Genomic DNA, 217,431 nt, shown 5'->3' with positions numbered 1-217,431 from the left:
AACACGGATTTAGAGACGGAGAACGAACTAATACGGGGAAGCAGCGATAGTTTCCAGAGCCTGGAGCCAGCGTACCAGTCAGGTACGGCACAAGCACAGAGACCTGCTCCACCCCCCCGAACTAACCCCGGGAGGGGGACCAGCCGGTTCCACGGGCGGCGTGGGACGCAGCCGGTAGGAGAAGTCCCCGGGAGGCAGTGACTGATCTTGGAGCAGAAAGAGCAGCATCCGAGCCGGGGAACCGTCCCGCAGGGATTTGGACTGCTCGCAGGTACGCCATAAACACGGAGAGTTGCTCCACCCCTTGAACTAACCCCGGGAAGGGGACCAGCCGGGTCGCGCGGGCGGCGTGGGACGCAGCCGGTAGGAGAAGTCCCCGGGAGGCAGCGACTGGCATTGGAGTGGGGAGAACAGCGTTCCAGCCGGGACACTTGGTCGCGGCACAAGCACGGGGAGCTACTCCACCCATCTGAACTAACCCCGGGAGGGGGCCCACCTGGTTCACGGGGGCGGCACGGCCACGCGGCTGGAGGGACGAGAAGTCCCCCGGAGGCAGCGACTGATTTTGGAGTTGAGAGTGCACCGTCCCAGTAGGGGAGCCTTGACGCTGGGCGTGGGGCTGGAAGCGGAGGATCTGACCGTGACTCCAGCGGGCCAGACCCCCTGGGGGCAATCTCCACACAGCCAGCACACATAGGCGACGCGCCCGCGGGAATCTCAGATATAACAGTCATTCCAAGCAAGACAAGCAACTCTGGCTATATTCTGAGGTGCTACTCTCCTATCTCTCTGTTCCCTCCCCCACCCTCCCCAGGCGGCTTCATTAACATCTGAATAGCCTGAGCCAGAGGGAGAACTCTGATAGGGATCTGACTGCAGTTTTTTTTTTAGCGGATTTTCTGGAAAAACTAGTTTCCCAGTGATGGCTCGGAGACAACAATCCATATCAAACCACTTAAAGAAGCAGACCGTGACAGCTTCTCCAACCCCCCAAACAAAAGAATCAAAATCTTTCCCAAATGAAGATACAATTTTGGAATTATCAGATACAGAATATAAAAAACTAATTTACAGAATGCTTAATGATATCACAAATGAAATTAGGATATCTGCAGAAAAAGCCAAGGAACACACTGATAAAACTGTTGAAGAACTCAAAAAGATTATTCAAGAACATACTGGAAAAATTAATAAGTTGCAAGAATCCATAGAGAGACAACATGTAGAAATCCAAAAGATTAACAATAAAATAACAGAATTAGACAACACACTAGGAAGTCAGAGGAGCAGACTCGAGCAATTAGAATGCAGACTGGGACATCTGGAGGACCAGGGAATCAACACCAACATAGCTGAAAAAAAATCAGATAAAAGAATTAAAAAAAAATGAAGAAACCCTAAGAATTATGTGGGACTCTATCAAGAAGGATAACCTGCGGGTGATTGGAGTCCCAGAACAGGGAGGGGGGACAGAAAACACAGAGAAAATAGTTGAAGAACTTCTGACAGAAAACTTCCCTGACATCATGAAAGACGAAAGGATATCTATCCAAGATGCTCATCGAACCCCATTTAAGATTGATACAAAAAGAAAAACACCAAGACATATTATCATCAAACTCACCAAAACCAAAGATAAACAGAAAATTTTAAAAGCAGCCAGGGAGAAAAGAAAGGTTTCCTTCAAGGGAGAATCAATAAGAATATGTTCTGACTACTCAGCAGAAACCATGCAGGCAAGAAGGGAATGGGACGACATATACAGAACACTGAAGGAGAAAAACTGCCAACCAAGGATCATATATCCAGCAAAACTCTCTCTGAAATATGAAGGCGAAATTAAGATATTTACAGACAAACACAAGTTTAGAGAATTTGCAAAAACCAAACCAAAGCTACAAGAAATACTAAAGGATATTGTTTGGTCACAGAACCAATAATATCAGATATCAGCACAACACAAGGTCACAAAACAGAACGTCCTGATATCAACTCAAATAGGGAAATCACAAAAACAAACAAATTAAGATTAATTAAAAAAAAAAAAATACACATAACAGGGAATTATGGAAGTCAATAGGTAAAAGATCACAATAATAAAAAGAGGGACTAAATACAGGAGGCATTGAACTGCCATATGGAGAGTGATACAAGGCGATATAGAACAATACAAGTTAGGTTTTTACTTAGAAAAATAGGGGTATATAATGAGGTAACCACAAAAAGGCATAACAACTCTATAACTCAAGACAAAAACCAAGAAAAACGTAACGACTCAACTAACATAAAGTCAAACACTATGAAAATGAGGATCTCACAATTTACTAAGAAAAACGCCTCAGCACAAAAAAGTGTGTGGAAAAATGAAATTGTCAACAACACACATAAAAAGGCATCAAAATGACAGCACTAAAAACTTATTTATCTATAATTACCCTGAATGTAAATGGACTAAATGCACCAATAAAGAGACAGAGAGTCACAGACTGGATAAAGAAACACGATCCATCTATATGCTGCCTACAAGAGACACACCTTAGACTCAGAGACACAAACAAACTAAAACTCAAAGGATGGAAAAAAGTATATCAAGCAAACAATAAGCAAAAAAGAAGAGGAGTAGCAATATTAATTTCTGACAAAATAGACTTTAGACTTAAATCCACCACAAAGGATAAAGAAGGACACTATATAATGATAAAAGGGACAATTGATCAGGAAGACATAACCATATTAAATATTTACGCACCCAATGACAGGGCTGCAAGATACATAAATCAAATTTTAACAGAACTGAAAAGCGAGATAGATACCTCCACAATTATAGTAGGAGACTTCAACACACCACTTTCGGAGAAGGACAGGACATCCAGTAAGAAGCTCAATAGAGACACGGAAGATCTAATTACAACAATCAACCAACTTGACCTCATTGACTTATACAGAACTCTCCACCCAACTGCTGCAAAATATACTTTTTTTTCCAGCGCACATGGAACATTCTCTAGAATAGACCACATATTAGGTCATAAAACAAACCTTTGCAGAGTCCAAAACATCGAAATATTACAAAGCATCTTCTCAGACCACAAGGCAATAAAACTAGAGATCAATAACAGAAAAACGAGGGAAAAGAAATCAAATACTTGGAAAATGAACAATACCCTCCTGAAAAAAGACTGGGTTATACAAGACATCAAGGAGGGAATAAGGAAATTCATAGAAAGCAACGAGAATGAAAATACTTCCTATCAAAACCTCTGGGACACAGCAAAAGCAGTGCTCAGAGGCCAATTTATATCAATAAATGCACACATACAAAAAGAAGAAAGAGCCAAAATCAGAGAACTGTCCCTACAACTTGAACAAATAGAAAGTGAGCAACAAAAGAATCCACCAGGCTCCAGAAGAAAACAAATAATAAAAATTAGAGCTGAACTAAATGAATTAGAGAACAGAAAAACAATTGAAAGAATTAACAAAGCCAAAAGCTGGTTCTTTGAAAAAATTAACAAAATTGATAAACCATTGGCTAGACTGACTAAAGAAATACAGGAAAGGAAACAAATAACCCGAATAAGAAATGAGAAGGACCACATCACAACAGAACCAAATGAAATTAAAAGAATCATATCAGATTATTATGAAAAATTGTACTCTAACAAATTTGAAAACCTAGAAGAAATGGATGAATTCCTGGAAAAACACTACCTACCTAAACTAACACATTCAGAAGTAGAACAACTAAATAGACCCATAACAAAAAAAGAGATTGAAACGGTAATCAAAAAACTCCCAACAAAAAAAAGTCCTGGCCCGGACGGCTTCACTGCAGAGTTCTACCAAATTTTCAGAGAAGAGTTAACACCACTACTACTAAAGGTATTCCAAAGCATAGAAAATGACGGAATACTACCCATCTCATTCTATGAAGCCACCATCTCCCTGATACCAAAACCAGGTAAAGACATTACAAAAAAAGAAAATTATAGACCTATATCCCTCATGAACATTGATGCAAAAATCCTCAACAAAATTCTAGCCAATAGACTCCAACGACACATCAAAAAAATAATTCACCCTGATCAAGTGGGATTTATACCAGGTATGCAAGGCTGGTTTAATATCAGAAAAACCATTAATGTAATCCATCACATAAATAAAACAAAAGACAAAAACCACATGATCTTATCAATTGATGCAGAAAAGGCATTTGACAAAGTCCAACACCCATTCATGATAAAAACTCTTACCAAAATAGGAATTGAAGGAAAATTCCTCAACATAATAAAGGGCATCTATGCAAAGCCAACAGCCAATATCACTCTAAATGGAGTGAACCTGAAAGCATTTCCCTTGAGAACGGGAACCAGACAAGGATGCCCTTTATCACCACTCTTATTCAACATCGTGTTGGAAGTCTTAGCCAGGGCAATCAGGCTAGACAAAGAAATAAAAGGTATCCGGATTGGCAAGGAAGAAGTAAAGTTATCACTATTTGCAGATGACATGATTATATACACAGAAAACCCTAAGGAATCCTCCAGAAAACTACTGAAACTAATAGAAGAGTTTGGCAGAGTCTCAGGTTATAAAATAAACATACAAAAATCACTTGGATTCCTCTACATCAACAAAAAGAACACCGAAGAGGAAATAACCAAATCAATACCATTCACAGTAGCCCCCAAGAAGATAAGATACTTAGGAATAAATCTTACCAAGGATGTAAAAGACCTATACAAAGAAAACTACAAAGCTCTACTACAAGAAATTCAAAAGGACATACTTAAGTGCAAAAACATACCTTGCTCATGGATAGGAAGACTTAACATAGTAAAAATGTCTATTCTACCAAAAGCCATCTATACATTTAACGCACTTCCGATCCAAATTCCAATGTCATATTTTAAGGGGATAGAGAAACAAATCACCAATTTCATATGGAAGGGAAAGAAGCCCCGGATAAGCAAAGCACTACTGAAAAAGAAGAAGAAAGTGGGAGGCCTCACCTTACCTGACTTCAGAACCTATTATACAGCCACAGTAGTCAAAACAGCCTGGTATTGGTACAACAACAGACACATAGACCAATGGAACAGAATTGAGAACCCAGACATAGATCCATCCACGTATGAGCAGCTGATATTTGACAAAGGACCTGTGTCAATTAACTGGGGAAAAGACAGCCTTTTTAACAAATGGTGCTGGCATAACTGGATATCCATTTGCAAAAAAATGAAACAGGACCCATACCTCACACCATGCACAAAAACTAACTCCAAGTGGATCAAAGACCTAAACATAAAGACTAAAACGATAAAGATCATGGAAGAAAAAATTGGGACAACCCTAGGAGCCCTAATACAAGGTATAAACAGAATACAAAACATTACCAAAAATGATGAAGAGAAACCCGATAACTGGGAGCTCCTAAAAATCAAACACCTATGCTCATCTAAAGACTTCACCAAAAGAGTAAAAAGACCACCTACAGATTGGGAAAGAATTTTCAGCTATGACATCTCCGACCAGCGCCTGATCTCTAAAATCTACATGATTCTGTCAAAACTCAACCACAAAAAGACAAACAACCCAATCAAGAAGTGGGCAAAGGATATGAACACACATTTCTCTAAAGAAGATATTCAGGCAGCCAACAGATACATGAGAAAATGCTCTCGATCATTAGCCATTAGAGAAATGCAAATTAAAACCACGATGAGATTCCATCTCACACCAGCAAGGCTGGCATTAATCCAAAAAACACAAAATAATAAATGTTGGAGAGGCTGCGGAGAGATTGGAACTCTCATACACTGCTGGTGGGAATGTAAAATGGTACAACCACTTTGGAAATCTATCTGGCGTTATCTTAAACAGTTAGAAATAGAACTACCATACAACCCAGAAATCCCACTCCTAGGAATATACCCTAGAGATACAAGAGCCTTCATACAAACAGATATATGCACACCCATGTTTATTGCAGCTCTGTTTACAATAGCAAAAAGTTGGAAGCAACCAAGGTGTCCATCAACGGATGAATGGTTAAAAAAATTGTGGTATATTCACACAATGGAATACTACGCATCGATAAAGAACAGTGACGAGTCTCTGAAACATTTCATAACATGGAGGAACCTGGAAGGCATTATGCTGAGCGAAATTAGTCAGAGGCAAAAGGACAAATATTGTATAAGACCACTATTATAAGATCTTGAGAAACAGTAAACCTGAGAAGAACACATACTTTTGTGGTTACGAGGGGGGGAGGGAGGGAGGGTGGGAGAGGGTTTTTTTATTGATTAATCAGTAGATAAGAACTGCTTTAGGTGAAGGGAAAGACAACACTCAATACATGGAAGGTCAGCTCAATTGGACTGGACCAAAAGCAAAGAAGTTTCCGGGATAAAATGAATGCTTCAAAGGTCAGCGGAGCAAGCGCGGGGGTCTGGGGAGCATGGTTTGCGGGGACTTCTAAGTCAATTGGCAAAATAATTCTATTATGAAATCATTCTGCATCCCACTTTGAAATGTGGCGTCTGGGGTCTTAAATGCTAACAAGCAGCCATCTAAGATGCAGCAATTGGTCTCAACCCACCTGGAGCAAAGAAAAATGAAGAACACCAAGCCCACATGACAACTAAGAGCCCAAGAGACAGAAAGGGCCGCATGAACCAGAGACTTACATCATCCTGAGACCAGAAGAACTAGTTGGTGCCCGGCCACAATTGATGACTGCCCTGACAGGGAGCTCAGCAGAGAACCCCTGAGGGAGCAGGAGATCAGTGGAATGCAGACCCCAAATTCTCATAAGAAGACCAAACTTAATGGTCTGACTGAGACTGGAGGAATCCCGGCGGCCATGCTCCCCAGACCTTCAGTTGACACAGGACAGGAACCATCCCCGAAGACAACTCATCAGAAATGAAAGGGACTGGTCAGCGGGTGGGAGAGAGATGCTGATGAAGAGTGAGCTAATTATATCAGGTGGACACTTGAGATTGTGTTGGCAACTCTTGTCTGGAGGGGGGATGGGAGGATAGAGAGAGAGGGAAGCCGGCAAAATTGTCAAGAAAGGAGAGACTGAAAGGGCTGACTCAAGACGGGGAGAGTAAGTGGGAGTAGGGAGTGAGATGTATGTAAACTTATATGTGACAGACTGATTGGATTTGTAAATGTTCACTTGAAGCTTAATAAAAGTTATTATAAAAAAAAAAAAAAAAAGAAAGACAAAAAAAAAAAAAAGGAGATGGAAGGAATACACAGGGTCACTATATCAAAAAGAATTGGTTGATGTTCAGTACCTACGGAAGTAGCAGTTAAATCAAAAGACACTTTGCATTGGGCAAATCTGCTGCAACAGACCTCTTTAAAGTGTTGAAAAGCAAAGATGTCACCTTGAAGACTAAGGTGCACCTGACCCAAGCCATGGTGTTTTCAGTCACCTCATAAGCATGGGAAAGCTGGAGGATGAATAAGGAAGACTAAAGAAGAATTGATGCCTTTGAATTGCGGTGTTGGCAAAGAATATTGAATATACAACGGACTGCCAAAAGAATGAACAAATCTGTCTTGGAAGAAGCACAACCAGAATCCTCCTTAGAAGCAAGGATGAGCATGCTGGATCAGGATGCTACATCTCATATGCTTTGGATGTGTTGTCAGGAGGGATCAGTCCTTGGAGAAGGACATCATGTTTGGTAAAGCAGAGGGTCATCAAAAAAGAGGAAGACCCTCAATGAGATGGATTGACACACTGACGGCAGCAATGGGCTCAAGCATAACAATAATCGTGATGATGGCACAGGACCAGGCAATGTTTCGTTTTGTTGTACATAGGGTCCTTATGAGTTGGAACTGACTGGATGGCACCTAACAGCAATATAAATGTATATATATATAATAGGTTATAATTCTTGTTTTTGTTAAGGTTTTAATACATACCTTAAAAACAGGTGACTAATTTTTTAAATATTAGTATATTCATACAATGCAATACTACATAACACCAAACAAGAACAAATACCTGTTGCAGGTAAAAACGTAGATAAAATCTGATATGTTCAGTAGATGAAGTCAGACATCACGAATTTCATGCAATATAACTCCAATTATATGAAGACCAAGAACATGCAAAAACCTGTCTCTGCAACTAACAGAACACTGGTTACCCCCAAGGACAGTATCAGCTGGGAATGTGGCATTATCAGCTGGGGATCTCAGAGGTGGTTTTATAAGTGTACAAACATTTAAAAATTCGTTGCATTGTACATGTTATATTTCCTGGCTACTAAACTCCTACCAAATATATGATTCCCAAGTATTTCTCTCATTCTGTAGGTTCTCTATTCATGTTGTTGTTAAAATATTTTTAGAAAAAATTTATTGTGCTTTAAGTGAAAGTTTACAAATCAAGTCAGTGTCTCATACAAAAAATTATATACACCTTGCTATATACTCCTAGTTGCTCTCCCCCTAATGAGACAACACAATCCTTCCCTCCACTCTCTATTTTCATTTCAATTCGGACAGCACCTGACCCTCTCTACCCTCTCATTGAAACAGGCTGCTCAGCCATATCTTGAACAGTACCTGAGCCAATTTTTTTTTCCTTCTTTCTTCTTTCTCTCCCTTCCCTCCCCTAGCCCATCCCTGCCTCCAAGTAAGATCCTGATGTTAGCTCCCCAAATGGTTAAGTGTTAACCAATGTTTCCTCTAAGACTGTGGAAAACAAGTGGTATTGATCTAAGCCTGTCAAATAAGACAAGGATGGCGCCAGCTACCCCCTGAGCTGATGGGATAATGGCAGGAAAAGATCAACATGTTTGAGATATGACCACCAAAACCAAACAGAAGAAAGAGAACGCACATTCCACAAGTCCCTAAAACTTATGGCCCCTTTTCCCTTAAAAATCCGAACCCATCAGTAGTCTGGTGAGACAGACGACTTTAGGAGGAGATCATTCCCCTCTGTCTCCATATACCGATATATCTAACAAAGCTCTTGCTACCCACCTCATCCCTGTCTCAAGAATTGGCTATTTGCAGCAGGCGGCTCTAACTCGCGAAATTGTGGTAACATCATCTCCCCTCCAGACAGGAAATTCCCACATAGTCTCTTATGTCTCCTTGATCCAAGAAGCTCACTCTTCACCAGTATCATTTTCTATCCCATAGTCCAATCCAATCCCTGTCTGAAGAGTTAGCTTTGGGAATGGTTCCTGTCTTGGGCTAACAGAAGGTCTTGGGACCATGACCTCCGGAGCCCTTCTAGTCTCAGTCAGACCATTAAGTCTGGTCTTTTGATGAGAATTTGAGGTCTGCATCCCACTGCAACCCTGCTCCCTCAGGGGTTCTCTGTTGTGTTCCCTGTCAGGGCAGTCATTGGTTGTAGCAGGTCACTATCTAGTTCTTCTGGACTCAGGCTGATGTAGTCTCTGATTTATGTAGCCCTTTCCATCTCTTGGGCTCATAATTACCTTGTGTCTTTGGTATTCTTCATTCTCCTTTGATCCAGGTGGGTTGAGACAAATTGATGCATCTTAGATGACCGATTAGTAGCGTTTAAGACCTCAGACGCCACCCTCCAAGGTGGGATGTAGAATGTTTTCTTAATACATTTTGTTATGCCAATTGACCTAGATGTCCCCTGAAACCATGGTCCCCAAACCCCTGCCACTGCTATGCTGGCCTTCGAAGCATTCAGTTTATTCAGGAAATGTCTTTGCTTTTGTATAGTCCAGTTGTGCTGACCTCTCCTGTAGTGTGTTGTCTTTCACGTCACCTAAAATAGTTCTTATCCACTACCTAATTAGTGAATACCCCTCTCCCACCTTCCCTCCCCACTCTCGTAACCATCAAAGAATATTTTCTTGTCTGTTTAAATTATTTTTCAATATCTCATAATAGTGGTCTCATATAATGTTTGTCCTTTTGCAATGGACTAATTTCACTCAGCATAATGCCTTCCAGATTCCTCCATGTTAAGAAACGTTTCAAGGATTCATCATTGTTCTTTATGGATGTGTAGTATTCCATTGTGAGAGTATACCATAATTTATGTACCCATTTATCCCTTGATGGGCACCATGGTTGCTTCCATCTTTTTGCTATTGTAAACAGTTCTGCGGTGAACATGGGTGTGCATATATCTGTTTCTGTAAAAGCTCTTATTTCTCTAGGATATATTCCAAGGAGTGGGATTGCTGGATTGTATGGTAGTTCTATTTCAAGCTTTTTAAGGAAGCACCAAATCGATTTCCAAAGTGGTTGTACCATTTTACATTCCCACCAGCACCATATAAATGTTCCAGTCTCTACACAACCTCTCCAACATTTATCATTTGCTGTTTTTTCTTCGATTAGTGCCAGCACTGTTGGAGTGAGATGGAATCTCATTGTATTTTTGATTTGCATTTCTCTAATGGGTAATGATCAGCATTTCCTCATATATCTGTTAGCTATCTGAATGTCTTTAGTGAAATTTCTGTTCATATCCTTTGCCCATTTTTAATTGGGTTATTGCTCTTTTTGTAGTTGAGTTTTTGCAGTATCGTGTAGGTTTTAGAGATCAGATTCTGATTGGAAAAGCCATAACTAAAAACTTTTTCCGAGTCTGTAGGTAATATTTTTACTCTTTTGGTGAAGGCTTTGATGAGCACAGGTGTTTGATTTTTAGGAGTTCCCAGTTACCTAGTTTTTCTTCTGCACTGTTAGTCATATTTTGTATACTGTTTATGCCATGTATTCAGACTCCTAGCGTTGGTCCTATTATTTCTTCCATGATATTTATCATTTTAGATTTTATATTTAGGTCTTTGATCCATTTTGAGTTCGTTTTTCTGCATGGTGTGAGGTATGGGTTTCGTTTCAGTTTTTTGCAGATGGATATCCAGTTATGCCAGCACCATTTGTTAAAGAGACTGTCTTTTTGTCATTTAACTGACTTTGGGCCTTTGTCAATTATCAGCTGCTTATATCTGGATGGATTTATGTCTGGATTCTCAATTCTGTTCCATTGGTCTATGTCTGTTCCATTGGATGGATTTATCTCTGGATTCCCAATTCTGTTCCATTGGTCTATGTCTCTGTTGTTGTACCAGTAGCAAGCGGTATAGTAGGTTCTAAAGTCAGGAAGAATGAGGCCTCCCACTTTTATTCTTCTTTTTCAGTAATGCTTTACTTATTCGGGGCCTCTTTCCCTTCTATATGAAGTTGGTGATTTGTTTCTCCAACTCATTAAAAAATGTTGTGGGAATTTGGATCGAATTTCATTGTATCTATAGACTGCTTTTGGTAGAATAGACTTTTACAATGTTAAGTCTTCCCATCCATGAGCAAGGTGTGTTTTTCCACTTATGTAGGTCTCTTTTCGTTTCTTGCAGTACTGTCTTGTAGTTTTCTTTGTATAGGTGTTTTACGTCTCTAGTAAGATTTATTTCTAAGTATTTCATCTTCCCGGGGGCTATTATAAATGGTATCGATTTGGTGATTTCCTCTTTGATGTTCTTTTTGTTGGTGCAGAGGAATCCAACTGACTTTTGTATGTTTATCTTGTATCCAAATGCTCTGCTGAACTCTTCTATTTCAGTAGTTTTCTTAAGGATTCTTCAGGGTTTTCTGTGTATAAGATCATGTCATCTGCAAATAGAGATACTTCTTCCTTACCATTCTGGATGCCCTTTATTTCTTTATCTAGCCTAACTGCTCTGGCTAGGACCTCTATCACAATGTTGAATAAGAGTGGTGATAAGGGGCATCATTTTCTGCTTCCTGATCTCAAGGGGAATGCTTTTAGGCTCTCTCCATGTAGCATGATGTTGGCTGTCTTTGTATAAATGTCCTTTACTACATTAAGGAGCTTTCCTTCAATTCCTATTTTGCTGAGAGTTTTTTTTTTTATCATGAATGGGTGTTGAACTTTGTCAAATGTGTGTTCTGCATCAATTGATAAATCATGTGGTTCTTGCCTTTTGTTTTATTTATATGATCAATTACATTAATTGTTTTTTTAATGTTGAACCATCCCTGCATACCTGGTATGAATCCCACTTACTCATGCTGAATTATTTTTTTGATATGTTGTTGAATTCTATTGGCTAGAATTTTGTTGAGGATCTTTGCATCTAAGTTCATGAGGAATAAAGGTCTGTAATTTTCTTTTTATGTGGTGTATTTACCTGATTTTGGTATCATGGATATGCTAGCTTCATAGAATGAGTTTGGGAGTATTCCGTCCTTTTCTATGCTCTGAAATACCTTTAGTAGTAGTAGTATTAACTCTTCTCTGAAAGTTTGGGAGAGTTCTACAGTGAAGCCGTCTGCGCCAGGGCTTTTTTTAGTTGGGAGGTTTTCAATTAACTTTTCAATCTCTTCTTTTGTTATGGGTTTATTTAGATGTTCAACCTCTGTTTGTATTAGTTTAGGTAGGTAGAGTGTTTCTAGAAATTCATCCATTTCTTCTAGGTTTTCAAATCTGTTAGAGTATAATTTTTCGTAGTAATCTAAAATGATTCTTTTAATTTCAGTTGGGTCTCTTGTACTATCGCGCATCTCATTTCTTATTTGGGTTATTTGCTTCCTCTCCTGTTTTTCTTTTGTCAGTTTGGCCAATGGATTATCAATTTTGTTAATTTTTTCCAAGAACCAGCTTTTGGTCTGGTTAACCCTTTGGATTGTTTTTCTGTTCTGTATTTCATTTAATTCTGCTTTAGTTTTTATTTGCTTTCTTCTGGTACCTGAGGGTTTCTTTTGTTGCTCTTTTTGTATTTGTTCAAGCTGTAGGGATAATTCTTTGATTTGGGCCCTTTCTTCTTTTTGGATGTGTGCATTTATTGATATAAATTGACCTCTGAGCACTCCTTAGCTGTGTCCCAAAGGATCTGATAGGAAGTGCCTGCATTCTCATTGGATTCTACTAATTTCTTTATTCCATCCTTCACATCTTCTATTACCCAGTCGTATTTAGGCAGGGTATTGTTCAGTCTCTAAGTTTTTCATTTCTTTTCCCTGCTTTTCCTATTATTGATTTCACCTTTACGGCCTTATGGTCAGAGAAGATGCTTTGTAATAGTTTGATGTTTTGGATTCTGCTGAGGCTTGCTTTATGAGCTAGGATGTGGTCTAGTCTAGAGAATGTTCCATGTGCTTTGGAAAAGAAAGTATTCTTGGCTGCTGTTGGTGCAGTTTTCTGTATGTGTCTATGAGGTCAGGTTGGTTGATTGTGGCATTTAGATCTTCTGTGTCTTTATTGAGCTTCTTTCTGGATGTTCTCTCCTTCACCAAAAGTGGTGCATTGAAATCTCCTACTACAATTGTGGAGCTGTCTATCTCACTTTTCACTGCTGCTACTAGAGTTTGTTTTATGTATCTTGCAGCCCTTTCATTGGGTGCATAAATATTTAATGTTTTTCTCTTCTTGGTGTATTGTCCCTTTAATCATTATATAGTCTTTTCTTATTCTTTATGATGGATTTAACTTTAATGTCTATTTTGTCAGAAATTAATATTGCCATTCTTGCTCTTTTTTGATTGTTGTTTGCTTGCTATATTTTTTCCATTCTTTGAGTTTTAGTTTGTGTCTCTAAGTCTAAGATGTATCTCTTATAGGCAGCATATAAATGGATCGTGTTTTTTAATCCATTCTGCCATTCTGTGTCTCTTTATTGCTGCATTTAGTCCATTTACATTCAGTGTAATTATGGATAGGTATGAATTTAGTGCTCTCATTTTGATGTCTTTTTTGTGTGCTGTTGACAGTTTCTTCTTCCCACTTAATTTTTTGTACTGAAACGTTTATCTTTATATATTGTCTTTTCCTCTTATTTGTTGTTTTTTATTTTTTTTTCTGCTGAGTCTTTATTTTTTTCTTGTATTTTATTTTGATGAGTAGGATTGTTAGTCTCCTTTGTGGCTGCCTAAATATTTACCCCTATTTTTCTAAGTCTAAACCTAACTTTCATTTCTTTTTATTGCATTGACTTCTTCTCCATATGAAAGATCTATGACTACATTTCTTACTTCCTCTTTATGGTTTTAATGTTGTTTCTTTTACATAATGACATCGCTGTTTCCCTGTTTTGAGTTTTTTTTTCCTTGATTTATTTTCGTGATTTCCGTTTCTGGTTTGACATCTGATTGCTCTGTCCAGTGTTCTAGTCTTGGGTTGATACCTCATACTATTGATCTTCTAACCAAAGAACTCCCTTTAGTATTTCCTGTAGTTTTGGTTTGGTTTTTATGAAATTCCCTAAACTTCTGTTTATCTGGAAATGTCCTAATTTCTCCTTCATATTTGAGAGACAGTTTTGCTGGATATATGATTCTTGCATGGCAATTTTTTTCCTTCAATGCTTTATATAAGTCATCCCATTGCCTTCTTGCCTATATGGTTTCTGCCAGTAGTCCAAGCTGACTCTTATTGATTCTCCTTTGTAGGTGACTTTTTGTTTATCCCTAGCTGCTCTTAAAAGTCTCTCTTTATCTTTGGTTTTGGCAAGTTTGATTATAAGATGCCTTGGTGACTTTCTTTTAATATCTACCTTATGTGGAGTTTGATGAGCATCTTGGATAGATATCTTCTCATCTTTCACAATATCAGGGAAGTTTTCTGCCAACAAATCTTCAACAATTCTCTCTGTATTTTCTCTTATCCCTCCCTGTTCTGGTACTCCAGTCATTCATAGGTTATTTCTCTTGATAGAGTCCCACAGGATTCTTAGGGTTTCTTCAGTTTTTTAAGTTCTTTCATCTGATTTTTCTTCAAATATATTGGTGCCAAGAACTTTATCTTCAATCTCACCAATTCTGCCTTTCACTTGTTCAGTTCTGCTCCTCTGAGTTTCTACTGAGTTGTCTAATTCTGTAATTTCATTGTTGATCTTCTGAATTTCTGAATGCTATCTCTCTCTTTTTTTTTTATCTCTCTATGGATTCTTGCAGTTTATTAAATTTTTCATTATGTTCTTGAATAATCTTTTTAATTTCCTCAACTGCTTTATCTGTGTGTTCCTTGGTATGTTCTGCGCATTGTCTGATCTGCTCCTTGATCTCATTCCTGATGTCCTGAAAAGTTCTGTATGTTAATCTTTTGTGTTCTGCATTTGGTAGTTCCAGGAAGGCACCTTCATCAAGATTTCTTCATTCTTTGTTTTGAGAGCTTGTTGAAGCGATTATAGTCTGCTTCTTTATGTGATCTGATATTGACTGTTGTCTCTGAGCCATCCAGAAGTTATTGTATTAGTTTCTTTTATGTTTGCTTACTGTATCATAGCTTCTTCCTTTGTGTTTTGATATTCCCAAAGAGGTTCCTTGAGCAAGCTAGCTTATTTTCACCTTTGAATCTTTAATGTCCTGTCACCAGATGGCTAGAGCTGTTCTCAGGTGTATCAGGAGTCCATTCACTTTTCTTGTATGGATTCAGCTCCAGAGCCCAGGTAGCTGGTCATCAACAGGCTCTGTCCTATAGTCTTAGAGGGGCAGGGACGACTGGTGTACATACCAGTATCTGGTTGCAACAGGGGGTCACACTCTAAACAAGGCAGGGGCTGACAGCCATCCCCCGAGTGTGAGGAAAGCACGTCCCTGTTCCGTAGAGTGCACAGGTGGGTAGGTTCTGCAGATGGACCATGGTCACCCAGTGCTTTTGGTTATAAGGACTGGGAGGTACCAGTTTTCCTTGGACCCCCATCGCACGTGGCCTGGTGACCTGAGTGGAGCCTCAAGTCCTTAGGCTCCTGATATGGGTAGGTGAGGATCCTGTTCAAGAGGCAAAGTGGTGTCAAACATCTAACACCCACCTCTCCACGGCACAGCTGAAACAGTTGCAGTCTGGCAATAAGGGCCTATTCTCCTGAAATATGCCCACACAGGTCCATGCAGGGGGAAAGGTGTTCAAAGTCCACAGACCATTTATGCCTGGACAGGAGCCACTTCTGTCCTGAGCTCCCCAGGTTAGTGGAGCTGGCAGATTATCTTTTCCCCCAATTGTGAATTTATTCCTTCTCCAAGGCCAGGAGAATGGCTCAGAGTGCTCAGCCTGCAGGATCTATCTCAGGGCTGGGGAAATCAAAACCCACTGAAGCCAGCTTGGGGTGGGGTACATTTCTCTCATCTTCCACCTTCAGGAAAGTACCAAGTCCTGTTGGTTTACAACCAAAATATAACCACTGTCTTCATGGCTGCAACCCTAGTCCAAGCTACTCTTAGAGATGTCCCTTAGGAAAACATCTTCTGAACTTTCCTCCACTTTTTATCTTATCACAAGAAGGTATGATCCCCACTCAACAGCAAGAAGCATATTTCAAAAATATAAAGCTAGTAAGCTATCAATCACATATAGAATAAAATCTATATATTTTTTACATCGGCCAAGAAGACTCTACATGTTCAGGCTTATGTATAGCTCTCTGACTTAAATTTGTAACGCTCACCCCCATGTTAAGTAAGCTCTTGACACATTTTTAAAAAACTTTTACAGATATGTCAAGATTTTCCCTGCCTTTCATCCTTTGTCCCAGGTATTTCCTGTGATTAGAGAATACTTTTTTACCATAGGAAACCCATTATTCTCCTAATTCAGGTCTAACTTCAAATGTCACCTCCTCAGAGAGTTCACCCTCTGTTGCCTCAGTTATTCTCACTTATTTCTGTGTTTAAATATTGCACTTTTAAGAATGTGGTAAATCCAATTCAGGTTGACATTAATCTTAACCATGTAAATATAACCAAATTCTTTTTGAATGTTACCTTTGCTTTTATCTACTCTATTTCCCTATGTGACAGGCTTCCAGCAAGCTAAAAGCCGTGAAGCTCTGCATTGTGGTAATGGCAGCCCTCTCACCCTCTCTGCTCTGTTGGTCACTTAGGGTTCTGGTGAGTCCACTAGAGCTGTGATGTCCACTAGCCAGATGCGGCTATTTCAGTTAAAATTATTTAAATCTAAAATAATTCAGTTCCCTGTTTGCACTAGTCACGTGTTCAGTGGTAAATATCCACATGTGGCTAGTGGCTCCCATACTGAACTGTACAGAGACAACCCATGCCTATCTTCAAAGAAAGTTCCACTGGATAGTGCTGCTCAACAGTATACACAACAAGTGGTAACCTGTGTGTTGATTATTCTGTGTGTGACCCATGTCATAGTCCTGAAAGAACAAGAAAACAAAACCCAGAGTGTCTGCCCGTAGATTTATACTCTAGCATGGGAGACAGTTTTAAATACATCATGAAAAACAAGGGACATCTGATACCTGTAATGAAAGAACCTAACCCAAGAGTCAGGTTAGACTGCTTGAAAGGGAAAATTGTTCTAACCCAAGAGTCAGGTTAGACTGCTTGAAAGGGAAAATTGTTTAAGTGAAGACTTATAAAATTAGTTGGATTTAGCTATATACATGGTTAGTTAGATATATGAGCAGGGTTGATAGCATCTGTGATGGGTGAGCATGGAAAGAGTAATTCAATTGGGAAAAGTGAGTGTGTAAATCCCTGAAGCAGCAAAGTGCATTATTATCCATTGTTTGATAAAAGAGATGATTGGAGCAAAGAAAACAAAGTGTGGGTTGAGGTTGGGGGGTGTTGTGTGAGCCAGACTGGAAGAAGCAATGGTAGCAAATTGTTAAGAATCATGCTGACCACTCTGGGCTTTTTGAAGGGCAGTGGGCAGCCATCAACGGGCATGAAGCAGGGATGGATGTGAATATATTTGTGATTTAAAATGGAACACTCCAGTTCTTGTACTGCAAATAGATTTTGGAAACGCATCCATAAATGAATGATGTCAAGCAGGAGCTTGTTATAAACAAGCTAAGGAGGACTGTGAGGTGGCCTAGACATGGAGATTGTTTGTAGATCAGGAAGACAGTGGGTGATATACTGTAGATGTAGATGGTTGAAAGGGCATCTCAGTCGATAAGATGCTCATTCCTTGAGTTACCAGGCTAAGGAACAGTGAGTGCTTCTCAAAGTTGCATTTGGATGTGGATAACAAGGGTGCATTAAAATACAGACTTATATTTAGTAGATCTGGGGTGTAGCTTGAAAGTCTACATACCTAACAAGTTCCCAGTTTATGCTGAAAGTAAATATACAAATAAAGTTGTGGATTAAAATTAGCACTGTGAGAGAAAATAATAAAAGGCAAGATAATACTTAAATGGGAGACACTGGTATAATGGTCATGCAAGAGAAAGAACATTTATACTGAGATCAAGAAATAAAAGAGTGGAGAGGCGGGGCCAAGATGGCTGACTAGGTAGAAGCTACCGCGGATCCCTCTTGCAACAAAGACTCAGAAAAACAAGTGACTCGATCACTTACGTGACAACCTACAAACCCTGACCATCAAACACAGATCTAAAGAGTTGACCTGAGTGAGAGGGGAGTAAAAAGCCGCACCCTGAAGCAGCGACCTCTTCTGGAACCGGCATCCCGCTCCACAGCCTTGAGCCCTCGTGGTTCCCTGGTGCTGAGTGGCGGGGCTGATTGTGGCTTGCTGAGGCAGGCCAGGCATGGGACACAGCCCTAACCCCTAGCCCCCGGGGTAACCTCGGTAGAGACTCAGCCAGTGCAAGCAGGCTGCACAATGACATGGCTAACGAGAGAACGAGCAAGACAGGGAAGGAGTGACTGTTTTCAGAGACTGGATCCAGTGTCCCAGTCAGAAAATCTTGGCGCTGGGCTTTGGACTGGGCACAGGGGAGCTGAGCACGGCTTCCTGAGATGGTGGAAACACAGGACGCAGCCCTAGCCCCCTCAAGTGACCTCAGGGGAAGCCCAGCCAGTGCATACAGGCAGCACAACAACGCAGCTGACAGGAGGAGAAGTCACTGGGAGCCAGGGACTGGTTTTGGAGCCTGGAGTGCGGCGTCCCAGCCGGGGAACCTTGGTTCTGGGCTTTGGACTGGGAGCGGAGGAGCTGACCACGGCTTCTGAGACAGCACAATCACAGGACGCAGGCCTGACCCTTGGGGGCAATCTCAACCCAGCCAGTGTACACAGCCTACACGCCCCTTGGGAATCTCAGATAAAACAGTCATCACCGAGCAAGATAAGCAGCTTTGTCTTTATTGCTGGGTGCTACTATCTCCTATCTATCTGATGCCTCCCCTCCCTGTCCCAGGTGGCTTCATTAACATTGGAATTTCCATGGCCAGGGAGTGATGTGCTCTGGGGTTTAGCTTTTTTTCTTCTTTTCCTAACCCATTCTCCTGGCCTGAGAGAAGCAGCTACTAAAATCCCAGGGATGAAAAATCCTTCCCTGACTTCCCTAAACTGGAATAAAAATACAGAACCAGCTCCAGCCAAGCATATGAGATCCACAGTCTTTGGCTTTCATCCCTACAGGGAACAAGGTGGCTATTATTATAATAGCAATTATAATAGAGATCTATTATTATATAGCAATTCTGATAGAGATCTGACTGTAATTGTTTTAGCAGATCACTGGAAAGACAAGTTTTCCAGGTCTGATATCTCTACCTATTAAACAAAGCCCTCACTGATCCACAACTGGGAACTGAGGGCTGAAACTCCACCCAAACCACCTAGCCAGCTGCCAAAGGGGTCTGAGGATACTGACACCTACCAGTCTTTAGAGGTACATGCATTGGGTGCCTAAGGTACAGCTGCAGAGCCCACCCACCATAGTGCTTTAGGAATAGAGACACAAAGCATCCTGCCCCCCTGGAGTGTGAACCCCTGCTGCTACTAGAATCCGGTGCATACAACTATCACCACTACTTCTCTGAGTTAATAGGTGACAGTCTATACCAGACACTTGGTGGCCGAAAATCAGAACACCTAAGCTGATTCTATTCAAGAATAGTGAATGGACTCTAAGGCTTATACATCTGGTAACAGCCAAGACCAGCAGGTAATAGGACATAAGTGATTCAAAGGCTACAACAATCAAGACAGCGCAATCAAGTAGCCCGTCTGGTCTGGGTATACTGAAAGAAAACAAAACAAAATAAGACTCAGTGAGCAAATATAAAATAAATCATTACAATATCTTATAGATGGCTCAGAGACAGCAGTCGATATCAAACCACATAAAGAAGCAGACCATGATTGCTTCTACAACTCCCCAGATTAAAGAATCAAAATCTTTCCCAAATGAAGATAAAATCCTGGAATTGCCAGATGCAGAATATAAAAAACTAATATACAGGATGCTTCAAGACATCAGGGATGACATCAGAAATGAAATTAGGCAATCTACAGAAAAAGCCAAGGAACACACTGATAAAGCAGTGGAAGAACTCAAAAAGATTATCCAAGAACATAGTGGAAAAATTAATAAGCTGCAAGAATCCATAGAGAGACAACATTCAGAAATCCAAATGATTAACAGTAAAATTACAGAATTAGACAACTCAATAGGAAGTCAGAGGGGCAGAATCGAGCAACTGGAATGCAGAGTGGGGGAGTTGAAGGATAAGGCAGTTGACACCAATATAGTTGAAGAAAAATCAGATAAAATAATTTAAAAAAACGAAGAAATAAAAGAGTGAGAGTCAGCTGGATGGGGGAGCTGGGGGGGAAAGGGGATGGGAACAGAGGCAGAAGAAGGCTCCTTAGAGAAAACTTAATGATTTTCTGATTTGTTTGTTGATTGATTTGTTATAACGCTGAAAGAGAAAGTGTTAGGAATCCTCCCAGATTCCTTGAAAGCTTGGGGACTGGTGGTGTCAATGGCCTGAGAGCCAAAAAACAGAACAACAACAAAAAAAAAAAACACAGGGGTAATAATGAAATTGCAAAATCAACAGGACAAATACTGATCACATATTACAATGGTATATATGAAATGAAAGTTAAAAACCAAAGCAAAGATCAGTAGAAGAGATTTAGCTGCACGTAGTTAAAAATCAATGAAGCGTGATGAGTGCATTGACCAAATTTGAAAAATGTGTTCTCCCTGAAAATTCACCCACGTTGATATCAAATAATAGTGTATGTGCTGATCTACAAGGGGCAACGTTATGTAGGTGAACATATAAACTCATCCTTGAACCCCTCAGTCCCTGGAGAAAATCAGAGTCAAGTTTTCAAGACTTGCCCTGGATGCTTCTCTGGGATGAGTAAATTCCTCCTTCTGTGATCCTGTTACCAAAAGGAAGAGGCTTGAGTAGCTGTGTGAAGAATGCAGGTGTGTGCTCTGGAAGGCTGGAGCCTGTTCTGCCTTAAACAGCAAATGCACTCGGGGTGGAGCACTGCCTTGAGACTGGAAGTCCTGCTCAGGGAAAGAGCTGCAGGCTAAGGACCTGTCATGCCCCCTTGCTCAACACTGTCTCCTCCCAGTCTTCTTCCATTTCAGGTCCCAGGTATGGCAAAGGGAGAACTAGTCCAGTCTAAGCAGCTGGGTACCCAGGGCAACCATCTTGTACATCCTTGCTATCACAAGTAAGGTTTCAACTGCTCTGACTGGTATGTGGACCAAACATTATTCAACTGCTTCCAATCTGCTCAGTGGCTCTGCCTCCACTCCCATCCCTCCCACTTAAGTGACTTCTTGGGCTCCAGGAGGACATTCACTTAACATCCAGAAGCTGCAGCCACGATATGATGAGTACCACAGAGAACTGGCTAATTCTTAGTACAAGGGGGGAGGCTAAATATGATTTGGTGGGGGACCAGCTGTGTGCTCCCGTGCTGTGTGTTTCTATGAGGTAAAAGGTGGCAGAGGAGGCCAATCCTAAATGGCATCCTAAGGCCCTGTTCCACTGTCACTGGACCCTTCCTCTACACATATGTGGATTCTGAAGCCTTGGATGCCTGGGGTTACTTTTCACATGTGACTCTCAGAGCTGTCATCATGCAGCCTTACAACCCCACCCTGGGCCTCAGTGCTCTGCGTTGAACGACAGAATGTCCTGGGCAGAGTGTGAAGATGGAGCAGCTCTGGCTGAAGAGCCTGAGCCCCAGGCCCTCCAGAGCTATCCTGTCCTTTCGCTGTAAACAGTGTTCCTCCCGCAGGCACTGGAGCGTTTTCTGTACAGTTCTGAAGCCATAGCTCCACCTCTCACACAGGGTGATGGGGTAAAGAAAGGGAGAGACAATTATCTGGGGAAGAACCCTGACTCTGTATGGGTTCTATGTGGGGCTTAGCACCCTCATGACCTCAGCACAGGAATGAGGCAGGAGAGTGAGTCCAGCTGGATCATGTCTGGGGGCTCCAAAACCATCAGTTTTTCCAGTGGGGAATGGTTTTGTTTGAGTCTTTCAGGTGAGCAAGAAGCATGATACCCAGGTCCCTGTCCTCCCAGGCTCCCTGTGCCTAGAACTGGTATTACATTTCTAAAATTTCTGACTGCTCCCCACAGTTTTGGATTAAAATCTGAAAGTGTGTGTGTGTGTGTGTGTGTGTGTGTTTGCTAAAGCAGCTAAAGTATGAGATAATGATTTCTCCTGCCTGGCCGGCAGCCAGGGCAACACTACACGTGTAATCTAGAGTCATGGGGTGAAGCCGCCCCTAAACATCCTTGGGAAGGCTTCGTTCAGACTCTGAAAAAATAGGCATCGAAAACCAGGTTGATTGGACTAAAGGCTTTTCATTAGGGGAAATTTATGTACAGAAGGGCAGCACAGGTTCCTATGGGAGAAACTGCAAAGCACTGGTCATTAACTTAGGTTATGGTATTGGTGTGTGCTGGGGGCCTTTACTCTACCACTTATTACTCAAAGAGTGGGTGATTACAAAGGGGGAAAGGAATGTGATATCAGGACCCCAGGAGTAGCGTCACAGAAGGATGGGAGGGGAAAGGGAAGTCTGAAAACCGAGGGGGTAGGGGGATGGAAATGGCCCTGAGGAGGGGAGTCTGGTTAATGTCCTCATCTAACCACTGGTAGAGTTACTTTCTGTCAGGTGCCTTTGCTCAATCCCAGAGTCCTTCATGGACAGGATCCATAATGGATATGTCTAACAACCTGCAATCTGCCCCTTCCTGCATGGCTCTTATAATCCCATGTGCCCACTGCTTCCCTGAGCCTGCAAGGTGGGGGTGAAATGAGAGCAGGGCTTTCTTCCCTAGTTTATTAAAGCATTGCAGACATACAAACATGCACCACACCAGCAAGATAAGTGAGTTCAGAAAATGATTCCACCTATTACAATGCAAAGAAGTGCAAGTAGTAATTTTTTCCACCATGTTCCCCACCCAGAGAACCACCCCTTAATCGCCATCCACTAGGTGTCATCCCCCATGTATTCTATGCAATCTAATTGGGTTTGTTAGTGGACAAGGGAGTGGTTTACGATGGCTGCATTGCCAGGAATATGTACACAACATTCAGTTTTTAATAAAGAACAGGTGCCTCCTTGGGCCGCCATTGTCATGTCCAAAGCCATTCTGTTCTGGAGCACCACTATTCTCAAGACAGCAGTTTCTTCACTGAGAGTAGCAAGCCCAAGTTCAGTGTCATTTAGGGGACTGGTGATAAACTTTTCTGGAATCTCAGTTTTGGTCATAATATTGCCAACACTAAGAGTAAAAATGGCAGGCGAGTAATCCCACCAAGAAAATACAGACCTTTTACTCCACTGCCCCCTCCAAATAGGTTCATTGTAAGGGGCAAGTATAACCTTTGAAATGTGAGAATGGATCCAAGGAAAGCATAGAGGGCAAGTACCCAGCCAGTGAGGGGTGGGAGTCAGCCATGGCCAGAGATTAGTGCCACATAACCACTGCGTTCCTTCCAGTAGGGGCTACCCAATATCTTCCCAGAGGGAGAAAGAGACAGAAGTCTGGTCAGTGTCCTTGTCTAATTAAGGATGAGGTTACTGTCCAATCAGTCACTCTTGCTTAGTCCCAGAGTTCTTCACGGGCATGATCCATATTAGCTTTTCTAAAACACCACAGATGAGTATATTTTAAGTTCTCAGGGTCACAGTTTCCACTGGAAGGAAATTTTGGTATCAGTTTGTTATGTTTCCAGTAACAATTTTTTAATTTAATGGATTGGAAACTTCTGAAACACAGAAGGATGCCTGTTTTAACTGATGTAAAAATGACTCTTAAGCTACTAAAATCTTGAAAAGGATCTGAAGGACTAGTATGAAATTTATGGTATTATTCCAGAACCCCTAATGTTTTAACTCTTTAGGCATTTCGGACCCAGCGTCTGTTCAGTTTGTTGTACTGTGGTGGCTTGCATTTTGGTGTGATGCTGGAAGTAGAAGAGCTGCATGGAAGATTTCAAAGAATGGCTCAAGAAGACAAAATAAAGTATTATGGTGAAATATGCAGAGAAATGGAGATAGAAACCAAAAGGGGAGAACACATTCAGCATTTCTCAAGTTGAGAGAACTGAAGGAAAAATTCAAGCTTCTAGTTGCAATATTGAAGAATTCTACAGGGAAAATACTAAACGACACAGGAAGCATCAAAACAAGATGGAATACACAGAGTCACTGTACCAAATTGACGTTCAACCATTTCAAGAGGTAGAATATGATCAGGAACCAATGGTACTGAGAGAATTCCAAGCTACACTGAAGGCATTGGTGAAAAACAAGACTCTGGGAATTGACGGAATGCCAATTGAGATGTTTCAGTGAACACGTGCAGCGCTGGAAGTGTTCACCAATCTATGCTAAGAAATTTGGAAGACAGCTACCTGGCCATCCAACTGGAAGAGATCCAAATTTGTGCCCATTCCAAAGAAAGGTGATCCAGCAGAATACGGAAATTATCAAACAATATCATTAATATCACACACAAGTAAAATTTTACTGGAGATCACTCAAAAACAGTTGCAGCAGTATGACAGGGAACTGCATAAATTCAAGCTGAAATCAGAAGAGGACATGGAATCAGGTATATATCACTGCTGATTTTAGATGGATCCTGTCTGAAAGCAGAGAATACCAGAAAGATATTTACCTGTGTTTTATTGACTATGCAAAGGCATTTGACTGTGTGGATTTTAAAAAATTATTGATAACATTGTGAAGAATGAGAATTCCTGAACACTTAATTGTGCTCATGAGGAACTTGTACATAGACCAAGAGGCAGTCGTTCGAACAGAACAAGAGGATATCGCATGATTTAAAATCAGGAAAGGTAAGCATCAGGGTTGTACCGTTTCACCATACTTATTCAATCTGTATGCTGAGCAGATAATCAGAGAAGCTGGACTGTATGAAGAGGAACAGGGCATCAGTATTAGACGAAGACTCCTTAACAGCCTGTGATACACAGATGACACAACCTCGCTTCCTGAAAGTGAAGAGGACTTGAAGCACTTACTGATGAAGATCAAAGACCACAGCTTTCAGTATGGATTACAACTCAACATAAAGAAAACAAAAATCATCACACCTGGACCAATGAGCAACATCATGATAAATGGAGAAAAGATTGAAATTGTCAAGGATTTCCTTTTACCTAAATCCACAATCAAAGCCCATGGAAGTGGCAGTCAAGAAATCGAACCACACATTGGATTTGGCAAATCTTCTGCAAAAGACCTTTTTAAAATGTTAAAAAGCAAAGATGTAACCTTGAAGACTAAGATGTGCCAAACCATGCCAAGGTATTTTCAATTGCCTCATATGCATGTGAAAGATGGACAATGAGTAAGGACTACCAAAGAAGAAATAATGCCTTTGAATTACGGTGTTGGTGAAGAATACTGAATATACCAGGTACTGCCAGAAGAACAAAAAAAACTGTCTTGGAAAAAGTACAGCCAGAATGCTCCTTAGAAGTAAGAATGATAAGACTTCATCTCATATGTTTGGACATGTTATCAGAAGGGACCAACCCCTGAAGAAGGGCATTATGCTTGGTAAAGTAGAGGGTCAGCAAAAAAGAGGAAGACCCTCAACGAGATGGACTGACATAGTGGCTGCAGTAATGGGCTCAAGCATAAACACGATCATGAGGATGGCGTGGGGCTGGGCATTGTTTTGCTCTCTTGTACATAGTGTCGCTATGAGCCAAAATTGACTTGATGGATGTAACAACAACAACAACAGACATTTTGGAAACCTTCCTCTGATGGAGATAAAATGAATGTACACACTGATATTCCTGGTTACTGGGTTTAAACACACAGCTCTGACTCACTTTTTTGATTTGCACAAATATACCATTTCATAACAGTTAGGCTTTGGGTGATTAAATCTTAAATGTTTCTATACTTATGAATGGGAATTCCTAGGAAACATTAAATACTACGTTTGATTCATATTATGTCTTAATGTAAAATCGTTTTTCCAGTTGATAATCCTTTTAAAATTCAAATTTCAGCATGAACTTAACAAGCAATCTTTATGAAGATTTGCTCTTAACCTTGCCCTCATCCAGATCATTGTTCTTCCACCAGCTCCCTAGATATCCAGCTTTCTTTTCAACATTTTTAAGCATCTTGCCAGTATTTCTTTATATAAATGCAAGCAAATAGAATTAGAAATTTTTATTTACTCTACTTCATTATCCAAAATCAATTTCCAAAGTGGTTGTACCATTTTACATTCCCACCAGCAGTGTAGAAGTGTTCCAATTTCTCCGCAGCCTCTCCAACATTTATTATTTTGTGTTTTTTGGAATAATGCCAGCCTTGTTGGGGATGAAATCTCATTGTAGTTTTGATCTGCATTGCTCTAATGGCTAATGATCGTGACCATTTCCTCATATATCTGTTAGCTACCTGAATGTCTTCTTTAGTGAAGTGTCTATTCATATTTTTTGCCCATTTTTTAATTGGGTTGTCTTTTTGCAGTTGAGTTTTTGCAGTATCACGTAGATTTTAGATATCAGGCACTGATCAGAAATGTCAGAGCTAAAAACTTTTTCCCAATCTGTAGGTAATCTTTTTACCCTTTTGGTGAAGTCTTTGGATGAGCATAGGTGTTTGATTTTTAGGAGCTCCCAGTTATCTAGTTTTTCTTCTGCATTTTTTATAATGTTTTGTATACCGTTTATACCATGTATTTTTTTTTTTATGCCATGTATTAGGGCTCCTAACGTTGTTCCTATTTTTTCTTCCATGATCTTTATCGTTTTAGATTTTATCTTTAGGTCTTTGATCCATTTTGAGTCAGTTTTTGTGCATGGAGTGAGGTATGGGTCTTGTTTCATTTTTTTGCAGATGGATATCCAGTTATGCCAGCACCCTTTGTTAAAAAGATTGTCTTTTCCTCATTTAACTGTTTTGGTGCCTTTGTCAAATATCAACTGCTCATATGAGGATGGATTTATGTCCAGATTCTCAATTCTGTTCCATTGGTCCATGTATCTCTTGTTGTACCAGTACCTACCTTTAAATTTTGGTAGTTTTTATGCTGTAAAACAGATGGAAAAGCACTATACGTACTTTTAATGCCAATTCCTTTAATTCAGATTTACATCGGGAGGACTCCATGGGTTGTTCATTTACTTTATTTGCTGTATATTGTCTTCTGATAGAATGTACTGTAATAATTTAACAATTCAATTCTATGAAGATTGGTTTTGGTACCATTATAAACATTGGTTTTATGGCTTTAGTTCTTATATCTAGTTTCTTGATGCATTTTGAATTAATTTTTTAACATGATATGATGCATAGTATTCCATTGTGTATATATACTATACTTTGTTTATCCATTTGTCTGTTCATGGGCATTTAGGTTGTTGCCATCTATTTGCTATTGTGAATAGTGCTGCAGTGAACATAGCAGGATGAGTTATTAACAACTGGGAAACACTGTAGGACTTGCAACTTTTCCTTTTGCCCCTCACCAGTCATGGGAAGCCCAGGGGCCCACACCAACAAACTGGTAAAACTCAAGGCCCTGAGATGCTCGTATTTCCTTGAAGAATTTCAAGCAATGAGGAGGTAATAGGACACCTATTAAAAGTAGAATATTATTGTTGAGAGTTATGAATTTTTACATGTCTTTCACTTATTTTTCAATAATTCAGTACTTGCATTGTCATCCTCTTAATCCCTTTCATGGATTCAGCCAAGGGCGCTGAAAAGTTAATTGGACCTCAGGTGAGAGACATGAAACATAAGAATCAAGGTCTCCTTACAATTCTCAAAATTCAAGAACCGATGCTAATGTACAGCTATTGTTAGTAAACACTCCCCTTAACAACAACAACAAAAATCCATACACCTAAACACCCATACAAACACATTCTAATGCTGTAAGATGACAAAGAGCCCTATTTCTCCAAGAACCTGAATAGCACGCCCTTGTGATTGCTGACCGTAAAAGAGATTAAGATTCCCATTTTGTAATGGGTACGCAACATGATGAATGTAATCGATGTACCGAATTACTGTTGAATTGGCAAATATTTTGTTAATATATATTTTTTCTACACACACACACAAATCATTTTCTAAACAAGTTAATTGAAGTGCAGGCGGATTCTCTCTGACTCCTAGAAAAGAGAGACTTACATGCCAATCTTCTACAGGCTCCACATCATCTTCTTACATGTGCAGCCCCTGGAAGGCACACAAGCATGACTACCGAAACCCTGACCACTGGCATCCCCTGGATTGTAGGACTGGCCTGTGTAAAATAGTGTCAATCCATTGCCTTCCCCATGCAGTGAGAAGAGAAAATGGCTGCTACACAGCACTTTCGATGCTAAAAGTGGACTGAACATCAGGGTAGCTGTACAATAAAAGGCTCCTCTGGTCAGGGTAGGGGGCAAAGTGAGCTGCCTAGGTCATCTCTAATCAGTCCTAGTATGACAGTGTCACAGTAAACATCGATCCAGAGCCAAAATTCAAGCCTCCTCCACTGCAGTGGGCCACGTTACATGTTTTAAAACGATCAGAAATCCTAACATTCATTACTACAAAATATTAAAAATAAAATGTTCCATTTATTGAGCAACTACCATATATGAAAGGTTTTGCAAAAAGTTCTACCCACTAGTTCATTTCCCATAATGACTCTCTTAAGTGGACATTATTTCAAACAGTTCATAGTTGAGGGAAATTAAAAATAATTAATCACATGCCCAATGTTGCACAACTGGAATGTTGCTGAGCCACGGATACAATGCAAGGCAATTTGCCTCTGAAGCCTAAATTCCTGACAAATACATTTCTGTTCATAAGAATACAGTTTTGTTGTTATTTTCACTGTTATTCTCCAAGAATACCTCAAATGATCTAGAGTGCTGCTGGGTAGTAGGCGAAGGAGACAAAGGAAATATCCTATTCAATTCAGACAACCTGAAGCTCCTTCTCCCTGCAAAGCCCTGTGTCTCAGGAAAGACTGCTTCCCTTCATGGATTTTCCTCTGGCACCTTCATTTATTAAAACTGATTTAGGTAATACTGACATAGAACCTACTTCAGGTGGGCAAAGTAGATATACGTAGTACCTGGGTTAAGACATTCCGATTACATACAACTTACACTTATGAAAAACTCTGTAAAGCTTATTACATTATAAATATGCGGTACATATTATGATTCTATTTTGCAATGAGCATGAAATCATTATCATTATTATTGTATTATTATTAATTTTTTATTCTGCTTTAAGTGAAGGTTTACAAGTCACTCTCATACAAAATCTTATATACACCTTGCTAAGTAATCCCTGAAAAGAACTGATTGAAAAGCAAAGATACCGCCTTGAAGATTAAGGTGCACCTGACCCAAGCCATGGTATTTTCAATCACATGACCTGCACATGAAAGCTGAACAACACATAAGGAAGACCAAAGAAGAACAGATGCCTTTGAATTGTGTGGTGTTGGCAAAGAATACTGAATATATCAAGGACTGCAAAAACAACAAACAAATCTGTCTTGGAAGTTCAACCAGAATGCTCCTTGGAAGCAAGGATGGTGAGACTGCATCTTAGGTACTATGGACAAGTTGTCAGGAGGGGTCAGTCCCTGGGGAAGGACAGCATCCATGCTAAAGTACAGGGTCAGTGGAAAAGAGGAAGACCCTCAATGAGGTGGACTGACACAGTGGCTGCAACAATGGGCAGAAGCATAACGAATGTTAAGGATGGTGCAGGAACAGGCAGTGTTTAGTTCTGTTGTGCACAGGGGCACTGTGAGTCGGAACCGGCTTGATGACACCTAACAACAACCTGTAATCCCAGTTGCTCTCCCACCAATAAGACAGCACACTCATACTTTCCACCCTGTACTCCCCGTGTCTATTCAGCCAGCTCCCGTCCCCCACTGCCATCTCATCTCCCCTCCAGACAGAAGCCGCCCACATAGCCTCAAGTGTCTGCTTGAGCCAAGAAGTTCACTCCTCACCAGTATCATTTGCTGTCCTATAGTCCAGACCAACCCCTGTCTGAAGAGTTGGCTTTGGGAATGATTCCACTCGGGCTAACAGAAGGTCCGGACATCATGACCTCCAGGGTTCTTCTAGTCATAGTCAGACCATTAAGTCTAGTCTTTTGATGAGAATCTGAGGTCCACATCCCACTGTTCTCCTGCTCCATCAGTGATTCTCTGCTGTGTTTCCTGTCAGAGCAGTTATTGGTTGTAGCCAGGCACCATCTAGTTCTTCTGGTCTCAGACTGATGTAGTCTCTGGTTTATGTGGCCCTTTCTGTCTCTTGGGCTTAAAATTACCGTGTGTCTTTGATGTTTTTCATTCTCCTTTGCTCCAGGTGGGTGGAGACAAATTGATGGATCTTAGATGGCTGCTTCCTATGGTTTAAGACCCCAGAGACCACTCATCAAAGTGGGATCAGTATGTTTTCTTAATACAATTTGTTATGCCAATTGACCTAGATGTCCCGAAACCACGGTTCCCAGACCCCCACCCCTGCTACTCTGGCTTTCAAAGCATTCAGTTATATTCAGGAAACATCTTTACTTTTGGTTTAGTCCAGTTATGCTGACCTCTCCTGTATTGTGTGTTATCTTTCCCTTCACTTAAAGTAGTTCTTGTCTACTATCTAATTAGTGAATACCCCTCTACCTCTCTTCCAACCCTGTAACCATCAAAGAATATTTTCTTCTGTGTTTAAACTATTTCTTGAGTTCTTATAATAGTGGTCTCAAAAAATATTTTTCCTTTTGCAACTAATTTCATTCAGCATAATTCCATCCAGATTCTTCCATTTTATGAGATGTTTCACAGATTCATCGTTATTCTTTATCGTTGTGAAGTATTCCATTGTGTGAATATACCATAACTTATTTAACCATTCATCTGTTGATGGGCACCTTGGTTGCTTCCATCTTTTTGCTATTGTAAACAGTGCTGCACTGAACATGGATGTATATATATTTGTTTGTGTGAGGGCTCTTATTTATTTAGGACATATTCCACAGAGTGCAATTGCTGCATCACATGATAGTTCTATTTCTAGCTTTTTAAGGAATTGCCAAATCAATTTCCAAAGTGGTTGTACCATTTTACATTCCCTCCACCAGAGTGTAAGTGTTCCAGTCTCTCCATCTCTCCAGCATTTATTATTTTGTGTTTTCTAAATTAATGCCAGCCTTATTTGGATTAATGCCAGATGGTATCTCACTGGAGTTTTGATTTGCATTTCTCTAATGGCTAATGCTTGTGTGCATTTCCTCATGTATCTGTTAGCTGCCTGAATATCTTCTTTGGTAAAGTGTCTGTTCTTATCTTTTGCCCATTTTTTAATTGGGTTATTTACTTTTGTTGTTGATTTTTTTTTTTAATTAATTTGTACTGTGCTTTAAGTGAATGTTTACAAATCAGGTCAGTCTTTCATACAAAAATTTACATCTTGCTATTGTGCTTTAAGTGAACGTATACAAATCAGGTCAGTCTTTCATACAAAAATTTACATACATCTTGCTATACACTCCTAATTGCTCTCCCCCTAATGAGACAGCATAGTCCTTCCCTCCACTCTCTCTCCTCATGTCCATTTGGGCAGCTTATGGCCCCCTCATCTCCCCTCCAGACAGAAGACGCCAACATAGTCTCATGTGTCTACTTGATCCAAGAAGCTCATTCTTCACCACTATCATTTTCCATCCCATATTGCAGTCCAGTCCCTGTTTGAAGAGTTGACTTTGGGAATGGTTCCTGACTTGGGCTAACACAAGGCCTGGGGACGACCATGGCCTCCGGGGTCCTTCTAGATCCAGTCTGACCATTAAGTTTGATCTTTTTAGGAGAATCTGGGGTCTGCATCCCACGGCTCTCCTGTTCCCTCAGGGGTTCTATGCTGTGTTCCCTGTCAGGGCAGTCATCGGTTGTGGCTGGGCACCATGTACTTCCTCTGCTCTCAGGCTGATGAAGTCTCTGGTTTATGTAGTCTTTTCTTTCTCTTAGGCTCATAATTACCTTGTGTCTCTGGTGATCTTCATTCTTCCTTCCTCCAGGTGGGTTGAGACCGATTGATGCATCTTAGAAGGTCGCTTGTTAGCATTTAAGACCCCAGACGACACTCTCCAAAGTGGGATGCACACTGTTTTCTTAATAGATTTTACTATGCCATTACTTAGATGTCCCCTGAAACCATGGTCCCCAAATCCCCGCCCCTGCTATGCTGGCCTTCAAAACATTCAGTTTATTCAGGAGACTTCTTTGCTTTTGGTTTAGACCAGCTGCACTGACCTCTCTTGTATTGTGTGCTGTCTTTCCCTTCACCTCAAATAAAAATTACTATGTTGTTGAGTTTTTGCAGTATCACACAGATTTTAGAGATCAGACGGTGATTGGAAATGTCAAGCTAAAAACTTTTTCCCAGTCTGTAGGTAATCTTCTTAATCTTTTGGTGAAGTCTTTGGATAAGCATAGGTCTTTGATTTTTAGGAGCTCCCAGTTATCTGGTGTCTCTTCTGCATTGTTAGTAATGTTTTGTATACTCTTTATGCCATGTATTAGGGCTCCTAGCGTTGTCCCTATTTTTTCTTCCATAATCTTTATCATTTTAATTTTTATATTTAGGTCTTTGATCCATTTTGAGTTCGTTTTTGTGCATGGTGTAAGGTATGGGTCTTGTTTCATATTTTTGCAGATGGATATCCAGTTATGCCAGCACCATTTGTTAAAAAGACTATCTTTTCTCCATTTAACTGACTTTGGGCCTTTGCCAAATATCAGCTGCTCATATGTGGATGGATTTATGTCTGGATTCCCAATTCTGTTCCATTGGTCTACATATCTGTTGTTGTAACAGTACCAGGCTATTTTGACTACTGTCGCGGTATAGTAGGCTCTAAAATCAGGTAGAGTGAGGCCTCCCACTTTGTTCTTCTTTTTCAGTAATGCATTACTTATCTGGGGCCTCTTTGCCTTCCAAATGAAGTTGGTGATTTGTTTCATCTGATTAAAAAATGTCACTGGTATTTGGACTGGGATTGCATTGCATCTATAGATCACTTTGGGTACAATAGACATTTTTATAGTGTTGAGTTTTCCTGTCCACGAGCAAGACGTGTTTTGCCACTTATGTAGGTCTCTTTTGGTTTCTTGCAGTAGTGTCTTTAAATTTTCTTTGTATAGGTCTTTTACATCTCTGGTTAGATTTATTCTTAAGTATTTTATCTTCTTGGGGGTATTGTAAATGGTATTGATTTGGTGCTTTCCTCTTCGATGTTCTCTTTGTTGGTGTAGAAGGATCCAACTGATTTATGTATATTTATCTTGTATCCTGATACTGTTAAACTCTTCTATTAGTGTCAGTACTTCTCTTGAGGATTGTTTAGGTTTTTCTATATATAAGTTCATGTCATCTGCAAATAGAAATACTTTTACTTCTTCTTTACCAATGTGGATGCCCTTTATTTCTTTATCTAGCCCCATAGCTCTGGCTAGGACCTCCGCCACAATGTTGAAGAATGGTGATAAAGGGCATCCATCCATGTCTGATTTCCGTTCTCAAGGGAAATGCTTTCAGTGTTTCTCCATTTAGGATAACGCTGGCAGTTGGCTTTGCATAAATGTCCTTTATTGTGCTGAGGAATTTTCCTTCTATTTCTATTTTGCTGAGAGTTCTTATAATGAACGGGTGTTGGACTTTGTCAAATTCCTTTTCTGCATCAATTGATAAGGTCATGTGGTTCTTGTCTTTTGCTTTATTTATGTGATGGATTACACCGATTGTTTTTCTAATGTTGAACCATGCCTGTATACCTGGTATGAATCCCATTTAATGCTGGTGAATTTTTTTTTTTTAATATGTTGTGGAATTCCATTGGCTAGAATTTTATTGAGGATTTTTGTGTCTTAAGTTCATGAGGGATATAGGTCTGTAATTTTCTTTTTTAGTGGTATCTTTACCTGGTTTTGGTATCCGGGTCATGCTGGCTTCATAGAATGAGTCTGGGAGTATTCCATCCTTTTCTATACTCTGAAATACCTTTAATAGTAGTGGTGTTAACTCTTCTCTGAAAGTTTGGTAGAATTCTCCAGTGAAGCCATCGGAGCCAGCACTTTTTATTTGTTGGGAGCTTTTTAAATTATCTTTTCAATTTCTTCTTTTGTTATGGGTTTATTTAGTTGTTCTACCTCTGTTTGTGTTTAGGTAAGTAATGTGTTTCTAGGAATCTGTCCATTTCTTCTCAGTTTTCAAATTTGTTAGAGTAGAATTTTTTATAGTAATTTGATGATTCTTTTAATTTCACGTGGTTCTGTTGTGGTATTGTCGATCTCATTTATTATTTGGGTTATTTGCTTCCTCTCCTGTTCTTTGTCACTTCAGCCAATGGTTTATTGATTTTGTTAATTTTTTCAAGGAACCAGCTTTTGGTCTTGATACTGTATTGTTTTTCTGTTTTCTATTTCATTGAATTCTGCTCTAATGTTTACTATTTGCTTTCTTCTGGTGCTGGAGGGTTCCTTTTGTTGTTCTCTTTCTGTTTGTTCAAGTTGTAGGGATAATTCCTTGATTGTGGCACTTTCTTTTTTTTGGATGTGTACATTTATTGACATAAATTGACCTCTGAGCACTGCTTTAGCTGTGTCCAAAAGGGTCTGATAGGAAGTGTTTTCATTCTGATTGGCTTCTATTAATTTCTTTATTCTGTCCTTAATTTCTTCTATAAGCTAGCTCTTTCTGAGGAAGATGTTGTTCAGTTCCCAAATGCTTGCTTTCTCTTCCCTGCTTTTTCTGTTATAAACTTCTACTTTTATGGTTTCACAGTCAGAAAAGATGCTTTGTAATATTTCAATGTTTTGGGTTCTGTTAAGGTTTGCTTCATTACCTAATATGTGATCTATTCCAGAGAATGTCCTATACTTGGCTGCTGTTGGGTTGAGTGTTCTTTATCTGTCTATGAGGTCAAGTTGGTTGATTGTTGCATTTAGATCTTCCATGTCTTTACTGAGCTTCTTTCTGGACGTTCTGTCCTTCACTGAAAGTGGTGCGTTGAAGTCTCCTACTACTATTGTGGAGCAATCTCGCTTTTCAGTGTTGTTAGAGTGTGTTTTACGTATCTTGAAGCCCTGTCATTGGGTGTATAAATATTTAATATGGTTATAGCCTCCTGGTACGTTGTTCCTTTAATCATTATACAGTGTCCTTCCTTATCCTTTGTGGTGAATTTTACTTTAAAGTCTATTTTGTCAGAAATTAATATGGCCACTCCTGCTCTTTTTTGATTGTTGTTTGCTTGATATATTTTCTTCCTCCTTTTGAAATTTTGTTTGTGTCTCTAAGTCTAAGGTGTGTGTCTTATAGACAGCATATAAACAGATCGTGGGTTTTTTTTTTTTTTATCCATTCTGCCACTCTATGTCTCTTTATTGGTGCAGTTAGTCCATTTACATTCAGCGCAATTATCGATACCAAAAAAAAACAAAACAAACCCAGTGCCATCAAGTTGATTCCAACTCATAGCGACCCTATAGGACAGAGTAGAACTGCCCCATAGAGTTTCCAAGGAGTGCCTGGAGGATTTGGACTGCTGACTCTTTGGTTAGTAGCCGTAGCACTTAACCACTATGCCACCAGGGTTTCCGCAATTATGGATAGGTATACACACAAAACAATACATGAAAATGACAGCACTAAACTCATAAGTAATTATGGATAGGTGTGAGTTTAGTGCTGTCATTTTGATGTAGTTTCGTGTGTTGACAGTTCCTTTTCCCTACTTTTTTTTTTTTCCCCACGATTCTGGCATTAATTATGGAAATAACAGGTTACAGTTTAGGATCAGGAATGATTCAGAATACAACTCTTTGGTTAGGACAGCTTTCTGGCTGTGCCCACAGCAAAGCTTCTGCCTTGGCCCCTGGACCTCTTAGCCCCTGGGCTCCTTGGCCTCTGGGCCCCTCAGGTTGGCCTCTGTCCTGCTTGGGCAAGTGTAACAAAGCTCATTAGCTCCACCGACAAGTGCCTGGGGACATCCAACTCTGCAAGAAGCACCTGCCTATCCCCACTTAATTTTTTGTGCTAAGTAGTTTTTATTTATTGTCTTTTCCTCTTTTTTTTTTTTGCTTATATTTTATTTTGCTGTGTAGGATTGTTAGTCTCATTTCTGGTTACCTTAAGATTTACCCTGATTTTTCTAAGTTTAAACCAATTTTTTATTTCTTTGTATCACCTTGACTTTCTCTCCAAATGAAAGACCTATGACTACATTTTTTAGTCCCTGTTTATTGATTTAATGTTGTCATCTTTTTATAATGACATCGGTTTCCCTGTTTTGAGTGTTTTTAATCTTGATTTATTTTTGTAATTTCTCTATCTAGGTTGACATCTGATTGCTCTGTCCTGTGTTCTATTTTTGGGTTCATATCTGATATTACTGATTCTCTAACCAGAGAATGCCCTTTATTATTTCTTCTTGTTTTGTTTTGGTTCTTGAAAGTTCCCTAAACTTCTATTTATCTGGAAATGCCCTAATTTCACCTTCATGTTTGAGACACAGTTTTGCTGGATATATGATTCGTGGCTGGCAATTTTTTTCCTTCAGTGCTTTATATATGTCATCCCATTGCTTTCTTGCCTGCAAGGTTTCTGCCAAGTAGTCCAGGCTTATTCTTATTAACTCTCCTTTGTAGGTGACTTTTTGATTATCATTAGCCACTCTTAAAATATTTCATTTTTTGTTTCAGCATGTTTGATTATAATGTCGTGGTGACTTTCTTTTGGGATTTACCATATGTGGGGTTCAATGAACATCTTGGATAGGTATCTTCTCATCTTTCATGATATCAGGGAAGTTTTCTGCCAACAAATCTTCAACAATTCTCTCTGTATTTTCTGTTATCCCTCCCTATTCTGCTACTCCAATCACTCGTAGGTTATTTATCTTGATAGAGTCCCACATGACTCTTAGGGTTTATCTTTTTAAATTTTTTATGTGATTTTTCTTTGAATATGTTGTTGCCCAGTGTTTTATCTTCAATCTCACTAATTCTGACTTCCACTACCTCAATTCTGCTCCTCTGACTTTCTATTGGTTGTCTAATTCTGAAATTTTAGTGTTAATCTTCTGAATTTCTCGTTGCTGTTTCTCTATGGATTCTTGCAGCATATTAAATTTTTCATTAGGCTCTTGAATAGCTTCAATTTCCTCAACTGCTTTATCTGTGTGTTCCTTAGCTTGTTCTGCATTTTGACTGATCTCCTTCCTGATATCTTGAAGAGTTCTGTATATGAAACTTTAGTATTCTACCTCTGGTAATTCCAGGAAGACGTCTGCATTCTGAAAATTCTATAATTCTTTGTTTTGAGAACTTGTTGAAGCGATTGTGGTCTGCTTCCTTATGTGATTTGATATTGACTGTTGTCTCCGAGCCATCTACAAGTTACTGTATTAGTTTATCTTATGTTTGCTTACTGTATCCTAGCTTCTTACTTTGTTTTGATATGCCCAAACAGGCTGCTTGAGTGAGCGAGCATGATTCTTTGTGCCTTGGAAGCTCTAACGTCCTGTCACCAGATGGCTAGGGCTGTTATCAGGTATATGAGCCCAGGAGTCCATTCACTTTTCTTGTATGGATTCAGCTCAGCTGTCCAGATAGTTGGTCACCACGTGTGTGGTGTAGTGTAGGCTCTGTCCTACAGTCTTAGAGAGGCAGGGGTGACTGTGTGTAGGCACAGGTATCTGGTTGCAGCAGGGGTTACACTCTGAGCAATATGGGCAGTTGACAACCATCCCCGGAGCATCTCTGAGGAAAGTGCTTCTGTGTTCTCTAGAGCACACTGGTGGGTGGGTTTTGCAGCCAGAGCATGGGCACCTGATGCTTTTGACTGTAAGGACTGTGAGGCACCACTTATCCTTGAATTCCTGCTGCGGGTGGTTAGGTGGTGTGGGTGGAGCCACCAGTCCTCAGGGCCCCGGTGTGGGCAGGTGAGAACCCTGTTTAATGGGCAGAATGGTGTCAAATGTCAAAAACCCGCCTCTCCACCGCACAGATGAAACAGTTGAAGTCAACTCTCAGGCACATACAGCGTTGCAGTCTGCCAACAAGGGCCTAAACTCCTGAAATGGGCCCATACAGATCCATGCAGGGGTGAAAGGCATTCAAAGTCCGTGGACCATTTGTGCCTGGACAGGTGCGGCTTCTACTCTTGAGTTCCCAGCTTATAGGAGTTGGCAGATTATGTTTTTCCCCAATTGTTATTTTATTCCTTCTCCAAGGCCAGGAGAATGGCTCAGGACGTGCAGCAGAACCTCTCTCAGGCCCAGGGAAACTGACAGCCACTGAAGGGGCCTTAGGCAACTGGAGCATGATAAATTAGACATAAGTACTTATCTGTTGCCAAGAGCACTGTTCTTACGTGATTCCGGAGGTGTTAGCAGGCTGTGTGGCTTGCTGTGTCTCCCTGAGGAACCCACATCCCGAATGCTACCGCCAGCCCCACCGTGGTTGCGCTGGGGGATTGTGCCTGAGGTGTGCCCATTCACACTTAGGTGTGCCCAGGTCCGGCAACTCCTCGGCACATCTGAACCGTCTCTCCCTCCCCCTGCCGCTCGGTTTGATTTCCTAACTTTGCCTATGTTGTTCAGGACCCCTAGCTTCTCATACACATAATCGCTTCACTTGTTTTTTCAGGTTTCTGTTGTAAGAGGGATCACTGGAAGCTTCTGGTTACTCTGCCATCTTAGCTCCACCTTCCATTATTATTACTGTAATTTTTTTTTATCATGTTCCACCACTTGTCTGTCAGTTTGTCATACTATGGTGGTTTACATGTTGCTGTGTGGCTAAAGCTATTCTACTGGTATTTCAAATACCAGCAAAGGTCACCCTTGGTGGACAGTTTTCAGAGAAACTTCTTGGCAAAGACAGACTAGGAAGAGGGAGCTGGCAATCTATTTCTTAAAAAATTGGCCAGTAAAAACCTTATAAACAGCAGCGGAACAGTATCAGATATAGTGCTGGAAGATGAGCCCCTCAAGATGGAAGGCAGTCAAAATACAACCGTTGAAGAGTTGCCTCCTCAAAGTAAAGTCAACCTTAATGATGTGGATGGAGTAAAGCTTTTGGGAACTTCATTTGCTGATGTGGCACAATTCAAGATGAGAACAGCTGGAAACATCCGTTAATAATCAGAACGTAGAATGTATGAAGTATGAGTCTAGGAAATTTGGAAATCATCAAAATGAAATGGAATGCGTAAACATCGATATCCTCGGCAATAGTGAGCTGAAATGGCCTGGTACTGGCCATTCTGAATCAGACAATGATATGATCTACTATGCCAGGAGTGACAAATTAAAGAGGAACAGCGTCACATTTACTATCAGGAAGAACATTTCAAAATCTATCCTGAAGTACAACAGTGTCAGTGATAGGATAATACCCACATGCCTATAAGGATGTAGGACGGAGCAGGACTGGGCAGTGTTTCGTTCTGCTGTACCCAGGGTTGCTATAAGTCAGAACCAACTCAACAGCACCTAACAACAACACAAGAATGACCAGTGAATATGACTATTATTCAAATTTATGTACCAACAACTGATGCCAAAGATGAATGAACTGAAGATTTTTACCAACTTCTGCAGTCTGAGATTGATCAAATATGCAATAAACATGCACTGATAATTAAAAAAAAAAAAATTACTGGGGATTAAAACGTGTAAGGTGAAAACAAAGAAGGAACAGTAATTGCAAAACATGGCCTTGGTGATAGAAACAATGCCAGAGATCAATGATAGAATTTTCAAGACCAATGATTAATTCATTGACAATAACTTTTTGCACCAACAATAACTGTACACATGGACCTCGCCACATGGAATACACAGGAATCAAACTGACTACCATCTAAGGAAAGATACAATGGAAAAGCTCAGTACTGTCAGTCAGCGCAAGCCAGAGGCCTACTGTGGAACAGACCATCAATTGCTTATACGCAAGTTCAAGTTGAAGCTGAAGAAAATTAGAACACACTCATGAGAGCCAAAGTACGACCTTGAGTATATTCCACCTGAATTTAGGAACCATCTCAAGAATAGATATGATGCACTGAATACTAATAACAAAGGACCAGATGAGCTGTGGAATGACATCAAGGACATCATACATGAAGAAAGCAACAGGTCACTAAAAGACAGGGAAAGAAAAGACCAAATTGGATGTCAGAAGAGACTCTGAAACTTGCTCTTCAATGTAGAGTAGCTAAAGGGAAAGGAAGAAACGATAAAGTAAAAGAACTAAACAGAAGATTTCAAAGCGTGGCTCAAGATGACAAACTAAAGCATTATAAAAAAAAGTGCAAAGACCCAGCATTAGAAAACCACAAGGGAAAAACAAGCTTGGCATTTCATGAGCGGAAAGAACGGAAGAGAAAACCCGAGCCTTGAGCTGCAGTATTTAATGATTCTACAGGTAAAATATTGAGCAACACAGGAAGCATCAAGAGAAGGTAGAAGGAATACACAGAGTCACTATATCAAAAAGAACTAGTTTATGTTCAACCATTTCAGGAGGTAGAACATGATCAAGAACTGATGGTACAGAAGAAAGAAGTCCAAGCGGCACTGGCGAAAAACAAGGCTCCAGGAATTGATGGATTATCAATTGAAAGATGTTTTAACAAATGGATGCAACACTGGAAGTACTCACTTCTCTATGCCAAGAAATTTGGAACACAGCTACCTGGCCAATCGAATGGAAGAGATCCATATTTGTGCCCATTCCAAAGAAAGGTAATTCAATAGAAGGCAGAAATCATCAAATAAAATCATTAATATCACACACAAGTAAAATTTTCCTGAAGATAATTCAAAAGCTGTTGTGGCAGTACATTGACAGGGATCTGCCAGAAATACAAGCCAGATTCAGAAGAGAATGTGGAACCAGGGACATCACAGCTGATGACAGATGGATCTTCCCTGGAAGCAGAGGATACCAGAAAGATGTTTACCTGTGTTTTATTGACTATGTAAAGGCATTTGACTGTATGGATCATAACAAATTATGGATAATGTTGTGAAGAATGGGAATTCCAGAACTCTTAATTGTGCTCATATGGAACCTGTAGACAGACCTAGAGGCAGTCATATGAACGGAACACGGGGATACTGTGTGGTTTAAAATCAGGGAAGGTGTATGTCAGGGTACATCATTTCACCATACTTATTCAATCTGTGGAAACCCTGGTGGTGTAGTGGTTAAGAGCTATGACTGCTAACCAAAAGGTTGGCAGTTTGAATCCACCAGGTGCTCCCTGGAAACCCTATGGAGCTGCTCTACTCTGTCCTATAGGGTTGCTACGAGTTGGAATTGACTCGATGGCAATGGGTTTGGTTTTTGTTTTTTATTCACCCTGTGTGCTGACCAAATAATCCAAGAAGGGGGACTGTATGAAGAAAAATGCAGCATCAGGATTCGAGGAAGACTCATTAACAACCGGCAATATACAGGCGACACAACCTTGTTTGCTGAAAGTGAAGAGGACTTGCACCACTTACCAATGACGATCTAAGATTATCAAAGACTACAGCCTTTAGAATGGGTTACACCTCAACATAAACAAAACAGAAATCTTCACAACTTGACCAATACGCAACAGCATGATAAATGGAGAAAAGTCTGACGTTGTCAAGGATTTCATTTTACTTGGATCCACAATCAACACCCATGGAAGCAACAGTCAAGTAATCAAACGACACATTGCATTGGGAAAATCTGCTGCAAAAGACCTCCTTAAAGTGTTCAAAAGCAAAGATGTCACCTTGAAGACTAAGGTGTGCCTGACCTAAGCCACGGTGTTTTCAATTGCCTCATATGCATGCAAAAACTGGGCAATGAATAAAGAAGACTGAAGTAGAATTGACACCTCTGAATTGTGATGCTGGTGAAGAATACTGAATATTTCATGGGCTATCAAAAGAACGAAAAAATCTGTCTTGAAAAAAGTACAACCAGAATGCTCCTTAGAAGCAAGGATGGCAAGACTCCATCTCACATACTTCAGACATGTTATCAGGAGAGATTGATTAGTCCCTAGAAAAAGACATCATGCTTGGTAAAGGGTCAGCAGAAAAAGAGGAAGACCCTCAACCAGATGGATTGACACGGTGGCTGCAACAATGGGCTCGAGAACAACAATGATTGTGAGGATGGCAGTGGTAGTGATTCACTCTGTTGTACACAGGGGTCACTATGAGTCAGAATTGATTCGGTGGCACCTAATAACATCATATATTTTTAGAAGGTCCCTGGGTTGCACAAATATTTTACCCTGGACCAAAAGGTTGGTTGTTTGAACCCACCCAGTGGTGCAGTGGAAGTCCTGGAAATCTGCTTCCTTAAAGATTAAGGCTAAGAAAGCCCTATAGAGCTCAGTTATACGGTCTAACTGTATAACTGCAGGGTCGCCATGAGTCAGAACTGAGTCCAGAGCTGTGAGTTTGGGTTTTTTATTTTTTATTTTTATATTGGTCTGTTATGAAAGAAGGCCCTGGTAGTACACATGGTTAAGCACTGTACTACTAACCAAAAGTTTGATGGTTCAAAGACAACCAGAGGCACCTTAAAGTAAAGCCCTGGCATTCTCCTTTCCGAATGGTCACAGGTTTGAAAACCACCTGGAGTGCAGTTGCAGCCTGCACACCTGGGGCCACCATCGTCATGAAAAGATCTCCAGGATAATGCGTACTACCTTTTATGTAACAAAGTAAGGTAAATAAAAACCTCTGTATATGTTTGCTTCCTTTTACATACACACCGGCAAGATGCCTCACAAAGCATAAAGCTGATTATCTAAAGGGAGCTGGTGGAAGAGGAATAGGCTGGATGCGGACAAGGGTAGGAGCAAGTCTTCACAAAGTACACTTTTAAAGTTCATATTGAGTTTTGAACTTTCAAGATGTTATCTATTGTAGAAGTATAATTTAAACTAAACTGCATTTTTTAATACGATACAAATCAAATGACATATTTAATGTCTTTACTAGGAATTGCCATTTGTAATTACAAAACCATTTAAATGTAATCAGAGGGTCTATTATTAACAGCCTAACACTACATTTGTGCAAATGGTAAAAATGTAAATTAGAGCTCTCCTTCTAAACACAGTGACCAAGGATGCCAGAGTCTGTACATCCATTTTATCTCAGTCGGGAGGATGTTCTAAAATGACTAAAATATTTAACACTTTAGGGGTTGGTATGACTTGTTAAATGGAACAGGAGCCTTTAAGAACCTTCTCAAGGTCGATGTGAGCTTTAGAGTAACTTTTACATCAGTTGAAACGAGCATTCCTCTGTGATTAAAAAGTTTTACGCCCACTAAATTACAAAATTCGCAGTAGAAACCCACAATTGATCTAGAAGTTTTCTTCCAGTGGTGGAAACTAAAAACCCAAGAACTTAAATACATACACCTCATATGAGATTCTCTGGCAAGAAAGAATATTTTTAGATTCTAATTCAAGACTGTGGCAAGTCAAAAATTACAGGGATTTAATACCAGGTCTAGGTACAGGAGCCGTGGCAGCACACTGTTTAAAGCACTTGGCTGCTAACTGAAAGGTTGGCAGTTCAAACCCACCGGCTGCTCTGTGAGAGAAAGATATGGCAGTCAACTTCCGTAAAGATTACAGCCTTGGAAATACTATGAGGCAGTTCTATCCTTACAGGGTCACCGTGAGTTTGAATTGATTTGACGGCAAAGGGTTTGGTTTGTTTTTTTGGCTAGGTATAGGTAGGTGGGGGGCGGGGTGTGGGGACAAGGACCGAGATTGGGGTTTCATGGCTCTCACACACTTGAGAAGCTCAAGGCAAAAGCATTCTCCACTGGAAAAAGGGTGGGTCTGGAGATCCCAACAGAATCCAGCTGGACTTATTCTCCCCGGTGTCATTCCTTTGGTGACAATGTCATGAGAACACCAAATCCCACCCAGGGCCCCATAAAACAGTCAGACCCTACCCCTACAAACTCCCTCCTTCTTTGCCCATCACACAGAGTGAGAGCTGGAGCTATAGTGTTAGAACTGCGCTGAAAAGCCTGCAGCACCCGGGGAAGCCAAGAACAGTTTTCAGTGATGGGACAAGGGTAGCCCAGATGGGCCTGGGACTCAGCCTCCTCAGCCAGAGCTGCTCCATCTGCAGGCTCTGGTCAGTAGATCCTGCATTAGCACAGAGCACCAAGGACCAAGGTAGTGATATTATTGTCCCATGGTGCCAGCTCCAAGAGTCATGTAAGGAAGGTGACACCAGGCATCCAATCCTTGAAAAACCACATAGACGAAGGGCCCAGTGACAGTGAAGCAGGGCTTAGGATGCCTCCCAGGGCCAGTCCTTTGGCCTCCTGTGCCACCTTTTTACCTCACTGAGGAACCACAGAGGTCAGAGCACACAGCTGGTCCCCAAACAATTCACATCCAGCGTCACTCCCTTGTGGCAAGAATAACCCAGCTCTCCATAGTACTCACCATGTCCTTGCTCCAGCTTCTCGAAGTCTAGGTGAACGTCCTCTCTGAGCCCAAGAGGGATGGGAAACAGAGCCACTAGGCAGTCTGGAGGCAGATGAATGTTTGGTCCACATACCAGTCAGAGTAGTTGAAACCCTTACATGTGATTTTCAGATGTACAACATGGTTTCCGTAGGTCCCCAGCTGCCTAGACTGTACACTAGTTCTCCCTGCTTCACACCTGGGACCTGAAATGGAAGAAGGATGGGGGTAAGACATGTTGAGCAAGGTGGGAGTGACCGGTTCTTGGTCTTCTGCTCATTCATGGGCAGGGTTTCCTCCCAGGCTCAAAGCAATGCTCCGCTCTGAGCACGCCTGCATTTAAGGCGGATCTGCCTCCAGCCTTCTGAAGCGCACACCTGCATTCTTCACACAGCTCCCCAGGCCTCTTCCTTCTGGCAACATCACAGATGGAAAATTTTACTCATCCCAAAAGATGAGAAGCATCCAGGCTTGGACAGGCTGGAAACCTTCAACCTGACTTTCTCCAGGGAGTCAGGGGTCCAAAGCTGAGGTTGTGGGTTCACCTATGTAATTTTGCCCTTAGTAGATTAACATGTACACTTTTATGTGATATCTACGTAGGTGAATTTTCAGGGAGAATATATTTTTCAAGTTTGGTCAATGAACTCATCACGCTTCACTGAATTTTAGTTAAGTGCTGTTAAAACCATTCTGTTGTGTAAAGAAAAAAAAATGTTTTTTTTTTCATTTCTAGCATTGTAATATGCGATAAGTATTTTTCTTGCTGCTTTTGCAATTACAATTTATTTCTTCCCTTTGAGGCTTGCTTTTTCTTTGCTCTGAGACCATAACACCACCAGTCCCTAAGCTTCTGAGAAGTTTGGGGGGATTCCTGAACACTTTCTCCTTCAACCTTATAATAATCAATCAACCAACACATTAGAAAATCATTAAGTTTTCTCTAAGGAGCACTCTCCCATCTCTGGTTCTGTTTCTTTGCACCCCACTTCGCCACCCGGCTGACCCCTACTCTTTTATTTTGTGGTCTCAGCGTAAGTGTTCTCTCTTTCACGTGGTCTTTATACCAGTGTCTCCCCTTTAAGCATCATCTTTCCTTTTATTATTGTCTCTAATACCACTCTCGAATTTTAATTCACGTCCTTAGTTCCACACTTATTATTTTTCAGCATAAACTAGGAGCACATCTGGTATGCTGAATCTCAAGCCCATCCAGTACTTGCTGAATCAAAATCCACACCTTAACAAGATCCCCAGGTTCTCCACATCAACATTCAAGGTTGAGAAGCATTCAAGGCTTTACGGCCTGTAACTCAAGGAATGAGGATTCCATCAACTGATGACCTTTGAAACTTCTACATATATGACCCACTATCTTCCTGATCCACAACCAATCTCCACATCTAGGCCACCTATAGTCTTCCTTAACTTGTTCATAACAAGCTTCTGCCTGACGTCATTCAATCCCGACTGTCACTTCCAAAATCTACTTACAGCACAGGAAGTAGAGTATTCTGTTTTAAATCACAAATACACTGACACCCATCCCTGCTCCGTGCCTGTCAGTGGCTCTCCACTGGCCTTCAAAAAGCCTAGAGTACTCAGCATGGTTCTAAATAACCTGCTGCCATTGGCTCCTCCAATCTGGCTCATGACGACCCCTCCCCCAACCCAGGTTGTCTTCTTTACTTCTATCATCTCTGAAGGAAACATCATGGCACAATGGTTACGAGCTCAAATCCACCAGCCACTCCTTGGAAATCCTATGGGGTAGTTCTCCTTTGTCCTGTTGGGTCACTATGAGTTGAAATTGACTCAAAGGCAAGGGGTTTGGTTTTTTTGGTACCATCTCTGACTTTTATCAAGGAATGGATGATAATGGATTCTGCTGCCTCAGGGATTTATACATTCATTTTTTTCTAACCGGAAACAATTTTGATCCCCACCCATTCCACATGCTATCATTCCTGCTTAACCATGTATGTGGCTAAACCTAACTAATTTTCTGATCTTCACTGTTTTAGTTCTCTAGTGCTGCTATAACAGAAAAAAGTGGATGGTTTTAACAAAGAGGAATTTATTCTCTCAGTCTAGTAGGCTACAAGTCCAAATTCAGGGCATCAGCTCCAGGGGAAGGCTTTCTGTCTCTGCCAGCTCCAGAGGAAGGTCCTTGTCATGAATCTTCCTCTGGTCTAGGAGCTTCTCTGCTCAGGAACGCCAGGTCCAAAGGACACACTCTGCTCCTGGTGCTGCTTTCTTGGTGTTATGCGGTCCCTCCTCTCTGCTTGCTTCCCTTTCATCTCTTGAGAGATAAAAGGTGGTGCAGGCCATACTCTCTTTACATTGTATCAGGGGTGTGACCTTAGTAAGGGTGTTACAATCCCACCCTAATCCTCTTAAATAAAATTACAATCACCAAATGGAAGACAACCACACAATACTGGGAATCACGGCCTAACCAAGTTGACACATATTTTGGGGGGGACAAAATTCAATCCGTAACATTCACTTAAGTAATTTCCCCTTTCAAGCAGTCTAACCTGACTCTCGGGTTAGGTTCTTTTATTACAGGTGTCTTAGTTTTATCTAGGGCTTCTGTAACACAAATGTCCCAAGTGTATGGCTTTAACAAACAGAAATTCATTCTATCACAGTCTAGGAGGCTAGCAGGCCAAATTCAGGGTGCTAGCTCCAGGGGAAGGTTTTCTCTGTCAGTTCTGGGGCAAGGTACTTGTCATCAATCTTTCCTTTGTCTAGGACTTTCTCAGTGCAGGGACCCCGGGTCCAAAGGACATACTCCACTCCTGACTCTTCTTTCATGGTGGTATGAGGTTCCTCTCCTCTGTGCTCAATCTCTCTTTTATATCTGGAAAGAGTCTGACTCAAGAAACAATCTAACCCTATAGATTGAGTCCTGCCTTATTAACATAACTGCATCATTAACATCAAAGAGATTAGAATTTACAACACATGGGATAATCGCATCAGCTCACAAAATGGTGGACAACCACACAATACTGGGAATCACGGCCTAGCCAAGCTGACAGACATTTTTCAGGGAAATAATTCAATCTATAACATTCCACCCTTTGGCCCCACAAAATTCATATCCTTGCCACATGTAAAACACATTTACCCTACCATATCATCCCAAAAGTCTTAAATCAACTCCAAGTCCAAATTCCATCCTGGGGCAAAATTCTTCTTTACCCGTGAAATCTAGAATATAAGTTATCTGCTTCCAAAGTACAATGGTGGAACAGGCACAAGGTAGACATTTCCATTACAAATGGGAGAAATTGCAGGGAAAGAAGGGGTAACACGCACCAAGCAAGTCAGCAAAACACATCACATTAGCTTGCAAGACTTGAAAATAATCCTGTTCTCTGAAACCACCTAGGCAAGAGCCTGCTCTGCAGATGCTGGGCGTTGGCCACATTCTCCAGATTCCGGGTGGAGGTTCCTAGTCCCTGGGCTTCAGCTCTGCCTTCCAGACCTACTGGAATAGCAACTCTGCTCCCTCACATTTGGGTGGGCCCATTCTCCTAGTCCATCTGAGTGGTGACCCCACATCCTCGGCCCTGGCAGGACCCGTTCTTCTGCCCTTTGGGCATGACAGCCTTGCCCCCTGAGCTTTGGACAGCAGATTCAGCCCCATCCTGCTGGAATTCATGAAAAGCAGGCCCATACTCTGGAGGACACCTCATGGACCAAATGAATGTGTAACCTGGTATACTGAGAAAATCACATGGTAAATAAATACGGTTGACTCCATTATTCATGAAAAACACCTTTTGAAATATGAAAGCTGCCTGTGGGGAGTGCTCCAACATTAGAAAAAAATTTCTCGGTGTGTTAAAAATATAAACAGCTTGAGACTGGATGGTTTGACTCTGTGAACGGTACTTTTAAGACTGAGGTGACGTACTCTGGACATGGAGAACTTGCAGAATATGTCCAGGTGGTTCAACATACATTGACTAACTACACCAAGTCTAAATTAGCCTCGTCTGGCAATGATAATATGTTGTTCAATTGTGCTAAGAAAGGGAGTTTTTGTTATTACTTGTGCTGAACTGTGTACTGTTTATATAATGTGCCATGTTGGGAGTAACATGCTGTTTTTACATAAGTGAATCAGAACATGTTATGCATACCTAAGATTGGACAAATGCAGTCCTTTGATCTATTCACACAGCTGGGATTAAGCCACGATGGGGGTGATTAGTTGGGATCTCTCCTCCAAGTAGGCCTGATGAATCTTCTGGGGAGAGTCCTACTAGTAAAAAAACACTAGTAGCCCTCTTTAAATGCTGCCTCAAACGATGCACAGATATAGCATTCACCAGAGTTAGGAACCAAATCACGGACATGCAGCTCAACATCCAAAATGAGTGATGTGCGTACCAGGACTTGGTACTGCTTTGCTTCTTTTTCTGGCACCATGATCCGAATCTGGGGATGGATTGCTGGGGGAACGGTCTGCCTGTACACCTCACATCCAGGCTACCTAAGTAAAGTCCTTGGGCCCAGAACATTCTTTGATAAGGGGGCTAAAAACTGGGCCACTTTCTCTTTCTCAGTTCCTTCTCCTTATCAGAGAAACCTTTTCCCTGTCTGGGAACACAGTAATCATGTGCAAGCACCATACGGCACCTGGCCAACCCCACTTCTATATCTGTTCCCGACAGGGAGGTAACAGGGTCTCTCATGCTATGGCACAAGAGGGGGAACATGTTAGATTGTAAGAGCCAGCCTCGAAGGGTAGACTGAAGGGTAAAGAAGCTTTGTGAGGCCGACCATGAGTACAGTTTGTGGTCCACTAGTTCACTACCATTTGCTGAGTCACTCTTACGTAAGCCCCTAGCTTGGAGACACTATTGTCCGCCACCAGTATAAAACCTATGCCCTCCCACTAAGAGGCACAGAGATCTGTTTTGGTCCTGCAGCTGCCCAGGACTTGGCTTCGTATGCAAGTCTCCCTAATAAACTCCTTCACTGCCACACTGGAGTTGCCCAGCTCTGGGTGTCCACCAATTTTGGAGGTAAATATCAAGTTACTGGTTCATGGCTGGACATAATTAAAAATCTTGTGCACCAAAGGACTTTATCAACAAATCAAAGAGACAATCCACAGAATTGGAGACAATATTTGGGAATCATATATCTGATAAGGGTAATACCCAGGATATATAAAGAACTCCTACCATACAACAAGGAACCCTGGTGGCCCAGTGGTTTAAGAGCTTGGCTGTGAACAGAAAGGTCAGCAGTTCAAATCCACCAGCCACTCTTTGAAAACCCTCTGAGGCAGTTCCACTCTGCCCTATAGGGTCGCTATGAGTTGGAATCGACTCCATGGCAATGGGTTTACCACTCAACAACATAACAAACCGTTTGAAAAATGGGCAAAAAATTTAAATAGATATTTCACCAAAAAAGATAAGCAAAGGGCCAATAAACACATGAAAAGATACTCAATGCCATTAGTCATTAGGAAAATACAAATCGAAACCACAATGAGATACCACCTCACCGCTATTAGGATGACTACTGTCAGGAAAACAAAAAACAAGAGTTGGGGAGAATGTGGACAAATTGTTGGCGGTATTGAAAAATGGTGCAGCCTCCATGGAAAACAGTCCGGCTGTTCTTCAAAAAGGTAAACATACACCTACCTTATGACCCAGAAATCTCCACTCCTAGGGTCCTCGATGGCACAAATTATTAAGTACTTAGCTGCTAACAAAAGGCTGGCAATTTGAACCCACCCAGCAGCTCCCCAGGAGAAAGACCTAGTGATCTGCTTCCATGAAGATTACAGCCTAGAAAACCCTAAGTGGCAGTTCTACTCTGTCACATGGGGTCGCTATCAGTCAAAACTCACTCGATAGGAACTAACAACACGTATATATCCAAAAGGCTTGAAAGCAGGGATGTAAAGAGGTACTTTTACACCAATGTTCACTGCAGCACTGTTCATTATGTACAATCCAAATGTCCAACAACAGATGAATAGATAAACAAAATGTAGTACATCCATAGACAAGACTACTCAGTTATAAAAAGAAATGAAGTTCTCATTAACGCTATGAACTGGATAAACCTTGAAAGCACGATGCTAAGTAAATTTAGAAACCATCTCAAAAATAGATTTGATGCACTGAATAATAATGACCTAAGACCAGACAAGTTCTGGAACTGCATCAAGGATATCGTATATGAAGAAAGCAAGAGGTCATTAAAAAGACAGAAAAGAGAAAATGGATGTCAGAAGAAACTCTGAAACTTGCTCTGGGACGCTGAGTAGCTAAACCGAACAGAAGAAATGGTGAAGTAAAAGAGCTATACAGGAGATTTCAAAGGGCAGCCTGAGAAGACAAAGTATTACAATGACATCTGCAAAAACATGGGGCCAGAAAATCAAAAGGGAAGAACACGCTCAGCATTTCTCAAGCTCAAAGAACTGAGGAAAAAACTCAAGACTTGAGTGCTACATTGAAGGATTCTAAGGGCAAAATATTGAATGATGCATAAAGCATCAAAATAAGATGGAAGCAATAAATTGAGTCACTGTACCAAAAAGAATTGGTCAACATTCAACTATCTATCTCAGGAGGGAGCATATAATCAAGAACCGACGGTACTGAAGGAAGAAGTCCACGCTGCACTGAAGACACTGGCAAAAAACAAGACTCCAGCAATTGACAGAATACCAATTGAGATGTTTAAACAAACAGATGCAGCACTGAAAGTGCTCATTTGTCTATGCTAAGAAATTTGGAAGACAACTCCCTGACCAACCGATTGGAAGAGATTCATATTTATGCCTATTACAAGGAAAGGTTATTTCACAGCATGCGGAAATTATCAAACAATATCATTAATAACCCATGCACCTAAAATATTGCTGAAGATCATTCAAAAGCGGTTGCAGCAGTTCATCACCAGGGAACTCACAGAAATTCAAGCTGGATTCAGAAGATGATATGGAACCCGGGAAATCACTGCTGATGTTAGATGGATCCTGGTTGAAACCAGAGAATACCAGAAAGAGGTTTACCTGTGTTTTATTGACTGTGCAAAGGTTTTCAACTGTGGGGATCAAAGCAAATTATGGATAACACTGAAAGGACAGGAATTTCAGAACACTTCATTGTGCTCATGAGGAACCTGAATACAGACCAAGAGGATACTGTGTGGTTTAAAGTCAGGAAAGGTGTGCATCAAGGTTGCATCCTTTCACTAAACTTATTCAATCTGTACGCTGAGCAAATACTCAGAGAAGCTAGACTATATGAAGAAGAACACGGCATCAGGTTTGGAGGAAAACTCTTTAAAAACATGCAATATACAGACGACACAACCTTGCTTGCTGAAAGTACAGAGGACATGAATCACTTACTGATGAAGGTCAATGTTTACAACCTTCAGTATAGAATGTATTTCAAAATAAAGAAAACAAAAATTCTCACAACTGGACCTATAAGCAACATCATGATAGACAGAGACAAAATTGAAGTTATCAGGGTTTTCATTTTACTTGGATTCACAATCAATGCTGATGGAAGCAGGAGTCCAATCAAACGACACATTGCATTAAGCAAATCTGCTGCAAAAGCGCTCTTTAAAGTGTTAAAGAGGAAGACATCACTTTAAGGACTAAGGTGCACCTGATCCAAGGCATGATATTTTCAATCACCTCATATGCATGTGAAAGCTGGACAATGAATAAGAAAGACTAAAGAATTGATGCCTTTGAATTATGGTGTTGGTGGAGAAGACTGACTGCCAGAAGAACGAACAAATCTGTCTTCGACAAAGCACAGCCAAAAACCACAGAAATAAGTATGGCTACACTTTGTCTCACATAATTTCAACATGTTATCAGGAGGAACCAGTCCCTGGAGAAGGGCATCATGCTTGCTGAAGTAGAGGGTCAGCAAGAAAGAGGAAGACCCTCAACAAGATGCACTGATACAGTGGCTGCAACAATGGGCTCCAGCATAGCTTTGATTATAAGGATGGCACAGGACTGGACGGTATTTCGTTCTGTTGTACATAGGGTCACTATGAGTTGGAATCTACTCGACAGCACCTAACAACACGTGAAGTAAGTCAGACATGAAAGGATAAATACTGTAAAACCTCACTTACACGAAATATCTAGAATACACAAATAAATACAAAACAAAGTATATTAGTGACTACCAAGGGCTGATGGGAGGGACAAAGGAGGCGTTAATGCTTAAGAGGCACTGAGTTTCTGCTAAGGGTGATGTAAAAACTTGGAAACTGACAGTAGTGATTGTTGTACAACATGTTGAAAGTAATTAATGTTACTGAATTGTATATGTAAGAATAGATGAAACAGGAAAATGTTTTGTTATGTATATTTAACCACATCTACCCCACACACAAATAGAAAGAATGAAATAACACCGTTAAAAAAAAGAAGAAACTTAGTTTCTTGGTCTAAGAACGAAAGCAGGAAAATTTAGATACTATGGGGATATAAAGAGGGTACTTAGATTTTTTTTTTTGTACTAAAGAAATAAAATCATATTTGAGGAACTGCAGTGTGTAGAGAACGAGCTTTCTAAGATAACTGGATCTAGATCACATTATTAATATATATAAAGTAACAGGATTACATTCACAGCAAGGAGTGGTACAGTAGCTAAGCAACTGGATACTAACCAAAAGGTCGGCGGTTCAAACTCCCCAGCAGCTCCAAGGGAGAAAGATGTGGTCATCTGCTTCTGTAAAGATTACAGCCTTGGAAACCCTAAGGGGCAGTTCTACTCTGTCCTATAGAATTATTATAATTCAGAATCCACTCGATGGCACGCCACAAGAACAATTTCCATAACCAAAACATCTCGTGAATTACAATTCTAAATAGTAAAAAAGAAGAAAACAGATTACAGTAATTGCTCTGGTGTTAGCAATGACGTCTTAAACACGACACTTAAATTTAGACATCTAAAATGTTTGAAGTAATATATGCAGCTGCTTCTTGACTTCCATTCTTGTTGTTAGTTGCCGTTAAGCCTATTCCTCCTCATGGCTACCCGACATGTGCAGAGTAGACTGCTTCATAGGGTTATCATGGCTGTGATGTTTTGGTAGTAGATCGCCAGGCCTGTCTTCCAAGGCACTTCTGGGTGGGTTTGAACCACCAACTTCTCAGCTAGTAATCTTAACCATTTCTGCCACCAAGGGGCACCCTAGGCTCTATAGTGTCTACGTATTTTTTCATCAGTTTTTTTTTTCATGTAAAATATTATCCTTCTGTTGCTCTTACAGTCAATAGATTTGAAATAAACATATTGCCTTCATTCTACATTATTTCATTTGGTTCAAAAAGAAACATATTCTCTAGTCATATTACACATGCCACAAATTACTCATCAATTTAAGCTTTTTCAAGTTCAAAATTATTTGCTATAAATCATGACTTTCTAATAGGGGTACATTTATTTAAGCAACAGTACTTTGTACAGCATTTATCACAAAGAATGAGGTGCTTCTTGCAACACTAGTGCGGGTGACCCTCTAGATCAAGTATTTTGATCACTTTCATCACACATGCCTTCTATTTTGTTCTCAATACCAGTGTACACTCACTGCTTTCACACTGGGAATGTGAATAGCTTTTGCTCCAAGAAGCTTTCAACCTATTACTATGTGTGGTTCTTTCCTAGTAAAAACTGGGGTTGAATCACTAGCATGCAATCCCGCACAGGCTGTGTCTCAACCGCTCTCTTAAGGTCTGGTTCAAACACCGGGTGGGCGATCTCTACAAACCACTCATAGCCTATATCAACTCTGTTGAACTACATCGCATTTTACACCAAACCAACTAGGACTGGAGATGCTGTTTCTCACAAAGTCATGAGAAAATTTCTGTCTTACAATCAGCAATTCCTACAAACGTGCCTCTAAATATTTTCCTCCTGACCCTGGGATAAGTAAGGTCTTAATGCATGTACTACAAATTCATATTTCTAAATTCTTCATCTACCTTACATACCTATAGCCATTAGACTCAAAACCCAAAAGCAAACCCACTGTTATCTCATAGCGACCCCATAGGGTTTCCAAGGCTGTAATTCTCTAGCAATCAGACTTCTACTTTTTCTCCCGCAAAACTGCTGGTTGTTGCGAACCGCCAACCTTCTGGTTAGCAGTCCAGCTCTTTAACCAATGCGTCACCTAGGTTCCTTAACCATTAGAGTGGGGAGGGGAGGTTATTCCTCACCATATTCTTAGGCTTTGTATGACCAGCAAAACTTAGCAAGAGCCCTGCCGTGATGAAAACAAAGGGGAGCCAGGTGGGCGGCGGGCTGGAGGTGGGAAGCAGGACACTTGGACTCAGGCTAACTACCCTGGCAGTCCATGAGGCCCGTCACTCTTCATTTCTCTCAAACTCCCAAGTGAGGCTCACGCTGCCGGCGTGGTAGTGACACGATTGCGCGGCGAGGATTCCCGCAATTTACTTGTAAATGCAACGGGAGAACCAGGTCTAGCCCACCTACTCCACCGTCCCAACCCCAACCCCATAGAAACGAGCCGCGGCCCAGGCGGACGTGGGCGGAGTGGGCCGGGTTCTCAGAGGAGTAGGAGCCGGCGGCAGCGGCGGTAGCAGGCTCCGGGCACAGCGCGGCTACATGAACCCCCGCGGCTCTGGAGCAGCCCAGGGAGGGCGAGAGGCCAGGAGTTCGCGGAAGAGCTGGAGCAGCGCCTTTGATCCGCGGGCGGGGTTGTGTTCCTGACCACGCAGGACACCTACAGATGCAAAACCTACCTCACACCTGAGCTGGAGTTCGACAAAACACCGCGGCCGGTCTGTGGTCGCGCATTTCCGCTTCCGGCTTTGGGACGCTGGGTGGGGAGGGTTCCCGTGCGCGGACAGAGGGCTCCGCTTAGTCCCCGTGGGGTTTAGTGGATTTTCCCGGGATTTGGGATCTGGGCACTGCTTCTTTATTTTCTCTATAGAAAAAAGCCTAACTTTTCTGATGTGGACTTCAGTAGCCAAAGACTTCTAATACCCTTTGGGAGCAAAGAAAGATGGTATTTGCACATTTGGCCATGTGAAAAAATTTTACGATGTTATTTGGAGAAGTAATTTGTTTGCTCTCCATAATTATTTGCCCGTCTTTAGAATGCCTGAAATCTCTGATTTGGCTTCTATTTCATGACTTGTCATCTCTTTCCCTAGGAGCAAGGCACTGACTGTGCAAACCTAGTCTGATCTCTCCAACATCTGAGGACCTTGGAGAGAGCTGTCCAGGGGAAGAAGCAGGAAGATATAAGGGACGGTACATAAAAGGTGAATAGCTCTGAAAAATCGCAATTACACTTTTTACATTTTTCTCAGGTATACACGCATATAATAAAGTGCATAACGTGTACTGATCTTAAGTGTACAAAACAATGAATTTTTACATCTGTATATACACTCATATAACCTCCTCTGAGATCAAGTTCAGGGAATTTTCCAGCACCCAAGATTTCCTCTGGCCCTTTTCTCCGAGATACTTACCCGAGGAGTAACCAGTGTTCTGTTACTGCTAGAGATAAGATTTGCCCATTATTGCCCATATAATCGGAATCATACTGTATGATGTATATTGTGTCTGAGTACATCTAGTCAAGTCTGTCAGATTTTAAGTATATTGCTGCATATAGCAGTAATTTGTGATTTTTTGTTGCTGTGTTTTATTCCAATGGGAGAATATATTACCATTTTTCTTATTATTCATTCCTTTTATTGTTTTTAACTTTGTGTATTTTTTTACAACTAACCTGCCTTCTGCTATTGTTGGGTGCAATGTTCAATAAATGTCAATTAAGTCAAGATGGTTGATAGTGTCATTCAGGTCTTCTGCATGCTTGCTGATGTCCATATCCTTGTGATTTTTTCTATTTCACTTTCCACTTGTATTCATTTCCCTTCGTATGTACTGAAGTTCTATTGGTAGGTGTATACATATTTCAGACTGTTATATCTCCTTGTTGAATTTCCCTTTTATCATTCTGAAATGCTCTTCTTTATCCCTGCTAATTTTCATTCTAGTCTTCCCCCCTTACTAATTACAATGGTCTTTTTCTGATGGTGAGAAGCTTGGTTCCCATCATTTGTAATTTATCTATATATTTAACCCTACTAAACATGTAATTTCGGAAGTGCTAAACAACACTGCTCTGAGAACAAATTCAGCAGTATTTCTTTGCAGTTCTTTTGGTAGTTAGCCTTATGGTTTCCAGGAAAGGAAAAAAAAAAAAAAAACAGGGTCTCCAGAGTTCTTTAGGCTAGCTCCTTTTCTTTGTCACCACTGTCAGGGAGATTATGCCATTAATTTTTAAGAGTAAGATTCATTTGTCACATTTTGTTTCCCACTCTGGGATACACAAATATCCTGGATGCTTGTTGTAAATTTCCATATAGCATAGTCCACTCTTTGTGATGTATAATTCTATGGGTTTGACAAATTCTTAAGAGTCATGTAACCATCAAGATAATACCATACTGAATAGTTATATCACCTTAAAAATAATTTTGTGCAGCCCCCCCATTGCAATTACCTCCTCCTCCCTTCCTCAGTGCTTTCAACCACTGATATGTTTTCTATCTCCATAGTTTTGCCTTTTCAATATTGTATAAATGAAAAAACTACCCATTAATTCCCATTGTGATCTGGCTTATTTAACTAGCAAAAAATGCATTTAAGATTTATCCATGTTCTAGTGCCAATCAACAGGGAGTTCTGTTTATTGCTGAGTTGTATTCCTCTCTATTGATATACCAAGCTTTGTTAATCCATCCATCTGTTCAAGAACATCTTGGTTGTTTTTAGGTTTTGGTGATGATGAATAAAGCTGCTATAAAAATTACATAAAGGATTTTGTGTGAACATAAATTTTCAGTTCACTTGGGTAAATACCTATGATTGGGATCACAGTGTTGTCTGGTAAGTATATTTTACTTGGATCAACAATCAACACCAATGGAAGCAGCAGTCAAGAAATCAAAAGATGCATTGCATTGGGCAAATCTGCTGCAGAAGACCACTTTAAAGTGTTGAAAAGCAAAGATGTCACCTTGAAGACTAAGGTGCTCCTGACCCATGCCATAGTGTTTTCTTTTTCTCGTATGCACGTGAAAGCTTGACAATTAATAAGGAAAACCGAAGAACTTACTACTTTGAATTGCAGTACTGAAGAATACTGAATATATCATGGACTACCAAAAGAATCCTTAGAAGCAAGGATGGTGAGACTATGTCTCACATACTTTTGACATGTTATCATAAGGGAGCAGTCCCTGGAGAAGGACATCATGCTTGGTAAAATGGAGGGTCAGCAAAAAAAAAGAGGAAGACCCTCAACGAGATGGGTTGACACAGTTGCTGCAACAGTGGGCTCAAGGGTAGCAACAATTGTGATTATGGCGCAGGACTGGGCAGTGTTTTGTTCTGTTGTGCACAGGGTCACTATGGTAACTGACTCAACAGCACCTAACAACCTCAGAACATCAGACCTGCACAACCAAGCACAGTAACTAATAGGCCAGTGTGGTACTGAGTAAATGAACTGTGGGTGGCACAACTAAGAAACTGAATTATTAACTTTATTTAATTTTAATTAACTTCAGTTTTAACAATTAACTTGATTTAATTATTGGGAAAGTATGTTTGGTATAACCTCAGTTTACTAATATACTTTTTGAAAAGGAAATTTTACGAAATGTAACTGTCAATCAAAAATTTACAATGAGTCGGAGAGGCGGGGCCAAGATGGCTGACTAGGCAGAAGCTACCTCAGATCCCTCTTGCAATAAAGACTAGGAAAAACAAGTGAATCAATCACATACATGACAATCTATGAACCCTGACCATCAAACACAGATCTAAAGAGTTGACCTGAGTGACAGGAGTGAAAAGCTGCACCTTGAAGCAGCGACCGCTTCTGGAACCAGCATCCGGCTCCACAGTCTTGAGCCCTCGTGGTTCCCGGGTGCTGAGTGGCAGGGCTGATTGCGGCTTGCTGAGGCGGGCAGGCACAGAACACAGCCCTGACCCCTAGCCCCCTGGGGTAACCTGGGTAGAGACTCAGCCAGCGCAAGCAGGCTGCACACTGATGCAGCTAACGAGAGAATGAGCAACCATGGGGAAGAAGTGACTGTTTCCAGAGCCTGGACCCAGCGTCCGAGTCAGAAAACCTTGGCGCTGGGCCTTGGACTGGCCACAGAGGAGCTGAGCATGGCTTCCTGAGACAGCGGAAACACGGGACACAGCCCCAGCCCCCTCAAGTGACCTCGGGGGAAGCCCAGCCAGTGCATCCAGGCAGCGCAACGACACGGCTGACAGGAGGAGAAGTCACCGGGAGCCAGCGACTGGTTTTGGAGCCCGGAGTGCGGCGTCCCAGCTGGGGAACGTCAGTGCTGGGCTTTGGACTGGGAGCAGAGGAGGTGACCACAGCTTCTGAGACAGCACAAGCACTAGGGCCCTCGGGGCCAATCTTGATCCAGACAGTGACACAAGGGACTCGCCCCATGGGAATCTCAGATAAAACAGTCAACGCCAAGCAAGATAAGTAACTTTGGCTATATGGCTGGGTGCTACTCTCTCCTATCTATCTGAGCCCTCCCCACCACAGGTGGCTTCATTAACATTGGAATTTCCTGGGCCAGGGAATGAAGTGCTCTGCGGTTTTGTTTTTTTTTTCTTAAGCATTCTCCTGGCCTGAGAGAAGCAGCTACTAACAACCTAGGGACGAAAAACCCTTCCCTGACTTCCCTAAACTGGAATGACAATACAGAACCAGCTACAGCCGAGCATATGAGATCCACAGTCTTTGGCTTTCATCCCTACAAGGAACAAGGTGGCTAAAATAAAGCAAAGGCAATTCTGATAGAGATCTGACTGTAATTGTTTTGGGGGATCACTGGAAAGACAAGTTTTCCAGGTCTGATATCTCTACCTATTAAACAGAGCCCTCACTGACCCACAAGCGGGAACTGAGGGCTGAAGCCCCACCCAAACCACCTAGCTACCCGCCAAAGGGGTCAAAGGATACTGACACCTACCAATCTTTAGAGGTACGTGCATTGAGTGCCTAAGGTACAGCTGCAGAGCCCACCCACCAAAGTGCTTTAGGAATATAGACACACCTACCTCACTGGCACCTGGGGGAAGGCTGTCAGCATCCTGCCCCCCCTGGAGTGTGACCACCTGCTGCTACTAGAATCTGGTCCACACAACTATCACCCCTACTCCTCTAAGTTAATAGGTGACAGTCTACACCACACACCTGGTGACTTAAAATCAGAACACCTAAGCTGATTCTATTCAAGAATAGTGAATGAACTCCTAGGCTTATATATCTGGTTACAGCCCAGAGCAGCTGGTAATAAGACATAAGTGATTCAAAGGCTACAACAATCAAGACAGTGCAATCTAGTAACCCATCTGCATATATTGAAACAAAACAAAACAAAACAAAAAACAAAGACTCAGTGAGCAAATATAAAATAAATCATTACAATATCTTATAGATAGCTCGGAGACAGCAGTCAGTATCAAACCACATAAAGCAGACCATGATTGCTTCTACAACTCCCCAAATTAAAGAATCAAAATCTTTCCCAAATGAAGATACAATCCTGGAATTGCCAGATACAGAATATAAAAAACTAATATACAGAATGCTTCAAGACATCAGGGAAGCCCTCAGAAATGAAATAAGTCAATCTACAGAAAAAGCCAAGGAACACACTGATAAAACTGTGGGAGAAATCAAAAACATTATTCAAGAACACAGTGGAAAAATTAATATGCTGCAAGAATCCATAGAGAGATAGCATTCAGAAATCCAAAAGATTAACAGTAAAATTACAGAATTAGACAACTCAATAGGAAGTCAGAGGAGCAGAATCGAGCAACTGGAATGCAGAGTGGGGGAGGTGGAAGATAAGGCAATTGACACCAATGTAGCTGAAGAAAAATCAGATAAAAGAATTTTTAAAAATGAAGAAACCCTAAGAATCATGTGGGACTCTATCAAGAAGAATAACTTCCGTATGACTGGAGTTCCAGAACAGGGAGGGATAATAGAAAATACAGAGAGAATAGTTGAAGATCTGTTGGCAGAAAACTTCCCTGGCACAATGAAAGACGGAAGGATATCTATCCAAGATGCTCATTGAACCCCATATAAGATTGATCCAAAAAGAAAATCACCAAGGCATATTACCATCAAACTTGACAAAACCAAAGATAAAAAGAAAATTTTAAAAGCAGCCAAGGATAAAAGAAAAGTCTCCTACAAAGGAGAATCAATAAGAAAACGTTCAGACTACTCAGCAGAAACCATACAGTCAAGAAGGCAATGGGCTGACATATATATAGCACTGAAGGAGAAAAACTGCCAGCCAAGGATCATACATCCAGCAAAACTCTCTCTCAAATATGAAGGTGAAATTAAAAAATTTACAGATAAACACAAGCTTAAAGAATTTGCAAAAACCAAACCAAAGCTACAAGAATTATTAAAGGAAATTGGTCAGAAAATCAATAATATCAGATACTAATACAACACAAGGTCACAGAACAGAACATCCTGATATCAACTCAAACAGGGAAATCACAAAAACAAATGAAGATTAATTTTAAAAACAAAAAATGCTCAAAACAGGGAATCATTGAAGTCGTTATGTAAAAGATCACAAAAATCAAAAAAAGGGACTAAATACGGGAGGCATAGCTCTTCCATATGGAGAGGAAAGCAAGGCGATATAGGGCAATACAAGTTAGGTTTTTACTTAGAAAAATAGGGGTAAATATTAAGGTAACAACAAAGAGATCTAAAAATTCCATAATTCAAAATAAAAACCAAGAAAAACATAACTCAGCAAACATAAATTCAACTACTATGAAAATAGGGAACACACAATTTACAAAGAAAAACATCTCAGCACAAAAATGTAAGTGGAAAAATGAAATTGTCAACAACACACACAAAAAGGCATCAAAGTGACAGCACTAAACTCATACTTATCTATATTTACGCTGAATGTAAAAGGACTAAATGCACCAATAAAGAGACAGAGAGTCTCAGACTTGACAAAGAACATGATCCGTCTATATGCTACCTACAAGACACACACCTTAGACTTAGAGACACAAACAAACTAAAACTCAAAGGATGGAAAAAAATATATCAAGCAAACAACAATCAAAAAAGAGCAGGAGTGGCAATATTAATTTCTGACAAAATAGACTTTAAAGTTAAATCCACCACAAAGGATAAAGAAGAACACTACATAATGATTAAAGTGATAATTTACCAGGAAGATATAACCATATTAAATATTTATGCACCAAATGACAGGGCTGCAAGATACATAAAACAAACTTTAACAGAACTGAAAAGTGAGATAGACACCTCCACAATTATAGTAGGAGACTTCAACACACCACTTTCGGAGAAGGATAGGACTTCCAGTAAGAAGCTCAATAGAGACACGGAAGACCTAATTGCTACAGTCAACCAACTTGACCTCATAGACTTATGCAGAGCACTCCACCCAAAAGCTGCAAAGCATACTTTTTTTTTCTAGTGCAAATGGAACATTCTCTAGAATAGATCACATATTAGGTCATAAAACAAACCTTTGCAGAATCCAAACATTGAAATATTACAAAGCATCTTCTCAGACAACAAGGCCATAAAAGAAATCAATAAGAGAAAAATCAGAGAAAAGAAACCAAATACTTGGAAACTGAACAATACCCTGCCCAAAAACAACTGGGTTATAGAATACATTAAGGAGGGAATAACGAAATTCATAGAATGCAATGAGAATGAAAACACTTCCTATCAAAACCTCTGGGGCACAGCAAAAGCAATGCTCAGAGGTCGATTTATATCGATAAATGCACACATACATAAACAAGAAAGAGCCAAAATCAAAGAACTGTCCCTACAACTTGAACAAATAGAAAGTGAGCAACAAAAGAATCCATCAGGCAGAGAAGAAAACAAATAATAAAAATTAGAGCTGAACTAAATGAATTAGAGAACAGAAAAACAATTGAAAGAATTAACAAAGCCAAAAGCTGGTTCTTTGAAAAAATTAACAAATTGATAAACCATTGGCCAGACTGACTAAAGAAATACAGGAAAGGAAACAAATAACCCGAATAAGAAATGAGATGGGCCATATTACAACACACCCAACAGAAATTAAAAGAATCATATCAGATTATTATGAAAAATTGTACTCTAAAAAATTTGCAAACCTAGAAGAAATGGACGAATTCCTAGAAAAACACTACCTACCTAAACTAACACAATCAGAAGTAGAACAACTGAACAGACCCATAACAAAAAAAGAGACTGAAAAGGTAATCAAAAAACTCCCAACAAAAAAAAAAGCCCTGGCCCAGACGGCTTCACTGCAGAGTTCTACCAAACGTTCAGAGAAGAGTTAACACCACTACTACTAAAGGTATTTCAAAGCATAGAAAATGATGGAATACTACCTAACTCATTCTATGAAGCCAGCATATCCCTGATACCAAAACCAGGTAAAGACATCACAAAAAAAGAAAATTACAGACCTATATCCCTCATGCACATAGATGCAAAAATCCTCAACAAAATTCTAGCTAATAGAATTCAACAACATATCAAAAAAATAATCCACCACGACCAACTGGGATTTATACCAGGTATGCAAGGCTTGTTCAATATTAGAAAAACCATTAAGGTAATCTACCATATAAATAAAAGACAAAAACCACATGATCTTATCAATTGATGCAGAAAAGGCATTTGACAAAGTCCAACACCCATTTATGATAAAAACTCTTAGCAAAATAAGAACTGAAGGAAAATTTCTCAACATAATAAGGGGCATTTATACAAAGCCAACAGCCAACATCATTCCGAATGGAGAGAGCCTGAAACCATTTCCCTTGAGAACGGGAACCAGACAAGGATGCCCTTTATCACCACTCTTACTCAACATTGTGCTAGAGGTACCTAGCCACAGCAATTAGGCTAGACAAAGAAATAAAGGGCATCTGGATGGGCAAGGAAGAAGTAAAATTATCTCTATTTGCAGATAACATGATCTTATACACAGAAAACCCTAAGGAATCCTCCAGAAAACCACTGAAACTAATAGAAGAGTTCGGCAGAGTTTCAGGTTACAAGATAAACATACAAAAATCACCGGGATTCCTCTACATCAACAAAAAGAACATCGAAGAGGAAATCACCAAATCCATACCATTCACAGTAGCCCCCAAGAAGATAAAATTCTTAGGAATAAATCTTACCAAAGATGTAAAAGACCTATACAAAGAAAACTACAAAGTACTAGTGCAAGAAACTAAAAAGGACCTACATAGTTGGAAAAACATACGTTGCTCATGGATAGGAAGACTTAACATAGTGAAAATGTCTATTCTACCAAAAGCCATCTATACATACAATGCACTTCTGATCCAAATTCCAATGACATTTTTTAATGTGATGGAGAAACAAATCACCAACTTCATATGGAAGGGAAAGAAGCCTTGGATAAGTAAAGCATTAGTGAAAAAGAAGAAGAATGTGGGAGGCCTCACTCTACCTGATTTTAGAACATATTATACAGCCACAATAGTCAAAACAGCCTGGTACTGGTACAACAACAGGCACATAGACCAATGGAACAGAATTGAGAACCCAGATATAAATCCATCCACATATGAGCAGCTGATATTTGACCAAGGCCCAGTGTCAGTTAATTGGGGAAAAGATAGTCTTTTCAACAAACGGTGCTGGCATAACTGGATATCCATTTGCAAAAAAATGAAACAGGACCCATACCTCACACCATGCACAAAAACTAACTCCAAGTGGATCAAAGACCTAAACATAAAGACTAAAACGATAAAGATCATGGAAGAAAAAATAGGGACGTTAGGAGCCCTAATACAAGGCATAAACAGAATAGAAAACATTACTAAAAATGACGAAGAGAAACCAGATAACTGGGAGCTCCTAAAAATCAAACACCTATGCTCATCTAAAGACTTCACCAAAAGAGTAAAAAGACCACCTACAGTTTGGGTGACATCTCTGACCAGCACCTAATCTCTAAAATCTATATGATTCTTTTAAAACTCAACCACAAAAAGACAAACAACCCAATTAAAAACTGGGCAAAGGATATGAACACTCACTTCACTAAAGAAGATATTCAGGCAGCTAATAGATACATGAAAAAACGCTCTTGATCATTAGCCATTAGAGAAATGCAAATTAAAACTACGTTGAGATTCCATCTCACTCCAACAAGGCTGGCATTAATCCAAAAATCACAAAATAATAAATGTTGGAGAGGCTGCGGAGAGATTGGAACTCTTATACACTGCTGGTGGGAATGTAAAATGGTACAGCCACTTTGGAAATCTATCTGGCATTTCCTTAAAAAGTTAGAAATAGAACTACCATACAACCCAGAAATCCCACTCCTCAGAATATATCCTAGAGAAATAAGAGCCTTTACACGAATAGATATCTGCACACCCATGTTTATTGCAGCACTGTTTACAATAGCAAAAAGCTGGAAGCAACCAAGGTGTCCATCGATGGATGAATGGATAAATTATGGTATATTTACACAATGGAATACTACACATCGATAAAGAACAATGATGAATCTGTGAAACATTTCATAACATGGAGGAACCTGAAAGGCATTATGCTGAGTGAAATTAATCAGATGGAAAAGCACAAATATTGTATAAGACCACTATTATAAGATCTTGAGAAATAGTTTAAACTGAAAAGAACACATTCTTTTGTGGTTACGAGAGGGGGGAGGGAGGGAAGGTGGGAGAGGGTTATTTACTGATTAGATAGTAGATAAGAACTACTTTAGGTGAAGGGAAGGACAATACTCAATACACAGAAGGTCAGCTCAACTGGACTGGACCAAAATTTCCTGGATAAACTGAATGCTTCAAAGGTCAGCGGAGCAAGGGCGGGGGTTTGGGAACTATGGCTTTAGGGGACATCTAAGTCAATTGGCAAAATAAATTCTATTAAGAAAACATTCTGCATCCCACTTTGAAATGTGGCGTCTGGGGTCTTAAATGCTAACAAGCAGCTATCTAAGATGCATCAATTCATCTCAACCCACCTGGATCAAAGGAGAATGAAGAACACCAAGGTCACAAGATAATTATGAGCCCAAGAGACAGAAAGGGCCACATGAACTAGAGACTTACATCATCCTAAGACCAGAAGAACTAGATGGTGCCCGGCCACATCCGATGACTGCCATGACAGGGAGCACAACAGAGAATCCCTGAGGGAGCAGAAGAACAGTGGGATGCAGACCCCAAATTCTCATAAAAAGACCAGACTTAATGGTCTGACTGAGACTAGAAGAATCCCAGCGGTCATGGTCCCCAAACCTTCTGTTGGCCCAGGACAGGAACCATTCCTGAAGACAACTCATCAGACATGGAAGGGACTGGACAATGGGTTGGAGAGAGATGCTGATGAAGAGTGAGCTACTTGCATCAGGTGGACACTTGAGACTGTGTTGGCATCTCCTGTCTGGAGGGGAGATGGGAGGGTAGAGGGGGTTAAAAACTGGCAAAACGGTCACAAGAGACTGGAAGGAGGGAGTGGGCTGACTCATTAGGGGGAGAGTAAGTGGGATTATGTAGTAAGGTGTATATAAGTTTATATGTGAGAGACTGACTTGATTTGTAAACTTTCACTAAAGCAAATTAAAAATTATTAAAAAAAATTTTACAATGAAAATTTCTTATCCACATTGAAATGTTTCCACTACCTGCAAGACTTAGTACAAAAGGAAAGAAATGTAAAAGGTCTCATAAATAACTTTATATACGTGACTTTAGTTAATTCCTTTAAAAATTTATGTATTGATAATAATTAAGTATACTTGTTTAACTAAAATATATCATTAAAAATAATTTCATGTGTAATTTTTAAATTTGTAATATGGCTACTACTTTTTTTGAAATTACATCTGTGGCTTGCATTACATTTGCATTAAACCAAACTGCTCTAGACTCAACATGCATTTTACAAGAAATACAGGAGACAAAGGAATTAAACTCATGAGAAAACAACCATCAAAATATTGAATATTTCACCAAACAACTCGCCTTCAATATTCAAGAGTCAATGTTATTTAAAAAAAAAAAAAATGCAGGCAAATGTACTATGTAAAACAGATTTAAAAATCCTTGGCTATTTGATGATAGGTTTCAGGCCTTTTATCCACCACCCCGGCCCCTTCCATGTTTCCTCATTTCACTATCCCTTCAGCCTCCCAGCTGCTAGTGGTTCCATGAAGGTGCATCATACCCCCTCCTCTCAGCACAATATGATGCTGCTTCTTGATAGAAACACAAATGAGATAAGGATAGAAGAGGAATTCCTCAATAGGAATAAGGGCATTTATAAAAATCCCACAGCAAACATCAGATTCAGTGGAGAAGGACTGTGAGCTTTCCCCTTAAGACTGGAAACAAGGCAAGGATGCCTGTTCTCACCATTATTATTCTGTATTGTACTGGAAATCCCAGCCAAAGCAATACAACAGGAAAAAGAAGTAAAAGGGATCCAAATTGGGAAGAAAGAAGTAAATCTATTCCTATTCTCAGATGACCTTGCACTATATATAGAAAGTCTCAAAGAACCCACAAGAAAGCTTTCTGAGCTAATAGAATTCATCTAAGTTGCAGTAAACAAGGTCAACACATAAAAACCAGTTGGGTTCTATACAACAGCAATGAACAATAAAAAAAGGAAATAAAAAAAATTCCATTTACAATAGCATGTAAAAGAATAAAATACCTAGGAATACATTTGGCCAGGGATGTGAAAGACTTACACAAGGAAAAATACAAAGCACTGATGAAAAAGGTTCAAGAAAACTTAAATAAATGGTAAGATACCCCGTGTTCATGTCTTGGAAGATTTAATATTGTTAACATGGCAATACTACTGAAGTATCTACAGATTCAATGCAATCTGATAAAAATTCCAACAGTCTTCTTTAATGGAAATGAAAAAACCAATCTGCAGTTTTACATGGAATGGCAAGAAGCTGTGAATAGCCAAAGTAACTCTGAAGAAGAGCAAAGTAGGAGGATTCACAATTTTGATTTCAAAATGTACTATGCAACTAAAAGAGTCTGATTCTACTACAATAATAGACACATATAACCACAGACAGACGATCTACAGACTGGAAGAAAATCTTCATTAACCATATATCCAGTATGGGTCTCATATCGAAAATATACATAAGGCTTCAACGAGTTAACAAAAAAAGGTAAATAACCTAATAAAAAATGGGCAAATGATTTGAACAGACATTTCACAAATGAGGATATTCAAATGATCCACAGCGCATGAAAAGATGCTCAACATCATTAGTCATGGAGGAGGTGTAATCAAAACCACAAAGAGATACCACTACACGCCCACCAGGAGGGCTAAGATAAAAAGGAAAACAACAAGTATTGGTGAGAATGTGAGAAGATCTGAAGGTTTAGCCATTGTGGGTGAGAATGGTGTATAGCCACTACGGAAAACACTTTGGCAGCTCCTCAAAAGTTAACCATAGAATTACCATATGACCCAGCAATTCCAATCCTGGTATATACCTAATAGACTTTAAAAGCAGTCACATAAGCAGACACACATTCACCAATGTTCACTGCAGCACTTTTCAAAATAAAAAGGCTTGGAACAGTCTAAATGTCCATGAATAGATGAACGGGTAAACAAAATGTGGTGCATACATACAATAGAATACTACTCAACCAGAAAGATAAATCGTGATACATGCTACAACATTGATGAACCTTGAAAACGTTATGCTGAGTGAAATCAGTCGCAAAAGTACAAATATTGTATGATCTCACTTACAAGAAATAACAGTAATGGACAAATACGTAGAGACCAAAGTTTATTATTGGTTACCAGCGACAGGAGGGATGGTGAAAAGAAGAGGCATTGTTTAGCAAGCAATGAGTTTCTGTTTATGGTGATGGGAAATTTGATGATGATTATGGTCGATGTTTGCACAACATGATTAATGTAACTGACATCACTGAATCACACACCTCAGAAATAATTGGAAAATGTGTATACACACACACACACATATATAAACAATAAAAAAGAAAAACAAACCTCAAAAAACAAAACAACAAGATACTTAACCCCACTGGGAGACTAAGATTTTAAAAATGGAAAAAGAAAAAATGTTGGTGAGCATGTACAGAAATTGAAACTCTCTTGAATTGCTGGTGGGAATACAAAATAGTAGAGGTGCTGTGGAAAACAGCTTGGTGACTCCTCAAAAAGTTAAACATAGACCTACTACATGAACCAGCAATTCTACTACTAGATATATACTTGTGACTCGAAAGAAGCAATGCAAACAAACACATGTACACCAATGTTCACTGCAACACTATTCACAATAGCAAAAAGGTGGGAACAACCTAAATGTCTATCAATGCATGAATGAATAAACAAAATATGCATACATACAATGGGACACTACTCAGCCATGAAGAAAAATAACATCCTTTTCCATGTTATAACATGATGAACCTTAGAAAACATTATGCTCAGTGAATAGCAAAAGGAAAAATGTTGTATGATCTCATTTATATGAAATATTTAGAATATGCAAAGTATAGAGATCAAAGTTCAATGACGGTTACCAGGAGTTCGAGGAAGGAGAAAAACAGGCATCATGTTTACAAAGCATTGAGCTTTTGTTTATGGTGATAGAAATTTGGCAATGGATTTGGTGATGCTTGCGTAAGAAGTCTGATATAATTGGTATCATTGAATTGTACAGGTGAAAAATGCTGAATTGGGAAACACGGTGTTATATATGGTTTTAGAACAATACAAAGAAAAAAACCTGCAGGCAAATATAGTACGTAAAACAGATTAAACAAATCAAAAATGAAAAGGGCAATGTCCAAATCTCATTTGGATCCCAGCTTTAAAAAATCGACGACTATAATAGCTACTTTTGGACAGCTGGAGAAAATTTCTTTTCTTGTGTGGGTCACTGGAGATTCAGTTTCTTTTGTTTTTAACCATTAAATGTATCGTAATAGTGAATTGGACAAATGAGGCAATATCTTAACAGCTTGTGAGTCTACATCATGGTTATGGGTGTTCCTTTTATTGGAAGTACAGATTTTCGATTTCAACTCACAGCGACCCTATGGGACAGAGTAGAACTGCCCCATAGAGTTCCCAAAGAGCACCTGTTGGATTCGAACTGCTGACTTTTCAGTTAGCAGCCATAGCACTTAACCACTATGCCACCAGGGTTTCCAGTTCATTCACATATATGGACAAATGAGGCAGTATCTTAACAGTTGGTGAATCTATGTCATGGGTTATGGGTGTTCCTTTTATTGGAAGTAGATTTTCTTTAGATAAGAAATTCAAAATAAATACATGGAAGAAATTCCATTTGACAAAACTCATCTTGTTTATGTAAATTCAATTCCAATTAATGCTAGTAAAATAAATGAGCCTGTGTGATCTTTCTTCTTAGAGACTCCTGTATTTTAACACCATGTAGGACTGTCAGAGCTCTGAAACTGAGGTGAGGTGGAGATGACTTGAGAACAGGTGAGTAGAGTTTTATCATGGTATATCTGTATCTATCTTTATTCATACACTCATACATTTATCTACATTAAATACATGGGCTTCTTAATGAGCTGAAAAACTTTATCTTTCCACCTGAGTATGATTTATTAAACTTCATTAAATAATAACTAAATCCAGAGAAATTACACCCAATTTCCACTGGAACACACCAGAATCACTAGGTCCAAGAGGACAGAGTGAGGCTGGGGCGAGGGCCTCCTTGACACAAAAGACGGAGATAGATTTTCCTTCTGGAGAAAGAACACAAATGTTGCTTTGAAGCCTTTGGGAGGATGGAGCCCAGCAGATGACACAGCGCTGCCTCTACTTCCCAACGCACTTCTTCTTGGGGATCCATGCTCAAGATGGCTATCCTGATCCCAGCAGTTTAGATGAGCTGCAGGCTGGGGAGGTGTGGGCAAAAGAAGCTGAGCTCTTGGGGGAGGGGCCACACCTCTGGAGAATCCACTGAGGTCGGAGCAACCAGGAACCAGCTAGGGTCTAGCAACATGTGACCCTGCATCACCACCTTTGGACCCTCCCCTTCCTCCTGCATGGTGACACGTTGACTCTGCCTGTTACAGGAGAAAAAACTTCAGACATAGGGGTGGATGGATTGAGTAGAAAGAGGGCTGACTACCCACTGACCTGCTAAGTCAGGTGTACGCATCTATTTCTGGATTCCACAAAAGGAGAGGGTATGGACCAGGCTTCAGGAATTGCTGTGATGAGGTGCAATGCCCACTTCCTGTGGCTGGAAGCTGAGAATTGTTACTTTCCTTCCTGAAAAGACCTGGGCTCAGAACAGGCTGACAGTGATAGTGGTGGCATAGCCAGGAGCCCCATACCCATAGGTCTGTGGTCTAATCTAGACTGATTCAGGCCATCCCCTCCTCTCTGCAAATGCAGAGCTACCTGTTAGATACGCTACCCACCTGAATGTACCTCCCTGGCACCAGTGCCAAACAGAAGTGTGCTAGGTTCCTTCAGAAAGCAGCCTCTCTAGATCTCAGAGGCAACTGGAATTATACATTGCTGGAGAGAATACGAAATGGCACAGCCCCTTTGAAAAACAGATTGGTAGATTCTTATAAACACACCTCAACATAAAACAAAAATTCTCACAACTGGACCAATAAGCAACATCATGCTAAATGGGAAAAAATTGAAGTTGTCAAGGATTTCATTTTACTTGGATCCACAATCAACACCCATGGAAGCAGCAGTCAAGAAATCCAAAGATGCATGGCATTGGGCAAATCTGCTGCAAAAGACCTCTTTAAAGTGTTCAAAAGCAAAAATGTCACTTTGAGGATTAAGGTGTGCCTGACCCAAGCCATGGTATTTTCAGTCACCTCATATGCATGTGAAAGCTGGACAATGAATAAGGAAGAGCAGAGAAGAATTGATGCCTTTGAATTATGATGTTGGCGAAAAACATTGAATATACCACGGATTGCCAGAAGAACAAACAAGTCTGTCTTGGAAGAAGTACAGCCAGAGTGTTCCTTGAAGCAAGGACGGAGAGACTTCGTCTCAAGTACTTTATCCTTGGAGAAGGACATCATGCTCGGTAAAGGAGGGGGTCAGCAAAAAAGAGGAAGGCCCTTGATGAGATGGATTGACACCATGGCTGGAACAATGGGCTCAAACATAGCAACAATTGTGAGGATGGTGTAGACCGGGCAGTGTTTTGTTCTGTTGTACGTAGGTTCACTAAGAGTCAGAACTGACTTGATGGCACCTAACAACAGCAACCATGATAGCAATCCCACTCCCAAGGATATATGCAAGAAAAACGAAAACTTTATGTTCACATAAAAATCTGTGCAAGAAAGTTTATTTTAGCTTTATTCATAAAAACTAGAAATGCAACACTCCTCCAAATGGCAAATACACAAACTGTGGCATGTCTCCACAACAGAATATGACACAAAAAGGAACAAGCTATTGATACACTCATCAACGTGGATGACTTTCAAATTATTATGCTAAGCGAAAGGAGCCAGAATAGAAAATCTACATAGTGAATGATATTTACAGGGCCAGTTGCCAGGAAGTCTTTGACAGCGCAACGTTGGACCAAAAAGGGGCAGCAAGAGGGAGGTTTTGAAGACAAGAATGAAACTGTTCTGTACCACGGTACTACAGACTACCAGACTTTATCCATTTTTCAGCTCATATAACTATGTTTCAAAAGTTAATTACCATTTTCCAATTTTTAAAATAAGGTTAAAATTTTTACAAGCAATGAACAATAAATGTAAAAAAGTAAAAATTAGGGAGAAGCAAATGAGAAATTAATCACAATCTCACCTTTGGAAAAAAATCCCTGTTAATGTAATATATCACATCAACAGTTTAAACAAGAAATAACATGAACGTACTTAAGAGTTACAGAAAAAACAGCTGACAAAATACAACACTCATTCAGAAAAAAAATTCTCAGCAAATTAGGAAAAGAGAGAAATGTCCTCAACTTGATTAAAAACATCTACAAAAACCCTACAGTTAACATCATAATTGTTGGCAAGAAGCTAGTTGCTTTTCTGCTAAGATTGGGAACATGGCAAGGATGTTCCCACTCATCACTCCTATTCAACATTGTACTAGAAGGCCTAGATAATGCATGAAAACTAGAAACAGAAAGAAAAGTAAACAGACTCTTAAGGAGAAAACAACCTTTTTTTGCATTTGAAATTATTATTTATATGGGAAAAAAACTCATGAAACTAATAATTGGCCGTATTAAAGTTACAGGATAAAAGTTTACATACAAAAGAAAATCGCTTTCCTGTATGTCAGTAAAGAACAATTACAATTAAAAAATTGAAATTAAAAACAGTAGCATTTACATTTGTAACAACAAAATGAGACAGTATAAATCTAACAATATACATAAAAGATCTGAGGAAACCTACAAAACTCTCATAAAAGAACTCAAAGAAGGTCTATATGAAGAAATGTCCCATGTTCATGTATGAGAAACTCAATATTGTTAAAATGCCAGTTCTTCCCAAAGTAATCTGTGCATTCAACAAAATCTCAATCATAATCTCCGAAGTTACTTTGTGACTACTGAAAAACTTTTTCTAACATTTATATGAAAAGAACAAAGACTCAGAGTCGACACAATATTGAAGGAGATGAACAAAGCTGGCAGACTGACATGACACCACTTCAAGACTTACTCTGATAATACAGTAATCAAGACAGTGTGGTACTGGCAAAAGAATAGACAAATAGACCAATGGAACAGAAAAGAGAGCCAAGAAATAGACAAAAATATAGTCATCTGACTTTTGAGTAAGGACCAAAGGTAATTCAATAAAGGATAACCTTTTCAATAAAGGGTACTGGAATACCTGTATATCCACTAGCAAGCAAAGGGACTGTAGGCACAGACCTTACACCTTTTGCAAACATTAACTCAAAATGGATGAAAAACCTAAATGTCAATGCAAAACTATAAAACTCCATGATGACAACACAGGAGAAAACCTAGGAAATCTTGGTTTGGTGATGATTTTTTAGATACGACACTAAAATCACGATCCATGACAGATAAAAAGGGCTTCATTAAAATTAAAAATTTCTGCAAATGTTTTCTTACCTATATATTTTTACATGAACTTTATTTTCACATAAAATCTATGCAGGAAAAAGAAACAAAAATAAAATGGTTAAAAAATATATAACTTCTGCTCTGCAAGACACAAGACAAGAAAGGAGACTTCGGGCAAACATGGCGCCATAGAAGCACCATGTCGTCCGTCCACAGCAAAGACACAAAATACTCAGTAAAACGGAGACAAACGTCATTCTTGGAATCTGAAGTGTCAAATGAAGACATGAAAAGCACAGCCAAACAACGAATTGAAGAAGAAACTGACAGAGGACAGACAGCAAGGAAAGATAACTGCAGATTTTCCTTATCAGCGAACCCAGCATGGATCTGCCATCTTGGACTCCTGTTGGAGATCGGCTGACAGAGAGCATGGAAAGCAGCTTCACCGAGCTCCCAGCAGCAGACAGAGCACTCGGAAAGCAGCAATACATGCTTTGTCAACCCCTATCCTCTCCCCGCTGCTCTACCTCCAAGCCTCCTGGTATTGGCTATGGTAGCTCAGCCACACGGGAAGTGCTACTTGGATTCGCCCCACCCACATCGCAGATCAGCAGACAAGGAGTATGGGAAAGCAGCTTCACAAAGTTCTCAGCAGGAGACAGAGCACCCGGTCACAAGCGATATACCTTTTCCTAACCCTCACTTTTCTATCCCTCCCCCTTTGGCCTTCTCTGGTTTCCGCAAGACACAGTGTCTTGGCCAGGAGGCAACTGCTTCCGCCCCGGGCCACTTGGATTGACCCCACCCACAATGGCCGGATCCCTGAGCTCACGTTGCTTCTTTTCATGTCTTTTGGTTTCTTCCGGGCCTCCTACCACCTCCCCCTCCTTTCTCTCAAATACCTAGCTCTGTGTGCCATCTTTGTGTCTTCTTGAAAGTCTGTGAAGCCCTGCTCGACTGGGGAACCACTCCCCCAGCCCACACCACCACACTGGTGGAATCCCTGATGCTTTTTTGCTTGTTTTGCTTCGTTCTGTTCTGTTTTTATATTTTCTTTCTCTTTTCACACTTCAGAGCCCCTTCTAGCCAGGCTGCACAGCATGGCTTAGGAGCCATTCCCCCAACCTGTGCAGCTGTGTAGATAGGATTCCTGGGGTCATGTTTTTTTCTTCTTTTTCCTCATCTTTCTTCATTTCTCAGTTCTCCTCTATCTATACTTAACTTTCTTTTCCTGTGTCCTGAATACCTGGTGATGTGTGACACCTATATGCCCTCTAGCCAGGCTATACTGTGCAGCCTGGGATACTTCCCCAGTCTTCACGGCGGCAGCAGTGGGGCCCCTGGGGCTTTTCTTCTCCAAATTTTTATCCAGTTTTTTTTTTTCCCTTTCTCCATTTCTTGGTTTCTTATCTCTCCACTCCAGTGGCAAACACCCTCTGCGCTTTTTTATTTTTGCTTTGTTTGTTTTTGGCTCCTGTTTCTCTCTCCTCTTTCCTGTACCCATATTAGCTCCATACATCACAACTTCCCCTCCTCTTTTCTGCCTACCTACACTGTGTGCTGAACATCACACCTCTGAGAAGCATGGGCACAGCCTACTGGAACCTGCCTGGCACTGATTCCTGCCCCGCCCTGTTGGCCCTAGTACGTGCAACAAACAATCCACGCCAGCCCCTCCCCTTCATCTGGCCCTGCCCCGCTGCACCATATCTGAGTGACCGGCCCTGCCCATTGGACAAGAAGGTGAAAAGTATCATTTGACTACATATGAACAAAGAACACACAGCCTGCCTGCTCAGACATAACCAAATAAAACAAAAAAAACAGGATGAAACAAACAAATCTACAATCAAGAAATGAAGAAAATAAGTATAGAATGCCCCAAAGACTACAGAAGACATCAAAACATATTAATAAAAAACAGGACAGAATGGCTCCAGTAGGCATCCAAAATAAAGCACCAGATGACTTTCCAGTAGAAGAAAAGGCACTAGAACTACCTGACAGGGAATTCAAATCCTGAATATTCAGAGCTATCCAATTTTTGAAGCAAAAAGCAAAGAAAAATGAGGGACAAAAAGACAAATTTATGGAAAAGACAAATTCATGGAAAATACAGACAAAAAAATGGAAGAATTCAGGAAAATAATACAGAAAAAATGCGAAAATAAATTCACAACTAGAAATCATACAAAAATAATAATTAGAAATCCAAAAGATAACAAGATTTCAGAAATGGACAGTGTCACAGAGGGGGTGAAGAGCAGGTCTGAAATGATGTAAGACAGGATCAGTGTAATTGCAGACAAACACTTGGATAAAACCCCAATTGAGGAAAAATCAGAAAAGAGAATGAAGAAAAATGATGAAACCTTGAGAACTATGTGGGATACAATCAATCAAAAGCAAAAATTGGCAAGTGATAGGAGTTCCAGAACAGGGAGAGAAAATAGAAAACACAGAAAGGATCACTGAAGAATTGCTGACAGAAAACTTCCCTCATACCATTAAAGATGAAAAGCTGACGATCCAAGAAGCTCAACAAAGCCCATACAGGAGAGACTCCAAAAGAAAAACACCAAGATATATCATAATCATACTCGCTAAAACCAAAGACAAGGAAAAAATCCTGAGAGCAGCTCAAGAAAAACAAAAAGTCACATACAGAGGACAAACAATAAAACTAAGCTCTGGCTAATTCAGCAGAAACCACGCAGGCAAGGAAGGCAATGGGATGATATATGTAAAACCTTGAAAGAAAAACATTGCCAACCACGAATAATATATCCTGCAAAACTTTCATTCAAATATGATGGTGAAATTAGGACATTTCCAGATAAACAGAAATTAAGGGAATATGTAAAAACCAAACCAAACCTACAAGAATTATTAAAGGGAGTCCTTCAGTCTGAGAACAAACAACATCAGACCACAGTCTGAATCTAGGATCCAAGATTGTACCAGCTAGATAACAAGGTAGGAAAAGAATTCTCAAGGACTATCCCAAACCAAAAGAACTGCAACAGGGAACCAGAAAGGCAACAAAGTCAGAACAGTAAAAGAGAGAATAAACAGTGTAGGTATAGAACTTTCTAATGGCGAGGAAGGCAGGGCAATACCAAGTAATAACAGACTGGTTCAAACCTAGGAAGATAAGGGTAAATTTCACGGTAACTGCAAAGAAAGTTAACAAACGTACTCATCAAAATAAAGAAGAAAAACATAAAGTCGCAATAAAAACAAAACCAACAAAAACAAAAGACACGAAAAAGAAATCCACAAACAAAAGGAATTCAGCACAGGAGAGTAAAAGGAACAAAGAAAATGTTAGTGCCACAAAAAAAGCACTACAAAATAACAGCAATAAACTCACAGCTATCAATAATTACACTGAATGTAAATGGCCTAAATGCACCCATAAAAAGACACAGAGTGAAAGAATGGATTAAAAAAAAAAAAAACAGGATTCATCAATATGCTGTCTACAAGGGACACACCTCAGAAACAAAGACATAAATTTATTAAAAATCAAAGGATGGAAAAAATATATCAAGCAAATAACTACCAAAAAGGACAAAGGTAGAAACCAAAAACTAGGAGAAAATCTTTTCAAAAACATATTTGTGATAGAGGACTGTTGTATTAAAAATAAAAAGTCCCAGAGTACCACAAAAGCTTTGTGTTTGGCTGCTAATCTAAAGGTTGGCGATTCAAACCCACCCAGTGCAGCCACAAAATAAATGCCTGCTGATTTGCTTCCATAAAATTTAATGCCAAGAAAAGCCCGCGGAACAGTCTACTCTGTAGAACCATGAGTTGGAATCAAGTCAACGTCAGTGGGTTTGATTTTTAATTTGATATTCAAGATATACAAAGAGCACTTAAAACTCAATAAGAAAAGACAACACGCAATTGGAAAATATGTGAACAGACACCTTACCAAAGAAGATATACTGGTGACAAATAGGCGTGTGAAAAGATGCTCAGCGTCATTTATCATTAAGGAATTCGAAATGAAAACAAGAAGATGCTGCTACATATTGATTACAATGGCTAAACTCCAAACCAATGACATCACCAGGATGTGAATCAACAGGAACTCACGGTCACTGCTGGTGGGGATGCAAAGTGGTACAGCTAGTTGTACAGTTTCTTACAAAATTGAACGTAGTCTTACCACATGATCCAACAATTGCACACCCTGGTATTTACCCAAATGAGTTAAAAACCTATGTCCACACAAAAACCTTAGCACAAGTATTTATAACAATTTTATTCATAATTGCCAAATATTGGAGGCAACCAAGATGCCTTTCAATTGGTGAATGGATAAGCAAAGTGTAACGCATCCATACACAGGAATATTCTCAGCAATAAAAAGAAATGAGCTATCAAGCCACAGAAAGACACGGCAGAACGTTAAATGCATACTGTAAGTAAAAGAAGCCAATGTGAAAAAGTTGCATATGATTCCAACTACGTAACATTCTTGAAAAGGCAAAGCTAGTAAAGAACACTGGTAATCACCAAATTCTGGGGGAGATAGGAAGGGATGATTAGGTAGGGTACACCGGATTTTTAGGGCAGTGATTTTTAGGCACTGAAAAAGACTGTTGCTAAATAGGCAGGAAGGAAAGAAAAGACCAAAATTCAAGTCAGAAAAGACTCGGAAAGTTGCTCTTGAATGTGTAATAGCTACAGCAAAAGGAAGAAATGATGAAGTAAAACAACTGAACAGAAGATTTCAAAAGGCTGCTTGAGAAGACAAAGTATTATAATACCACGTGCAAAGACCTGGAAATAGAAAACAAAAAAGGAAGAACACACTTCGCATTTCTCAAGCTGGATGTCTACACTTAACCTCTGGATGTTTCATTGGAATAATGTTTTTATATATTGACAAATAAGGCAAAATCTTCACAATTGGTGAATCTAGATCAGGGTTACAGGCGCTAGTTTTACTGGCGCTGCTTTAGAAGAGCAATTAAAATTAAGTTTAAACAGCAATTAAAATTAAACAGCTAGGAGAAAATCCACCTGTCAAAATTCATCTTGTTTATAGTAAATTAAATTCCAATGTCTGCTATCGGCATAAACATGCCTACATTGTCTTTCCTCTTACACACTCCCATAACTTAAAGCTCTGGGGGATTTTTAGGGTTATGCAAGTGAGGTAAGGTGGAGATGACTTCAGAAAAGAGTTGAATAGACAATTTCTTTATGGTAAATTTGTATTTATATTAATTCATTCACTCATGGATCGATTTATGTTAGATACATGGGCACCCTTTTGTTGTTAAGTGCTGTTGCACAGATTTTCAACTTACACTGACCCAAGCTGACGGAGGAGAACTGTGCCATAGGGTTTACTTCAGTGTAATCTTTATGGTCACAGGTCACCAGATCTTTCTCCTGTTGAGCCGCTGGGTGGGTTCGAACTGCCAACTTTTCAGGTACTAGCCGAGCACATAACGATGGCACCACCAGGGGTCCTTAATTCATAATCTAATGACCTAAAAAAGATTATCTTTCCACCAGCATATAACTAACGAAACTTCAATAACCATGATGCATTGCATTGGGCAAATTTGCTGCAAAAGACATGTTTAAAGTGTTAAAAAGCCAAAATGTCATTTTAAGGACTAAGGTGTGCATGACTCAAGCCACAGTGTTTTCAATTGCTTCATATACATGCAAAAACTTAACAATGAATAAGGAAGATCGAAGAAGAATAGACACCTTTGAATTATGGTGTTGGTGAAGAATATTGACTACACTATGGACTGCCAGAAAAATGAAAAAATCTGTCTTGTAAGAAGTACAGCCAGAATGTTCCTTAGAAGCAGACTTCATCTCACATACTTTGGCCACGTTATCAGTAGGGACCAGTCGCTGGAGAAGGACATTATGCTTGGTAAAGTAGAGGGTGAGTGAAAAAGAGGCTGCAACAATGGGCTCAAGCATAACAATGATTATGAAGATGCAAAGGACCAGGAAGTGTTTCATTCCGTTGTACACAGGATCACTACGAGTCGGAACTGATTGAATGGCACCTAATAACAACAAAAACCGCCACCTAAAGATAGAGAAATTGCACCCAGTATTCACTGGAATATGCTCAAATTGCCATGTCAAAGGGGGCAGGATGAAGCTGGGGCCAGAGTCACCTTAACACAAAGGTGGAAATGCTTTTTCCTTCTGGAAAAGGATACAACTGTTGCTTGGAAGGTTTCAGGAGGGTAGATCCACCATATGAAAAGGCCAAAATTGTATTTCTTAACCAGCCTCCTCTCAAGGGCCCAAGCCACAAGCAGGTGTCCTGATCCTAGCAATTCAGAATGAGCAGTAGGCTGGTGTGGGTAAATGTGGTTGAATTTAGGAGGAGTAGCCACAGCTCCACTGATGCCAGTTCAACCAGAACAAGTAGGCGCTAAAAGGAAAAAACTTTAGAGAAAGAGGTGGAGGAAGTGAGTGATAAAATGGTTGATTAACGGCTGACCTGTTATCTCAAATGAACACATCTACTTCCAGTTTCCATACCAGGAAGAGAGGACTTTGGTGTCACAGGACTTTGGTGTCATAGGGTACATTCTGCAGCTGGGAACTGATGAGAAACACTATGTTCCTTCTAAAAAGACTTGGTTGAGCCCTGGGTTCACACCAGGCTGGCAGTGACAGTGATGGCATAGCCCAGAGTCCCATACAATAGACCTGTGTGTCTAATCGATATTGTTACAGGCTATTCTTTCTCCTCAGCAAATGCAAGGTTGCCTATCAGATGAGCCACCCACCAAACAACTACCCAGATGCGAGTCCAAACTGAAGGGTTTTAGTTCCTCCAGAAAGCAATCTGTAGATCCCAGCAGCAACTAAAATAATACATTGCTTTTGGAATACAAGATGGCACAGCCCCCTTTTAAGAACACATTGACAGTTTCTTATAAGGTTAAACATACATCTACCATAAGATAACAATCCCACTACTAGGGATATGTGAGAAAAATGAAAACTTTGTGTTCACATAAAACCTGTTCAGAAATGTTTATATCAACTTTATTATAACTGGAAACCAAAACATCCTCCAAATGGTGAATACACAAGCAGTGTTATGTCTATAAAACGGAACACTGCACAACAATAAAAAGGAACAAACTAGCAATGTAATGAGTCTCAAAGGAATTGTGTTAAATGAAACCAAACCCACAGCTGCCGAGTCAATTTCGACTCATGGCAAACTCACAGGATGGAGTAGAATTGCCCCACAGGGCTTGCAAGCAGCGGCTGGTGGATTCAAACTGCCAACCTTTTGGTTAGCAGTGGAGCTCTTAACCACTGTGCCACCAAGACTCCATGCTCAGTGAAAGGATCCATAAGGATCCCTAATCAAAAAGCTACACAGTGCATCATATGCGCAGGGACTGTTGCCAGGCCTTCACGGTTAGGGAAAGATTTTACTAAAAAGGGGCAGTATGAGGGATGTTTTTGGAGGACAGAGAGGTACTGTTCTGTACTTTCATCGTGCTATAGATTATAAGACTTAATGCATTTAACAGCTTACATGCCAAAACTGAATTACTCTTTGGATATTTAAAAAAAAAAAAAATCCTTCAGTGGGAATCAATATTCTGATGTGTGGCTGGGCATTTATCGTAACAACTCCCTTCCCTCTGATAGACACTGATTTACACTATCTACCACTATTATCAACAGACAGCAGCACAGAGCCCAGGGGTTTCCATAGGATGCTAAAAGGGGAATTGCTGGATCAAATGAGAGTCTAATTTTCAGCCTCCATTTCAAGGCCCTTTACACAAAGAGTCCGTGAGGCGGCTCCCAGTTCACTATGGGGCAGAGTAGCACTGGATAAACCTCCAGGCCCAACAGCCACTTATCTTGTCCCTACTAACACAGGACTCTTAGCTGGTGTCTTCTCTTCTCCAAGCCCTACAGTGGGTGTGTACATCAGGTAGAACAGAGACCACTATATTAGCCAAGAAACTTCAGCTTCAGCTCCTGACTGGACACAACTCTCGGAATGTCAGAATTATCAAAACTAAGGCTCTGTCAGACTCTGTCACTAAGCACAGGCTATAAGTTGATGCAGGACTGAAGCTCCACTGCAGCTAGCTGAGATTAGAGCATTGTGTTGGTACACAATTGCCTTGGGCCTCAGAATGAACCATCCTTGCACGAAAACTCTGTTTGTCACACCAGCATTTGAGAGGAGTCCTTCTTGTAGGAAGACTTTGAGTTAAAACTTCGTGTGTTTTCTTCATCAGTAAACCAATGATCATAATAACGAAGGAAAATGAGATGCGATGTAAAATAAGTCCATGACAACACTAAACAGTACAATCCTGATCCTGTTAAAAACATTGCTTTGCATTCAAGGAAGGCTGAAAGGAAACACTCAACATACCAAGAGTGCTCAGATTCAAAGTGAATTTAATTTTTTACACACTGTTCAGATGAAAACAGTTTTCTACAATGGGAACATGCTGATTTATACTCTGAAAAGATACTTAAATTCAACATAGTTGATAAAAAGAAAATAGACATTAAAACACTCATGTGCTGATGAGACATTCTAATGAACAGAATTTTTATATAAATGAATCAAAATGCAAACGCTATCAAAATTCATGTCCTAGAATTGAAAGGATATTTCAAGTGGTATTTATCATCTTAATGTTTACGTCAGAAAATAAGGGGATCTTGAATCGCACGGCATTAAGGAAGCGATAAATTCCACGTGTTTAATTTTTGTAAGATTTCTTCCCTAGTATGAATCTCCTTGTGCACAAAGTGGGATATTATGTGATTGAAGGGCTTCTCACAATGTTTGCAGAAATGTGTCTCAGAAGTCTGTGAGGTCTCATAGCCGTCATGAGGGTGGACACTGAAGGCCTCAATCACCTTTTACAGTCATAGGATGAATCCACAAAATGTAATATCTCACAGGTTGTCTAAAACTAGAAAAAGACATATCTATGATCCCTTTTTTTTTTTTTATGATCCCAGGTACCTTACGTTTGTTTATATGCTGTCTCTCCAGTGTGACTTCTCATATGCTGACTGGCTTTCGATATGTGAAAATTTATATGACTTTGGAGAAATACAAACATTTTCCCACATTACTTACACTTCCAGTTAATCTGACATGCATCTTCTCTTGGGATTGCAAAAAGAAAATGTATGCAAGTTATCCAACAACACTTACACATATGTTGTTTCCCTCTAGAATGCCTACTCAGATGTGTTCCAAAGAATAAACATCTGAAGACTTTCTCATATTACTTACATTCATAAAAACACTCTCCACTGTTTGTACATTTACAGAAGCAGAAAATATAAGTACTTTACCACATTCTTTATATACATATAAGTGTTCTTTCTACTACGCCTACCTTTCTTGTGTTTGAAATAAGAGGTATGAGCAACAGCTTCCCCACATTGACTACATTCATAAGGTTCCTCTGCACTGTAAGGTTACTGACATTCAATACGGACTGAGAACTAACTGCTTTCTCACATCCATTACATTAATAAGGTCTCTTTCCACTGTGAGTTCTTATATGTGAAGTGAGGTGTGAAAAAACTTTAAGGCTTCACCACATTACTTACATTCATATGGTCTCTCTTCACTGTGAGTTCTTACATGAGTGCTGAGGGATGAGGACTGACTAAAGGCTTTTCCACATTCCTTACATTCAAAAGGCCTCTCTCCACTGTGAGTTCTTACATGTATAGTGAGGCCTCCAGACTGACTAAAGGCTTTCCCACATTCCTTACATTCATAAGGCCTCTCTCCACTGTGAGTTCTTATATGGCTAGTGAGGGTTGAGGTCTGTCTAAAGGCTTTCCCACATTCCTCACATTTATAAGGTTTCTCTCCACTGTGAGTTCTTCTGTGTACAGTTAGGTGTGTAGAATGATTAAAGGCTTTCCCACATTCCTTACATTCATAAGGCCTCATCCCACTGTGAGTTCTTTCATGTGTAATGAGTTGTGAGGAACAACTAAATCCTTTCCCGCATTCCTTACATTCATAAGGCCTCTCTCCACTGTGAGTCCTTATATGTGTAGTGAGCGATGAGGCCTGCCTAAACGCTTTCCCACATTCCTTACATTTATAAGGCTTCTCTCCACTGTGTGTTCTTACATGTGTAATAAGGTGTGACAGATGACTAAAGGCTTTCCCACATTGCTTACATTCATAAGGCCTCTCTCCACTGTGATTTCTTATATGTGTTGTGAGGGATGAGGCATGACTAAAGGCTTTCCCACATTCTTTACATTCATAAGGCCTCTCTCCACTGTGAGTTTTCATATGTCTAGTGAGGCCTGACACCTGACTAAAGGCTTTCCCACATTCCTTACATTCATAAGGCCTCTCTCCACTGTGAGTTGTCATATGTCTAGTGAGGCCTGAGACCTGACTAAAGGCTTTCCCACATTCCTTACATTCATAAGGCCTCTCTCCACTGTGAGTTTTCATATGTCTAGTGAGGCCTGAGACCTGACTAAAGGCTTTCCCACATTCCTCACATTTATAAGGTTTCTCTCCACTGTGAGTTCTAGTATGAGTAATAAGACCTGAAGAACGACTAAAGGTTTTCCCACATTCCGTACATTCATAAGGCTTATCTCTATTATGAAATTTTTTATGTAAAACGAGGGATGAAGGATGACTTTTGGTTTTCCGACATTCACGCTTAGGATTCTTACGACCTCTCACATGCGTCGGAAGGGATGAGAAACTACGGCAATCTTTCTTCTCACCTTTGTCACATTCACAGTGTTTCTCACCAGTAATTGTTGTCACGGCATTCTTCAGGGCTGAGATACAAATGAAGTCTTTCCCACATACTTTACATTTATAGGGTTTCTTTCCAGTAAGAGTTCTCATAGGAATGCTTAAGTAAGAGGGACAACTGCAGGCTTCTCCACATTCCTTACCCTGACACGTATTGCATCCAGTGTGAGATCTGGTATGATGCTTACGTGATGACTGATTCACGAAGGCACTTCCACACTCACAGCATTCAAAAGGATTTACTTCTGGAGGATTTCGTTTTACCACAGTAATATCTGGAATCCGGGTGAAGGTTTTTCCACACTGATTGCTTTCATTATGCTCATGGAGGTTCTCTACCATATGCTTTCTGTTGAAAATAGGCAACACACTGTTGGAAATAAATTTGTTCTCACTTCACCTTTACCAAACACTGTGAAGAAGCGTGGGTTTTGCCCTGAGCTGTCTCATGTTTCATACATTAAATCATCTAGCAGAGATACTACAATTACTGTTTTTCTAAAATAGGCACATGCTTCACTTCACATCCACAATACGTTCTGTGAAATAAGACATTATGTGATTTAGACATCGTGCAAATACCATATTATATAAAGGCAGTCCCCGGCTTACAATGCCTGAATTACATACAGCCCATATTTACTAACCAACCCAAAAAGCCTATTATATTAAAAATTTGAGTTACATACAATGGCTTGTAAGAACAAATGCACACTACTTTGTGATGCACATAAAAAATTATTATTTGTACTGTCTTATTAACGATGTTTTAGTGTATCTGGAAGAGTTGCTTTATTCAAATTGGGATTTTTTTGTAGTTATTATAACCTTATCAGACCACAGAGGTACATGTGGTCAGACGATGCCCGAACATATACATTATGCAGTACATGACTGTATGTGCATGTGTATACTATATACATATATAAATTTCATGACACCTCAGGACTTTTATCTGAGGCAGTCTTTTCTCTCACTTGAATGACACTCACCTAAAATGTCTCTCCTGGTTTTGAGGCTGCTCTCCACTGACAAACAAGCTGAAGATTTCTCCTAACATAGAGGACGAACTGTTATTCTTCGTGAATTGCACTATTATATGTTCAATGGATAATTTTTCTTCATCATTAACATTTCCAGACACTGACCCAACGATTCAAGTTGAGGTTGATGATATGAAACAGAAAGGAAAGGAATTACCAGGGGCTGGGGGGGGGGAGGGAAGCTGCTGTGAATAAAGACTTAAACACATCTCACTGTTTCATAACTTTAACAATGGTTAAAAATTCATTTACTAAGAAATATTCCCATGAGGAATCAGAGTGATGGTGACATAAATAGATGTAATTAGAACAGGTAAGCAAAAATATATTAAATACATTACACATGAAATATTAAAAGAAGAAAAAAAGAAAGTATCTCTCCACGACCACAGGAGTAAGTGGATTGAAAAAGGCAGATAAGGAAGCTCAGGTATCTGTGAAGTCGTCTCCTCAATTAAAAAGAAATTTTTTCTAGCTCACTGATTCAAATCTCATTCCCTCTATACAAGGCTGGTCCTTCAAATCGTCTTGCTTTCCTGGTACTCCCTGACACAGCGGATAGGGGTGAATCCTATCTCCACTCTCCTCAGATCTTTCTCTTGCCTCCCCTGGGAAAAAATGGATTCGTATATTGTCTGTCTCGATGATGCTCATGGAGAAATACATATCCGACAATGTGCTCATTGAGGAATACATATCATGACAGAAGAAAGTATATAGAGCAATGAACACTTCCCTAATGCTGAACAAATACTTTGGTCTTCAGGGTCTCTGAATTTTGGCAAGTGTGAATATGTCTGCAGCAAAATAATCACTTCAAACTTGTAACAAACACAGTAAAACTTTCTACAAGGTCCAAAACCACAAATCTCTCAGTACCCCAAAGTGAACCCTGAAGACAATGCTTATACTTGCAATACTTAAAGAGCCACAAGGCTTTTAATCACAAAAGTAATAAAAATCACTTCAATATATAAGGCTTTATGTTTATGGGGAAGCCAGGATATTTCAGCTTCATAGCTCCAATGGCCTATGCCTGTTTTATTTAATAATTTATTCCAATTTCTCAGCCCAAGTATCAGAGCAAAGTCAATGAGTACAATATTTTTGTTCAATAAAGGATTAAATTTAAAAAATGATGCCATTCTTACCTATTGAAGCCAGGTTTCTGAAGGTTTCCATCATCACATCCTTGTAGAGTTTCCTCTGAGCAAGATCTAGCAAAACCCACTCTTCTTGAGTAAAGACCACGGCCACATCCTCAACAACCACTGAGTCCTAAAACATTGCACACATTCTGCATCAGCAAGGTACCATGTATTCCAACATATGCAAGAGGAAGGGTGAGACTAACAATCCTAGGGAACTATGAATTCATAGTGATTTGACATAAGGTTCTTTGTTCTACCAAGGTCTAATCTAGGGTATAGCCACCAGCCTCTTCTCTTCACTAACTATATTCACTTCCTCACTGACTGCATCCTGCCTCAGAGATTTCCAACATAGTGAAATAATCTCAATGCAGTTTGACAGCGGCTAATTCCAGTCTTATTCCCTTCTGTCTTTACAGTCTAGAACAGTAAGAGAACACGGAAGAAGTTAGTTTAGATCAACACTTCATTGTGAACAATTTCACCTCCTTCCATAAAAATACTCAACAAAACAAGAAGCACAGGGTGAAAGCACAGCAAGGTATTAACAACTGAGGAACACTGCAGAATGGTAGTTTTGCCTTTTGTCTCTAATACCCATGAAAGGCCCAGAGCCCCTCATAAACTGGGAACCCAAAGACCTGAGCAGGTCATATTTTCTTGAAGAACTCTAGAAGATCAGAGGGTGACAAGTCCACCTGCTGAAAAAAGGATATTTTCTTGAGAATTATGAATTTCATAGAGACAGGCAAAGGTACTTAAAGTTAAAAAGAGCTCAGATGTGAGAGAGGAAACATGAAAATTCCGATCTCCCCACAATTCTCAAATTTTGAAAACTGATGCAACTGTACACCAACTATTAGTGACCATACCCCTCAACAAACAAACCAATACACCCACACAAACACACTCTGATGTAATAAGATGACAAAGAGTTCTACCTCTGCAGAAACCGGAATAGCATGCCCTTATATTTGCTGACTGAGAAGAGGTTACAAATTCCTATTTGGTAGTGCCTGCACAACATGCTGAACGTATTCAATGTCACCAAATTATATGTGTAAAATTGTTCAAGTAGAAATGTTTTATATATATATATATATATATATATGTCAATCCATCTCACTGAGGGTCTTCCTCTTTTTCGCTGACCCACTACTTTGGCAAGCATGATGTCCTTCTCCACGGACTGGTCCCTCCTGACAACGTGCCCAAAGTATGTGAGACATAGCCTCGCCATCCTTGCTTCTAAGGAGCACTCTGGTTGTACTTCTTTCAAGACAGATTTGTTCATTCTTTTGGCAGTCTATGCTATGTTCAATATTCTTCAACAATAGCAAAATTCAAAGGTGTCAGTTCTTTTCCATTTTCCTTATTCATCGTCCACCTTTCACATGCATATGAGGCTACTGAAAACACCATGGCTTGAGTCAGGTGCACCTTAGTCTTCAATGTGACGTCTTTGCTTTTCAACACTTTAAAGAGGTCTTTGCAGCAGATTTACACAATAAATGAGTCTTTTGATTTCCTGACTCCTGCTTTCATGGGTGTTTATTCTGGATCCAAGTAAAATGAAATCCCTGACAACTTCAATCTTTTCTCCATTTATCATGATGTTGCTTATTGGTCCAGTTGTGAGCATTTGTGTTTTCTTTATGTTGAGGTGTAATCCATACTGAAGACTATGGTCTTCGATATTCATCAGTAAGTGCTTCGGGTCCTCTTCAGTTTCAGCAAGCAAGGATGTGTCATCTGCGAACTGCAGGTTATTTTATACACACACAGACACACGCACAGATGGGGCGCAGTGGTTAAAAGCTATGGCTGTTAACCAAAAGGTCGGCAGTTTGAAACCACAAGCCACTCCTTGAAAACCCTGTGAGGCAGTTCTACTCTGTCCTATAAGGTCGCTATGAGACGGAATCGACTCCACGGCAATGGGTTTGGTTTTTTAATTTGACAACCTCATTCTTTTCTTCATTTATCATGATGTTGATTACTGGTCCAGTTGTGAGGATTCTTGTTTTCTTTATGTTGAGGTGTAACCCATACCGAAGACTGTGGTCTTTGATCTTGATCAGTAAGTGCTTCAAGTCCTCTTCGCTTTCAGCATGGAGGTTGTGTCATCTGCATAACGCAGGTTGTTAATGACTCTTCCTCCAATCCTGATTCATAGTCAATAAAACCCAGGTAAACATCTTTCTGGTATTCTCTGCTTTCAGCCAAGATCCATCTGACATCAGCAATGATATCCCTGGTTCCACAGCCTCTTCTAAATCCGGCCTGAATTTCTGGCAGTTCCCTGTCGATATACTACTGCAGCCACTTCTGAATGATCTTCAGCAAAATATTGCTTGCATGTGATATTAATGATACTGTTCAATAAATTCCGAACTCAGTTGGATCACCTTTCTTGGGAACAGGCATAAATGTATATCTCTTCCAGTCTGTTAGCAAGGTAGCTGTCTTCCAAATTTCTTGGCACTTATAGCACTGCATCCATTTGTGGAAACATCACAATTGATATTCCGTCAATTTCTGAAGTTTGTTTTTCGACAATGCCTTCATTGCAGCTTGGACTTCTTCCTTCAGTAGCATCGGTTCCTAATCATATTTTACCTCCTGAAATGGTTGAATGTCTGCCAATTCATTTTGGTATTGTGACTTTATGTATTCCTTCCATCTTCTTTTAATGCTTCTTGCATCGTTTAATATTTTCCCTGCACAATCCTTCAATATTACAACTCGAACCTAGAAGTTTTTCTTCAGTTCTTTCAGCTTGAGAAATGCCGAGCGTATTCTTTCCATTTGGTTTTCTATCTCCAGGTCTTTGCACATGTCATCATAATACTTTACTTTGTCTTCTCCATCCGCCCTTTGAAATCTTCTGTTCAGCTCTTTTACTTCATCATTTCTTCCTGTTGCTTTACCTACTCAACATTGAAGAGCAAGTTTCAGAGTCTCTTCTGACATCCATTTTGGTCTTTCCTTTCTCTCCTGTCTTTTTAATGACTTCTTGGTTTCTTCATGTATGATGTCCTTGATGTCATCCCACAACTCGTCTGGTCTTCAATCATTAGTGTTCAACATGCCAAATCTATTCTCTAGGTGGTCTTTAAATTCAGATGGGATACATGCAAAGTTTTACTTTGGCTCTCATGGACTTGTTCTAATTTTCTTCATTTTCAACTTGAACTTGCATATGAGTAATTGCTGGTCTGATCAGCAGTCAGCCCCTGGCCTCGTTCTGACTGATGATATTGAGCATTTCCATCGTCTCTTTCCACAGATGTAGTCGATTTGATTCCTGTGTATTACATCTGGCAAGGTCCATGTGTATAGTCACCAATTATGTTGGTGAAAAAATGTATTTGCAATGAAGATGTCATTGGTCATGCAAAATTCAATCATGCGATCTCCAGTATCGTTTCTATCACCAAGGCCATGTTTTCCAACTACCGAGCCTTCTTTTTTGTTTCCATCTTTTGCATTCCAATCACCAATAATTATCAGTGCATCCTGACTGCGTGTTCGATCAATTTCAGACTGCGGAAGTTGGTAAAAATCTTCAATTTCTTCATCTTTGGCCTTACACATCTTTGGTGTGTAAATTTGAATAATAGTCATATTAACTGTTCTTCCGTGTAGACATATAAATATTATCCTACAATTGACAGTGCTGTACTTCAGGATAGATCTTGAAATGTTCTTTTTGACGATAAATGCAGTTTGTCATTCCTGGCATAGGAGACCGTATGGTTGTCCGATTCAAAATCACCAATACCAGTCCATTTGAGCTCACCAATTTCTAGGATATTGATGTTTATGTGTTCTATTTCATTTTTGACAATTTCCAATTTTCCTACATTCACGCTTCACACATTTCAGGTTCCGGTGGTTAATGGATGTTTGCAGCTGTTTCTTTCCATTTGGAGTCGTGCCATATCAGCAAATGAAGGTCTCTAAAGCTTGACTCCATCCATATCATTAAGGTCGACTCTACTTTGAGGAGGCAGCTCTTTTCCAATTTTATTTGGAGTACCTTTCAACCTGAGGGGCTCATCTTCTGGCACTATATCAGACAATGTTCAGCTGCTATTCATAAGGTTTTCACTGGCTAATATTTTTCAGAAGTAGACCGCCAGGTCCTTCTTCCTAATCTGTCTTAGTGTGGAAGCTCAGTTGAAACCTGTCTGCCATAGGTGAGCCTGCTGGTATCTGAATACTACTGGCATAGCTTCCAGCAACACACAATCCCGCTCAGTAACACAAACTTAAAGATTTGTGGGGGATAGCAACATATACTACATGATTATAGTTTATGCATAAGTAAATGAATTGACAGTAATGCTATCATGATGAGAGAGGTATTGAGAGTACAGTTATAACATACTTGTACTATACATGAAGTGACATACCGCTACTTTAAAGTGCATTGGGATTAGTTGTAAATATGTACTGCAAACTCTATAGCAACGACTTAAAGAAAATAAAAGGAGGTAAAATTGATATACTAAGGGGGTGAATATGGAATTGTATATAAAGTTCAATTGAAACCACAGGAGATGGAAAAAGAGTGAAAGAAAAAAGAAAAGAAAGAACAAGGGCAATGAATAGAAAACAGTAATAAACATGAAGACATTAATACAACTATAACAACGATCCCTTTAACTATCAAAGGCCTATATATACTAATTAAAAGACACAGACTATATTGTTCCAGACCAGTGAAGGACTGAATATGGCCATTCTAGTCATAGTCTTTGTAACTCCCACCAAATGACTGAGATTATGCAAATGAGGTACCTGTGGCACATCAAGGGTATTGGATAGCTTGTTAGTAATGTAAATAAGGTGCATGGCACCCTGGTGGGGTTGCAACCATGCAAATAAGGTGTATGGGACCCTAGCGAGGGGATTGGTCAGTTTGCCATCCCATTAGGCTTAAAATGAGCCATCCCAGAGGCAGGAAGGGATGATTCCTCCACTACCAAGAAAGAAGAGTCAGGAGTAGAGTGTCTCCTTTGAACCCAGGATCCCTGTGCTGAGAAGCTCCTGGAACCAGGAGACCAAGAGAGAAAGCTGTAACACTGACCCAGTAACCCAGTGCCGTTGAGTTGATTCCAACTCATAGCGACCCTATAGGACAGAGTAGAACTGCCCCATAGAGTTTCCAAGGAGTGCCTGGCGGATTCGAACTGCCAACCTTTTGGTTAGCAGCCGTAACACTTAACCACTACGCCGCCAGGGTTTCCTGAAGACAGCAAGAAGCGACAGCAGAGAAATAGCAGCAGCAGAGGCAGGAGACCAGTAGGAGATAAAGTAGCAAGCTTCCTGGCCCACAAAATGAGAAAGCTGACCACTTTCAGACAGGAGGCTTACTGGTAGACTAGGTTGTCTCCGGACACTTGGTGGAGCCAGGTTTGCAGACCCATAGAGCTAGAGCTGGGTGCCTTCAGGACAAGGCTGACTGGCTGAGTGGTGTGCCTCTGGGTACTTATCAGTGAGCAAAAAGAGCTTTGTAACATTTGCCCAAGAATGGCAATGGCTGAGGGGCCAGAGAGAGACGTGCCTGCGGGCATGGCTGAGGAGAGGCTGTCCTGATCAAAGAAAGGTATCCTGAGCATCCCTGAATCTGAACTGTAACCCGTTACTTCCCTAATAAACCCCATAATCGTAAGTATGGTCTGTGAGTTCTGAGTGGCCATTGCAACGAATTGTCAAACCAAGCAAAGCAGTAGAAAGAGCCGTGGGAGGGACAGCTGGTGTCAGAACTGGAGAAAAGGTTGGAGGGTAGAGGCATGTCTGCCCACCACCTCATATGAATCAGCCTTGGGTTGCTGATCTTGATTCTCATTCCCCCTTATGAAGTTAGAGGAGGTCAGAGGTCCCCTGCCATACCATTTTTACAGGTAGCATCAGGAGTGAAATTTGTTGCAATGGCTACAGACTAATGGAAGCGTGTAACTTTCCAAGAGAAAGAACAAAGGGGTGTGGGAAGTGAAACTTTTGATTCTTAGATGGTTACTTTGGTTGTTTTTACCTGTAATGGCTGAAAAGAAAATAAGAGATGTTATGCTGCAGCTGAAGAAAGAAAAGCCACATCTGGAGTGACTGCGGACAAGGTCTAGGCCAGGTAAATGGGATGGCTGATAGGGGTAGGAACAGGGTCTTCTGGTTTCACCCAGCCAGAGGCTCAAGGCCATGTGCATATGAATGGGAAGATAGTTAAAGAATAGAGAAGAAACTGGAATGTTTAAAAAGGGTATATGTGTTCATCCTAATGTACTATGAATATTGCATGTTTCTCCTACCTAGTGCCGTAAAACAAACCCGAATTTATAATATTAGGTATTACAGATTACAAAACCAAAATCAAACCCATTGTTGCCGAGTTGATTTTGTCTCATAGGGACCCTACAGGACAGTGTAACTGCCTCACAGGGTGTTCATGGAGGGGATGGTAGATTCAGGTTGCCAATCTTTTGGTTATCGGCCATAGCTCTTAACAGAGCACTACGCCATCAGAGTTTCCTACAGATTACAGACTGTGTATAACTCCGCCTTCAGCCAATACCTGACTGGATATGCTAAAAGGGGAACCATGAGGGAAACACTGGTGGTTGCTTTGAATATGGTAGCCCTGTGTTGGGGGCTTAGGTAAAAAAAACCTGAGGCCCACCCAGAATCCTTCAGTCAAGATATCTGCTTTTTAAAAGACATGAAAAACCACCCAGAACTGCTGAGAGAACAGATTTGCATTTGAAGGAAGGACCTGAAAAAAAAGAAGACTGTTTCCTTTTTGAATTTCGGGCAAGTGCTCTGTCTTTGGGTGCACTGAAGCAGGAAATATTAGTGCCCATCAGGAAAACCTTCTTCCAGGGTGGAAGTTAAAGGGAGCTAGCGAGTAGACAGCTGGTATGCTCACTTGAGGTGACCACCTGGGGCAATGAGATGAGTGGAAGGGGGGAGGTCCAGCAATGAAGAGATGGGCGGAGTTTGGACATGTTCCATTGATACCCATTAATCTAGCATATGGAGCTTAGGGATGGAGAGAGAGAAAGGGCTGGCTGGTCAGAAGTACAGGGAGTTGTGTGGACTCCTGGGCTTATGGATCGTACCCACTGATCTAACCCATGGGGGCTAGGGATGAACAAGAAGAAAGGGGCTGGCTGTTCCAAGAGCAGGGACATTTGTGGACTCCCAAGCCTACAGCTGGTACCCATTTTGACCTAGCTTTGCTGGCTAGAGATTAGCTAGCCAAAACCCAACCAAATGAACATAAAGATGTTTGACACCATGAGCTGGTGTAAACTGCTATAATCTGATGGCTTGCTCTGGACTAGACTTTGCTTATGGATGCAGATGGTCTAAGTTCCAGCCAGAATGGAAGATTCTTCCGATAAAGGAACATGCTTGTCTCCTCAGCGTACTGGTTTGATATGGTCAGGCAATTTAAATACTACCTAAAATGAGGAGATAAAGGCACAAAGAGGCTCACCTACACACCTTTCTGGGTGTGCTTAGACTGAAGATGAGGGGGACAAAGGAGGATCCCTACTGAATAGTTTCCACTTTTCCTGATAGGTCTGAGGAAGAGAGTGTGGGGGAAGGTGTTGATAGGATTTATATGATTCAGTTGTGAGTGTTGATCATTAACACATTTAATTGTGATTGAAAAACTCTAAGGGTAGAAGCTGTGTGAAAAGAGTGTACTAAGGGGGAGGCACTGTTGAACAGTGGCTGCACCTAAAGTCCCTTAAAGGTTTTCCTATGCTGATAGCTCGTGATCCTCACTACATGGGAATAATCTCTCAGTTAAATTTTATCAGATACCAGTAAAGGTGAAGATCAGACAAACTTCAGAGAATTTGACCAGATCAGATGGATGCATGCAGCAGCCCTGAATGCATGGTACCTGAGTAACCTAACGCTTAGGACTCTTTGCCCTAACAAAGGACTGTCAATGACTGGGACTGGTAAAATGATTGGGAGGGGGAAGTTAATCCTTCAAGAAAGAAAGGGTCAATGGCTACAAGAGTCAGGCGGTGGCTGGCACCGAACTGAATTCTTTAATATGGTCCTTCTAGCCATAATCTTGAAACTCCCACCAAATGGCTGGGTGGAGCTATGCAAATAAGGTGCTTGTGGCCCACCAAGGGGGTTAGATAGCTTGTTAATAATACAAATAAGGTGCACAGCACCCTTATGGGAGTGGACCACAGAATTAGGGTATATGGAACCCTAGTAAGGGAACTGGTCAGTTTTGCCATTTTCTAGGCTTAAAATCAGCCATCCCAGAGGCAGGAGGGAGGATCTCACCACCACCAAGGAAAAGAGCCAGAAGTATAGCACATCCTTTGGACTGGGATTTCTGTGCTGAGAAGCTCCTAGAGCCTGGAGACTGAGAGAGAGAGCTGTAACACCAAAGACGGTGAGAAGTGGCAGCAGAGCAACAGCGGTATCAGAGGCAAGAGAACAGCAGGAGACCTGCAGGAGATGGTGCAGCAGGCTTCCCAGCCCACAGATTGAGAAAGCTGAGTGCCTTCTGGAAGGAGGCTTGCTGCCAGAATAGGGTGCCCCTGAGCCCTTGTTGTAGCTACATTTGTGGTCTCATGGAGCTAAAGCTGAGTGACTTCAGAATGGAAGCTTGCTAGTGGATTGGGCTGCCTCTGGGTACTTACTGGCAGAGCTAAGAGCTCTGTAACATTGCCCAAGCAGGGCAGTGGCCGAAGGGCCAGACAGAGGCATACTTGCAGACATGGCTGAGAAGAGGCTGCCCTGGTCAAAGACCTGTATCCTGAGCATCCCTGAACCTGAACTGTAACCTGTTACTTCCCTAATAAACCGCATAGTCATGAGAGTCGTCTGCGAGTTCTATGCGGCCACTGCAATGAATTATCAAACCCAGCAGAGAAATAGTGCCGTGGGAGGGACAGTTGGTATCAGAATTGGTAAAGATGGCGGAGAGAGAAGGCATATCTGACCTTAGCCTCAAAGGAATCAGCCTTGAGCTATTGATCTTGATTCTCCCTCTCCCCTGTGAAGTTAGAGGAGGTCAGAGTCCCCTGCCATGCCATTTTTACAGTTCTCTACAAAAAAGTTACTTAAAACACAAAAACACAGATTAAAAGAAACTAAAACAAAATGGAGTAGCTATATTAATTTCAGACAAATCAGATTCAAGAGCAAGGAAAATAATCAGGGATAAAGAGGGGCATTACATGATAAAAGGATCAATTCTTCAAGAAGACATAACAAACCTTAATGTGTGTGCCTAATTACACAGCACCAAAATATGTAAGGCAAAATCTAATAAAACTGCAAGGAAAAATAAATGAACCCACTATTAAAGTGTGAGACTTTAACACCCCTCTAATGCTAACTGACAGATCCAACATACAGAAAATCAGTAAGGTCATAGTTGAACTAAAAGCACCATCAATAGACTAGTTCTGACCCCTTGCTTTCCGTGGGGCCAGCCCTGTGGGACTCGAACAAGCGCCAGCAATAGCCCCTGTTCACCACAGAACCAGCCCACGGATGCTCAGACTGTTGCAGCCCGCCGAGCAGCCCTTTACCTGACCCTCCTCCCATCTCCAGGATGACCTACCAGGGCGCAGACCAGCTACAGGGAACTCCACCACAGTCAGATAAGACTGTGAACTGCCATAGAGCAAATGCAGAGTTTCGATTGCCTTTTTCCTGAATGCCGGGGTGCTGTCAAATTTGATCCATGACTTTTGGGCCACAGCCTATACCTTTATTATACAAATATGATCAAAAATAACATTTTCGGACTATTGAATGAGAGTGAATGAGGCTGAAATTCACTTCTGGAAATGTCATAAGGCATGCACGGTATATGCACAAGCGCCCTATATCAGAACTTTTTTTTTTTTACATATTTTGTCATTTCCGCATGTTATATGCGTACATGAGCATTATTTACGTGGATGCACTATTAGCAAAAAATACAGTATGTAAAGGAAACTGAAAAATTCTTATGAAACAATTCAAAGACCTTCTAAATAAAAGAAGGTGTATTCCATGTTCATGCATGGGAAAAATGAATATCGTTAAGATGCCAGTTCTTTCCAAAGTGATCTGTATCTTCAATGCAATCCCAATAACAATCCCAGAAAGTTATTTTGTGACTATCGACAAACTTTCCATCATTCACAAGAAAAGAGTAAAGGCTCAGAAGAGCCAACACAATATTGAAGGAGAAGAACAAAGTTGGAAGACTGACACTACATCACTTCAGAATTTACTCTGAAGATACAGTGTGGTATTGGTAAAAGACAAATAAAACAACAAAACAGAAGAGAGCCCAGAAATAGACAAAAATATACTCCTCTGATCTTTGAGTAAGGACCACAGACAATTCAATGGATAAGAGACAGCTTTTTCAATAAATTGTGCTGGAATGCCTATGTATCCGCTAGTGGAAAAAAAGGCGGGGGGGAGGGATCTAGACAGAGTAACCTTACACATTTTAGAAACAGTAACTCAAAATGGATGAAAAACTTAAACGTCAATGCAAAACTATAAAATTCCACAAAGATAGGAGGAAACATAGGTGACGTTAGGTTTTTTTGATACAATACTAAATTCACAATCTGTGACAGAAAAAGATGGATAAAATGGGGTATTTTTACCTATGTATTTACCAAACAAAAAACAAAATGGTTAAAAATAATCAAAAATTTCTGAACTACAAGACGCCATGAAGACAATGAAAGAAACAAGCCAAAAACTAGGAGAAAACCTTTCCAAAACACGTAAATGATAAAGGACTGCTATTCAAAATACAAGGTCCCTTGGTATCACAGTTAGTGGTCAGCTGCTAATCTAAAGGCTGGCGGTTCATACCCACCCAGTGGCACCATGGATTAAAGATCTGCTGATCTGCTTCGGTAAAGATTACAGCCAAGAAAACCCTATGGAACAGTTCTACTTTTTAACACGTGGGGTCATCATTAACCAGAATCAACTAGACAGCAATAGGCTTTCCTTTCAATTTTTTATTCAAAATACACAAAGAACTCTTAAAACTGAACAACAGGAAAGCAAAAAACCCAATTAGAAAACAAGCAAAAGTTCTGAACAGACACCTCATCAAAGAAAATATACAGGTGACAACTAGGCATATGAAAAGATGCTCAACATCAAGTATCGGTAAGGAATGACAATTAAAACAACAACAACATACCGCTACACATTTATTAGAATGGCTAAACTCCAAACCAATGACAACACTAGGATGTGGATCAACAGGGACTATCAGTCACTGCTGATGGGAGCAAAAAAGGGAACAGCTAGTTTGGCACTTTCTTACAAAATTGAACATAGTCTTACCATATGATCCAGCAATTATACTCCCTGGTATTTACCCAAAAAAGCTGAAGACCTATGTCTACACAAAAACCTGCACACAAGTGTTTATGACCGCTTTCTCCAAACTGCCAAAAATTGGAGGCAGACAAGATACCCTTGATTGGTGAATGGACAAGCAAAGTGTAGTGCATCCATACACTGGAATATTCTCAGGAATAAAAAGAAATCACCTATCAAGTCACATAAGACATGACAGAACCTTAAATATTGGCAAGTAAAAGAAGTCAATCTGATAAACATAAAAGAATCATTTGGATTCCTCTACACCAACAAAAAAAAAAAAAATTGAAAAGGAAATCACCAAATGAATACCATTCACAGTAGCCCCCAAGAAGATAAAACACGTAGGAATAAATCTAACCAGAGATGTAAAAGACCTATACAAAGAAAACTACAAAACACTTCTGCGAGAAACCAAAAGAGACTTACATAAGTGGAAAAACATACCTTGCTCATGGATAGGAAGACTCAACATTGTAAAAATGTCTATTCTACCAAAAGCCATCTATAGATACAATGCAAACTCCGATCCAAACTCCGACAACATTTTTTAATGAGATGGAGAAACAAATCAACAACTTCTTATGGAAGGGAAAGAGGCCCCGGATAAGTAAAGCATTACTGAAAAAGAAGAATAAAGTGGGAGGCTTCACTCTACCTGTTTTAGAACCTATTACATGGCCACAGTAGTCAAAACAGCCTGGTACTGGCACAACAACAGAGAACAGAATTGAGAATCCAGACATAAATCCATCCACATATGAGCAGATGATATTTCACAAGGGCCCTAAGTCAGTTAAATGGGGAAAAGGCAGTGTCTTTAATAAATGGTGCTGGCATAACTGGATATCCATCTGCAAAAAAAATGAAACAAGACCCATACCTCACACCATGCACAAAAACCAACTCAAAATGGATCAAAGACCTACACAGAAATTCTAAAACGATAAAGATCATGGATGAAAAAATAGGGACGTTAGGAGCCCTAATACATGGCATAAACAGTATACAAAACATTGCTAACAGTGCAAAAGAAAAACTAGATAACTGGGAGCTCCTAAAAATCAAACACCTATGCTCATCTAAAGACTTCACTGAAAGAGTAAAAAAATTACCTACAGACTGGGAAAAAGTTTTTAGTTGTGACATTTCCGATCAGCATCTGATCTCTAAAATCTACATAACACTGCAAAAACTCAACTACAAAAAGACAAATAACCCAATTAAAAAATGGGCAAAGGATATGAACAGGCACTTCACTAAAGAAGATATTCAGGCAGCTAACAGATACATGAGGAAATGCTCACGATCATTAGCCAGTAGAGAAATGCAAATCAAAACTGCAATGAGATTCCATCTCACTCCAACAAGGCTGCCATTAATCCAAAAAACACAAAATAATAAATGTTGGAGAGGTTGTGGAGAGAATGGAACACTTATACACTGCTGGTGGGAATGTCAAATGGTACAACCACTTTGGAAATCGATTTGGCACTTCCTTAAACAGCTAGAAATAGAACTACCATACAATCCAGCAATCCCACTCCTTGGAATATATGCTACAGAAATAAGAGCCTTTACAAAAACAGATATATGCACACCCATGTACACTGCAACACTGTTTACAACAGCCAAAAGATGGAAGCAACCAAGGTGCCCATCAACGGATGAATGGATAATTATGGTATATTCACACAATGGAATATTACGTATCAATAAAGAACAATGATGAATCTGTGAAACATGTTATAACATGGGGGAATCTGGAAGGCATTATGCTGAGTGAAATTAGTCAGCTGCAAAAGGACAAATATTGCATGAGACCACTATTATAAGAACTCAAGAAACAGTTTAAACAGAGAAGAAAAATTTTTTTGATGGTTACGAGAGGGAGGAGAGAAGGAAGGAGGGGCAGGGGTATTCACTAATTAGATAGTAGATAAGAACTATTTTAGGTGAAGGGAAAGACAACACAACAATACAGGAGAGGTCAGCACAACTGGACTAAATCAAAAGCAAAGAAGTTTCCTGAATAAACTGAATGCTTCAAAAGCCGGGGTAGCAGGGGCAGGGGTTTGGGGACCATGGTTTCAGGGGACAGCTAAATCAATTGGCATAATAAAATCTATTAAGAAAACATTCTGCATCCCACTTTGGAGAGTGGCATCTGGGGTCTTAAATGATAGGGAGCAGTCATCTAAGATGCATCAATTACTCTCAGCCCACCTGGAGCAAAGAATGAAGAACACCAAAGACACAACATAATTATGAGCCCAAGAGACAGAAAAGCCACATAAACCAGAGACTACATCAACCTGAAACCAGAAGAACTAGATGGTGCCCGGATATAACCAATGACTGCCCTGACAGGGAACACAAGAGAGAACCCCTGAGGGAGCAAGACAGCAGTGGAATGCAGACTCTAAATTCTCATAAAAAGACCAGACTTAATGGTCTGACTGAGACTAGAAGGACCTGATGGTTATAGTCCCCAGACCTTCTGTTAGCCCAAGACTGGAACCATTCCCAAAGCCAACTCTTCAGACAGGGATTAGACTGGACTATGGGATAGAAAATGATACTAGTGAAAAATGAACTTCTTGCATCAAGTGGATACATGAGACTATGCTGGCATCTCCTGTCTGGAGCGGAGATGAGAGGGCAGAGGGGGTCAGAAGCTGGCTGAATGGATACCAAAACAGGGAGTTGAGGGAGGGAGTGAGCTGTCTCATTAGGGGGAGAGCAATTAGGAGTATATAGCAAGGTGTATATAAATTTTTTTTTATAAAAAAAAAAGTTTTTTTCTTTTTTTTATATAAATTTTTGTATGAGAGACTGACTTGATTTGTAAACTTTCACTTAAAGCACAATAAATATCAAAAAAAAAAAGAATGAAGCCAGATCCCTATTTCACATCATATACAAAATTAAGTCAAAATGGATCAGTGACCTAAATATAAGAGCTAAAATCATAAAAGTAACATGCATAATAGAATCTTTTTTTTTTATTATACATGTTACTTTTATGATTAGAATCAAGGGAAACCCTCGTGGTGTAATGGTTAAGTGCTACAGCTGCAAACCAAAGGGTCGGCAGTTCAAATCCACCAGGCACTCCTTGGAAACTCTATGGGGCAGTTCTACTCTGCCCTATAGGGTCACTATGAGTCGGAATCGACTCGACAGCACTGGGGTTTTATAATAGAATCAAAATAGAAGTGTTCCAAATATGGTGAAGAAATAGAACTGTTAAATTATTACGCTATATTCCTATAAAGAAACACTACTGAGCAATTAAGGTGAATTAACGGCTCTTGGAAGATTTCCTAATGAAAATACAAACTAAATCAATTGACATAAAAACAAAATAAAGTTATTATTTTATTTGTTTACAACATAAAAGTCATCAAAAAGAAAATATATTGATTTAGGGATGCATATATAGGTGATAAAAATATAAAGGCAGGCACAAAAATGATCATCATGAATGTCGACACATGGGTTATATCAAAAGGACAGAGTGAAGATAGTGACTAAAAATCAACTCATGGAGGGTGTGACAGGAGTGAGCTCTCTGGGTAACATGGATGCTCATTTATAAATCATTCAATTGTATATTATAAATTTTTCTACATGTATGGCAAAAACACGTTTCAAATTTAGAAAAGGAAAGAAACGTGCAATCTGAAAATGGGCATATACAAAAAAAATACCCCAAAAAACACACATACTGAAAAGTTCGACACTTTTCTAGTAAAAGCAAGTACCCAGTATTACAGGCATATTCGACATTATTATAAATGTTGTAGCTGGTATATGCCAGAAAGGAAAAAAAGGTAAAGAAATAAGATTGTTGGCAGAGGGCAGAATCCACCCCATTTATTTCATAGGTTAAAGAACTGTATATGTACAGCCACCAAAAAAATGGTACAGATGATTACAGCACTAAGAGATTTTAACAAGTATTCACATTACAAAATAAATACCAAAGTAAGGTTTACTTTAAATATTTCACTCATGTACACTTGAATCGAGGAGTTCAGAAATTAATTTAAAAAGATAAAACGCTTTGGAAATCGATTTTGGCACTTCCTTAAAAAGCTAGAAAAAGAAGTACCATAAAAAAAAAAAATTCCACTCCTTGAAATATATCCTAGAGAAATAAGAGCCCTTGCATGAATAGATATATGAACACCCATGTTCACTGCAGCACTGTCAGAATAGCAAAAAGATGGAAACAACCTAAGTGCCCATCGACAGGCAAATGGATAAACAAATTACGGTATATTCACACAATGGAACACTACGCAATGATAAACAACAATGATGAATCTGTGAAACATCTCATAACATGGATGAATCTGGATGGCATTATGCTGAGTGATTAGTCAGTTGCAAAAGGATAAATATTGTATGAGACCACTACCATAAAAACTCAACAAAAGGTTTAAACACAGAAGACATTCTTTGCTGGTTACGAGGGTGGGGAGGGAGGAACGGTGTATTCACTAGCTAGACAGTAGACAAGAATTATCATAGGTGAAGGGAACGACAACACACAATACAGGGGAAATCAGCACAACTGCACTAAACCAAAAGCTAAGATGTCTCCTGAATACAACCAAGCACTTTGAGGGATAGAGAAGCAGGGGCAGAAGTCTGGGGACCGTGCTTTCAGGGGACATCTAGGTCAACTGGCATAACAAGGTTTATTAAGAAAATGTTCTGCATCTCACTTTGGTGAGTGGCATCGGGGGTCTTAACAGCTAGTGAATGGCCATCTAACATGCATAAATTGGTCCCAACCTACCTGGGGCAAAGAAGAATGAAGAACATCAAAGAGTCAAGGAAAATATTACCCCAAGAGACAGAAAGGGCCACATAAACCTGAGACTCCATCAGCTTGAGACACCAGCCTAAGACCAGATGAACTAGATGGTGCCTGGCTACCACCAATGACCACTCTGACAGGGAACACAACAGAAGAGCCCCTGACAGAACAGGAGAAAAGTGGGATGCAGAAAGTCAAATTCACATAAAAAGACCAGACTTAATGGTCTGAGTGAGACTGGAGAAACCCCGGAAGACATGGCCCCAGGACGCTGTGTTAACCCAGAATTGAAACCATTCCCGAAGCCAACTCTTCAGACAAAGATTAGACTGGACTATAAGACATAAAATGATGTTCGTGAAGAGTGTGCTTCTTAGTTCAAGTAGATACATGAGACTCAGTGGGCAGCTCCTGTTCTGAGGCAAGATGAGAAGGTAGAAAGGGACAGAAGCAGACTGAATGGACATGGGAAATATGGGGTGGAAAGGAGGAGTGTGTTGTCATATCACAGAGAGAGCAACTAGGGTCACATACCAATGTGTGTATAAATTTTTGTATGAGAAACAATTTGAGCTGTAAACGTTCACTTAAAGCACAATAATAAGTTGTTCTCCATTTTAAAAATTAAAAGATAACATGCATTTTAGTAAAAACAAGATACCTAAAAAGTGTAATTAATTAAAAAATTCAAAAATTATTAAACATTAAATCACATTCAAATAGTCTGAAATATACAGATAAATCACATTCCAAATAAATCATTATTTCCAATGTAGTTCCAGAAAATTCCAACCAATTCAATTTTTTTTAGAATTTCACACACACACAAAAAAAAAACACAAAATGTATTTGGAAGGGCAAATTTCCACTAATACCCACAATGTTCTCAGGAAAAAGGCACGGGAAGGTTGTACAAACATATCATATACAGCATTCTTTTATGTATTTGCTTTTTTAAATAAAAAAACCTGTATTAGTGTAGTTATCAGTATGTTGCTGTTGTGTGCCAGTGAATCAATTCTGATTCATAGCAAACCAATAGGACAGAGCAGAATTGCCCTCCAAGATTTCCAAGGCCGTAATCTTTTTTTTGTTTTTTAATTTATTGTGCTGTAGGTGAAGTTTACAGCTCAAGTTAATTTCTCATACAAAAATTTATACACATATTGTTATGTGACCCTAGTTGCAATCCCTATAATGTGACGGCACACTCTCTTTCCACTTCGAGTTTCCTATGTTCATTCAACCAACTCCTATCCCTTTCTGCCTTCTCATCTCGCCTCCAGACAGGAGCTGCCAATTTAGTCTCGTGTATCGGCTTGAACTAAGAAGCACACTCTTCACGAGTATTATTTTATGTTTTATAGTCCAGTCTAATCTTTGTCTGAAGAGTTTGCTTTGGGAATGGTTCGGGAATTCTACCTCCAGAAGGCTTCTTCATTCCTTGTTTTGGTTGCTTGCTGAAGCCATCGTGGTCTGCCTCTTTCTGTGATTTGATATTGACTGTTGTGTCTGAGCCATCAATGTTGTTGTCAGGTGCCACCAAGTCAGTTTCAACACACAGTGACCCCGTGTGCCACAGAATGAAACACTGCCTGGTTCTGCACCATCCTTACAATCGTTGTTATTCTTGAGCCCATTGTTGCAGCCACTGTGTCAATCCATCTCACTGAAGGTCTTCCTCTTTTCTGACGACCCAAGCCATCAATAACATTACTGTATTTATTTATTTTATGTTTGCTGACTGTGTCCTAGCATGTTTTCTTTTGATATGCCCAAACAGGCTGGTGGTGTGAGCTAGTTTGATTACTGGCGTATTTGCAGTTCTCACGTCCTATCTCCAGGTGGCTAGAGCTGTTACTAAGTATCTGAGCACAGGAGTCCATTAACTTTTCTTGTGTGGATTCAGCTCCAGTGTCCAGGTCATCAGTCACCAAATGTATGGTACAGGCTCTCACCTATACTCCTAGACGGGCCAGGGGTGATTGGAGTAGGCACAGGTATCTGGCTTCAGTAGGGTGTCATGCAATGCTCAAGGCAGTGGGCTAACTGCTGCCCCTGAGTGTCTGGCTGAAAGGCATATCCCTGTTCCCTACAGCACATAGGTAGGTGGGTTTTGCAGCGGACTATGGGTACCCAATGCTGTTGGCTGTAAGGACTGGGAGGCACCACTTATTCTTGGACCCCTGTTGCAGGTGGCTTGGTGGAGTGAGTGGAGCCCCCAGTCCTCAGGCCCCTGATATAGGTAGGTGAGGACACTGCCTAATGGGCAGGATGATGTCAAATGTCACGAATCTGCCACCTCCCCTTATAACAGATAGAGATGAAAATAGATTTCAGGTATATAACCTGTTATACTATGCTAATGAGGGTCTACGCTGTTGAAATGGGCCCACGCAAGTCTATACAGGAGTGAAAGGCCTTCAAAGTCCAGGGACCCCTTACGCCTGTGCCTACGCAAAGGGGCTGTGCCTGCCCTGTGTTCCCAGCTTAGGGGAACTGGCAGATTATTTTTTCCTGTTTGTTAATTTGTTCCCTGTAAAAAACCAGGGGAAGGGCTCAGGGAGCATGACAGGTTCTACTTCCAGCCCAGGCAGCAGAGCAATTGCTGAAGCTGGATCAGGACCAAAGCAGAGCGGGTAGGGAGAAAGTAAACGGGAGAGAGCCATTTCCCAAAAGAGGGTTTTTTTTTGTTTGTTTGTTTGATCTGCACGATAGGTTAGAGACTCGCATTTATCATTCACTGACTAAGCACCATTTCTCGCTGGTTATGGAGGCTTGAGCAGACACTCTTACACTTGGTCTCTCCCAATGTGGAAAACACGTCCCAAGCACCACTGCTTGCCTCACCACACTCGCCAGCGAATCCAGCCTGCAGAATGCTGATGCCAAAGAGGTCAGATCTGGCAACTCCTCACTGCTTCTAAACTATCTCTCCCTCCCCCTGCTGCTCAGACCAATTCCTCATCTTTGTCTTTGGTGTTCAGGGCTCCTAGATTGTTCTATATAATCGATTCACTTGTTTTCTCAGTTCTTTGTTGTAAAAGGGACAAAAGGAATCATTTGCCTACTCTGCCATCTTGGCCCCACCTCCCTCAGGAATGGTTTTAGTTGTGGGTTAACAGAGTCCAGGGGCCAAGTCTTCAGGGGATCCTCTAGTCTCAGCCAGACCATTAAATCTGGTCTTTTTATGGGAATTTGAGTTCTGCACCAAACTTTTCTCCTGCTCCGTCAAAGACTCTCTGTTGTGCTTCAAAATCTATCCTGAAGTACAATGCCGTCAGTGATTAGGATAATATCCATATGCCTACAGGGAAGAACAGTTAATACGACTATTATTAAATTTATGCATCAACCATTAAGGCCAAAGATGAAGAAATTGAAGATGTTAACAAGTTCGGTAGTCTGAAATTGAAAAAATACATAAACAAGATGCACTGATAATTACTGGTGATTGGAATGTGAAAGTTGGAAACAAAGAAAAAGGATGGGTAGTTGGAAAATATGGCCTTGGTGATAGAAACGATGCCATGATAGAATTTTGCAAGACCAACGACTTCTTTACTGCAAATAGCTTTTTTCACCAACATAAACGGTGACTACACACATGCACCTTGCCAGATGGAATACACAGGAATCAAATCGACTACATCTTATGGAAAGAGAAGATGAAAAAGCCCCATATCACTGGTCAGAACAAGGACAGGGGCCGACTGTGGAACAGACCGTAATTGCTCACAGGCCAGTTCAAGCTGAGGTTGAAGAAAATTAGAACAAGTCCAGGAGTCAAAGCACAATCTTGAGTATATCCACCTGAACTCAGAGACCATCTCAAGGATAGATGTGACACATTGAATATTAATGATCGAAGACCAGACGAGTTGTGGCATGACATCAAGGACAACACACATGAAGAAAATAAGAGGTCATTAAAAAGACAGAAAAGAAAGAAAAAACCAAAATACATGTGAGAAGAGACTCTGAAACTTACTCACGCTGAGTTGCTAAAGGGAAAGGAAGAAATGATGAAGAAAAAGAGGTGAACAAAAAGATTTCAAAGGGCAGATGGAGAAGACAAAGTAAAGTATTATAATGAAATGCACAAAGACCTGGGGACAGAAAAACAAAAGGGAAGTAGCAGTTCAGGATTTGTCAATCTAAAAGAACTGAAGAAAAAATTCAAACCTGAATTTGCAGTACTGAAGGACTATATGGGGAAAATATAAAACAACGCAGGAACCATGAAAAGAAGACGGAAGGAATACAGAGTCACTGTACCAAAAAGAATTGGTAGACATTCAACCATTTCAGGAGATATCCTATGATCAAGAACCGATGGTACTGAATGAAGAAGTCTAAGCTGCACTGAAGGCACCGGTTAAAAACAAGGCTCCAGAAAGTGATGGAATTACCAATTGAGACGTTTCAACAAATGGACGCAGCTCTGCAAGTGCTCACTCCTCTCGCCAAGAAATTTGAAAGACAGCTACCTGGCCAACCAACTGGGAAGGATCTACATTTATGCCTATTTCAAAGAAAGGTGATCCAACTGAATGTGGAAATTATTGAACAATATCATTAATATCACACACAAGTAAAAATTTGCTAAAAAATCATTCAAAAGCAGCTGCAGCAGTGCATTGACAGGAAACTTGCCAGAAATTCAAGCTGGATTCAGAAGAGGACATGGAACCAGAGATATCACTGCTGATGTCAGATGGATCTTGGCTGAAAGCAGGGAATACCAGAAAGATGTTTACTTGTATTTTATTGACTATGCAAAGGCATTTGACTGTAAGGATCATAACAAATTATGGATAATATTGCAAAGGATGGGCATTCCAGGACACTTAATTGTGCTCAGGAGGAACCTGTACATAGACCAAGAGGCAATCATTTGAACAGAACAAGGGGAAACTGCATGGTTTAAAGTCAGGAAAGGTGTGCGTCAGGGTTGTATCATTTCATCACACTTATTTAATCTGTATGCTGAACAAATCATTTGAGAAGCTGGACTATATGAAGAACTCGACATCAGGACTGGAGGAAGACTCACTGACAACCTGTGATATGCAGATGACACAATCTTGCTTGCTGAAAGTGAAGAGGACCTGAAGCACTTACTGATGAAAATCAAAGATTACAGCTTTTGGTATGGGTTACACCTCAGCATAAAGAAAACTAAAATTCTCACAACTGGACCAATAGGCAACATCATATTAAATGGAGAAAAGATTGAAGTTGTCAGGGATTTCTTTTTACTTGGCTTGACAATCAATGCCCATGGTAGCAGCAGTCAATGAATCAAAATATGCATCAAAGATTGCTTCTTTTTGTGTGTAAACCTTTTCCTAAAGTTTTTTAGTAGTAGTCTCATACAATATGGTCTTGGGGATCATCTAGCTCAACTGGCATAATACAGTTTATAAACATAATGTTCTGCATTCTACTTTGGGGTCTTAAAAGCTTTTACGCAGCCATCTAAGATAATCCAGTGGTCTCACCCTGTCTGGAGCAAGGGAGAATGAAGGAAACCAAAGACACAAGGGAATGGTTAGTCCAAAGGACTAATGGACCACAACTACCACAGCCTTCACCAGACTGAGTCCAGCACAACTAGATGGTGGCCGGCTACCACCACTGACTGCTCTTACAGGGATCACAACAGAGGTCCTGGACAGAGCTGGAGAAAAATATAGAACAAAATTCTAACTCACCAAAAAGACCAGACTTACTGGACTGACAGAGACTGGAGAAACCCCAAGACTATGCCAGTCAGATACCCGTTCAGCTTAGTAATGAGGTCATTCCTGAGGTTCACCCTTCAGCCAAATATTAGACAGTCCCATAAAACAAAATCAGACTAAAGGGGCACACTAGCCCAGGGGCAAGGACTAAAAGACAGGAGGGGACAGGAAAGCTGGTAATGGGGAACCCAAGGTCGAGAAGGGGAGAGTGTTGACAGGTCATGGGGCTGGTAACCAGTGTCACAAAACAGTATGTTTACTGTTTAATGAGAAGCTATTTTTTTTCTGTATACCTTCATCTAAAGTACAATAATGAAAAAAAAAATCAAATGACTCATTTCATTGGGCAAATCTGCTGCAAAGACCTCCTCAAAGTGTTAAAAAGCAAAAATGTCACTTTAAGGACTAAGGTGTGCCTGACCCAAGCCATGGTATTTTCAATTACCTCATACACATGTGAAAGCCTGACAATGAATACGGAAGACCGAAGAAGAATTGATGTCTTTAAATTATGGTGTTGGCGAATAACACTGAATATACCATGGACCACGAGAAGAACAAACGAATCAGTCTTGGAAGAAGTACAGCCAGAATGCTTCCTTGGAAGTGAGGATGGTGAGACTTCATCTCAAGTACTTTGGACATGTTATCAGGAGGGACCAGTGTCTGGAGAAGGGCATCATCCTTGGTAAAGCAGAGGATCGGCGAAAAAGAGGAAGACCTTCAATGAAATCAACTGACAGTGGCTACAACAAGTTCAAGAATAATAATGATTGTGAGTATGGTACAAACCACGCAGTGTTTTGTTCTGTTGTACAGTGTTGCTACGTGTCAGAAGTGACTCGATAGCACCTAGTAACAACAATCTTTACGGGAAGAAATCGCCAGGCCTTTTCTCCCCCAGAGTGGCTGGTGGGTTCGAACTACCAACCTTTTGCTTTGCAACTGAGAACTTAACCATTGCACCACCAGGGCTCCTTAATATAGGCATGTTATTTTTGTTAGGTGCCATCGAGTCAGTTCTAACTCATAGTAACCCTATGTACAACAGAATGAAACACTGCTCAGTCCTACACCATCCATACAATATTGTTATGCCTTAGCCCACTGTTGCAGCCACTGTTTCAGTCCATCTCATTGAGGGTCTTTCTCTTTTTTGATGGCCTTCTACTTTACCAAGGATGGCGAGGCTACATCTCAAACACTTTGGACATGTTATCAGGAAGGACCAATCGCTGGACAAGGACATTGTGCTTGGTAAAGCAGAGGGTCAGTGAAAAAGAGGAAGACCTTCAACGAGATGGACTAACAGAGTGGCAGCAACAATGGGCTCAAGCATAGCAACAATTGTGAGAGTGGTGCAGGACCACGCAGCGTTTCCTTCTGTTGTGCACTGGGTCGCTATAAGTCAGAAACGACTCAACAGCACCTAACGACAACAACAACAACTACTCTGCCAAGCATGATGTCCTTCTACAGGGACTGGTTCCTCCTGATAACATGTCCAAAGTATGTGAGATGAAGTCTCATCATTCTTGCTTCTAATGAGCATCTGCCTGTACTTTTTCCAAGAAATAAACCAAAGGGGGGGGGGGGGAATAGCCCTGGAAAAGGTCCACCAAATTACACAACGTTGATTCATGACACAGCAAAAAATGCAGGGCAGTGACAGAAAGTACATACACTCCAATATGTGGAGTAGTTTCAACTAAATAGAGTCCCAGAATGACACAAAGGGTTAAGCGCTTAGCTACTAACCAAAACGTTGGCAGTTCAAGTCCACCCACAAGGCACCTCTGATGGAAGGTCTGGCTATCTACTGTGAAATACATCATGTCACCATTACTCAGAATTCAACATGTGGCAGATAGCTTTTTTCTAAATTAACTAATTAGAATAATTAATCTATTCCATTGTACTCTGAATACAGAAATCAATTCCAAGTATTAGTTTTGAAAAAAAAAAAGGAAAATTATAATACTTATTACCATATTTTTACCCAAATAGCGCATGCATTATAAGTTTTTTGCAAACTACATGACCCCTCCCCATGTTATTTTCATAAGCTTGCCATACCAACATTTTTTTACATATTGATGACCCAGATGGAAATTCTCACACACGGCAGCACTCATCTCAGGACAGGAATGGCAAGATCAACATGCATTCCCAAGAAGCAAAGGTGCCAGGATATAACAATTTGTTCTGAGAGGAATATGCATAACAAAATCAGCTAGTGCCTCTCATCTAAGTTTTAATGGCACTCCTTCCTAGACAGGTCTTTACATTTTAAAGGAATTCAAATTGAAGGTGATCTTAACTACAATTAATCATTAACCCCTTACCTTCCCTCTGTTCTCTATGTATAAAGACCCCTCTTTCTGCTTACAGGATGGAGTACTTTTTTTACTTAGTTTACCTTGTGCTTCCCAGCTCAAAGGTACCTGGTGGTGCAGTGGTTTAAGCACCGAGCTGCTAAACAAAAGGCTAGCAGTTCTAATCCACCAGGCGTTCCATGAGAGAAAGATGTGGCAGTCTGCTTCCGAAACAACTCACAGCCTTGGAAATCCTATAGGGTAGTTCAACTCTGTCCTATAAGGTCGCTATGATTTGGAACGAACTCAATGGCAGTGGGTTTGGCCCAGCACGAGTTGTTTTATTCCTCAATAAAATTCCTTTCTGTCATTCCTAACAGAGTACAAGATTTTTTACGCTGACACTGACTTCAATTTCAATTTTTTTCTGTCCAACAGATTTAATGTTATACCTTTATTACACAAATATGGTCAAAAGTAAAATTTTCAGACTATTGAATAAGGGTAAATAAGGACAAAATTCACTTCTGGAAAAATCACATGTCCAGTATACAAAGGGACATGCTATACCAGAACTTTTTTACATAACTTGGTCATTTACAAATTAGACACGCATGTGCATTATTTACATGGGCCCATCATTTACAAAAAAATACGGTACATTAAGAAAGAGAAAAAATTCTTAAGAACAACACGTAAGGAGAGATAGAGAGAAATTCAATTATATTAAAATTTACAACTATTCATCAAAGTGCAGAAAAAATGAAGGGAAAGATAAGTTACATACTAGGAGAAAAATTACCAAAGTCTATAAAGAAGACCTAAGAACTCAGAGAAATATAAATTAACAGTAGGATAATATGTATAGCCTTGACCATAGAGGTGTAGTGTAAGGCACTTACAGGATAAAACCAAAGTAAGATACCATTCCATACTCTTTACAAGAACAAAAATGAATTCATTAGACGAGCTGATGGAACAAATAAAATACATGTGCATACTTTGCAGGAAAAAAAAAGTTGTAAAATACATCAGTATTTCCTAGTAAATTTGAACATGGCTATGATCTGCAACTCTGGCATTTTCACTCTTGGAGAGTTACTGTGTAGGAGCACATGAAGCATGGAAAGAGACTGAAGAAGAAAAGCAGCAATACTTACAAGAGCAAAAATTGCACACTTGACCCAACCAAATCCTGTAAGCTCTACAATGAGTAGTTAAATTGAAGCCCACTCAAACAACATAGAGCACATGCGTACACAGGCACATGGGTAGACTAGAGCTACAAACACCAAGTATGAAAGTCAAAAGCATCCTGAGGAAAACAAGTCACTGAAGAACCTGTACGGACTAATAACTGAATTTAAAGAAAGCTCAAAAGAAGCAAAACTAAACAATATAGAGTTTATGGATTAAAATTTGGGTGGTAAAGATTATAATGACAGCAATAATAATGGTAACGGTCATAAACTTCTAAAATACAGATAGTAACACTCTCCAGGCAGGAGGAGAAGAGATCAGGGTGGGACACACAGGGAGGCCATAAAAACTGACCAAGGTCTATTGATTAACAGACTTAGGTTACTATTTACATTATACAGGAAAAGTTTTATGCACTCTTTATTTCTGATATAGTTGACAACAGAAAGTTTAAACCATTATTTAAAACACAAGAGAAATGCAATTTTCATGTATTAAACAAAGTCATGTGAAAACCCCTTCACTTTGATTTTATTAACCTAAGTTGAAAAGCTTTTCTACCTACGCTATTGATATTCAGTTCTTACAAATTTACATTTAGAGTCATTAGACCAAGCTTCGTAAAAGCAAAATAATGGCTATAATCCAAGTGTCCGTTCACGGCAATACAGTTAAAAACAACAACAAACCTAAGATCAATTGTATGCAGTATTTTAGAGTTTTATAAAAACTTACATTAAATCTTTTTATGAAAAGATCACCAAAATAATTTGTTCATTAAAAAAGTGTAAATTTGGAGGTGGAGCCAAGATGGCAGAATACAGACACTTCTGGCGAGCCCACTTTACAACAAAGACCCAAAAAAACAAGCAAAACTAGTATATTTATGACAAGCTAGGGGCCCTGAGCATCAAAGGCAAACTTAGAAAACTAACCAAGGGGCAGGGGGAGGAAGAGACAGTTCAGAAGCAGATGGGGGGTTACTGGACTTGAATGGCAGGGAGTCCCCAGGCACCATTCCTGGAGCAGCAGCAGCGGGCTGGTACTAGCATTCAGCCGCAGTTTCCTCATGGAGAAGCAGCCAGCCACGCAGCCTACTCATACCTCTGGAACCAGAGAAGAATGGTGCTCTCCGCAAAAGCTAAGTGCTTGCATATATTTTACCGCACCCGCCCACCCCCAAGCCGGCTTCAGCAGCTGAATCCCCCCGGGCCTGAGATAGGCACTGTTGAGTGCCTACAGCCATCCTCCCAGCCTTTGAGAAAGAAAAAATGTGCAATTCACGGAAAAGATAATTTATCAGCTCCACTAACCTGGACAGCTCAGGACAGAAGTGGCTTCTGTCCAGGCAGAAGTGGCTTCTGTCCAGGCAGAAACGGTCCATGGACTTTGAGCACCTTTCCCCTCTGCATGGACCTGTGTGGGCCTATTTCGAGAGAATAGGCCCTTGTTGGCAGACTCCAACCATTTCAGCTCTGCAGTAGAAAGGTGGGTGTATGATGTTTGACACTGGTTTGCCTATTAAGCAGGGTCCTCACTTACCCACATCAGGGGCCTAAGGACTGGTAGCTCTACTCAGGCCACCCAGCCACCCGTGACAGGGGTCCAAGGTTAACTGGTACCTCCCAGTCCTTACAACCAAAAACATTGGGTGCCTAAGGTCCGTCTACAGAACCCATCCACCTGCACACCCTAGAGAACAGGACGTGCTTTCCTCAGAGACACTCAGGGGTCGGTTCTCAGCCCTTGCCTTGTTCAGAGCGTGACCCCCTGCTGCAATCAGATACCGGCAGATACACCAATCACCCCTGCCCCTCTAAGACTGTAGGACAGAGCCTGTACCACACAGTTGATGATCAGCTACCTGGACACCTGAGCTGAATTCATACAAGAAAACTGAATGGACTCCTAGACTGATATACCTGAAAACAGCTCTAGCCATCTGGGCACAGGACATCAGAGCTCCAAAGGCAAAAATAATCAAGCTAGCTGACTCAAGCAACCCATTTGGGCATATCAAAACAAAACAAAGCAAGAAGGTACAACAGAGTAGGTAAACATTAATACAATAACTTACAGGTGGCTTGGAGACAACAGTGAATATCAAATCACATAAAGAAACAGACCATGATCACCTCAACAAGCTCTCAAAACAAAGAATCCAGGGATCTACATGAAAGCAGAATACAAAAGATTAATATACAGAACCCTTCAAGACAATTTTTTTTTTCAAGACATCAGGAAGGGAATGAGGCAATATGCAGAACAACCAAGAAGCACACAGATAAAGGAAGTGAAGAAATTAGAAAGATTATTCAGGAACATAATGAAAACTTTAATAAGCTGGAAAAATCCATAAACAGACAGCAATCAGAAATTCAGAAGATTAACAATAAAATTACAGAAGTAGATAACTCAATCGAAAGTCAGAGGAGGAGAACTGAGCAAGTAGAGGCCAGAATTTCTGAACTTGAAGATAAATAACTTGGCACTAACATATTTGAAGAAAATTCAGATAAAAGAATTTAACAAAATGAAGAAACCTTAAGAATCATGTGGGACTCTATCAAGAGCAATAACCTACAAGTGCTTGGAGTACCAGAACAGGCAGTGATAACAGAAAATACAGAGAGAATTGTTGAAGATTTGTTGGCAGAAAACTTCCCTGATATCGTGAAAGATGAGAAGATATCTATCCAAGATTCTCATCAAACTCTACATGAGGTAGATGTTAAAAGAAAGTCACCAAGACATATTATATTCAAACTTGCCAAACCCAAACATAAAGAGAATATTAAGAGCTGCTAGGAATAAACGAAAAGTCATCTACAAAGAACAGCCAATAAGAATAAGCTCGACTACTCGGCAGAAACCATGCAGGCAAGAAGGCAATGGGATGACATATTTAAAAAACTGAAGGAAAAAAATTGCCATCCAAGAATCATATATCCAGCAAAACTGTCTCTTAAATATGAAGGCAAAATTAGGACATTTCCAAATAAACAGAAATTTAGGGAATTAGGAAAAACCAAACCAAAACTACAAGAAATACTAAAGGGAGTTCTTTGGTTGGAAAATCAACATTATCAGCTATCAACCCAAGACTAGAACACTGGACAGAGCAATCAGAAGTCAACCCAGACAGGGAAATAAAAAAAACAAAGGTATTTTTTTAAAAAGCTGAAAACAGGGTAACAGGAATGTTATTATATAAAAGAATACAACATTAAACAATAAAGAGTAAGAAATGTAATCATAGATCTTCCACATGGAAAGGAAGGTAAAGCGATACAAAGAAATAAAAGTTAGGTTTAAATTTAGAAAAAAAGGGGTAATAATAAGGTGATCACAAAGAAGATAAACTATCCTACTCATCAAAATAAAATACAAGAAAAAAATAGAGACTCAGCAGAAGCAAAATCAACAACAATGAATATGAGGAAAAGACAATATATAATCTACTCAGCACATAAAATTAAGTGGGAAAAAGAAACTGTCAAAAACACACAAAAAAAGGCATCAAAAGGATAGCAGTAAATTCACACCTATCCATAATTATGCTGAAACTAAATGGACTAAATGCACCAATAAAGACACAGAGAGTGGCAGAATGAATTAAAAAACAGGATCAGTCTATATGCTGCCTACAGGAAACACACCTTAGATGTAGAGACACAAACTAAAACTCAAAGGACGGAAAAAAATATATCAAGCAAACAACAATCAAAAAAGAGCAGGAGTAGAAATATTAATTTCTGACAAAATAGACTTTAAAGTTAAATCCATCAGAAAGGAGAAGGAACACACTATATAATGATTAAAGGGACAATACACCAAGAAGATATAACCATATTAAATATTTATGCACCCAAGGACAGGGCTGCAAGATGCACAAAACAAACTCTAACAGCATTGAAAAGTGAGATAAGACAGCTCCACAATAACAGTAGGAGACTTCAGCAAACCACTTTCGGTGAAGGACAGGACATCCAGAAAGAAGCTCAATGAAGACATGGAAGATCTAAATGCCACAATCAAACAACTTGACCTCAAAGACATACAGAACACTCCACCCAACAGGAACCAAGCATACTTTCTTTCCTAGTGCACATGGAACATCCTCTAGAATAGAGCATACATTAGGGTCATAAAGCAAGCCTTAGCAGAATCTAAAACACTGAAATATTACAAAGCATGTTCTCTGACCATAAGGCCATAAAAATGGAAATCAATAACAGGAAAAGCAGGGCAAAGAAATCAAACACTTGGAAACTGAACAATACCCTGCTCAAAAAAGACTAGATTATGGAAGACATTAAGGATGGAATAAAAATAATTCATACAATCCAATGAGAACAGAAACACTTCCTATCAGAACCTTTGGGACACGGCAAAAGCTGTGCTCAGAGGTCAATTTATACCAATAAATGCACACATATAAAAAGAAGGGCCAAAATCAAAGAATTATCCCTACACCCTGAACAAATAGAAAGGGAGCAACAAAAGTAACCCTGAGGCACAAGAAAACAAACAATAAAAATTAGGGCAGAACTAAATGAAATAGAAAACAAAAAAGCAATTGAAAGAATTAAAAAGACCAAAAACTGGTTCTTTGAAAAAATCAACAAAATTGATAAACCATTGGCCAAACTGACAAAAAAAAAAAAAAAAACAGGAGAGGAGGAAATAAACCAAGTAGGAAATGAGATGGTCCATATTACAACAGACCCAACCGAAATTTAAAAAAAATCATATCAGATTACTATGAAAAATTGTACTCTAACGAATTTGAAATCTTAGAATGGATGAATCCCTAGAAACACATTACCTACCTAAACTAACACAGAGGTAGAACAACTAAATAGACCCATAATAAGAGATTGAAAAGGTAATTAAAAAACTCCCAACAAAAAAAACGCCCTGGCCCTGACGATTTTACTGCAGAGTTCTATCAAACTTTCAGAGAAGAGTTAACACCACTACTACTAAAGGTATTTCAGAGCATAGAAGAGGAAGGAATACTCCCAAACTCATTCTATGAAGCCACCATATCCCTGATACCAAAACCAGCTAAAGACAGCACAAAAAAAGAAAATTACAGACCTATATCCCTCATGAACTTAGATGCAAAAATCCTCAACAAAATTCTAGCCAATGGAATTCAACAACATATCAAAAAAATAATTCACCATGACCAAGTAGGATTCATAGCAGGCAGATAGGGATGGTTCCACATTAGAAAAACAAGTAATGTAATCCATCACATAAATAAAAGAAAAGAATCACATGATTTTATCAATTGATGCAGAAAAGGCATTTGACAAAGTTCAACACCCATTCATGATAAAAACTCTCAACAAAATAGGAACAGAATGAAAATTCCTCAACATAATAAAGGGCATTTATACAAAGCCAACAGTCAATATCATCCTAAATGGAGAGAGCCTGAAAGCATTCCCCTTGAGATCGGTAACCAGACAAGGATGCCCTTTATCCCCATTCTTATTCAACATTGTGCTGGAGGTCCTAGCCAGAGCAATTAAGCTAGATAAAGAAATAAAGGGCAACCAGATTGGCAAGGGAGAAGTAAAATTATCTCTATTTGCAGATTACATGATCTTATACACAGAAAACCCTAAAGAATCCTCAAGAAAACTACTGAAACTAATACCAGAGTTCAGCATAGTACACGATAAACATACAAAAATCAGTTGGAGTCCTCTACACCAATAAAAAGAACATCGAAGAGGAAAAAACCAAATCAATACCATTTACAGTAGCCAACATGAAGATAAAATACTTAGCAATAAATCTTGCCAGGGAAGTAAAAGACTTATACAAAGAAAACTACAATACACTTCTATAAGAAACCAAAAGAGAGCTACATAAGTGGAAAAATGTACCTTGCTCGTGGATAGGAAGACTTAACATTGTAAAAATGTCAATTTGACCAAAAGCAATCCATACATTCAACGCAATTCTGATCCAAATTCCAACGACATTCTTTAATGAGATGGAGAAATAAATAACCAACTTCATATGGAAGGGAAAGGGGCCCCAGATAAGTAAAGCATTACTGAAAAAGAACAAAGTAGAAGGCCTCACTCTACCTGATTTTAGAACCTATTATACCGCCACAGTAGTCAAAAGAGCCTGGTACTGGTACAACAACAGACACATAAATCAACGGAACAGAATTGAGAATCTAGACAAAAATCCATCCACATATGAGTACCTGATATTTGACAAAGACCCCAAAGCAGTCAAATGGGGAAAAAACAGTCTTTTTAACAAATGGTGCTGGCATAACTGGATATCCATCTGCAAAAAAATAAAACAAGTCCCATACCTCACTCCATCCACAAAAATGAGCTCAAAGTGGATCAAAGACCTAAATATAAAATCTAAAATGATAAAGATCATGGAAGAAAAAATAGGGACGAAGCTAGGAGCCCGAATACGTGGCATAAACAATATAGAAAATATTACTAACAATGTAGAAGAAACACTAGATAACTGAGAGCTCCTAAAAATCAAACACCTATGTTCATGCAGAGACTTCACCAAAGAGTAAAACGATTCTCTACAGACTAGGAAAAAGTTTTCAGCTATGACATTTCCGATCAGCACTTGATCTCTAAAATCTACATGATACTGCAAAAACTCAACTACAAAAAGACAAATAACCCAATTAAAAAATGGGCAAAGGATATGAACAGAAACTTCACTAAAGAAGACATTCAGGTAGCTAACAGATACATGAGGAAATGTTCACGATCATTAGCCATTAGAGAAATGCAACTCAAAACTGCAATGAGATTTCATCTCACTCCAACAAGGCTGGTATTAATCCAAAAAACACAAAACAATAAATGTTGGAGAGGCTGTGGAGAGACTGGAACACTTACACACTGGTGGTGGGAATGTAACATGGTACAACCACTTTGGAAATCGATTTGCCGCTTCCTTAAAAAGCTAGAAATAGAGCTATCATACAATCCCACAATCCCACTCCTTGGAATATATCCTCGAGAAATAAGAGCCTTAACACGAACAGAAATATGCACACCCATGTTCACTGCAGCACTGTTTACAATAGCAAAAAGATGGAAGCAACCAAGGTGCCCATCAACGGAAGAATGGATAAACAAACTATGGTATATTCACACGATGGAATACTACGCATAGAAAAAGAACGGTGACGAATCTCTGAAACATTTCATAACATGGAGGAACCTCGAAGGCATTATGCTGAGTGAAACTAGTCAGTTGCAAAAGGACAAATATTGTATAAGACCACTATTAAAAGAATTCAAGAAACAGTTTAAACAGAGAATATTCTTTGACGGTTATGAGAAGGGGGAGGGAGGGAGGATGGGAGAAGGGCATTCACTAATTAGACAGTAGATAAGAACTACCTTAGGTGACAGGAAAGATAACACCCAATACAGCAGAGGTCAGCACAACTGGACTAAACCAAAAGCAATGAAGTTTCCGGAATAAACTGCTTTGAAGGCCAGCGTGGTAGGGGCAGATGTTTGGGGACCATGGTTTCAGGAGACATCTAAGTCAATTGCCATAATAAAATCTATTAAGAAAACATTTTGCATCCCACCTTGGATCGAGGCATCTAGGGTCTTAAATGCTAGCAAGTGGCCATGTAAGATGCATGAATTGGTCTCAACGCACCTGGATCAAAGGAGAATGAAGAACACCAATAACACAAGGTAATTACGAGCCCAAGAGAAAGAAAGGGCCACAGAAAGCAGAGACTACATCAGCCTGAGACCAGAACAGCTAGATGGTGCCCAGGTACAATCGATGACTGCCCTGACAGGGAACACAACAGAGAACCCCTGAGGAAGCAGGAGAGCAGTGGGATGCATACCCCAAATCCTCCTCAAAAGACCAGACTTAATGGTCTGACTGAGACTAGAAGGACCCCAGTGGTCATGGCCCCCAAACCACCTGTTGGCCCAGGACAGGAACCATTCCGAAAGCCAACTCTTCAGACAGGGATTGAACTGGACGATGGGTTGGAGAGGGATGCTGGTGAGGAGGGAGCTTCTTGAGACTATGCTGGCATCTCCTGCCTGGAGGGGAGATGAGAGGATAGACGCAGTTAGAAGCTGGCGAAACGGACACAAAAAGAGAGAGTGGAGGGAGGGAGCAGGCTGTCTCATTAGTGGGAGAGCAACTGGGAGTATGTAGCAAGGTGTATATAAGTTTTTGTGTGACAGACTGACTTACAAACTTTCACTTAAAGCACAATAAAAATTGTGTAAATTCCCGGACAGATATATGCACACCCATGTTTACTGCAGCACTGTTTACAATAGCAAAAAGATGGAAGCAACCAAGGTGCCCATCAACGGATGAACAGATAAATAAATTATGGTATATTCACACAATGGAATACTACGCATCAATAAAGAACAGTGAGGAATCTCTGAAGCATTTCATAAGATGGAGAAACCTGGAAGGCATTATGCTGAGTAAAATTATTTGTAAAAGGACGAATATTGTATAACACCACTATTATAAGAACTTGAGAAACAGTTTAAACTGAGAAGAAAACATTCTTTTGTGGTTACGAGAGGGGGGAGGGAGGGAGGATGGGAGAGGGGCATTCACTAATTAGACAGTAGATAAGAACTACTTTAGGTGAAGGGAAAGACAGCACACAATACAGGGGAGGTCAGCACAATTGGACTAAACCAAAAGCAAAAAAGTTCCCTAAATAAACTGAATGCTTCAAAGGCCAGCGTAGCAGGGACGGGGTCTGGGGACCATGGTTTCAGGGGACATCTAAGTCAATTGGCATAATAAAATCTATTAACAAAACATTCTGCATCCCGCTTTGAAGGGTGGCATCTGGGGTATTAAACGCTAGCAAGCAGCCATCTAAGATGCATGAATTGGTCTCAACCCACCTGGATCAAAGGAGAATGAAGAACACCAAGGACATAAAGTAATTACGAGCCCAAGAGACAGAAAGGGCCACATAAACCAGAGTCTACATCATCCTGAGACCAGAAGCGCTAGATGGTGCCCGGGTACAATCACCGACTGCCCTGACAGGGAACACAACAGAGAACCCCTGAGGAAGCAACAGAGCAGTGGGATGAAGACCCCAAATTCTCCACAACGGAGGAGGTCTGACTGAGACTAGAAGGACCCCAGTGTTCATGGCCCCCAGACCATCTGTTGGCCCAGGACAGGAACCATTCCCGAAGCCAACTCTTCAGACATGGATTGGACTGGACAATGGGTTGGAGAGGGATGCTGGTGAGGAGTGAGCTTCTTGGATCAGGTGGACACTTGAGACTATGTTGGCATCTCCTGCCTGGAGGGGCAGTGAGAGGGTGGAGGGGGTTAGAAGCTGGCGAAATGGACATGAAAAGGGAGAGTGGAGGGAGAGAGCGGGCTGTCTCATTAGGGGGAGAGTAATTGGGAGTGTGTAGCAAGGTCTGTATGAGTTTTTGTGTGAGAGACAAACTTGATTTGAAAGCTTTCACTTAAAGCACAATAAAAATTATTTTTAAAAAATTGTATAAATTCCATGCTACCTTCTGCATAACAAAGTACGGGAAATAAAAACTTTTTATTTATATTTGCTTGCTTTGACATAAACACTTGTAAGATGCTTCAGGAAAAAATAAAGCTGGTTATTTAAAGGTAGCTGGCAGAAGAGGAAAGGGCTGGATGAGGAAAGAATAGCAGCAAGTCTTCATAAAACATGCTGTTAAAGTTTATATTAAGTTTTAAATTTGAAGTTACTATCTGTTGGAAAAACACCATTTCAGTAAAATACATTGTACTTTTAAACATGATAAAAATGAAATGAAATATGGAGTGTTTTCATTATACTAGGAATTCACATTTCTAACAATAAAACTGTGAGTTTAATCATTCATGACTCAACTGTCATTAAGTGGTCTAATATACTTGTATAAGTCACAAAACTATAAACTAGAGCTTTCTTTCCAAACACAGTAACCAGGGATATCAGAGTTTGTATGCCCACTTTATCTTGGCTAAAATATTTAACATTGATGGTCTTGCCATGACTTGTCAATGGCAATGGGTTTTTTGGGGGGTGGTTAAACATAATAGGAGTCCTTAACAAGTTTCCGAAGATTTACATAAGCTTTAGAGTAACTTTTACAACAAAATAGGCATTCCTCTGTGTTTGAGAATTTTATATCCATTAAATTGAAAAACTCTCAATAGAAATACACCAAATGATCTAGAAATTTTTTTAAGTAGAAATTGTAAACCTAAGAACTTAAATACATCTCATATGTTGCGCTTGTCTAGCAAAAGCGAACGCTTCAGTTTTAAATTTCAATACAACAGTATGGAGAGCAGTCAAAAATTATAGGGAATAAATACCAACTCTCGACATAGATGGGAGGACAAGGACCTACACTGGGGACTCATGCTTTCCACACACCTGAAAGCCTCAAGGTAAAAGCTTTCCCCACTGAAAAAAAAGATGGGGCTAAAGACCCACACATGATTCAGCTGGACTTAGTATGTCCAGGTTCACACCTTTGGTGAGGGCCTGAAAGTATCAAGTCCCACGTAGGACGCCATAAACAGTCAGTGCCTTCCCCCACAAACACTCTCCTTCCTTATTACTCCATCACACCATGTCAGAGTGGAGTATACAGTGTTAGAACTGCACTGAAAAGGCTGCAGTGCTTGGGGGAAACCAAGAACACTGTTTGCAGTGATGGGACAGGATGGCTCTAGAGGGCCTAGGTCTCAGCCTTCTCAGCCAGAGCTGCTCTGTCTTTAGACTCCGGTCAGGAGACTGTCATTCAACATAGAGCACCAAGGCCTAGGGTGGGATGGTAATGCCCCATGGTGGCAGCTCTGAGAGTCACATGAAGAGGTGACCACAAGCATCCAAACCTTGAAAACCTACATACGTACAGATGAAGTGTCCAGGGACAGTGAAGCAGGGCCTTAGGATGCCTCCTAGGGCTCAGTCCCTTAGTCTCCTCTATCGCCTTTTTACCTCACTGAGGAATCATAGGGCCTGCAGCACACAGATGGTCCCCAAACAATTTCCACCAAGCCTCACTCTCTCACAGCAAGAATCCAGCTCTCTGCAGTACTCACCATTTTCTTGCTCCAGCTTTTGGAAGTATAAATGAATGTCCTCTCTAAGCCCTAGAAGCCATTTAAGGTAAGAGGGATACAAGTGGAAGCAAGGTCACTGGGAAGCCTGGAGGCAGACGAATAATATTTGCTCCATGCAGCCAGTTAGAGCAGTTGAAATCCTTACTTGTGATTTACAGACGTGCAAGATGGTCGCCCACGGTCCCCAGGTGCCTAGACTTGGCTAGTTCTCCCTGTGCCACACCTGAGACCTGAAACGGAAGAAGATAAAAGAAGACAATGTTAAGTAAGGAGGGAGTGATGGCTTCTTGGCCTACGGCTCTTTCCCTGGGCAGGGGTTCCTTCCAGGCTCAAGGTAATCTTCCACCCCGAGAGCATTTCCATTTAACACAGAACAAGCTCCAGGCTTCCAGAGCACACAATTTTATTCTTCACACAGATACACAGGCCTCTTCCTTCTGGAAACACAATCACACGCAGAGGGATTTACTCATACCAGAGCATGAGAAGCACCTGGCCTCGCCTGGCTGGAAAACATGAACCTGATTTCCTCTAGGGATCCAGAGGTCCAAAGTTGAGGTTGATGGTTCTCCTACTGAACTTCGCACCTTGTAGAGCAACACACACACACTTTAATTTGATATCAGCATATGCAAATTTTCAGGAAAGATATATTTTCTCAAATTTGTCAATGAACTCATTGTGTTATTGATTTTTAATTATGTCAGTAAAAATTTTTCCTTTGTGCTTTGTTTAATTTGTTAATTTTCATTCATTTATGGTACTGTAATAGGTGATCAGTATTTTTCAGTTGGATCTTGGCTGAAAGCAAAGAATACCAGAAAAGTGTTACCCTGTGTTTTATTGACTATACAAAGGTATTTGACTCTGTGGATCATAACAAATTATGGCTAACACTGCAAAGAATGGGAATCCCAGAACACTTAACTGTGCTCTTGAGGAACCTATACAAAGACCAAGAGGATGTCGTTTGGACAGAACAAGGGGATACTGGATGGTTTAAAGTCAAGAAAGGTGTGTAACAGGGTTGTATCCTTTCACCATACTTACTCAGTATATATGCTGAGCAAATAATTCAAGCTGGACTATATAAAGAAGAATGAGACTGGACTGGACTAAGACTCATTAACAACCTACAATATGCGGATGACACAACCTTGGCTGCTGAAAGCAAATGATTTAAAATGCTTACTGATGAAGATCAAAGAATATAGCCTTCAGTACAGATTATTCCTCAACATAAAGAAAGCAAAAACCCTCACAACTACACCAATAAGCAACATCATGATAATACTGAAAATATTGAAGTTCTCAAGGATTTCACTTTACCAGAACCAACAATCAATGCCCATGGATGCAGCAGTCAATAAATCAAATGATACTCCAGCAAATTTGAAAACCTAGAGAAAATGGAGAAATTTCAAGAGATACACTACCTACCTAAACTAACACAAACTGAAGTAGAAAAAAAAACTCACAACAAAGGAAGAGATTGAAAAGGTAATAACCACCCCCGCCCCCCCGCCCCCGTGCAAAAAAAAAGGCCCTAGCCCAGACAGCTTCCCTGGAGAATTCTACCAAACTTTTAGAGAAGAGCTAAACACCAATACTACTCAAGCTATTTGAGAGCACAGAAAAAGGAAGGACTACTCCTGAACTCATTCTATGAAGCCAGCATAACCCTGACACCAAAGCCAGGCAAATACACCACAAAAAAAAGAAAACTACAGACCAATATCCCTCATGAACACAGATCCAAAAATTCTCAACAAAATTCTAGCCAGTAGAACTCAAAAGCATATCATAATACCAATACATCATGACCAAGTGGCATGCATACCAGGTATGCAGGGATGGTCCAACATTAGAAAATTAACATAATCCACCACTTAAATAAAACTAAAGAAAAAAATCCACATGGTCTTATCAACTGATACAGAAAACGCATTTGACAAAGTCCAATGCCCATTGCTGATAAAAACTCTCAGCGAAATAGGAATACAAGGGAAATTTCCCCACACAATAAAGGGTATTTATGAACACAAAACCAACAGACAACATCATTCTAAAAGGAGACAGAAAGCATTCTCCTTGATATTGGGAACCAGACAAGGATCCCCTTTATCACCACGCTTATTCAACATTGTGCTAGAAGTTCTAGACAGAGCAATAAGACAAGAAAAAGAAATAAAGGACATCCAAATTGGTAAGGAAGAGGTAAAATTATCCCTATTCACAGATGATATGATCTTAGACAAAGAAAACCCCAAAGAATCCATAAAAAGGCTACTAGAACTAACGAGAAGATTTCAGCAAAGCAGCAGGATACGATATTAACATAAAAAATCAGTTAGATTCCTCTACACCATTAAGGAGAACTTTAAAGAGGAAAGAACCAATTCAATACCATTTACAATAGCCCTCAAGAAGATAAAGTACTTAGGAATAAATCTAACCAGGGCCTTAAAAGACCTAGTCAAAGGAAACTTCAAAACACTTCTTTAAGAAACCAAAAGACACCTACATAAGTGGAAAAACATACTATGCTCATGGATAAGAAGACTCGACAATGCAAAAATGCCAATTCTACACAAAGCAATCTACAGGTACAATGCAATTCCGATCCAAATTCCAAGAGCATTCTTTAATGAGGTAGAGAAACAAATCATCAACTTTATATGGAAAAGGAAGAGGCCACAAATAAGTAAAGCATTACTGAAGAAGAAAAAAGTGGGAGGCCTCACACTACCTGATTTTGGAACCTGTTATACAGCCCCAGTAGTCAAAACAACCTGGTACTTGTACAACAACAGACACACAGACGAAGGAAACAGAATTGAGAACCCAGACGTAAATCCATTCATCTATAAGCAGTTGGTATTTGACAAAGGGCTAAAGTCCATTAGAATCTCTTTGACAAACGTACATGTATAAACCCCTACATGTCTCTCAGTCTGTCGTACTGTGTGGCCTTGCCTGTTGCTGTGATGCTGGAAGCTATGCCACCAGTATTCAGATACCAGCACGGTCACCCATGGCGGACAGGTTTCAGCTGAGCTTCCAGACTAAGACTAGGAAGAAGGATCTGGCAGTCTACTTCTGAAAAGAATTAGCCAGTGAAGACCTTATGAATAGCAGCGGAACACTGTCTGATACAGTGCTGGAAGATGAGCCCCCCAGGTTGGAAGGCACTCAAAAGACAACTGGGGAAGAGCTGCTTCCTCAAAGTAGACCCAACCCAACCCAGTGCTGTCAAGAGTCGACCTTAATGATGTGGATGGTCTCAAGTTTTTGGGACCTTCATTTGCTGATGTGACACAACTCAAAATGAGAACAGGTGCAATTATTCATTAACAATTGGAACCTGGAATATACGAAGTATGAAACCTAGGAAAATTGGAAATCGTAAAAAATGAAATGGAATGAAGAAACATCGATATCCTAGGCATTAGTGAGCTGAAATGGACTGGTATTGGCCATTCTGAATTGAACAATCATATGGTCTTCTATGCGAGGAATGACAAATTGAAGAGGAATGACGCTGCATCCATCGTCAAAAAGAACATTTCAAGATCTATCCTAAAGTACAGCGTTGTCAGTGACAGAATAACATCTGTCATGCCTACAAGGAAGACCAGTTAACACTACTATTATTCAAATTTACGCATCAACCACTAAGGCCAAAGATGAAGAAATAGAAGATTTTTATTAGCTGCTGCAGTCTGAAATTGATCGAACACGCAATCAGGATGCATTGATAATTACTGGTGACTGGAATGCGAAAGTAGGAAACAAAGAAGAAGGATCTGTAGTTGGAAAACGTGGCCTTGGAGATAGAAATGATGCTGGAGATCACATGACAGAATTTTGCAAGATCAACAACTTCTTCACCGCAAATGCCTTTTTTCACCAACATAAATGGCAACTATACAAATGGACCTCGCCAGATAGAATACACAGGAATCAAAATGACTACATCTGTGGAAAGAGGTAATGGAAAAGCTCACTATTATCAGTCAGAACAAGGCCAGGCGCTGACTGTGGAACAGGCCATCAATTGCTTAGATGCAAGTTCAAGCTGAAACTGAAGAAAATTAGAACAAGCACATGACAACCAAAGTATGACCTTGAATATATCCCACATGAATTTAGAAACCATCTCAAGAATAGATTTGATGCCTTAAACACTAATGACTCACGACCACACGAGTTGTGGAATGACATCAAGGACATCATACATGAAGAAGCAAGAGGTCATTAAAAAGACAGGAAAGAAAGAAAAGACCTAAATGGATGTCAGAAGACACTCTGAAACTTGCTCTTTGAATGTGGAGCAACTAAAGCGAAAGGAAGAAATGATGAAGTCAAGGAACTGGACGGAAGATTTCAAAAGGCAGCTCAAGAAGAAGTATTATGATGACATGAGCAAAGAGCTGGAGATAGAAAATCAAAAGGGAAGAAGACGCTTGGCATTTCTCAAGCTGAAAGAACTGAAGAAAAAATTCAAGCCTCAAGTTGAAATACTGAAAGATTCTATGGGAAAAATATTAAACGACACAGGAAGCATCAAAAAAAGATGGAAGGAATATACAAAGTCAGAATGCCAAGAAGAATTGCTTTACGTTCAGCCATTTCAAGAGGTAGCATATGACCAGAAACCAATGGTACTGAAGGAAGAAGTCCAAGCTGCACTGAAGGCATTGGTGAAAAACAAGACTCCAGAAATTACGGAATAATACTGAGGTGTTTCAACAAATGGATGCAGCACTGGAAGAGCTCACTCATGCATGCCAAGAAATTTGGAAGACTGCTACCTGACCAATCGACTGAAAGTCATCCATATTTATGCCCATCCCCAAGAAAGGTGATCCAACCGAATGGGGAAAAATCAAACAACATCATTAACGTCACAGGAAAGCAAAATTTTTCTGGAGATCATTCAAAAGCAGCTGCAGCAGTACATCAACAGAAAACTGCCAGAAGTTCAGGCCGGAATCAGAAGAGGACTTGGGACCAGATATATCATTATTGATGTCAGATGGATCCTGGCTGAAAGTAGAGAATACAAGAAGGACATTTACCGGTGTTTTATTGACTATACAAAGGCATTCGACTGTGTGAATGATAACAAATTCTGGAAAACATTGCGAAGAAGGAGAATTTCAGCACACTTAATTGTGCTCATGAGGAACCTGTACATAGATCAACAGGCAGCTCTTCAGACAGAACAAGGAGATACTGGGTGGTTTAAAGTCAGGAAAGGTATGCGTCAGGGTTGTATTCTTTCACTATATCTACTCAATCTGTATGCTGAGCAAATAATTCGAGAAGGTGGACTATATGAAGAAGAACACAGCATCAGGATTGGAGGATTAACGACCTGCATTATGCAGATGACACAACCTTGCTTGCTGAAAGTGAAGAGGACTTGAAGCACTTACTGATGAAGATCAAAGACCATGGCCTTCAGTGTGGATTTACAACTCAACATAAAAGAAAAATCCTCACAACTGGACCAGTAAGCAACATCAAGATACACAGAGAAAAGGCTGAATTTGTCAAGGATTTCATTTTACTTGGATCCACAATCAACACCCAAGGAAGCAGCAGTCAAGAAATCAAAAGATGCATTGCATTGGGCAAATCTGCTGCAAGATCTCTTTAAAGTGTTGAAAAGCAAAGATGTCCCTTTGAAGACTAAGGTGTGCCTGATAGAAGCCATGGTATTTTCAATCACATCATGTGCATGTGAAAGCTGGACAATGAATAACGAAGACTGAATAAGAATTAATGCCTTTGAATTGTGGTGTTGGCAAAGAATATTGAATTGGACTGCTAAAAGAAAGAGCAAATCTGTTTTGAAGAAGTATAACCAGAATGCTCCTTAGAAGCAACGATAGTGAGACAGCGTCTTACATACTTTTGACATGTTGTTAGAGTGGATCAGTCCCTGGAGAAGGACATCATGCTTGGTAAAGTACAGGGTAAGTGGGAAAGAGGAAGACCCTCAAGGAGATGGACTGACACAGTGGCTGCAACAATGGGCTCAAGCATAGTAAGGATTGTGAGCATGGCGAAGGACTGGACAGTGTTTCCTTCTGTGGTACCCTGACTCGCTATGAGTCGGAACCGGCTTGACAGCACCTAACAACAACAACAGGTGTAAAAAGATGAAATAAGATTCACACCTCATGCCATACACAAAAACTAACTTAAAATTGACCAAAGACCTAAATATAAATTTTAAAATGATAAAGATTATGGAAGAAAAAATAGGGATAATGCTAGGGTCCCTAATACGTGGCATCAATAAAAAAAAAAAGGAATCAATAGTATACAATTAATCACTAACGATGCAGAAACATTGGAAGAAAAACTAGATTAACTGGGAGCTCCTAAAAATTAAACATTTATGCTCATTAAAAGACTTTACTAAAAAAGTAAAAGAGAACCTACAGACTGGGAAAAAAATTTTGGCTGTGACATATCTGATAACAGTATAATCTCTAAAATGTACAAGATATTGTAACATATCAACAAAAAAAAAGGCAAATAATCCAGTTAAAAAATGAGCAGAGGATATGAACAGACACTTCACCAAATAAGACATTCAGGTGGGTAAAAGACAATCATTAGCCATTAGAGAAATGCAAACCAAAACTACATTGAGATAGCTTCTTACCCCAACATTGCTGGCACTAATTCAAAAAACACAAAATAACAAATGCTGGAGAGGCTGTGGGGAGACTGGAATTTTTAGGCACTGCTGATGAGAATGTAAAATGGTATAACCACTTTGGAAGATGATACAACCCAAGCAAGCCCACTGCCATCGAGTCGATTCCAACTCATAGCCACCCTATAGGAAAATAATATGGCGCTCCCTTAAAAAGCTAGACATAGAAATGCCATATGATCCAGGAATTCCAGTCATAGAATATGCTCTAGAGAAATAAGAGCCATCACCCAAAGGGACACTGCACATCCATGTTCACTGCGACACTATTCACAATAGCAAAAAGGTGGAAACAACCTATATTCCCATCAACAGATGCATAGATAAACAAATTACCGCACATACACACAATGGGCTACAATGCAATGATAAAGAATAATCATGAATCCATGAAACATCTCACAACATGGATGAATCTGGAGGACATTATGCTGAGTTAAATAAGTCAGTCACGAAAGGTCAAATGTTGTATGAGACTACTATTATAAGAACTCAAGAAAATGTTTACACACAGAAAACGACATTCTTTGATGGTTAAGAGGGTGGGGAAGGAGAGGAAAGGGAAATCGCTAACTAGATAACAAACGTCAACTTCGGTGAAGGGAAGGAAAACATACCATACAGGGGAAGTCAGCACAACTGTACCAATGCAAAAGCACATAAGTCTCCTGCTGTTGTTAGGTGCCGCCAACTTGGTTCCAACTCATAGTGATCCTATGTACAAGAGAACAAAACACTGCCTGGTCCTGTGCCATCCTCACAATCATTATGCTTGAGCCCACTGTTGCAGCTACTGTGTCAATCCATCTCATTGAGGTTCTTCCTCTCTTTTGCTGACCCCCTACTTTACCAAGCATGATGTCTTTCTTCAGGAATGGATCACTCCTGTTAAGTTTCCTAAACACATCCAAACACCTTGAGGGACTGAGTAGCCGGGGCTGGGGACCATGATCTTGGGAGAAATCTAGGTAATAAAGAAAATGTTCTACAACCCACATTGTTGAGTAGTGTCTGGGGTCTTAAAACCTTGAGAATGGCTATCTAAGATACATCTGTTGGTCACATTCTAATCAGAGCAAAAGAGAATGAAGAAAACTAAGACAAGTATCGGCCCAAAGGACTAAAGGACCACATGAACCACAGACTCTACCAGCCTGAGACCAGAAGAACTAGAGGGTGCCTGGCTACAACCAACGACAGCTCTGACAGGAATCACAACAGAAAGTCCCAGACACAATGGGAGAAAAATGTAGAACAGAATTCACGTTCATGAAAAAGACCCGACTTACTGGTCTGACAGAGACTGGAGGAACCCGAGACTATGGCCCCTGGACGCTCTGTTAACCCACAGCTGAAACCATTCCCGAAGCCCACTTTTCAGACAAAGATTAGACAGGCCTATAAAACAAAAAACAACACATGTGTGGAACGTGCCTCTTAGCTCCATCAAATATAGGAGACCAAGTAGGCAACTCCTGTCGTAAAACAAGAAGGCAGGAGGGAACAAGAACTGGACGAATGGACACAGGGAACCTGGGATGGAAAGGAGGAGTATGCTGTCACATTGTGGGGACTGTAAACAATGTCGTAAAACAATATGTATATAAATTTTTCAATGAAAAATTAACTTGAGCTCTAAACTTTCACCTAAAGCACGATAAAAATTAAAAAAAAAAAATCAAACTACATATTGCATTGGGCAAATCTGTTGAAAAGCAAAGATGTCACCCTGAGGATTCAGGTGCAGCTGACCCAAGTCACGGTATTTTCAATCACCTCATATGCATGTGAAAGCTGGACAATGAATAAGGAAGGCCAAGGAAGAATTGAGGACTTTGAATTATGTCATTGACAAAGAATACTGAATATACCATAGGCTGCAAGCAGAGCAAACACATCTGTATTGGAGGAAATACAGCCAGAATGTTTGCTGGAAGCAAGGATGGTGAGACTTCATGTTATCAACAGGGACCCCAAAAAACCCAGCAGGGACCAGTGCCTAGAAAAGGCCATCATGCTTGGTAAAGCAGAGAGTCAGTGAAAAAGAGGAAGACCCTCAACCAGACGGACTGACACAGTGGCTGCACCAACGAGCTCAAACATAGCTACAATCGTGAGGATGCAGGACTGGGCAAGGTTTCGTTCTGGTGTACACAGGGTCACTGTGAGATGGAGCCAACTGGAAGGTACCTAACACACTTTTCCTGTTGATTTTACAACTGACATTTCTTCTCCTTGCGTTTTTTTTTTTTCCTTCGCTCTCAGGATATGTTACCAGCAGTCCACATGTGTTCCAGAAATATGGGAAGATTCCTGGATGCTTTCTCTTTCAAGCTTACGACAATCAATCTGTAAATCAGAAAATCATTAAGTTTTCTCTAAGAAGCAGTCTCCCGCCTCTGTTCCCCTTTGTTTCCATCCCACATCCTCACCCAGTTGACTTCTACTCTTTTATTTCTCGGTCTCAGAGCAAATGTACTCTCTCTCACACACACAGACTTTATACCAGAATCTCCCCTGTAAGCATTTTCCTTCCTTTTATTAATTTCTCTAAAAGCACTAATTTTAGTTCACATCCTAATTTCCATGCTAATTATTTTCAGCTTGTTCAGTGTGTAGAATTTCAAGCCTATCACAGACCTGCTGGATCAAAATGCATATTTTAATGGGATCCCCAGGTTATCCACGTGAAATCTGAGAAGCATTCGGTGCTCTGTAGCCTGTAAGTCAAGGAATGCGCATTCAATCGACTGAGATGCTATGATTTGATCAATTGTTTCTGTGTGACCTTTTAAGCCATGGTCTTCTAACTCCCACTCAAGTGACGGGGCGGGACTGTGCAAATAAGGCAATTGTGGCCCACCAAGGGGACTGGTCAGTTTTGCCTTAAAAGAAAGTCAATTCCAGAGCAGAGAGAGGATCCCGTCACTACCAAGGAAGAAGAGCCAGGAGAAGGAAGCGTGCCCTTTGGACCCAGGATCTATGTGCTGAGATGCACCTGGAAACAGGAGATAGAGACAGAGACAGAGCAAGCAGTGAGGGCAGAGAAAGGACAGTAGGAGACACAGTGATGGGCTTTGTGGCCCACAGAGGGAGAAGGCTGAGTGCCTTTGGGCAAGGGGCTTCCTAGTGGAGTAGGGTGCCTCTGGGCACTTATCGGCACTTAAGTTCTGCGTGGCCATTCCAGTGAATTCTTGAACCAAGCAGAGAAGTAGACAGTCCCATGGGAGGGACGTTTGCTGTCAGAACTGGTAAAGGTGGTGAGGAGAGTAGGCATGTCTGACCTCTGCCTCATACATATGAGCCTTGGACTGTTGATCTTGATTCTCCTGTCTCTCCCTTGTGTTAGAGGAAGTCGGACGCTACCCTCATGCCATTTTTATAGATGCCCTTTGAACCATCAACATCTACGTTATATCATTCACTACTTTCCTGAGCCACAACCAATCTCCATGTCTAGGCCTCCTCACATTCTTCCTTACTTTGTTCCTAACAAGCTCCTGCCTGATGTCATTCATTCACAATCGACATTTCCAAAATCTATCTGCAGCACAGGATTACTGGAGTGCTCTGTTTTAAATCTCAAATACATTCTCACTTATCTCTGCTGAGTGTCCATCAGCGGCTATTCACTGGCCTTCAGAAACTCAGGGTAGTCAGCATGGTTCTAAACAACCTGCTGCCATGGCTCCTCCAATCTGGCTCACACCACCCCCAACCCACAGTTGGTTTTCTCTGCTTCAATTGCCTCTGACTTTCATTAAGGAACGGATGATACTGAGCTCTGCTCCCTCAGGGATTTACACACTCATTTTCCCCAGCTGAAATACTTTTTCTGCCCTCATCCATCTCATGTTATCAGCCCTGCTCAACCATGTATGTAGCCAAATCTAACTAATTTTTTTAATCTTCACTTAAATAATTTGCAGTCTAATCTAACTCTCAGGTTAGGTCCTTTTATTACAGGTATTAGATGTCCCTGGTTTTTCATTATTTATTTAAAACTGTCCTCCATACTAGACTGCAAATCAATGGGCACACACTCTGTATTTTGTTTTCTTGTTCTTTCTGGCCTATGTAACACTGATCACCGAGGACACAAACAGATTATTGCCTGTTGTATATACCCTTGACCAGCACTATCCAGTGAAATTTTCTGTGAAGACAGACATGTTTTGTCTCTGCACAGTCTAATATGGTAGTCACTAGCCCCATGTGGCTATTTAGCACTTAAAATGTGACTACTGCAACTAAGGAACTCAATTTTTTCTGTTGTTGTTGTTAGGTGCCATCGAGTCAGTTCCAACTCACAGAGACCCTATGTACAACAGAACGAGATACTGCCTGGTCCTGCGCCTTCTTCACAATCGTTGTTATGCTTGAGCTCGCTGTTGTAGCCAGTGTGTCAATCCATTTCAATTTTTTCTTTTAGTTTTAATTAATTTTATTTGAAATAGCCACAACTAGCTACTGGGACCACAGCTCTAGTGGACTCACCAGAAATATAAGCAACCAATATATCACAGAGGGTGTGAAAGCTGCCATCACCACAATGCAGAGCTTCACTGCTTTTTTGTTTGCTGGAAGCCTTTCACATAGGATATAAACCAAAAACCAAACCCAGTGCTGTCAAGTCGATCCTGACTCATAGCGACCCTATAGGACAGAGTAGAACTGCCCCGTAGAGCTTCCAAGGAGCGCCTGGTAGATTCAAACTGCCGGCCCTTTGGTTAGCAGCCATAGCACTTAACCACTATGCCACCAGGGTTTCCCACATAGGCTACAGGGCTTGTAAAAGCGAAGGTAACATTCAATTCTATTTGGTTGTATTTACATGATTAAGGTCAACCTAAGGTGGCAGGAAGGGCACTCTCTGAGAAGGTGACTTTGAAGTGAGACCTGAATTATAAGTATTGTCGGATTCCTATAGTTAAGTTTTCCTTTAATCAGAGAAAATACCTGATGCAAAGACTGAAAGGCAAGAAAAATCTTCACATCATTCAAAGTTTTTAAAAAATGTAGTGTGCTTCATGACATGGGGCCCCCAGGAAGCCTGATCCCACCCAAAACAATTCTTCCACCAGCATTTCACTGGGCCTCAATTTCACACATAGAGATGCATTCCTTAAGCGGTGAAGATTCTCCATTCTTCCCAAGATCCCAATTGAACTGCAAATATTCTTTGGAGAAGGGATAATCAGCTAACGCCCTAACAAGATATCTTCTGGGAATAAACCTCAAGGAGTTCTTAAGATGACGTGGAGACAGGAGGAGACAAAGTGGAGTGCTGCTGTAACAAATACCTAAAATGTAGAAAGGGTTTTAGAATTAGGTAATGAGAGGTGGGACCAAGATGGCGGAGTAGTCAGATGCTTCTGGTGGTCCCTCTTACAACAAAGACCCCCCAAAAACAAGGGAATCGATTATATATGATGATCTAGGACCCCTAAACATCAAAGGCAAAGTTGAGGAATTGGACCGAGCGGCAGGGGGAGGGAGAGACAGTTCAGAAGCAGTGACGAGTTGCCGGACCCATCCCAGTGGGAACTGGCACCCTGCAGGCTGGATGCGCTGGTGCGAGCACAGGTAACCAAGGAGTGCAGATCAGGATGCATTTTCTACATCGGGAGAGACCAAGCTACAGAGAGGTCACTCACGTCACCAGAATCAGTGAAAAGCAGCCTTCTCAGCAAAAGATAAGTACTTACATTTAATCTACAGCATGGACCAAAAAACTCCTTTGGAAAAAACTCTCTCCCATTTAACTTACCCCCTCCACTCTACACTGGGTCCTGAGCTGGCTTCAGTGATAGCCGCTTTTCTTGGGCAGGAAGTAGGACCTGTTGCACATCCTGAGCCATCCTCCCAGCCTTGGAGAAGGAACAAATTAACAAACGGGGAAAAAATAATCTGCCAGCTCCTCTAAGCTGGGAACTTAGGGCAGAAACAGCTTCTCTGCCTAGGCACAGGCACATAAGCAGCCCACAGAATCTGAGTGCCTTTCACCCCTGCATAGACCTGTGTGCAGCATTTCAACAGCATATGCACTAATTAGCACAGTACAACAGGGTATATGCCTGAAGTCTAATTTCAACTGTTTCAGCTATATGGTGGAGAGACAGTTAGTGACGTTTGACACTACGCTGCTTATTAAGCAGAGTCCTCACCTACCTATTTCAGGGGCCTGAGCACTGGTGGTTTAACCCACACCACCTAGCAACCCTCACAGGGATCCAAGGATAAGTGGTGTCTCCCAGTCCTTACAGCCAACAGCACTGTGTGCCCACAATCCAGCTGCAAAACCCATCTACCTAGGCGCCCTAGGGAACAGGGACACACTTTCCTCACAGACACTCAGGCTGTTGTCAGTCCCCTGCCTTGCTCACCGTGTGAACCCCTATTGCAGCCAGATACCTGTGACTACACCAATCACCCCTGCTCGTCTAAGACTGTAGGTGAAAGCCTGTAGCATACACTTGATTACCGACTACCCTGACACCTGACTGAATCCATGCGAGAAAAAGGAATGTACTCCTGGTTCATATACCTAGTAAACAGCTCTAACCACCTGATGACAGGATGTTAGAGCTTCAAAGGCACCAATAATTAAATTAGCTCACTCACGCAGCCTATTTGGGCATATCAGAACAAGAAACTAGGACACAATAAGCAAATGTAAAATAAATACAATAACTTATTGATGGCTTGGAGAAAACAGTCAATATCAAATTACATAAAGAGGCAGACCATGATAACTTCAGCAAGCTAGCAAAACAAAGAATCAAGAAATCTTCCAGAAGAAGAAAACTTCCTGGAACTACCAGAGGTAGAATACAAAAGATTAATATAAGAACTCTTCAAAAGATCAGGAAGGAGATCAGGCAAAACACAGAACAAGCCAAGGAACACACAGACATATAATTAGAGGAACTTAAGAAGATTAAAGAAAAGCATAATGACAAATTTAATAAGCTGCAAGAATCCATATAAAGTCACCAAACAGAAATTCAGAAGATTAACAATAAAATTTCAGAACTAGACAACTCAATAAAAAGTCACAGGAGCAGAATTGAGGAAATGGAAGTCAGTGAGGCTGAAGATAAAGCACTTGACACCAACATATTTGAGGAAAAATCAGATAAAAGAATTTAAGAAAAAGAAGAAGCCATAAGAATTATGTGGGACTCTTATCAAGAGAAATAACCTATGAGTAATTGGAGTATCAGAACAGGGAGAGAGAACAGAAAATACAGAGGGAATTGTTGAAGATCTGCTGGCAGAAAACTTCCCTGATATCGTGAAAGATGGGAAAATACCTTAGCAAGGTGCTCATCGAACCCCACACGAGGTAGATCCCAAAAGAAAGTCACCAAGACATATTATAATCAAACTTGTCAAAACCAAAGATAAAGAGAGAATTTTAAGAGCTGCTAGGGGTAAACCAAAAGTCACCTACAAACGAGAGTCAATAAGACTAAACTCGGACTACTCAGCAGAAACCACACAGGCAAGAAGGCAATGCGAAGGCATATATAAAGCCTTGTAGGAAAAAACTGCCAGCTGAGAATTATATATCCAGCAAAACTGTCTCTCCAACATGAAGGTGAAATTAGGACATTTCCAGATAAACAGAAGTTTTAGGGAATTTGCAAAAAAACAAATCAAAATTACAGGAATACTAAAGGAAGTGTTCAGTTAGAAAATCAATAACATCAGATAACAACCCAAGACTAGAACACAGGACAGAGCAACAAGATATCAACCCAGATAGGGAAATCACAAAAACAAATCAAAGCTAAAACACTCAAAACAGGGAAATAAAATTGCGTAATGTGTAGCGGCTGGAAGAGTTTTAACGCACCTAATAGTAAAAGCCTAGACTGCCTTGAATAGACTGCTGGTACAGTTATGGACGTCAAAGGCAACTCTGGTGAGGGCTCATAATGAAGTTAGGAGAGCTATACAGAATGTCTCTATCAGTTTTAGAGAATACTTATGGCACCAGCAACAGAATGTAGCTAGAAATGTGGACATTAATCATGCTTCTGGTGAGGCATTAAAAGAAAACGATGAATAACGTGACTGGTCAATGGGAGAAGGGTGATTCTTTTTATGCAGTAATAAGGAACTCGTCTGAATTATGTTCAAATGTTTGGTGGAAGGTAGAACTTGTAAGTGATGAAATTGCATATTTAGCCGAGGAGATTGCTAAGCAAAATCTTAAGGGGCAGCATGGTACCTCCTTCACACTTACAGTAAAAAGCAAGCACAAAGAGATGGACTTAAGAAAGAATTGTGCAAAATTAAAACAAAACTTAAAGATTTGGAAAATTCTGTCGTACAAACTAAGGACATGCATGCTAGAACTTTCACCAAGAATGTGGCTACACAATCTTTTATAAAAGAGATTAAGTCAGTGACTGATGGATCTAACCAACTACCACAGCAGAAAGCCCATCAGCTAAGACTCAAGGGGACAGAGAAAAAGAACAAAAGGAAAGAACATTGTCTGCCTCTTGGAATTCTACAGGCAGGAGACTGGCCAAAGGAGCTACATCTGTTGTCCTCTAAGAAAAGGACCATCCCTGGAGCAATCCAAAGATCAACAGACCTGTTAGAAGGTACACAGGAAGCAGGGCTGCCTCAGTTTCAAAGGGTAGAGTCACAGCCTCCTAGGTTTAAAAGAGTCAGATCTTCACCCACTCAGTTCCGGAGGATGGGCCCGATGCCCAAAGCTAAGGGGGCAGGGCTGCCATGCTCAAAGGGCAGAAGAATGGGGCTTACTGGGGCCAAGGGGGTGGGGTTGCCACTGAGATGGACTAGCAGAATGGGACTGCCCGAAGTCAAGGGAGTAGAGTTGCCACACCAGTGGGCCTGGAAGGTGCAACTGAATCCCAGGGCTGAGGAGCCTACACCCGGATCCAGAGAGCACAGCCAACACCCAGAATCTGGAGGACAGGGACATTGCCCACATGGTCCCAAACAAAACAAGGTTTTCTTCAAGCCTTGAGAGCTAATGTAAATTCTTCTGTTGGGTTTTAGACTTGCTTGGTGCCCATTATCCCTATTTTCCCTTCAATTTCTCCCATTTCTAATGGAAATGTCTACCTTGCTGTGCCTGCTCCACTGCTGTGTTTTGGAAACTGATAACTAGCAGTCTAGATTTCACAGTTCCACAGATGAGGATGCAATACGCCTAAAGTCTCAACCATATTTGATTTAGATGACTCAGAAGATGAGATTTTGATCTTGTAATTGATTTAAGACTTTGGGGATGATGTAATGGGGTGAATGTGTTTCACATGTTACGAGGACACAAATTTTGGGGGGCCAAAGGGTGGAATGTTATGGATTGAATTGTGTACGCCCAAAATACATGTTATAAATCCTAGCCTCTATGCCTATGGTTATAATCCCATTTGGGAATGGGCTGTTTTAGTTACGTGTATGAGGCAGGATTAGTGTAGGGTGTATCTTGAGCCAATCTCTTTTGAGATACAAAAGAGATTAAACAAGCAAGCTAGAAAGCAGAAATGGGGGAAGGGGGATGCCAAGCCACATGAAGATCACCCAACGGAAGAATTTCAAAGAGACAAGGACCTTCCGCCAGAGCCTGCAAAGAGAAAGCCTCCCCCTAGAGCCAGCAAAATGAATTCGAACTTCTAGCCTCCTGAACTGTGAGAAAATAAATGTGTTTGTTAAAGCCGCCCACTTGTGGTATTTCTGTGTTAGCAGCACTAGATAACTAAAGGAGTCTTAGTAGCGTAGTGATTAAGAGCTCGGCTGCTAACCAAAAGGTCAGCAGTTCAAATCCACCAACCACTCCTTGGAAACCCTATGGGGCAGTTTTACTCTGCCCTACAGGGTTGCTACGAGTCGGAAACAATTCGAGGGTACTCAACAACAACAACAGATAACTACAACAAGGTACTTTTATACCAACGTTCACTGGCATACTATTCAAAATAGCCAAAAAGAAGAAATAACCCAAAGTCTCATCAACAGATGCATGGATAAACAAAACATAATATATTTATACAATGGAGTATTGTTCAGTCATAAAAAAAAACTGAAGTTTTCATAAATGCTACAATATGGATGAACCCTGAAAACGCTACGCTAAGTGAAACGAGTCAAACACAAAAGGACAAATATTGTACGATCCCACTCATATGAAATAGCTAGAATAGGCAAGTGCATACAGACTGACGTTTGTTAGTGGTTACCGGGGCTGAATGGAGGGAGGAAGTGCAGTTAACGCTTAAGGGGCACTGCGTTTCTGCCAAGGGTGATGGAAAAACTTGGAAACTGAGAGTAGCGATGGATGCACAACATGGTGAAAGCAACTGTTACTGAATCATATATGTAAATACGGCTGAAACAGGAAAAAGTTTTGTTATATATATTTTACCAAACACACACAAAAAAGATTAGCATGAAATGAACATATGACACCATTAAAAAATAAAGTAACAGTTTCTTGGGCTCAGTGCGTAAGTAAAAGGAGGAGAATTTACGTACTACGAGGCTATAGAGAAGAAAGTGGGTATTTCAACATTTTGACATCAAAAATTTCATGCCAACCTTACGCTGTACTAACCTAGAAAAATAAAATCACCTTTTAGGAACTGCAGTATGCAAAGGGGCTTTTGAAGGTAATAGAATCTTGATCACCTTTGCTTGTAATATGAACAAAAAAGGACTACTTCTAAGGAAAAAAAATCTTAAGAATTATAATTCTAAATAGTATAAAGAAAAAAGATGACGTTAATGGCATTAGAGTTAGCAATGATTTCTCAAACAGGACACTTTTGAAGTGATATGTGCAGCTGCCCCTTGAGTCTATGGTGTTGGTTGCCCTGGAGTCAATTTCAACTGATGGCGACCAGGTGCGTGCAGAGTAGAACTTCTCCTAGTAATTTTAACATTTGCGCCATCCAGGGACTCCCTACTTGACTTTTTAGTGTCTATAGGTGTTTTTTCCTATGTTCAATAGCATGGTTTTCTTGTGCTTCCATTCAGTAGATTCGATACACACATGACCTTCATTCTACATTATTTCATTTGGTTTAAAAAGAAACATATTCTCTAGTCATATTACAGATGCCACACATTATTTGCTCAATTTAAGCATTACTTCTTTATATTCAAAACTATGAATTATGACTAAGTAGTTGCAGATTTCACATTTATTTAAGCAAGAGTTCTGTGTGAAATGATTATTACAAAGGATGAGGTACTTTTTGCAACACTGTAGTGTGGACTGCCAGAAGAACCAACAAATCTGTCTTGCAGGAAATACAACCAGAATGCTCCTCAGAAGCAAAGAGGGAGAGACTACGTCTCACGTACTTTGGGCATGTTATCAGGATGGATCAGTCCCTGGAGAAGGACATCACGCTTGGGAAACTAGGGGGTCAGCAAAAAAGAGGAAGACCCTCAAAGAGGTGGATTGGCACAGTGGCTGTAACAATGGGCTCAAGCATAACAACCATTATGAGGATGGTGCAGGCCAGTCAGTGTTTCGTTCTATTGTACATATGGTCGCTACGAGCAGAACCGGCTCCACAGCACCTAACAACGACAAAAACAACAGTGTGGCTGGCCCTCTAGGATCTACTCAAGTATTTTGATTAGTTTTGGGGTCGAACCACTGACCTTTCATTTAGCAGCCGAGCACTTCAGCACCGCACTACCAGAGCTCCTCTTTATTACACATGCCTCCCACTTTGTCCTCATTCCTAATATTTGCTGTTCTGACATTGGGAATATGAATGGCTTTTGTTCCAAGAAGCCTTCAATCTATTAAGTATGGTCTTTAGTAGCAAAAATTGTGGTTGAATCACCAAACTATAAGATCTTGGACAAACACTGGCTGTGTGATCTCGATAAATCCCTTATCAGCCACATCACATTTTACCTGCAGACCAACCAGGACTGGCCATATTGTTTCTCACATAATCACGATGAAAATGTATGCCTTAGAGCCAAAGTAATTCCAGGAATCGTGCCTGTATTTTCCTCCTCAATTTGGGATAGACATTGGAGAAGGATGTGGCAGTCTGCTTCTGTAAAGATTACAGCCTTGGAAACCCTACAGGGCTGTTCTACTACACTATAGGGTCACAAGAAATTGGAATCGACTTGAGGGCAATGGGTTTTTCTTTTGCTTTTATGGTCCTAAATTCACCTACTCATTTCCACCTTACATTTTTAAATTCCTCATCTATCTTAAATACCTACAACCATTAAAGTAGAGGAGGATGTATTCCTCACCATAATCTTCCCCTGTGTATGAACAGCAACGCTCAACAAGTGCTGTCTCATGAAGCACAATGGGAACAACTTTTTTTTTATTGTACTTTAGATGAGGATTTACAGAACTAGTTTCCCACTAAACACTACACATAGTTTTATGACACTGTTTAACAACCCCACAACATGTCAACCGTCTCCCTTCTCGACCCTGGGTTGCTTATTAGCAGCTTTCCTGTCCCCTCCTGCCTTGCAGTCCTTGTCCCTGGGCTGTTGTATCCCCTTAGTCTCATTTTATGAGCCTGTCTAATCTTTGGCTGAAGGATCAGCCTTGGGAGTGACTTCCTTAATGAGCTAAAAGGGTGGCCAGGGGCCATACTCTTGGGTTTCTCCAGTCTCTGTCAGGCCAGTAAATCTGGTCTTTTTTGGTGATTTAGAATTTTGTTCTACATTTTTCCCTAGCTCTGTCTGGGACCCTCTATTGTGATCTCTGTCAGAGCAGTCAGTGGTGGTAGCCGGGCACCATCTAGCTGTGCTGGACTCAGCCTGGTGGAGGCTGTGGTAGATGGAAAGCACTGTTTATTTACTGTCTGGTATCTCCCCCGCCAGGGCAGTCAGGTCCCAGAGCCTGGTTTGCCCCAGCAGCCCCACACCTTCCATGGTAGATCCGATGGGAGCATTTTGAGCAGCGCACTGGACAGGGTGAGAGCAGGGCATTTAGACTCAGGCCAACTACCCTGAGCTTCCTGACTGTGCGTTTCTCACAAACATCCAGGTGAAGCTGATGCTGCTGATCTGAAAACCACGCTTTTGTTCAGCGGGATTCCCACAACTTTACCTGTTCATCCACCCAGAGACACAGCGCCACCCGCCTACCCGGCTTCCCGACTCTGGTAGTTCAGAAAGGAGCTGCGCCCGGGTGGGCCGGGACACCCAAGGAGGCGGCAGGAGAGCGGCGGCGGCGGCGGCGGCGGCGGGAGGGCCCCGCACAGCCCGGCTACAAAAAGTCCCGCAGCTCTGGGAGGGCAGAGAGGCCAGGAGTGCGCAGAAGAGCAGGCGCAGAGCCCTCAGCCCCGTGGACTGTACCTGCTGCAGGACAGACACAAACACAAAACCTACCTCAAAACAGCGCTTGCCATGCAACCAAACACAACTCCCGGCCCTTAGACCAGCACTTCCACTTCCGGTTTCAGACGCCAAAGGTGCCGTAGGGAAGGGGCTCCGTGCACGGACCGGGAGGGCTCCACCTAGTGTCCAAGCGGTTTAGTGCCTTTGTCGTGAACTAGGGGTATCGTTGCTGATGTCAGATGTATCCTGGCTGAAAGCAAAGAACGCCAGAAGGATGTTTCCGGTGTTTTATTGACTATACAAAGGCATTCGACTGTGTGGATCATAACAAATCATGGGTAACATTGCGAAGAATGGGAATTCCAGAACACTTAATTGTGCACATGAGGAACCTTTACATAGATCAAGAGGCAGTTGTTCGGATAGAACAAGGGGATACTGATTGGTTTAAAGTCAGGAAAGGTGTGTGTCCGGGTTGTATCCTTTCACCATATCTATTCAACCTGTATGCTGAGCAAATAATCCGAGAAGCTGGGCTATATGAAGAAGAACGGGGCATCAGAATTGAAGGAAGACTCATTAACAACCCGCGTTATGCAGATGACACAACCTTGCTTGCTGAAAGTGAAGAAGACTTGAAGCACTTACTAATGAAGATCAAAGACCACAGCCTTCAGTATGGATTGCACCTCAACATAAAACAAAAATTCTCACAACTGGACCAACGAGCAACATCATGATAAATGGAGAAAAGATTGAAGTTGTCAAGGATTTCATTTTACTTGTATCCACAATCAACACCTATGGAAGCAGCAATCAAGAAATCCAAAGTTGCTTTGCATTGGGCAAATCTGCTGCAACAGACCTCTTTAAAGTGTTGAAAAGCAAAGATGTCACCTTGAATCTAAGGTGCACCTGACCGAAGCCATGGCGTTTTCAGTCACCTCATCAGCATGGGACAGCTGGAGGATGAATAAGTAAGATAGAAGAATAGATGCCTTTGAACTGTGGTGTTGGCGAAGAATATTGAATGTACCACAGACTGCCAAAAGAACGAACAAATCTGTCTTGGAAGAAGTACAATCAGGATGCTCCTTAGAAGCAAGGACGAGGATACTACGTCTCATATACTTTGGACGTGTTGTCAGGAGGGATCAGCCCCTGGGGAAAGGGCATCTTTTTTGATAGAGGGTCATCAAAAGAGAGGAAGACCCTCAACAAGATGGATTGACACAGTGACTGCAGCAATAGACTCAAGTATAACGACAATCATGACGATCGCACAGGACCAGGCAATGTTTTGTTTTGTTTTGTTGTACATAGGGTCCTTATGAGTTGGAACTGACTGGATGGCACCTAACAACAACAATATAAATATATGTATATAATAGGTTATAATTGTTGCTGTTGTTAAGCTTTTATTACAAATCTTAAAAACAGGTGATTAATTTTTTAAAATATTAATATATTCATAGAATGCAATACTACATCGCACCAAACAGGAACAAACACCTGTTGCAGGTAACAACACAGATAAATCTGACATGTTGAGTAGATGAAGTCAGACATCATGAACTTCATGCAATATAATTCCAATTATATGAAGGCCAAGTACATGCAAAAACCTGTCTCTATGGATAACAGAACACTGGTTACTCCCAAGGACAATATCACTTTGGGAAGTGGCATTATCAGTCGTGGATCTCAGAGGTGGTTTTATGAGTGTACATACGTATGGAAAAATTCATAGCATTGTACACTTAAGATTAGGTCACTTTATGCAATTTATGCATCTTATGCCTGATTAAAAAAAGCAAAAGCTGTTCATAATTGTCATTTTTAAAAACACTTCACCTTTTACACACTGTTCCTCACAAGGCCAGTTACCTGCCTGCATCTTGCCCTGGAAAACTTCTCTCTCCAAGTTCCTCGGCTCTTGGCGAGATCTACTGGGTTTGCACAGTCGGTGCCCTGCTCCTGGGCTGCACCTTGTCCGTAAAGACGTGATATGCAAGCGGAGACAGCCTGTGAACAGAAGCCAACACTTCAACTTCCAGAACTCTAAATATCGGCGAATATTTATAAGGAGCAAACAAATTATTTCTCTAAACAACATGGTAAATTTTTTTCAAATGGGCCAAATATGCAAATACCAACTCTTTCTGCTCCCCAAGTGTATTAGAAATCTGACTGCTCAAATCTGCCCTTAAGCTTATATACGCATATCAGAAAACCTAGAGTGGACAGACCTTAAGTCCAAGGCGAAAACACTGGACCCTACGGTCACTAGGTGGCGCCCTCTGGGTCTGCTCAGGGAACGCCTCCCTTTGGCACCTAATGTCCCAGAAACCCGAAGCGGAAGTGCGAGTCCTGGGGCCGGCAGCCGCGTTTGGTCACGTTCCCGTGAGGTAGTTGTGGTGTCTGCCAGAGTCCTTCCTGGTCCGGTGCCCCTGTCCCGGGGTCTGAGGGCGCTGTCCCCGCTCTCCCGCGCAGTGCTGGCCTGTCCGCCCTCCCTGGGCTGCTGCAGAGCCGCGCGACTCCCCGTACCGCGCTGTGCCCGGGCCTCCCGCCGCCGCCGCCGCCTGTCGCCTGTCGGAGAAGCCGGCCCGGGCCGCCCGCGCCCTCCGGGACCGCAGCTGTGCTCTGCGCGGCCTGGGCTACACCTTGTCCGTCGGTGCACTGACAGGTAGAGTCGTGTCAGTCCTCGCTGAGCAAGTGTGGTTCCCAGACCAGCAGCGTCAGCCTCACTGGGGGGTTGTGAGAAATGCAGAGTCACGGGCCCCACGGAAGCCCCGGGTGGTCAGCCTGAGTCTCAGTGCCCTGCGCCCCCTCCAGCCCGCCGCTCACCAGGCTCCCCTCTGATTTCTGTGCTTCATTTAAGCAGGACCTTTGTTAAATATTGCTGCTCAGACAAAAAGTAGGTTTATGGGGAGGAATATATTCACTCCTATTTGAAGGGTTGTGGGTGTTTTTTTTTTAGGTGTTTAAGGTAGACGAAGAATTCAGAACCCTGAGTTGGAACTGGTACGTGAATTTAGGACCATATTTATTACAATTTCAGGAGGAGAATATTTTCCAAGAGGCACATTTCGAGGAATTGCTTTGGCTGTAAGGCAGACATTTCCGCCATGATTGTATGAGAAACAATATGGTCAACTATGATATGGTCTGCTGTAAAATGTAATGTGGGTGAACAAGCTTGATGTAGGTGATGAGGGATTTATAGAGGTCACACACCCTATGTTTGTCCAAGATATTAAGGCTTGGCTGAGGCAGGATCTGGGCGAATGCTGGTGAGTCAGCCACACAGTTTTTACTACCAAAGAGCCACGCTTCTTACTTAGTAGGTTAAAATCTTCTTGGAGCAAAAGCCATGTATATTCCCAGTGTCAGAACAGTGAATATTAGGAATGAGGGCAAAATGGGAGGCAGTATAATAAAACTAATCAAAACCCCTGAACAGATCCTAGAGGGCCAGCCACACTACAGTGTTACAAAAAGTACTTTATCTTTGTAAAGATTATTTTTAGGAAGTACTCTTGTTTCAATAAATGTGAAATGTGCAACTATTAGGAAGTCATGAATTATAATAATCTCTTGATGCCTGAAATTTTTAATTTGATGAAGTCCAATTTATATCTCTTGTCTTTTTTTGCTTGTGCTTTTGGTGTTATATCTAAGAATCCATCGTTAAAAACTAGTATGTGGAGAAAATAAATGTTCACATTTTTTTAAATTGTGAAACATTACATGTTTCAAAAATTTTTCAAATGCCTAGAGGAAAAATGATCATTAAACACCACTGAAATGTCAAATCTGTAGAAAAATGTAGTGCATTTGTTTTTCTCTTTCTAATTCGGGTATCCTTAGAGAGCGAGATTCTCTAAGTACTCCCTTTTTGGACTGGAGTTCCCTTGGAGCCATGACTGGTAGTGTAATCACTTCATGTCAAATTCAAGCCCTCATCAAAAACTACTGAATTTTTCTAGTTCAGAATCTAAGAGTTGCCCCTCAGATAACATCCCAATATTGACTCACGTTTCCTAAAGGCCTAATACGTGACAGAACTATGCTCTTCCTTCCCTCTAGCTTGAGGCTTCAGAAGTGGGAATGGGGCCTGTTTCAGAGGCCACAGTTTGATTCTTTGTTTCCAGGAGGAGGCAGCCCACAGGTTGAGATATGGGCTCTTGGGTACCAGTGGACTCAGACCAAACCCTTCCCAGAGTTCACCTGGGGCACTGTGGGCTGTATGGCTCTGAAACCTAACACGTCCGAAACAGAGCTCTCCGTTCTTACCCCAGCAAGTCTACTCCTCACCTGGCTTTCCCATGTCAGTAAATGGCACCAACACCCATTCACTAGATTGGGAGATAGACTCGGTCCACCTTTATCCTCTTTTTCTCTCATCCTCCACCTTCAGGAAAGCACCAAGTCCTGTCGGTTTAAACCCAAAATATAACCACCATCGTCAGGGCTACAGCCTTAGTCCAAGCTACTCTGAGAGAGGTCCCTTAAGAGAACAGCCTCTGAGCTTTCTCCTACTTTCTCTCTTCTCATAAAAAGTATAATCTCCACCCAGCAGCAAGACGCATATTTCACAAATGTATACCAAGCAAGCTATCAGTCACGTACAGAATAGAATCCACATATTTTAGGTTGCCCAACAAGATCCTACATGTTCAGGCTTTTGTATGGCTCTCTGACTTAAATTTATAATGCTTACCCTCATGTTAAGTAAGCTCTTGACACATTTTTAAAAAGCTTTTACAAAGATGTCAGGATTTTCTCTGCCTTTGTCCTCTACATCAGGTATTTCCTGTGGTTAGAGGAAAACTTTTTACTATAGGAAGCCCATTACTCTCCTAAGTCAGGTCTAACTGCAAATATCACCTTCTCAGAGAGTCCCCCCCGCCCCCTCAGTTATCCTGACTCATTTCTCTGTTTAAAGATCGTTACAATTTGCAGAATGTGGTAACTCCAGTTTAGGTTGACATTAACCGTAATCAGGTAAATATAACCAAATTGTATTGAATGTTACCTTTACTTTTATCTACTCTATTTCCCTATGTGACAGGCTTCCAGAAAACAAAAAAGCTGTGAAGCTTTGCGTTGTGGTAATGGCAGCTTTCTCACCCTCTCTGTTGCGTTGGTCAGTTTTGGTTCTGGTGAGTCCCTTAGAGTTGTGATGTCCACTAACTAGCTGTGGCTATTCACAGTTAAAATTAATTAAATCAAAAAGAAAAACTTCACTTCCGTAGTTGCATTAGTCACGTTTTAAGTGCGAAATATCCACATGTGGCCAGAGGGCTTCCATATTGGTCTATGCAGAGACAGAACAAGCTTCTTTTCAAAGAAAGTTCCACTGGGTAGTGCTGCTCCACAGTATATACAATGGATGGCAATCTGTGTGTGTGATTATTCTGTGTGTGACCCCAATTACCTATGTCATAGGCTGGAAAGAACAAGAAAACAAAATATAAATTGTCTGCCTGTAGATTTACAGTCTAGAATGGGAGACAGTTTTAAATAAATAATGACAAACCAGGGACGTCTTGATACCTGATGTAAAAGGACCTAACCCAATAGTCAGGTTAAAATGGGTTAGACTACTTGAAAGGGAAAATCATTTAAGTGAAAATTCATAAAATTAGTTGGCTTCAGCTGTATACATGGTTAGCTGTGTACATGAGCAGGGTTGATAGCATGTGTGATGGGTGGGCGTGGAAAGAATATTTCAGTTGGGAAAAGTGAGTGTGTAAATATTTGAGGCAGCAGAGAATGCGTTATTATCTGTTGCTTGATAAAAGTTAGAGATGATTGGAGCAAAGAAAACAAAGTGTGGGTTGCAGGTTGGGGGTTGTTGTGTGAGCCAGACTGGAAGCAGCAATGGTAGCAAGTTGTTAAGAGCCACGCTGACTACTCTGGGCTTTTTGAAGGCCAGTGGGCAGCCACTGACGGGCATGAGGCAGGGATGGATGTGAGTATATTTGTGATTTAAAACGGAACACTCCAGTTCTTGTGCTGCAAATAGATTTTGTAAAGACAACCATGAATGAATGATGTCAAGCAGGAGCTTGTTATGAACAAGTTAAGGAAAACTGTGAGGTGGCCTAGACACGGAGATTGTCGATCAGGAAGGTAGTGGGTGACATGATGTAGATGTAGATGGTTCAAAGGGCACCTCAGTTGATCGAATGCTCATTCCTTGAGTTACAGGCTATAGAGCCGTGAATGCTTCTCAAAGTTGCATGTGGATGTGGATAACCAGGGCACATTAAAATGCAGATTTTTATTTAGCAGGTCTGGGATGTAGCTTGAGAGTCTACATATCTAACAAGCTCCCAGTTTATGCTGAAAGTAAGCATAGAAATAAAGTTGTGAATTAAAATTAGTGCTGTGAGAGAAAATAATAAAGTGAAAGATAAAGGGGAGACACTGGTATGATGGTCATGCAAGAGAGAGAACATTTATACTGACATCAAGAAATAAAAGAGTGGGAGTCAGCTGGATGGGGGAGCTGGGGGGGAAGGGGGATGGGAACAGAGGCGGGAGAGGGCTCCTTAGAGAAAACTTAATGATTTTCTGATTCGTTTGTTGATTGATTTGTTACAATGCTGAAAGAGAAAGTGTTAGGAATCCTCCCAGATTTCCTGAAAGCTGTGGACTGGTGGTGTCAATGACTTGAGAGCCAAAAGACAAAACAAAACTCAGGGGGTAATAATGAAATTGCAAAATCAATATGAAAAACACTGATCACATATTACAATGGTATATATGAAATGAAAGTTAAAAAACAAAAGCAAAGCTAGGTAGAAGAGATTTAACTGTACATAATTAAAAAACATGATGAAGCATGATGAGTGCATTCACCAAACTTGAAGAATATGTTGTCCCTGAAAATTCACCCACATTGATACCAAATAGCAGTGTATGTGTTGATCTACAAGGGGCAAAGTTACATAGGTGAGCAAACAAACTCATCTGTGAACCCCTGAGTCCCTGGAGAAAATCAGGTTCAAGCTTTCCAGCCTTGCCCTGGATGCTTCTCTGGGATAAGTAAATTCCTCCATCTGTGATCTTGTTACCAAAAGGAAGAGGCTGAGTAGCTGTGTGAAGAATGCAGGTGTGTGCTCTGGAAGGCTGGAGCCTGTTCTGCCTTAAACAGTGAATGCCCTCAGGGTGGAGCACTGCCTTGAGACTGGGAGGAAGTCCTGCTCAGGGAAAGAGCTGCAGGCTAAGGACCTGTCACTCCCCCCTTGCTCAACGCTGTCTCCTCCCCATCTTCTTCAATTTCAGGTACCAGGTGTGGCACAGGGAGAACTAGTCCAGTCTCAGCAGCTGGGTACCCAGGGTGACCACCTTGCACATCCTTGCTATCACAAATAAGGTTTCAACTGCTCTGACTGGTGTGTGGACCAAACACCATTCATCAGCCTCCAGTCTGCCCAGTGGCTCTGCTTCCACTCCCATCCCTCTCACTGAAGTGGCTTCTTGAGCTCTGAGAGGACATTCACTTAACTTCCAGAAGCTGCAGCCAGAGAAATGGTGAGTACTACAGAGAACTGGGTAATTCTTAGTGTAAGGAGGTGGGGAGGCTAAATCTGATTTGGTAGGGGACCAGCTGTGTGCTTCGTGCTCTATGTTTCTATGAGGTAAAAGGTGGCCCAGGAGGCAAGTCCCAGGTGGCACCCTAAGGCGCTGCTCCACTGTCACTGGGCCCTTCCTCTATACATATGTGCTGTTTGAAGCCTTCAATGCCTGGGATTACCTTTCATACGTGACTCTCAGAGCCGTCATCATGGGGCCTTACGTCCCCACCCTGGGCCTCAGGAATCTGTGTTGAACGACCGAATGTCCCTAAGAAGAGCCTGAAGATGGAGCACCTCTGGCTGAGGAGCCTGAGCCCCAGGCCCTCCAGAGCTATCCTGTCCCCTCACTGCAAACAGTGTTCCTCCCGCAGGCACCGGAGCCTTTTCTGTGCAGTTCTGAAGCCATAGCTCCACCTCTCATATGGGCGATGGGGTAAAGAAAGGGAGAAAGAGTTATTTGGGGAAGAACCCTGACTCTGTATGGGTTCTACATGGGGTTGGCACCCTCATGACCTCAGCACAGGAATGAGCCAGGAGAGTGAGTCCAGCTGGATCATGTCTGGGGTCTCCAAAACCATCAGTTTTTCCAGTGGGGAAAAGTTTTGCTCGCGTCTTTCAGGTGAGCGAGAAGCATGATACCCAGCTTAAGTCCCTGCGTTCCCAGGCTCCCTGTGCCTAGAACTGGTATTACATTTCTAAAATTTCTGACTGCTCCCCACAGTCTGGGATTAAAATCTAAACGTGTGTGTGTGTGTGTGTGTGTGTGTTTAAGTTTTATTGTATTTTAGGTGAAAGTTTACAGCACAAATTAGTTATTCATTAAAAAATTTTATGCACAAATTGTTTTGTTACATTAGTTGCAATCCCCACAATATGCCAGCACTCTCCCCCTTTCCCTTTCCACCCTGGGTTCCCTGTGTCCATTCACCCAGGTTTCAATCCCTTCCTACCTTCTCATCTTTGCTTTTGGACAAGTGTTGCCTATTTGGTTTTGTGTATATATATATATATATATATTTTTTTTTTTTTTGTGCTTTAAGTGCAAGTTGACAAACCAAGTCAGTGTATCATGCAAAAACTCATATGCACCTTGCTATATACTCCTAGTTACTCTCCCTCTAATGAGACAGCACACTCCTTCCCTCCACTCTCTATTTTCGCGTCCATTCGGCCAGCTTCTGCCCCCTCTGCCCTCTCATCTCTTCTCCAGACAGGAGCTGCCCACATAGTCTCATGTGTCTACTTGAGCCAACATGCTCAGTCTTCACCAGTATCATTTTCTATCCCATAGTCCAGTCCAATCCCTATCTGCAGAGTTGGCTTTGGGGATGGTTCTTGTCTTGGACTTACAGAATTTCTGGGGACCATGACATCTGGGGTCCTTCTAGTCTCAGTTAGACCCTTAAATCTGGTCTTTTTACAAGAATTTGGGGTCTGCATCCCACTACTCTCCTGCTCCATTAGGGGTTCTCTGTTGTGTTCCCCGTCAGGGCAGTCATCGGTTGTAGCTAGGCACCATCGAGTTCTTCTGGTCTCAGGATGATATAGTCTCTGGTTTCTGTGGCCCTTTCTGTCTCTTGGGCTCATAATTACCTTGTGTCCTTGGTGTTCATCATTTTCCTTTGCTTAAGGTGGGTTGAGACCAATTGATGCATCTTCGATGGCTGATTGCTAGCATTTAAGACCCCAAATGCCACTCTCCAAAGTGGGATGCAGAATGTTTTCTTAATAGATTTTATTATGCCAATTGACTTAGATATCCCCTGAAACCATGGTCCCCAAAACCCCACCCCTGCTACACTGGCCTTCAAAGGGTTCAGTTTATTCAGGAAACGTCTTTGCTTTTGTTTAGTCCAGTTGTGCTGACCTCTCCTGTATTGTGCGTTATCTTTCCTTTCACCTAAAATAGTTCTTATCTACTATCTAATCAGTAAAAACCACTCTCCCTCCCTCCCTCCCCACTCTCATAACCATCAAAGAATATTTTCTTCTCTGTTTAAACTGTTTTTCAAGTTCTTATCATGGTGGTCTCATACAATATTTGTCCTTTTGCAAATGACTAATTTCGCTCAGCATAATACTTTCCAGATTCCTCCATGTTATGAAATGTTTCATGTATTCATTATTGTTCTTTATTGATGTGTAGTATTCCATTGTGTGAATATACCATAATTTATTTATCCATTCATCCATTGATGGGCACCTTGGTTTCTTCTATCTTTTTGCTCTTTTAAACAGTGTTGCAATAAATATGGGTGTGCATATATCTGTTCATATAAAGGCTCTTATTTATCTAGGATGTATTCCAAGTAGTGGGATTGCTGGATCATAATGGTAGTTCTATTTCTAGCTTTTTAAGGAAGTGCCAAATAGATTTCCAAAGTAGTTGTACCATTTTGCATTCCCACCAGCAGTGTATAAGTGTTCCAGTCTCTCCACAACCTCTCCAACATTTATTATTCTGTGTTTTTTGGATCAATGCCAGCCTTGTTGGAGTGAGATGAAATCTCATTGCAGTTTTGATTTGCATTTCTCTAATGGCTAATGATCGTGAGCATTTCCTCGTGTATCTGTTAGCTATCTGAATGTCTAGTGAAGTGCCTGTTCATATCCTTTGCCCATTTTTTAGTTGGGTTATTTGTGTTTTTGTAGTTGAGTTTTTGTAGTATCATGTAGATTTTAGAGATCAGACACTGATCAGAAATGTCATAGCTAAAAATTTTTTCCCAGTCTGTAGGTAATCTTTTTACTCTTTTGGTGAAGTCTTTGGGTGAGCATAGGTGTTTGAATTTTAGGAGTTCCCAGTTATCTGTTTTCTCTTCTGCATTGTTAGTAATGTTTTGTATACTGTTTATGCCATGTATTAGGGCTCCTAGCGTTGTCCCTATTTTTCTTCCATGATCTTTATCATTTTAGATTTTATATTTAGGTTTTTGATCCATTTTGAGTTAGTTTTTGTACATGGTGGGATGTATGGGTCTTGTTCCATTTTTTTGCAGATAAATATCCAGTTATGCCCCCACCGTTTGTTAAAAAGACTGTCTTTTCCCTATTTAACTGACTTTGGGCATTTGTCAAATATCAGCTGCTTATATGTGGATGGATTTATGTCTGGATTCTCACTTCTGTTCCATTGGTCTATGTATCTGTCGTACCAGTACCAGGCTGTTTTGACTACTGTGGCAGTATAATAGGTTCTAAAATCGGGTAGAGTGAGGCCTCCCACTTTGTTCTTCTTTTTCAGTAAGGCTTTACTCATCCAGGGACTCTTTACCTTCCATATGAAGTTGGTGATTTGTTTCTCCATCTCATTAAAAAATGTAATTGGAATTTGGATGGGAATTGTGTTGTATCTATATATGGCTTTAGGTAGAATAGACATTTTTACAACGTTACTTTTTCCTCTCCATGAGCAAGGTATGTTTTTCCACTTATGTAGGTCTCTTTTGGTTTCTTGCAGTAGTGTCTTGTAGTTTTCTTTGTATAGGCCTTTTATGTCTCTGGTAAGATTTATTGCTAAGTATTTTATCTACTTGGGGGCTGCTGTAAATGGTATTGATTTGGCGATTTCCTCTTCAGTGTTCTTTTTGTTGGTGTAGAGGAATCCAACTGATTTTTGTATGTTTATCTTGTATCCTGATCCTCTGCTGAACTCTTCTATTAGTTTCAGTAGTTTTCTTGAGGATTCTTAAGGGTTTTCTGTGTATAAGATCATCTGCAAACAGAGATACTTTTACTTCTTCCTTACCAATCTGGATGCCCTTTATTTCTTTATCTAGCCTAATTGCTCTGGCTAGGACTTCCAGCACAATGTTGAATAAGAGTGGGGATAAAGGGCATCCTTGTCTGGGCCCTGATCTCAAGGGGAACGCTTTTAGACTCTCTCCATTTAGGATGATGTTGACTATTGGCTTTGTATAAATGCCCTTTATTATTTTGAGGAATTTCTCTTCTATTTTGCTGAGAGTTTTTGTCACAAATGGGTGTTGGACTTTGTCAAATGCCTTTTCTTCATCAATTGATAAGATCATGTGGTTCTTGTCTATTGTTTTGTTTATATGATGGATTACATTAGTTGTTTTTCTATTGTTGAACCATCCCTGTATACCTAGTATGAATCCCACTTGGTCATGGTGAATTATTTGTTTGATACGTTGTTGAATTCTATTGGCTAGAATGTTTTTTGAGGATTTTTGCATCTAAGTTCATGAGGGATATAGGTCTATAATTTTCTTTTTTTGTGGTGCCTTTACCTGGTTTTGGTATCAGGGATATGCTAGCTTCATAGAATGAGTTTGGGAGTATTCCATCCTTTTCTGTGCTCTGGAATACCTTTAGTAGTAGTGGTGTTAGCTCTTCTCTGAAAGTTTGGTAGAGCTCTGCAGTGAAGCCGTCCGAGGCAGGGCTTTTTTTTGTTGGGAGTTTTTTAATTACCTTTTCAATCTCTTGTTATGGTTTTACTTAGTTGTTTTACCTCTGTTTGTGTTAGTTTAGGTAGGTAGTGTGTTTCTAGAAATTTATCCATTTCTTCTAGGTTTTCAAATTTGTTAGAGTACAATTTTTTGTAGTAATCTGATATGATTCGTTTAATTTCAAATGGGTCTGTTGTAATATCACTCATCTAATTTGTTATTCAGGTTATTTGCTTCCTCTCCTGTTTTTCTTTTGGCAGTTTTGCCAGTGGTTTATCAATTTTGTTAATTTTTTCAAAGAACCAGCTTTTGGTCTTATTAACTCTTTCAGTTGTTTTTCTGTTCTCTATTTCATTTAATTCTGCTCTAATTTTTATTATTTGCTTTCTTCTGGTGCCTGACGTTTCTTTTGTTGCTTTCTTTTTATTTGTTCAAGTTGTAGGGATAATTCTTTGACTCTGGCCCTTCTTCCTGGGTGTGTGCTTTTATTGATATAAATTGATCTCTAAGCACTGCTTTCACTGTATCCCAAAGGTTCTGATAGGAAGTGTTCTCATTCTTATTGGATTCTATGAATTTCTTTATTCCATCCTTAATGTCTTCTATAACCCAGTCTTTTTTGAGCAGGGTATTGTTCAGTTTCCAAGTGTTTCATTTCTTTTCCCTGCTTATTCTGTTACTGATTTCTACTTTTATGGCCTTATGATCAGAGAAGATGCTTTGTAATATTTTGATGTTTTGGTTTCTTCTAAGGCTTGCTTTATGACCTAATATGTGGTCTGTCCTAGAGAATGTTCCATGTGCGTTGGAAAAGAAAGTATACTTGGCTGCTGTTGGGTGCAGTGTTCTGTATATGTCTGTAAGGTGAAGTTGGTTGATTGTGGCATTTAGATGTCCTGTGTCTTTATTGAACTTCTTTCTTGATATTCTGTCCTCCGAAAGTGGCGTGTTGAAGTTTCATACTATAATTGTGGAGCTGTTTGTCTCACTTTTCAGTGCTCTTAGAGTTTGTGTTATGTATCTTGCAGCCGTGTCATTGGATGCATAAATATTTAATATGGTAATATCCTCCTTTTATATTGTCCCTTTGATCATATAGTATCCTTCATTATCCTTTGCGGTGGATTTAACTTTAAAGTCTATTTTGTCAGAAATTAATATTGCCACTCCTGCTCTATTTTGATCGTTGTTTGCTTGATATTTTTTTTCATCCTTTGAGTTTTTGTTTGTTTGTGTCTCCAAATCTAAGGTGTGTCTCTTGTAGGGAGCATATAGACAGATTGTGTTATTTTATCTATCCTGCCACTCTCTGTTTCTTTATTGGTGCATTTAGTCCATTTATGCTCAATGTAATTATGGATAGGTATGAGTTTAGTGCTGTCATTTTGATGTCTTTTTGTGTGTTGTTGACAGTTTCTTTTTCCCATTTAATTTTTTGTGCTGAGTAGTTTAAATGTTGTCTTTTCCTCCTATTTGTTGTTGTTGATTTTGTTTGTGCTGAGTCTCTATTTTTTTCTTGTATTTTATTTTGGTGAGTAGGATTGTTAGTCTCCTTTGTGGCTACCTTAATATTTACCCCTATTTTTCTAAGTTTAAACCTAACTTTTATTTCGCCTAATCTTCCTCTCCATATGAAAGATCTATGACTACATTTCTTAGTCCCTCTTTATTGTGTTATGTTGTGTGCTTTTACATAATGACATTGCTGTTTCCCTGTTCTGAGCTTTTTTTTTTTAATTTTTATTGTGCTTTAAGTGAAAGTTAACAAATCAAGCCAGTCTCTTACACAAAAACTCATATACACCTTGCTACATACTCCCCCAGTGAGACAGCCCAGTCTCTCCCTCCATTCTCTCTTTTCATGTCCATTTCGCCAGCTTCTAACCCCCTCCACCCTCTCATCTTCCCTCCAGGCAGGAGATGCCAACATAGTCTCAAGTGTCCACCTGATCCAAGAAGCTCACTCCTCACCAGCATCCCTCTCCAACCCATTGTCCAGTCCAATCCCTGTTTGAAGAGTTGGCTTTGGGAATGTCCTGTCCTGGGCCAACAGAAGGTCTAGGGACCATGACCACCGGGGTCCTTCTAGTCTCAGTCAGACCATTAAGTCTGGTCTTTTTATGAGGATTTGGGGTCTGCATCCCACTGCTCTCCTGTTGAGCGTTTTTTGTTGTTGTTGTTTTGTTTTTAACCGTGATTTATTTTTGTGATTTCCCTCTCCGAATTGACATCTGGTTGCTCTGTCCAGGGTCCTAGTCTTGGGTCGATACCTGATATTATTGATTTTCTAAGCCAAGAACTCCATTTACTATTTCTTGTAGTTTTGGTTTAGTTTCAAATTCCCTAAACTTCTGTTAATGTGGAAATGTCCTAATTTCACCTTCATATTTGAGAGACAGTTTTGCTGGATATGTGATTCTTGACTGGCAATTTTTTTCCACTTTATATAAGTCATCCCATACATAGCCTTCTTGCCTGCGTGGTTTCTGCCGAGTAGTTTGAGCTTATTCTTATTGACTCTCTTTTGTAGATGACTTTTCATTTATCCGTAGCTGCTGTTAAAATTCTCTCTTTATCTTTGGTTTTGGCAAGTTTGATTATAAAATGTCTTGGTGACTTTCTTTTAACATCTACCTTACGTAGAGCTCAATGAGCATCTTGGATAGATATCTTCTTATTTTTCACAACATCAGCGAAGTTTTCTGCCAACAAATCTTCAACAATTCTCTCTGTATTTTCTGTTATTCCTCCCTGTTCTGGTACTCCAGTCACTCGTAGGTTACTTCTCTTGATGGAATCCCACATGATTCCTAGGGTTTCATCATTTTTTTAAATGCTTTTATCCACTTTTTCTTTGAATGTATTGGTGCCACGTGCTTTATCTTCAGTCTCACCAATTCTCCCTTCCACTTGCTCAATTCTGCTCCTCTGATCCCTTTTCCTGTTTTAATTGAGTATTTTATGTGCTTCCATTTTCCTTCCACAAAAAGGGGAAAAAATACAGGTGTTCCTTGCTTTTTGAAAGTTCACTGTACGCCACTTCACTTTTAGAAAGGATCTTTGTTGGTGTCTGTTTTTGCTAACCAAGAGAAATGTGAGGAGGATTTTTGCTTTCACCAAAAAAGGCAAAAAGCAGAAATAGGGTTCCAGCATTTGTTTTGCAGTGAGCTGTTAAAGCGGAAGCACGCACCCTAGTCAGTGAAAGTGGTGTTGTCCCTACCTCCGGCTTTCCGCAGCTCCCTAAGGGTGGGAAATGGGCAGCACCGCCAGTCTGCAACCACCCCTACCTGTTCAGTGACCGTCTCCTTTCCTCAGCACACCCCTTCCCCACTAAACTTCTTTTGTCTACCCCCCTCTTTTGAGGCTCCTAGGCAGGGCATGATCCACAGTCTTCAGCCACCCAGAGATTCGTGGGCAGACAACAAGGGGGCTGGTCTCCACCCTCTCCACCTAGAGAGCCTGTAGTGGGGGCATCCTGGAGCTGGGCCAAATCGTCCCCCTCCCCAGGATGTGCTATCTTCTGACTCAGTCTGTCTCCTCATGCCTGGAATCCCAGGTGCTGGTAAGGGTGGGGAGGTGTCATGGATTGAATTATGTCCCCCTAAAATATCTGTCAATTTGGCTAGTCTGTGATTCCCAGCATTGTGTGATTGTCCACTATTTTGTTATATGATATGATTTTCCTATGTGTTATAAATCCTGTTTATGATGTTGTGAGATGGAATTAGTACCAGTTATGTTAATGAGGCAGGACTCAGTTTACAAGATTGGACTGTATTGAGACAATCTCTTTTGAGATAATAAAAGAGAGAGACAAGCAGAGAAACTGGTGGACCTCATACCACCAAGAAAGTATTTCCACCAGAAGAACTCGTCCTTGGGCCCAGGGTCCCTCCACTGAGAAGCTCCTAGTCCAGGGGAAGATTGATGACAAGGACTTTCCTTTACAGTTGATAGAGCCTTCCCCCTGGAGCTGACTCCCTGAATTTGGACTTCTAGCATACCAGACTGTGAGAGAATAAACTTCTGTTTTGTTAAAGCCGTCAACTTGTGGTGCTTCTGTTATAGCAGCACTAGATGACTAAGACAGGGAGGAGCGGCTGATTCGTCCCCTCCTTCCTTGCTTTTGGCAGGCACTTTGCTGTCTCTGCCGTAACCTCACCCCCTCTCCGCCTAGCCTTGGCCACCCCTGGGCTGGGGGGGGTGGTTCACAGCCCTTCCGGGAAGGCTGAGATGCTGGATACTCAGACACATGAGCTGGGAAGCCTGATGACCCAGGGGGTGGCACCCTTAACCTGGGAAGGGGGTGCCCCCAGGGCCTGTGTCCCAGTAAGGTGATGTCTCTCTTCTGACCAAGCTCTTTCCCCGGGAGCTACACTCAGATCTCAGTATCAAGCCACCATAGCTTTGAACTGTGTCTTTGAGCCTAAGTCTGGCTTTATTTATCATATCATTCCTCCTTTTGCTATATGTTAGTGTTATTTTAGGTTTTATGTGTTATTTGGCAGGTTATTTTTTGGGTTTGGGAGCACTCAAAAATTTTTGGCTTATAATTTAATGGTAGTTGTTTCTTTGTTTTATGCCATTTCAGCTTATGAAAGGTTTCATAGGAATGCTGTACCTTCAAATAGTGGGGGAAACATGTATATTTCTTTTTTTTAGGTTTTTAGTGATTATAATTTTCATGTATTCATAACTAATCCAGTCCACTTTAAACTTAAACTATGCCTCTTAACTGATAGTGCAAATATCTTAAAACACTATTTCCAGTTCTTCCCTCTTGTGCCTTATAATGTTGTACTTCGTTTCATTTGTCTATACAGTGTAATCACTGATTCTATTGTGGCTGCTATTATTTTTAACAAACTTATCTGTTAGATAAGAATAAGAAAGATTAAAATATTTTACCTTCTTTTCTTTTTTCCTCTAAAGCACTTCCATCCTTTTTATGAATCTAAGTTTCTGACTATATCATTTTCCTTCTCTTCTGTGAAAAACTTCCCTTAACGTTTCTCTCAAGACAGATATACTGGCTTCAAATTACATCAATATTTGTTACTCTGAGAATGCCTATACTTTTCCTTCAATTTTAAAGGATAATTTTGCTAGAGGCAGAATTCTAAGTTGGTTGTTTTCTTCATGCAGTTCTTCAGTATTTCAATTCCGGCGTCATCTTGCTTGGGTGGCTTCTGAAGGCAAGTCGGAAATACCTAGTCTTTCTCCTATATAACCAAAAAAAAAAAACCCACTGCCATCGAGTCAATTCCGACTCATAGTGACTCTATAGGGCAGAGTAGAACTGCTCCATAGAGTTTCCAAGGAGCGCCTGGCAGATTCAAACTGCCAGCCTCTTGGTTGGCAGCCATAGCACTTGACCACAACACCACCAGGGTTTCTTATACAGATGTGTTTTTTTTTTCCCCCCTGTGGATTCTTTTTTGTTTTTCTTTCTGTGTTTGATTTTCTGCAACTTCTGGATCTGTAGTTTTGGGTGTGTCATTAATTTTGTAAAATTTTCAGCCATTATTACTTCAAATATTTAATTTCTCTCCCTTTTTTTTAATATTCTCATTATGCTTATGTTACACCTTTTGGATCACAGTTTTTGAATATTCTGTTCCACTTTTTTCATTCGTTTTTCTTTGTATTTCAGTTTTGCATCTTTTTATTGACCTATTTTAAAGCTCCCGGCTTTTTCCTTGGCCGTGTCTAGTCTGTTGTTGATCCCATTAAAGGCAGTCTTCATTTCTATTAGAGTGTTTTTTATTTCTAGGATTTCCTGTTGGTTTTTCTTAGCATTTCTATCTCCCTGCTCACGTTAGCCATCTCTTCTCTATGTAGTTTGCTTTTTTATATGAATCATTGTTTTTAGGTTGTTGTTAGGTGCCACTGAGTTGGTTCCAACTCCTAGCAACCCTATGTACAACAAAATGAAACGCTGCCCAATCCTGTGCCATTCTCACTGTTGTTCTTATGCTTGATACTATTGTTGCAGCCACTGTATCAATCCATCTCTTCAAGGGTCTTCCTGTTTTTTCACTGACTTTCCATGTTATCAAGCATGATATCCTCCAGGGATGCAAAAAAAACCTGTTGCCATCAAGGCAGTTCCAACTCATAGCACCCAAAGGACAGAGTAGAACTGCCCCACAGGGTTTCCGAGGAGGGCCTGGCGAATGCAAACTGCCGACCTTTTGGTTAGCAGCCGTAGCTCTTAACCACTATGCCACCAGGGTTTCCCTCCAGGGATTGGCCCTTCCTAATAACGTGTCCAAAGTATGGGAAACGAAGTCTCACCATCCTTGGTATTAAGAAGCATTCTGGCTGTGCTTCTTCCTAGACAGATTTGTTCATTCTTTTGGCAATCCATGGTATATTCAGGATTCTTCACCAGCACCATAATTCAAAGGCATCTATTCTTCTTCAGTTTTCTGTATTCATTGTTCAGCTTTTGCATAAGTATGAGGCGACTGAAAACGTTATGGCTTGGGTCATTAATATTCAAGATGACATTTTTGCTTTTTAACACTTTAAAGAGGTCTTTTATAGAAGATTTGCCCAGTGCAATGTGTCGTTTGATTTCTTTACTGCTGCTTCCTGGGCTGTTGATTATGGATTCAAGTAAAATGAAATCCTTGACAACTTCAATCTTTTCTCTCTTTATCATGATGTTACTTATCAGTCCAGCTGTGAGGATTTTTGTTTTCTTTATGTTGAGGTGCAATCCATACTGAAGGCTGTGGTCTTTGATCTTTATCAGTAAGTGTTTCAAGTCCTCTTCACTTTCAGCAAGCAAGTTTGTGTCATCTGCATAATGCAGGTTGTTAGTCTTCCTGCAGTCCTGATGCCTTGTTCTTCTTCATATAGTCCAGCTTCTCGTATTATTTGTTCAGCATACAGATTGAATGAGTATGGTGAAAGGATACAACCCTGCCTCACACCATTCCTGACTTTAAACCCCGCAGTATCCCCTTGTTCTGTTTGAATGACTGCCTCTTGATGTGTACAAGTTCCTCATGAAGACAGTTAAGTGTTCTGGATTTCTCACTCTTCTCAATGTTATCGATAATTTGTTGTGATCCACGCAGTCGACAAAGTGACAGATGCATGGAGGTGATATGAATCATTAAAAAAAAAAAAAAAAACCCATTGTTGTCAAGTCAATTCCAACTCCCAATGACCCTGTAAGACAGAGTAGAACTGCCCCATAGAGTTTCCAAGGAGCACCTGGTGGATTCGAACTGCTGGCCTTTTGAGTAGTAGCCATAGCACTTAACCACTGTGCCACCTGAGTTTCCTATATGAATCATAGCAGTATTAAATTCTCGGTTTATTAATTCCAAAATTTCTGCCATATCTGAGTCTGGTTCTGTTACTTGCTTTGTTTATTCAATCAATAGGAAAAGCTGCCAGTCCCTCAGTCTTTCCTAGTTATTAATAGCTCACCTTGCTTTCGCCCTGTGCTTCATGTTTTGTTGTGTGTTCTAGTGGGTCTTATGGAAGGAGTGAATTGAATTTTTTCCACAAAGAAATGGTGATCTGAATATGGAAATAAGTCTTTCATTCATAGACGATATTTTTTTCTTTCTGGTATGTTTTCTGCCTGTTCTGAACCTTAAACATAGAGAGGAATAAGACTGTGTAGGTCATAGTCAAACTGTGGAGAGGTAAGTTTAGTGTGTTAGAAATATTGCTAAATATGGCGGACTTCCGGCCAACATGGTGCCATAGACAGAAGCCCCACGCTGTCCCTCCACAGCAAAGACCCAAAAAACTAAGTAAAACAGAGACAAACGTCACTCCTGAAACCCAAAGTGTCAAATGAAGAGATAAAGAATTCAGCCAAGCACCGAATGGGAGAAGAAACTGACAGAGACAGAGAGCGAGGAGAGATACATGTGGAGTTCCCTACTGGCTAACACAGTATGGATCTGCCATCTTGGACTCCTGTTGGAGATCAGCAGACAGGGAGCACAGGAAAGCAGCTTCAAGGAGCTCCCAGCAGTAGACAGAGCACCCGGTAACCAGAGATGCACGCTCTCTCACTCTCCATCCTCTCCCCGTTGCTCTGCCTCCGTGCTTCCTGGCTGGCAGTGGTAGCGTGGCCGGCCAGGAAGTGCAGTATCCCTGCCGCTTGGATTTGCCCCACCCATGTTGGAGATTGGTGGACAAGGTGTACCGGAAAGCAGCTTCACGAAGTTCCCAGCAGGTTATAGCACCTGGTAACCAGCAATATATGCTTACCTAACCCCCACCCATCTCCTGCCTACCCCGGCCTCCTCTGCTTCCCACCAGCTGCAATCTCCTGGCCAGGAGGCAACTGCTTCCACCCTGCGCCGCTTAAATTCACTCCATCAACAGTGGCCAGCTCCCTGAGTGCCATTTTTCAGTTGCAGTTGTTGCTTTTTTCCATTTCCTTTGGTTTCTTCGGTGCCTCCCATCACCTCTCTCCCCTTTCTTTTCAACACCTGGCTCTCTGTGCTATCTTTGCTTCATCTTGAAAGGCTGTGATGTGCCACTCGACTGGGGAACCACTCCTGCAGTGCGCAACACCACGGTGGTAGGATCCTCGGGGCTTTATTTTGTTTTTTTGCTTTGTTTTGCTTTATTCTGCTCTATTTTTGTGTGTTTTTTTTTTTTTTTTTTTTCTTTTCATGGCTTGAGAGCCCTTTCTAGCTGGGCTGCACTGTACGGCTTAGGAGCCACTTCCCCAGTCCATGGGATCTCTGGGGGGCATTTCTTTTTTCCTCTCTCTTTCTTTTCTGTCTTTCTTCATTTCTCAGTTCTTGTCTCTCTACACTTACCTTCTTTTCCTGTATCCCGACTACCTGGCACTGTGTGACATCTGTACCCCCTCTAGCCAGGTTATACTGTGAAGCCTGGGAGTCACTCCCAGGTCTTTGCAGCCACACCGTTGGGACCCCTGGAGGCTGTTTTTCTTTCTTTTCAAATTTTTATCCAGTTTTTTTTATTTTTCCCTTTTAGTTTTTCTCCATTTCTTGGTTTCTCATCTCTCCACTCCAAAGGCAAACTCCCTTAGCACTCATTGTTTGTTTTTGGTTCCTGTCTCTCTCTCTGCTCTCTCCTCTTTCCCATACCCATATTGGCTCCACACATCACAACCTCCCGCCTCCTTCCTGCCTACCTGCACTGTGAACTGAACATCACACCCCTGAGCAGCACAAGCACAAGCACAGCCTACTAGAACCTGCCCAGCACTGATTCCCAGCCCACCCTGTTGGCCCCAGTATGTGCCACAAACAACCCATCCCAGCCTGTTCCCGTCAGCTGGACCTGCCCATTGCACAAGGAGGTGAAAAGCTCGTGACCACAGAAGAGCAAACAACACAGAATGCACAGCACACCTGCTCAGGAATAACCAAATAAAACCAAAGAGCAGGACAAAACAAAAAGATCTACAATCAATAAATGAAGAAAATAACTACTGAATGTCCTGAAGACAGCAGACAATATCAAAACATATTAAAAAGAAAAAAGGACAGCATGGCTCCAGTAGGCATCCAAAATAAAACACCAGATGACTTTCCAGTAGAAGAAAGGCATTAGAACTACCTGACAAAGAATTCAAATCTCTAATATTCAGAGCTATTCAAGAGTTGAAGCAAAAACGAGGAAAAATAGACAAATTCATGGAAAATTGTTGTCGTTAGGTATGGTCGAGTCGATTCTGACTCACAGTGACCATGTGTACCACAGACCGAAACGCTGTCCTGTCCTGCGCCATCCTTACAATTGTTATGCTTGAGCCCATTGTTACAGTCACTGCATCAATACATCTCATTGAGAGTCTTCCTCTTTTCCACTGACCCTTTACTTTACCAACCATGATGCTCTTCTCCAGGGACTGATCCCTCCTAACAATATGTCCAAAGTATATAAGATGCAGTCTCGACATCCTTGCTTCTAAGAAGCATTCTGGTTGTACTTCTCCCAAGACGGATTTATTAGTTTCTTTTGGCAGTCCAGAGAATATTCCATATTCTTCGCCTGCACCACAATTCAAAGGCATCAATTCTTCAGTCTTCCTTATTCATTGTCCAGCTTTCACATGCATGTGATGCAATTGAAAATACCATGGCTTGGGTCAGGTGCATCTTAGCCTTCAAGGTAACATCTTTGCTTTTTAACACTTCAGAGAGGTCCTTTGCAGCAGATTTGCCCACTGTAATACATCTTCTGATTTCTTGACTGCTGCTTCAATGGGTGTTAATTGTGGATCCAAGTAAAATGAAATCCTTGAAAACTTCAATCTTTCCTCCGTTTATCACGATGTGGCTTATTGGTCCAGTTGTGAGGATTTTTGTTTTCTTCATATTGAGGTGTAATCCATACTGAAGGCTGTGGTCTTTGATCTTTATTAGTAAGTGCTTCAAGACCTCTTCACTTTCAACAAGCAGGGTTGTGTCATCTGCATAACGCAGGTTGTTAATGAATCTTCCTCCAATCCTGATGCCCTGTTTTTCATATAGCCCAGCTTCTCGGATTATTTGCTCAGCATACAGATTGAGTAGTTAATGGTGAAAGAATACAACTCTGATGCACACCTTTCCTGACTTTAATCCACGCAGTATCCCCGTGTTTTGTCTGAACAACTGCCTCTTGATCTGTGTACATGTTCCTCATGAGCACAGTTAAGTGTTCTAGAGTTCCCATTCTTTGCAATGTTATCCATAATTTGTTATGATCCACACAGTCTAATGCTTTTGCATAGTCAATAAAACACAGGTAAACAGCCTTCTAGTGTTCTCTGCTTTCAGCCAGGATCCATCTGACATCAGCAATGATATCCCAGGTTCCACATCCTCTTCTGAATCCGGCCTGTTTTCCAGCAGTTCACTGTGGATATACTGCTGCAGATGCTTTTGGATGATCTTCAGCCAAATTTTGCTTGAATGCGATGATGTTGTTTGATAATTTTCGCATTCGGTTGGATCACCTTTCTTGGAAATAGGTATAGATCTTTTCCAGTTGGCTGGCCAGGCAGGTGTCTTCCAGATTTCTTGGCATAGAAGAGTGAGCACTTCAAGCCCTGAATCCGTTTACTGAAACATATCAGTTGATATTCTGTCAATTCCTGGAGCCTTGTTTTTTTGCCATTGCCTTCAGTGCAGCTTGGACTTCTTCCTTCAGTACCATCAGCTCCTGATCATCTGCCACCTCTTGAAATAGTTGAATGTCGACTAATTCTTTTTGGTGTAATGACTCTGTGTAGTCCTTCCATCTTCTTTTGATGCTTTCCGCATCGTTTAATATTTTCTGCGTAGAATCCTTCACTATTGCAACTCGAGGCTTGAATTTTTTCTTCAGTTCTTTCAGCTTGAGACACGCTGAGCATGTTCTTCCCCTGTGGTTTTCTATCTCCAAGTCTTTGCACATGTCATTATAATACTTTAATTTGTCTTCTCAAGCTGCCCTTTGAAATCTTCTGTTCAGTGTTTTTACTTCATCATTTCTTCCTTTTGATTTAGCTGCTCGAATTTCGCGAACAAGTTTCAGAGTCTCCACTGACATCCATCTTGGTCTTTTCTTTTCTTTCCTGTCTTTTCAGTGACCTCTTGCTTTCTTCATGTGTGATGCCCTTGATGTCATTCCACAACTCATCTGGTCTTCGGTCATTGGAGTTCAACGTGTCAAATCTATTCATGAGATGGTCTCTAAATTTAGATGGGATATACTCAAGGTTGTATTTTGGCTCTCGTGGATTTTCCCTGATTTTCTTCAGTTTCAGCTTGAACTTGTATATGAGTAATTGATGGTGTGTTCCACAGCCGGCCCATAGCCTTGTTTTGATTGATATTGAGCTTTTCTATCATCTCTTTCCACAGATATAGTCAATTTGATTCCTTTGTATTCCATCTGGTGAGGTCCATGTGTATAGTCACCATTTATGTTGGTGAGAACATGTATTCTCAATGAAGGAGTCATTGGTCTTGCAAAATTCTATTATTTGATCGATGGTGTTGTTTCTATAACCACGGCCATATTTTCCAACTACCGATCCTTCTTTGTTTCCAACTTTTGCATTCCAGTCACCATTAGTTATCAATGCACCCAGATTGGATGTTCGATCAATTTCAGACTGCAGAAGCTGATACAAATCTTCAATTTCTTCATCTTTGGCCTTAGCGGTTGGTGCATAAATTTGAACAATAGCTACATTAACTGGTCTTCCTTGTAGGTGTATGGATATTATCCTATCACTGATTGCCTTGTACTTCAGGGTACATCTTGAAATGTTCTTTTTGACGATGAATGCAGCACCATTCCTCTTCAAGTTGTCATTCCCAGTGTAGTAGACTATATGATTGTCAAATTCAAAATGGCCAATACCAGTCCATTTCAGCTCACTAATGCCTAGGATATCGATGTTTATGCATTCCATTTCACTTTTGACGATTTCCAGTTTTCCTATTTTCATACATTCCACATTCCAAATATTAATGGATATTTGCAGCTGTTTCTTCTCATTTTGAGTCATGCCACATCAATAAATGAAGGTCCCAGAAGCTTGACTCCGTCCACATCATTAAGGTTCACTCTACTTTGAGGAGGCAGATCTTCCCCAGTCATCTTTTGAGTGCCTTCCAACCTGGGGACTCATCTTCTGGCCCTATATCAGACAGTATTCCACTGCTGTTCATAAGGTTTTCACTGACTAATTCTGCTGCTGCATCCTTCTTCCTAGTCTGGAAGCTCAGCTGAAACCTCTCCTCCATGGGTGACTCTACTGGTATCTAAATACCAGTGTCATAGCTTCCAGCATCACACCAACATGGAAGCCCCCACAGTAGGAGAAACTGACAGACACATGGGGGTCACGGAAAATACAAAAAATGGAAGAATTCAGGAAAAGAATACAGGAATAAAATGTCAAAATAAATTCACAAGTAGAAATCATATGAAAACAACAATTAGAAATCTAAAATATAAACAAGATTTCAGAAGTGGACACTGTCATAGAAAGGCTGAGGAGCAGGTTTGAAATGATGGAAGACAGAATCATCAAAATTGAAGACATACACTTGGATCCAACTCTGAGGAAAAATAAGAAAAAGGATCAAATAAAAATTAAGACACCCTGAGAATGTGGGATACTATCAAAAGCAAAAATTTTTTTTTTTTATAACTTTTATTAAACTTCAAGTGAACATTTACAAATCCAATCAGTCTGTCACATATAAGTTTACATACATCTCACTCCCTACTCCCACTTGCTCTCCCCCTCTTGAGTCAGCCCTTTCAGTCTCTCCTTTCTTGACAATTTTGCCTGCTTCCCTCTCTCTCTATCCTCCCATCCCCCCTCCAGACAAGAGTTGCCAACACAATCTCAAGTGTCCACCTGTTATAATTAGCTCACTCTTCATCAGCATCTCTCTCCCACCCGCTGACCAGTCCCTTTCATGTCTGATGAGTTGTCTTCGGGGATGGTTCCTGTCCTGTGTCAACAGAAGGTCTGGGGAGCATGGCCGCCGGAATTCCTCTAGTCTCAGTCAGACCATTAAGTTTGGTCTTTTTATGAGGATTTGGGGTCTGCATCCCACTGATCTCCTGCTCCCTCAGGGGTCCTCTGCTGTGCTCCCTGTCAGGGCAGTCATCGATTGTGGCCGGGCACCACCTAGTTCTTCTGGTCTCAGGATGATGTAGGTCTCTGGTTCATGTGGCCCTTTCTGTCTCTTGGGCTCTTAGTTGTCGTGTGGCCTTGGTGTTCTTCATTTTCCTTTGCTCCAGGTGGGTTGAGACCAATTGCTGCATCTTAGATGGCCGCTTGTTAGCATTTAAGACCCCAGACACCACATTTCAAAGTGGGATGCAGAATGATTTCATAATAGAATTATTTTTCCAATTGACTTAGAAGTCCCCGCAAACCATGTTCCCCAGACCCCCACGCTTGCTCCGCTGACCTTTGAAGCATTCATTTTATCCCGGAAACTTCTTTGCTTTTGGTCCAGTCCAATTGAGCTGACCTTCCATGTATTGAGTGTTGTCTTTCCCTTCACCTAAAGCAGTTCTTATCTACTGATTAATCAATAAAAAACCCTCTCCCACCCTCCCTGCCTCCCCGCCTCGTAACCACAAAAGTATGTGTTCTTCTCAGGTTTACTATTTCTCAAGATCTTATAATAGTGGTCTTATACAATATTTGTCCTTTTGCCTCTGACTCATTTTGCTCAGCATAATGCCTTCAGGTTCCTCCAGGTTATGAAATGTTTCAGAGATTCGTCACTGTTCTTTATCGATGTGTAGTATTCCATTGTGTGAATATACCACAATTTATTTACCCATTCATCCATTGATGGACACCTTGGTTGCTTCCAACTTTTTGCTATTGTAAACAGAGCTGCAATAAACATGGGTGTGCATATATCTGTTTGTATGAAGGCTCTTGTATCTCTAGGGTATATTCCGAGGAGTGGGATTTCTGGGTTGTATGGTAGTTCTATTTCTAACTGTTTAAGATAATGCCAGATAGATTTCCAAAGTGGTTGTACCATTTTACATTCCCACCAGCAGTGTATGAGAGTTCCAATCTCTCCGCAGCCTCTCCAACATTTATTATTTTGTGTTTTTTGGATTAATGCCAGTCTAGTTGGTGTGAGATGGAATCTCATCGTAGTTTTAATTTGCATTTCTCTAATGGCTAATGATCGAGAGCATTTTCTCATGCATCTGTTGGCTGCCTGAATATCTTCTTTAATGAAATGTGTGTTCATATCCTTTGCCCACTTCTTGATTGGGTTGTTTGTCTTTTTGTGGTTGAGTTTTGACAGAATCATGTAGATTTTAGAGATCAGGCGCTGGTCGAAGATGTCATAGCTGAAAATTCTTTCCCAATCTGTAGGTGGTCTTTTTACTCTTTTGGAGAAGTCTTTAGATGAGCATAGGTGTTTGATTTTTAGGAGCTCCCAGTTATCGGGTTTCTCTTCATCATATTTGGTAATGCTTTGTATTCTGTTTATACCTTGTATTAGGGCTCCTAGGGTTGTCCCAATTTTTTCTTCCATGATCTTTATCGTTTTAGTCTTTATGTTTAGGTCTTTGATCCACTTGGAGTTAATTTTTGTGCATGGTGTGAGGTATGGGTCCTGTTTCATTTTTTTGCAAATGGATATCCAGTTATGCCAGCACCATTTGTTAAAAAGGCTATCTTTTCCCCAGTTAATTGACACTGGTCCTTTGTCAAATATCAGCTGCTCATACGTGGATGGATCTATGTCTGGGTTCTCAATTCTGTTCCATTGGTCTATGTGTCTGTTGTTGTACCAATACCAGGCTGTTTTGACTACTGTGGCTGTATAATAGGTTCTGAAGTCAGGTAGAGTGAGGCCTCCCACTTTCTTCTTCTTTTTCAGTAGTGCTTTGCTTATCCGGGGCTTCTTTCCCTTCCATATGAAATTGGTGATTTGTTTCTCTATCCCCTTAAAATATGACATTGGAATTTGGATCGGAAGTGCGTTAAATGTATAGATGGCTTTTGGTAGAATACACCTTTTTACTATGTTAAGTCTTCCTATCCATGAGCAGGGTATGTTTTTCCACTTAAGTATGTCCTTTTGAATTTCTTGTAGTAGAGCTTTGTAGTTTTCTTTGTATAGGTCTTTTACATCTTTGGTAAGATTTATTCCTAAGTATCTTATCTTCTTGGGGCCTACTGTGAATGGTATTGATTTGGTTATTTTCTCTTTGGTGTTCTTTTTGTTGATGTAGAGGAATCCAAGTGATTTTTGTATGTTTATCTTATAACCTGAGACTCTGCCAAACTCTTCTATTAGTTTCAGTAGTTTTCTGGAGGATTCCTTAGGGTTTTCTGTGTATATAATCATGTCATCTGCAAATAGTGATAACTTTACTTCTTCCTTGCCAATCCAAATACCTTTTATTTCTTTGTCTAGCCTAATTGCCGTGGCTAAGACTTCCAACACGATGTTGAATAAGAGTGGTGATAAAGGGCATCCTTGTCTGGTTCCTGTTCTCAAGGGAAATGCTTTCAGGTTCTCTCCATTTAGAGTGATATTGGCTGTTGGCTTTGCATAGATGCCCTTTATTATGTTGAGGAATTTTCCTTCAATTCCTATTTTGGTGAGAGTTTTTATCATGAATGGGTGTTGGACTTTGTCAAATGCCTTTTCTGCATCAATTGGTAAGATCATGTGGTTTTTGTCTTTTGTTTTATTTATGTGATGGATTACATTAATGGTTTTTCTGATATTAAACCAGCCTTGCATACCTGGTATAAATCCCACTTGATCAGGGTGAATTATTTTTTTGATGTGTTGTTGGATTCTATTGGCTAGAATTTTGTTGAGGATTTTTGCATCAATGTTCATGAGGGATATAGGTCTATAATTTTCTTTTTTTGTAATGTCTTTACCTGGTTTTGATATCAGGGAGATGGTGGCTTCATAGAATGAGTTGGGTAGTATTCCGTCATTTTCTATGCTTTGGAATACCTTTAGTAGTAGTGGTGTTAACTCTTCTCTGAAAGTTTGGTAGAACTCTGCAGTGAGGCCGTCCGGGCCAGGGCTTTTTTTTGTTGGGAGTTTTTTGATTACCGTTTCAATCTCTTTTTTTGTTATGGGTCTATTTAGTTGTTCTACTTCTGAATGTGTTAGTTTAGGTAGGTAGTGTTTTTCCAGGAATTCATCCATTTCTTCTAGGTTTTCAAATTTGTTAGAGTACAATTTTTCATAATAATCTGAAATGATTCTTTTAATTTCATTTGGTTCTGTTGTGATGTGGTCCTTCTCATTTCTTATTCGGGTTATTTGTTTCCTTTCCTGTATTAGTCAGTCTAGCCAATGGTTTATCAATTTTGTTGATTTTTTCAAAGAACCAACTTTTGGCTTTGTTAATTCTTCCAATTGTTTTTCTGTTCTCTAATTCATTTTTTTAATTCATTTAGTTCAGCTCTAACTTTTATTATTTGTTTTCTTCTGGTGCCTGATGGATTCTTTTGTTGCTCACTTTCTATTTGTTCAAGTTGTAGGGACAGTTCTCTGATTTTGGCTCTTTCTTCTTTTTGTATGTGTGCATTTATTGATATAAATTGGCCTCTGAGCACTGCTTTTGCTGTGTCCCAGAGGTTTTGATAGGAAGTATTTTCATTCTCGTTGAAAAGCAAAAAATTTTGAGTGATCGGACTTCCAAAACAGGGAGAAAATGAAAACACAGAGAGGATCATTGAAGAATTGCTGACAGAAAACTTCCCTAATATCATGAAAGATGAAAAGCTGACCATCCAAGAAGCTCAAGGAACTCCTTATATGATAGACCCCAAAAGAAAATCACCAAGGCATATCATAATCACACTTACTAAAACCAAAGACAAACAAAAAATCCTGAGAGTAGCTCGAAAAAGCAAAAAGTCACATACACAGAAGAAACACTAAGAGTAAGCTCTGATTATTCAGCAGAAACCATGCAGGCAAGAAGGCAATGGGATGACATGTATGAAATCTTGATAGAAAAAAATTGCTAACCAAGAATACTATATCTTGCAAACTCTCATTCAAATATGATTGTAAAATTAGGACATGTCCAGATACAGAAGTAAGGGAATATATAAAAACCAAACCAAACTTTCAAGAATTATTAAAGGGAGTCCTTTGGTCTAAGAACAAACAACATCAGACCACAGCCTGAATCTAGATTGTACCAGTCAGATACCAACCTAGGAAAGTAATTCTCAAGGACTATCCAAAACCAAAAGAATTACAACAGGGAACTAGAGAGATTAATATGTAAACGACAACAACATCAGAACAATAAAAAAGGAAATAAACAGTGTAGGTATAGAACTTTGTAATGGAGAGGAAGGCAAGGCTATGCCAAGTAATAATAGACTGGTTCAAACCTGGGAAGATAAGGATAAATTTCAAGGTAACAACAAAGAAAGTTAACAAACCTACTCATCAAAATAAAGGAGAAAAACATAAAATCTCAATAAAAAAAAAAAAAAGTAATGAAAAAGAAATCCACAAACAAAAGGAATTGAGCACAGGAGAGTAAGAGGAACAGAGAAAATGTCCACAAAAAACAAACAAACAAAACACTACAAAATAACAGCAATAAACTCACAGCTATCAATAATTACACTGAATGTAAAATAAATAAATTTTTTTTTAATGGTCTAAATGCACCCATAAAGAGACAGAGAGTGACAGAATGGATACAAAAACAAGATCCATCAATATACTGTCTACAAGAGATGCCTTAGAAACAAAGACATAAATGTATTAAAAATCAAACAATTGCAAAAAACATATTAAGCAAATAACTACCAAAAGAGAGCAGGAGTGGCAATACTAATCTCACCTAAAATAGACTTTAAAACAAAATCCACCGTAAAAGACAAAGAAGGGCACTATATAATGATTAAAGGGATGATCCACCATGTAGACTTACCCATAATAAACATCTACGTACCCTATGACAGGGCTCCAAACTACATAAAACAAACTCTAACGCACTGAAAAGAGAAACTGACAGTTCCACAATAACAGTAGAAGACTTCAACACAGCACTCTCAGTAAAGGACAGAACATCTGGAAAGAAACCCAGCAAAGATACAGAAGAGCTAAAGGGCACAATCAGCCAACTTGACCTCATAGGAGGCATATATAGAACACTCCACCCAACAGCTGCAAAGTACACATTCTTTTCCAGTGCACATGGAGCGTTCTCCAGAATAGACCACATCTTAGGCCACAGAGCAACCCTTAACAAAATACAAAACATTGAAATAATACAAACTATATCCTCTGATTACAATGCCATCAAAGTAGAAATTAACAACAGGAAGAGCAAGGAAAAAAAATCAATTACATGGAAACTGAATAACACCCTTCTTAAAAACCACTGGGTAATAGAAGAAATCAGAGATGGAATCAGAAAATTCCTAGAACCTAAGAATGAAAACACATACCAAAACCTTTGGGACACAGCAAAGCTAGTCCTTAGAGGTCAATTTATACCAATAGATGCACACGTCAAAAAAAGAAGGGACAAAATCAAAACTCCAGCAACACAACTTGATCAAACAGAGAACAGCAAAAGAAGCCCACAGCCACCAGAAAAAAAGAAATGATAAAGATAAAGCAGAAATAAATGTTAACCGATGTCGTAAAACAATATGTGTACTGTTCAATGAGAAACTAGTTTGTTTTGTAAACCTTAATCTAAAGTGCAATAAAAAAAAAAAATTTTTTTCAAAAAAGAAAAGAGATATTGCTAAATCTATGATAGGTAAATGTAGTCAGTGAAGGGACAATGCTGATGGCGAAAGTCTAGAGGAGAACATAGAACTCTGTGTGACCTCCCTATGAATTTTCAGTTCTTCAGGACTGCCAGCCTTACCCATCTTTTTGCACACATTGGGGAAAATGGTACCTTGCTGATCCAGAGTATATTTGACGTTTTAGGACTCGGTAGTCTTTGAGGATGTAGCTGTGGAATTTACCCAGGAAGAGTGGGCTTTGCTGGATTTTTCTCAGAGAAAACTCTACACAGATGTGATGACGGATACCTTGAGGAACCTGGACTCAGGTAAGGGTGCCTTCGTTTTTCTTATTTACTTATTTAGCAAATAAATATATTGTACTTACTTTACTTACTGACCTTCTAGGATTTGAGTTGAGGAATTGGAATACTTTGACAAACATGTCAGGCGTTTTCACTGCCCTTATGGTGCTTAGACTCTAGTACTTCCACCATGAAAGTAAAAATCTATTAATTAAATTGATTATCATGTTGTTAAAAGCCTCAAGGCTCTTTATGTGTTCTAAGTGTGAGCATTGACTTCAGGGGTCACTTTCTGGCAAAGAGAGATTTGTGGTTTGGGACCTTGTTAGTGTTTATTACATATTTAATGTGAATATTTTGCAAAAAATATACTCACACCTGTCTGTAGAGACCATGGAGCAAAGTATTGGTTCAGCATCAGGGAAACGTGCTTGTCTATCATCCCTTATGATCTGTCTTTCCCCATGAGCACCATGTCAACCACACTAATTTTTCTCTCTGAGAAGCAAGGGAAAGATCTTAGAAGAGTGGAGATAGGACTTACCCAGAGCTGTATTGTCAGGGAGCACCAGGAAGGCAAGAATCCTTTGAAGGATCAGTCTTGTTGGGATGAAATTAAATTTAAATAAATCAGTTGGCAATAATCTCTTTTGCTTTGAAGAGGTGATACTTACATATATACCTGAGCTGACTTTTTGAGTTTTCATCAGTCCTCTCATGCCTTCTTTGTGGGAAAATACCTCCCCCATTTCCTCTTAATATCACCTTTATGCACATGCATTGTTTGCAGTACCTTTTTATTTTGCTTTCCTGATTACACTCTACTTATGTCACTACCACTCTTAATTGTCTTGGAGTTATTTCTTAGTAAATTTCTTACCCATTTGGCCATTGCCGTTACCAAAGTTCTTTTGACATGTTATCAGGAGGGACCAGTCCTTGGAGAAGGAAATCGTGCTTGGTAAAGTAGAGGAAAGACCTTCAAAGAGATGGATTGGCACAGTGGCTATAACAATGGTCTCAAGCATAACCATGATTATGAGGATGGCACAGGGCCAGGCATTATTTCCTTCTCTTGTACATAGGGTCACTATGAGTCCGAACTAACTTGACAGTACCTAACAACACAACAACATGTCCTGTAACAACCAGATGTTTCCAGTCAGTCTTTCTTCACATGTGCCTTTTTACTCATAAAATTTCCTTACTGTATTGTTTTATCTTGTGAAACTCCACTTAAAATTATTGTTTCAGTTTTTCAACAGGATAATAATGGACAAATGTTGTCCATGGAGAATGACTCCTGGTATTTCATGTTAGGAGAAATCTGTGAATTCCATGGCATTGAACAGCAACACAACAACCAGGGAAAGCACATGAGGTGAGTATTATTCACATGACAATGAACAGTGCCTCAGGAGAGTCTTAGGGTGTCATGACATTTCTATGTGTGTGTGTAAAAGTAGCTCTAAAATGGTGTGTTCATATCATTTTCACATAAATGTGCATCAGGTATTGAGTATGTGAAACATATTTCACTTGTAACTAATTATCAGAAAGTTCCATTATTTAGAAACACTGTGACTGTTATGGTAGTACCCTTTGTGAGATGATTCAACCTATGCAACATGAGTCAACTCAGTGCAGAAAACACACATCCACTGTGCATGGTAATTGTGAAATTTAATTCTGACAACATGCTTACTGTTTGTAACAGAAAATATCCAGTAGAGAGCCTGTGTGGAAGCAAAGATGGTAAAGTAAATAAAGATGAAGAAGGTAATCACTGTAGAAGAACTTTGAACTGGATTGGAAATCTTACTGGGCTCAAAAGAGCTGCTAGGGTAAATCCTTTTGAATGGCTTGAGTGTGGAAGAGCTTTTGTGGATCATTCATCATTCAAGAGTCACATCAAATCTCACACTGGAAACAAGCCTTATCGTTGTAAGGAATATGGAGAAGGCTGCACTTGTCCTTCTTACCAAAAACCGCGTGTGAGAGAGAAACTTTGTAAATGTAAGGATTATGAGAAATCTTGTAGTTGTTCCTTATCCCTCACTAAATACATAAGAACTCACAGTGTGGAGAGGCCTTATGAATGTAAGAAGTGTGGGAAAGCCTTTAGTTATCCTTCAAATCTCACCAGACATATAAGAAGCCATAGTGAAGAGAGGCCTTATGAATGTAAGGAATGTGGGAAAGCCTTCCGTTGTTCCTCATCTCTCAATGTACATCTAAAATCTCACAGTGGAGAGAGGCCTTATGAATGTAAGGAATGTGGAAAAGCTTTTTGTCGGCCCTCAGACCTCACTAGACACATAAGAACTCACAGTGGAGAGAAGCCTTATGAATGTAAGGAATGTGGGAAAGCCTTTACTTTTTCCTCCTCTCTTACTATACATATGAGATCTCACAGTGGAGAGAGGCCTTATGAATGTAAGATATGTGGAAAAGCCTTTAGTCGGTCTTCACACCTCACTACCCATATAGTAACACACAGTGAAGAGAGGCCTTATGAATGTAAAGAATGTAGGAAAGCCTTTAAGCAATTTGCACAACTCACTAGACATGTTAGAGTTCACAGTGGAGAGAAGCCTTACAAATGTAAGGAATGTGGGAAAGCCTTTAGTGAGTTTTCACACCTCACTAGGCATGTAAGAATTCACAGTGGAGAGAAGCCTTATGAATGTAAAGAATGTGGGAAAGCCTTTAGTCGGTCCTCATACCTCACTGCCCATATAATAACGCACAGTGAAGAGAGGCCTTATGAATGTAAAGAATGTGGGAAAACATTTAAGCAGTTTTCACGACTCACTAGACATGTAAGAGTTCACAGTGGAGAGAAGCCTTATAAATGTAAGGAATGTGGAAAAGCCTTCAGTGAGTTTTCACAACTCACTAGACATGTAACAGTTCACAGTGGTTACAGGCCTTATAAATGTAAGGAATGTGGAAAATCTTTTAGTCGGTTTTCATACCTCACTGGTCATATAAGAGTTCACAGTGGATACAAGCCTTATAAATGTAAAGAATGTGGGAAAGCCTTTAATCAGTCCTCACACCTCACTACCCATATGAGATCACACAGTGGAGAGAGGCCTTATAAATGTAAGGAATGTGGGAAAGCCTTTTTTCAGTCCTCACACCTCACTGAACATGTAAGAACTCATAGTGGAGAGAAGCCTTACGAATGTAAGGAGTGTGAGAAAGCCTTTAGTTGTTTCTCATCCTTTCGTAAACATGTTAGAACTTATCATGGACATAGGCCTTCTGATAGTATGAAATGTGGGAAAGCCTTTAGTTAGTTCTCACATCTCAATGATCATATCTCAGTGGAGAGAGCCTGTGGTTGCACTGAATTGCTTTCATATGGCATAGGGTCGCTATGAGGCCAAAATCGACTCAGCAGCACTGGGTTTGGTTTTTTGGTTTTGGCCCTCCTTAGCCATGGTCTTATAACTCCCACAAAATGATTGAGTGGGAGTTTGTGTATTCACCAGCAGATGGACATTTGAATTGTTCCTGTTTTTATGAATAAAACAGTTATAAAACTTTAAGCATACTTTTTTTTTGTAGTGTGTGTGTGTACATAAGGTTTCATTTTTCTCGTCTATATCCTTACAAGTGGGTTTGTTGTGTCATATGCTAGGTTTATGTCTACCTTTATTAGAAACTGCCCATCTTTTTGCCCCCATATTCCCTCTTTCTTATGCAAATAAGGTACTTAGAACCCTCATAGGGGACTGGTCAGTTTTGCCATCCCACTAGATTCATAAAAGAACCAGTCTCATAGATAGGTAGAGGGACCTCACTACCATCAAGAAGACAGGTCAGGAGTGGAGAGCATCCTCTGGTCCTGGGGTCCCTGCACAGAGAACCTCCTAGACCCAAGAGACAGAAAGAGCTTAACGTTGTAGGAGTAGTGGTGTGAGATGGTGAGAAGCAGCAGCAGCAGAACTAGGAGACTGACTCAAAATTGCATGGTTGGCTTCCCAGCCCACGGAGCGAGTGAGCCATAGTGGGCTTGCTGACCCACAGAGACAGTGGAGCACCTTCAGACAGAAGGCCTTGTGGCAGAGTGGGGTGCCTCCAGGTATTTGTTGGCAGCACTAGGCTTACCATCCCATGTCTCCAGGGAGCTAAGCACTTTCGATCAGGAGGCCTCCTGATGGAGTGGGGTTCCTCTGGGTACTGATGAGAATAGCTAAAGAGCTGTAACACTTGCCCAAGCAGGGCAAAGGCTGGTGGCAGAGGCCAGACCTGAGCAGGGCCCAGCAGCAGCAAGGTCCAGGTCAGGGCCCAGTGGCAAAGGCCAAGAAGAAGGTATCCTGACTGAAGAACTGTATCCTGAGGTGTTCCTGTTACTTCCATGTTGATCCTGATCCCAAACGGCAACCTATTACTTCTCTAGTAAACTCCATCAGTCGTATCGTCTGTGAGTTCTGCATGGCCACTGCAATGAATTATCAAGCCCAGCAGAGAAGTAGAGAGTGCTGTGGGTGGGATGGCTGGTGTCAGAACTGGGAGGTTGGAGATTGGAGGTATGTTTGACCTCCACTTTATAAGAATTAGCTTTGGGCTTTGGGCTGATGGTGATGGTGATTCTCTCTCCTCCCCCTGAAGTTAGAAGATGACTTCTAATGCCATGCCATTTTTACAGAAGCCTTATGAACCATAAGGAATGTCAGAAAGCCTTTAGTTGGTCCTTATCCGTCACAAACCATAGAAGAGTTTACAGTGTAGAGATGCCATGTGAGTGTAAGGAATTTCGGAAAGCCTTAGTCCTCATACCTCACTAACCATAGACGACTTCACAATGGAGAGAGGCCTTATGTATGTAAGGAATGAGGGAAATTTCAGTTCTCTCTCAACCTTTTGAAGTCATGTGAGGAGGTACACTGGAAAGAAACAAAATATGTGTAAGTAATGGAAAAACCAAACCAAACCCATTGCCGTCGAGTCGATTCTGACTCATAGCAACCCTGTAGGACAGGGTAGAACTGCCCCATACAGTTTCCAAGGAAAGCTTGGTGGATTTGAACTGCTGACCCTTTGATTAGCAGCCATAGCACTTAACCACTACACCACCAAGTTTTCCAGTAATGTTGGAAGGCTTCTGGTAATCCCTCATCTTTTAAAAAGACGTGAAAGAAAACACCTGGCAGAGAAATCATAGTAGCGTAAGGAATGTGATATGGGAAAGTTTGCTTCTCCCCCCTGTGCCTTCCAAGATGTGAAGTTCATGCATGTAGGAAAGCCTTCACTAATTACCTCTATTAAATATGTGAGACTTCATACTTCCGAAAAGTCATGTGTATGTAAGGAATATAGAAACATCTTGGAATTCTTAGAAAATATGTGAGATATCACACTGTGGATTTATCCTATGAATAAAATACGAGAGACTCCTTAAGTGTCCCTTCTCACTTAGAACTGCTCTGAGACCTCACATTCAGAGAGACCGCACATGCAGAGATTCTGTGATTGTAAGCCAGTTTACCTCTCAGTTGTAGCACATGACTTTGAATAAATATCGAAATGTTATTTTGGTTCTTTTGTATATAAATTGTATTTATTACACATTTGTATCTTGAAGTTTATTTTCTTTTTATCATCTGTATTTTGAAAGTTATACTTTTTCACATAATGCAGTTTGCTCTCATGGTAGAAAGTTTGATTTTAATGGGAAATTATAAGGAAAAATAAAAAATCACTTGGTATTTCCCCACTCTTGTTGTTTTGTCTGTTTCCTTTTACCCTTCCTTGTATTGGACAGCAGTTTTTTTTATTGTTGTTTTTTTACCAAATCTCAATTATATTGTATGTATAGTGCTGTGCTGAACATTTTTTGCATTGCTTCTGTCATTTATCCTTCACAACTATTATGGTCCTTGGTATACGGATGAAGAAACTGCACGGCATCTCACAAAAATGTGCCTTGCAAGTGGTGCTATGAGAAGCAGGGCTTGCCTGGAAGGTTCTTCTTGGGCGTTCATACGGACCCATAGTTTGATCTAGCAGCAGTGAAGCTTCTGTCCAGCACAGGCTCAGAACCTATATTTAGAGAGAGTCCTGCTTTTGGTAATTCTGTGATTCGTGGAGAGTTTGCCAGTCCAGAAGCTGAGGCTGCAGTTACTGGGCTGGACTGAACTGGCAACTGCTGCTCCACCTGGGGTGCATACCTACTGTGGGGCCTGGTGGTTTTTTCAGAGCCACTGCCTGATGCTGAACTGGGAGCTTCCTCCATGGTGCCTTATATAAGGGGCCTGAGAAATGCTGGCCCTAGGTAACATACATTTATATTAAGCCTCCCATTGGTCCAGCAATTCCCCTTTCAGAATCATCCTGTGGAAATTGCTGGGAACCATAATGGCATCCACTGATCCTGCTCATTGCCATCGAGTCGATTCTCACTCGTAGTGACACTATAGGACAGAGTAGAACTGCCCCATAGGGTTTCCAAGGCTGTAAATATGGAAAGAAGACTGCCACATCTTTCTCCCATGGAGCGGCTGGTGGGTTTGCATTGCTGACCTTTTGGTTAGCAGCCGAGTGCTCATCCACTGCACCACCAGGGCTCCTTTCGTTGAGCCTAGTGACAGTGGAAATACTGAAAGTCTGGAAACAGTGTCAGTGTACAACAGGAAGGGAGTTTCCAATGAATGCCTGGCTGCATGTCACAGTGTCGTACCGTCAGTAAATGAATTTCTGGACAAAAATTTACCTTCAGTAGGAAAGGCAATCTTAGCTTACCATCGTTTGAAAGGCAGGGTATAAAATAGCATATACATGATGATGGCAGATTTATAAAACACATATGCAGACAGACCACCCTGTAGCGAAGCCTAGAATATTAATGGATTCTCTCACAAAGGCAAGACTGATTTCTGAAGTTACTTCACTTCTCCCTAATTTGCAGTTTTTCTTTAATCAATGTTCATTCATCATATAATTTTTTTAATTGGAAAATAGTAATTCACTTGTGCAATGTACAGCACTAAGAGTTTTGATAATGAAGTCATAACCAGTACCACAATGACTGTACAGGAGAGTTATCTTCCCTCTAAAAACATTCCTTTTTAGTTAAGCCTTCCCCTGGCAACTGTCCCAATACAAGTGATTCGCTGTGTAGCTTTTAGATTCTAGCTCGTGTTATTTAGCATAATGAATTTGAGATTCATTTATGTTGATAAATGGATCAGGTGTGTTTCTTTTTATTTCTTTGTAATACTCCAGTGTATACACATATTTCAGTTTGTGTATTCACCAGTGGAAGGACGATTGGGTTTTTTCCTGTTTTTAAGAATAAAACAGCTATAAAACTCATGCATAGGTTGTTTTATGTGTGTGTGTGAACATAGTGTTTCATTTTTCTCATGTATATCCTCATCAGTGGGATTGTTATGTCATATGGTAGATTTATATATATCTTTATTAGAAACTGCTAATCGTTTTTCCCCACCTTTCTTCTTTTTTATAGTATTTTATTGTAGTGAAAATGTATAGAGCAAAACATACTCCCATTCAACAAATTCTACATGTATAGTTCAGTGACATTGCTTACTTTACTTCATGTTGTGTCACTGCTCTGTCTCTACCCAAATTGTTTCACCACCATTAACATTGGCTTACTGCCCCCTGAATTTCTTGTCTGTGCTTTAGAGTTACTATTTTCAATTTGATCTCATAGACAATTCTTTAAACGAGTGCAATGTTCAAGTCAAACATTCTTTACAAATTGAGCTGAACTGTTGTTTGGTTTAAAAATGACTTCAGGAGATGTTTTGGTTAAAAGTTTAAAGATTATTTCAAGGCCATAGATTTGGGGATTACTCCAGTCTCAATTAGTTGGTCTTGCAAAATTCTATCATGCTATCTTTGGCATTGTTTCTATGACCATTGTTTCCAGCTACCGATCCTTCTTTGTTTCCAACTTTTGCATTCCAATCACCAGCAGCTATCAATTCATCTTGATTGCTTGTCTGATCAATTTCAGACTGCAGAAGTTAGTAAAAATCTTCAGTTTCTTCATCTTTGGCATTAGTGTTTGGTGAGTAAATTTGAATGGTAGTCATGTTAACACGTCTTCCTTGTAGGCATATTGATATTATCCTATCACTGACAGTGTTGTACTTCATGATAGACCTTGAAAAGTATTCTTTTTGACTGTGAATGCAACGCCATTCATCCTGGATGTCACTAGGTGGAAAACACAGGAATCGAATCGACTACATCTGTGGAAAGAGATGCTGGAGGATTTCAACATCATCAGAACAAGGCCCTGGGCTGTCTGTGGAATAGACCTTCAGTTGCTCATATGCAAGTTAGAGTTGAAGCTGAAGAAAACTGAAACAAGTCTGTGAGAGACAGAATACAAACTTGACAAGTCTGCGAGAGACAGAATACAAAATATCCCACCTGAATTCAGAGATCATCTCAAAAACAGATTTGACACCCTGAGCGCTAATAACCAACAATCAGTCGAGGTGTGGGACATCAAGGACATGAAGAAAGCAACAGGTCATTAAAAAGACAAGAAAGAAGAAAACATTAAAATGGATGTCTGAAGAGAATCTGAAACTTGCTCTTGAACATAGAATAGCTAAAATGAATGGAAGAAATGATGAATTAAAAGAGCTGAACAAAAGATTTCAAAGGGCAGCTTGAGAAGACAAAGTGAAGTATTATAATGAGATGTGCAAAGACTTAGAGTTTGAAAACCAAAAGAGAAGAATACACGGCATTTCTCAAGCTAAAAGAACTGAAGAAAAAAATTCAAGCCTTGAGTTGCAACAGTGAAGGATTCCATGGACAAAATACTGAACAACACAGGAAGCATCAGAAGAAGATGGAAGAAATAAATATGGTGAAAGTAGACAAACCTGACACATATCTTTCCTGATTTTAAACCATGCAGTACCCTCTTGTCTATTCGAATGACTGCCTCTTGGTCCATGTACGAAGTTGATCAAGATAAGGATTGACCAGGGGGCCAGAGTCTTCTGATCCAGCCCCAGCAGGGAGACCTGAGGCCATAGCAAATTTGTAGCTGAAATGGCTCGGAGTTGAAGAAGAGATCTTTTTGAAGTTCCTGAACACAATCCAAGGCACTATAATTCCAAGACCTGTCAAAATCTTGAAGGAGCCTAAGGTTAGACTGACGGGATATGGGGATGCAGTGGTTGATGGGACTAAGGAGAAAGTTTGGATGAGAATTTGAAGATTTAAACAGATCTTGTATGAAGTAGTTGCATCTTCATTACCTGAATGTATTATTGGTACGGGTATTATGTCTAATTGGGGATCACTCCCTCTTCCTGGTATTATAAAACTGAAGGTGTGTAAGTCTGCCCTTAGGGCAATATTGATTGGACACATTAAATGGGAACAACTAGAATTGCCCAAACCCACAGACATTGCTAATTTGAAACAGTATAGGATACTTTCTGGATAAAGGAAATTATTGCTTTGATTAAAGACATGCTAAAGGCTGGAATGTGAGTGCCGACAAATTCTCTGTATAACAGCCCTGTGTGGCCCATGAACTTGTCTGTCAGTTTGTCCAACTGTGGAGGCTTGTGTATTGATGTGATGTTGGAAGCTATGTCACCAGTGTTCAAATACCCAGCAGGGTCACCCATGGTGGACAGGTTTCAGCTGAACTTCCAGACTAAGACAGGCTAGGAAGAACGACCTGGCAGTCCACTTCTGAAAAAAACTAGCCAGTGAAAACCTTATGAACAGCAGCAGAACATTGTCTGATATAGTACCAGAAGATGAGCCTCTCAGGTTGGAAGGCACTCAGAAGACAACTGGGGAGGAGCTAGCTGCCTACTCAAACTCGAGTCCACCTTAATGACGTGGATGGAGTCAGGCTGTCGGGACCTTCATTTGCTAGTGTGGCATGACTCAAAATAAGAAGAAACGGCTGCAATCATCCATTAATAACTGGAACATGGAATGTATGAAGCATGAATCTAGGGAAACTGGAAATCGTCAAAAGTGAAATAGAGCACATAAACATCAATATCCTTTGTATTATTGAGCTGAAATGGACTGGTATTGGTTGCTCTGAATTGGACAATCATATGGTCTACTAATATTAAATGACACAGGAACCATTAAAAGAACATGAAAGGAATACACAGAGTCACTGTACCAAAAAGAATTGGTAGCATGTGATCAGGAACCAATGGTACTGAAGGAAGAAATCCAAGATGCACTGAGGCTTTGGCATTGGCAAAAAACAAGGCTCTAGGAATTGATGGAATACCAACTGTAACGGATTGAATTGTGTCCCCCCCCCCCCGCAAAAATATATGTGAAGTTGGTTAGGCCATGTGTAGTTGTCTTCCATTTTGTGATTTTCCTATGTGTTATAAATCATAATCTCTGCCCGTCGTTAAAGAGGGTTAGGGTGGGATGTAACACCCTTGCTCAGACCATATCCCTGATCCAATGTAAAGGGAGTTTCCATGGGGTGCGGCCTGCACCACCTTTTACCTTACAAGAGATAAAAGGAAAGGGAAGCAAGCGGACATACCACCAAGAAAGCAGCACTAGGAGCAGAGCGTGTCCTTTGGGCCTGGGGTCCCTACGCCTGAGAAGCTCCTAAACCAGGGGGAGATTGAGGACAAGGACCTTCCTCCAGGGCCGACAGAGAGAAAGTTTTCCCCTGGAGCCGATGCCCTGAATTTGGACTTGTAACCTACTACAAAAAAAGAAAAAAATCAGTGTTAGACTAGACTATGAGAAAATAAATTTCTCTTTGTTAAAGCCATCCACTTGTGGTATTTCTGTTATAGCAGTATTAGATGACTAAAACCAAATGAGAGGTTTCATCAAACAGATGCAGCACTGGAAGTGCTCACTCGTCTATGCCAAAAAATTTGGAAGACAGCTACCTGGCCAACCAACTGGAAGAGATCCCTATTTATGCCTATTCTCGAGAAAGGTGATCCGACTGAATGTGGAAATTATCAAACAGTATTATTAATATCACATGTAAGTAAAATTTTGCTGAAGATCATTCAGAAGTGGCCACAGCAGTATATCAACAGGGAACTGCCAGAAATTCAAGCCGGACTCAGAATAAGACATGGAATAAGAGATATCATAGCTGATGTCAGGTGGATGCTGAAAGCAGAGAATACCAGAAAGATGTTTACCTGTGTTTTATTGACTATTCAAAGGCATTCAACTGTGTGGGTCATAACAAATTATGGATAACATTGCAAAGAATGGGAATTCCAGAACACTTAATTGTGCTTATGAGGAACCTGTACATAGATCAAGAGGCAGATATTTGAATAGATCAAGGGGCTACTGAGTAGTTTAAAGTCAGGAAAGGTGTGCATCAGGGTTGTATCCTTTCACCATAGCTATTCAGTCTGTATGCTGAGCAAATAATCTGAGAGGCTGGACTATATGAGGGAGAATCAGGCATCAGGATTGGAGCAAGACTCATTAACAACCTGCAATATGCAGGTGACAAAACCTGTTTGCTGAAAGTGAAGAGGACTTGAAGAAATTACTGATGAAGATTAAAGACCACAGCCTTCAGTATGGATTATACCTCAACATAAAGAAAACAAAAATCCTCATACCTGGACCAATAAACAATATCATGATAAATGGAGAAAAGATTGAAGTTGTCAAGGATTTCATTTTACTTGGATCCATAACAACACCCGTGGAAGCAGCAGTCAAGAAATCAAAAGACATTGCATTGGGCAAATCTGCAAAAGACCTATTTAAAGTGTTGAAAAGCAAAGATGTCACCTTGAAGACTAAGGTGCGCCTGACCTAAGCCATGGTGTTTTCAATCGCCTTATATGCATGTGAAAGCTGGACAATGAATAAGGAAGACCGAAGGATAATTGATGCCTTTGAATTATGGCGTTGGTGAAGAATATTGAATATTCTGTGAACTGCCAAAAGAACAAACAAGTCTGTCTTGGAGAAATATAACCAGAATGTTCCTTAGAGGCAAGGATGGAGAGACTACATCTCACATACTTTGGATATATTATTAGAAGGGATCAGACCCTCCTAATAAGGACATCATACTTGGTAAAGTAGAGGGCCAGAGAAAAAGAGGAAGACCCTCAATGAGATGAATTGACACAGTGGCTGCAACAATGGGCTCAAGCATAGCAATAATGGTGAGGATGCCGCAAGATTGGGCAGTGTTTCGTTGTACTTGGGGTCACTGTGGGTCAGAACCAAATTGACAGCACCTAATAACAGCATGGTCTAGTATGTCAAGAATGACAAATTGAAGAGGAATTGTGTTGCCAACTCATGGTGACCCTAGGTACAACAGAATGAAACACTGCCCAGTCCTGTGCAATCCCCACAGTCATTGCTGTGTTTGAGCTCATTGTTGCAGCCACTGTGTCAATCCATCTCGTTGAGTCTTCTCTTTTTCGCTGACCCTCTACTTTACATAACATGATGTCCTTCTCCAGAAACTGGTCCTTCCTGGTAACATGTCCAAAGTACATGAGATGAAAGCTTACCATCCTTGCTTCTAAGGAGCATTTTGGCTGTACTTTTTCCAAGGCAGATTCTTTCTAATACACCATGCATAAAATTCTTACTAAAAGTCTTATTTGACCTGATTTTGGCTAAGTTCTGCCCTTTTCAGGAGCTCAGAGAGGTAAAATAAAACATGCTCCCTTTGTATGCAACTCATATTAAAAAGTCCCCCCCCCCCACACACACACCCACATACCTTATTGTATATACACAAGGGCTACAGGATTAAATTTTTTTAAAGCCTCTTCACAATTTTGCAAATTACGTTTTACCCAGAGTTAGCCAAGCTGTGAGGTTTGACAGCACAATTCTCTCCACTGCCTGTGTTCCCAAGAATTCTGACACCAATTGAAATGATTTTATGGTCCAACTACAAAGACGGCACAATCCCCAAGAGTGCCCTCACTTCTGACACCAACTGCAAATTTGGGGGATTGTGGAATTCTCTCACAGGTTTCATAATTTGCTATAAGAACTCAGAGAACTCACTGAAAGGTATTATACCCATGGTTACGGTTTATTACAGAGAAAGAATACAGATCAAAATTAACCAAAGGAAGAGACCCATAGGGTAGAGTCTGGGAGGGTTTCAAATGACCAGCTTTCATTGTCCTTGGTCTACATTACTCTCTCTGGACTGATGGCATATTTCATATTGCTTACCAGGGAAGCTCACTTGAGTTTTAATGTCTAAAGCTTTTTATTGGGACTTCTTTACATAGGCATGATAGATTGATTGACCACCCATGTGGATGAACTCCTCCAGTCTCCTCCCTCTCCTGAGATCAGACTGATATCAGGGGACACACCATGATGAGCCTTAAACAGTGCCAGAAATTAAAGTTCAAAAAATGATGAGGACATGTTAAAAAAAAAAAAAAATACAGGAACCTACCTAAGTGAGCTGCTAGTAAGCAAATTTGGGACAAATTGAGCAAGAAAATAAAGAGTAATACCTATTAGCCTATACTGACAAAAACAATTTAATTCCTCACAGTGGAATTCCGAATGATAAATACAGAAAGAATGATTGGAACAGAAAATCACCATTTGGTAAACACTGCAGTAATAATTATTGTACATAATAATTAATAATAGATACCAAAATTAGTAGGCAAAAGTACAATGAAAAACAGAATATTTGCACAGTTTCAAAGTATCTCCCTATAGGAAACTTATTAATTACAAAGAGAAAAATAGTTACTTTACAGTGGGGAAGACTGAAAGGAAACATGTTAAAAACGAAAGCAAAACAAAACAAAAAACCTACAACTGAAATACAGTATCAGTGTATTTTCTTGCATGCAAATTAATATTAATAAAAAAGTTGAAAAATAAAACCGCACATGCTCAAGGCTCTTTAGCACAACCTTATTTGCGACAGCCAAAGATAGTAAGAAAGTAAAATTTAGCTTGTACTGAGAAAAGTAAAAACCTGCCCAGCCACTCACAAAAGTAGGGTAACGAACACTGACAAAGACACCCACACAGTTACGGTACCCGTTGCCGTCGAGTCGATTCCGACTCATAGTGACCTTAAAGGACAGAGTAGAATTGCCCCATAGAGTTTCGAAGGAGCGCCTGGTGGATTTGAACAGCTGACCTTTTGGTTAGCAGCCTTAGCACTTAACCACTACACCACCAGGAAATGTTATTCTCTGAAAGACACAGAGTACGTCTAATGATTACTTCTTTGAATTACTATTGCTTTCTTATTCGTTGAGAAGTTTCGTTCTCTATTAAGAGACTTTGAGAAATTTGCTGTTTGAAATTATATCAGGAAGAATGAAACATCCCAGTTTTGACATAGTCTCAATTTACAACACAGCTGCTGAGCTTCAAATAAAGGGTTTCTGGACACAACATTCCACAGCTTTCTTAATAGTATTATTTCCAAGTAAACAGGACCTTGGGTCATTTGCAATCCAGACCTGATGTCCACCCCTTTACAGTTCCATTTTGATTTAACGCTATCAAAATACTGCTGTTTAAAATTCACACAAGCTCTACCCTTCTTTAGAATCTAATAACTCTCCCTTCTGTTTTCATTGAGATACCCGCTGTTATTCAGTCTCTCTCACTGCAACAAGATTAAAAAGAAAAAAAAAAAAAAAAACTTTGTCAAACTATAGGGTTTTTTTTCTTTTTTGGTGACAGTGGCTCCTTCCCACTTTTTTTTTTTTTTTTATTGTGCTTTAAGTGGAAATTTACAAATCAAGTCAGCCTCTCATACAAAAATTTATATACACCTTCCTATATTTTTTTTTTATACTAGTTCTCCTCCCCTAATGAGACAGCACAATCCTCTCCACTGCCTATTTTCATGTCCCTTCAGCCAGCTTCTGACCCGCTCTGCCCTCTCACCTCCCCTTCAGACAGGAGCTACCCACACAATTTCATGTGTCTACTTGATCCAAGAAGCTCACTCCTCACCAGTATCATTTTCTATCCCATAGTCCAGTCCAATCCCTGTCTGAAGAGTTGGCTTTGGGAATGGTTTCTGTCTTGTGCTAAGAGAAGTCTGGGGACCATGACCTCCGGAGTCCTTCTAGTCTCAGTCAGACCATTAAGTCTGGTCTTTTTATGAGAATTTGAGGTCTGTACTCTCCTGCTCCCTAAGGGGTTCTCTGTTGTGTTCCCTGTCAGGGCAGTCATCAGTTGTAGCCGGGCACCATCTAGTTCTTCTGCTCTCGGGCTGATGGAGTCTCTGGTTTATGTGGCCCTTTCTACCTCTTGTGTCTTTGGTGTTCTTCATTCTCCTTCATTTATTATTTTGTGTTTTGGGGATTAATGCCAGCCTTGTTGCAGTGAGATGGAATCTCATTGTAGTTTTGATTTGCATTTCTCTAATGGCTAATGATCCTGAGCATTTCCTCATGTATCTGTTAGCTACCTGCATGTCTTCTTTAGTGAAGTGCCTGTTCATATCCTTTGACCATTTTTTAATTGGGTTATTTCTCTTTTTGTAGTTGTGTTTTTGCAGTATCATGTAGATTTAAGGTAGGCTGAGACCAACAGATGCATCTTAGATGGCCACTTGCTAGTGTGTAAGACCCCAGACGCCACTCTCCAAAGTGCGATGCAGAATGTTTTCTTAATAGATTTTATTATGCCAATTGACCTAGATGTCCCCTGAAACCATGGTCCCCAAACCCCCACCCCTGCTACGCTGCCCTTCAAAGCATTCAGTTTATTCAGGAAACGTCTTTGCTTTTGGTTTAGTCCAGTTGTGCTGACCTCTCCTGTATTATATGTTGTCTTTCCCTTCACCTAAAATACTTCTTCTCTACTATCTAATTAGTGAATACCCCTCTTCCTCTCTCCCTCCCCACTCTCGTAACCATCAAAGAATATTTTCTTCTCTGTTTGAACTATTTTTTGAGTTCTTATAATAGTGGTCTCATACAATATTTCTCCTTTTGCAACTATTTGTGCTCAGCATAATGCCTTCCAGATTCCTCCATGTTATGAAATGTTTCACATATGCATCATTGTTCTTTATTGATGCATAGTATTCCATTGTGTGAATATACCATAATTTATTTATCCATACATCTGTTGATGGGCATCAGGGTTGCTTCCATCTTTTTGTTATTGTAAACAGTGCTGCAATGAACATGGGTGTGCATATATCTGTTCGTGTAAAGGCTCTTATTTCTCTAGGATATATTCCAAGGAGTGAGATCGTGGAATCCTATGGTAGTTCTATTTCTAGCTTTTTAAGGAAGTGCCAAATAGATTTCCAAAGTGGTTGTACCACTTTACATTCCCACCAGCAGTGTAGAAGTGTTCCAGTCTCCACAACCTCTCCAATATTTATTGTTTTGTGTTTTTTGGATTAATGCCAGCCTTGCTGGAGTGAGATGGAATCTCATTGCAGTTTTGATTTGCATTTCTCTAATGGCTAATGATAGTGAGTGTTTCCTCATGTATCTGTTAGCTACCTGCATGTCTTCTTTAATGAAGTGCCTGTTCATATCCTTTGCCCATTTTTTAATTGGGTTATTTGTCTTTTTGTGGTTGAGTTTTTACAGTATCATGCAGATTTTAGAGATCAGACACTGATCGGAAATGTCCTAGCTAAAAACTTTTTCCCGGTCTGTAGGTAATCTTTTTACTCTTTTGGGGAAGTCTTTGGATAAGCATAGGTCTTGGATTTTTAGGGGCTCCCAGTTACCTAGTTTCTCTTCTGCATTATTAGTAATGTTTTGTATACTCTTTATGCCATGTATTAGGGCTCCTAGCATTGTCCCTATTTTTTCTTCCATGACCTTTATAGTTTCAGATTTTATATTTAGGTCTTTGATCCATTTTGAGTAGGTTTTTGTGCATGGCATGAGGTATGGGTCTTGTTTCATTTTTTTTGCAGATAGATATCCAGTTTTGCCAGCACCACTTGTTAAAGAGACTGTCTTTTCCCCATTTAACTGACTTTGGGCCTTTGTCAAATATCAGCTGTTCATATGTGGATGGATCTATGTCTGGATTCCCAATTCTGTCCCATTGGTCTATGTATCTGTTGCTGTACCAGTATGAGACTGTTTTGACTACTGTGGCAGTATGATAGGTTCTAAAATCAGGTAGAGTGAAGCCTCCCACTTTGTTCTTCTTTTTCAGTAATGCTTTACTTATCTGGGGCCTCTTTCCCTTCAATATGAAGTTGGTGATGTGTTTCTCCATCTTATTAAAAAATGTCATCAAAATTTGGATCAGAATTGCATTGTATCTATAGATTGCTTTGAGTAGAATAGACATTTTTACAATGTTAAGTCTTCGTATCCATGAGCAAGGTATATTTTTCCAATTATGTAGGTCTCTTTTGGTTTCTTGCGGTAGTGCCTTGTAGTTTTCTTTGTACAGGTCTTTAACGTGTCTGGTAAGATTTATTCCTAAGTATTTTTTCTTCTTGGGGGTTACTGTAAATGGTATTGATTTGATGATTTCCTCTTCAATGTTCTTTTTGTTGGTGTAGAGGAATCCAACTGATTTTTGTATGTTTATCTTGTATCCTGATACTCTGTTGAACTCTTCTATTAGTTTCAGTAGTTTTCTTGAGGATTCTTTAGGGTTTCTGTGTATAAGATCATGTCATCTGCAAACAGAGATACTTTTACTTCTTCCTTGCCAATCTGGATGCCCTTTATTTCTTTATCTAGCCTAATTGCTGTGGCTAGAACCTCCAGCACAATGTTGAATAAGAGTGGTGATAAAGAGCATCCATATCTGGTTCTGACCTCAAGAGGAATACTTCCAAACTTTCCATTTAGGATGATGTTGGCTGTTGGGTTTGTATAAATGCCTATAGGCTTTTTCTCCTGGTGTTCAGAGGCTGCTTGGGCTAGGAAAATTGGAAACAACACAAATTCTATCCATAGGAGACTGCTTGAATACACTGTCATACATTCAATAATGCAGGGCTCTGTAGCCAGAAACAAAGGATAATGAAGATCACTATGAACTGATACAGATTGACTTCCAGCATATATTGTCATGGTGTGTAATCTAGTAAAAGGAATAGTCGAAATTTCTGGAGGATAAGAATCAGGATCAGCACAAAGCTGGTTCCTAAGACGTGGAGGTCGGACATACTTCCATCTCCAACTTCTTCAGTGTTTCTGACACCAGCTGTTGCCCCAAGGCACTGTCTACTTCTCTGCTGGATACGATAATTCATTGCAATGGCCACACAGAACCAACAGACCATACACATAATTATTTATTAGGGAAGTAGCAAGCTACAACTTGGGATCAACTTTGAAGTAACAGGAACAACTCAGGATCAGCGTCAGAAAGCACATAGGTGAGGTTTGGAAGGCTCTCCCAAGGCGGAGTGCACATTTTTCCATTCTTTGGTGCAGGACGGCTTCCAACCAGGACATTTCTTTCAGCTGTTCTCTACCACTAGCAGTCCCTTGGCTGTGTCAGCAGGCAGGTCCTTCTCTTGGCAGTGTACCACCCTTGGTTATGCATGGCCTCTCTGCTTTTGGCCTTGCCACTATTGGCTCCTCCACTGCTGAATGGCACAGCTCATAGCCAGTGCAACAGGTTTTCTACCAATCGCTTTCTGCCATCACCACCGTCTCTGCCACTGGGCCCCCTTCTGGGCTTCTCACCACTGGCTCTCTACTAATGGTCTCCCTTTCAGGCTCTGCTGCAAGTCCCCTTCCGGGCTCATCATCATCTTCAGTGTTACAGCCCTTGACTTGTACTACAGCTTTTGTACGAGTTTCCTCTTTCAGTAATGCCAGATCTAAACTGCTCTGCTCCAGGCTTTTCGTGGTCTTGAGAATCCTTTCTTGCTTCTTTCTCCCTGCCTGTCTGTGGGGTTGGCTGCTTATATAAGGAAACTCCTTGTCAATTTCAAGGCTTGGACCACCCAACAGGAACAGGAAACAATCAATCCCCTCAGCGGACCACAAGTAACTCAATTGTATTGGGTGGATTTTCAAACCACTATTCGAATAGTAAAAAAACAAAATCCCATTGCTGTCGAGTCTGACTCTGACTCATAGCGACTCTATAGGACAGGGCAGAACTGCCCCATAGAGTTTCCAAGCAGCACCTGGTGGATTTGAACTGCCAACCTTTAGGGTAGCAGCCGTAGCACTTAACCACTACGCCACCAGGGTTTCCAATTTGAATAGTAATTCGATGAATTCCTGCAAGGTGCGTAAAATAGAACAATCACAGGGCAGACCGCAGCCCAGGGCCAGACAAAAAGTATCAAACCATTAAGATGTTTCCAGCTTACCCAGGGAATGTCAATCAACTCAAGGAAGTTCCTATAACAAAGTCTCTGGGATTGAAAAAACCTGGGAGCCCCCAACCCAGGTGGTAAAGTTAACAGAGCACAGATGATACAGGAGAAAGTCAGATTACTGAGTGCACCTTTTTATATAGCTCTTACATTTGAGCAATGTAAACATTTTATATATTAAAGAAATAATTTAAAATGAAAGCAAATCCTAATATCAAATGTAAACAGAAACAAACATAGTAGTATACCAAACTGCAACTACCCATCTATCAGTTTGTCATACTGTGGTGACTTTGTTTTTGCTATGATGCTGGAAGCTATAAAACCGGATAGTGAGCTGAAATGGACTGGTATTGGTCATTTTGAATTGGACAATCATATGGTCTACTATGCCAAGAATGACAAAGTGAAGAGGAATGGCATTGCATTCATCATCAAAAAGAACATTTCAAGATCTGTCCTGAAGTACAATGCTGTCAGTGATAGAGTAATACCCAGACACCTGCAAGGAAGACCAGTTAATACAGATATTATTCAAATTTATGCACCAACCACTAAGGCCAAAGATGAAGAAATAGAAGATTTTTACCAACTTCTGCACTCTGAAATTGATCAAACATGCAATCAGGATGCACTGATAATTACTGGTGATTGGGATGTGAAAGCTGGAAACAAAGAAGAAGGATCAGTAGTTGGAAAATAATGACTTTGGTGACAGAAATGATGCCAGAGATCGCATGATAGAATTTTGCAAGACAAAGGACTTCTTCATTGCAAATACCTTTTTTCACCAATATAAACAGTGACTATACACATGGACCTCACCAGACGTAACACACAGGAATCAAATGACTACATCTGTGGGAAGAGATGATGGAAAAGCTCAATATCATCAGTCAGAACAGGGCCAAGGGCTGACTGCAGGTCAGACCATCAATTCCTCATATGCAAGTTCAAGTTGAAACTGAAGAAAATTAGAACAAGTTGACAAAAGCCAATGTATGACCTGGAGTATATTCCACCCGAATTTAGAGACCACCTCCAGAATAAATTTGACGTGCTGAACACTAATGACTGAAGACCAGACCAGTTGTGGAATAACATCAAGGACATAATACATGAAGAAAGCAAGACGTCATTAAAAAGACAGGAAAGAAAGACCAAAATGGATGTTAGAAGAGACTCTGAAACTTGCTCTCGAATGTCAAGTAGCTAAAGCAAGAGGAAGAAATGATGAAGTAAAAGAACTGGACCGAAGATTTCAAAAGGCGGCTCAAAAAGAAGTAAAGTATTATAATAACATGTCCAAAGAGCTGGAGACAGAAAAACAAAAGAGAAGAATACACTCAACTTTTCTCACGCTGAAAGAGCTGAAGAAAAAATTCAGGCTCAAGTTGCAATACTGAAGGATTCTCCAGGGAAAATATTAAATGACGCAGGAAGCATTAAAAGAAGATGGAAGGAATACACACAGTCATAATACTAAAAAGAATTGGTCGAAGTTCACCCACTTCAGGAAGTAACATATCAAGAACCTGTGGTAGTGAAGGAAGAAGTCCAAGCTGCACTGAAGGCACTGGCAAAAAACAAGGCTCCGGGAATTGAGAGAATATAAACTGAGATGTTTCAACAAACAGATCCAGCACTGGAACTGCTCAATTGTCTATGCCAAAAAATGTGGAAGACAGCTACCTGACCAAACGACTGAAAAAGATCCATATTTATGCCTATTCCCAAGAAAGATGACCCAACCAAATGAGGAAATTATTGAACATTATCATGAATATCACATGCAAGCAAAATTTTGCTGAAGATCATTCAAAAGTGGCTCCAGCAGTATATTGACAGGGAACTGCCAGAAACTCAAGCTGGATTTAGAAGAGGACATGGAACGATGGATATCATTGCTGATGTCAGATTGATCCTGGCTGAAAGCAGAGAATACCAGAAAGATGTTTACTTGTGTTTTATTGACTATGCAAAGGCATTTGACTCTGTGGATCATAATAAATTGTGGATAACGTTGCAGGGAATGGGAATTCCAGAACACTTAATCAAGAGGCAGTCGCTCGAACAGAACAAGGGGATACTGCATGGTTTAAAGTCAGGAAAGGTGTGCATCAGGGCTGTATCCTTTCACCATACCTATTCAGTCTGTATGCTGAGCCAATAATCCGAGAAGCTGGACTATATGAAGAAGAACAGCACATCAGGATTAGAGGAAGACTTATTAACAACCTGCAATATGGAGATGACACAACCTTGATTGCTGAAAGTGAAGAAGACTTGAAGCACTTGCTAGTGAAGATCAAAGACCACAGCCTTCAATATGGATTGCGCCTCAACATAAACAAAAATCCTCAAAACTGTACCAATGAGCAAAAATGAGCAACATCATGATAAATGGAGAAAAGATTGAAATTGTAAAGGATTTCATTTTACTTGGATCAGCAATCAACACCCATTGAGGCAGCAGTCAAGAAATCAAAAGATACATTGCATTGGGCAGATCGGCTGCAAGAGACCTCTTTAAAGTGTTAAAAAGCAAAGATGTCACCTTGAGAACTAAGGTGCACTTGAGCCAAGCCGTGCTGTTTTCAGTCACCTCATATGCATGTGAAACCTGGGCAATGGATAAGGAAGACCAAAGAAGAATTGATGCCTTTGAATTGTGGTGTTGGTGAAGAATATTTAATATACCATGGACTACCATAAGAATGAACAAATCTGTCTTAGAAGAAGTGCAACCAGAGTGCTCCTTAGAAGCGAGGATGGCGAGACTACGTCTCACATACTTTGGACATGTTATTAGGAGGGATCACTCACTGGAGAAGGACATCATGCTTGGTAGAGGATCAGTGAAAAAGAGGAAGACCCTCAACGAGATGGACTGACATAGTGGGTGCAACAATGGGCTCAAGCACAGGAGCGATCGTGAGGATGGCGCAGGACAGGGCACTGTTTCATTCTGTTGTGCAAAGTATTGCCATGAGCTGGAATTGACTCGATGGCACCTAACAACAACAATCTACTTCCAAATATAAGCCAATGAAAACCTTATGGATCACAACAATATATTGTCCAATATAATGGTAGAAGATGAGCCCCCTGGGTTGATGGCACTACTCAAATATTCCAACAATCATTAAGATGGTGCAAGACAGGCAACATTTCATTTTGTTATACCTAAGGTCACTACGAGTCAGAACCAACTCACCAGCAAATACCAACAATATCAAACTGATCACATAACCATGCACAGAAAAGACTGAGTTCAAGCAAATGCTTGAGCACAGTATTCTTAAGTTTATATCCTTAATATAACTGTACAGCTGCTAATAAGTACCAAAAAAAAAAATCAGTACTTTACTAAGTTTTCAGTTGGTAGTACTATTAGTGTTGTGATTTTCAAACTATTACATACATTCTGAAAGTAAAACAAGTAACATATTAATACTCATAGGAACCAAGATTATTATTAAAAAAAGAGATACAAGTATAACATAACAGAAAGTGACAAAATTGGCCAACTTACCCCATTAATGTTTCCTGCTTCGACCCAGTAAGCCAGCCTTGAGCAAACATTTTCTAGAACCATTAGAATCCTTGCCTAATACCCACACTTCTGCTCCAGTTTTGCTAATTTCCTGTTAGTAAATTTCCAGTGCCCCATGTCCTCTACAACGGTAAAAACCCCTTGCCTCATCTCACTCTGTAGAGTTGAACTCAGTTATGCTAAGGTCTCTCCCTATTGCCATATAGCCTGTTTAACATTGTCTGGCATAATTTCCATTAGCATAAGGAAAAAAAACTTACTAAATTTGTATCAGGAATATGAGTATGGATTTACGATGTAAAAAATTTTGTACTCTAAATGTTGTCATAGAGTAAAAATGGCAGAGTCTAGTTGAAATTAAAAGTAAAGAGCTTTTACTGAGGAAAGGTAATTTGCAAATTGGGAATCACAAAGTCCAGAGGACTCTGAACTAAGTGATCCAAGGAGGAGACAGTCAGAGGCTTTTTATAAGAAAATACGAAGAACTTCAGTAAAAATTCAGTGCTTGGTTGACATTTAGGTAATAGTTACAAAATTGAGTAAGGGTACATCTGATTGTCAGGAGATTACATACATTTCTAATTTTTTTTTAAGTTACAAAGTAATCATTAAATTGGTTACATCTGGCCTTGAAACAATCGTTGAGATCCTTCTTGCATGACTGAAGGGAAGACACGTGTAATTCTAAAGTTTGTCTTGAATAAGCATCTGTTCTGAGAATTGTTCTGGTCCTGGTTTCCTGAACAACGATCAAGAATTTCAACTGAAATTTTTGCATCCACATTAAATGCTGCTGTTTCTGGATTCTAGAAAATCTAGTACAAAAGGAAAGAAATGTAAAATAGCTCATAAATAACTATATACATGACTTTAGTTGTTAATGTCATTAAAAAATTATAATATTGATAATGTTGGATACAGTGGATTAAATGAAATACACCATCCAAATTAAATTCACATTTACATTTTTAATTTTCTAATATGGCTACTAAAATTCTTGAAATTACATCTATGACTTGCATTACACTTGTATTAGAAAGAACTGTTCTAGACCCAATGTCCACTTTACAAGAAATACAGGAGACAAACAAAACCATTAGAAAACAACAATTACAATGCTTGACATTTTGCCAGACAACTCATCTCCAATATTCAAGAGTCAATTTTATCAAAAACAAAACTGCATGTGAATGTACTATGAAAACAGATTAAAGAACCCTTGGCCCCCATTCAATGATACTTTTAAGGCTTTTTATCCACCACCCCAGCCTCCCCCCCCCATTCCCATGTCCTTTCCCATTTTACTATCCCATTAGTCTCCCATCTGCTGGTGCTTCTTCATACTCCCTCTTCTTAGTACATGACTGGCAAAAAATATGATGCCACCTCTTGACAAAAACACTAAACAAGTTAGAAATAGATGGGGAATTCGTCAATATAATTGAGGGTATTTATGAAAAACCACAGCAAACATCATATTCAATGGAGAAAACCAAGAGGTTTCCCCTTAAGATCGGAAAAAAAAAAAAATGCACGCTTTCTCCACTGTTATTCCACATGGTAGTGGAAATCCAGCTAGAGCAATAAGGCAAGAAAAAGAAGTAAAAGGGATCCAAATCAAGAAGAAAGAATATATCCCTATTCCAAGATGATGTAATCTGTATAGAAAATCTCAAAGAATCCAGAAGAAAGCTTCTAGAGCTAAAAAAGGAATCCAGCAACTTGCAGTGTATATGGTCAACACTCAAAAATGAGCTGGGATTCTAGACAACAGCAGTGAACAATGTGAAAAGGGAATTAAGAAAACAATTCCATTTACAGTAGCATCTAAAAGAATAAAATGCCTAGGAATAAATTTAACCAGGGATGTGAAAAACTTATACAAGGAAAATTACAAAACCCTGCTGAGATTGAATAAAATCTAAGTAAATGAAAAAAAAAATTTTTTTAAGTAAATGCAAATACACTCTGTGTGTGCAGAAGATTTAATATTGTTAATATGACAATACTATTCAAAGCAATCTTCAGATTCAATGCAATCTGATCAAAATTCCATCAGCCTTCTTGTTGGCATCTCCTGCCTGGAGGGGAGATGAGAGGGTGAAGGGGGTTAGAAGCTGGCAAAATGGACATGAAAAGAGAGAGTGGAAGGAGATAGCGGGCTGTCTCATTAGGGGGAGAGTAATTGGGAGTGTGTAGCAAGGTGTATATGGGTTTTTGTGTGAGAAACTGACTTGATTTGTAAACTTTCACTTAAAGCACAATAAAAATTATACACATATAAAAAATTCCATCAACCTTCTTTAGAAAAACAGAAAAACCAATCCTCAATTTTATATGGAATGGCAAGAAGCCATGAACAGCTAGAGCAATTTTGAAAAAGAACATAGTAGAAGTACTCACACTTTGTGATCAACATGTAATAAACAGCTACAGTAATCAATACAGTCAGGTACTGGTACAATGATACACACATAGACCAACAGATAGACAATCTGTAGATTGGGAGAAAATTATAGGGAACCATGGAACCAAGAATTGATAATTACTGGTGATTGGAATGTAAAAGTTGGAAACAAAGAAGGATGGTAGTTGGAAATTACAGTCTTGGTGATAGGAATGATGCCGGAGATTACATGATAGAATTTTCCAAGACCAATGACTTATTTATTTCAAAAAATTTTTTTCAACAACATAAACGATGGCTGTCATGGATTGAATTGTGTCCCCCAAAATATCTGTCAACTTTGCTAGGCCATGATTCCCAGTATGGTGTGATTGTCCACTATTTTGTCATCTGATGTGATTTTCTTATGTATTATAAAACCTATCTCTGATGTTGAGGAGATGGGATTAGCAGCAGTTATGTTAATGAGGCAGGACTCAATCTACAAGATTAGATTGTGTCTTCAGCCAATCTCTTTTGAGACATAAAAGAGAGAAGCAAGCAGAGAGATGAGGGGGACATCATACCACAAAGAAAGCAGCTCCGGGAGCAGAGTATGTCCTTTGGACCTGGGGTTCCTGCTTGGAGAAGCTCCTAGGCCAAGGGAAGATTAATGACAAGGACCTTCCCCCACAGCCAACAGAGAGAGAATGCCTTCCCCTGGAGCTGGCGCCCTGAATTTGTACTTCTACCGTACTACACTGGGACAGAAAAAATTTCTCTTTGTTAAAGCCATCCACTTGTGGTATATCTGTTATAGCATCACTGGATGACTAAGACAGTGGCTGTACATGTCACCCTCACCAGATGGAAAACACAGGAATCAAATTGACTACGTCTGTGGGAAGAGATGGAAACAGATGGAAACAGACCATCAATTGCTCATATGTAAGTACAAGTTTAAGCTGAAGAAAATTAAAACAAGTTCAAGAGAGCTAAAATACAATTTTGAGTATATCTCACCTGAATCTGGAGATCTTCTCAAGAATAGATTTAATGCACTGAACACTAATGACCAAAAACCTGTCAAGTTGTGGGATAACATCAAGGACATCATGCATGAAAAAAGCAAAAGGCCATTACAAAGATAAGAAAGAAAAGGCCAAAATGAATATCAGAGGAGACTCTGAAACTTGCTCTTGAACGTAGAGTACCTAAAGCCAATAAAGAAATGATGAAGTAAAAGAGCTGAACAGAAGATTTCAAAGGGTGGCTTGAGAAGAGAAAGTAAAACATTATAGTGAAATGTGCAAAGATCTGGCATTGAAAAACCAAAAGGGAAGAACATGCTTAGCATTTCTCAAGCAGAGAAAACTGAAAGAAAAAAAAAATTCAAGCCTCCAGTTGCAATAATGAAGGTTTCTATGGACAAAATATTGACCAATACAGGAAGCATCAAAGGAAGACAGAAGAAATACAGAGTCACTGCACCAAAAAGAATTAATGAACATTCAACTATTTCAGGAGGTAGCATGTGATCAAAAACCAATAGCACTGAAGGAAAAAAATCCAAGCTGTACTGAAGGCATTGGTGAAAATCAAGGCTCCAGGAATTGATGGAATACCAATTGAGATGCTTCAACAAAAGGATGCAGGTCTGGAGGTGCTTACTCATGTATGCCAAGAAATTTGGAGGATAGATACACTGGCCAACCAACTGGAAGAGATCCATATTTGTGCCCATTCCAAACAAAGATGATCCGACAGAATACAGAAATTATTGAACAGTATAATTAATATCAAACCCAAGTAAAATTTTGCTGAAGGTCATTCAAAAATGTTTGTAGCAGTATGTCGACAGGGAACTGCCAGAAATTCAAGCCAGGTTCAGAAGAGGACGTAGAATAAGGAATATCATTGCTGACTATGCAGAGGTCTTTGACAGTGTAGCATAGCAAATTATGGATAACAATGCGAAGAGTGGGAAGTCTTGAACACTTAATTGCGCTCATGTGGATCTTGTACATAAACCAAGAGGCAGTCGTTCAAATAGAACAAGGACATACTACATAGTTTAAAATCAGGAAAGGTGTGTGTCAAGGTTGTATCTTTTCACCGTGCTTATTCAATCTGTACGCTGACGAAATAACCCAAGAATCTGGACTATATGAAGAAGAACACAGCATCAGGATTGGAGGAAGACTAATTAACCACCTGTAATATGCAGATGTGAATTTCTGATTATGGTGATGGGAAATTTGGCAATGATCCTGGTGATGTTTGCAAAACGTGAGTAATGTAACTGCTATCACTAAATTGCAAACCTGAAAAATGATGAAATGGCAAATGTTGTTATATATTTTCTTGAAGGATTAAAAAAAAGGGCTCAAGATGGCAGAGTAGTCAGATGCTTCCTGTGGTCCCTCTTACAACAAAGACCCAAGAAAAACAAGTGAATCGATTATATATGAGAAGCTAGGTGCTCTGAACACCAAAGACAGAGTTGAGGAATCGGACTGAGTGGCAGAGGGAGGGAGAAATAGTCCAGATGCAGCGAGGAGTTACCAGACCTGACCCGGTGGGAACCAGCACCCTGCAGGCCGATTCTGCTGCTGCCGGGAGTGCCATGAGGCAAGCAGAGGCGTTCGAGGCACGTTTTCCAAATCAGGGAAGGCCGAACAACAGAGAGTTTGCTCAAACTTCCAGAACAAGTGAGAATCGGCCCACAATTGGCAAACGATAAGTACGTGCATTTAACCTGCTGTGATCCAAAAATACCCCTTCGGGAAAAACTCACCCACTTACCAGCTCACTTCCTGCTCTGCAATTGGTCCCAACCAGCTGCAGCCTGAAGAAGGATACTGCACTCACCCTGAGTCATTCCCCTGGCCTTGCAGAGGGAACAAATTAACGAACAGGGAAAAAAATAATCTGCCAGCTCCCTAACCTGGGAACTCAGAGTAGAAACAGCTCCTTTGCCTAGGCACAGGCAGAAGAGTCCCACGGACTTTGAATGCCTTTCACCCCTGCATAAACCTGTGTGGGCTCATTTCAAGAGCACAGGCCCTCATTAGCACAGTACAACAGGGTATGTACCTGAAGTCTAACTTCATGTGTTTCACCTACATGGTGGAGAGGCAAGTTTGTGCCATTTGACACCACTCTGCCTATTAAGCAGGGGCCTCACCTACCCACATCAGGGGCCTGAGGACTGGTGGCTCCACCCACAACACCTAGCCACCCACAACAGGGGTCCAAGAATAAGTGGTGCCTCACAGTCCTTACAGCTAACAGCATTGGGAGCCCATAGCCTGGATGCAAAACCCACCCACCTACATGTTCTAGGGAACAAGGACATGCTTTCCTCACAGACACTCAGGGGTGGTTGTCAGCCCACTGCCTTGCTCAGAGCATGACCCCCTAGTGCACCCAGATACCTGTGCCTATGCCAATCACCTCTGCTCGTCTAGGACTGTAGGTAAGAGTCTGCACCACATACGTGGTGACTGACTATCTGGACACCTGAGCTGAATCCATACAAGAAAAGTGAATGGAATCCTGGGCTCATACCTAGTAACAGCTCTAACCATCTGGTGACAGGACATTAGAGCTTTAAAGGCACCAATAACCAAACTAGCTCCCTTGAGCAACCTACTTGGGCATATCAAAACAGAACAAAACAAGAAGCCAGGACACAGTAACCAAACATTAAATAAATACAATAAATTATTGATGGCTCGGAGATAACAGTCAATATTAAATCACATAAAGAGACAGGCCACAATAGCTTCAGCAGGTTCCCAAAACAAAGAATCAAGAAATCCTCCAGATGAACAGAACTTTCTGGAATTACCAGAGGTAGAATATGCAATATTAATATATAGAGCTCTTTAAGACATCAGGAAGGAGATCAGACAAAATGCAGAACAAGCCAAGAAACTTACAGACAAAGCATTAGAGGAACTTAAGCAGATTAGACAAGAGCATAATGACAAATTTAATAGGCTGCAAGAATCCATAGAGAGACAGCAAACAGAAAATCAGAAGATTAACAATAACATTTCAGAATTAGACAATTCAACAGAAAATCAAAAGAGCAGAATTGAGGCAATGGAAGTCAGAATTAGTGAGATTGAAGATAAAGCACTTCACACCAACATACTTGAGGAAAAATCAGATAAAAGAATTTAAAAAAATGAAGAAGCCCTAAGAATTACGTAGGACTCTATCAAGGGGAATAAACTACATGTGATTGGAGTACCAGAACAGGGGAGAATAACAGAAAATACAGAGAGAACTGTTGAAGATTTTTCGCAGAAAACTTCCCTAATATCATGAACGATGAGAAAATATCTATCCAAGATGCTCACCGAACCCCACACAAGGTAGATACCAAAAGAAAGTCACCCAGACATATTATAATCAAACTTGCCAAAACCAGAGATAGGGAATTTTAACAGTGGCTAGGGATAAATGAAAAGTCACCTACAAAGGCGAGTCAATAAAACTAAGCTCTGACTACGCAGTAGAATCCGTGCAGGCAAGAAGGCAATGGGATGACATATATAAAGCCTTGAAGGAAAAAAAATTGCCAGCCAAGAATTATATATCCAGCAAACCAAAAAAAAAAAAAAAAAAACCAAATCCAGTGCCATTGAGTCGATTCCAACTCATAGTGACCCTATAGGACAGGGTAGAACTGCCCCATAGAGTTTCCAAGGAAAGCCTGGCAGATTCAAACTGCAGACCCTTTGGTTAGCAGCCATAGAACTTAACCACTACGCCACCAGGGTTTTCATATCCAGCAAAATTGTCTCTCAAATATTATGGTGAGATTAGGTCATTTCCAGAAGTTTATTGAACTTGCAAAGAACAAACCAAAATTACAAGAAATATTAAAAGGAGTCCTCTGGTTAGAACATCAGTAACATAACAACCCAAAACTAGAACACGAGACAGAGCAACCAGATATCAACCCAGATAAGGAAATCACAAAGATAAATCAAAACTAAAATGCTCAACACAGGGAAACAAAGACATCATTATGTAAAAGATCACAACGTTAAAACAAAAAAGAGGGACTAAAAATGTAGCCATAGATCTTTTATATGGAGAGGAAGTCAGGCAATATAAAGAAATAAAAGATTGGTTTAAACTTAGAAAAAAAGGGATAAATATTAAGCTAACCACAAAGGAAACTAACAATCTTACACATCAAAATAAAAGACAAGAAAAACATAAAGACTCAGCAAACACAAAATCAATTGATATGAAAAAGAGGAAAAGAAAATATATACAGAAAAACAACTCAACATAGAAAATTAAATGGAACAAAGAAACTGTCAACAACACACACACACACACAAGACATCAAAATGACAACACTAAACTCATAACTATCAATAATTACACTGAATGCAAATGGACTAAATGCACCAATAAAAGGACAGAGAGTGGGAGAATGGATAAAAAAGCATAATCTGTCTATTTGTTGTCTACAAGAGACACACCTTAGACTTAAATACACAAACAAACAAATACTCAAAGGATGGAAAAAATATATCAAACAACAATCAAAAAGAGCAGGAGTGGCAATATTAATTTCTGACAAAATACACTTTAAAGTAAGATCCACCACAAAGTATAAGGAAGGGCACTATATAATGATTAAAGGTTCAACACACCAGGAGGACATAATCATAATAAATATTTATGCACTCAATGACATGGCTCCAAAATACATAAAACAAACTAACAGCATTGAAAACAGAGATAGACAGCTCCACAATAATAGTAGGAGACTTCAACATACCACTTTCAGTGAAGTGCAGGACATCCAGAAAGAAGCTCAATAAAGACAGGGAAGATCTAAATGCCACGATCAACCAACTTGACCTCATAGACATATACAGAACACTCCACCCAACAGCAGCCAAGTATACTTTCTTTTCCAACACAAATGGAACATTCTCCACGACAGACCACATATTAGTCCATAAAGCAAGCCTGAACAGAATACAAAACATTGAAATACTACAAAGCATCTTTTTTTACCATAAGGCCATAAAAGTAGAAATCAATAACAGAAAAAGCAAGGATAAAAAATCAAACACATGGAAACAGAACAACACCTTGCTCAAAAACTACTGGGTTATAGAAGAAATTAAGGACGGATTAAAGAAATTCATAGAATCAAATGAAAATGAAAACACATCCTACCAGATCTCAGTGCTCAGAGGTCAATTTATGCATATATCCAAAAAGAAGAAAGGGCCAAAATCAAAGAATTAACCCAAGAACTTGAACAAATAGGAAAAGAACAGCAAAAGAAACCCTTGGGCACCAGAAGAAAACAATTAATAAAAAATTGGAGTAGAATTAAATGAACTAGAGAATAGAAAACAATTTGAAAGAATTAAAAAGACCAAAAGCTGGTTCTTCAAAAAGATCAACAAAATCCATAAACCACTGGCCAAACTGACAAAAGAAAAAGATGAGAGGAAACAAATAACCTGAATAAGAAATGAGATGGGTGATATCACAACAAATCCAACTGAAAGGAAAAGAATCAGAACAGAATACTATGAAAAATTGTACTCTAACAAGTTTGAAAACCTAGAGGAAATGGACAGGTTACTAGAAAACACACTACCTACCTCAAATAACAAACAGAGGTAGAACTAAATAAACCTAAAAGAAAAGAAGAGAATGAAAAGGTAATTTAAAACTCCCAACAACAACAAAAAAAAGCCCTGGCCCTGACGGCTTCATGGGAGAATTCTACCAACATTCAGAGAAAAGGTATTTCAGAGCATAGAAAAGGATGGAATACTTCCAAACTCATTCTATAAAGCCAGCATAACCCTGATACCACAACCAGGTAAAAAAAAAAAAGGCACCACAAAAAAAGAAAATCACAGATCAATGTTCCTCATGAACTTAGTGCAAAAATCCTCAACAAAATTCTAGCAAAGAGAATCCAACAACATACCAAAAAAAAATTTACCATGACCAAGTGGGATTCATACCAGCTATGAAGGGATGGTTCAACATTAGAAAAACAACCAATATAATCCATCTCATAAATAAAACAAAAAACAATAACCACATGATATTCTCAGCTGATGAAGAAAAGACATTTGACAAAGTCCAACACCCATTCATGATAAAAGCTCTCAGCAAAATAGGAATAGAAGGAAAATTCCTCAACATAATAAAGGGCATTTATACAAAGCCAACAGTCAACATCATCCTAAATGGAGAGAGTCTGAAAGCATTCCCCTTGAGAACGGGAACCAGACAAGGATCCCCTTTACACCATTCAACATTGTGTTGGAGGTCCTAGGCATAGCAATTAGGCTAGAAAAAGAAATAAAGTGCATCCAAATTGGTGAAGAAGAAGTAAAAGTATCTCTATCTGCAGATGACATGATCTTATACAAAGGAAACTCTAAACAATACACAAGAAAACTACTGGAACTAATACAGGATTTCAGCAAAGTATCAGGATACAAATAAACATACAAAAGTCAGGTGGATTCCTCTCTAACAACAAAGAGAATGTCGAAGAAGAAATCACGAAATCAATACCACTTACAAGAGCCCCCAAGAAGATAAAAAAAAATTTTTTTTTTTTTTTTTTTTAGGAATAAATCTAACCAGCAAAGTAAAAGACCTATACAAAGAAAACTACAAGACATTATGGCAAGAAACTGAAAGAGACCTACATGAGTGGAAAAACATACTTTGCTCACGGATAGGAAAACTCAACATTGTGAAAATGTCTATTCTATCCAAAGCGATCTACAGATACATGCAATCCCGATCCAAATTCCAATGACATATTTTAATGAGATGGAGAAACAAATCACCAATTTCATATGGAAAGGGAGAAGGACCTGGAAAGTAAAACATTACTGAAAAAGAAAAACAAAGCGGGAGGTCTCCCACTACCTGATTTTGGAACATATTATATTGCCACAGGAGTCAAAACAGCCTGGTAATGGTACAGTAGATACAGAGACCCATGGGACAGAACGGAGTATCCAGACATAAACTCAGCCCCTATGAGCAGTTGATTTTGACAAAGGCCCCCAGTCTGTTAAATGGGGAAAAGACAGTTTATGAAACAAATGGTGCTGGCATAATTGGATATTCATCTGCAAAAAAATGAAATAAGACCCATACCTCACACCATGCACAAAAACTAACTCAAAATGGATCAAAGGCCTAAATATAAAATCTAACATGATAAAGATCATGGGAGAAAAAATGGGGACAACACTAGGAGCTCTGCAACATGGCATAAACAGTATACAAAACATTAGTAACAATCCAGAAACACCAGAAGAGAAACTAGATAACTGGGAGCTCCTAAAAATCAAACACTTATGCTCATCCAAAGACTTCACCAAAAAAGTAAAAAGACAACCTACAGACTGGGAAAAAAAATTTTGGCTATGACAAATCCAATCAGTGTCTAAACTCTAAAATCTATAAGATACTGTAAAACCTCAACAACAAAAAGGAAAATAACCCAATTAAAAAATGGGCAAAGGACATGAATAAGCACTTCACCAAAGCAGACATCCAGGCTGCTAACAGATGCATGAGGGAATATTCACAATCATTAGCCATTAGAGAAATGCAAATCAAAACCACAATCAGATACCATCTCACCCCAACAAGGCTTGCATTGATCCAAAAAAAGACAAAATAAAAAATGTTGGAGAGGTTGTAGAGAGACTTAATACACTGCTTATGGGAACGTAAAATATTCCAACCACTTTGGAAATCAATTTGGCGCTTCCTTAGAAAGCTAGAAATAGAAGTACCATATGATCCAGCAGTCCCACTCCTTGGAATACATCCTAGAGAAATAAGAGCTTTCAGACAAACCCATGTTCATTGCAGCACTGTTTACAATAGCAAAAAATGGAAACTCAGGTGCCCATAAACAAATTATGGTATATTCACACAATGGAATGCTATGCAACAATAAAGAACAACGATGAATCTGTGAAACATAACATGGATGAATCTGGAAGGCATTATGCTGAGTTAGTCAGTAGCAGAAGGACAAATATTATATGAGACCACTATTATAAGAACTCAAGAAAATGTTTAAACACAGAAGAAAATATTCTTTGATGGTTATGAGGGTGTGAAGGGAGGGAGGGGGTATTCACTAATTAGACAGTAGACAAGAATTACCTTAGGTGAAAGGAAGAGAGCCCTGGTGAGGTGCTAAGGTTAAGTGTGCCCGGCTGTTAACCAAAAGGTCAGTTCTATGAACCTACCAGTAGCTCCTCGGGAGAAAAGACCTGGTTATCTACTCCTGCAGAAATTACAGCCTAGGAGCCCAATGGGGCAGTTCTCCTCTGCCTTATAGAGTTGCTATAGGGTCCCTATGAGTCGGAATTGACTCAAGGCACATAACAACAGTGGTATTATTGTGGTTTGAATTTGCATTTCCTTAATGACTTATAATGTTGAGATTATTTATGTAAGCTCATTCGCCATCTGTCTTTTACAACAGAAATACCACAACTGGATGGCTTTAACAAACAGGAATTTATTCTCTCACAGCCTAGGATGCTAGAAGTCCCAATATGAGGAAGGCTTTCTCTGTCAGATCTGAGGGAAAGTGCTTATCATCAATCTTCCCCCAGTCTAGGAGCTCCTCAGTGCAGGGACCCCAGGTCCAAAGGACATGCTCCATTCCTGGCACTTCTTTCTTAATGGTATGAGGTTCCTCTCCTTTTGCTCACTTCTCTCTTTTATATCTCGAAAGAGATTGACTCAAAATAAACCCTAACCCTGTAGATTGAGTCCTGCCTCATTAACATAACGGCCTCTCATGCTGCCTCATTAACATCATAGGGGTTGTGATTTACAACATATAGAACAATCACATCAGATCACAAAATGGTGGACAACCACACAATACTGGGAATCATGGCCTAACCAAGTTGATTTGCATTTGGGGGAGACACATTTCAATTCATAACACCATCCATATTTATTCTTTCATGAAGTGTATATCTCTGAAATACAACTGCTCTCATGACATTTTCTTCTTTTTAATTCCTCAAAAATGGCAATTATTTTCCTTCCCTGTGGTCTTTGGCACAAAAGATTTGTACTCGCCTGGTACAGTACACTGTACTGTAGAAGATAATGCCTGGTGATCTGCTTCAATTAAGATTACGGCCAGGAAAACCCTATAGGGCACTTCTACTCTGTAACACATGAGGCCACCATAAGTGAGAATTGACTCAATGGCAGCTGATAACAACCACACAACATGGTCTTTGCACTACATAGTTCATCTAACTGGATTTTCTTTCCCTAGGAATTCCCGTGGTTGCCTTCTCATAATTTGGGTCTTATCTCAAAGAGCCACGTCCTCAGTGAGTGACCCTTCACTCATCTCAGTTACTATCTCACTTCCCTGTTTAAATTTTTTCACTGAAATTTTAGAATCAGTGAAATCCACTTAAAGGTAACAGGATTTATTCCTCTTCTGATCAACCTATTAAAAACTAAATCATATAAATGCAGCCAGAAAGAGCCCTGGTGGCACAGTGGTTAAGCACTCAGCTGCTAACCAAATGGTCTCAGTTAGAACCCACCAGCCACTCTATGGGAGAAAGATGTGGCAATCTGCTTTCATAAAGATTACAGCCTTGGAAACCCTATGGGGCAGTTCTACCCTGTCATATGCATCATTATGAGTTGAGATTGACATGGCAATGGATTTTTTTCAATGCAACCAAATTAAACAGTGTTACGTTTACTTCTATCCATGGTATTCCCCATATTAAAGGTCTCAAAAAAGCAAAAGCCTATGAATCTCTGGTTTGTGGTGACAGGAGCTTTAATGATCTTTCATATGTGTTTTGCTTAGGGTTCTGCTGAGTACTCTACATCTGTGTTATCCCAAATTGTAGTCTGTACCATATATGGCTATTTAAACTAAAATTATAATTTCAGTTCTTTAATTGCAGTAGACACCTTTCAATGCCCAAATAACTACATGGGGCTAGTGGCTATTGTGTTCACAGTTTAGAAATGCAGTAAAACCTGCGAAAGCTGGAAGCTGTGTAAGGTAGAAACCTGTCAGAGAAGGAAAACGAAAATATTTTCCACTAAATCAAGCGATAGAAAGGTGGTAAGACATCATGCTGCACCCTGTCAAATGTGGAAAACTTGCAACACTCATCAGAATATTCCAATGGCTCAGCTCTCATCTCCCAGGAGTAGGCAAAGGACCAGTTCTGAAGACAGTGTGGGGTATTGGCAACCTGGGCCTGCTGAGCTTGTTCCTGAGCAGCCTTCAAGAGGCAAGCAGCGTGACAGGTCAGAGAGAAGAAATTAAAAAAGTCCATAGTGCTTGCCCATAGGTATTCAGTCTGGAGTGGAAGGGAATTTTAAATAAATTCCTGGACATCTGAGAGCCTGTAATAAAAAGGCTTAATCTGTGGGAGAGGTTAGATGGGTTGGTAGTGAAAGATATTTCAAATGAGGTTTATAGATTTGGTAGAATTTAGCTACAAACATGGTTGGGCCTTGTTGATGGTGGAGGGGAGAATTTGAGAGAGTATTTCAGGTGGGAAAAATGTGTGTAAATCCATGAGTCTGCAGAGAATCCAGTATCATTCAGGACCTGTGAAAGGGGTGACTGAATCAGAGAAAACAAAGGTGAGTGGTGGGTATAAGACTGGAGGGAGTGGTGGGAGTAGGACACTTATTGCTATGTGGATCATTTTGGGCTTTTTCTAAGAATATTGGGAAGCCACTGACATGTTTTCAGCCAGGACAGGAGATTATATTCATGATTGGAAACAGAACACTCCAGTCCCTGTACTGCAAATAGAATTTAGACATGACAACAGCAAATACATGAAGTCAGTAGAGGAGCTTGTCATGAATAAGTTCAGGAAGAGGCCAATGGTGGCCTAGATATGGGTAATGTTTGTGAAACAGGAAGGAGGGGAAATGATGTGAGACAGATGTAGATGACATACAGCAGGTAAGTTGGTAGAATGTTCTTTTAGTTGCCATATCCTTAGAGCAGCGTTTATCAAGATTTAAAGTGCACATGAATGTCCCGGAGAGCATCTTAAAATGCAGATTCTGGATTCAGTATGTTTGGAGTGAGGCTTGAGATCTTGCAATTCTAACAAGACCCCATTTTATAGGGATGTTGATGCTCTGGGGACCAGACTTTTAGTAGAAAATATGTGGAGGAGTAACTGCCACAAGACACCATAAGGTACCCAGCAGAGTGAAAAAATGGACTCAGGCAAATCCCCACAGAACTTATATTTTTGTGAGGAAGAGTGAATATCCAGCTAAACAAGCTGATTAAAAAAAAAAAAAAGATATTGATAAGGGAATGGATGAGAAGTAGAGTGTGCTTTTAGAGAAAAGGAAAGTAAAAATAACCCTGATGGGAGGGATACTCCTAAGAAAAGTCTAAGAATGAAAACAACAGGAGTCAGCCATGTGGGCAAGAGGTGGAAAGTGTTGGGGAAATATCATTAAAAACCAGATCTGCACTCCTGGCCAACAGGGTGCCATAGACAGAAGCACCACACTTTCCCTCCACAGCAAAGGCCCAAAAAACTAAGTAGAACAGAGACACCTTTCAATGCCCAAATAACTACATGGGGCTAGTGGCTATTGTGATCACAATTTAGAAATAAAAAAAAACCTGTGAAAACTGGAACCTGTGCAAGGCAGAAACCTGTCAGACAAGGAAAACTAAAATATTTTCCACTAAACTGGGCGATAGATACGTGGTAAGACATCATCCTGTATTTCACAAAGTTCCCAGCAGGAGACAGAGCACCCGGTAACCACCGATATATGCTTTCCCCCTCCCCTTCAGCCTCCTCTGCTTCCCATCAGCCACAGTTTCTTGGCCAGGAGGCAACTGCTTTGGCCTCAGACCGCTTGGATTAGCCCCACCCACACCAGCCGGCTCCCTGAGTGGGTGTTGGTTTTTTCCATTTCTATTGGTTTCTTCTGTGCCTCCCACCACCTCCCCCTCCTTTCTCAAACATTTGGCTCCATGTGCCATCTTTGCTTCTTCTTGAAAGGCTGTGAAGCCCTGCTCGACTGGCCAACCACTTCCTCAGCCCACAACACCACACTGGTGGGACCCCTGGGGCTTTTTTTTTTTTTTTTTGCTTTGTTCTGTCTTGTTTTCTTTTTCTTTTCATGGCTTGGGAGCCCCTTCTGGCCGGGCTGCACTGCACAGCTTAGGAGCCACTCCCCCAATCTTTATGGCTGCATAGGTGGGGTCCCTGGGAGCATTTTTTTTTCTTCTCTTTTTCCTTTTCTGTCTTTCTTCATTTCTCAGTTCTCATCTCTCTATACTTACCTTCTTCTCCTGTCTCCTGAATACCTGGTGCTGTTTGACATCAATACCCCCTCAAGCCAGGATATACTGTGCAGCCTGGGAGCCATTTCCCCAGTCTTGGCAGCCACACCAGTGGGATCCCTGGGGGCTTTTCTTTTACAAAGTTTTATCTAGTTTTTTTTTTTTTTTTTTTTTTTTGCTTTTCTCCATTTCTTGGTTTCTCATCTCTCCACTGCAACGGCAAGTGCCTTAGCACTCTTTTTTTTCTTTTGTTTGTTTTTGGCCCCTGTTTATCTCTCCTCTTTCCCATACCCATATTAGCTCCACACATCACAATCTCCCCTCTCTCCTGCCTACCTGCACAATGCACTGACCTCACACCCCTGAGCAGCGCAGGCACAGCCTACTAGAACCTGCTCAGCACTGATTCTTGGCCCTCCCTGTCAGCCCTGGCATGTGCCACGAACAACCCACCCCAGCCCCTTCAACTGGATCTGCCCTGCTGCGCCATAGGTGAGTGACTGGCCCTCCCCACTGAACAGAGATGAAAAGCATCATGACTACAGACAAGCAAACAACAAAGAACGCACAGCCTGTCTGCTCAGACATAACCAAATAAAACAAGAAAGCAGGACAAAAAGAACAAAAAACAAATCTACACTCAAGAAATGAAGAAATAACTACTGAATATCCTGAAGACAGCAGGCAATATCAAAACATACAAAAAAAAAAAAAAAAAAAAGGACAGGATGGTTCCAGTAGGCACCCAAAATAAAACACCAGATGACTTTCCAGTAGAAGAAAAGACACTAGAATTATCTGACAAGGAATTCAAATCTCTAATATTCAGAGCTATCCAAGAGTTGAAGCAAAAAGCAGACAAAATGAGGAAAAAATAGCAAATTTATGGAAAAGCAAACAAATCCATGGAAAATACAGACAAAAAAATGAAAGAATTCAGGAAAATAATACAGGAACACAATGCCAAAAAAAAAAATCACAACTAGAAATCATACCTAAACAACAATTAAAATCCAAAAGATAAAGAAAAAGATTTCAGATGGTCAGTGTCATAGTAGGGCTGAGGATCAGGTTTGAAATAATGGAAGACAGGATCAGAGAAATTGAAGACAAATACTTGGATACAACTTTGAGGAAAAATCAGGAAAAGGAATAAAGAAAAATGAAGAAACCCTGAGAATTATATGGGATAAAATCAAAAGCAAAAATTTGCAAGTGATTGGAGTTCCAGACCAGGGAGAGAAAATAGAAAACACAGGATCATTGAAGAATTACTGACAGAAAACTTCCCTAATATCATGAAAGATGAAAAGTTGACCATCCAAGAGGCTCAACAAACCTCATATAGCATGGACCCCAAAAGAAAATCATCAAGGCATATCATAATCACACTTGCTAAAACCAAAAAAACCAAAGACAAAGAAAAAATCCTGTGAGCAGCTGTAGAAAAAAAAAAAAACAGTCACATACAGAGGAAAAACACCAAGACTAAGCTCTGATTATTCAGCAGAAACCATGCAGGCAAGAAGGCAACGGGATGACATATATAAAACCTTGAAAGGAAAATAACTGTCAAACAAGAGTAATATACCCTGCTAAACTTTTGTTCAAATATGATGGTGAAATTAGGACATTTCCAGATACACAAATTAAAGGAATATATAAAAACCAAACTTACAAGAATTATTAAACGGAATCCTTTGGTCTGAGAACAAATAACGTCAGACCACAGGCTGAATCTAGAACACAGGATTGTACCAGCCAGATACCACCCTAGGAAATGAACTCTCAAGGACTATTCAAAACCAAAAGAATTGCAACAGGGAACCAAAGAGGTTAATCTGTAAATGACAACATCAGAACAATAAAAGATGGAATAAACAGTTTAGGTATAGAACTTTCTAATGGAGAGGAAGGCAAGGCAATACCAAGTAATAACAGACTGGTTCAAACCTAGGAAGATAAGGGTAAATTTCAAGGTAACCACAAAGAAAGTTAACAAACCTACTCATCAAAATAAAGAAGAAAAACAATAAAGTCTCAATAAAAAAAAAATCTACAAAAACAAAAGGAACTCAACACAGGAGAGTAAAAGGAACAAAGAAAATGTTAGCACCACAAAAAAAAAAGCACTACAAAATGACAGCAATAAATTCACAGCTATCAATTATTACACTGAATGTAAATGGCCTAAATGCACCCATAAAGAGACACAGAGTAACAGAATGGATAAAAAAAAAAAAGAGAGTCTATTAATATGCTGTCTACAAGAGACACACAGACATAAGTTTATTAAAAATCAAAGGATGGAAAAAAATATATCAAGCAAATAACTACCAAAAAGAGCAGGAGTGTCAATTCTCAGATAAAATAGACTTTAAAACAAAATCTACCATAAAAGACAAAGAAGGGCACTATATAATGACTAAAGGGATGATCCACCATGAAGACTTAACCATAGTACACACCTACACACCCAATAACAGGGCTCCAAAATACATAAAACAAACTCTAACAGCACTGAAAAGAGAAATTGACAGTTCCACAATAATAGTAGCAGACTTTGACACACCACTCTTGGTAAAGGACAAACATCTAGAAAGAAACTTAGCAAAGATACAGGAGAGCTAAAGAGCACAATCAGCCAACTTGACCTCATAAACACTCACTCAACAGCTGCAAAGTACAAATTCTTTTCCAACGCACATGTGACATTCTCCAGAATAGACCACATCTTAGGTCACAGAGCAACCCTCAACACAATCCAAAACATTGAGATAATACAAAGTATCATCTCTGACCGCAACGCCATCAAAGTAGAAATTAAAAGCAGCAAGAGTAAGGAAAAAAAAAAATCAATCACATGGAAACTGAATAACAGTCTGCTTAAAAACCAATGGGGTAATAGAATAAATCAGAGATGGAATAAAAAAATTCCTAGAATCAAATAAGAGTGAAAACACATCATACCAAAACCTTCGGGACACAGCAAAGGCAGTCCTCAGAGGTTAATTTATAGCAATAGATGCACAAATCAAAAAAGAAGAAAGGTACAAAATCAAAACATTAGCTACACAACTTGAACAAATAGAGAACACCAAAAGAAGCCCGCAGCCACCAGAAGAAAGGAAATAATAAAGATCAAAGCAGAAATAAATGAAATGGAGAATAGAAAAACAATAGAGAGAATCAACAAAACCGAAAGTTGGTTCTTTGAAAGGATCAATAAAATCGACAAACCACTGGCCAAACTGACAAAAGAAAAACAGGAGAGGATGCAAATAACACAAATAAGAAATGAAATGGGGGATATTACAACAGATCCAACTGAAATAAAAAGGATCGTAACAGAGTGTTATGAAAAACTATACTCCAACAAATTTTAAAACCTAGAGGAAATGGACAAATTTCTAGAGACACACTACCGACCCAAACTAACACA

The 217,431-nt window shown here is 40.3% G+C and overlaps 2 protein-coding genes across 2 annotated transcripts; one reads left to right on the top strand and one right to left on the bottom strand.

Annotated features, from left to right (window-relative positions):
• Nucleotides 1–77,589: 77,589 nt before the first annotated feature.
• Nucleotides 77,590–143,994, bottom strand: LOC100653797 (zinc finger protein 883-like). The gene is made up of 5 exons (XM_023540520.2): nt 143,872–143,994; nt 123,741–123,991; nt 87,118–87,244; nt 85,916–86,066; nt 77,590–85,272 (listed from the first exon to the last, which is right to left on the bottom strand). The coding sequence occupies exons 2-5, from the start codon at nt 123,741–123,743 to the stop codon at nt 83,724–83,726; spliced, it is 1,830 nt and encodes a 609-aa protein (XP_023396288.2). The 5' UTR covers nt 123,744–123,991; nt 143,872–143,994; the 3' UTR covers nt 77,590–83,723.
• Nucleotides 143,995–146,206: 2,212 nt separating this feature from the next.
• Nucleotides 146,207–189,949, top strand: LOC100677790 (zinc finger protein 883-like). Its single transcript, XM_010600855.3, has 5 exons — nt 146,207–146,506; nt 151,117–151,365; nt 175,261–175,384; nt 176,615–176,741; nt 177,078–189,949. The coding sequence occupies exons 2-5, from the start codon at nt 151,363–151,365 to the stop codon at nt 178,663–178,665; spliced, it is 1,842 nt and encodes a 613-aa protein (XP_010599157.1). The 5' UTR covers nt 146,207–146,506; nt 151,117–151,362; the 3' UTR covers nt 178,666–189,949.
• Nucleotides 189,950–217,431: the final 27,482 nt, after the last annotated feature.

This window comes from Loxodonta africana, chromosome 3 (assembly GCF_030014295.1).
Source record: "Loxodonta africana isolate mLoxAfr1 chromosome 3, mLoxAfr1.hap2, whole genome shotgun sequence".
NCBI lineage: Eukaryota > Metazoa > Chordata > Mammalia > Proboscidea > Elephantidae > Loxodonta > Loxodonta africana.
The sequence above is the reverse complement of the archived record's forward strand: the minus strand, read 5'-3'. Positions and strand labels throughout refer to the sequence as shown.

Excerpts from the sequence above, each read along its gene's own strand:
- LOC100653797 (XM_023540520.2), bottom strand. Across the intron at positions 86,067-87,117 it reads CAGAAACCTGGCTTCAATAG|TGTCTGGAAATGTTAATGAT; the intron begins GTAAGAATGGCA and ends TCGTTGGGTCAG. Across the intron at positions 85,273-85,915 it reads AACCAGGAGAGACATTTTAG|AAAGCATATGGTAGAGAACC; the intron begins GTGAGTGTCATT and ends TATTTTCAACAG.
- LOC100677790 (XM_010600855.3), top strand. Across the intron at positions 175,385-176,614 it reads CTTGAGGAACCTGGACTCAG|TTTTTCAACAGGATAATAAT; the intron begins GTAAGGGTGCCT and ends TTATTGTTTCAG. Across the intron at positions 176,742-177,077 it reads AACCAGGGAAAGCACATGAG|AAAATATCCAGTAGAGAGCC; the intron begins GTGAGTATTATT and ends TGTTTGTAACAG.